The following is a 258,761-nucleotide window of genomic DNA, read 5'->3' on the forward strand; positions in this document are numbered from 1 at the left end:
AACAGAATGAATGAAAATTAATCAAACAGGTAGGTTTTGATCACATGGCTGCAATTTTAAAAATTATTTTAAATAATAGCAATTATAAATCTAATTAATGTATTTTATTTATTTAATAAGCGTTTACTTTTTATGGGTTATTCTGTAACTTTTTTTGTTCTAGGTTAATAATAATTATTTTAAGTTAGTTTGCAATAAATAATTTGTAATATTTATTTTAATAATGATTAATCTTTGTTATTTCTCCCTATAAATTACCATAAGAAGATATCCGTCTCACTGGTGGAGGCCTTTCCTTAAGTGTGAACAGTTACTAGAAGGAACTTTACAATTGTACATCCTGTTGTAGCAGGCTCCACCCACTGGATATGGGGGTGGAGACAGGTAAGTCTACACCTAGGGCCCGATGCTGATGCTGTTAGGAAATCTTCCCAATCAAATCGGTTTGGAAATGGTTTCTGACCGACACGTATCGGAAGAGTCTGACCAACCGAGTATGATGCATCCGGATGCTTCCAGATACGATTTGTTTGGACTCCCATTGACTCCTATGGGAGCTTATGTTCCTAACCGCTTCGTAATCTGGGCCTCAGTCGGGAAGGCATGTTCCCGATCCGATTCGAAAGTAGCAAATGCCGTTGGGAGGCCTTCCTACCCGCATCGAAATCGGGCCCTAGGTGGGAATGCTTTCCTAACCGCATTGGAATCGGGCCCCTGGTAGTAAATGTGCACTCAGAAATGGCGAGCAGCAAAAAAATGAACATTTTATTTACTCTCAGTCATGATGAATCACAAAAAAATGTAAAGTTACTACTAGGTGCAGTAGTAAGTTCACATGTATGTAAATCCACATGTGTAAAGTGACCTTTGTGTATAGGGCCTATATGTGCATGTTAAGATTTCTGACATTTAATAGAAACAATTATGAGAAATGTGTGTATTAAGATGATCTATGAATGAATTTATTTACATTTCAATTAATATCTCTATAGTGTCCTGGCATGGGGATACATCATCTAACTGTGTAACTTAAATTCGGAACAAATGGTTTTCAAGTTCCTTTAAAAATGATCTTCATAGAGGTGCACAGACAAGGGGTGCACATTCCAGAAAACTGCCCTTATATAAGAGAAGATGCAGCACCCTGAAAAAAGGGCACCTGATTTGTATATCTTTCGGAATCCCCTTATTAACCCCATAGTTGCGGGGTAATTCCCCCGCTGTACTGGGGGGCGGGGAGCGCACACAGCAGCTCAGCAGCTCAGCTTGTCATGAGGCACAGTGCTCCTGTGCTCCTGACGAGATGAGCTAGTCACGGCTGCACCCGTTTTCGTGGAACGTTCAGCACAGCAGGGGAATTATCCCCATGAGCGTTCCACGGCTCATGACGAGCTGAGCTCGTCATGAGCACAGGAGCACCGTGCCTCATGACGAGCTGAGCTCTTCATGAGCATGCAAGGTGTTAATGGTCTTGAAAATCCATGAGGGCGGATAATAAAATAATTTTTTTCTGAAGTTAATTTTATCCTGCTGCATAGATACCTTTGTGAATCATTCATAAGAACTAAAAGTGACTCCCTGTGTTACTGGAAGTCATTGCAGCTTTGCCAGATGAGAAAGTATTGATGCAGTTTTTCTGATGCCCAATAGCAACCGAGCTGCCATATTCTGGACTGTCTGAAGCCTAATGATCGAAAATGTAGGCAAGCACAGTTAAAATGAAATATACAGAATCTAAGACACAAAAGGTGATGGGGGAATGCTTACAATAAGACTAACCCCTGGCTATTACTTTGGGTAGCATTTCCACCCATTGTTCGTTTGTCCACCAAGCCGCTTCAGATTAGACCCAGCCATATGCAAATCAGTCTTAGTTCTGCTTCAATAGGAACAGTTCAGACCAAATTGTCAAGTCAGCTCCTCCCTGAACTGGATCACAAGCAACCCAAGACCAGTGTGGGCCTTATTGGGCCTCTTCAGACATATATAGCTTGGGACCTGTTGTATTATAAAGGCATACAAGGTTGCACGTGATAAAGACTAATCATAGCAAGTGCAAGTGTAGTAATTATCACTAAGCAAATTATGTGCAGATATCTGAGGACCTGTTTGATCCCAATCGGGGAGCCAGTCAGGGACTGGTGGGCCCTAACTGTGGTGGTTGACACGGTTGGATTGGAATCAAAATAAGGCCTGGGCACCCTAAAAAACAGTGGCCCATATTTGAGGATTTCGAGTTTTCACAAGACACTGCTTCATTGTTTTAAGTATTATGAAAAGAAGGGGCAGGACACGTAAAGGGCATGTCTATTTAACTTCACTGAGATAAAAAAAAAATGCAAATGTTGCCAGGACTCTTTGTGCACAGGTTAGTTCCCAATGGCGAACCACATTTGAATATAGGTTAGGCCCCCTGCCCCTGCTCAATCTGCATTCAATAATGGGCCAGCCCAGGGAGGGGCTTGCAATGACGCCTCCGCCCCCGTTAGGAAAATGGAGGTAATAGAGGCCTATCTGCCTCCAGAAAGAGCGCTCAGATCCCCAATGGGCCGCTGGCAACATCTGGAGAACACAGACATAACCCAAGTTGGCCCCTACGCTGACCAAAAAAGTGTCCTCCAGCTGCAGCTCAGACACCAGCCCATCGCACATTGCTCGAGTGTCCCCCTTACCAATCCGACCCTAGTGGCTGGTGGTGTTTTCCACTGATCAATTGGGGTTCACCCTACTCTACGCATTGCCACCTAAGCTCAGTAAACCCTCACTTCACTCTCAGGGTAGCGAGGGTGAGCAGTCACAGGCTTTTCAGGGTGGCAGTGTGGGGTACAAGAGCTCAGAACTAAACAATCAACCAACAAACCCAATAACTGATTGTACCGCCCAGTGCTTGGCTTTTGGGAAAAAAAGTAAAAGCTTTAATTATAGAACTAAATACTGTGCAATTCTGGTGCGACGGTGCATCGTGATTCACTGGGTGTCGGCAACGACCTCGAAACTTAGCCGGCGGGTCTCGGATCTCTGGGAGTGGGCTGGTGCAGGTGAGCAGCATTTACGAAATGCACGGCCAGGTGAGAGTGTGGTGGAAGACTTAATGCTGTGGGCAGGACTCGAGTCGGGGATACACACAGGTACACGGCGTCCCCCCACTCTTTTCACAGGGTGGAAGCCATCCCCCTGCCAAAAAGCTGGGTCCCACAGAAATATGCTGACCGAGTCCCGATGTAATTTTCAGACACCGGGACAGGTTCAGCACGTGACTTCTTGAGGTCATTTGCATATTGTCAGTCCCCCCATTTCTTTTTATAGGACTTGTGCCCTGGGTGTGGGGTACTATACTCTGTAAAATCACTGAAACGGCTGGTGACACCCCTGAGGGCAGTCAGGTTGCCTCGTCTGGGACCAAGAGTGACGGGGGGAAAAATAGGCCCGGGACTGAACGGAGGGGGGTTGCTACTTTTGAGACGGGAACTGAAACAAGCTGTCCACTGGGCAACGTATTTCTGTTCACTGCGCATGTGCCAGGGGAGAGGCGGGTGCATGGGGTTGAGTGACTGTTTTATGTTTTCTGCTCCGAAAAGCTAATAAATATATTTTTAAAAATACTACATAATTGAATTTGTGACAAGCAAATACAAAGCTGTTTTGATGATTGTGTTGTACAGAAGATGCCACACCCTTCAGTTCCAGTATCTTTTTCCCAACCCGGTGACGTAGGAACGACAGTCCTCCATGTCTGCTGGCAGAGGGATGAATTAGGCACAGGTGCAGAGGATCACTGTTCCCTCCATGAGGCTTAAAGTACAACCCATAACCTGTTCTTACCCCTATTTTCCATCAAGGCCCCAGGCTTGACACCACTGAAGCACATCTCAGTCCTAATGCTGTGATTGTGGTGAAGCCTCACAATACCTGCGTGCTGACTCTTGTCATCTAGTGAGGCAGTGCATCCCCGTGCCTGGTGTTGCTGTGGTTGCCTCTCTCATAGCTGCCAAGGTTTCAGGTTGCTTATGTGTGACATTTTCATAATTTCTGTTTAATTATGAGTGACATTCAACGACTTATGATTGACACATTCTTACAAGGAAAATCAAGCAATGAAGACGAGGGAAACTCAGCCGCGGCCCCTGCAGGTTAGATCGGTGGGGCCTGGTGGGGGGGATTCCGACAAACGATTACGAGGGAAAATAAATTATTTACTTAATTTTCCCTCGCCATCATCCGTCGAAATCCCCCTCAATCATGGGCCCCACTGCTCTTACCTGCGGCTGAGAAACCATACATGCCAACCCTGCCGATTCAGGCGGGAGATAACCAATTTCAAGGCTAGTCTCCTGCCTCCTGATTCCTCCACGCAAAAACCAGATTCTCCGACGTGCTATCTGCTGATAGGCAGTAGCGGTCGGTGGTGGGAGTTGTAGAGTGCGCATTCTAGTTGATGCACGTCACGTCTGACGTGACGTGCGGCGGCCATGTTGGCGCGCTGCGCGCGCATTCCCCATTGCGCGCCGAGGCAGACAAAGTAACGGCAGCGCCGGCCGGCGCTCCTCCAGTTTAGCTTGTTTAAATGAATAAATAAATATACCTACCAGAACCCAACTAGTAGTCTGCTAGTTATTAAACCAACAACTTTACAGTGGCGACGAGGTCGGGAGGCTCCAGCTGACCCACCCCACGAGAAAAAACGGACCCCCCACGTGGACAGCAGCAGGGTAGGCAACCCCATGCACAACAACAGCAGGATGCAGAGCTGCCCCACGCTGCCCACACAGCAGAAGGCTTAAGGGAGGGCACAGCTGAGCCACCATACAAGCTGAGGAGCGTGGCAGAGCCACAGACAACCGAGAGGCGGCGAAGAGGCCGGAGAGGCAGCAGCACGCCCCACAGGAGACAACCCACGGTGCAACCCTTACCACCACGCCGGGCCCTGGAGATACAGCGCTGGCTACCAAAGAGGAGGAGGCGGGGACTAGCACTGAGAGTCCCCAGGAAGATACCAACACAGAGGTAAAGGACAGCACCCCAGGGAGTCCCACCAGCAAGGACGTCAAATCGACAGCGATCAGGGAGGTGAGAATGAGCACGCCAGCAGGCTATGCGATTGCGCCGGTGCAATTCCTACCGAAACCAGGGGACCCCCTGATGAAGTGGGAGGACTGGAAAGAATATATCGACAATTTCATAGGGGTCCTGGAGGATGAAAATGAAGAGTCGTTCACCCCCCAAAGGAAGAAACGGATCCTATTACTGAACCTGGGACCGGAGGGTCTCAGGATTTACAAGAGCCTGGTGCCCAAAAAGAGGGACGATGCCGACAAGGATGTATATGCACATGCATTGGAAGATCTGGACGAACGTTATCGCCCCACTATCTGCGTATCAGTGGACAGGTTTAACTTCCAGCAGAGAAGACAACGGCCTGGAGAAAATATTGAGGAATATGTAGCGGCCTTGAGGAAGCTAGCTGCCCCGTGTAAATACGCATTGTGGGAAGACGAATTCATAAAGGACCAGATCGTGATGCATACCACAAGCACAAATGTCCAGGACAAGTTATGGGCAAGCGGCGACACCACACTCAAAGATGTAATGGTCATCGTAAAAAGGGCGGAACTCGCAAGGAGATGTGCCGATGCGACCAAGAAAGACATAGCGCCCCCAATGATGGTGAACAGGATACAAGAGGGAGACCACCGGAAAGACCAGAGAGGCAAAGACCCAGCGGCCAGAGGAACCAACAGATGGCAAGGAAAGCAAGCAGGCAACGATGGCAAGAAATAGTGCTACAGGTGCGGCAGTTGGTCCCACGACGCGCGTGATCGAAGATGTCCTGCGTTCCGAGCCAAGTGCCTACACTGCGGCATCTTGGGCCACTATGAAAAGGTGTGTAGGAAGAAAAATCCCAAGGAAATGGTGAAAAGCATAGACCAAGGCGAAGAAGACCTAGAGGAGATCGCAGAGGAAGAGGTGGTCACCGTCTTATGTATATACGACCAAGTACTAAGCGTAGAAGGGAAGAAATCCACGAAACCAATTCTGGACATGTCTATGGGAGGAATCACCATCACGGTAGTGGCAGACACTGGATCCCCTTTCACCATCATCCAGCGGGCAGTGTGGGAAGAAATGTTCAGACCCAAGTTGGGCCCAGAGCTGGAGAAACTAGACATTCGGCCGGTCACCTACAATGGCGACCGCATTCCAATGGTGGGGTTCCGACGCTTGTTGTTCGAATTTAGGGGCCGATCAGCATGGTGCAAGCTGTATATTGCGGAGAAAGGACCCTCCGTCCTTGGATGGCTGGACCAGGGCGACCTAGGGATAAAGCTGGATCCAGGAGGAAAGGAGCAAATACTACTCGCAGAACAAGAGGAATGGCCGGACTTGAATAAGTGGAAGGAGAACTACCCAAAAGTGTTTGGAGGCACGGTGGGACGGATGGAAAAATTCCAACACAAGATCGTGCTCAAGGAAGGGGCCATACCGGTGGCTCACAAAGTGAGAAACGTGCCGATTGCGGTAAGAGAGGCGGTCCAGAAAGAACTTCAAGAGTTGGAAAAGAAGGGAATAATAGAACCGATAACATGTGCAGAATGGTTGGCGCCCCTAGTGGTCGTGATGAAGCCCAATGGGAAGGTCCGGCTCTGCGTGGACCTGAGAGAACTGAATAAAAATATCGTGATGGAGAAGTTCCCTCTTCCCAGAATTGAAGAAATGTTGGCCAAGACCAGAGGAGTGAGGTGGTACTCTACTATCGACTTGACATCGGCCTATCACCAAATAGCACTTCACCCGGACAGCAAAAGTCTCACTTCCTTCATCACCCCGTTTGGTTGCTACCAGTTTTGTCGCATGCCGTTCGGGCTGGCCTCGGCGGCTGCAGTTTTCCAGAAGATGATGCACCAACTATTCAGAGACTGCAAGGACGTCCAGTATTTCCAGGACGACATCCTGGTGATGGGCCGAGACAAGCATGATCACGATCAAAAGCTGGGACACGTGCTACAGACGCTAGAAACCAAAGGCCTTACAGCGGAGTGGACGAAGTGTCGGTTGGGCCTACAGTCGGTAACGTACCTAGGACACGAGATCGGACAACAGGGCGTTACACCCAAGTCGGAAAACGTAAAAGCCATCGCTGAAGCTCCACCACCCAGAAGCAAGGAAGAGGTCAGGTCGTTCCTGGGGATGGCGGAGTACTACAGCAAGTTTGTGGTCCACTTCGCCTCAAAGACCCACAACATGAGGCTGCTGACCAGGGAAAGCACGGTGTTCCAATGGACACCGGAAGCACAAGCCGAGTTTGAAACAATCAAAAGGGATGTAATAGGAGCTGTTCCCCTCAAGGGCTACGATCCACAAGGCACCACTGTACTGACAACGGATGCCAGCGACAAGGGCCTGGGCGCTGTGCTCATGCAAGACAGAGGAAGAGGAGAAATGGAGACAATCAGTTTTGCGTCCAGGGCACTGACGGATACGGAGAGCAAATACAGCGTGATTGAGAAGGAGATGCTGGCGGTTGTGTGGGCCATGGCGAGATTCCGGCAATTCCTGTGGGGAACACGTTTTCTACTCAAAACAGATCACAAGCCATTGGTGAAGGTGCTGACATCGAGCGGACACGCCAGTGCCACTCCCAGAATATCCAAGATGTCACTAAAGTTACTCGAGTTTCGGTATGACGTGGAGTACCTTCCCGGGAACCGGAACCGAGTAGCGGATTACCTGAGTAGGGCTGCCGCCATGGAACCTGGAGAGGAAGACCCTGCAAGCAAGGGGGAGTTGGTAGCTCTTATAGAGGTCCAAGAAAGGTTGATAAGCTTACAAGAATGGACAGAGTCCTATGAGGAAGACACGGACATGAAGGAAGTAAAGGAGAACATTGTTCAAGGATGGCCTGAGAAAAGGAATGTGAGGGCGAGCCTCAAGCCGTACTTCGAAGTCCGAGAGGAACTGTCAGTAGGGGACAAGGGGGTATTCATCTACAGAGGAGACAAGGTGATTCCCCCCAGGAACCTCACCTCGAAACTTTTGGACTTGCTACACGAGGGACACCTAGGCATAGGGAAACTAAAGGCAAGAGCAAAACAAAACTACTGGTGGCCAGGCATGGACATAAGGGCTGAGAGGCACGTCAGGGAATGTCCACAATGTCAACGGGCAGATAAGACCTTAAAACCCTTGAGACCAGCAATAGGGAAGTTTGACCCTCCCGCCAATCCATGGGAAGAACTATCGATAGACATTTTGGGACCTGTCCTAGATGACCACGGCACACAGAAATACGTGTGCGTACTCATGGATCGATATTCAAAGTGGCCGGAGGTGAGAATAGATGAGTCCATGGACACAGAAAACATCATAAAGTTTCTGTCAGAGACTTTCACCAGGGAAGGAATACCCAAATCGATCTTGAGTGACAATGGGCCCCAGTTCACGTCGGAAAGGTGGAGCAAGTTCATGCAAAGGAATGGCATCACTGTCAAGCACACAGCGATCTACCATCCGGCCGGTAACGCCTTAGTGGAGAGATTTAACAGGGTAGTGATGGGAGCCATCCAAGCCGCCATATCCAGTGGACAGAGTTGGGAAAAGGCGCTAGAGAACATGGTGTGGGCTTACAGAATAACCCCCACTGGCACGGGGTACAGCCCATTCCAAATATTGAGGGGACGTGAACCATTCACCCATGACAACAGGATTTGGAAGGAAAAGGTCGTCACCAGCGAATGGTCCCCTGCAGTGGTGCGGGCCAACCTGGAAAGAGCACAGACAATTTACAGTAATCACTACAATAAACGGAGGAATGTTAAAAGTACAGGATTGGAGAAAGGAGAGTGGGCGAGAGTAAAGTTGGCCACTCTACAGAAGAAAGGAGACAGCAAGTACAGCAAGCCGATGCAAGTCGTGGAGGTGTACGGTCGAGCTGCTTTGCTGAGTGATGGGAATGTGTGGTCCCAGGACCGGATGGCTAGGTGCAATAAGGTTTTGGGCTGGGAGCAACATGGAACTGAATGGGAAGACACGGAAGGTGCGAACGTGGAGAGGAGACAAGAAGCCTGTGAGCAGCAAGGCAGAGTAAGGATCGGAATGGATAGAGAAGAGGAAGAAGAGAACGGAAGTAGAGGTACGGAAATGGACAGGTTTGAGAGAAGCATGAATGAGGATGGAGCTGTGAGTGAAGGAGCAGAGAGCCAAGAGGTGCGGAGCCAAGATACTATGGAGAACCCGGTCAAGGTTACAAGAAGTGGGAGGCCGGTGGTAAGGCCCTCCAGATTTCGAGATTTCGAGTTGGACACTGGACTGTAAGTGACTCAGTTCAATTTCAATTTTCAATTTCAAAAGCTTTTATTCGATTTGTACATCAAATCATACAAGCAGAAAGATATTTAGTTAAAATATTTAAAATCACCATACTAACACTTATAAGAAAGGGAGTAGGAATATGTGCAAAGGCTGGGGTGCAACAATTAAAAAATACTCTTGCCATTTTAAATCAACATACTGTTACAGAAATACAAGACATTCATAAATGAACAGACAGGAAAACAGTAAGGTTTACTCAATAGGCCTTTCCTGGCAACTGTACATAACAATTTAAATAATCATAATATACTGTGGACATCAACCAATAAAATAATACCTTAGTTACAAAAATTGATAGAAAACTTAAATGCATATATATATACAGACAGGAATGTAGAAGATAATAGCAGCATAATACAATTCCTGGCAGCTGTATAACATAGGTACAGACAGGTAAGTAAAAATGTTATAGTACGATACTTTTCCTGGCAGCTGTACACTTCAGAATAAAAGTAGCCAGAAAAAAGCAAATTTCCTCATTCTCTAATGAAGATAAAAGTGTCAGTGCAGTTTCTGTAGTACGAATATTATATTTAATAAAAATCGGTTTAAGGTATTTTAGTCTGAAAAAATGAAAGAATTTACAAAAAAGTAAAAAGTGGCAACTACTCTGGCGGGAAATACTGTCACACGGGCAGGGTATCTCTGAACTGGCTCTTGTATTTGGGAATGCAACCAGATGGTGAACAATACCCAATCTGACACGCGTTAAGACATACTGATGAGAGGGACGGGTCACATACATAAGATAGGGTTGGAACCCCGAAGTTAAATTCAGATTTTTATAAAATTTCACGGTAATTAGATTGCTAGAAACTTTATCTCGCTCTGCCTTTCGGAAGTTTAGAAACGTTGTCTTAATTTCCTTTTTTGAGATAGAGACAACTTCTTCAGGCTCACGGAACACATCGATATTAAAAAGGAGGAGATACCAATGGTGGATGTATCTCAACCACTGAATGCGTAGAGAGTGGTCCAAGCCTATACAATCAAGAATAATATCCTGAGTAAATCGAGTCTCTGGCTTAGCCCAAATAGAACGCCACAATAAGAGTGGCCGGACTGCTGCTAAGTCAGATATAAACTCGACCCCAACCTCTTCATGGATCAGTTGTATGGAGGCAGAAGGGGGAACACACAACAACCTCCTTAGGAACTTATTTTGCTCCTTCTGCAGGGAAATACCCTCGCTGTGGCCCCATACACCTGCCCCATACAATGCAGAAGAGACACAGCAAACATTGTATATGTTCATCATATCTAAAATGCTTCGTGAGCCAAGTTTGGAGGCAAAGCGAAAAATACTGCTAGTGGACCGCAGCATTTTTAATCTAATAGAATCAAATTCCGAGGTCCAAGACCCACTATTGTTGTATGTAATTCCTGGATAACAAAAGGACTTAACATGAGTCAACTTTTCCTTATCCAGGAAGAAAGTATGTTTGGACTGCTTAGCTGCCCGTCCGCATGACATAACATATGTCTTGGTTTTATTCACACGGAGCCGCCTAACTTGAATAAACTGCATAAAATTATCGATTAGGCGCTGAAGGCCAATCTGTGTTCGGGATAAAAGAACAGCGTCATCCGCATAAAGTAACAGCGGAACTGGTTTACCACCAATCAGGGGGGCGTCTGCTGGGATGTCAACCAAGGAACGGTCGACATCATTAATAAAAAGGGAAAATAAAAGCGGGGCCAGAACACATCCCTGGCGTATGCCCCGGGATACTTTGAAAAACGGGGTGCATTCGCCAAGGGTGCCATAGCGGACTTTACAGGAGAGTTTTTCATAAAGTCTAGCTAAGAAATGAACAATTTCCCTCGGAGCCCCTGCATCGAGCAGAACCTCCCAGAGAATAGCGTGGTTAACCAAATCAAAAGCGCTGCTCAAATCAGCGAAACATAAAAAGAGGTTGCCATTTTTAGCCACAGTAAATTTGTTAATTAAAAGATCCAGATTGACACATTGATCCAATGTGCCCATGCCTTTCCGAAAGCCATACTGGACTCTAGTTAAAATATTAAAATCAGTTGCCCAGTCTTCCAGCCTCTTGAGCAAAATCCTACTCATTACCTTTACAGAGGAATCCAATAATGAAATTGGCTGATAGTTAGAAGCCTCTGATTTATTACCTTTCTTATGTAAAGGGATAATAACCGATTGACCCCAAGTAGGCGGGAAATTGGTTTCTGCCGCACAATTAAATATCCTTGCCAGGATGGGAGCCCACAAAACTGGTTCATCTTTATATAAATCCAGCGGGACCCCATCAGGGCCAGGGGCCTTGCCACCTTTGCTAATAGAAATTGCTTCATGGCTTTCTTCTAATGTTATTCCCAGCGGGAGGGGAAGCCAAGGGGTAGACTCGGGTGACAATGACTCAAGGGATAACCCTTCTGGATTAAAAATTTTTGAAAAGTGACTAACCCAATCACTGCACGCCACATGAGATGTGAGTTCTGGAGCATCTTCTTTATTGAGAAAAGGGCTGTTAATTGTTTCCCAATAAAGTTTGCAGTTTTTGGTCTCGGCTGCTTCCTTCAGCTTATCCCACGCCTCAGTCTGTAATACCTTTTTCCTATTATTAATTGCAATTTTATATCTAGCCCTAAAATATTGTACATCCATCTTATCACGTGGTTTGGTACCTAAAGCTTTTTTCAGTTCTCGGAGGGCGACTATACAGGTCTTATCAAACCACCCCTGCTTCGGACCACTATTGGATGACGGGGCCTTCGTAAAAATACCATCAATAATACTGTTCATGGAAACAAAGTGAGCTAATAAACGGCCTGGGTCACAGTCATTATCTAGACAGAAACCAATTTGATACTTGCAGCTAGTCAGAACCTCCTTCTGTTTAACCTTAGAATTAAATCCAGTCCATTTAATCCTTAGACCCTTCGGTCTTATAGGTACTAGGTCAGTTGTGCATTTTTCGCCTGAAACTGTCGAAGTACCATGCCCTAAGAGGGTAACACGAATGCTGTTATGGTCACTGAGACTTTCTTCATTTATATACAGATCAGTAAAGTCTCCACTGCTAGACAAAAGAATATGATCTATAAATGAACCTGCATCTCTGCCTGTAAATGTAGGGCATGTTATTGCCTGGTTGTTTATGTTACAGTTTAACAGGGTCATATCTAATGTAGCTAGCATGTTATTTAGTATAGAACCATAACTGCAATGTTGGAAATGAGGAGAATCCTCCCTCACTCCCAAACCCCCCCATTGGCTACTCGTAGCTGCTCCAAAGCCGCAAATGTTCCCATTAGACAAATGGCAAGGCTGCAAGTTAAAATCCCCTGCCCAGACAACCTCGGCCTTTCTTTTGGATTTACCCAAGGCCTTGACAATTTCCCTTTCCAGGGGTGGTAAAATATCTCCTCTGGTGGCATCAAAAATATTGTTGTAGAAATTTACTACAACTAAATCAATGCTTTTCCTGCACTCCACCCTTATGACTTGACTATGGGTCCCAACTGTCGTGCTGCTTTTGACCGTACAATCACACAGCTTAGTGGATAAAAGCATCAAGAGGCCCCCCTTAGCCCTGCCCGAGCTAGATTTGGTGGCTTTAAGGCAGTAAGATGCGTACCCTTCGATATAAATGGGGTCCGGACACCATGTTTCCTGCAACAGGATCAGGTCCAGTCCCTCCCCCATAAATCTAGTCCAGAAGGGTGTACCTAATTTGCTGGCAAGACCAGCAATGTTCCAGGAGACAAGGGAGAGTCCTACTGGTTTACCAGAATCGCCAACAATAGTCGACTCTGGCTGGATTACACGTGATGGGGTAGGACCGCCTTCCCGGGGGTTGATATCCGGGCTTAATCTGGGAGTAACAGTAGGAGTGCATGCATCAAGGCTGTCCCTGTTTCCTATATACGAGAGGGGTATTAGCGATGACACCATTGGCACTTCAAGAGGCACGGGTAAAGGGGTAACTGGAGGAACACTCTCCATATCTAAATTGGGCATAGGGATGTTTAAGTCCAAAACATCAGTAAAACTGAGTCAATCTACCGCGTCTAACGCAGCATATCTATTAGGATGGGCAAATTGTGAGTACAGGGGCTCTTGGGAAGGGGGCAGGTCCTGCCATATTTGTTGCCGCTGAGGTTTAACTGGTTGTAAGGGCTGAAAAGGTTGCTGCCACTGATGGGCAGGCTGAAATAAAGGTGGTAAAAAATGGGGAGGTTGTTGCCATTGAGGATTAACATGGTGCGGGGGAAAAGATAAAACATGCGATGGCTGCTGCTGAAAATTAGCATAATGTGGGAAAAAGGAAGAGGGCTGTAATGGCTGCTGCCAGGGTTTAGGGGCATGTTGCGGGGGATACACAGATCCTCCATTGCTTTGAAAAATGGGACAAGGAGGATTCGGTCTTGTTGACATCGGAAAGAAATAAGACAAAGGGAGTGGATTGATTTGAGTCGCAGGACCACTAGTAGGTGCATTACATATATAGCTAGCTGCCCCTATATCCCTAAAGTTAACTGTGATTACATCCCCTACTATTGTTTTCTTGCTTCTACCCACCCAGTCCCCTCTACGCACAGTAAGAATTTCCCCGTTCATATTGCTAGGTAGAGGTTTATGTAGGTGGAGCCATTGAGCACATTTGTTTCTTAGCTCAACAAAAGTTTCTTTTGTTCCCTCCTTCAGCGGGGGAACTGCTGTCAACACGACCACAAAAGGGGAAACTTCTGGTGGCAGATTAATAGACTTAAAACGTGCCTGCTTTGACTTGGGACCATCAGTCTTATTTGTGGGAAGACATGCTGAAGGGGTGTTCGATTTTCCTACAACGTCTATTACTTGAGGAGTAGTAGTTTTATTACAAACAACAGAATGTTGGTGGGTCAGAATAGGGCCCCCCACCTTTGGAGTGGGTAAAGCTGTAGATTGAACAGAATTATTCCCTGTTTGCGACAAATGAGATAAAACAGGATTTCCGGGGGCTATAGTTACTTGAGCATTATTCAATACCTCTTTAGGGGGCTGGACACAGGATGAGCATTTAGGGACTGCTTTTGTGATCCCTTGTAGCTGATCAGGCCCTTGCCCATTCGTTTTATGTGGCCATTTCGAATGAATTAGAGACGTAAGCCTGTCAAGTTTGGAAATTAAAGGCTTAATTTGTGCTGCTATTGTGGCTTCAAGGTCCAATTTTAAATCTGTTACCATGTTTTGCACCCAGCAAGGAATACCTGATGCCAATTGCGGGGTAGGTGAAATCAGATTATGGTTCCTAACTCCGACTTTTGGTTTATGTTTACTCTTGGAAGTGACTTTTGGGGGATTGGTAACGCTTCCCCCTGAATCTATAGGTGCAGGAGCTATCACCACATCATTAAGCCCGCTCGGACTCAGCGCCGCTTTGCCAGGTGACTGACAGGCTTCTAGATCTGGTGTGACCTCCAGATCGACAAAAGACGGGTCTGAGTCCGATAGGGCAACCGATAAATCAACAGCATTCGGTACAGTCGTAGCACTAATAGTAGGCATAGATAAAGGTAAAGAACAATTATTCGATAACTGCAAAGCGGGTGACTTAGCATTTGCAAGAGAACCCAGGGATGAGCGCTTGGCATTCGCAAGATCCATGGAGACTCTTTTTTCCAATAATACAATGCTTTGGTCAATAGTCTCATTCACCCGTGAAATGAAAAGATCTATGGGCCCAGTCACCTGAGCTACCACCGTAGCTTTTTTGGTACAACTTCTAGTTCTGTTACGCATGGCCGACATCTGTAGCGCAGGGACGATGGAAATATAACTGGGAGGCGGCCACTGGTATTACAATAAGCAAATACAGGACTCAGTTCCGCCTACCTTAGGCAGTTATAGGATTAAGGGCAAAAAGGCAGGGGTTCAGGGCCAGGGCCGTCCTCTGCCGTCCTTGAACGGCCTTAAACGGCCCGCTCTTTGCCCGGTCTTCGCCCCGGCCTTAGCCCCGCGCGCGTCCCGCGTGCGCGTTACTGCCTCTGTTTATCAGGGAAAAGCTATTGGAGGGGGCGGGAAGAGGACCAGCTGCGGCCGATGAGCGCCGCTCAGCAGGCTGGTCCTCGCAGTCCCGCCTCTTGCCTGGATCGGTGATTCAGCGGGTGTTCAGACCGCGTTTGTACTCCTTTGGACGTTGCCTGCACAAGGACTGCAAATCTCCACCAAGGTCCTGCGCCTGCGAGCGGCACCCGCGAAGCGGGGGCCGCGAGGCGTGATATGGCGAGGGGGTCGGCAGACAGGTAGGCAAACTCAGCTCCCAGCAGTGTCAGCAAGTACGAAGGAACCCAGGGAAATAACGCTCCACTCTGCTTTTATCCAGTGGAGGGGGCGGGAAGAGGACCAGCTGCGGCCGATGAGCGCCGCTCAGCAGGCTGGTCCTCGCAGTCCCGCCTCTTGCCTGGATCGGTGATTCAGCGGGTGTTCAGACCGCGTTTGTACTCCTTTGGACGTTGCCTGCACAAGGACTGCAAATCTCCACCAAGGTCCTGCGCCTGCGAGCGGCACCCGCGAAGCGGGGGCCGCGAGGCGTGATATGGCGAGGGGGTCGGCAGACAGGTAGGCAAACTCAGCTCCCAGCAGTGTCAGCAAGTACGAAGTGACTCAGTTAAAGTTTGGTAAAAAGGGGAGATATGTAGAGTGCGCATTCTAGTTGATGCACGTCACGTCTGACGTGACGTGCGGCGGCCATGTTGGCGCGCTGCGCGCGCATTCCCCATTGCGCGCCGAGGCAGACAAAGTAACGGCAGCGCCGGCCGGCGCTCCTCCAGTTTAGCTTGTTTAAATGAATAAATAAATATACCTACCAGAACCCAACTAGTAGTCTGCTAGTTATTAAACCAACAACTTTACAGGAGTACAGCCGGGCGGTGACGTGGGGAGGGGAAGGGGCAGAGTGGGGGGTAGAAAACTACGGAATACTGATAAATACAGGCAAGTAAACATAAAAATAAATAAAACGAATTTCGTTGCTCGCACTGCATCAGCAAATGCGATGCAGTGCGTGCAACAAACAACCGCCCGGCAGCACTCCCATCACCGACCGCTAATGCCGATAGGGACTGGTCTTGTGTGACTCAGAGTATGCACTGCCAGTAACCTGCAGGCCTGAGATCGGCTTATGTAGAAATACTGGATTTGGAACTCATTCCATAAAATTATAATCGTGTATTGTACTTTACATTAGAGGACAGATCATAGGTTTGTATTTCCTTGCAGGTTTCATGATGTTAAACATTTAACTAACATCTGGCTGATATGACCACCCACCGTGCTGCTGGATGATGCAAGCAGAAGCGACTGGCAAAGGCGGGTCCATTTGAAACTCAAGTACTCAACGAGGCTGAGCGAGGCGGGCAGGTTCGACAGGACAGGTTTGAATTTATTGCAGGCTATGAGGCCTCGGGATCGCAGGCTGAGGCGTGCTGTGCTCTGTGCAGCTGCTCCTTTGCTGCTTAAGGTGTCTGTCTGCTGCCTCGGTAATCTGTGCTTCTTGCTGCTAGGCGCTAGTCACGGAGTCTGGAGTCCTAGTGAGTCTTGTCTTCTTGTGGCTCGCAGAGCGCTCAGTTTTAAATGTGCACTGTCTCCCAGAGGAGAGTAGTGAGCGGCACTGAGCTCTGTAACAGGCGGTCAGGCAGAGTGACGCTCTAACTCAGGGCACAAGTCCTATAAAAGAAGTCAGCCGCGGGCCGTGGAGGGAGTTACGGTGGGGCAGGGAGGCGGGGAGGGGGAGGGGCGGGGTGGAGGGTGCTAAAAACTGGCATATGGATCATTGCAGGTAAGTACACAATTTAATTAATAAAACGAAATTCGTAGCGCGCACTGCATGGCAAAAAGCAATGCTGTGCGCGCTACGAATTTCGTTTTATTAATTAAATTGTGTACTTACCTGCAATGATCCATATGCCAGTTTTTAGCACCCTCCACCCTGCCCTTCCCCCTCCCCGCCTCCCTGCCCCACCGTAACTCCCTCCACGGCCCGCGGCTGAAAGAAGTGGGGGGACTAACCTAGTTAGGCAGTATGCAAGTGACATCACGGAGCGTGACATCACGGCGCATGACATCACAGGAAGTGGCATCACAGGAAGTGGCATCACAAGCCATGACTTCACAGGAAGTGGCATCACAAGCCATGACTTCACAGGAAGTGGCAACATCAGATCTTAAGCTCTCACATATATGTTTAGCAGCTCTATCGTAAGTGCATTTGAGTTCATTTCGAGTATAAATTCAAAGCCTCCTGATTTAGGCAGAAGATTCAGACTTTTGTAAACCACACATAAAACAATATTGCTTTTTTTCAGCATAAGGCTTCCTTTACCCAAGGATTGAACACACTAACTCTACGGCCATCCTACTCAACCAGGCATAATATTCCATATGTAGTACATTTCCTTGTAGATGTGATTGCTTTAGCTGCCTGCACTCTCCAGAGGTGAGACCACTCGCCTATGCAAAGTATTCTTACTCAGCCTTACCCAACTACACTCATTTTAGGAGATTGGGGCTAATGCTTCGCCAATAGACAATGAATCAGAGCAAGAGAGAAAGACAGAAAGGCAAAGAAGGAGAGAGATAAGAAAACAATGATGAATGCAGAAAAGGGGATGAAAAAGGAACCTGCAAGAATAAGCAATTTTAGGGCAGTGAAAGAAACATTTTATGGCAACCTTGACATTCACTGAAAGAGTTAGGACAAGTCCCAAAGCAAACACTCATGTGTGGTGGGCCCAATTGTGTGTATGCCGTATATCTCAAATAATTCTACAAAACCTATGGACATTGACCCTGTCTCTTCCTAAATGAAATAACACGAATTAGCAATTGAATCAATTTTGGCAACATTTATTGACCAACAAAAATACTAGGGGACTATAAATTTGCTCCTTTTGTTATTTCTAATTCACAGTGGTTTTTAATGTAACAAAATACGGTGGCCCTCCTCCAGTTCCTCCGACCAAAGAAAGCGCCTGATGGAATAAGGTAAATGGGGACAGAATTGAGTACTTACTATCCAGTCCCTTGCGGTCTTTCAAATAGTCACAAGATCGATTTCATTTCTCTAAGGTCAACCAATCTGGAATTTAAGACACCAGATGACTCATAAACCCGAACAATCCTGGAACCACAAACCCAATTAAATTGAAAAAGCGGATTTGTGTGTGAAGTAAACTTTTTCCACAGGTATGTTCCCTGGGAATTTTCTCTCAGACAAAGAATGGGTAACCACCCCTTACTACTTTGTAAAGCCCCATGTGTAGTGCCGTTTATGTCTCAAATTCTTCTTTAATAAAAAAGGATTAATCCCAAACCTCTTGAGTTAATGAAATAATTACCATGTGAAATGTATATTATCCTAGGCCCCAAGTTCTGTAACAAAAAGACACAAACAATGAACCAGTTATGTAAATAGGAGAAAAAAAATTTATAGTCCATGACATGAATTTAATTGTGATGTTCTTCCACTTAGAAATTGTTTGTCCTGAAGAAGGTGACATCGTTGGTACACCGAAACGCTGCGTCGACAACTACAACAATTTTTACTCTGTGAATATATGTGTTTATTGTACAACTGTTTTTTTATTGAATATATGTAATTTTGTGAACTCATTGGTTTAATTTCCAATTTTTAATACTGTACATTTACTTGGGTACTAATACTGTACAAACATTGTTTTATTGAGTGCGAATAAATTGCTTGATTTTAATCAGACATGGTATATTATTATTGTTATTTTTTGAACCTCAGATGTCCATAGGTTTTGTAGAATTATTTGAGATATACGGCATACACACAATTGGGCCCACCACACATGAGTGTTTGCTTTGGGACTTGTCCTAACTCTTTCAGTAATTCCTCCTTGTCCCGTACCAGTAAGGAGGCCTCCCTCTTTTTTGATAACCTTGACATTCAGCAATAGGGCCCTAAGAAAACATTTGGGGCTCTGCATTTATGTTTTACAAATTACACACTGCCCCCTAAAATGCCACCATCACATTTAGCAGCAGACATCTCTCATGTTCTTATTGTTGGCATAACTATATCTAAGCTAACCTCACATTTACTAACGCAACCTGACATATTACCCTGGAATCAGTACCACCAGAATGCACACACAATAAATGGAGCATACATTTTAAAGTAAGAGATATCTGCTCCACATCAAAATAAGTGTAAGCTGCACAGTATCCAAGGATGAAAAGGAAACGGTGACCAAGTTAACTCACATGAAAAAGGCACCTGCAATCCCAGTCCTAGCTAGCACCTTCAAGAAAATATTGACCTTCCAAAGGAAATATTACTAGTTTGCATAGAAAAACTACCCAAGTGGGGAGATGTAGGAACTGCAAGAGACACCACAAACTATTGCCAGTAATCAAAATCTACACTACACTATGCTCGCTAATAAGACCTCTGCATATTCTAGACATGTTACACTGCCAACATGGTGCACCATAGACTGACCTGTGGGCTCACCTATTCACTGTAAACTCATCCTGAAGGAGCCAGCCTTAGGTAAGAACACATGATCTTTCATTTCATAGACAGTATAACTCTGAATTACATCAGTCTCCCAAACCTAACAGCATCGTAACAACAAAGCTGCCCTGTGTTATTGTGTTTTAATACAGTGCATTGCAATCTTTGCAACATCGCTGCAGTAGGTAGGTGCGAGAAGGGCAAAGAACAAAACCACCCACACCTTGGCAGGGAAACAACTTGGCAAAATTCAACACAGCCATATCCAGAGCTCTAGAAATTCCAGGGCTACAAAAAAGCAGCTTGTCTTCTTTTTGAGGAAAAAAGCTCTTCAACATTTAGTGATTGGAACCGGCAAATAAAGCACACAATTTCAAATGTTTGGTAATCAATTGCAGTTGCATTGTAACCCTTCTAATAAAGCACAGTGATCTATGGAAGATGATATGTGACTTCTACACCTTGTAATCCCGGTTTTATGTAGCACATCCTGTACATTGATTTACAAATGTATATGATTTATTGTATATGTAATATGTACGTGTGATGTAAAGCGCTCTGACACCCTGCATTGGGATGAGTAGCACTATACAAGAAAAAATAGTGATACTTAAATTAATTCAATGCCTCTTTAGGTGTAGTAAGAGCTATATAATTACAATTTATTTTCTATAAATACTGGGACAGACCAATGCATCAGACATTCTTACAGTGCATGCATATCTCATAAACAGGGACTGAACAAAGTGAAAAACTGCTTCTCTTAAATATGTGTGAAGTCCTAACAAGGTGTGAATCTTTGTTTCCCCTCTGCTGCATTTGTATCTAGGTGTGAGGCCCCTGACTGCTCCAGGCCAGGAGACTCAAACAAAAGGAGTCCTGAAGATCCCGCAAATTCGGCCTTTGTTATGGGCCCAGCAGGAGTCTAAAATAAGAAAGCCCGGTCCCTCCTGAATGTTGTTACGGATCGAAAGCAGACAACATGCAGGCGCTGCTGAATGTGTCCCGGTGTTTGAAAATTATACCGAGACGAGTTCAACACATTATTCATTGGGGCCCCATCTTCTCGACAGGGTAGACGGCGTTCACCCTGTGAAAATAGTGGTTGAACGCCATCCACCTGTGTGTACCCCCGACTTGTACCCTGCTCTAAATTAATATATTTCAAGGTCACAATTTGTGGATTCATAATGGATCATTTTACAGACCTCAGAGTGTCTGTGACAAAGAGTGAGGGGAGCCACGGTAAGGGCCGGTCGCGATGAGTCTGCCCGGCAAGCAGCGGCCGCCACGGTCTTCGGTAGCAACGTTGTTGGATGAGTGCAGCACAGCTGGATAGGGGGCACTGATCCTCCAGCAGTTGAGGCCTCCCAGGCTGAAAAGGATTACAACAGGGAGGTACAGTCACTGCCTCCCAGGCCAATCAGGCTCACAGCCGCGAGGTGCAGTTCCAGCCTCCCAGGCCAATCAGGCTCACAGCCGCGAGGTCCAGTTCCAGCCTCCCAGGCCAATCAGGCTCACAGCCGCGAGGTGCAGTTCCAGCCTCCCAGGCCAATCAGGCTCACAGCCGCGAGGTCCAGTTCCAGCCTCCCAGGCCAATCAGGCTCACAGCCGCGTGGTGCAGTTCCAGCCTCCCAGGCCAATCAGGCTCACAGCCGCGTGGTGCAGTTCCAGCCTCCCAGGCCAATCAGGCTCACAGCCGCGAGGTGCAGTTCCAGCCTGCCAGGCCAATCAGGCTCACAGCCGCGCGGTGCAGTTACAGCCTCCTAGGCCAATCAGGCTCACAGCTGGGAGGTGCAGTTTCAGCCTTCCAGGCCAATCAGGCTCACAGCCGCGAGGTGCAGTTCCAGCCTTCCAGGCCAATCAGGCTCACAGCTGGGAGGTACAGTCACAGCCTCCCAGGCCAATCAGGCTCACAGCCGCGAGGTGCAGTTCCAGCCTCCCAGGCCAATCAGGCTCACAGCCGCGAGGTCCAGTTCCAGACTCCCAGGCCAATCAGGCTCACAGCCGCGTGGTGCAGTTCCAGCCTCCCAGGCCAATCAGGCTCACAGCCGCGTGGTGCAGTTCCAGCCTCCCAGGCCAATCAGGCTCACAGCCGCGAGGTGCAGTTCCAGCCTGCCAGGCCAATCAGGCTCACAGCCGCGCGGTGCAGTTACAGCCTCCTAGGCCAATCAGGCTCACAGCTGGGAGGTGCACTTTCAGCCTTCCAGGCCAATCAGGCTCACAGCCGCGAGGTGCAGTTCCAGCCTTCCAGGCCAATCAGGCTCACAGCTGGGAGGTGCAGTTACAGCCTGCCAGGCCAATCAGGCTCACAGAGGCTAGGTGCATTTGTGGCCTCCCAAGCCGATCAGATTCAACATGGCAAGATGCAGATACGAATCCCAGTCCAATCATGCGCATAGAGGCAAGGTACATTCTGGATCTTCTGGCATTGGCAGCTTTAGTTCAGAGCTGCAATAGCTGATGGTCACACTTCATTTGGGGCAATCTTTGGGGCATTTGTCAGTTAGAAAGCGTACATTGAGACCTACTTATGACATTGGTCCCTCCTGGCTTTGCACTTTGAACAGGTCTGCTTTCTCTTGGTGTTCCACACTCCAAGAACACATTGGAATCCTTTTCCTTGACATTCACTCTTCCTGCAGGCTCCTCAAGCACACTCCTTCCTTCTCTCAGCAAGCAGACTTCTAGGCACCAGGAAGCTCTTCCATACAAAACTGCAGGATTCAGGTAATGTCCCCTCACCTCTGGGAAACTGGCTGTCGGGTGGACACAATTCCTGGTTACACAGCAATTCTTTGAGTGCTCTGTTGAGCTCTCCCTTCCTCAGTCAAGAAGAACAACGTGGGGTGGTTTGGATCCCACCCTTGTCCACATTTTCCAGACAGGAGATCCACAGTCTCAAACTTCAGAACCAATGTGGATTTGTTCTCCTTCCATGTGTCCTGCTCAGGCTGCTCTACATACACCGCCTTTGTACAAAGTGATGCTTGGCACAGAAGGGAGCTCCTCAAGCAGGAGCACACACCACAAGGTCACAATAAAGAGATACTTCTCTGCATCTGGCTGTCATCAGCATTAATCAGGGACAGACAAAAGGGCACGCCTGACCTAGAAACGTGAACAAGAGAAACTGTGGTGGCACCACCCTCCACCCTTACCATCACCAAACGGCAGTGCTCAGGATGAACTAATCAGCGGTCTCTTGCTAACAAAGCCTTCATGTGATTCTAAAGGTAGCCCTGTCTCCAGCCTGCTCTCTTCAGTGTCAGAATCTCCACTCGCCAGCCTCAGGAATACAGGCAATACTCTTACGCTTTCTGGGGATGCTGGCCTCATCCTTCCTTTTGTGCTATACTAAACTTGGGGCATCCAAAATGGAACCCACTGCCACTGTTACACATACGCCCATAGAGCCTCACCACCACAGATGTACTATATGCATACTATACATGCACTTGACATGCATACAGGATGTCATTGCAAGATTCTGGGATACATAGTATAGCTGAACTTTACACAAGAGGGATCTGGAGACCACACTCTCATGGACACAAATAAAAAGGTCGGGTCATACTGAAGATTAACAAAGCAGTGTACACAGCCACTACTTCTTTATGTTGTGCACTCACGATAAGGACAGCCGTTCTCTGTCCACTATGAGGGCACACTTGGCGCGACCATCCATGTTTTACTGGACGGATCCTGGGCCTTGCACTGAGTCAGGCCTAGGCCTCCGAACAGACGCTATATTACCTTGACGTCAGAGCCAAAATAAAAGTCAGGATACCAGATTTACATTCAGTCAGGCACTCAGGGCAGGAAAATATGCCTCAATACCACACAGTGAACATGCCCGTCCCAACTGAACTAAATTAATGTATTTACTAAATATTAAAGGCATATAGTTAATGATAAAATTAGTTGGTGATGTTTGAAAAAATATGTTTACTTTCCAAAAAGGAAAATGTAGTATTTGGGAACGTATTTTGCAATGGCAACTAATGAGGTTTAGGGTCAACCAACAAGTGAAGGTAGTCCTTGATTAAACCCCTGGCAACACCCTTCGATTAAAGGTTTGAGAGGAAAATGAGCCAAATGATGAATTTTAGAATGGGGGCTTAACTCCTTGATGACAATGCCATCCAGGAAACAGACAGTTAAGGCGTCATATCAGAAGGGATTGAGCAAAACTAGGATATGCAGGCAGATTCATTTTTCAAGCTCTGTGTATAAGAGCTTTGCATGCACTGGTGGAAAGTCGGATATAGCTGTCTATATGAATAATTACACTTATAGCCATTTATACTGCACGTGCCTACAGGGCTTTAAGTGGGGTGAAAAAACTGTGGGGTCTCTCAAAGGGACCTGGTCGATCTAATTAGGGCGTGGCTTAAAAACACATAAGCTAAAAATCTGTGCTTAGCCTAGTGTGCCATCCGAATGGTATTTTGCTGCTTTGTTAATGGTTGTTAGGTGCATAAAACAAATAATCCACAACTATGGCTTCGTTGTACAGAATATTAAAAATGCTTCAGTTCTGAAACGATGAGACTGAAAGTACTATAACGAGCCTCTTTGAAGTTACGTCAAATGCAGCTGAAGGTGGTTCTGCTGCAGAGCTAAGATTTGTTTTTCACCCCGAGTGTGAGGGCAAAAATGGAGAGCCCGATAGGGACCCATCTCAGCACCTGCTTTTTAGAACAGCCGTTGCTGAGCACCAGCAGGACCAGGCCCACGTAAAGCTCTGCTTGCTTATAAGGCATTTAAAATGAGCCCTTTTTTAGCACCCATATAATGAACTATTAAGAAAAAAAACAGTAAGCTCTACACTTAACAGGACGGTCAGGGCAGAAGCCTTGCAGTTTGCATGCAGTTCCTTCATTTTATATCATACCTGATTGAGCTACATTACAAAGATTATAACTTGTGACCAACAAGTAACACACACATCTCTGCAACAAAAGCAGAAACCCAGTGATCTGTCTGTATAAAACACACATCTGTGGCCTGTAGGTTACACGCTGTGCTGTGCAACAGGCACATAAACCCTCTATGCCAGTGTTTCCCAAACTGTGGTCCGCGGACCCCCAGGGGTCCGTAACACATTCCCAGGGGGTCCGTGGGCAGCAGTTTTAAAAGCACAGAAACGTTTCTTGTGTAATTAGCAGCTTTCCAGCAACAATAAAAGTGTCAAGATAATGCCAGTGATTAATGTGCCTGCTGGAGAGGGAGTTTTGTTCAGTGGCAGCTTTGACTTAACTAATGTAGCACAGAGGGTTAATGTGCCTACTGCAAAGAACGTGTAAAATGCATTTTAGAAAAGCAGTTTTTTTGTGCATAGGTTCATGGTTACTACTTTTGTCACAGATTATTTTGTTACTGTGCACTTCATAAGTGGCAATCGTAATCTAGCAGAGGGGCCTATAAACTGTCATCAAAGAGCTGCTTGAAAACTGCATGGTACCAGTTAGTAACTTATGTTTTTTCCCAGTTATTCATTATCCTGATGCTGCTAAAAAGATTTATTTGGGCGGAAATACATTTTTAATGTTACTAGCCACTGTGTTATGTTCTGAATCCTGAGTTTGTGCTTTTCCAGACCAAGCACTCTTTAAAAATGCCTACCAGTATGAATGACATGTAATCCTTGTAGTCCCCTTTACATTATGTAACATTTTAAATACACACTGATTTACATGTATGATTCAATGTCTCTATATGTGTGTGATGTAAAGTGCTCTGACATCCTACAATGGTATGAGAGATGCTATAAAACAAATGAAATCCATGTGACAGAGGGGCTGTACCTTCAATATAAAATACTAAGGGCCAGATGTACAATCCGTTTTTATATGCGCGAATGGGTTCGGAACCCATTTGCGCATGCAAAAACCTATTGGGCCATGTACATAGCCTATTTCGCGAGTCGCAATTTGTTTGTGACTCGCTAAATAGGTTTTTCAACTTGCTATTTGGAAGGGTCATTCCCTTCCAAATAGCGAGTCTCAAAACCATGTACAAATGTTTTTCGGTGGCAAAACACTTGCAATTACCACCAACTTTAAGTAGATGGTAATGCAAATTATTTTTTAAGGGCAGGTAGAGGTCCCAGGGACCTCTGCCTGCCCTTAAAAAATGAAACTAAAAGTTTCATGTTCTTTTTTTTTTTTTAAATGCATGGTAAACGGGCTGCATTTTTTAAAAACTGCTTTATTTAAAAGCAGTCCCAGACATGGTGGTCTGCTGAGCCCAGCAGGCCACCATCCCTGGCAGGGCGGGCATTTCCAATGGGCTTGCAAATTGCGAGAGGCTCATTAATATTAATGAGCCCCGCAATTTGCGACCCCATTGGGAATCCCAAACAGTGTTAAACACACTGTTGTACATTTCATTTAGCGACTCACAATTTGCCACTTGCATTGTGTCGCCAATTGCGAGGTGCTAAATGAAATGGTCGTACATCTGGCCCCAAAATCCTTAGTACTTTGAGTATTTGCTTTGTGTGAACACGTCTGGTTTTGTTTTTTTAATTACTGTTTTAATATTTGAAATTTAACTCATACAAATTGCTTGGGGGTCCCCGGCTTCCAGTGGTGACTCAATGGGGGTCCTCAGGAGTCAAAAGTTTGGGAACCACTGCTCTATGCTATTTTATGAGTCAAACCCGTGACTAGTCTCCGGCACGTGCATTAACCACAAGAGGCCTCTTATTGTCCCTGCTGAGTGGGTACACAATCCCCCCTGCAGTAAACATATGTGAAAATGCATGTGTCACATATATATGCCTATCCATACATTCTAACCTATACACTTGGAAATGAGCACTCTCCGCCACCAGCCGTGTCTAGCTGGATGCTATAGGTGCCTGCCTGTGGTGTCTTTAGAGTGTGCATTCAGCAGAGGGTGCGGGTCGGGCTCTGTGCACGCGCAGCAGCGCGCGCGCCTCTGGGCCGTAAGTTTCACTTTCGAGAGCCTTTGCTGGGAAATGAAAACTTAGGGAGGAGGGGGGAGGGGTGGAGGAGGGCTCGCCAATGGCTGTCACTGGGTGGCTCCTTTTGCACAGGGTGGGGAGTACATACCGCGTCTGTGCATGCATGGGAGCCAGAGGCAGGACGGGCAGGGCAGAAGCAGGCAGCACAGGGCCGAGGGCAGGGCACCCGCAGCAGCGTCGCTCACTCGGTAAGTGTCACGCCTAATGCGTGAGATGTGGCATTAGACTCCTTGCGAACCCTTTAAAGTTCATATGTTGGGCGTCACGTATGCAGTGTTTAATTATTGATCCTAGGCTGTCACATATATAGAGCCGTTTATTCATAGACCTGCGCGTCCCTGATGTCACGATGTCATATATGGACTATGGAGCTGACTACTTCAGATGTCAGACTGTCACACACTCCAAATGTCTCACTGTCACACACTCCAAATGTCTGACTGTCAGTATGCTACCAATACCAGTCTGCCCACAGAACTGTGCATTGCTGATGTCAGTGAAAGCTTCGTGTTCCTGACGTCAGATACAATGACATATAGAACTGTGCGCTGCAGATAGCCTGCTACATAGAATTGAGCATTACTGACGTCAGAGTGCTCACGTACAGCTTTGTATTACTGATGTCACACTGACATAAATAACTGTGCGCTGCAGATATCAGCATGCTACATAGAACTGTGCATTACTGATGTCAGTGACACATGTATAACTTTGTATTCCTGATGTCAGAATGATATATAGAGCTGTTCGCTGCTGATATCAACCTGGCACACAGCACTGTGCATTAGTGATGTCAGAGTGACACACGTGGAAGTTTGTATTGTTGACGTCAGATTGACAAGGAGAACTTTGCACCGCTGACGTCAAGTTGTCGTTTATGCAACTGTATTCCTGATGCCAGTCTGTAAAATATAGAACCGTGCATTCCCGATGTCAGAATGGCATATGTAGAAAAGACTATATATTTTTATGTCAGACTGTCAGACACACAAGGAACTGTGCACTGCGGGTGTCTAATTGGCACACAGAACCGCGCATTCGTGATTACAAGCTCTCTCAAGAACTGTGTATCCATTCCTGATGTCAGAGTGTCACATATAGCGCTGTGTATCTATTTCTGATGTTAGTGTCGTATATATAACTGTGTATCCATTCCCGAGGTCACTGTAGCATATAGAGCTGTTTAGCCATTCCCGATTTCAGACTGTTGCTTATAGAACTGTGTATGTGAGAGTGTCGCATATAGAGCTGTGTAGCCATTCCTGATGTCAGACTGTCGCTTATAGAACTGTGTATGTAAGAGTGTCGCATATAGAGCGGTGTAGCCATTCCTGATGTCAGACTGTCGCTTATAGAACTGTGTATGTGAGAGTGTCGCATATAGAGCTGTGTTGCCATTCCTGATGTCAGACTGTCGTGAGAGTGTCGCATATAGAGCTGTGTTGCCATTCCTGATGTCAGACTGTCGCTTATAGAACTGTGTATGTGAGAGTGTCGCATATAGAGCTGTGTATCCATTCCTGATGTCAGACTGTCGTGAGAGTGTCGCATATAGAGCTGTGTTGCCATTCCTGATGTCAGACTGTCGCTTATAGAACTGTGTATGTGAGAGTGTCGCATATAGAGCTGTGTATCCATTCCTGATGTCAGACTGTCGTGAGAGTGTCGCATATAGAGCTGTGTTGCCATTCCTGATGTCAGACTGTCGCTTATAGAACTGTGCATGTGAGAGTGTCGCATATAGAGCTGTGTAGCCCTTCCTGATGTCAGACTGTCGTGAGAGTGTCGCATATAGAGCTGTGTTGCCATTCCTGATGTCAGACTGTCGCTTATAGAACTGTGTATGTGAAAGTGTCACATATAGAGCTGTGTAGCCATTCCTGATGTCAGACTGTCGCTTATTGAACTGTGTATGTAAGAGTGTTGCTTATAGAGCTGTGTATCCATTCCTGATGTCAGACTGTCGTGAGAGTGTCGCATATAGAGCTGTGTTGCCATTCCTGATGTCAGACTGTCACTTATAGAACTGTGTATGCGAGAGTGTCAAATATAGAGCTGTGTTGCCATTCCTGATGTCAGACTGTCGCTTATAGAACTGTGTATGTGAAAGTGTTGCATATAGAGCTGTTTTGCCATTCCTGATGTCAGACTGTCGCTTATAGAACTGTGTATGTGAGTGTCGCTTATAGAGCTGTGTATTCATTCCTGATGTCAGACTGTCGTGAGAGTGTCGCATATAGAGCTGTGTATCCATTCCTGATGTCAGACTGTCGCTTATAGAACTGTGTATGTGAGAATGTCGCATAACGAGCTGTATATCATTCCTGATGTCAGACTGTCGTGAGAGTGTCACATATAGAGCTGTGTAGCCATTCCTAATGTCAGACTGTCGCTTATAGAACTGTGTATGTAAGAGTGTCGCATATAGAGCTATCTATCTATTCCTGGTGTCAGACTGTCGCTTATAGAACTGTGTATGTGAGAATGTCGCATAACGAGCTGTATATCATTCCTGATGTCAGACTGTCGTGAGAGTGTCACATATAGAGCTGTGTAGCCATTCCTAATGTCAGACTGTCGCTTATAGAACTGTGTATGTGAGAGTGTCGCATATAGAGCTATCTATCTATTCCTGGTGTCAGACTGTCGCTTATAGAACTGTGTATGTGAGAGTGTCTTATATAGAGCTGTTTATCCATTCCTGGTGTCAGACTGTCGCTTATGGGAATGTGTGTGTGAGAGTGTCGCATATAGAGCTGTGTATCCATTCCTGGTGTCAGACTGTCGCTTATAGAACTGTGTATGTGAGAATGTCGCATAACGAGCTGTATATCATTCCTGATGTCAGACTGTCGTGAGAGTGTCACATATAGAGCTGTGTAGCCATTCCTAATGTCAGACTGTCGCTTATAGAACTGTGTATGTGAGAGTGTCGCATATAGAGCTATCTATCTATTCCTGGTGTCAGACTGTCGCTTATAGAACTGTGTATGTGAGAATGTCGCATAAAGAGCTGTATATCATTCCTGATGTCAGACTGTCGTGAGAGTGTTACATATAGAGCTGTGTAGCCATTCCTGATGTCAGACTGTCGCTTATAGAACTGTGTATGTGAGAGTGTCTTATATAGAGCTGTTTATCCATTCCTGGTGTCAGACTGTCGCTTATAGGAATGTGTGTGTGAGAGTGTCGCATATAGAGCTGTGTATCCATTCCTGGTGTCAGACTCACAAACACACTTGTGCATTCCCAGTGTTCATGTCACGTTTAGAACGCTGCTTTCTGATATTAGCTTGTCAGCTATAGAACCGTGTATACAGTATTACTTACACCAGCCTGTCTCTTGTAGAACTTCCCTATGTTAGACTGTCGCGTTTAGAATTGTGCATTTCGGGTGTACACCGTCACACATAGAACGCCGCACTTCTTAACTTCGACCGCCACCCCTAGGGCTGCGTATCCGCATCGTAAAACTATCACTATTTGAACATAAACATTTCCGAGTAGACTGTCACATATGGAAAGCCCCGGTGTACTGTGCTCGTGAAAGTAGGTTGTCACGTGGATGAGACGCTCTCAAAAGTATCTATATGTTGCAGACTATAATATAGGAGGAATGCGTTTTTAGACTAACTGTTCCAAAAAGATCTTTGGATTCCAGAAGTTAGGGTGTCAAACAGAGCACTTTTCCTGCACATTAGCCTTTCACCGATAGAGCTGTATATCCCTTACCACGGATGGAGTTATACTGTTCTAATATGAACCCCTCGCAGACGGAGCTGTGGTAAGGAATGTACCCGTGGGGCAGTCTAATATTAGGGATGCACAGCTCCGTCTATATCCCTAATATTAGACTGCCCCACAGGGAGCTGTACAGGTCGGAGTTTAATATGTGCGTTCTGGTGTTAGCCTCTCGCAGATGGAGCTGTGCATTCTAAATGTTAGACTCTCGCAGATGGAGCTGTGCATTCCAAATGTTAGACCCTCGCAGATGGCGCTGTGCTTTCTAAATGTTAGACTCTCGCAGATGGAGCTGTGTATTCCAAATGTTAGACTCTCACAGGTGGAGCTGTGCATTCCAAATGTTAGACTCTGACAGGTGGAGCTGTGCATTCCAAATGTTAGACTCTCACAGGTGGAGCTGTGCATTCCAAACGTTAGACTCTGACAGGTGGAGCTGCACATTCCAAATGTTAGACTCTCACAGGTGGAGCTGTGCATTCCAAATGTTAGACTCTGACAGGTGGAGCTGTGCATTCCAAATGTTAGACTCTCACACGTGGAGCTTTGCATGCTTGATTTTGGAGTCTCACACCTCAGGCTGGTCTTCGATTCACCAGTGGAACTATACTTTTCTAATGTTAGCCTCTCACAGATGGAGTTGTGCATTCGAAGTGTTTGAGTCTCACAGATGAGGCTGCACATCCCTGAGCTAAGACTCACAGAGGGAGCTATACTTGTCTAATATTAGCCTCTCAAAAACAGAGCTGTGCATTTCATTTATTACGCTCTCGCAGATGGAGCTGTGCATTCCAAATGTTAGATTTTGACAGGTGGAGCTGTGCATTCCAAATGTTAGACTCTCACAGGTGGAGCTGTGCATTCCAAATGTTAGACTCTCACACATGGAGCTGTGCATGCTTGATGTTGGAGTCTCACACCTCAGGCTGGTCTTCGATTCACAGGTGTAACTATACTTTTCTAATGTTAGCCTCTCACAGACGTAGCTGTGCATTCAAAATGTTTAAGTCTCACAGATGAGGCTGCACATCCCTTAGCCTAGACTCATAGAGGGAACTATACTTTTCTAATGTTACCTCTCAAAGACGGAGCTGTGCATTCCATGTTAGACTCTCGCAGATTGAGCTGTGCATTCCAAATGTTAGACTCTCGCAGTTAGAGCTGTGCATTCCAAATGTTAGACTCTGACAGGTGGAGCTGTGCATTCCAAATGTTAGACTTTTACAGGTGGAGCTGTCCATGCTTGATGTTGGAGTCTCACACCTCAGGCTGATTTTTGACTCACAGGTGGAACTATACTTTTCTAATGTTAGCCTCCCACAGACGGAGCTGTGCATTCCATATATTAGATAAACACGGGTGGAGCTGTGCATTCTTGAACATAGAGTCTCAAACATACTGCTTTACATTCCTGATCTTAGATTCACTGATGGAGTTATAGGTGTCTAATGTTAACCTCTCACAGACAGAGCTGTGCATTCCAAATGCTAGATTCTCACGGGGGAGCTGTGCATTCCTGATGTTGGAGACTCACTGACGAGGCTGCACATTCCGGATCTTAGACTCACAGATGTCGCCTGTTAACCTCTTACAGATGGAGTTATACGTTTCTAATGTTAGCCTCGCACAGATAGAGCTGTGCATTCTATGTATTAGATTCACACAGGTGGAGCTGTGCATTCTTGATCTTAGAGTGTCAAACATGTGGCTCACTTTCTTGATCTTAGATTCACAGATGGAGTTATACGTGTCTAATGTTAACCTCTCACAGACGGAGCTGTGCATTCTAAATGCTAGATTCTCACGGGGAGCGTTGCATTCCTAATGTTAGAGTCTCACAGACAAGGCTGCACATTCCTGATCTTACACTCACGGATGTCTCATGTAAACCTCTCACAGATGGAGTTATACATTTCTAATGTTGGCCTCTCACAGATGGAGCTGTGCATTTCTTTTTTTTTCTTTTTTTTTTTTTTCCGAAAACCTTTATTGAGACAAAATTAGGAGATACATGCGCAAGCCCACAACCATCACGGCCGGCTGCAAAAACAGATGAGAAAAAATAGGAGAACAATAGTACAATTTACAATCAGGATATTACGAAATACGCCAGAAGTGAGAACGGGGTGCGCAACACAGGATAAAGGGTTTTCATTTTAAAGTTTAGATGAAGCAAGGGGGCTGCAACAGGAAGGATTGCACATCTCACATAAAGGGACACAAAGGAAACGTAGCAAGAGGGACGTACCCCATATACAATCGAAGTTAGGCTAAAATTACAGCAACATATATCGGCTAAACAACCGCAGCAATAGGACCGGATAACAAGCAGTATCACGAAAAGCAACAATTCCAAGCATAGTCCCGGAGAACCCATCCTAAGAACAAGAAACCAAAATTTATTGAAACTCAGGAAGAGAAAAAGTGCAAGACCCAGAAACCGCCAACCCCATGAAGAGGAAAGGACCCTCCCAAAGCCGGAAAAGAGCGATAGGGACCATAGAACAAAACAAACTAAAATAACAAACCCCCCCCCGTACCCGCCACCCTGCACCCCTGTAATGGCTACGGCCAATCCCACTAACAGTGTGCCCCGGAACTGCCTCACAGTAGGGAAAATTATAATGTGAAAGATAGTTAAAGAAGAGATAAAGAGAGAAGAAAGAGAGGAGGAGAAGGACAACCAACACATGTATTCTCAGCCGCCCAACCCCGGACCCCCGACCCAATGTAATACCAACGTTCATCACAGTCCAAATATCGTTCGTCCGTCACAATCCCAGCAGTGCAGGCAACAGTAAGCAAAGAAACGTCCTCATCCTTGCCCCCTTCGATCCGGTGCGTCGACGAAGTCCAGCCGCGCAGACGCCATCTTAGATGAGTTAGGCGTCCGGGAAGGCCACAAAAGAACGGGGTGCTGTCCGACAAAGTCTATCCAAACCAACGCCGTACATCCAGGAACAGTACAGAGAGAACCAACACACAGCAGCAAACCCCCAATGCCGGCAGGCCAGAACAGCAGCAGCAGCTCCAGGAAAGGGCGGGGAGGCACGCCATCATACCACAAAGGAGTCGCCAAAGATGGTGTCCGGAGACGAGTCCCCAGTAACCGCACGGATCCACGTACACCAGACCTCTGCACAATCATTGCGGTCAACACTGCGGCTGTATCAAGTCCCTTCTCCTCCAACGCCTCCGCAAATACCCGGATAGGTAGTCCACCGCAAGCGGACACAGGATGTGGCGCAGTGCCCCGCATTCGAGAACAAGCACAACCAGTCGAGGGCACACCAAGTAGAATGGCATCCAGCCGGCCCCCCAGGTTCCGGGCATTATCGTGCAGGGCATCCCGCAAAGCACCCAGCGCATCCAGGATATCGCTGGTTACCAACGGCACCCCAGGAAGAAAGGATGCAGCATTCGACTCCACCTGGGGCTCACAGGCTTGTAATGGCCCTCGAAGCTGACCTTCAGCACCTCCTGCGATCATCCGGTCACCCCGCCGACGCCCCTCATAGCACATCAGGGCCAGATGCTTAGGTACAGCAAACTCCATATCGCCACCACCCACGGCGCTGATCAATGCCGGCAGTCACCCGGACCTTCAATCGTGCCCAGGGACATCAAAAACATGTGCCGAGTGTGCGAGGTATAAAATGGCTTCCACCACGGCGTAGGGAGAGATGAAAGAACTGGCCGGGTCTTCTACGGGCTGGGGAGATGATACAATGTATCCCGCTCAGCAACAATACCTTCCAGACGTGCCGACTCAAGGAACAGCGAAGCTCTCTGCAGCGGGAAGCACAGTACGGCAACTTCTCTCCAGCCGTCCGACTCCTCCCCACCTACTATGGCCGCCGCCGCTGTGATCTGGGCCGGCCGTCCCTCACGGACAAAGACCCGGTCTCACCGCCATTAGGAGCCGGGGAAGGAACGAGAACATTACACCCCTTCCGCCGCTGGAAACACGCCGGGGAACACACCATCGAGATCGGAGTCACCTCCCCATTCCGAAAACTCGGCTCACAAGCAGGATAAATTCCAGGAGAGATTGCAATGCGGGAGGAAAGCGAGAGGGTCGGCGGAGCCGAGGGTTTAAGCGGCCATCATGGTTGCCGGCTAAGCTCCTCCTCCGAGCTGTGCATTTCTATTGCCTGACTCTTACAGGAGTTGCACATTTCTAAAGTTCGACTCATAGAGAGCGGTGCACATTTCTGATGTTAGACTCACACATAAGGAGCTGCACATTCTTGTTCTTGGACACACAGGTAGAGCTGTGCATTTCTGAAGTTGCTTCTCGCAGATGGAGCTACACGTCAAATGCTAGAGTCTTGGATCGTAGACTCCTAGATGGAGCTGTGCATTTATGATGTTAGCCTTTTACAGAAGGAGCTGTGTATTCCTGATGTGAGCCTCTCACAGACGGAGCAGTGCATTTTTAATGTTAGCTTCTCACAGATGGATCTGTGCATTTTAATGTTAGATTCTCACAGATGGATCTGTGCATTTTTAATGTTAGATTCTCACAGATGGAGCTGTGCATTTTTAATGTTAGCTTCTCACAGATGGATCTGTGCATTTTTAATGTTAGCTTCTCACAGATGGATCTGTGCATTTTTGATGTTAGATTCTCACAGACGGAGCAGTGCATTTTTAATGTTAGCTTCTCACAGATGGATCTGTGCATTTGTAAAGTTAGCTTCTCACAGATGGATCTGTGCATTCATTTTTAATGTTAGATTCTCAAAGATGGAGCAGTGCATTTTTAATGTTAGCTTCTCACAGATGGATCTGTGCATTTTTAATGTTAGCTTCTCACAGATGGATCTGTGCATATTTAATGTTAGATTCTCACAGATGGATCTGTGCATTTTTAATGTTAGATTCTCACAGATGGAGCTGTGCATTTTTAATGTTAGCTTCTCACAGATGGATCTGTGCATTTTTAATGTTAGCTTCTCACAGATGGATCTGTGCATTTTTAATGTTTGATTCACACAGATGGATCTGTGCATTTTTAATGTTAGATTCTCACAGAGGGAGCACTGCATTTTTAATGTTAGCTTCTCACAGATGGATCTGTGCATTTTTAAAGTTAGTTTCTCACAGATGGATCTGTGCATTCATTTTTAGGTCTCGCCTGTCGATGCGCATGCGCATCGAGCTTGCGAGCCTATTGCGGCTTAAACAACTTTTAACTAAGCAGCAAGGAATCGTGGCGATTCCTTGCAGTGCCCGTGACTTTTAAGCTCAATGCGCATGTGCATTGAGCTTAAAAGCGCGTGCACAGCCGCAATCACCGTCAGCCGCATTCCTCCGACACCTTTTGAAGTGAAGCTTAGCTTCACTTCAAAGGCCCGGCTTCTTAACACCCACATGCCGCTCTCCCCGCTCCGCCCCCTCCCCTGCCCGCCTTGTGCATTTCTCCTACACCCCCTCCCCACAGCAATGCCCTCCGTCTGTTGTACAATCCACATGCCGCTCTCCCCGCTCCGCCCCCTCCCCTGAGTCATCCTGCCTGCCCAGACTTCTCCTCCCCCCTAATTACATCCCGCTTTCACTTGAAAGGGACCGCCAATGCTTGTATGTGAGAGAGGCTCAGAGAAGGATTATCTTCGAATGCCTTATCTGAGAACTAACATGGAACTTCAAATCCTCAATCTTTCTACACCTAAAGAACTACATGCAGTCAGTGCTTTTTTGCTTGGAAGATGGACAATGAAAACGGGAAGAAAGAAAACACGCATGAATAGCATATTTGATTGACTGTCTTTAAAATAATACACTAAGCACGTTTTTACTCTCTACATGCAGTTTAAAATGTAATCTCGAGTTGCACACCTTGGTCAAAAACATCGTCCCTTTCATCCATTCGTGAAGTCAATTACTCGCTGAAATGTGGAAAACATACAAAAGCAGAACATGAGGTTTTTTTAAATAGTTTTCCTTGTTTTGATTAACTTGGGTATGTAAAATAATCTCTATTCACATTATAACAGAGATATTATCACGTCATAATATTACTGATTTCGACGTCACGTCGTATGACGTCATAGTAAGAGTAACAAGCTTATTGTCCCCCCACGCTATTTTTCTTAGGACTTGTTGCCTGGCTTTAACTTAGCCTGCCACATGTTAGCGCTCTTGGAAACAAGCTTTACCCTATCCGCGGCAGCTGTTCTAGAAATGACGTGTGCATGTAATGCTTTAGCTAACTGCTCGCTGTAATACAAAGTGCCTGTTAGTATCACACTGTGGAATTCTCCCCGCCGCTTTCCAACAACAGCTGCAAAACATTTGCGCACTCATTCCTCACCCCATCCGTCGCCTACAATATATCGCTGAAACATTGTCTAATAAACATCTAAAATGCCTCTCGCGCCTAATTTACGCAAAGTGGAGGAGCTGATATCCCGCGGGAGATCGGCCTGAGCAAGCCTACTCATTACACCACCAAATTTACAACAGAACACAAGCTCGGGTCACCTTAATGGGACATTTTTCGAATCGCATTTCTTCTAACCGCGTTATCTTTGAAATAAGCGCCGGAGTGCTTCCAAAACTCATGTTTTCCATGCTTTAAACAAATCACAGAGATACCATTTTCTCACAGATTGGGTTTCCCACTCTGATTATACAGGGTTCACCCGGAGGCACGCGCCGCGCTTCCGAAGCGGATGCAGGATGAACCTGCTCCGCCCGGGCCCACGATCGGCTGCTTCGGAGGCGCGAGGAGGTGGCGCGCTCTTCCTCTATGTAATTTTTTTTTTTTGCTGCAAAATTTGACCCAAATGCTGAACCAGATATTGTGTGACTTTCCACTTGCCATGATTGTCTAAATATTTGTAAAGTTGTCAAAGCACCTACTTAGAGATAAACATGTTCTAACTTTCGGTTTTGTATGAATGTGTTCTTTTCCGTGCAAACCAACATTATTTTTGATAAGATAATTGCTTTGCTTTGAATCGCTGATGTCTAAAAATGTGAAAAGAGGAGAACAATGTTTTTCTTTTTCTGAATAGTCTGTGGACTACAGTAACTTTTTGTTATTTTCTTGGGTTTGTAATGCCAGTAGAGCAGTATGTCTAACCCACGAAAGAAGAGTCTGTGATCAGGGTAATCCTAAAAATACAGTAAACTTTGAGCAAGATTCCTAATACTCATAAATGGTTTAAAGTAGATGTCTTAATTCTGTATGATCGAATGAGGCCCTGTCTGTGTGTGGTGTGAATCATGTAGTGTTTGTAGCTTCATAAGCTCACAGGCTTTCTCTCCTTTTGTCATACTCCACCGCCATCTGTTGCTTTGCGATCGGCCTTAGGCCGGCATTTCTCCTCCCCTAATTATTCACTGCATGGCCGGCCGGCACATCAAAGGCTGCTGCTCCCCATGCGTCTCGTCACCCTTCCTCCCTTGTTGTTCTTTGCCTGCTGGTTTATTTTGTAGACCGTAGTTTTGAGTAAGTACTATGCAAGCAGCTTGAAACACCATGCACCATTCCCTCTTACTTCCCGAGTTTGCACGGCAACACTTGACTTAAAATGTAACTCCACTGAGCTGCTTTCAATACTAATGTAAAGGAGTAGCAGAGGTGAACGCCACTAACACAATTCATGGCAGTGTGCCTTTATTTATTTATTAAAGGTGCAGCTTTCACTTTGAGCTTGCATTTCTTTGTTTAGAATCAGCGCCACTTTCATGCCCCCTGATTAGTTAATTAAATACTATTAGTTTTGTGTTTTCCTTCATTACAGAAAATTAAAATAAACGCCTGGCTATAGTATGAATGCAGCTCATTACAAGGAGAGCCCGGGTGCTTAATTTTGTGACACAGAGTTTATCATGATTATATTGTACACTAGTCCGGTGTGGTGGGACTGGCTGACTCACTCCATTGTGGTTATGAAGATGAGCATCCAGATGCCCTGTGCATAGGAACACTACACCCTGGCACCGGCTAACTCTCTCTCTATACCCTCCCAACTCCTTTTTTTCCCGCCTTCATCGCTATCGTAATCCTTCAACTCCGATCTTAGCACATACACATTCCAAAAGATCAGGCCCTCCCTCCCACTCGCTGGCTCCCCCTGTAGGGCATGGCTGGTTATCAGCAGCTCTGGTGCATCTTCAGGTACCCGAAATCGAAATGTAGAATCCTATTCATGGCAGACTCTGTACTAGAATCAGCTGCCTAACCAGTGATGTGGTTTTATGTCTTCTAACATTGTGACTCATTCGCCTCATCTCCCGCGTTCATTCTTTCCAAGGAGAGCCAGTCACTTTCTTTCTCTGGTTTCCGCTCGATTTTCTTCTACATACGGGATGCTCCATTTCCTTCTCCATCATGGGTCTAGGATGACGATTGCCAGGCACTATTATTAATTGATATGTACAATGCTGCAGGGGAGATTGTTCTATGACCTTCATACCCCCTCACCCTTACCCTCACACCCCCTCACTCACCCTCTCTCACCCTCACATATACTCACTCACCCTCACCCCCTCACCCTCACACCCCCACACCCCCTCACTCACCCACACACCCTCACTCACCCTCACACACCCCACTCTCACACACCCTCACCCTCCCTCACCCTTACACCCACCCACCCTCACACACCCTCACTCACCCTCTCACCCTCACACACAATCTCACCCTCACACACAATCTCACCCCCTCAGCACCACCACATTATCACTCAGCACCACCACAGCACCACTCAGCACCACCACAGCACCACTCAGCAGCACCACCACAGCATCACTCAGCAGCGCCACCACAGCATCACTCAGCAGCGCCACTCAGCACCACCACATTATCACTCATCAATCATTATCACTCAGAACCACCACAGCACCACTCAGCACCACCACAGCACCACCACAGCACCACTCAGCACCACTCAGCACCACCACAGCACCACTCAGGAGCACCACAGCACCACTCAGCATCACTCAGCACCATACCAGTATCACTCAGCAGCACCACTCAGCATCACCACAGCACCACTCAGCACCACCACAGCACCCCTCAGCGCCACCACAGCATCAATCTGCGCAACCATTCAACAACAACTGGTTTAAATATGTTCTCTCAAGGTTTCAAGCTTTATTACAAATGTCACAAAAAGATGTTAATATTTCACTTCTGTTCTTGGATTTTCGTCACAATAAAATACACTGAACATAATCTTCACAAAAGTTATTTACAAAAGTTTAAGCTATTGCCATTATAAATTAAAATCACTTTTATTTAAGTATTAATTATTTAAAACAATTAAAAACCATTGTAATTTGTAATATCAATACATCTAAGTCACGAAAATACAAACATGTTGCATTACAAATACTATAGGTGTCACATTTGCGAAAAGTTAAAACTATTGGCATTGTAAATGACAAAGCTATTAATTTAGCTATTTTCAAAACCAACACATAAATAAAAAAAAATTGTCATTTACAAGACCAATAGCTCAAACTTTCCTAATGCGAGACCTATTGGCAACGCCAGTGCTTGTTAATGTTAGATTCTAACAGATGGAGCAGAGCATTTTTAATGTTAGCTTCTCACAGATGGATCTGTGCATTTTTAATGTTGGTTTCTCGCAGATGGAGCTGTGCATTTTTGATATTTGACTCTCACATAAGCAGCTGTACATTTCTGATGTTAGAATCTCACAGACGGAAGTGCACCTTTCTGTTTTTAGACTTACACAAACGCAGTTCACATGTTAGACATTCAGAAATGGGGTGTAGGTACCTTCATGGGGATAGACTTTCACAGACGGAGCTGCACGTTTACAATGAGTGCATGTTCATAGTGATAAACTTTCACAGATGATGCTGCACGAATGCACAACATTCATAGAGATAGACTTTCACATATGGTGCTGCACGAGTGCATATTCATGGTGATAGACTTTCACAGATGTAGCTGCACAAGTGCACATTCATGGTGATAGACTTTCAAAGATGGTGCTGCACATTTGAGATGTAGGACTCTCACAAATGAGTGCCCATTCATGGTGATAGACTTTCACAGATGGGGCTGCACGAGTGCACATTCATGGTGATAGACTTTCAGACATGGTGTAGCACGGGTGCACATTCATGGTGATAGACTTTCAGACATGGTGTAGCACGGGTGCACATTCATGGTGATAGACTTTCAGACATGGTGTAGCACGGGTGCACATTCATGGTGATAGACTTTCAGACATAGTGTAGCACGGGTGCACATTCATGGTGATAGACTTTCAGACATGGTGCTGCACGGGTGCACATTCATGGTGATAGACTTTCACTGATGGAGCTGCACATGAGTGCACATTCATGGTGATAGACTTTCAGACATGGTGCTGCACGGGTGCACATTCATGGTGATAGACTTTCAGACATGGTGCTGCACGGGTGCACATTCATGGTGATAGACTTTCAGACATGGTGCTGCACGGGTGCACATTCATGGTGATAGACTTTCAGACATGGTGTAGCACGGGTGCACATTCATGGTGATAGACTTTCAGACATGGTGTAGCACGGGTGCACATTCATGGTGATAGACTTTCAGACATAGTGTAGCACGGGTGCACATTCATGGTGATAGACTTTCAGACATGGTGCTGCACGGGTGCACATTCATGGTGATAGACTTTCACTGATGGAGCTGCACATGAGTGCACATTCATGGTGATAGACTTTCAGACATGGTGCTGCACGGGTGCACATTCATGGTGATAGACTTTCAGACATGGTGCTGCACGGGTGCACATTCATGGTGATAGACTTTCAGACATGGTGCTGCACGGGTGCACATGCATGGTGATAGACTTTCAGACATGGTGTAGCACGGTGCACATTCATGGTGATAGACGTTCACTGATGGAGCTGCACATGAGTGCACATTCAAGGTAATAGGCTTTCACATATGGTGCTGCACGAGTGCACATTCATCGTGTTAGATTTTCACTGATGGTACTGCACGAGTACACATTCATCGTGTTAGACTTTCACAGATGTAGCTGTACATTCAGATCTCAGAATCTCACAGATTACTGAACTATCATGGGGATAGACTTCAGACAGAGCTGCACATTTCTGGTAGTGTCAGACATTTAAAGGTGGATCAGCAGGTTTCCTAGTTTGAGACAAGGTTTCGAAAACAACTGGTTTCTGTACTGCTCGGTCGCATCATCACGAAGGTACGAATATACCCGCCAGGTGTGTGTGTGTCTACGTGTAGAGAGCGGCAGCGCGCGGTCTGCCTCGTGCTGCTATGTGACTCCAGAGCGCTCTGAGGCGCGCGCGCGCGAGGGCTTCTCTCCTTGTAAAAGACCAGAGACCTAATTAACCTTTTAAGAAGAAGCGGAATAAAAACACCTGAAATTAAAGTGTCTCGGACGCTGCAGGTGCGAAATAGCGACTGGGCGCGCACCTTGGCACTAACTCACCTCGTCACAAGGACGGGGTCTGCAGCTCGTTTCGTTTCCATGTCTCTGGGTGCAGGGGTTTCCTCTGGGGCCAAACTGAGGAGGTGGCCATCTCAACGCCACGTGACGTTACGCACCGGCGACGCTGGCGTCTGAGGACCCCCGAGACAGCCGTCCAAGGTACCGTTGTTACTTGTGTATTTCAGAGTTCAGCAGGGATTGCAGATACATGAAAAGCGCTCATGAGGGAAATAATGATGTCAACTGTAATCTCAATAGCATTTATTATTATTATTATTACTATTATTATTACTGTTATTATTATTACTAGTATCATTATTATTATTGTTGGTGTTATTGTTATTATTAATATTATTAATTTTATTATTATTTTTACTAGTATTATTGTTGTTATTGTTTTTATTATTATTGTTATTACTGTTATTATTAGCATTGTTAATATTATGAATGTTACTGTTGCTATTAATATTATCATGACTATTATTAATACTACCTTTATCATTATTACTACCCTTATTATTAGTACTACCTTTATCATTATTACTACCCTTATTATTAATACTACCTTTATCATTATTACTACCTTTATCATTATTACTACCTTTATCATTATTACTACCTTTATTATTATTGCCAGTATTACTATTATTATTTGTACCATTAATATTATGACTACTACTATTATTCTTATTACTATTGTTACTATGTTTATTATTATTACTACTGCTATATTATTATTATCGTTATTATTATTTTATTATGCTACTGTAGCTGTATTTCCCTTTGTAATAATATAATAAATAAACAATGCCATGGTAGGAGTTCTCAATATAATTTTTATTATTTCATTGTTATTATTTTTATTACTGTTGCTCATAGAAGTCTTGTCGGTAGTGGTATTATGAGTTTTATTAGGAATAATAATGATGATAACAATGATATGTTTCTTCCTGACTGGATTTGCCTTTGAAGTAATGCCAGTATTATAAATAAGCAGCATAATACATGTTTAATAAATGAATTATCCAAAACACTAACACATTCAATGTAAACCTTACTCTTTTAAGTGGTTAGTGTACATTATATTTTATATACGGTAAAGCCGCATATGTAATGCTCCGAGTTTCACTATTTAAACACGCATTGGCAATGCCAGTAGGTCTGGCTTATAACTGAAAGCTCATCATCTGTCACTGATCATCAAAAAAACACTGTAAATGTACCTTAGACTCATGCATTCATTCATCCTTCCACTAACACAATCTTGCATTCACCCACTCATCCATCCTCATTAAAATACACTGACTCAGCGAGAATAGAAGTAGAAAAAAATGCCTCTACCTAAACGTGGCAGACATGCTTGCACTAAAAAAATAGTTTAAAAAAATTCAACATTGCAGCAAGTGGCATCTTGGAGTGGAACTGTGCATGGGAAACATCATTTACTCCGAAGGCATCACCACGCATAACGTTTACCACGCTACACTTACCACGTAAACGTTTTTTCAACGCGGGTGCCTTCCACGACCGTCTTTACCACGCAAGTACGTTCTGCGTGGGTTGGGGAGAGACGTGGTATTCCTTCCAGTCGTTCTGCGTGGGCTTGGGGGGCCTGGGGGGGGGGCTCGGGGCGGCTGGGGGGGTCTCCCCCCAAAATAACAAGCAGTTTACATAAATTAAAAAAACGCACATTATTTTTGAAGTATAAGGAAAAAGCCTCCCCCAAAGACGTGTTGTGTACGTCAAAATAGCAGTCCTTTTTTTTATTTTGGTAGACGTTTTTTGACGTTTGTTTCCATGGTGGATGGAAGTAAGGGCTGCTGGTGAAAGACGTGCAGGTAAGACGTTTTTTACGCGTGGTATAGTCTTTCGTTGTAAATACCAGCGTGGTAAAGCCACTTGCGATGTAAAATTTGCGTGGTAAAGCCATGCGTGGTCATTGTAAGCGTGGTATAATCATATATTCACTGTGCATAGTATGTATACCGTGTCAGTGAAATACACCATTAAAGGACTAATTGCTTCAATATATGTTATTAACATTAAATATTTTATCTCTACTACCTTTAATCAGAACCTTTAATAATAAACAGATTGTACATCTGCCATTTGACATCTTTAACAAGTAAACATAGCAGGCCTTTGCCCCTCACCAAATCAAATGGAGCCTCCAGTATTGAGCATAACATTTACATGGACTAAAATATTTAATGAGCATTTTACTATTCTGTCAAAATTGTAAAATTACTCATGTCCCTTACACTGTGAAATACTAAGCAAAAATCATGGGGCAGCTTTACTAACATTTCTCGCACTGCTGCACAGCAACACAGTTGCTGTGTTTCCTTGTGTAAAAGAGAGAGAGCAGGACAGCACCTTGTCTCCTAAGATATAGTGCTGGTTTCCTCTCTCCCTGTGCTGCCACACTTTAGGCGGCCATGCACCAGCCCACACACCCTTGCAACACAGGGCAAGAGTGTGCCCGTTCCACCAAGCAAAAGCTCTGTACTAGATAGGGAGACTTTTATAATACCTTTCCCACTTTGCATGTGTGGAGTACAGGTTAGTACCCACGAGAAGTTGGAAAAATGTGGAGAGTGGTTGCTTGGAAACGCCCAGGTATCACCCGTGGTATGCTCCCTTGAAGCAAAGTAGAGCAAATCAGCTCAGAATGCTATTTAGCCTTACTTTAGGCAACGTTCTAATGCAAATCATTAGTTCTGTGGAATGTAATTCCCACCTCAACACATTGCGCCAGGTTTGTGTAACAAAAGTAATGCAAACCTGGAGCAAAGTGTTAGTGCATCTGGGCCCAAGTTTCATTTGAAATTCAGTGGTTGTAATTTGTTTATTCATGTTCGATTAATAAAAATCATTACATGACTGGATAGAAAAATACTCAAACAATAACATTACTTTTTTCCTAATGAAATCCTAGTCCTAGTCATTAACAGATGAAAAATGGAACATTTGGGATCTTACACTTTGTATGTTCATTCTCAAACCTTCCATGCGTCTCCTTGCTCCAAATGACAGTGCTGTTGTCTATGTGTATGAAAAGTGGCTTGTGACATGACCTTAGTGAAGTAAAGCCAGCACTGACAGATAACATGACAGGTTCAACAAGCTTCATTTCCCCAGAGAGTGCTGTTCCAGTGAGAGCTGGTGGCCGGCAGAACTGGGACCATCACCCATACCCACAGAACATGCCAGGAACCAACTGGACATCAAACTGACCATGAAAAACCAGATCAACAAGTATCCTCAGCCTGCTTCCGCACACTCTGCATGCTCTGGAAAGTCTTTAAGTGGCTCCTGGGCAGCACAAGATGCAGCCTCTCCCTCCACCTCTGGACCCCCCTCCCTGCAGGAATTCAGAAAGGATCTGCAGACCTGGCTGTTCAATTTTATCCACCCAGTAGCAGAAACCCCCAGCGCCTGGATATCCTCGAGGGTGCTAAGCAGCTCTCTATAAAATCCCTTTTTGATTTTGATTTAATGAGCATAGCGAAGTGAACAGTGGGCATTTTCGCTAAGACTTTCTTCCATAACTCTCTCAGTAAATGTCAGGGCAGATCTCTGAAGAAAATATAGTTTTCCTGGAAAAAATGATCACACGTAAACAAATGAATTAAACATAAGAGCAATCTGAGATACATGCATTCAGAACTGCAGAGCAGCAGACCAATAACATTTGTTTTTCTCCTAAACACAGGGGTCAAAAGCAACCTACCAGGGGTCACAAACTGCAGTCTAGGGGTCACAGCTGCGACCCCTGGCGACACCCACAAGGTATGTGTGAGTCCCACAGGACAGTTTTCAGGCATTCATCATAAAAGTACTTGTATGTTCAAAATTAAGGTTGATAATATACAACCTCCTTCTGAGAGAGCTACCACCGATTCTCACAGTGCAATTTGTCTGTCCATCGGTTTAATAGAGGGCGTAACTAACATAAACCCCTTACCTGCTCAGGTAACCTGTGAGATTTATTACAACAAAATACATGAATGCTGACTTTAACACAATGCAATATGACTCCACCCCAAAAGATCCATCGAATTTAACGTGCGCTTTTCACAAATATTAAACCAGGCATGTTGTCTTTGTTGTAACATTTCAAAATAAAGAAATAAAACCCAAGGCATAATATCACCTTTCACAATTAGCCAATCAGGCCTATAGTCTTTATTATTGGCTTGTCACTATAGTCAACTCAGGCCTGCCGTATTGAGTCAAAACTTTTCCACACGGCTTTCAAGAGGCACCCAGTTGTAAAAATACAAATATGTAAAAAAAATGCATTTGCGAAAACTATTTATACTCCCTCCTAAAGGGGGTGTAACAAATAGTATCACATTGCAAATAATCTACCTCTTAGTTCTTCAGAGTGGGTAATCAACATCAAATACCTTTGCCTACTCAGATAATCTGTGGGATTCCATGAAAAAAAATACCTGTCTACAGACTTTAACACAGCATAATAGTAACCCATGTTAAAGTCCTATTGGCTTTAACATACATTTTTCAAATAAGTAAGTCAAGGTTGTTGCCTTCGTCATAAACTTTATTAATAAACACATTAGTCCCATGGCATCTGACAATCATTTTCTCAGTAAACAAATCAGTCCTACAGCTTTGATTGTGGGCATGTTACCATAACCATCTACTAGGAATACAGTCTTAAAATAAAATCATGGTTCGGACAGTTCCCTACTCTTGCAGATGCCCCTCATTGGAAATTTAAGGAAAATGAGAATTGCCGGCATTGTGGCTATAAAAAGGAAGATTTGATTCACCTTGTATGTCACTGCAAGACATTGCAACCAGCACGAACCACAATATTACGGCGAGCATTTCAGGATAGAGGCATAAAGTCGTGCAGAACAGCTATCATAAGTGGACTGGACTCCACTGACCCCCGAATGAACTGTAAATTGATTACATTTTTACGCATTCACGAACAAGAACTGAAAGCTAAATCTCAGTAATGATTAAACATGGAATATATTTTATAATCATATCATTTTTAAGATTAGTTGTTTTTAGAGACATGTAACTTTTATGCGAAGTGGTTCTTTTAAAATTAGAGTTTGTTATATTGTTATGGTTTTAACTAACTGAACAATAAATAAATAATTTCAATTTCAATTTTAGTCTTAAAATGACAAATATGTACACAATTACATTTGGAAACAATGTACAGCATATAGCACAATGCAAATCTCCCACCCCCAAGAGTTTGTCCTAGTTAGTAAGGGTGGTAATTGCATGTGTGCAGGACACACCAGATGGAAACTAATGGATACCCAAAAATGTCAAGTGGGAGATGATTAATTAAAAATGAACAAACATTGGCACAGGGGACATCGTCTCAGTAAGCACAGCATCCAATCAGCTCACCTTCACTGGTAGATCGATCGCTGGCAGCTCTCCTCCAACATTTAGTTAGATGTAGAGAGGCTTCTTCGCACGATGTCCAAATCTCACACTTAGAACCGACCCTGCCTTCAGGATTGAAATGGGCTGTTTTAGGGGTGACTTATTGGTTTCAAGTGCAGTGGCCTCAAATATAGGAAAACCTATATCTGTCATAAGTGGTGCTAGCAGCAGCTTACACAGGCTGCAATGGCAGGCCTGTAGTCTCATTTTGTGTGGTCTCCTTTGGGTAGCATAATACATGCTTCAGCCCATGGGGGACCCTTGGTGTACCTGGCCCCTGGGTACCTCAGTACCATATACTAGGGACTCACAAGGGTACACCAGTAGCCAATCTGGGATGTATCTAAGTACTCACCATGACCAATTTAGGGGAGAAAGCACAGGTACTGGAGTCCTGATTTGCAGGATCCCAGTCAGATGAGTCAGAAACAGGATAACACCAGGCAAAAAATGGGGGTAACCATAAAAGCAAATCCTACTTACCTACACAGCCCCCCCTCAAACGTAAGGAGATGCGTCTGACCTTGCCCAGTTTAGTCTTCATTTTCTAAGAGGAAATATCTGGAGAGTCTATCTGCGTTGGCATGGTTACTCCTAGGTCTATGTCCACTGTATAGTCCATCCCCTCTAGGGAAATGGACCATCTCAAAAGTGTGGGGGTTTCACCCTTCATCTGTTTAAGCCATAAGAAGGGCTTGTGGTATGTCTGAACATTGAAGTGAGCGCCAAACAGGTATTACCTCAGCTTCTTCAAGGCCAAGACCACAGCAAAGGCCTCCCTATCAATGGCTGACCAATGTTTCTCCTGGGGGTGGTGGGGTGTCAAAATTCTGCTGATACAAGCTACTAGTTGATCCTGGCCCTCTGCATTTAGTTGTGATAGCACAGCCCCTACCCCTATCTCAGATGCATCTGTCTGGACAATGGAAGTTTTAGAGTAGTCAGGACTTTGCAGAATGGGAGCAGTGCACATAGCCTGCTTCAGGCCTTTTGACAGCAAACTGACCACTGGATTTTCTTTGGCATTTTCTTTGATATAAGATCCTTCAGGGGAGTAACAAAGGACCCATATCCCTTGACTAATCTTCTGTAGTACTAAGTCAGGCCTGAGTCTGGGTAGTGGAAGCAATCCAGTCCATAATGGTCTGGATTTTGCTCTACAATGGTTGAGCCTGGCCTCCACCTACCAGGTGGCCCAAGTACACAACCTTGCTCCTCCCTATCTGGCACTTTGTGGCCTTGATAGTGAGGACTGCCTTTTGCAGGGCCTCCAGAACATTCTTGAGGTGGACCAGGTGATCCTCCCAGATGGAGCTAAAGACACCAATATCTAGATATGCTGCACTATAGGCTTCCATACCTGTTAGGACTTTCTTCACAACCTCTGAAATGGGACAGGTGCATTCTTCAGACCAAAGGGCATCACAATAAATTGATCATGCCCACTAGGGGTTGAAAATGCTGTTTTGGCTTGGAATACTCAGCTAGTCTGATTTGCCAGTAGCCAGCAGTCAGGTCAAATGTACTCAGATACTTGGCTAAGGCCAAAGTATCTATACGTTCATCTGCCCTTGGAATAGGATGGGCATCAGTCCTAGTGACTGCATTGAGACCTCTGTAGTCCACATAAAACCTCACTCTTTTTTTCCACCCTTGGTGTGGGGCTTTGGTACAAGTACTACTGGACTAACCCCTGGGCTATATGAAGGCTCAATGACCCCCAATCCCAGCATCCTTTGGACCTCTGTCCTGATGCAATCCCCGATATGGTCAGGCTGTCTGTAGATTTTACTATTGAAAGGCAAACTGTCATCTGTGTTCACTTCATGGGTACACCAGGTGGTCTGACTGGGTGCCAGGGAGAACATGTGTCTGTACTGATTGAGGACTCGCCGGCAATTAGCTTGCTGCTGGTCAGTGAGGCTGCCTGCCAAGGCTACTCCATCTACTGACCCATCTTCAGGGTTCTGAGAGAGAAGATCAGAGAGAGGGTCACTCTCTTCCTCCTGTCCCTCATCAGTTGCCATGAGCAAGACCATGTCAGCCCTGTGCACAAAAGGTTTCAGGTGGTTCACATGAAGTTCCCTATGGGGACTTCTTGGAATACCTAGGTCCACCAGGTAGGCAACCTCTCTGTTTTGTTCAAGGATAGTGTGGGGGCCACTCCACTTGTCTTGGAGAGCTGCTGGGGCCACAGGCTCCAACACCCACACTTTCTGGTCTGGCTGCTTAACAGTCAAAACAGCCTTTTGGTCCTGCCAAGCTTTTTGGAGTTCTTGGCATGCCTCCAGGTTTTTTCTAGCCTTCTTCATGTAACTCAGCCTTGCGTGAATGCAGGCCAAGAACATAGTCCACAATCTTCTGTTAAGCGATTTGAGAGGTTGCTCCCAGCCTTCCTTCACTAGACACAACGCCCCCCTAACTGGATGTCCAAACAGAAGCTCATTTGGGCTGTAGCCAACTCCCTTCTGAGGAACCTCCCTGTGGGGAAATAGAAGGCAGGGTAGTAAGACATTCCATTTTCACCTAAGCTTTTCTGGGAGTCCCATAATCATACCCTTTAGGGTCTTGTTGAACCTTTCAACATGCCCATTGCAATATGGATGGTAGGGTGTGGTAAACTTGTATTTCACTCCACACTCTTTCCACTTGGACGTGATGTAACTAGACATGAAGTTTGTACCTCTGTCTGTTAAGACCTCCTTAGGGAAGCCCAATCTCGAAAAGATTCCCACGTGGGCCCTGGCCACTACTGGAGCTGTAGTGGTTCAAAAGGGGATAGCTTCTGGGTACCTGGCGGAATGGGCCACCACTGTCAGGATGTAACTGTGCCCAGATGCTGTTGGAGGGTTCAAGGGACCAACAATGTCAATCCCTACCCTTTCATAGGGGACCCCAACCACTGTAAGTGGAATTAAGGGAGCCTTTGTGGTGCCATCCGATTTACAACTGGCTTGGCTAGTGGCACAGGAATGACAAAACTCCTTGATGTCTTCAGACATATGGGGCCAGTGAGATCGAGGGACAAGCCTGTCCCAAATCTTGTTTTGCCCTAAGTGTCCTGCTAGAGGAATATCATGTGCTAGGGAGAGGAGGAAACCTCTGAACTTTTGGGGTATTACCAACCTCCTGGTGGCGCCAGGCTTGGGGTCTCTACCCTAAGAATACAGAAGCCAATCTTCCCAATAGATCCTCTGGGACCAACTGATAATCCCTGCTTCCCCAGCAGCAGCTTGCTGTCCGAGGGGATCAAGAGAGGGGCAGGTCTGTTGCTCTAAACTGAGCGTCTTTTTTACGTCATTGGGACACTACGATTGTGACTTCAAGGAAATATGGATACCAGTAGAGTTCCGCTCCCATAATCCGCCAGTTCTCCACTCACAAGACCGCACTCTTCCATTACATACTTGCCAAGACAGTGGGCCTCTGTAGGATGCCCTTATTCGGCATCCCCAGTTCAGAAAATATTGATAGTGATTAAATTTGTGCCAGCCCGTCCAGTAGTCTGACAGGACTACATTGATTATCGACAATCATCCCCACAATCTTCAGGCGACACGTTATTTGTCAGCCGGTCGGCCCGACTCCATCCACCATTAGGACGTCCTCTGTTTTCAGCCCACGAAAACTCCACATTTTGAATACGATATTGAGTTTGAGCCCCGTTTGGTGGTACCGATCATTATATTAAAATTTCTACTGAGGAAAACCGTACTTGAAAAGTATTGCATCCACTGCGCCCTGACGAAGGAACTGTGGACCCTTGTCCTACTCCGAAACGCTCGTCGGCGCTTTTCTTTTTGTTATTGTCTTTGGTGTTTGTATAATTTGTATTTTTTGTGAACATTGTGATGTTCTATGTATTTTAGCTTGATGCATTTGTGTTGTGTATGGTTTGATTGATGCGTTTGGGTATGTGTGGAACTAGTAGGGCTTGAATGACCTCTATGTATATATTCTTGTTTGGGGCCTTATGTAAATATTTAGGATGTATAGAGAGCTAATTTGTAAATGTTATAAATAGCGTGATGAAACCTATGAAACCTATGATACGATAAAAAGGAAACTATGTTTATATAATTCTGGTTTGGGACAATATTGATGTTCATTTAACGAATGAGGTAACACCCATGTGCTAAATTACTGCCAGGGAGAGGTATTGTGTTCATGTACTTGTTGCTTCCCTGCCTCCTCTCCTGGCATTCGAATACTCAGGGACCCTCTTCTGTTTATTGACTAAACTCAAGTCTGCCCTGGAAGGACCCCTTTCCCCAGGAACTCTGCCTGGTCAGGCCCAAGATCCTCTGGGACAGTACCTTCACAGGGGCTGAGTTCATCTCCCTCAGGAGGCTGATCTTCACAATTAGTGTGTGAGGAGGATAACGCCCCACCCTTCCTGCTCCTTCTCTTGGGAGGCACCTGGTTAATTTTTCCAGGTTCCAGTACCTGTTCAGTGCAGAGCTGTTTGGCTGAGCCCAGGTGACAGCAAAAACACTGGCGTGGGATGCCCATTATCTCTGCATAAGTCCTGAACGCTACTTCAGCCCAGGCTGAAGTTTCTAGATTATTGCCAAACAGACAATCTACAGGTAGGTCTTGAGATACTCCAACCTTTTTAGGTCCAGTTACCCCTACCCTGCTGAGGTTCACAATGGCCGAGGAATGGTCAGTCCTGACATTTCTAGCATTGGTGACTTGGTACATTTGTCCAAGTATGATCTATTCAGGGGACACAAGTGTCTCAGTCACCATCATGGCACAGGCCCCTTAGTCCCTTTAAGCCAATGCTTCTATTCCATTGATCAAAGGCTGTTATCTGTACTTACCCTAGTTAGTGGGACTTACCAGTAAGGTGGCAAGGTCTATGCCACCATCACAGACTAGAACAGCCTGAGCTGGAGTTCTGACTAAGTCAGAACCCATCTCAGAACCCAAGGTTAACCGTACTAATCCCATGGTTGCTGTACTACCGCTTGTACTTGTGATAGGGGGAGCAGATACCATAGGGGCAGTGCTAGTAGGAGTTTCCTTGGCCTTTGGACAATCATCATCCCTTGTCCAATGTGTTTCTATCTTACAGATGTCACACCAAGGTTTCTTTTTGCCTTTCTTGGACTTTTGGGACGCCCCCTCATAAGCATGTGTTTGGGGTCCTTGTGAAGACTCTTTTTTAGGTCTCGCTACGCAGTGCGTAAGCACTGCTTAGAGGGACCTCTTGTAATCGCTCAGCACTTTACTTGAAACTCGTGCATGTTTTGCACTGTTTCCTATTAGTGCTCGTGCATGTATGGCGTTTACCTTGGGGGAGCCAGCAGCGGCGCCATCTGTTAGTAATGATCGCGCTGGCTCCCGCGAGATAAACGCTATACATGGACTTCCGGCTGCGTGCGCCACTGAAACACCTTTGAGTGGTGCCCTGAGGGTTGCTTTAACTTTCGCGGCTGCGGCCGCCCTTGTTTACCATGGAGCAGCAATCTGTCACCCTGCAGCTGATGGTTGGTTGTTCGGTAGACTTTTGATATTGCCCCCGCCTGCCGGCCTTTTCAGACGTGCAGTGCAGCAGGTGCAGTGGCCCCTCGTCCCAGGGGCACATTAAACCCGGACAGTGCCGTATTATACTACCGACACAGCGGTGAAGGGGATCACTTTCGTTGCGTGCACCCCGCCCCATCATGGCATGCTTGCTGCGCGGCTGGGCACGGTCCTGTCAGTCATCCACCGGCCTCAAAGTGAGGGTGGCCCCGGCCGCGTGCCCCTGCTTACCCTGCTGCCCTCGCCCTGCTCTCGCGCCCGTGTCAGCCGAGGCCTGCCTGGCATTTGCACAGAATGCCGCAGTGACAGCCGAGGTGGCTCATCCCTCAGCAGTGAGCTGTGCGCTCGAGTGGAAAGCCCTCTGGCTGCAGCTCCACTGGATAGCAGGGTCTGCAGGCAGAAACGCTCTGGAATTGAATCCTTCAGCGAGAAACCAAGAGACACTGAAGGGGCAAGAGCAGCTCCAGTCAGCGGCTCCTGCTGACGTCACGGAGAGGGTGCCAGAGCCTGGGCAGTGGGTGCTGCGGGAAGGGTATGCATGTCGGTGTGTGTGTATGAAAGCATGTATGTGTGTGTGCATGTATGTATGTATCAACGAATGTGTATGTCTGTATGTGTGCATTTACATGTCTGTATGTGTATATGTATGTATCTGTGTGTATCAATTCATTTATGAATGCATGCATGGATGTATGTACGTTTGTACATGTATGTGTGTATCAGTGCACGTATGAATGCATGTATGTATGTGTGTCTGTACGTATCTGTGTGTGTATGTATCAATGCAGGTATAAATGCATGCATGTATGTATGTCTGTACGTATCTGTGTGTGTATGTATCAATGCAGGTATAAATGCATGCATGCATGAATGTATGTATATGCATGTATGTTTGTGTTGTATTGTATGTGTATATGTTACACAGCAAATGAGGGAAGACGTGGTCTACTGACTGGAGCTGCCGACATTGGCGCAGCAAGGCAGCCGATTCCAGAGAACAGCACCTGATGCTTCAAGACATTAGCTTTCTAACTTATGTTTATTAAAACTTTTATAGCGCGCTCAATTACCACGGGGTATCCTGGCGCGGTGAGTGATTGGACAGCAAGAGTGAGGGATCCGGGCCTGAACAAGCTGTTAGAGGGGGGCATTGAACAGATGAGTCTTGAACTTACCACTAACAACTTGGAAATGGTTTGTAAAGGTGCAAGGAGCATGGTTAGGAATGAACTTTCAGATAACACTTAGCCCCGTTATCTTAAACTGGGATTCCACTGTGATTCATCCAGCCTTGAGTCGGGCAGTGTTTTCTTTGGACAATTTTATTTTATTCAACACAATTTTATGGCTTAGGTGTAGGTATTTATTGTTTTTCTTAATAATGTGAACCTAACTAGGGAGCAACAGAACACTATACATTATGTGGGGTGTTAAAAGACGATCAAGACCATGTACATTGAGTCAGGCGGAGGGAAATTAGCGTATGGATTTTTGCTCTGCTTGATTCAGAATCGGTCAGTGTTCCCACATCAGGTTTTCCAGGGTGTTGAAACACTGCACCTGCTAATGCTTGTTTTCTTTTGGTCGCTTATTCCCCGGAAAACGAAATGGTTAAATGCTGTGGGAGTTGCTGTGTATGCTGAATTGATATAGTGTAGAACTGAGAGCTTTAGAGTAAGTTTTTTATTTTTATTTAATTGGGTTATATAGATGGTACGGACCATGCAACGGTTCATTATTCCTCAGTTGTGACACCGATGGCAGTATTAAAGTTGCACAGAATAAAAAGTAGAAACGGTTCTCTAGAACAGGAATGGGGAGTTCACACCTTTTCCTTCAATAAAGTAAAAGGTATTGATGTTTAACACATTTAGGCAACCGCTGTCCAGAAATCTTGAGAGTTCCAAATTATATATACAATATTGCCCTGTAAACGTTTAATCCAGGCCATTTACGCACGAGCAGGTACTGATATGTTTAAAGGTGGCCATTAACTATAGGGGAATAATTTGTAGTAACATCATTACCAACAGCCATTGCTACAGTTTACACACAACAATAGATATTACCGGTAATTGTCTTGTGGTTTCACACTAATTACCGGGAGTGTGTGTTGTGCTAAAGAAGTGGAGCAATTACAATGCTTCTGCATTGAGCATCCCCTTCCTCCCCCCAACACCAATTATGTTCCATTTTGTATCGGCCTTTGCCTAGAAGATTTTCCAACGTGGGAAAAGTGCCTGCATTTCAACTTTAAAATGTAACTAACAAGTGATCTGTTAATATGCTTGATGCTTTGGCCATTTATTTTGACCTTTCTAGCTAAATTGAGGTCTAGGTTTTAAAAAAAAAATGCTTGCGTTCTTTAGGCTGTTATGCAACTCTGGGTGTGTAGTCAAATGAGGAAGCATCTTTTACTTATTTGCAGGGCTAAACCCCATAAACCTTAAAAAAGCACGATTCTGAGAGGAGCACATCTGAAAGCTTGGTAGGGGTGGTCCTCTCTTCTGCACAGCTTAGAGTTCTTCAGGTGGTGAGAAGTAGTAAAAAGGTGTTTGTGGGAGAGAGCCACCTGATATTTTTCCATTAGCACCCCAACATATTCTAAAGGAAATGGGAGTTGCTAACAGTGAAAAGGGAGCTGATCACCTGGGGCCTTCTTTTGTCAGTTGCCTTCCCAGTAAAACTAAAAGTGAAACACATACGAAAGCGCTCCTCAAGGTGGCACTAAAGCTAATGGGCCTGGGTCATCCAGTTTCCCTATTGGGAAAATAATGCTTGAGGCTTGTTGCTGGAGGCTGCCTGGTGGGGTCGGGACTCTCATTCGAAGGGAATGATGTTGGATCTAAATATTGTTAATTTCATGCTGTCTTTGTACTGCATCTTCTTTTTAGGGCGAGCTAGTGTTGCGCATGCGTAGCATGCGGTCTAGCTCGCCAACTATTGTTTTCAGTTTCCTGGGAATCTGAGACAGGGTTCGGACACGCGCCGATTGCACCTCGTGGGTGCGCACGGTCGGCACATATCCTATCTCAGATTCCCAGGAAGTCAGCCATGCCGCCATTCAGTCGCGCGCGCACACATACACACAGCCACATACACACACGCAGGCAGGCACACACGCACACACACACACTGCATACACACATGCTCCCCCCCCTTACCTCACCGGGCTCTTTTCTTGCTGGAATCCCTGTTTTCTTGTGGGCTCCTTCTGCCCGGCTCTCAATGGATGGATGGGCGGGCGGGCGGGGGCGATGCGGCCAGGGGCTCCAGTGCTGCTACGGCGGGCGGGCGGGCAGGGGCGATGCGGCCAGGGGCTCCAGTGCCGTCCATCGCCTCTTGTACGCCATCAGCAAGCGGAGCCGGAGAAGCGGCCAAGGACACTCTGCGCCTGCGCGGAAGTGCGTGCGCCCGTCTGACGTCACTTAGAGGCTGAACCTTACGGTAGGCAGGCGCGGGCCGCAGGGTCCCTCTGACCAGATTCAGATCATCTTTCACCGCCGCTGCTGTCCAAAGAATCGGATCGCGTCGCGCGCCTCGTGAGCAGTTCCTTTGGAATGCAGGGGGAGTCTGCTGTTCACGAGGCACGCGGTGCTGATAAGCAGGCTGGTTCTTTGTGTGAGCATTCCACGAGAATGCATGTTAGTGATGTCGGCTACTGTGTGCTCTTCCTCCGTTCCTGCCACCTGCTGATCTTTCTATACATACTTAGATAAGGATCTTTAAGTAGCGGTGCACTGCTTCCCCTCACCCCAAAATGTACCCCAGGAAGCTTGTAAGTGCGCAGTGAGTTTTGCAATACCTGACTTGTTTTGTTGTTGTCGAGGTATGCTGCTTGCTTTCACTTCTGAATTTGTAATTGGAACCTGGTTCATGGGCGCAACAGCAGCCACGATAAGAAAGTTCCATACATTACGGACATTAATACTGGTCTGCTGTCAGAGTAGCAGCGCGCGTCATTTTTTTACTTTTATGATAAACAACACGGTGTTTTAAAAAAAAAGTTTCTAGTAGTACCATATCCGAGTAAATAATGCCATGGTAATACTTTAATTTCTTTAACAAGCAAGCATGGGCACTTTAGAGATTCACATGCCTGGCGTCTGAGTACTATTACTAAAGGACAAGGGAACCCTCTAGGTAAGCAAGGACCTGGGGTATCAATTAAACGGTGTCCGTCTTTGGAACACGGCGACCGGGAACACACAGAGGAGGGATACCGAGTTACAGTCCGCTTATTTGTGGAGATCGCTAACCAGGAACTAATTTTTGGAACCTTAAGATTTTGGATCCCCTCCCGGTACGGCTAGACACCCACACGTGTTTAGTTTCAATTTAGGAGTAAACGAGCAACATTTTCTAAATATAACCACACAGCTGTGTGATACACAGCTGTAGACCCGGAACTGGGGTTCTCCGCATATTGAACATATTGACATACCTGTCAATATTCTTTACAGGATATCTTTAACGACCCATATTCAGTTGGGCATCAAACTGTAGGTGCCTAGGTCTCTTTACCAGCCCTGAAGAGTCGTGTTGACTCCACTTTAACACGATGAAACACGTGTCGGCTGATTGTGGATCCAATTAAACATCCTTTGAAAAAGAACTTGGATATAGAGATCTGCTGCTTTCTGCTATTGTATTACCACTTGTAAATTTCATGTGTCACACTGTTTCTGTGGTTGCGAGAGCTTTGCTGTTTTACAGTTTATGGTAATCTTTGGATTGTCTGAGAACGGTTTTAGGGTCATTCCGTTCGCCCTTAACGCACCACACAATTGAACTCTTTTCCCCACACAGTGTAACGTACACTTTAGGTAGAGCGCCATCATCTGAAAGTTCTTCAAAACCCTATTAGCTGTTTATCAATTAAGCAAAAGACAACGGTCCTTGACAAGGAGAAATAACATTTTCAATAATTATAGGCCACAATATGCACTATAATGAACAAGTAGTCCAGCCGGACTATAGAATTTATTCGATAGTTAAATAGGTTAAATCCAACAAACCAACAATAAAGCAGTGGGACACAGTCCTGTATCCACAGTGCTACATAAACAGTACACAGTACACTTAACTAGGGTATTTCAGGCATTTACAGGAACAGGAGCAAAAAGGTAATTTTACAATATATTTGCTTCACATATGTGGAAAGCACATGATTTTTTGGCACATCAATAGTGAACTAGTGTTTAAACCACATATTATGTCGACGGCGTTTCTATCCAATTAATAATAATGGATCATCATCAGGACATTCATTGATTGCCTGAATTTAAAGGCCTGTATTGACAGGAAGGAAGGGAAGGGAACATATAACAAATAACTAATCAACTGTATTACTCATAGAACAGTTTCAATGCATTCTCATACCATGCTTGGGGTGCTATTGGTCATCCATGTGAAAGGTGTCAGACAACCTGTGCCAAGCATCCACGGCGCATTAGTGATCAAAACATGCCACGATGGTAATTCGTGTCGTGAACAGCACGCATTTCTTATCGGTGCCTAAAGCATGCCGAGGTGGTACATATCAGAATTGTGGAAAGTGATGGGCCGCCAATGCAATTAACGCTTTTGTGCATCGGGTTACTAGTGAGAATATACAGGAGTGGTTTAATTACATAGGCGCGATGGCACTTCAGAATCAGAAGTAGTCGGGCTTCCAGTTGTGGAGCCTGGGAAGGGTCGGGCTGAGGATTCAATTCGGCTGGCCGGAGGGTAGGCGTGTGGTGCCTACGGGTGGTAAAGCCATAGTTAGCCGGGGCTAGCTTATGTGACTGGCGGTAAGCTGAAGGATATTAGTTGGAGTGGCTTACCTCGTAATTTAAGTTTAACACGTTGCCTAGAGGAGTTGACCCACAACAAGGGTGGTTGGTAGGAGGGCTGGTGATGAATGAGGCGGATAATGCCTGCGGGGAGCGTACAAAAGTCGAATCAAAATTAGGCACAGCTCCTACGTAAATGGTGAAATTATACGAGCTATTTGGGTGAAGGGCTTAACTCGCGATAAGGTTAACCAGGAAAACGATGGGGCTAAGGAACAGTGCGCTGCCGGTGATTCAATTACCGGTATTGGATGCAGTCAAGAATGTAGATCCCGGTGAGGGTACCTAAAGCCGGGATTAATTATTAAATTTATCATGCGTGCCAGGGTGCACTGAACGGGCGGTTTGTTCCGCCTTGTCAAAACGGGCTGCTTACCTACGGAATCGATGATTCCAAGCCCCTGCTACGGAGCGTGGTAGCCTGTAGTAGGGCTCCTGTGGAGAGATTGGAATACCGTATAAGCTCCACATAAGGCCATAGTCCGCGATCTTAAACCAAGGGAAGGAAGGAGATTAACCGCTTACCTGAAGTTCACAGTGGAACTTCCAGAACCGTCCCGGTGCACAGTCGCGCCGTGGAACGCCTGTGTGTGGGCGTGCTTGGTAGAAGTCAGCGCGCCGGCCATATTGGAGTGGGGAATTGGCGCAGTATGGCGGCCATGTTGGTGGGGGCAGCACTGAACCGTGTATGTTGAAAGTAGTTTCGTATGATGAGTTTTCCGCATACTTCATGGGCACGAAACCTTCTGTTTGTAAAATGACCTAATGATGTCAACATTTTGCAAGACTACTTTAATCCATGCAAGTGAATCATCGACTTCGTCATGGGGTAGACGGGGTTTGCGGATGTTTCTATTGAATTTATCTAAATACATTAGTAGGAGAGAGTTAATATACGCTGTTACGGTACGTTCATGACTGAAGGAGTGTGATGGTTAGTAGCTGTGTTACTGTAGTTGGCAGCACTGACAGTGGCAATGGCCAATGCAGGCGGATGTGAGCAGGGTCAAGAAAGCTGCATTCATATAGAAATACGTTTTAAATGCTATGTGGCTGTCTTCATTCTCTTGTGTACCCCCTTTACTTCTCTCCTTTGCTCGTGTCCCTAGATCCTTATTCTCACTCTCCAGTTCTCTTTTTGCCTATCTCTCACTATTCCTCTTTCTCTCTCTTCCCTTTCTCCCCGTCTCCTTTCTTTTGTTGTTCTCACTTCCTTGCATTGCTTTCTTCCCCGCTCTCCAAGCTTCTTTTGCAGTCCTTCTTTCTGCTGCTTCATGCCTCTTTCTGCATTGATGTCAAGTGCTCCCTGACAGGTGAGACACATTCAGACAGTCCTGTTTTCTTTAACCCAATAGAGCATGTTTTTAAAGGCCTATTCCTGCAACGGAAAATACAAAACTTCAAAGTGCTAGAATGAGTCTGAAGGTGTCACATAGCACTCCTTTGTTTTGTGAGCTATTATACAATTTACAAGCATGCCTAATACAGATGTTAGTTGTATTTATATAGCGCCATCAGTGGATATATGGCACTAGGCAGGTCTATTGTATGCCCCTCTCTTCTTGAGATAATGCTCGAGTTTACTTTGACTTATATTGGAGCATGTCTTTCTGAAAGAATGTGCACACTATTGCAGTGCCAGAATAAAACCTATCAATTATGGAGCTTTACCGCTCACATCTTCTGTACTCCTACCTTCCCCCTCCAAGAGAGCATCCCTTCAGATACAACCCCGTCGCGTATTGTGAGTGCCTATCTTGTTGTTTGACCTAGATTTTTTTAAAGGCGTTGACCATCTGCCAAAGAGCCTTCTTTTCATGTCAACACTGAGTCCGTCTGCCCTTCTCGCTTTATTGGAAGTAATCCTTCCTGTTCCTCTGATTATTTTACTGTATCTAACGATGGAATCCTACCATTCGTCGTTTTTTTCAGGGAGGAAAGGGTACTCTATTTTCACCCAGCAAGCATTACCCCACAAATTGGAGTTTGGATATTTTATCTCGGATTGAAAAACGGAAAAAACGATTTACATGTAGTGTCTACTTTTTTAGGTTTCGGTGAGCCAACGCACACGCACAACCAAAGACACACACAACACCCCCCCACACACACAACACACACACAACCCCACACACACACAACACCCCCCCACACACACAACACCCCCACACACACAACCCCACAACCACACACACAACTCCAAACACAACACACACAACTCAAACACAACACACACAACCACACACACACAACACACACACAACCACACACACAACCCCACACACACAACCCCACACACAACCCCACACACAGAACACCACACACACAATCCCACACACACACAACCACACACAACAACAACACGCACAACCACACACAACCATCTATCTATCTATCTATCTATCTATCTATCTATCTATCTATCTATCTATCTATCTATCTATCTATCTATCTATCTATCTATCTATCTATCTATCTATCTATCTATCTATCTATCTATCTATCTATCTATCTATCTCCTCACTCTATCTATCTAGCTATCTATCTATCGCCCTCACTCGATCTATCTATCTATCTATCTATCTATCTATCTATCTATCTATCTATCTATCTATCTATCTATCTATCTATCTATCTATCTATCTATCTATCTATCTATCTATCGCCCTCACTCTATCTATTTAGCTATCGCCGTCACTCTATCTGTCTATCGCACTCACTCTATCCATCTATCGCATCACCACAGCATCACTCAGCACCACCACAGAATGACTCAGGGGCACCACAGAATCACTATGCGCTACCTCAGCATTACTGAACACCCAGCATCACTCGTCGCCACCTCAACATCACTCAGCGCCATCACAGCATCAATCTGTGCAACCATTCAGCAACAACTGGTTCAAATAAGTTCTCTCAATGTTTCAAGCTTTATTACAAATATCACAAAAAGATGTTAATATTTCACTTCTGTTCTTAGATTTTCGTCACAATAAAATACATTGAACATAATGTTCACAAAAGTTATTTACAAAAGTTAAAGCTATTGCCATTATACATTACAATAACTTTTATTTAAGTATTAACTGTTATTTGTTATATCAATACATCTAAGGTACGTAAATACAACACATATTGCATTACAAATGCTATAGGTGTCACATTTGCGAAACTTACAACTATTGGCATTGTTAATGACAAAGCTATTAATTTTGCTATTTTCAAAACCAACACATAAATAAAATATTTGTCATTTACAATACCAATAGCTCAAACTTTCCTAATGCGAGACCTATTGCATTGCAAATGCTTGTTTGCATTTAGTTTTCGAGTGACAATGTCCTTGTAGCGGAAAGTTCAGAAACAAGTTTTGTTGATATATTCAGTTTTGTGCATTGTGTGGGGAGTACTACTGTTCTGAGATGCTTTATTAAGATTGTATACTGTGCCCCTTTTGGTTGCTAGGTTTGAACTTAATGGCCAACAGCGCCAAACCAACTAATCCAAACTTGGGTCAGCAACATTACCTTGGATTAGTTAGTTCTACCCCTAAATTCCAACTAAGGTCAAGTCACTTGACTTTAAATTCCACACCGACTCCTCCCTAAAGGCACAAATGCAACTCCTCCCTAAAGGCACACATGCAATATCACCCACCCTCTTGAAAAAGCTAAATCATTTCTCATCATATGTATGCATTTTCTACGCGGTCCTTTTCTACCCATGCCTTTCCCACGCACAGTAAGTATATATCATTTTTTTTCTCTGAGCGACGTAGTTTATATATTAAATAAATTGTTAATATTTTATTTTTCTTCTTTATGGGACTGACCCATCATGTTTTAATTTACTCCCAACCTCCCTTTTCCAGTACCTACCCCAAAAATCTAATTTTACCTTTACCTCTGTTTACCAGTGCCCACCCCTAAACCATAAAATCACCATCACCTCCCTTTGCCAATACCCATCCCTAAACCCCAAAATTACCCCAGCCTCACTTTACCATGCCATCCCCAAAACTACCCTAGCCTCCCCTTACCACTTCCTGAACCTAAATCCTTTTTAGGTCTCGCCTAGTAGCGCCCATGCGCTGCTCTGCGAGACTTATTGTAAGGGGCTTTCAAAAGCTCACCACACCCGGGTAACCGCAAGCAATAGGCCACACACGCACAAGCGTGGCCTATTGCTTGCGGTTACCCGCACAGGCGCCATATGTTTTGAATTATCGTGCCCAGACACGGGCGCGATAATCCAAAACATATGGCCTGGTGCTCGCTCTCGTGTGCGCGCCACTCGTGGGACGCTGCATTCCTTTTTTTTTAACTTCCAGAAATTACTCCTTCAGGCAGAGCGCGTCCCTGGCTGGTACTGGTATGCGCGGTTTGTAAACCTGCAAAATATGTGTGCAGTCATGACATGATAGGCGCATAGCAGATGGCGGTGGAGACTCCCGTGATCCTCGCTGCACGGGTTAGTGAATTCCTGTGCAGCTGTATAATAAAACTGGGGCTCCAAGGCAGCACGGAGACTGCTTATTGGGAATTGTAATTATTCTGCTGTTCTTTGCCAGCGTTGTTCGTCAAACCAATACTCGATCAGGCTCCAAGGCAGCACGGAGACTGCTTATTGGGAAATGTAATTATTCTGCTGTTCTTTGCCAGCGTTGTTCGTCAAACCAACACTCGATCATATGCAGCCATGGAAGCTCTTGAAACTCCTTGTTCTTCTTTATCCATGCTTGTTTATATTTACCTTTGTCCCCACCCTTTTCCTGGGATTTAGATGCATTTTGCTTCTTCTGGTCACCTCCATTCCCATGGGTTTTCTGCTTAACCCTGGTGCGGAGCCCTTTGTCTGCCTTCTTTCCTAATTCTTGGGAGAGGTCAGATCAGAGTCCACCAGATACTGGTGCAAAAGGTGGCTCTGACAATTATTACAGATGTGCTCCCCCATGATCAAATTGTCCATGAAGCCAGCCTTCCAAAGCTGTAATAGCACTGTCTACAAAATCTACCCAGTCCTGGGTGTGTGCCTTCTGGGTGTCTCTGAACTTAATCCTATACTGTTCAGTGGTTAATCCAAACCCATCTATGAGAGGACTCTTCAGTACTGAGTAATTGTCAGCATCCTTTTCTCTAACAGAGAGGAGCTTAACTCTACCTTTGTTAGCAAAGAAGATCCACAGGATAGCTGTCCACTGCCCGAGAGGGACCCTCTGAACTTTGCAGGCCCTCTCCGAAGCAGTGATCCATTTATGGATATCATCTGCCTCCTGGTAAGGAGGGACTATCCTGCTCAGGTTCCTATTGTCAAAAGAAGTTTCTCTGATTCTAGGGACACTTTTACTGCCACCATGGGACTCTAGTCTCAAACTCTTCCTAGTCTTTTGTACTTCCAGGGACTCTTAGTCAAGGGCCAACTGATCTCTCTGACTTTCTCAAGTTTGAGTATTTGGTATTCCCTGTCCAAAGAGTTGTCCCTCTTAATAGATATGGAGGTCCCTATGGAAGCGCCTGAAGCAATGGATTATCTAGAGGAGGATCTAGACCTCCTTGGTCTACTCTGGACCCTGCCAGTAGGAACAAAGGGAATATCCTTTGTGCCATCTGCTCTATTCCCGGTGGGGTCAGAGTTAGGCAGGTTGGAATTATTAGAGTCCTCCTACCCATACTCTGAATTGAGATCATCAATGGAAACCCCTGGTACTCCTTCTCCATGAGTATACCCACCCAGATTATCCGGTTCTTCTGCCCCTACAAGATACTATCATCCTGATGTAGCAGCAGTACGAACAGCTTATTGATGGGGTTGCTACCTGTCTTTATCTTTCTAAGGCTACACAGGGTCCTTAGTTCCTAGAACTTTAGACCGCTGTACTTAGCAGACCGGGGTACACTAGTATCCCAGCTAAAGAGATGGTTCTACGTGTTACTTCTACCTACCCTAGTGGAAACTAAACTCTCCGAGGTTGGAGAAAGGGTTGTGCTAGACCCTTAACGACCCCAACCCTAAGTTCAGTACAACTTACTTATTCTAAGCTGTGTTATATGTGCCTGATATTAGTGCTGGTTTTTCAATTAATCCACACCAAGATTATCTGTCAAAACAATGCCGGCTTGAATCCCAACCGCTGCACACCAATGTGAGAAGCCGGCTCAGTATACGGTGCACACTTATGTAAGTGGGCACCCTGCACTAATCCAGGCTACCCTATGGTGATTTTAGTGGTCTTAGACAACCTTAGAAAGCTCTCTAAGTGGTAGCTGTGGAAAGCAGGCTTTAGGCCTATTTCAGAAGGAGTGTGAAGCAGCTTGTTTTAGCAGAGCATAATCTTATTGGTCTACATTAAGTGAAAAAGAACCACACAGTGTATTTATAAAAATAGGTATTTGTTATAAGACACTCACTAACACATACAAATATCTCCTGTCTGGAGAGATACACAATGCACACAATACTTTGCAAATAAAAACAGGTAAGTAGCACAAATACACTGTGGTCCCAATAGGGAGACCAAACCATTTACTAAAATAGTGGTATGCGAACCACGACTCAAGTCGAGACTCTACCCAGAAGACGTAGAAGTGCTGGGGATCCAAGGAACTAGCCGAGATAAGTACCCCGGAACCCCACGGAGGCCGTGTGCAGAGTGGGAACACAACAGCAGGCTCAATTTCAGTCAGTGGGTAAGTCGCGGTTGCAATTTTTAAGAAGAAGGACCCTTTCCAGTGGACTCTGAAGAAACCCCATGGAAGACAGAAGGTTGGAGAGCCACCCCACCCGTGGATAACCTAGGAATCTACACCAGGGAAGCCGGGTGCATAGGTGTAAAGTGGTGTCGGAAACCGCCGTCAAACTCAATGGAGGACTTCAGGAAGAGGCTGCTTTTGGAAAAGATTAAAGTGTCCGGTGGAACCCAACGGTGGATTCAAGCTAGGGAGTACCTGCAAGCAGATGGGACAGAGTTTATACCACTCAGGAGTGACCAGGAGGTACTGAAGATGGATGCCTATGGATGTCAAGTGTTGCAGGGAAGCTGACAGTGACCTTGGAGCTGCAGCTGTGCAGACCAGGCGATGCTGTGGAAGACCAGGAACCATTCATGAGCTGTCCCACATCGGATGTCGAGAGCTGGGGGGTCGGTGTCCGTTGGGAGCACCGACAAACCTTGGCAACTGCAACCAACATGGAATGCGAAAAGGGTGCAGTGTCGGAACCAGCAGTGACTCACCACAAGCAGGGGATTCAGAGCAGGCCCTGAGCAACCAAGAGAGCCTACTGGATTCAAAGAAGACCCTCAATAGGACCCACACGGTGGAGGCACAAGAGCCGCCAGAGGACCTCGAACAGCTCACCAAAGATGCAGGCCCACAGTGCAAGTGATGTGGTGAGGACGAAGATATTGGTTGCAGGAGATGCTCGAGGCTGGAGCTACTTGGAGCCTGAAGATCTTGGAGGAAGGAAGTCAACAAGCCTTTGCAATGGCAAGTCGATTCAGTGCACAGGGGTTCGGTTCCAGCGGCTCCAACAAGGGATACTGGCCTCAATCTTGGTGGGAGGACAAGGCAGGCCTCAAATGATGTTAAGAACCACCATCTGTGTTGCTGAGCCTTTCAGGGTCCATGAGAGCCCAGAATCAGTAGACCAGTTAGCTTTGTTGCAGTGCCTGCACATGCAGGGAAGTGACTTCTTCACTTCAATGGATATTCCTTCAGGTGTTTTGGATGTCCTCAGGTCTTGGAAGGTTCCTGTATGGAGCACGTGCACGGGCGTTGCAGCAGACTTTCAGGACGACAAGACCAGGAGCAGCAGGAGTCTTCCCAGTTGCAGTCACGGAGCCGAGAGCAAGGTCCAGCGAAGTCCAGAGTGCCCAGACGGTCGAAGATGAAGTTATGTCTTGATATGAATCTTGTCCGACACCAAATCTAGGGACACACCCACAGGTAAGCCCTTAAGTACCCTAAAGAAAGGGTTGGGACGATTCAAGGTTCCCTCCCAGGGGAGGGGTCGGACAGTGGGGAGGATTTTCCAATGTCCTTTGTCCAGTTTTGTGCCATAGCCGGAGTCAACGGTTTCCTGAACTGGTTTGAACTGGACTAAGCAAGGTGGGCACCAAATGTGCCCTGCAAGTGGTCTCACTGGCACTGGCAAGCCCCTCCACCCGGCCCCAATACACTAAACCCTGTCTGGGAGGTGGTCACACCTCCCTGCCACAGGATATATATTGTTCTATCAATCGAGCTTGGCTCAGCAGCAGGATGGTAGAAACATGTCTCTGGCCGGTAGCAGCCCTAGCTTGCTCTCCAGTTCTGGAAGACTGGTACTGGGAGCATTGAGGGCCCACTGAGGGCACTTTTCAGTGCATGGAATCATACCTCCCACACATGTTTGATCCCAAATATGACAGGGTTTGTTACAGCCAGTTTAGAGTTAGCCATAGCTTAATGACGCATGGCCGCTCTATATATCGTAATGTCTGATGCACTTACAACCCAGGAGAATAGACTCTGTAGGCTGCAGGGGTGTCCCACTCATGCAGGGGCACCCTCACACTTAGAACTGAGCACCCTGTCTTCAGGATTAAAAAGGCCTGCCTTAGGGGTGACTTACCGGTTTTAAGTGCATAGACCTCAGGTATAGGGAAACCTATATCTGAGTAAGTGGGGCTAGCACCAGCTTACACAGGCTGCAATCAATGGCAGGCCTGTCGCCACAGTTTGCGTGGTCTCCCATGTGTGCATAATACATGCTTCAGCTCATTGGGGACCCCTGGTGTACCTATGCCCTGGGTAACTCAGTACCATATACTAGGGACTTATAGGCAAACACCAGTAGCCAATCTGGGATGTACCTAAGTACTCACCATTACCAATTTTGGGGAAAAACTACTGAGCCTGGGGTACAGATTAGCAGGATCCCAGTCATACTAGTCAAAAACAGCATAACACTAGGCAAAACGTGGGGGTAACCATAAAAGCAGATCCTACTTTCCTACAGCAGGGGTGAGTGCACTGTAGTTGCCAAAAGGAAGGGCGTCCTAAAATACATAAACAATCACCCACTGGACAATTCGTCTACATACCTCACAAGCTTAGGAACCTGGAACTTCCGACAGGATTAATTGGACTTTTGGTCATCCAGAATCCCTTTATAATATTTTGCTTCCTGCTCTTAAACCTTTCTTCTTTATGTGCTCATTCCACAAGGAATGTGAAAGTATGTCTCTAATTTATTAATGCTTACAATGGAAGTTTGTGGCACAGGAAACACTGATTAGGTCCATTCTCTGGAAACTGAGATGATCAAGGCATTCTAGCAGGACTGTACTGTAAATCAATCCTGAAAATCGTTTTAACAACATTGTTGCGGCGGCTATTCCGCGGCAGCGCTAAGGGGGTGGGGGGGCCGCGCGGCGGGCGCATGCTGGTGACGGAACCGCTCCGTCACCAGCCGCGGTTGAGCTGTGCTCATGACGGAGCGGTTCCGTCATGGCCCCGCCCGCTTAATAGAACTTGCCGCGCAGGCGCGAAATCAGCGCCGGGCAAGCACGTCGGGCGGGCCATGACGGAACCGCTCCGTCATCAGCACAGCGCCACCGCGGCTGATGACGGAGCGGTTCCCTCATCAGCACGGAACCGGTTAATGTGTAGTCCCAACCTGGAAGTCTCTGGCAAACCCTCTACAAGAGGGATTGAGGACCATCCTCCCAAAGAAGTAAAAAAAAAAAAAAAAAGGGGCGACCAAGAGTGAATTCTTAAGTACAATTTATCAAACAAACTAGCTAAAAAAGAATCAACTTTACAGGCAGGTCTAAGAGGGCACTCATGAAATATTCCATTTTCATGTTATGCTAAAGAAATATATCTGAGAAGTTCATCCTTTAGAACATCTGTGTCACCCTGTGATCAAGGTGGCTGGACATAAAAGTAGAGACTGTATTAGACAGTATCACAAGACTATCCAACAGAATTGTTGACCATTCTTGTGTTTTCCACCCACATGTAACTCCTCGCATTTTAGGAGATAAATCTTTACCTCTTTGGAAGGTAGCACAAAATATGACAGATATTCCACAACCGACTTTGCAGAGGTAGTAAGTCACCACTATAGGGGGCTTAAAATCCACTCTCAGGGGGTGCGTGGCCAAGATGGCGGCGAGATAGAGCGTGCTTCCCTATCACTCCGGCGCCGCCTGCCATAAGCCTTGTTATATCTCCCCTACTGATGCCCATCCGTGCTGGACATCGAGCGTGGAAGTGCCTGCTGATACTCTAGCACCGGCGGTGTGCTTATCTCAGTGATCTGCGGCGTTTTTTTGCAACTTTCTGGGCTGTCCGGCCCCGGCCTTGCTGCGGCCCGGCGGGCCTAGCGGAGCGCTGATGCTGCTGTGGATTTTCGCGCCGCAGTGACCCCAGCTGCATGGAGAGGTGGCCGGCAGCATACCCGGAGCAGTGATATGGCCGGATGAGTGTAGGCACGATCTGCAGAGTTTCCGGGCGAGTATTGAGAGTGGGACCCGCGCGGCAGCCGCCATTATGCTGCGCTGAAGAAGACGGCCTGTCTGTAGCGCGTTGGATCCCAGAACACGGAGGAACCCTGCAGTGAATGAGGCAAGCAGACCTCTCCGCGAGTATGGCAGCGAGCGGACCCCCTGTGAGCTTCTGATTGCACCCGCGCCATTGCTGATCGGGGCAGAGGTGACTGGGGCCCAGGAGTGCTGAGGTGAGGAACTGAGGGGTGGCGGGCTGGCACCCGACCTCTAGCTGCGGGTCTCGGTACGTGGGTAGGCGGACAGTGCGGCATCGCATCACTAGCGGAGGCGAGTGGGCCCCACTGGCTATGCGCGGTTGGCAATATTGATCACAGTGGTCCCTTCGCCCCCCCACCTGGCGGGGAGACCTAGAAGCAGAGGAGTAGCCTGGGCCCTTGTACTTGTTTGCTGGGGGCTGGGCCCAGCTGTGGAGGCCCCGCTACGTGATCTCCCTGCAGCGGTGTGGTCTGAGCGACTGTAGCGGGCGTGGGTACCCACCCTGAGTGTCCATTTTCTGGGCCTTATTGTGGAGCTGGGGCCTAGTGGTCTGTGCTGCTGGGAGCGGTGGGCCTGCCCTCGGCCCGCAGGTTGGCGGGTGGTGGCTCTCGGCCCCTGCACTTGACTTCGCCTGTGCGACCCGGTGTGTACACTAATACTGTGCCATTCTCCAAGTGAGGCCTTGCAGCCCTGCTGGGGGCTTCCCTATGAGCGCTGCCGGGAGGAGACAGGTAGTGGAGGACCGCCGCCTGGCTTCAAGTTGAGTGGCTCGGTCCATGTGTCGGCAGACGGTGCGGTGTGATGCAGAGGTGTGGCGGCAGCGGCGGGAGTGGGGCGGTTCAGGCTCATACATCGCAGGGGCACTCCCTGTCTCTGGGGGCCTCCTCGTACTGCACGTTGAGGGGATGTATTCCCTGTGTTGACCTCTGCCTGACGTGTGGGCTGCTTCATGTGGTGACTGAAGGGAGACCTGGGATCAGCAGAACAGCGGATGTCCTAGGCTGGCTGATGGAGGAGGCCTGACCCAGCTGTAGTAAGCACGCAAGGTGCCATTCTAGTGGTGAGGAGTGGGGGAGTGGGAACGAGGAGGTTCCCCCCTCTTTATGTATGCCCCCTTTTGAGCCCTGGGCGCCGGTCTTCCCTTGCTAGTCACATCAGCTGTAAGGGGCTGCAGGCTTGTGGCTCGCTGCCTGGGCTTCCTGACCTGGTCCCACCACGGATAGGCTCAAACTGTAGTACCTCACGAAGTTCAACACTGTCCGCCCTCTCTCTTACGCGACAGCCCAGCTTACCCTGCGGGGGTTGGTCTCCTAAGCACCTTCGCCATCTCTTACTGCTGCCCTGCTTTGGCTGCACTCGGCCGCGCATAGACCCTTGCCTGTGGCACCATGTCTTCCTCCAGGAATAGAAAGGACAAGCCCCTGAAAGATCTCCTGCAGAAGTCGTCGAGTCACTCTGCTTCTCAGTCGGAATCTAAATCGCCGCAACTCGACGACAATGATCCGCCAGCAACCAAAGCTTTTATGGTCGAAAGCTCCCAGCTTTCATCTGAGCCAAGAGAAGTTAGGCGTGATGTGGACGCCATAGGAGAGCAAGTGGCGACCTTGGAAGAACACGACTTAGGAAGAGAAGACGATCTCCATCAGCTCCAGCAAGATTTGATTCAGCTCACGGAGCAGAATCTTGATCTCCAGGCCCATGCTGAGGACTTGGAAAACCGTTCCAGGCGAAATAACATCAAAATCCGGGTGGTTCCTTGGAAAGGAGAAGGCGAAAACCTTCGTGCTTACGACTGTGATCTTTTTCATCAGATCTTGACTGAGAACGGGAATCAGGAAATACAGTTGGATCGTGTTCATCGTGTTGGCTTGCCACGTGGTGCTAAAGCTCCCCCACTAGACATACTTCTGTGTGTCCACGATTTCCAAATTAAGGAGTGAATCCTTCGTAAGGCCCGAGATCTCAACCCCGTGCAGTTCCGTGGTCATCAGCCCGCACTCTTCCAAGATTTGGCGGCCTCCACCCTGGTCAAGCATAGTGACTTTAAACCCATCACTAACCATCTTCGGGAACAAGGTATTCCCTAATCTTGGGGTCATCCGTTTCGCCTCATCTTCAAGCACCATGGCAAGCTCCTGTAGATTCACTCTTTGGAAGCCGCTTATGATGTATTGGGATTGGAGCAACCCTTCCCCCCCACCTGGGAACAACGGGTCTCCTTCGCGGCGGCGCAGACGCTCCACCGAGTGGCAATACGTTGGGAAATCACCCCCTGTCAAAGCCGTACACTTCCACTAGAATGCTGGAGTGAGTGACGGCCCTTACATCGATGGCACAGGTTATGAACAATACAGGTGTCCCTTGATCTTCAAAAGTTTGGCATTCAGTTGGGCTTATCTTTCGTCGCCGGAGGAAGGGAGTAGTCTGGTGAGGAGTAGTGTCATCACTCCCCTTTCTACGGTGGACTTGCTCTGTACCCCGGGTGTGACTCGATCTAGGATGGCGCCATGTCCCCCTAAATATGAGACAGACTGTTGTCACTGCATGCAACTTTTAGGTTTTCTTCCTTTTTATGTTCTGTTGCATTATTTGTTATGGAAGTAGGTTCTGTGGGATTCTTTGGGTTGTTTTTGAGGCTCCGCATCAGTTCTCAGGCAGGCAGGGCAGGTATCTGGCCCAAGGTCATTGACTCCTTCTGGTCCTAGTACTATTGGATTTGGGCAGCTAGATGTCTATTTTTTCCTCCCTTAGATGCTATGGGTAGGGATTTAAAAATTGTAAGCTTGAATGTCAGAGGGTTAAATAACCCAGTTAAGCGCTCTGCAATACTCTCACTCTTAGAAAATGCTGAGGGTGATGTAAGTCTGCTTCAGAAAACCCACCTGCTATCCAAAGATACTAAGCGGATGAAGGATAAACAATTTCCGCTGCAACTGTGGTCCTCAGGTCCAGCTAAGAAAAATCGGTTTGCAATCCTTTTTAGCGCACGCTCAGACTGCAAAGTACTCTCTCCTGTGGTAAATATTAAAGGCAGGTTCATGGTTGTCCGCATACAATGGGGGGATTCACAAATGACGGTAGTGTCATTATATGCCCCGAACAAACAACAAGAACCCTTCCTGCTCCTAGCCCTGGATCACTGACAGAATATTGACAGTCACAATATCGAGATGCCAAAATATCGAGGTAAAAATATCGACTGCCAAAATATCGACTTCCTATCTTCAAACAGGTAAGTACAAAAATATCGACTCCAAAATATCGAGGGTAAAAAATATAGACTGTCAAAATATCGATTTTTTTAAATGTCTTAAAAGTAATTTAAAAGTAATATAATAATAAATAAAAATATTTTTAACTTATTTAAAATACTTAAATAAACGTAACATTAAAAAATAATTAATATAACTTTAAAAAAATTTATTTAATTTTAAAACATATATATATATATACATATTATTAACAAAACCTATACAATATTTTTACCGTACGATAGCAATAGGTTTAAATTTACTGTACCAACTCCACTGAGTACAATAGAAGGGAAAGCGTTGGATAGCGTAAGGGTAAAATTTACTATTCCCACTCCAGAGAGTGCAACAGTAGGGAAAGCGTTGGATAGCGTAGGGGTAAAAATTACTATTCCCACTCCAGAGAGTGCAACAGTAGGAAAAACGTAGGATAGCGTAGGGGTAAAAATTACTATTCCCACTCCAGAGAGTGCAACAGTAGGAAAAGCATAGGATAGCGTAGAGGTAAACATTAATATTCCCACTCCAGAGAGTGCAACAGTAGGGAAAACGTTGGATAGCGTAGGAGTTAAAATTACTATTCCAACTCCAGAGAGTGCAACAGTAGGGAAAGAGTTGGATAGCGTAGGAGTAAAAATTACTATTCCCACTCCAGAGAGTGCAACAGTAGGGAAAGCGTTGGATAGCGTAGGGGTTAAAGTTACTATTCCCACTCCACAGAGTGCAACAGTAGGGAAAGAGTTGGATAGCGTAGGGGTAAAAATTACTATTCCCACTCCAGAGAGTGCAACAGTAGGGAAAGCGTTGGATAGCGTAGGGGTATAAATTACTATTCCCACTCCGGAGAGTGCAACAGTAGGGTAAGCGTTGGATAGCGTAGGAGTAAAAATTACTATTCCCACTCCAGAGAGTGCAACAGTAGGGAAAGCATTGGATAGCGTAGGGGTTAAAGTTACTATTCTCACTCCACAGACTGCAACAGTAGGGAAAGAGTTGGATAGCGTAGGGGTAAAAATTACTATTCCAACTCCAGAGAGTGCAACAGTAGGGAAAGCGTTGGATAGCGTAAGGGTAAAAAATACTATTCCCACTCCAGAGAGTGCAAAAGTAGGGAAAGCATTGGATAGCGTAGGGGTAAAAATTACTATTCCCACTCCAGCGAGTGCAACAGTAGGGAAAGCGTTGGATAGCGTAGGGGTTAAAATTACTATTCCAACTCCAGAGAGTGCAACAGTAGGGAAAGAGTTGGATAGCGTAGGGGTAAAAATTACTATTCCCACTCCAGAGAGTGCAACAGTAGGGAAAGCGTTGGAAGGCGTAGGGGTAAAAATTACTATTCCCACTCCAGAGAGTGCAACAGTAGGGAAAGCGTTGGATAGCGTAGGGGTAAAAATTACTATTCCCACTCCAGAGAGTGCAACAGTAGGGAAAGCGTTGGATAGCGTAGGGGTTAAATTTACTATTCCAACTCCAGAGAGTGCAACAGTAGGGAAAGAGTTGGATAGCGTAGGTGTTAAAATTACTATTCCAACTTCAGAGAGTGCAACAGTAGGGAAAGAGTTGGATAGCATAGAGGTTAAAATTACTATTCCAACTCCAGTGAGTGCAATAGTAGGGAAAGTAAATACTTCATATATAAATATAAATTACATAAATAGTAATACCAATTACAAAATAATTAAAATATTTTACAATTGTATACAATATATTAAATAATTATTGATAAATACATTTTACAATTATTTTATTATAAAAATTACCTACTAATACTAAATGATTACCTATTAACAATAATTTAGTTTACAATTTAAAAATGAATACATTAATTTTAATTACCAATTAAATTTTAATTAATGAACTATTAATAATTAATTAACAAGTCATTCAAAATAAATACCAATAAATTAAATGACATATTTATTAAATTATAATTAAATTACTTCCCACCCTATTCCCCTATAAACCCACAACCCGTTACAGCAAATAAATTAATGACATTAACATATTTATCAATTAATCAATTACAATTATTCACAAATTGTATTTTAATTAATTACCAATTAAATATTTAATTAACAATTACTTCAAAATAGTTAACAATAAATAAATTAACATATTTAATTAATTATAATTAAATTAATTCCCACCCTATTCCCCTATAAACCCACAACCCGCTACAGAAAATAATTTAATAAAATTAACATATTTATGAATAAATAAATTATAATTAATTACCAATTATATTTTAATTAATTACCAATTAATAATTAATTAACAATTCATTCTAAATAAATATCAATAATTAATTAAACAAATTTAATTAATTAGAATTAAAATACTTCCCACCCTATTCCCCTATAAACCCACAACCCGCTACAGAAAACAAATTAATAAAATTAACATATTTAGCAATTAATCAGTTATAATTATTTACCAATTATATTTTTATTAATTATTAATCAATAAATAATTAATAAATACGTTTGAATAAATATCAATAAATAAATTAACAAATTTAAATAATTATAATTAAATTACTTCCCACTCTATTCCCCTATAAACCCACAACCCGCTACAGAAAATAAATGACTAAAATCAAATTATTTATCAATTATTCAATTATAATTAATTACCAATTATATTTTAATTAATTACCAATTAATAAACAATTAATTCCAAATAAATATCAATAAAAAAATTAACATACTTAATTAATTATAATTAAATTACTTCCCACCCTATTCCCCTATAAACCCACAACCCGCTACAGAAAATAAATGACTAAAATTAAATTATTTATCAATTATTCAATTATAATTAATTACCAATTATATTTTAATTAATTACCAATTAATAAAAAATTAATTCCAAATAAATATCAATAAAAAAATTAACATACTTAATTAATTATAATTAAATTACTTCCCACCCTATTCCCCTATAAACCCACAACCCGCTACAGAATTATATTACACAAAAATTAAAAATAATATTAACTTACCTTAAATTCGATATTTTTGTTGTCTATATTATGTCTAGTCGATATTATGTCCATTCTATATTTTTGATTCGATATTATGTCCATTCTATATTTTTGATTCGATATTATGTCCATTCTAATCGATATTATTTTTTTCTAGACGATATTTTTGTTGTCTAAATTATGTCTAGTCGATATTATGTCCATTCTATATTTTTTACTCGATATTGTGTCTAGTCGATAATAAAAACTCGATATTTTGACTCTATACCCCTAGCCCTCTCTGAAGTTTTTGCCTCTCCAGATGCGGCGCTATTAGTGGGTGGAGACCTGAACGTAGTGATGGATCCAGGGATGGATAGGTCAGAGCAGCGATCACATCAGGCAGGAGCACAGTCGCAGGGAGGGAAGCAATGGTTGATTGATGGTGGATTGAGCGATGTGTGGCGCACCCAGCACCCTAATGAGCGCGACTACACTTGTTACTCTGCGGCGCCCAAAACCTATGCACGCTTAGATCACTTTTTAGCCACATCCTCTCTCCTCCCCCACTTGCATGCAGCAGATATCACTCCCCGGTCCCTGTCAGATCATGCCCTCATCTCAGTGCTGCTCACATCCCATGGCAAGCGTCCACCACCGCAAGGCTGGCGTCTTCGTGATTCCCTTCTGCACTCGGAGGCAGTCACTACTCGAAACCGGGATACTATAGTACACTACCTCACAGACAACGACCCGACCAAGAGTGCACTCCTTTTGCAGAGGTATGGGAAGCTTTGGAATTAGTAGTGCGGGAAGAGTTCATCGTGATTGCGGCATCTTTTGCGCGGTTACGCAAAGAAAATCGTGCAGAGTTGGAGAGGGAGGTGGGAGCCCTAGAAGCAGTGCACAAACACTGGAGCCCCGAGAGTGTGGAGGGAATTGGAAACAAGGCGACACATGCTGAAACACTTAGACTTGGACAGGGCAGAGCATGCCCTCCTGCGTCTACAACATAAGTTTTATCTCAGCGGGGACAAGGGAGGGAAGATGTTGGCACATAGGTTACGGGCACGAACACAGATGTCAGCAACCAATCCATCCAGGATTTACAGGCGGTGGAGCATAACACTGACACCCTTATTGTCAACACCTTTCGCCAGTTCTATCTATGCCTTTACACAGGGGGGGAACACTGGCCGCGGAGTACAGAGGCATATATACATTTTTGCGATATTACTCCTATGTTTAAATCATCGGTTGACACTTTAGATGCCGCCATTCGCATAGAGGAGGTCATATCAGTGATAGCACGTTTGAAAGTGGCCAAATCCTCGGGCCCGGACGGCTTCTCCGGTTTGTTTTATAAAACCTTTTGCGTGGAGCTGGCTCCTCTTTTAACAAGACTTTTTAACTCCTTCCTCGATACTGCGGAGGTGACTGCCTCAATGTCAGAGGCAGCAATTACTGTTATTCTTAAGCCTGGGAAGGATCCTAAAGAATGCAGGTCATACCGACCAATTTCACTCCTTAACATCGACGCAAAGCTCTTCGCGAGTATCTTGGCAGCGCGACTTAGCCCTTTGATGGAAGGCCTTAATGACCCGGACCAGTCCGGCTTTATTCCGACGCGGCAAGGAGGGGACAATACCAAATGGCTCCTCCACCTCACAAACTTAATACACCGGTCTCGAACTAAGGCCTTTTTGCTCTCAATCTACATGGAGAAGGCCTTTGATCGCGTCAACTGGGAATATCTATTTGCATTCTTACGTGCTTTTGGTTTTGGTGATAACTTTGTCCAATGGGTCCAGTGACTCTACGCAGCCCCCAAGGCGGCGGTGCGAGTGAACAGGTGTAAATCAGCCCTCCTCCCCATTTCCAGAGGCACACAGCAGGGGTGTCCCTTGTCCCCGCTGCTCTTCGCGCTCTATATGGAGCCTTTTGCCCAACGCATCCGATCGAACCCAGACATTGTAGGTATCAAATTCAGCGCTGACCCACACAAAATTAGTATTTATGCGGACGATGTCATCCTGTAGCTCACACAACCCCATTCCACATTGCGGCACCTGTCGGGAGAGCTTCTCGCTTTTGGAAATGTCGCAGGGTTTAAAGTAAACTTTTTGAAATTGCAAATTCTCAACATTTCTATTCCTGAAGTTGAGATCCAGGACCTGCAGCAGGATTTTGCCTTCCAATGGATGCACACCGACATCATGTATTTGGGCATTTGGCTGACCTCGTCTATCGCTAAAACAACTATCCTCAATTATAAATTGTTGGTGGATCAAACGACCAAGGCATTGTCTGATTGGTCTCGCCAGTGAAAATGACTGTGCTCCCCCGTATCCTTTACTTATTTCAAATGCTCCCTGTGAGCCCACCACCAGGCACCCTTCAGAAATTACAGGGGCTCCTTAACAAATTTTTGTTGGACAATAAAAAACTGCGGCTTGCATTTTCACTTGTCACTTCGCCGAAAGCTTGTGGGGATGGGCTTCCCGCTAGTGGGAGCTTATTATCAAGCATCTTGTCTCCGCTACATTACGGAGTGGAACAGGCCCTTGTCCAGCAAACACTGGCACTTTATGGACCAAACAATGGCTGGTTGTAATATCTGGCGTGAACTCTGGCTTCCGCACAAACGCAGAGCGTGGGGCCTATACTCCTCTCCAGTGACTTCGCCGACTCTCAAAGTTTGGGATCAGTTAGCACGCCACAGGGGTTGGACTACATTTCCCTCCCCGATGACCCCTATCGTGGATAACCCCGACTTCCCGCCAGGGTGTGCGTCTCCAGTCTTCCACCGTTGGAGGGAGGAGGGATGTAAAAGGGTAGGCTCCCTCTTTGACCTAGATGGCTTGATTCCCTTCCCTTAACTGCGTAAGGATTTTATGATCTGCCAGAGTCGGACGATTTCCATTACTCACAGCTTGCACACTGGGTGACCCAATTTCGCTCTTATGTCCCGCCCCTTGACTTCTTTTGAAAAGTGGCTGGTCTGCAAAAAGGATGACCGTAAGCTCATATCTGAACTTTATGGGATGATCATTGCACGCCCCAAGAAGCAGCGTACAAAGGCGCAGGTCCGCTGGGAGACTGAATTAGGGGGACCTTTAACGCAGAAAGAATGGGAACACATCTTTTTCCGGGCACACCAGACTGCTTCCAATTCCGCGGGCGCGGAAGCTGCCTATAAAGTCACTTATTGGTACTATACCCCAGCGCGCATCAAATCATGGGATGGAACTAAGTCAGACCTCTGCTGGCGGGGTGTGGTCTTACTGGCACCTTGGTACATTTTCTGTGGCACTGTCCAAAATTAGTGCGGTATTGGACAACGGTTCTCGATGACCTTGATGCTGCATTTCAGATTACATTCCCACGAGCACCTGAACACCCGTTATTGGGACTCCCCGTTCTAAGTCCTTACCGTTACGCTCGCTGAGGGGTAAGCAGATAGCCCTAGCATTGCTTGCGGCCCAGCAGGTTCTCCTAGCACACTGGGGTTCCTCGACAACCCCTGACCTTCGAGATTGGATCCAGAGGCTTTGGCACCTTTTGACAATAGAGCGCCTTTCGGTCAGCATCGATGGGAAGGGTTCGGAATATGCAACACTGTGGGTCCCATTCTTGCAACTCCTTACCAAAGTCATGAGGGAAGTTACGTGCCCCAAATTCCTACAAATCCTGCAACTCATTCCTCTGGAACCACCAGGGGCCACCAAAATATTGTCTGAACGACACTAGCCTGGGACCGGTTGTTAGGGGGTGGTAGAAATGATGGTTAAGGACTGATGCAGAGAGGGGTGGGGGTGGGGGGGTTTGAGGGGTGGAGGGTGTAGTTGTTTGTCTATTTCTCTGTTTCATTTGTTCTATAAAAGTGGTACCTTAGCCAGTTGCCTTATCTTTACGCAGTGGTCTGAATTTTATCACGGTGTCGCCCTCCGGGATGTAGACCTAAACGCTGTGTATTGACCATAAGATTATGCTCTGCCGTCGCCTGGATGTAGGCAGCTAAGCTGTGTATAATGATTCTCTACCACGCAATAAAGTATGATTGATTCTAAAATCCACTCTCAGGTGTGTATTTGCTTCTTGATACACTGGTTTTATAGTTAGTTGAAGCAACAACCAGACATTATTGTTTATCTTCATTGTCCATGATCATTAGGTAATCTTGATATTTTGGCTTACTTCGTTCCAGGTTGTTCTAATATAAGTTGTGGATGGGATCCTAGCTATGGTTGATATGATAGTATATTTAACTTCATACACCTCAAGGGATCACTTGACAGGGCTGTACCCTGTTTCTAATGACTAAATATAAGAATGCTGGCCTCAAGTGTCCCCAGTTGTAGGTTAATATATTGGAGGATAGCTGTGGTTGATATCTACTGACTACAAGTCACAATTTCTAATGCTATACAAGTTAAAATCCACTGGCCAAACTCAAAATCAAGCTGTTAGATAATCCATTACTGCCTTTGCACTTATAAAGTGGTTTCTGAAACAGTTTGCAATGTAGATAAGCGTACAATGAGTAGCCCATTTTGGAATTGAAGGGTCTATCGCCACAACAGGAGCATGTTAGTGTAGTAAGGGAATCTGTAATTCTGATTTTCACAGAACAGTAGCCATTGAAGGACTTACTTTAGGGTTTACAGATAAGTATTAACTCCCTAGACTCACACAAGAGGTGACCCCACCTATGTGAATACCAAAGAAACCTGTTGTACTAAGTTTTATCTCAATCAACATTTTTTCATATTTTAATATACAAGATGGTTAACTGTTTTGGTAACCACAGTGGATAGAAGAAAGCGTATGTCTATTGCAGAACACTGGCAAATAGTGTCCTTCTAGATTTGCTACTAAATAATCACTGAAAAGACAGAGCGTGGTGATGATTAACAATACTCTTCAGTAAATATTTTATGGCTAGAAGCATAAGTAATAGTGCCTGGACTTTCCCGGATTCCTGACGACACATACACCTAAACAATCATTCAAGAAGAGCTTAGACCTTCATGTTCGGCCTGAATCACAAACTGCAGTTTATAATGTGTTTTGTAGTGTTACAAAATGTGCTACAAAGTGCTATTCACAAATTATGTGCAGAGTTTACGCCTCCGCCTATACTAATATGTGCGGGGTTCTTAGCCCCAACTGCGGAAACTTTGCACACATAAGTATACATTTTACTAGTAAATGTGGGAGTGACTGGAGGGAGTACGTGGAAAAAAGGCCAGACTTACTACAGAAGGGAATGTAATTAGGGAAGGGCGTCTCCCACCCATACAGAGTAAGCCAATTGCTTTACGCAAAGTGTGGAGACATTCATCTTTAACTTTTGTTGTACATTTACTCCCTGAGTTTGAATACCAAAAAGTGTCAAGTTTACTCCAAAGTGTAAAATTACTCAAAAATGGAAGTTGTCTTTGGGGATCAGGTTCAAAATCTTGGTGGGTGTTGCCCTTAAAATCCCCAAGTCATTATCTGAAGGCTCTGTAAGTAGATTGGTGCTGACTTCAAAAGCTCCTTCTCAAAAGTACATACTCTTTCCTGCCGTGGAATTTTAATTGTCACCGAAGTATGTCACAACTTGTGAACCCCTACTTATTGCCTTTTGTCTCATCTGGTGCATCTTCTTCATTCTTCTTGCAGGTTCACATGCAGGGCCTCAGAAGATATACATTCTGTCAACCTCATATGCTGATACTCTTTTAAATAGCGTGGGACTAGCAGCTGCTGTATGGATTTCCTATCATTCACTTATGGACCTTGCTCACTTTTGCCAACTGTACATTTGTTGGAGATTTGTGTTTCATACACATTTAGATGAGGGAGATTGGTATTTAATTGCCCTCATAAGGGATAGGACCCTCAGCGTTCATGTCGGAACACTTAGGGCCTTATATAAAGTTTGGAAGATGAGTAACATCCATCAGTAATGGGTTGGATGTCCTGTCTGCCAAACATGTGGTCCCCCAGTTCTTTTCTCTTTAGAGTTGGAGGAAGCACCATGTTTCTAATGGCGGAGCCTCCAGTAGCAAAAACCTTTGACTGACAGTCTGTCCAACACCGGACCATCACAAGATGTACATCGGACCGTCCGCTTTACTTAGAGTGGACGCTCTAACATAAGTGTTTCCTGTTCAGGACCAACAGGATTTCACTGGTGGTCCTTAACAGGACACCAAAGAAACAACCTCTACACCCTGTGAGAAAACTCCCAGTACTTCAGGGACATTTCTTCTTTGTTTGTCAATAACAAACTCTTGACTTGGGAGTTTGTTTTTGAAGAACAAAAAACTCTGCTGAGTGAGCACATTAAAAACCTACTAAAACAAGCATTTACAATGCAACGGTTTCGCCTTTGGAAAAGTTAGAGCTATTGGCAATGTAAATGACAATGCCATTTATTTATCTGTTTTCAAAACCAACACATAAATACAAATTTTGTCATTTACAATGCCAATAGCTTAAACTTTTTCAAAGGCGAAACCGTTGCATTGTAAACATCTCGAGATCTGAGTGTCACCGACCTCCCTCTCTAGAGATGTGAGTGTCACCGGATCAGCATACTCTAAAATTTTTACTTTTAAAAACTATTTTTAAACATGTTTTAGAGTGGATTACCATTCAGTTTTTCGCTTTGGGCATACTGAATATGGTTTATTAGGGAAAAATAGCACACAATATGTAGATTCCAAGGGTAATAAGAGCCGCATTTTCGATGTTGTTATAGTCTGAATTACGCCTGAAGCTGAGTACACTGATGTATTGTACGCACTGTATTAGAACTGCACATTTGTCCCCACTGTATGTGGCATGTTGGTCAGGATTCGTCTCTGTCTCAAACATCCCTCCGCGCTCCTGCAGTTTCCAAGGGAAGAATCGCGATTATTGTGGCGGGGGTTTGAATCTAGACTATTCCTGCTATCTGCATTTCTTGTATCTAATCCCCCGTGAGACTCCTGTCACTGTGAGCCGTGGGGATGTGTTTCCTCCTTTCTATTAATGATTGGAGGCTTTGTTTGTATCTTTTGTACTTTGTATTTTTTGTGACACTCTCTGGAGTTCCCACTCATAGTAAACAGTGGCTTGTGTTAAAGGGTCCACGCTCCAGGACACTGTGGGGTGAGTGGGGCTTTCTTCAGATTTGAGGGAAGGGGGCGCTAAAGATTGCTTTTGAGGCAACATTTTAACAGCCGAACTGACAAAGAATGTGAGGCATTTAATGTCCAAATATCGGCTTTCTGTAACTAACACATCATGTAAATGCCCGTATCAAGGGCATGTTACATTTGTTTCATCGAAATGATATCAGGGCTTGAAACTTAAAGTCAGAGCTACGGCGAGAGGCTGGCAGGGCTGCGAGAGACTGGCAGGGCTGCGAGAGGTTGGCAGGGCTGCGAGAGGCTGGCAGGGCTGTGAGAGGCTGGCAGGGCTGGGGCAGAGTCATTATGAGTCATTATGGTCACACAGAGCAGGGTTTGTAATACACGACTCGGACAGAAGACCCGTTTAAAGGCACCGCCTAGCATGAAAGCCCCACATGTCCCCTGGCCTCTCCGGGTCTGTAGTGCTGAATTTGCAAATAAAACAATAAATAGATGAATAAGTTCCAAGGGTCAGAGTCAGGGCCCACTGCAGCTTGCGCCACACATGGCCCCTGCAGCGCTGCCAGTGACAGCACCAGTACAACACCCAACCGTGATGGCCGCTGCGAGGGGGAAAGGACGTCTTTCTAAACTGTTATCGGGATTAAACTGCGGGGTGCATCATGAACATATAGACATGCGTTTTACAAGGAAACCTCATCCTTAATCAGCCCAGTGATCGTGTTCGAATTAGGCGAAGTTGAAGCGAAAAAGCATGTGCCATCGGATAGATCGTGGTCTGTCCTTGATGGAGCAGAGTTAAATCGTCGACCGTGTAGTGCTCAAACAGAATCTCGCCGGGTATTATAGAGCGGGTTCGGGCTAGTGAAAAACCCGTTGTTGGTGTCCTGGGAATCGCAGAAGTAACGGCGGACGCGACGCATGCGTGTTAAATCAAAGGGTAATAGAAACAAACGATGGGCAAATGTCCGTGGCAACCATCTTGGGCGTGTGTTGGGTGAAATGAGTTCACAAAAATGATGTGAACAAAAGGAATGGAAACCCGTGAATTAAAGCCAAATGTAACTACAAAAATCGCATGTGCATAAAATAGTAACCTAAGTGTTTTGCAGAGTAATGTGATATACATGAAATGTTGTTAAGGCAATTCAACACATTAATTAACTATGTACAATACAGTAAATGATAATATAAACCAACAAGCCTGGCCAACGACAAATCCTCCTGTTGTTGTTTTTTCCCCTCTCGGAACGCAGATAAGCTCCAGACGGCAACAAGTCAGGTCCCGGGCCTTCCAGCCAATCACAGCGCGGCCCGGGGAATGACATCACGGGGGTGTCCCGGGCCGGCAGCCAATGACAGCGCGGCCCGGGACAAAGGGGCGGGACTTAAAAAAGTCCCAGAAACGCCCCCGAATCGCGTTTTCACCAGAAAGCGTGACTGACAGCCTCTGTCTCCCAATGGCTAGCCTCCATTTATGGAGCTAGCCAATGAGAGACAGAGGCGGAACCAAAGTCGATATGTAGGATCATGAGGTTTCGCCATGGGCGGAGCAACTGCTACGCAGTTGCAACGCCCAGGGCGAAACCTAAAAACAGTGTGTCTACAGTGGAGCCACAGGAGTGGTGGTTCTTCTGAAGTTGCTGAGTTCTATGGCTGCCTGTTGGAGATCTTTAAAAATGTCTGACAGTCTTCCACCAGGTCAGGGGAGCACATGCCTCTGCTGACTTGGCAGACCATTCACTATACTTTAAATGAGGCCCCCAGTTAAAAATATTTCACTACAATCAAGATATTTGGAGCACATTCAAGGGGTGTCTGCTCTTATTAAGACTTCCACTTTCTTGCTGTGTTTTACACTCTTGTTGACCTAGTTGAAATTGTCTTGTCTTTGAGTCCAGTAATAAATTTCTGTTCGGAGCTGCAAATTCACTATGCACGACTGCAAGAGTTCTGTGCCGAAGCTCGAGTGCTCTATACCAGGGTTCTCCAAAGTCCGTCCTGGAGGGCCGCATCCAGGCCAGATTTTTAGCATATTTCCCCGTTTACATAATTGTAGTTATCTCAAATATCTGGCATGGATCCAGCCCTCCAGGTCCAAGTTTGGAGAACCCTGCTCTAGACAACCAAGTGTCCTTGCTGAGGTGCAAATGATGTGTGAGGAACCTGAAGTGCTAAGGGTTCCACTAAAGCTCAGGGCAAAGAAGGAAAGATTAAAGTGATGGTGAGCACCATTCTTACGGGGCTTTCTTATGGAGAAGACCAACAAATGCACAGGATTCACCATGAAAGCGGACTTTAATGTTTGCCTACCCAAACATGAATTTGAGCCCTTTTCTGGTGAATACCAGTGTTTTGTGTAATATTTGTTGGCACCATAGGTAATTGCTGTGAGCATATATTCCAAGCATCCTTTTTGAATAATCTGATCTCCTGAAATTCCAGGGTTCATAGTCATACTCCAGAAACATGAAGTAAATCATTGAAATACCTTTGAGTTTCATAGTGTCACCACATATCGTGGATCTACTGAACAAGCACTTCATGCTGCTGTATTTATGAGGTGGTTGTTTACACCTATTATTACCTTATTGCCATGGGCACTGCAGACATGGCTGTTGTGTATCATCCATTTATAGGTATTTCAAATTAACTACGTTTTTTTCACTGCTGGCGACCCTGCCTGATGTACCAAGGTGATCGCTGGTAGTAATCTTGCATATTGTGGTCACTGATGTAATCTCCTCTGATGCAGTCACTATTACAACACTAATAATATTAGTAGCTCAGGGTTATTTTCATTGATCAAAAGTAGCTCTTAGGACAGAAAAGGTTGACAACCCCTGGTCTAGGATATTGACTCACCTCTGAGCCAACAGAAAGCACTCTTGAGACACAGTTAAAGAGAGCAGCATAGTTATCTGGTCTGATGTTCAGCATCTGGATTTTCTATATCTTGAAAAGTTGTGGCAGAATGTATTGATAATATTGTAATATGCACAAAAGAATGTAAAATGTGGGCATAAATGAGCTGACTGATGGCAATATTTAGAGTTTGGCGGACACAGAAAATCTTCCCATTTGTGAAGAAAGTGCTGAATGTAGCTGAGAATTAATGAGTGAATTTTTGCCTCAGTAGTTATAGTATAATATAGCCGTATAGCCTGCTGATGAGGGTGATACAGGTTGTTAAAGGCCCTGAACCAGAGTTATAGGCCTGAGCCGCAGGCGAGGACCTATAACGAGGTAGAGGGCCTTTAACCACTGGAATAGCTGGAGGCAGAAGGGCTATAAGGAAATTAGAACATTCCACCCACTGAGGGTAGAATGTTCTAAATTAAAAAGGGAGCAACAGAAAGACAAACATTGGAATGTTGGAGCTCAAGGTTTATACCAATCAATCTTAGTCCAGAGCTACGCTATTGTCTTCAATGGACCTCTCAGCAATCCACTGTTCTTATGAAGGAAATTTCATCAGTGGATTCTTCACCGGTTTAGCACTTTTTCCACAAATCAGAAGACTATCCGTAGACCCAACTCTACATTGCTCCTCATCTGTTTCTGCAAAGACTCACACAGATCAGTGACTACTTTAGCCCTCTTTTTTTACCAGCTACAGAACATGGATAGCCAAGAAGATGAACCTGTCTACAACCTCTATGCCTCAGTGGCCTGGCCAATGACCGAAAGAGACCTGCTTTCCACACAACATAAAGAGGACTACAGTAGATCAATGCCTGAGGATGGCTACCTCTATGTGAATGATAATAAAAACGGGGGTCCTGCACTCAAAAGCTGTGAATCGCGATGGTTGTATACCTCGGGGCCCTTCAGAAATGGTAAGCCCTGTATTTCCAATCATGTCTGTTTCACAGGTTGGAGGACCATCATTTTACTCGTCCACTGGTAATTCCTCAGGATTGCTTTTCAGTTTATCTTTTTTTGGCCAGCTCTGCTGCTCCACACAGAGCAGCTGGACTCAATCTGCATTCACCGATGGTGACCAACAAAGCCATTCCTATCTGGGGTTGCTGGTGTTCCTGTCTGGAGAGGACCTGGGCTGATGGTGTGGGCTGAACTGTTCCTATCGGAGCAGGACCAAGTGAAATGTGCATATGGCTGGTCACTGCATAGAGTGGCATACTGGGGAACACACAATGGCTGGGATGCATCCTGAGTAATTGCCAGTGGTGAAGACTGAATCAAGCGTTGCACAGATTACCTTTTAGATTTTTATCTTGTAATTAACAGCACTGAATATACAAATGAAATGGGATTAATATCATTTGAGCACCTTAACATTTCATCTCTAAGTTATTTCCTCATTTTCCCTTAGGAGCTGTTGGCCTGTACAATATGGGACTTACCTGCTGCCTAAACTCTCTACTTCAGACACTGTACATGAACAGGGAGTTCACAGATATACTACAGGGGTGAGTACAATGGATTTTGGAATGATATCAAACATAGAAGCAAAATTGGTTTATACTAGGAAAGTCTGCATGGTTTTGAAGCTTTCATCTTGGCATAAAAGATTCTTAATCCATGGAAAATAGTTGTACAACTGTCTACAGCCATGGATAGGCCTGAGAGTTCCAAGACCTTCTCAAGCCAGGGAAGACAGACCTAAGATTGTCTTGAGTAAGAAATAATTATTCGTAAATAAGCCCACTGCATCTCCTTTCCTCTCCCACCTTCTATTCCTCAAGCTGTTTCTATCCCAGTCCATCATGGCAGCCACGCTGACCTGCAGCAGACATGCTGTGCCATTATTTTTTACTTTCATCACCAATCCATCATGGCCCCATGTATAATTATACCTCTCCTTAGTTACCAACCACAATGATGGCTATGCTTAAGAGAAAAAGCTAGCTCACCAATGTTATTTACGTCTTCAATCTTCCATGGGCACCATTCTAACATGAAGCTGAATTTGTTTCGTCACTGTAGCTATAATTCTTATCAATCTGATACAGTGACAAACTTCAATATGGACTTTACCATTAGAGTAACTAATAATATCTTCGTTGACTTATTGTAGGTTCTTATTGAATAATTAAAGAGGTTTGTGATTGTTGGCAACTTTCTTCTGAATCCATCATGCCTCATCAGGCAAACACTATTTTCTATCAGGAAGCCCTCCATTCTGATCTGTCAATAGCACAATCCCCTTCCTTCCTCTACATATAAGCAACAAGTTCCCTCCGCCTGCTGCCTGCTCCAGTTAATTTAGTTTGTCTCTATACATTGGAAATATGAGCAGCAACAATAAAGGGTATTGTAGAAGTCCTGAGCCTCAATGACTCCATTGCTCTGTGGACCACCACTCTTTCTCATTGACAGATATTGTTTTTTGGTTCTGACCTTGCTTAATGCTCATTCCTGTGTTGCTCTTTCTCACTCTAGCATGGATATGCCAGAGGATGCTGCTGCCCTGCAGAACAACATGCCCTACCAGCTGCTGACACTGTTTGAGATGATGCAGAGCAGCAGAAGAAATGCCGTCTACCCATACCAGCTCCTCCGCTGTCTGCAAAAGCACGGCATGAAACGTAAGGACAAAGATGGACCTGCTGGAGATGTCAGTAAGGCTGTGAGGGATATTTCAGACAGGAGCATGATGCAGGCGCCTTAAGCCCATAGTGGTGGGGGACCGCAAGGTCAATGTATTTCTGGGAGTCTCAAGTGCCTCTCATCACATGCTAGAGGGCCAGTGGCCCCATCATTTTACAATAGGCCACTGTTTGGAAAATACCTTGAGAGAGAGTGTACCTCTTTGCAGATGACGCAAAGATCTCCCAGAGAGTAGGGCTTCAGAGGAAGGCTAAAACATTAGAATATTTTAGGGAAATAAAGATCAATCAGACAGATAGTAAATTGTATTCAGAGCATCTAGGTGAAAGTTGTGTATTATGTAAGAGAACCTTTCAGATTTGGGTGAGATGGCGGAAAGATATCGCAGATCATCAGCCAGGAAATAGAACCATCAGTATTCCCTCAAATAGCCTCAAAGATCTCAGTGTGAAGAGGCAGAATGAGCACCACGAGAAGGTTGGGAAAAATGGGCTGAGGTTTAATAAGCAGAATAAGTGGAGTCTTGTTTCCCCATGTAGATACCACTGGAAAGGTCTAATCAAAAGAATTGTGTCCAGTTCTTTGGGCCAGATGACAAGAGAAATGAAGATGAATTAGTCACATTCAAGACAGCATCCAAGGTGGAGCAAGGCTTCGATCAGAAATTCAAGGAAGAGCGGAGGAGAGAGGGGGATGTAAAAAGGCATTGTCTCGGGGGCAGACATGCACAGTAAATGGAGTGAGCATGTGGCCCTAGAGCAAGTGGGGACAATAATTAATAGAATTGGAAAAGGCCCAGAATAGATACAGGAGTAATTCTAATGCAAAGGCTGAGATATAAAATAAGGCCCAGATCTACTCAAGGTTTGTGATGGTGCTTGCGACACACCAAGCGGTGCAATGGGCAGTAATAGACCAGCTTTCAAGATCAAGAGCTATTTTGCATTGAAAGCTGACTTTTGTGCAGCCCCAAAACCTTTTTGTGACAATCCCATGTTGATGAATAGAAGGGGGAATGGTAGGAGACAGGCCACCACAAAAAACATAGCTTTTGGTCCTAATCCAGACCTAGTAAAAAAGCGGGAACTGGACTTGCCCCGAATCCTAATGCTCAATATAAACATAAGCAAACAACTAATCTGGCGGTATATTGCCTGATATAGCAACATGTAACATGTGCTATACTTTAGCACACATCCTAGACTTCTGACGCCTGTACAGTGGTCCACACATATGAATTTGTATTGAAAGGTGTACCTCAAGTACAAATCCTCGGCTAACCACTGCTGCCTTGCCTTTTCACCATAGCATGAGGCTGCCCTGCACTTACATAGCCAGATTTCACCTACAAAGCTACACCACCTCATTTAGAGATGGAGACCTGTTGAGCTTCCACCACTAAGACTCATTCTCTACTAATGGAGGTCCTTCCAACATAGATCTTTCCTGACTTGGCAAGCCATGTATGGCATGGCAGACTCGTTCAGGAAAATGTCCCCAAAGGTGAGTGACATGACTTACCAAGAGGACCACCATTACATGGTGGATTGCCAAGCTTTAATTTTTGCAATACTGGTGGGAGCATTTTTGGCAAAAATGGCCACCAAATCCATGGGGAACTGAAAATACGTCACATATGTTACTTCTAGGCCACGGCGGGAGGACATTCGACATCGGATCTGATTGATGGTCTGCCATTCATATTGTAAATGCCCCACTAAGTACATGTCATGGTGTTGCTGCAGGCTTGGCACATACATTGGTAAAACAGAACATCAAGGGGTATCATTTGCAAATGAGATAACTTGATTTAACGGATTACATTTGATGCTTTTGTGAGGGCTACTAAAATTAAGGGGGACAACAGTGTGTTAGGGTTGACTAGATTTTGTACCAAGGAAAAGGAGATTATGCAAAATGGTATACAAAATATACAACACACTCTGTGGCATCCTTATCTAGCTATTTTGATATTTAAACTCACTGACATTAAAGTGGTTCCAGTGCTATAAAGTAACCAAGGTTTCCTAACTATACACTAATAGATACTGTTCTAAATGTAATTTACAACAAATTAATAAGTTTGTCTTACCAGGAACCACTAGAACACAATGTTGTTAACACTGTCCTTTCTACCTCTCAGAGTAAAATAAATTATATACAATATACAGTTTTGCTCTTAGAGTAAAACAAGCTTAATGTGCACACTTTTTGTAATGAAAAGCATGCCTTGCTTATTCAGCTCGATCTACATATTTGATGTTAATTCTCTTCCTTGTTGAGTTTACTCTGTCTACACAGAGTAACACCACTGGAAGTACATCCTTTCAATAAAACAAAGCTCTGAAGAACAGTATTATGAATTTTAATATTTAGTATGTACATGTCTCAACTGGAGGTAGTTTGAATTCAAAATGTCACATTTAAAAAGATGCAACATGCTTTTGATTCATTTAAACATATTGGGCCTGATTTACATATGTGACATAGTACTAGGCCCACCAAACGCTCAGTCACTCCCTGTGTTTTTGAGTTGGGGTCCATCAGTTTTCTGATGGTGGTGCCCCCTTGGCTCTGCTGTAGGAAAACTTACTCCGATGGTCCAACAGCATTGGGGCGATCAGAGGAAGGGAATCAGACTGCCCATCCTATCTAGAAAGAGCATCTGATCTTCTTTTTTCTGTTCACCATCGCCAGGTAAAACCTGCCGATCGCAAACAGGAGAAAACTTTTAGGTTGTGAGGCCATTATTTTTTTGTTTCCAAAAAGAACTCTAGATTTGAGGTTTGCTTCTGAAAACAAAAACATGTGGTGCATGGACTTCCAAAGCATTCAGGTTTCCTAATGCAACCAGGACATTCTGTGTTGTACAGATGGAATTGATCTAAAAATGATGGTACATTCACTGATAGATCACGTGTAAGTAGCCAAGGAGAATCAGTTGGTGGAATATAAATATTTAGGATCAAGAGCTCTCACCCTCCAGAGTTGGTGGCATGCTTCATCATCGGGCAGCTCCTCGTTGGGCTGGTGCTGCAATGCCCCACGGGCCCCTCATGGGGGCTCTTTGCCAGAGATCTTTTCATATTATTCACCATAGCAAGCCTATGGTGAGGGTGCTAGGACTGCAATCACGGGGTAGGTCGCCCGGCAATGACCATGCACGAGCCCACATTGCACATTGAATGGTTACTTGACTCTTGCAATGTCTAAGGGGCCTGATAACTCTTCCTACAGGGTTGGAAGCTTGTTCACCCTTTCCTCATGATGGTATTTCAAGTGAGAGATCTGGGCTTTCCCACACTATGTAGGTGGATTAGAAGAGTGGGTACTCCACCACTTTAGATTCTCTTCCCATTCCTATGTAGATTAGGATATTACAAGGTCCTGACGAATTGACACAGATCATTTTGACTATCTTTATGGCAAAAAACATGTTGCCCTATCATTGATCCCCACTTGATAGGAACAAGAAGGAACATTATTTCCTATCTAGAGTCACTTTGCTTTTAACCCTTAACAAAAACCACCACTACACTAAAGTAGTGACGCCAAGGCCCTTAGTTAATTTTAACCTTAGCATGTCACTCACTTTCACTCCAATCTACCCCACTTTAGCACCCTTGCGATGGGCTTGCTACAGTGAATATTTTTATTCCACTAACCGTTTCTCCTTGGCGACACACGAGTGGTGTTTCACCTACAAGTATCATCAGGAACTGCATATTCCTTGTGTATTAGTTATATATAGGGAATAATTGTTCCCAGTCCCTCGTTTGTTAAGTCATTCAATTCACTGATATATCATGTACATCTGTAAAAGATAGGAGTAATCACAAAACAGTAAATGTTGCCAGAAACAAAGTGCAATAATGCACAATAACTCGTCACAGAAACTAAAGAGGATCCTCTACAATGAACAACTTTCCTAATTTTAAGGTCTGTTCTGAAATAGTTTCAGCTCTTTCGCCACCCTCATGTGATTAACATATTTCATAAATATAAAATGCATACCTATTGGGTCAGATCTCTCCAGCCACTGCTCTGTTCAGCTGTCATGTACATTTTGCTTCCATGCACCGGAGGATTCCGCATGGGGCAATGGGTGAGCCCACTTCAGCCATGGCTCTCTTGCACAGTGAATGACAGCATTTTGTCTGATCACATGTGCACATCTTCCTACAGTGCACTACGGTGCCAGGCTTGCTGGACCATCATATTAGTTTTTCAACGCGTTTTTCTTTCTGTTATACACATTTTAGTCATCCTTGTGTGCTTGTAGTATATTTCCAGATTATAGTAATTCAAAGCCAATAGTGCCTTTTCTTTGCATCGATAATTCATGTTTGTCTGATCTGCATAAAACTAAAAAGGATTTATATACCTGTTGTAAGTACACCTACATTCAAGGCGCCGTTGTACTGTTCAATTAAAAGTAGATGCATTAGTTATATTTTTGGTTTGATTTTTATTTAATTTGTAAAGCATGAACACATGCCCAAAAGTTGTCTAGTGGCTACCTAAATTGAAAAAACCCTGAAACTGACATGGTAGAAGATTCTACAGCTGAGGTAAACAGCCACGTTTTCAGAACCTTTCTGAAAGCCAGGCGACTAGAGATGTTCCTTAAAGGATCAGGCATTTGGATCCAAAGGAAAGTGGTTGCGTAGAAAAGCTTCTATCACCCCAAGAGGCTTTAGAGGTGGTTTGAGCTAGCATTTTATTAGCTAATGTTGAACGCAGACGTCTGTTAGGGATATATTGTCTACTATTATCTCTAAACAAACTAGGCCCTGCAAGAGAAAGCGATTTGTGCACTATGCATCGTGCATTTTTATCAAAAAATATTTTACTGCACTATATGTTCCCCACATTTAGATGATAGAATGTTTTCTATTTTTCCTTTTTTATTTTTGTGATCTACGCAAAAAAAAAAAATCATTGTCCTAGCCTGCCTAGGGAAGACCTATTGGCTTTGCCAACACGTGTTGTACTTATGGCTAATCTTACATAACCACGACTATTCGGCTGTGCATTTTATGCGTAATTTCTATGTTCTTCACATTAACACTGATCACATAATTTCTCTCTCAGCACACTTGGTTCGAGCAGAAAATGTCTCACAGGAAACGTGAAACTGCATGTGGTCCATGATAACATGCATTGAAAGATATCAAGTGTTTTTAGCACTAACTTCCCCAGTCCACAGACCACGCTTCCGCGGGTTCAAGAGACTGAGAAGGCTCAAGCACCTCCCCAAAACTGTACCCAAGCCTCCACCCACCCCCAGATCCTCAGCTCAACGTCCCTGGGAAGGTAGGCTAGTCCAAGAAACTATTAAAAAACTTGTAGCAGGTCTGGAAAACTGAAACCCAGTCAAACCCTCTCAACATTCCCACCCCTCACCCCCTTAGCTGCCGGGCCCTTTACTAATTGTTTAGCATTTAACCAGTTTTGCTTTTGCTTGGAGAGGGTTATAAAATATCAAAGGACACTGGTAAGGGAAGCTGCTTTTGGGAGAGGGCGGAAGAATAGAGGGTAGGTGAGGACTACGTTTTCTGGTAATGGCAGTGGTCTGTCATGAGCCCTCTACAAGTTACTTGGGAGGGAGTGAATTCCACTAGGAATTTTTGTGTAAAACAGAACATACATATTGCTGTTTATAGCTCCTTTGACTTTGATAGGATATGTTCAGTGCTTTAAATAGAAAAAAATAAGTGCAGGTACTCATTAGATTGAGTTAGGGGCGTGGCTAGTGCGCAGGGCTAGAGGCGGGGTGAAACATGATGATAGAAAACACTTCTATTGAGTATTCATTTTGCCCTTGACAGTTGTCATAAACTTTCCATGTGTGCAGATTAACAGGTACATATGCTAATTTATTTTTTATTTACTTGAGTTTTATATAGTGCTGGCTAGACCCGGAGGTATCAGAGCGCTTTACATGAGGAGAGTTAAAAAGGTTACAAGCTACACATTGCTCCAGAAGGTTAATCAATTACATGTTACATCCGTTGGTTTATGGCGTGTAGAAGGGTTAGGGGGTAATGCAAAAGGGTGACGGGGAGGGAGATTAAGCAGAACATAGGCACAAGGATGAACAAAGCAGGCAGGGGGAGAGAGATTCAGGGGAGAGAGGAAAGGAATAGGGGAGGCAAGCAAAGAATGAAGGAGGGAAGAGGTGGGGGAGGGGTAGGAGACACAGTGAGGAGATGAGGAAGTAACTGTGTCTGATGTCCGGCTGGGTGGGAGACGGCTTCCCGCGGTATAGGGATCATTACCAGTCTTCCATTATGTGCGATTCCCTTGTCGCGGTGGACGAGACTCCAGGGCATAGATGCTGGATTCTTCCCCAACAAGGGGAGAGGAGTGCTTAGAAGAATGACGGAGGGAAGAGGAGGGGAAGGAGGTAGAAAACCCAGTGTGAACGCAGTGTCCGACTTCCGGCAGGATAGGAGACGGTTCCCAGGGGTAAGGGGAACAATCCCAGTCCTCCACTAAGTGTGACTCCCTTGTCACTGTGGACTCTCTCAGAAGGGTCTCTGAGACACCAGGGCAAAAAATGCTGGATCAACCCCCAACAAGGGGAGTAGGAGTGCTTTGAACAAGGGCATACTTATGGGGCCATTTTAGGGAGTCAGGCTGGTAGGGTTACATAGGTTACGAGTAACACATTGTTACAGAAGGTACGTCAATTACAAGTTACATCCGTTAGTTCATGGCGTGTAGAAGAGTAAGGGAGTAATGTAAAAGGGCGATGGGAGGGAGATAAAGCAGAGCACAGGCACAAGGATAAACAAAGCAGGCAGGGGGAGAGAGATTCAGGGGAGAGAGGAAAGGAATAGGGGAGGCAAGCAAAGAATGAAGGAGGGAAGAGGTGGGGGAGGGGATAGGAGGGTAGGAGACACAGCGAAAAGACGAGGAAGTAACTGTGTCTGAAGGCCGGCTGGGTGGGAGACGGGTAGATCCGGGGTATCAGAGCGCTTTAAAAGAGGATCGTTGCGTTGCATGTTACATTAGTAACAAGATCATAGTAAACAAAAACAATGTTGCGTGAGTTAATAAAGGGTGGTGTGAAGTACTTCTGGGAACAATGCAAGGAGCTTCGAAACCCTGAATGCAGCCAAGCCATTAACAGTACTATTAGCACTTGCAGGATTTTCCACCCTAAAACCAATGGCACAGTCCAGTGTTGCTTCTTCTAATTCTGTCGATTACTTTACCCCTTTTTACTACTTGTACTCATATGTTTCATCACACTTTTTACTGTAAAACCAATTTGTTCCACACACCAAGTGATGCAATTTTCAATGGTTTCTCATATTCAAGATGTGCCCATCGGGACCTCTCTTCAAGAATATGTACTGACGCATTTGTTCATCCAGGACAATTTTTATTAAGACCCAATGCATTTTGGGCTTCTGGGGGCCTTCCTCAGGGGTAACTACAAATAAAAGATAAGACATGTATTGTAATTCCATAAGCCAAAATATATATCAACCGACATGCAAACTTTTCATATAAAATTGACCGCACTCCAGTCCATAATAACTGTCACATTATAAGTTTGTCTCCTATGCAACTTGATGTGCAATAAGATAACACCCCATTTAAATAAAGAACCTTTAGCGAGATTAGGTCCCATCACTTTATATCTACTAAACCTCCATGATCCTCGACCGGTGGCTCCCACAAAATGTCATCATTACCCTGAACACACCTACTTCTCCACCCAAAATATACTATTGTGCTTTCACACTCTCTCTGTTCCATCCTGCTATAAAGCACAAAAGTATTCTCAAAACTTTACCCTTTGCTAAAGAAAAATGGTATATTTTGGGTGGAGAAGTAGGTGTGTTCCGGGTAATACTGACATTTTGTGGGAGAGGTATGGCTGAAGAGCTGGAGGATTGATGGAGAAGAAAATGGATGTAAAGAATTATGGATGGGAGTAGAGAAGGATAGGTAGAGTAGGAAGGATGGACGGATGAAGAAAAGGAAGGATGCTTGGAAGGAAAAAGGCGGTAAGAAAAGTGTAAAGACTGAAGGAAAAAAGAGAGGAAATGAAGGAATGAAAACATTAACAGAAGGAAGGATGAGAGAAGGAGGAATGAATGGACGATTAAAACAGATGCTTGAAGAAAAGGAGGAATAGAGAAGGATTGGTGGAGAAATGGACGGATGGTGGAGAGAAGGTAGGTGAAGAGTAGGAGGGACAGAGGGAAGGATGAAAGCAGAAAATTATAGATGAGTGTAGGGAAAGGATGGGTAGAGGACGAAAGATTGATGGTTAGATGGAGAGAAGGAAGGATGCATATAAGGAAGGAAGGAAAAAGACGGAAAGAAAAGTGGAAAGATTGAAGAAAAAAAGAAATGAATGCATGAAAAAATAACAGAAGGAAGGATGAGCAAAGGAAGAAAGGATGGATGATATAAACAGTTGGGCGGAGAAAAGGATGAATAGCGAAAAATGGACATGGATAAGAGAAGGACTGATGGATGGAAGAAAAAGACATATAGAAGGACTGAGAGAAGAAAGAAACGAAAAGGCAACAGCAAAGGAAAAAAGACAAAACATATGAAAAGAAGGAACAGTGGATGGATGAAAGAAAGGTAACCAGTAGGTAAAAGTAATGGAAAACATCGAATAAAAGGATGGGAAGATGGACGATGGATGGATAAAAGAGGATGGAGAGAACACAGGAAGTTAAAAAGGATGGGAAAGGGATTAAAAAAAAATTGAGAGAATGTAGGAAGACATTTCAGATTTAAGTTGGGGAACATAACCCTGAACAACTTCTGGACTTGTTCACCTCACTTGCTTGCTCACTGCCTTTTTTTTTTAACAGAGTTTTATAAAGTGCGAACTTAACCCGAATCGGGTATCAGAGCATTTAACATAGCACCAGTTGCATTACATGAGGACACATTCATTTTTTTGTTAGGCACGGGGAGATTAAGTGATTTACCCAGAATCAAAGGATGTTCAGCGTCATTGCTGAGTTTGAGTTTGACCGCCCTAGCCGTTAGGCCAACTCCTCTCCCCCTTTGGGATGTGGTTCAGTTGGGGTATTTTATCTTTCTGGTGGTTGTCGGGTAGGTATAACATGATATAGCAGTAAATAATAGCACTGGTGGGGTGAGATCGTCGGTAGGGATCACATAAGTGGATGCTTAAGAGAACAAGGAAAAATGCTCTCTTGAGCTCCTAGCTTGAATTCAGACACTCTTGCATCACTCTAGAGCTTTGTGAAGAAAAAGACATCTGCACAAATGAAGGCAACTAACGGGCAACTTAGAACTGTGTACAAAGCACACTGTCCTGTTTGTTCCCACAACTCTGGACATATGTGCCAAGGAGTACGAGGAATGAGGAATTCATGTGCTGCCCCGCTCTTTAAAGGTCCGGACATCGTATTTACCCTAATGGTAATTCCATTAGGTTAATTATAATGGCTGGGCCCATGACAGTGCTTTTTCAAATCATCATTTTGAGCAGAGAAGCTTGTGTGTGGCGCCTCCCTGGAAGAGTGTCCAGAGGGCCTTGAGGGCTGGCTCTTCACTCAGACTTCCATACCTTCATGCAGTTAGATATAAGGCCTTGTGGCCCTCTTACAGTGCTGTTCCAAGAAAATGTGTGTTTTCGGCCTGCAGAGTAAAGGATCAGCCCCAATTTTGCTCTGGTGGTGGAAAAAAATGGTGAAATTCCTGTGTTTTGATTACCTCGAGGGAACCTGCAGCCTTTTTTGAACACAGGTATAAACTCCATTACCAGGGCCCGACTGGAAATCCAGACCAGCTTTGGTAATTGAGTCGACCCGGCCGCCTGGCGGTGGTACTGATCCAGCGGCCTATAGAAAATATATCATAAACAACGCTACCCAACTTCATAACCTATAAACGAAATTTTACACTAACTTATGGACCCATTTATAAACATGACATATTTTTGGGCCTACTGAATCAGGTGGTCAGATTAAACCTATATACACATTATTTACAAACTATATACAATTTTATACATCTGCGGAAGGAATATTATCATTAGAATAAATCCTAACCATTTAAACGACCACCATTGGCGATGGGATCTAGCTAATAGTAACCTGCACTTCTGAATAACCAAGACCAGCTTGTTTGTCAAAAGTAAGATTTTATTTACTAAATTATGGTATTTCAAAATGTAAATTTATTATTGTAATTTTATTAACATTAAAGTAAGCATATTTGAAAAGCTTCATGAGAAAAACACATTTTAGTAAGAAATTCAAAGTTTAAGTAAGGATTTAACATTTTAGCATTTCTAAAGTCTAAGTCCCTAGCTAAGCTAAATAAATAGAAAATAAAGTAAAGTTCTTTGAGGATTCTTACGTGCTCCACACAAAGTCCAGCAGCACTTCACCCTCATCGGAAAGTCAGAAAGCAGCAGCCAGCCCATCCCTAAGGGCATGACTTTTTATACCTTTCTATGCTAGCTAAACTAAGCGAAGGAAAGTTTTCAAAGATCCTCGAAGTCCCATTGGTTGAGAGTGACAAGTGACATGTCACCCACATTTCAAAACTTCCATTAGGTCACATTTCTTAAAGACCATTGTCTTTTCCGAATGCAACCAGGAGCTTCCTTGGTTTGCAACATTTGTAAATTAATGTTCTCACAGTGTTCATCTCATTTCCGCGGGTGCCAAGTTAGAGTTGACAAAATTGTCTTTTATCACTGACTTCCGACCTTGGCCACGTCCGACAAAATGTTGACAGCATGTCAGATTTGCTTATTGAATGCAGCTTTGACGAACACTTTTTTCAGAATGGGCTTCTCGTGACTTGTGCAGAAGTAAAATTCAGCTTTAGCATACTCGAGCAAACTAGGCCCAAAAGTAGGCAACTTATGTTTTCTAGTAATAAACAAAAACAAGAAAAGTATTAATGTAAGAAATAATGTTGATTCTGTATCCACCCTTGGTTTACTAATTAATTAACCCTCCCGATTAATCTAATGTTACCTAGCAAAATGCAAACAAATAAAGCAGCATTTATATCTACCAGTCTTCATTAATCCATGAGACTTATGTGCACCTAGAATAGTAGAAATGACATCACATGGACAAGGAAAAGCAAAATAAGCACATGCTTCTTTAGATTTGCAGCAGTTAGTAATGACAAAAACGAAAACGACAAATTATTTTATTATTTTGCACGAACAAAAAGATGCAACACTTATGCACGTTTATGAGCACACATGTTAGTCCCCCCATGTGTAAAATTTAATCTAGGTTGTATTAACACGATACATTACAAATTATTAATATTATTATTCATGTTATGGAAATGTGACTTTGCGAGTTTAAACAAAATTTTGTTTTCTATCTCGCTCCATCAACTCCCTCATCTGGTGATTAACAAATCACCACACCAATACCCAAAATTTTGGTAATTTAGATTCCCGAGAATTTGATTCAAATTCATTTGTATCAGTAATCCTAAAAATCTGTTTCTGCATAATCTTTGGAATTAGCATAATGCTCTCTATGTAACTCCTGTAATTCAATCTCCCTTTCTTCTTCTTTTCTAAGTTTATAGATTCTTTTCTTTCAACTGCTTCTTTCTCTTATGCAACAAACAACCTATTTTTGTCAAAATAAAAATGAATACTATTATAATCAAAGGTGCCAAAATCTTACCAAGAATTGACCTACCAATATCATGAAACCAATTTTTAATAGCTTGGAATCTTTTTGAAAGTTTCCCTGTAAAATCATCTTCTTCTAAAGGAATTATCTCAGAATGCATTTGTGTAATGTTTTTAATGTACATCTCAATATTCTTACTTTCATCAGGTATATATGTGCAACAATGTTGTACATGTAAAATGCCACAGACTCCTCCCTCTTTTGCTAGGAGTATGTCTAAAGCAAGACGATCTTGAATCACCATAGATCTGATTGCAACCACTTCGACATTCACTAATTGGAATCCATCAGCTGTGTCTGTTGACAATCTGTCAACAATTGTGGACAATTTTCTAATTCTCCCTGCATTTAGGGTTATACCAACAAAAGGTATTACTGCTTGAAAAATATCTCCCAGAACTTCTGTAAAAGTTTCTCTTTTGACTCTATTTACATAATTATGAATTTTGAACAATCCTTCTGAATCTCTATCAACATGAAACACTTTAGGAAAAACAATTCCCACATAACAAGTTCCATACCAATGGTCTGGAAGGTTGTAGTAGGCTTTGTCACCACAAACAAAATAAATCCCAGGGAAGATTGGATCTTTTCCACCTTTGAATCCCCAACCTCCCAAAATCTGATAAGTATCTTCACAGTTACTTGCACCTACAAAATAATTATCAAAAAGTGTATTATCTCTTCTAATGCAAAGCTTTCCACTAATTGGTTTATCTATGTGAATTGCAACATTTTCAAGCATTTTGCCATTTAATTTCTCATCCTCTTTTTGCCAGAATTTTGACTTAGTCTGCTTGACTAATTCATTTCTTTTGTAAATTGCTCTTCTCTCTTCAACCATATTCAAAAATTTCTTTCCCTCAGCACTCAATTTGCAGGTTAGATTATTCTTGTAAGCATACTCATAAGTAAGTTCGTTAGTAACAAGGAAAAATTCTCTCATTTGTTTTGCTTTCTTGTGCTTATTTAAAGCACCATCAATCTTTATATTCGCAAAAATCTCGTCAAAATCTGAATAGTAATATTCTAAGCGTCCAGTTTGATAAAATAAGCTAGTTAACACACTACATGTTACACCATATGTGAGAGGAAGCATATTGTATGTCACTCCCTCAGAAACAGAAGCAGGTAACTTTACGCAGACATAGCAGTCTTTTGCATCCATTACCTTGACATATTCACTCAAAAGCTTTGTGAATGTATTACTTGAAAAATCACTAATAGATTTATCTTGATGAAAGTTAGGTTGATGATCAATAACTTTAGCAGATGCACTATGTTTAGTTTGACTAACTAAAGCTTTACTTGTCATGTTAACTTTGTGTAATTCTCTATTCATCTCTAATGGGATGATCACAGCTAAAACTAACCAGAGCAGAATTAAAATGAGCAGACACACCAGAGTCATCTTACAGCATCTCTTAAAAACAGAACACTTTGAAGTGCTCTCCTTAACATAAGGCATTTTTGGTTAGTTTTAGTTTTGCCACAAAATTAAAAACAAAATTAATTTTAAAATTTCTAAGACTTAAACTATTTATACCCCCCTTTTAAAATAATTTTATTTTTAAAACCCTAAACAAGTTTTCTTCGACCTTATGTCATACATATGATTTCTTCAACTAAACAGTTTTTCTTCGACCTTATGTCAACTAACAAAATTTCTTCAGCCTTTTGCCAAATTAAAATTTCTGTACTTCAATCATTGTCACTAATTTCCTCTATTTCGTTTTCTTCTTCACTACTACCATAAATGTCAATAACGGGTGGAATTACTAAATAAGTCCACTCAGGAGACTTGTATTTCTGGTTTGGTCTCACTATTCTTTTTCCTTTTCTCGACACCACTTCAATTTTCCTTCCAACTCCCACTTCCTTTCCAGGACTCTTTTGACTACTGATTTCTTCAACTTGCTCTTTAGGTTTCTTGATCAACCTTACTCTCATTCTTCCACCAGGCCAGTAGTCTGCTTTTCTCACGTATTTCTTCTTTGGTTCAGAAGCATTTGATTCTGACTTCCAAGCCCTTTTCTTTCTGTTTTCACTTGCACCATCCACGTCGCTTTCTTCAGTTTCGTAGTCTGAAATTTCAATTGACTCAGGAACTTCTCTATTCGGCAGTTTTACTCCTTCAGGAACACTTCTCTGATTTCCAATACTGGTACTTGGTAATTCGTCTTCTTCTTCTTCTTCAATTACCTCCAACTTCCCAGAATTTTGATTTCTGTTCCTTACTTCAGAGCTTGTTTTCTGCTTTTCGATACTCTCCTGGTCTGAAACTTCTTTTTGTTTCTCTTCTCTGTCTTCAATAGTAATAACTGAATCTTCAGTTATCTTTCCTTTTAACAGATTCTCTTCACCTTCAGAATCTATTTCAATAATTTCCAAGTCTTTTCTTGTTGAATTTTCATTCACAGATACAGGTTCCAGATGTCGACCTTCTTGTCGATCTTCAGGATCTGGATTTATTTCATCTTCTGCTTCAGAATCAGAATCATCTGTAGTATCACTTTCAACGTCAGAACTCTCAGGAGTTGGTACTGGAATAGTATGACTAGGATGAATCCAACGTTTCAATCCTTTGCATTTTACAGCATTAGTAGTGATCAAAATTATTTGCCTAGGCTTCTGCCATCTAGGAGCCAGACAATTTCTTCTCCGATGTACTTTCGTTCTGACCCAGTCACCAGGTCTCAGGTCATGTGTCAAAACTTTCTCATTTGATTGTGCTTCAGTTCCCACCTGATTAGACACAGAAGTCACTATATCAGATAACCTTTTACAGTAATCCAAAATAGCACTGTCATTTATGCTCAACAGTTTACCTACAGGTACAAAAGCTTGCCTCATAACTCTTCCCATTAAAATTTCATGAGGACTCAAACCTGTCTTTTTATCTGGTGTACTTCTTAATGACATCAAAACAAGTGGAAGAGCATCTGTCCACTTTACACCTGTTTCAAGACACATTTTTCCAATTCTGTTTTTAATTGTTCCATTAATCTGTTCAACTACCCCAGATGCCTCTGGTCTGTATGCACAGTGTATTTTCTGCTCAATGCTCAAAGCTTCACAAATTAATTTCATTAGTTTGTTATCAAAATGGCTTCCTCCATCACTCTCAATAGTGACTGGAAAACCGTACCTTGGGATAATTTCTCTGAGCAGTAGTTTTGCTACTGTAATTGAATCACAATGTCTTGTAGGAAATGCTTCTACCCATCTTGAAAATAAACAAACGATTACAAGAACATATTTTAAGCAATTGTGTAAGGGCATTTCAATGAAATCCATTTGTAACCTGGTAAAAGGACCACCCTCTCGACCAATTATTCCTGTCCCCACCAATGACTTTCTGTTTGGATTCATTTGTTGGCAAGATAAACACCTTTGACAAAAAGATTCTGCAATTGTTCTGAATTTAGTATTGAACCAAGTTTCTCTGAAAAGTCTAATCATAGAATCTCTTCCAAGATGTGCTGGACCATGATATAATCTGGCCATATCTGCAATTAAACAATTTGGTAAGACTATTCTGCCATCTTTGTAAACCCACACTCCATCTTCTTCACGTGGTCTACAATCTGATCTTAACCACAGATCTTTTTCCTCATCATCTGCTTCATTTTGTAATTCTCTAATCTCATTCCATGTTTCTACAACTGTTGTTAGCATTAATGAATTTGAATCAGTTTCTTTACTCCTTTCCCGATTGTATGAATAACCTTTTCTTGCGCAGTATTTTGCCGTTTCATCTGCAAATGCATTGCCTTTTGAGATATAATCAACTCCTTTAGTGTGCGCTGCACACTTGACAATTGCGATTTCTTTCGGCAATTGTATTGCTTCAATTAATCTCCTTATGAAAATTGCATTTTTAATTGGAGATCCTGCTGATGTCATATAGCCTCTCTGAGACCAGAGTTGTCCATAATCATGTACAACTCCATACCCATACTGACTATCAGTAATGATGGTAACTCTTATATCCTTTGATACTTCACAAGCACGAATTAAAGCAATTAATTCAGCCACTTGTGCTGAACGAACTCCTTCAAGACATGATGCTTCTTCAACTTCTTTAACTGTACAGACTGAGTATGAGGCTTTCAAGACACCTCCTTCTGATCTCAAACATGAGCCATCTACAAAGTAGACAAAATCTGATTCAGATAGAGGTCTATCTTTGATATCATGTCTTGGTTTCGTGCAGAATTCCATAACATCTAAACATTCATGTTCTGTTTCGATGTTATCAATGATTTCAGAATCAGGTAGTAATGTAGAAGGATTCAGATTCAAACATCTTGAAATTGAAACATTATCTGCTCCTAGTATGATTTTCTCATACTTTGTCAATCTGCTGCTTGTCAGATGCTGAGTTTTACCTCTTGTCAGCAATATTTCAACTGAATGAGGCACAAAAACTTTCACAGGAAATCCCATAATGATTCCTTCACTCTGTTCAAGACTAACACTTGTAGCTGCAACTGCTTTTAAGCAACCTGGTAATGCTTTTGCAATGGGATCAAGAACTGCAGAGAAGTATGCAATAGGTTTCTTTAAATTCCCATGTCTCTGAATTAATACAGACAATGCACATCCTTCTCTCTCGCTGCAATACAGTTCAAAATCTTTCTCATAATTCGGCATACCTAAAGCAGGAGCTTGGCATAAGCTCTTTTTCAAATTCTCAAAAGATTCCATCTCAATTTCATTGAGAATAATTGGATCTTTTACATCAGACTTTGTCAGTCTCTGTAGTGGTTTTGCAATTACTGAAAATCCACTTATCCATTGTCGACAGTAACCGACCATTCCTAAGAACATTCTGACCTGTCTTTGTGTTCTTGGAGGTTGCATTGCTTGAATCATTTTAATTCTCTCAATTGTTACTTGTCTTTTTCCCTTTGCAATTCTGTGACCAAGGTATTTCACTTCTTGTTTGCAAAATTGTAATTTTGCTGGAGACACTTTATGTCCCTCTTCTGCAAGGCGATTTAACAGTGTTATTGTGTCTGTCACACAATTTTCTCTTGTCTTTGCAGCTATCAACAAATCGTCAATATACTGCACTAACGTAGACCTACCTGGTAAGTCCAAGTTTTCCAAAGATCTTTTTAACAACTCATTAAAGATTGAAGGACTTTCTGTATAGCCCTGTGGGATTCTTGACCATCCGAGGGTCTTACCTTGGAATCTGAAAGCAAAGATTTCATAACTGTCTGGATGTAAGGGAACAGTAAAAAATGCATTGCAAAGATCAATGACTGTGTACCATTCAGCATCATGTGGAATCTGGTACAGAATTACTGCTGGATTTGGAACCACAGGACAACATGGAACAACGATTTGATTAACCTTTCTCAAATCTTGTACGATTCTAAATGCTCCATTTGACTTTTTAACTCCCATAATTGGTGAATTACAAGGACTACTTTCCATTTCTTTTAATACACCTTGTTTGATTAATTTTTCAATTATAGGTGTAATACCTTCAATTGTTTCTGCTTTCATTTTATACTGTGGAATGTTAGGAAATTCTATTCCCTGTTTCAATGTAATTTTTACTGGATCTACGTTTTTCATCAGACCCATCTCATTCCCGGTAAAATCCCATATATCAGTTTTCACTGTTTCTTTGAGCTCTTCAGGTAAATCTTTCTCTTCAAATGCAGGAAACAATTTTGTTTCTTCTGCTTCCATCATCATCATTGTCATTCTATATAAACCATCTTCCTCCATTGTTTGTAACTCAACTCCATCAGGAGAACAATATATTCTGCAATTCATTTTACACAGAATATCTCTGCCTAATAAATTTACTGGACTACTATTACAAACCACAAATCTGTGTTTGTCTCTATAATTTCCAATTTCAACTGGAACTGGATCAGTTAAATCAGTTTTAATTTGTTGATTGCTTACTCCAACAACTTGGATGGTATCCCCAGAGAGAGGTAGGTTTTCAATTTCCACTGATCTAACAGTAGAACGGGTAGCACCAGTGTCCACTAGAAAAGTGATGTCTACATCGTTAACTTTCCCGTTTACAAATGGACCAGACTGGTCAACCTCAAGAGTGGCTCCAACAACACACTCTTCCTCCTCTCTCGGGCACCGTCAGCAATAATCATCAGAATCACTGTCTTGGCTTTCTGTTAACAAAAATTGTTGTGAAGCATTTTGCATTTGCACCCTTTGTTGCTTTTGCTGTTTTTGCGGTCTTATTACCTGTTCATTTCCCTGAAATCCCACATTTGGATTATATTTTTGGACTCCCCCACAATTCGGAAATGGTGGTTGTGGCAATTGATCCTGACAGTTATTCACCTGTTGTTGTTGCTGTCGCTGAATGTTTAATTCGCTTAACCCCTGTTGCATCTGTAGCTGTTGCTGCAGGTCAACACCATTCTGCATCTGTGGATTTAATAAGGGATTCTTTAAGTTTCTAGGAGGTTTAGGACACTCGTCTCTCCAATGTCCAATTTCGCCACAATTAAAACAAGGTAATCTTTGTTTCAATTCCTCAATCTTTGGGCTAAATTTTCTTGGAAAAATATTACCTTTAAGCTTTCCTTGTATCTGGTTCGTATTTCCAGTTTGAACAAAATTTGTGTTCTTATTACCCATGCTGGCAATTTGTTGCTCAGCTACTTTTACCTGAGCCCACATGGCTTTCTCCTTGAGCTTCTTTTGTCTCACCTCTAATTCATCACTGCAATACTTAGCTTTTCTCAGAATATCATCCACAGAAAGTGATTGCCATCCTACAATGCTATTCCTGATCATGTCTGCAATTTCAGGTTTTAGTCCATAAACGAATCTATAGATAAAATGACTCATGTCCTTTTCATCTAATTTTTCATAGCCACTGTATTGTTTAAAAATTAACAGTAACCTCTCATAAAAGGAATGAACTGATTCTTTTGTTTCCTGATTTGTCCTTTCTATTTTAACCCAATCAACTTCTTTGGGTGGAATTTTGTTTTTCATCCAAACTATAACTTTTTCGTAAAAATCCATTACAAGAGGATTTGGAGCACCTGTTTCTTTGATTCGTTCAGGTTCTGTTTTTGGCCAACTTATTGATATTTTACATTCTGTCCAAAGATCTGATGGTACGACAATGTCGAAAAATCCATCTAAATCAATCCACAGAACTTTTGACACTTTGATAAATCTATCCACTTGTCTATACCACTCTACCGGTTTCTCCCTCAATTTTGGAAAATCATTTGTAAATAGCAGTATGTCCTGTCTTGACCATGGGACATGAACATATCCTCCACCTGCAATCTCTCTCATTGGAAATTGTTTTGACAATTTTTCCAATCTTTCATCTTCCTTCTTTTTTGTCCATTTTACCCTCCACTTATTGAGTTCTCCCAGCTTTTTGATGTAAACAATCAAATCTTTTATATGCACTATTCTTCCCATTGAGTTCAAACTCTCAATGTCACTTTCTGAAAAGTCTAGTCTGTAATGTTTTGCAAAATTCTTTTGTTTACTCACATCGATTTCAAGTTCCGCTGCTAGATCTTCTAATTGATCATATTTATTTTTAGTTTTCCACTGTATACTTTTACAAATGAACAATAGTTCATCATCTCGATAATAATTTAAACTATCTGGACCAATTGTTCCAATTATTAATTCTTCAATATTTGCTTTTAATTTAGCCACATCAAGTTTTGGAGTAGTTACCCTAACTTCAGGACTCCCTACATCTGAAATAGCACCCATTGGTGTTTTTGGAGATAAATCCTCATTAAAGGTTAAGTCTGGCATTCTCGATCTCGAAGAGTTTATTTCGGAAATGTCTGAGTAAAATTTTTCAGCAGCTTTTTGAATTTCTGCATTTAAAGGAATAGTTAACCCTGTTTTGTTTGATTCTCTTTGGTCAAATACAGGCTGAACAGGACCAATCGTTACTGGAACTGTCACAGCTTCCATGCTTTTTGTCATTCGTTTAATTAATTCTTCTTTAGATTTAAAATATTCAGCAGAATCAACAGCCTCAACGTTTCTTGTTTCCCTTGCATAGTCTTTTGGAGCTTCCCTTGCTCTTGGAGTCATTGCAAAATGTCTACCTTCATTTCGAACATTATCAAATTCTGGTCTTCTTGGAGTTTCAATAATTTCACAATTATTTGGATAAAGTTTAGGAGCTTCATTAATTGGAGGTGCACTCGGTGAAGTTTCAGTAGAAACCACCGGAGTAGACCATGATCTAGGAGGTCTTAAAGGTTGATTCTTTCTAGCTGTAGTGTATATTTCTTCCATAACTGCATCTTCAGATTCGCTTTCTATAGATTTCCCAGCAGGAGTACCCATGACCATTTCCTGAATTAAATACAATCCTTCACTCATGTTTCCCTGCCTCCACATTCGCAATCTGTCTTCATGAGTTTCTCTTCTCCAAGGTGGAGTTTTAGTAGGTCTTTTGATTCCACTAGCTTCTCTTTGTAACTGATACATCTCATCTTCCCACTCAACTAAAGCTTCAAATTGAGTTGGTCTCGGTTTTGGAGTAAGAGCATTCATTTTCTCTCTTAAATTTCTCAAAACCTTTACATTAAATGAACCATCATCAGGCCAAGTTAAAACACCGTCGTTCTTAGTATAACGTTTCCAGCTATCAAACCATAAAACAGTATGATATCCATATTCACCTTCCATGTACGCTGCAGGTGTTTTATACTTATGAAGTAATTTACCACCTCGCGTTTCGATTTTCTTGTCGGGTGAAAATAAATTTTTAAGTTTCTGAAATAATGTTGGCTTTTTCTCGACGTGTTTAAAATGATAACTCATTTTTAAAAGTTAAATTTAATTCGTAAAATCGTTCGTAAAATATTTCCGGGATGTTCCGCAAAGCAACCAATCCGTGCGCGAAACACACCTACAAGCCAATGACAGTTGAGCTACGTCAGTTTCTTGCTCAACGAATAAAAATGGAGTTTTTCTGAAGGACCAATCAGCTTACTGGTCGTCAGAGACTCAAGAGCCAATCAGAGTATAGCTTGTGACGTAGGTCACCCAATCCCAGCGCGGCTCTGTGACGTACACAGCAGCTGTGGTTTCTCGCTTCTCACTCCTAGCGCTTACCCCTCCTTCACTAAATCTTTTCACAGCGCCATTTTAAGGACACTTTTCAGTGTAAATTAATTCTTTAACAATGACAATAAGGACTCATCTGTTCGTTTCACTATTTAGGATAGTTTACATACATTCAAGTATCCACACTTCGGAATAGTCGGCGCTATTCACACTAAGGATAATTTTCAATCGTCGGTAGAGTAACTCTTACCCCACCCTTCTAACACGTAAAATTATGAACTCGTTTTCCTCTGAACGCACCGCGAAGTGACAGTTCTAAGAGTTCCACTTGAACATAAATTACAAATCAAATTCGCACTTTCACACGGAAAATTCCCTAATTTCAAACACACATGAAATCCGTACAGGACTCTCACCTGTTTATAGAAATCATGCACCGTTAGCAAAATAACGACGTTATCCGTACAGGACTCTAACCTGTTTATAGATATAAAACATGTACCCCTACAGGACTCTAACCTGTTTATAGATAATCATGCACCGACGCTACTCTGCCCTTCACTCAAGCTCGGATATAACTAATACTTTTATCACAGTGAGTTTTATGGAAGGCGCTTTGTCCCTATTCTCATGCTGCTCTAATTTCTTAGAAAACCCTCACTTTACAAGATTCACACCTAGCCCTAACACTGTGCTGCTCGGCGACAACACTATGGTACACGGCGGTACCTCTTGTGATACTCGGCGATATCACTGCAAACAGAACAGATGACTTGCGTGACTAATTTCTCGCCACACAATCTATACCGGTATAGCTTACGGATAGCACGAAAAACAAACTCAACATGTGTTAAAACATCGATCCTATTTCTATACCATAACGCTTTAGTAACTCTTAGCAACCAACATATTACCTTGGTTACCCTTAGCAACCATCCTCTGCTACCAGAGAATTGATCCAGCGGCCTATAGAAAATATATCATAAACAACGCTACCCAACTTCATAACCTATAAACGAAATTTTACACTAACTTATGGACCCATTTATAAACATGACATATTTTTGGGCCTACTGAATCAGGTGGTCAGATTAAACCTATATACACATTATTTACAAACTATATACAATTTTATACATCTGCGGAAGGAATATTATCATTAGAATAAATCCTAACCATTTAAACGACCACCATTGGCGATGGGATCTAGCTAATAGTAACCTGCACTTCTGAATAACCAAGACCAGCTTGTTTGTCAAAAGTAAGATTTTATTTACTAAATTATGGTATTTCAAAATGTAAATTTATTATTGTAATTTTATTAACATTAAAGTAAGCATATTTGAAAAGCTTCATGAGAAAAACACATTTTAGTAAGAAATTCAAAGTTTAAGTAAGGATTTAACATTTTAGCATTTCTAAAGTCTAAGTCCCTAGCTAAGCTAAATAAATAGAAAATAAAGTAAAGTTCTTTGAGGATTCTTACGTGCTCCACACAAAGTCCAGCAGCACTTCACCCTCATCGGAAAGTCAGAAAGCAGCAGCCAGCCCATCCCTAAGGGCATGACTTTTTATACCTTTCTATGCTAGCTAAACTAAGCGAAGGAAAGTTTTCAAAGATCCTCGAAGTCCCATTGGTTGAGAGTGACAAGTGACATGTCACCCACATTTCAAAACTTCCATTAGGTCACATTTCTTAAAGACCATTGTCTTTTCCGAATGCAACCAGGAGCTTCCTTGGTTTGCAACATTTGTAAATTAATGTTCTCACAGTGTTCATCTCATTTCCGCGGGTGCCAAGTTAGAGTTGACAAAATTGTCTTTTATCACTGACTTCCGACCTTGGCCACGTCCGACAAAATGTTGACAGCATGTCAGATTTGCTTATTGAATGCAGCTTTGACGAACACTTTTTTCAGAATGGGCTTCTCGTGACTTGTGCAGAAGTAAAATTCAGCTTTAGCATACTCGAGCAAACTAGGCCCAAAAGTAGGCAACTTATGTTTTCTAGTAATAAACAAAAACAAGAAAAGTATTAATGTAAGAAATAATGTTGATTCTGTATCCACCCTTGGTTTACTAATTAATTAACCCTCCCGATTAATCTAATGTTACCTAGCAAAATGCAAACAAATAAAGCAGCATTTATATCTACCAGTCTTCATTAATCCATGAGACTTATGTGCACCTAGAATAGTAGAAATGACATCACATGGACAAGGAAAAGCAAAATAAGCACATGCTTCTTTAGATTTGCAGCAGTTAGTAATGACAAAAACGAAAACGACAAATTATTTTATTATTTTGCACGAACAAAAAGATGCAACACTTATGCACGTTTATGAGCACACATGTTAGTCCCCCCATGTGTAAAATTTAATCTAGGTTGTATTAACACGATACATTACAAATTATTAATATTATTATTCATGTTATGGAAATGTGACTTTGCGAGTTTAAACAAAATTTTGTTTTCTATCTCGCTCCATCAGTACCGTGCTGGTGGGAAACACTACTGCTTTTGACACAGGGGGCTGATATTTCAGCACTGCTGTAGAACCGGCCCCTCTGTACCAAAAACGGCCCTCACCAATCCAAAACCAGCCCCCACTCTTCCAGGCCACCGGGAAAACACCCAGTGCCGGCTATGGCCAGTCCGGCTCTGTGCCTTACAATGTAGTCATCTAGAGCACCCCATCTGTTTTTCATGGAACAGCAACACATGCAACACAGCAATGTCACTTGTGAGGCATATATACTACTTTATAAAAACAAACAGTTATAGACAAGTGTTAGCTCCCAAAGTTTGGGAGGGCAATTTCATGACCAGTGCAGACCCAAAGCACTTACAGCAAAAGCCTTCTATTTTTGGTGCTCGTCCATCTTCAGGCCAACGGATCTTGACTGCACTGGAGGAATGGAGCTGCAAAAAATGTCATTTCAAATATAATCATCAACTTTCAGAAACGTAATGTTCAGTCAAGGAATGAGGTTAGGAATAATTTTAAAGCTTTATTTCTCATTAAGAAATTAGCATTGTTTTTGCTGTTTTTATTCAGATTAATCAATTTACAGCAGTATTTAGAAAAGGTTTAATTAGAATCAGCATAATATAGAAATAAAGGATATATTGGCACATGCATCAAGCTAAGGAATTGCGATTACTTAATAGCGAGTAAGTCAGTCAGAAACTTTATTTGGTCATTACAACCTCCAAAGTGTAAAGGAGTACAGTACAATGAATTCATTATATGAACAAAGTTAACAGACGGAACAAACCCCCAGATTCATTATTGTCCTCTTTTGCGCGTCCTTAATAGCGATTATTAAGGAATCGCTATTAAAGACTCGCAAAACGGGATGCATGTAGAAATCGCAATTAATTTTGCGATTTCTACTGCTTCCTTATTTGCGATTCGCTAATTGCTAATCGCAAATAAGGAATGGCTTTCCCATACATTCCTATGGGCCTCAAGGCCCATAGGAATGAATGGGGAGTCATTCCTTATTTGCGATTCGCAATTAGCGAATCGCAAATAAGGAAGCGATTTCAAGGGGGCCAGGGTGTCCAAAGGACACCCTGTAGCACCCCTGAAATGCAAATGTACACTGGTGTTGCGCACACACATGTCCAAAGGACATGTATGTGTAACATACAACTTAGAAAAATGCACTAAAGTTTTCGCTATTTACCACGAAGTTACACTTCGCGGTAAATAGCGGCCCAAAATTGCGAATTCGCAATTTTAAAAAGGTTCATGAATAGCATTTAAGGAATCTCTAATTAAGATTCCTTAAATGCGATTCTTCGCAATATAGCAATTCCTAGTATAGCGATTTTTGCATTTGGGATGATGAATCCCAAATGCAAAAATAGCGCTCGCAAAGGGCCAGATTCTCAGAATCTGGCCCTTTGCGAGCCGTTTTCAGCTTGATGAATCTGGCTGAAAGCTTATCAACTTCATAAAAATAGTTATAAATTGGGACTTAAGGTGGTGGGTATGCCGGAGAAGAAACTCAAGCACATTTGAACCCTAAAGGAATTGCATAAAAGTGCAAGTGCGTATAGTGCAAGAAATACATTGTTGGATGTGTAGTGTTACTACAATTGAGAACAACATCCGTATTCTAGTTAGGTAGCTCCATCAATGAAAACAGCAAGCCTGACGGATAAAAACAGCGATTTGTAAAAACATACATTGATAAAAATCTTCATAAACCTGAACAAGAATGTACTTGGGAGGAGGCTTTCACGAGTTGGAAGTCTTGGAAAAATGGAAGGAAGTGCAAGTGTGTTTAGTGCAAGGGTACAATGTAGCATACATGTTAGAAGAATCATTGAGGGGACAGCTTACATTGTTAGTCACTTAGCTCCATCAGAAATGAAGCGAAAGCTCCAATAAAAAAAGCAACAATATATAAGAAGAGCAGTTGAATAATGGTACCATGGTACGGAGAGAGCCCAAAAGATGTTATACAAATGACCCTTGTACATGGTCACAGTGGCATGGGCACAATTTTGAATGCTATTAGTCCGTGAGGGGAAACAGCAGTTTCAACGCGGGTAGGTTACAATGCGGACATTACATTGTACGCGTTGTTACCACGCATGGCATTACATCGCAAGTCATTTCAACGACTTGCGCTAGATGGCGCGCAACACCAGGGAATGTGTTGGATTTTAAATTCAACACATTCCCTGCTGTTGCACTAACTGGAGTAGGAATAGTAATTTACACTATTCCTAAGTCCAGTGCGCCATCTAGTGCAAGTCGTAGAAACGACTTGTGATGTAAATCCATGCCTGGTAACAACGGGGTCGTTGTAACGACCGTGTTGTTACCTACCGCATGGTGACACCACGCGTTGTAAAGAGACATATTCGTACGTGAGGCATAACCTATGGCTATATACTAGATAAAATAGAGATCAATATAAAAACTGTAAGTGCGGTTTAACCATTCTGCAGTGTGAGCCTCCTAATAAACCACATAAACCACATTTTCCCCAGGAATTTGGCTACTGCACAGGCTATTGGTGGCCTGGAATCTGTTTTTTAAAATATGTAGTGCCTCTTGGTGGCGTTGGGTACACATCTGCATGCAGACAGGGGCTAACCATTTAAGTCTTAGGGTCTTATTAGTGGGCATGCCAAAAAACGTTCTTAACCATCTCATAGACCCCTGGGCAACAAGGACAGCTGCATGATATAGTCGAGGATCCCAGCTGCCACGCCGCTGTAAAGGATTTCAAAGGGAGGGTACCAAATCTGAATTGAATGTACATCTTTCTATCACACGGAATGGTGATGACCTCCATGTACTGCTTGTACATGCCTAGTAACTTTACCTCAAGGAATTCTGATGTAAGACGGCCTCCTGTTGTGTGTGTGGCATTTCTCTGTTCCATCCAGTTCCAATTGTGGGTCTTCACATAGTCTCTACTAGGCAATAAGCTGGCGTCAGACTCATCTCACAAGTTCCCCAGGCCTATAGCGGAAAGCAATGAGCGGATGTTGCTAAACCACCCAATTTTTTTGAACCAATCTAACTCAAGGACTTCTTCAAGGGTGAATAAGCTCGGGTGTTTGTTTAAAGTGCAGCCAGAAAAGAAGAGGGTGTATCCTTGCTTTATCCACTATGGTGGTTCTGCCCATGTCAAACCTTAGCGGAAGAAGCGGGGTACTCTGGGGGAAAGAACAGAGCAACCTCAATAATTTATTTTCTGTATGGAGAAGGCCCTCTAAATTGTCGAACCCCCCCATACAGAGCTGAGCCTACCACCTTCTGATCATATATCTGGAACATGGGCTGCTATCGGCCGGGTTTGTAAAGATCTGTGTTCCATAATCAGTGTCCCATGGTTTTCCTCTGCTGAAGGAATCGCTTTGAAATGTGATGTTTCCAGGACATTTTCTAAGTGAGGGTTACACCCAAATAATCAAAGGTGTCCATTCTCTCCAGGGCAGTCCCCCCTGCAGCAGCTTGTCCCTAAATGATTTGTGGAGGTTCATCAGCATGAGCTTTGTTTCCGAGGTATTAACCTCCAGTCCTCTCAATCCACAAAAGGCCATGAAACGATCAAGTAGCAGCTGAAGGCCACTGGGGGTCTTAGAAACCAGCAGAGTGTCATCCGCAAACAGTAACGTTGTTATTTTTACTCTCCCCATTAAGGGGGCATCTGCGTGGACCTCTGCTAAATGTTTTACTGCTCCATTTATGAAAAGCAAGAATAGAGTGCGGGAATCGCTATTAAGGAATCGCAATTCCTTAAGCATTTAGGTCGTTTGGAACCGGTAAAAAGCTTGATGCATGTGCCCTCTAGTCCCTACCTTAGTCTAAGAGTTCAACCTAAATAAGAACCCACAAAGAGTTCTCTTGGAAAAGAGCAAGATTCTGGAGCATGTAGTTAGTCAAATAATGAACTCCCTATAAAGAGTAGTTAAAAAAAAGTCAGTAGAGTTCCCTAACAAGTTGCAGTAGCAACTGTTAATTAAATCAAAGCGAAGTATTCACAGCAGTAGCTATGATCAACTGTAGGAGAAAGTCTCCCTGCAAAAAGATCAGGATAATAGGAAATCACTGTTAGCAGTAGCACACAACAATCTGAGCAAGAATAAGGGAAACATAATGCATAACGCATCAAGGTAAAGTGGCATCGAAAGGGAAGAATGGCATTAATTTCTCTATCTAGGAACACATATTTATGAAAACATAAAACATTTGTAACATTCAGCGAAGTAGTCCAATGTTGACAGTCTGTCGTCTCTCCTCCCATTATTCCACGGTCAACATTCACACCAGTGAGCAGTTGTCTAAAAGTTTCTAATATGTCTTGCACCAGATACATGAGGGAAGGTTCTTACGAGAACCATTGCAGACCTAACCTGTTAGCTGTCGTCAGTATCCTAATGTGTGGACAAAAAGCTAGTCTAAAGCAATTAGAAATTTCTGTCAGTAAGTCTTTTTTTTTTTTAAATGTATTTTTATTGCAGGCATTATAAAAGTTACAAGTTCCACATTCCGTAATCCCCGACCCGGCGGATACAGCGTACCATATTCTCAAATCTCGTCACACAGCCCATGTGCCCACATCCCGGAGGCCGGGCGGCGTCAATCATGAGAAATTAAAAGGTATTACATCAGAGGTTAATCACATCCACCTAGTAGGGAGATCTTGTGTCCGCTTTTCCATTTTTTAATGATCCCACCCAAGAAATCCCTCCCCCCAACAGCCCCCAACCCATTACCAACCTCATGAAGCTATTATGAGCGACTGGGGACGTCCTAACGCGGCTAACTATGCCACGTCTCACCGCTTCCCCTCCTAAGATTTGCAACCCCTCAGGCGAGTGACTATATCCAGGTAATCAAATTGGAACGGACACTGGTATCTACCATAACCATTGGTTATTATTTGACAACCCTCATAAACGCTTAGAGTGTAACGTTGCGGTGTATCTTTTTATCCGCCCCTTCTTTTGCGTTATGGCATAGTCATTGGGCTGTCAAAGGACGTGTTGTATGCCTGCCTCACCAGAGGCAACCTCTGGTAAGAGTAGAAGTGTCCAGGAATATAAGGACAGCAACTAAGCAAAATGTAACTAGGGCAGTTACGAGGGGTATTTAAAACACAGTGTCTCACCATACCAAAACTTTATTCTAAAAAGGTAGACACTAGTGATTAAAACTGGTAGGTATATTTTATAATCAAGTTACTGGATTATAAATATGATCAAAAATCTGGTCGACATGTTTCAGCTCACCTGGGCCCAGCCGGGTCTATGGAGCTTTCGTCAGGACAAAACAGGGGGAAAAACGTAGTGCTCACACGACTTGTGTGGTTTACAGAGAAGTTAGTTGTAGAACTCTCAGAGGATTTTCCTGCATTTAGGGAAGAGAAATATGCATCGAGATACACACTGTACATATTTCAACAGTAAACATCATATGGCATATAACACGTTGCAAGACAGAAAAATTTGTTTATCTATCTGTACAAGTAATCAGTAGAATCAAGGAGTACTTGTGAGAGGTGCGTCACTAGTCGCACATTGGAGCAAACATACACACACGAGGTCAGAGAACAGGCAGTTAAAGTCTAAACTTTAAGTAAACATCGAACTGAAAGTGCAGGCGGCATTCTGATGTATAGCGATGCCTCGGTAATTATTTGACATTTTGTATATAAATTGACATAAGCTTTCGATATTGCTAGAGTATATAAGGCAAAAATATGGTGTCAGATTATATAGATTATATAAATATACGGCCCCAATCCATGACAAGGTCGGAATTAAGAGCGCGCCTACTTGTGTGTAGATTGGCATAAACACTCGTTATTGCTAGAGTAAATATGACTGAATTGAAACATCCATATCTGTAGGATCATATGCGGCCCCAACTCCTGGCAAGGACGGAATAACGAGCGCGCTTGCAAACTCGGGTTTTAGTTACTAAGCCATAAACGAGAAAAGTCCAAATACCTTGGTTAGGTGAGAGGTTCGCTTCCTCAGGGCGCAAAGAGTCGCATGAGGATTCTTTTATCTATACAGAAAAAAGGATGTCTATTAAATACCTGTATGTTGAAGAAAAACGGTATCTCGGCGTCTGGAAACGCCGATCTTACCCTCGTGTGCGAGTTTAGGAACTTCTAGTGCTGACTCTGCCCCCGGTAATGGAGAACATACTTCCTGTCTCCATATAACCTCTTCAGTAGAAATAAAGGGAGGGTTCAGAATATTGGTAAAGTTACTTTCAAGATGGCGGTTTTTACAAATTATTTATTTTTTTAGAAAATTATTGCGCACATCTGGATCTCTTAAATTATGTACGCCAATTTTTACAGTATTTAGGTAAAAAAGTGAAGACCTTCAGTAAAACTGGTGGTAGGGAATATTATCATTCATCCCTATTATATGTGTTTTTAGACGCTCGACCCATCTTTGTTCTTTCTCAAATAGGCGTTGTTCAGCATTGTTGTCTTTTGTTTGCAACATTTCTAGGACAGTCCATCTCAAATCTTCGCAAGTGTGGCCTGTGTCAACGAAATGTGCGCAGAGTTTGGTTGTCTTTTTTTTCAATCGTACATTACTCCGATGTTCGCCGATCCGGATTTTGATTCTTCTGCAAGTCATACCCACGTATTGTTTTTTGCAGGGGCATGTCACCAGATATATTACGTGGGTAGAATTACAGTTTGTATGTTGTTTTTGGGACCAAACAAAATCGTTCATTAATTGTAATGTTTTTGTTGTTTTTGTGTATTTGCACACGCCGCAGGTGCCACAAGGATAGTGGCCAGTGACTGGGGTCATGGTTGCATCTCTGATGGTTGATATTGTTGGTCTTATTAAGGGCCGTGTATGAACAAGAGTATCCCGAAGATTCTTGGTCCTTCTATTGGCAAACCTTGGTTTGGGCCAATTTAGGCTTCCTGATGTAATGATCTGCCAGTTTTTTCTTATTAATTTTTGTACTTCATAGGAGGCTGGGCAGAAGGTGGTGACACAGGTCACTAAATCCTTGATCGGTTCTTTTTGATGGATTTGGAGAAGACAGTCTCGTGGTTGATTGGACGCTCTCTTTTTGCATTTTGAAATTACCCGAGGAGTGTAGTCTCTTGCTTGCAATTTTCTGCAGAGGATCGTCGCTTGATTCCTATAGTCAGTCTTCTTACTACAATTACGTTTATGTCGTAAGAACTGACTATAAGGAAGATTGTCTCTCAGTGGTCTAGGGTGGTAGCTGGAGTATGATAGGAGACTATTCTTGGCTGTGGGCTTTGTGTACGTTTTAGTCTCCAGTTTACCATTTTCGCAGAAAATGGTCAGATCTAAAAAGTCAATGCTTTGATTGCTGGCAGTGCAAGTGAATTTCAGCCATTGATCTTGGGTGTTTAGCCATTCCAAAAATGTCGTAAGGTTCTTACTGGTGTCCCAAATTAGAAGGACATCGTCGATATAACGCTTCCAGTATAGAATACTGGAAACGAATGGGTTGTCATCATGTAAGACAAATTTATGTTCAAATTGGCTGACATACAGTCCTGCTACCGAGGGAGCGAAGGCACTCCCCATGGAGGTCCCATGGCATTGTAGGTAGAGCTGATCATTGAATTTGAAATAGTTCTCTTTTAGTGCCATGCGACAGCATTCAAGGATGAAGTGACGAGGAGTTTGATGTAACCATTCTTCTTGGAAAAGAAGGTCCTCTAGCATTTGCAATGTATCGTCTTGGGGCAGGCTCGTGTACAGTGACTCAACATCAAGGCCTACTAGGACCATGGTGTTAGGGTCGAAGGTACGGTCAGCTAATTGTATTAGGAGGTCTCGAGTGTCCTTGAGGTATGTGGAGGTTTTTTGGACAAGCGGTTTTAAATATTCGTCCGCGAATTTGGAAAGGGGTTCCAGAAGGGACCCTATACCCGACACTATCGGGCGACCTGGTGGTGGAGATTTGTTTTTATGGGTCTTTGGTAGCGAATAGAAGTATGGGACTTTAGGTGCTCTGGGTGTCATAAAGTCTGCTTCTTTTTTTGAAATCCAACCTTGTACCTCTGCTTCATGTATCATGATGGCGATGGTATTGGTGAGACCCTCAGTGGGATCTGAGTCTAATTGTTTGTAGAACTTGTCATCCGATAGCAATAATAAGCATTGTTGATTGTACCCTTCTTTGGTCAGGATTACAACCCCTCCGCCCTTATCAGCTGGTTTTATGACAATATTGTCATTGTCTCTGAGTTCCGCCAGTGCTTTTCTTTCCATGTTGTTTAGATTCTGAAATGGTTTTTTCTTATCCAAGTTGTCAATACCTTTCATAAGCGCCTGTTCGAAGGTAAGTATTTCTACTGGAACTGCATTACTTGCTGGTAAGAATTTGGATTTTCTTCTTAAGGTCGTGTCTCCATCTTTGGTTTGGGATGTTCCAGCAAAGAAAGCTTTGAGTTTCAAAGTCCTACAGAATTCGGACAATTCGCATTTAAGTTTGAAAGAGTCTACCGGTGGAGTCGGCACAAAACCTAGGCCTCTGTTGAGGACTTGTGCTTGTTCAGCCGTTAGGAGAATGTCACTGAGGTTAACTATGAGTGAGTTTTCTTGTTCAAGTCCGTCTGGGCTGATGACATGCTGCGTGTCTGTACGTTCGTGGGATAATCCTGCCATGTCAGGTTTTTCTTTTTGCCTCTTGTCTGATTTTGGCCTCTTCCTAAAAAAGGCTGTTGCGGTTGGTGCGAAGTATTAGGGTTTGTCATCAGTTGGTTACTCATTTGGGGTTGTTGTTGTTCCATTCCTTGCTGGTAAGGATTCATCCAGCCTCCGAATGGAGACATAAATGGTTGAAAGAAGGGCATGGGATTGCCTTGAAAGAAAGGTGGTCTTTGCCACCTGTTTGATCTGTTGTTTCGGTTTCCTCGTCTGGGGCCCCTAAATCTTGGGTTATTGTATCCTCTCCTTGGCATTGGGTGTTCAGGGTTGCCCTCAGAACCTTCGGAAGACCCTCCTGTTGATTCATCATCAGAAATGTTTTCTGTTCTGCTGTAATCTTCTTTGGAGTAAGGATGCATCTTCTCTTGATTGAATTTTTTGAGATCCTTAGCCAGTTTTTGGAGTTTGTTCTGCATCAGATACTCTTGTGTTTCATCCATTTCTTTGGTAATTTCATCAAGTCATTTCTTGTAGATCTGCGGATTGATGTTTCTTTTTAATTCATTTTCACATGTTTGTATTTCTACAAGTAGAGCATCTGATAATCTTTTAGCCGTTTTAACTATTAGTACCAAATAATCTAACGTACATTTCCAGGATATGGATGACCAGTCTCTCCGAAAGGCAAGGTCGTGCAAGAAAATCCTCGGTGCATTAGACACCCACAGACCTCTAGGTGCTGATTTAGATCTTAGATACTCAGTCATAATGATCCCATGTATAGCAGTTCGAATCTGTTCCCTTCTTTTTGTGGACAAGGTTTCCCATTCATCCGTCTGGGCAATAGCTTCTGCTAAGTCCGTATTCTGTAGTAATGGTTGGGCCGCTAGGATTTCGTCGATGTCACTGCCGGTAAAGCTTAGTCCGCTGTAGTGACTATATCCACCAGGAACACCTCTCCCTCAATGTCAAAGAAGCGTCTTCCATATTATCAAATGGGAGTGTCCCTCGCCAGCCTTGCAATAATGGGTGTTATATCTTGAGGGTACTTTCTATAGTGTCCCTATGAGGTGTCGCTACACAATCCTCTGTCCCTCTGCATCTCCTTTTGGTGGTTTTCCCTCCCACCCACCCTCCGCAGTGTCCCACCACCTCCGCGCGTGACCTCGCTCAGTCATCTATAGCTATGTGCCAGGAGCGTTAAGTGTTTAGGTATGCAATGTGCCTTGGATGTGTCGATGGGGCTCTTCTTCATTATCCTGCTCTCCCTCTTCACCGTGTACCTCCCGGTCCCGCAGGGCCTGTACTAACACCTCCCATGCTGTTGCTGCGGCCAGTGCTTTGTCGTCTTGTCGCCTACGTGCCAATTGATATCTAAGGGAGCTTTCGCTTGTAGGCCATTTCAAGAATTCATTCGCCCAACGTCTGTACGAAGGACCAGTCGTTGCCTTCCAATGTCTAGTGATTTCGCGCTTGGCTAATATAAGTCCCATGTCAATAAATTTGATGGTATTCCTATTTTTGGGGGTGTGAGGGAACCAGTGTAGTACACTGATAGCCATATCGAACTGCAATTGCCTTCCCGTCACCTCATTCAGTGTGTCTCCTATCCTCTGCCAGTAGTCTCCCAGCATTGGGCAAGTCCACAACATGTGGTCAAGTTCGACACTCTCCCTGGTGCACCTAGGGCACGCTGCCTCACTCACTCCAAAGTACTTACGAATTTTCCCTGGTGTTAAATACGCCCTGTGGAGTATGAAAAAATGCACTAGTTGGAAGCGTGCATTCCTAGTGCTCTTCCGGGCCAGTCGCATTATCTGCGCCCAAGCCGTCTCAGGGATCTCCTTTCCTAAGTCAGCTTCCCACTTTTTCCTCAACCCAGTCAAAGGCGGAAAGTTTTCTCGGAGCATCCTAGCGTAGAGACGTGTGACCGCTTTGTAAGTGCCCGCTGCCATCATGGCGTATTTTCTGTCAGTAAGTCTTGATGAGACCATGCAAATCAATATCTTCAGAAAGTTCAACAATGCTAATACTCAAATCATCAATTCATTATAAAATATAGCAGAATACATTGTTTTGTGAAATGAGGAAATCATACAGTGTGAGGAAGTAAAGAAATACATTTCTCTTAGAACAGCACAATTTAAAGTGATGTACGATTTTCAATTAGAGGATTAGATCAGCAGTTTCCGAGAGGCATTTTAATGTCAAGCAGAATTCGACAAAATAATTTTCAGGCGTAGTCCTAAAAGTAGCATCTTCTCCTATAGTTACAGCTACATGGTTTGATTATCACATTCTAAAGAGTCATTTCCTCTGTTTTCGTTTTCTCTTCTAAAGATACAATAAAGTTAATCACTTTTTTCTAATGTCAAACACATTTTTTTCATTGTGGGCCAAGGCAAATTTTATGAACAATTTTGACTTTAACACAAGCAATGTTTTCTAACATGCTTCCTGGCACGTGGGATGAAAATTAGACATCATTTCAAGGATACACAGGGATGTATCTAACAGTACCATGCAACATGTCAGCAGACCATGCTGCTCCGAACAAGAGATACATTGGTTACTTGCATATTTTAACTAAGTGCACACCAAGTTACCAAGCAAATAGAAAACTACCATGGAATAAGAAGGATACATGTCTTAATCTAAACCAAATGAGAACTTGATTGCATGGAGATCTATGAGCATCATGTACAAAATGTTTTAACGGCTCCCAACGATCAGATTTGGTAAATCTGAAGGTTTCCAACTACTAAAAACACATTTTGAAATGTAGTAAACCCAATAACCGATTCCAAAAAAGTTTTCCGAGTCGTTAAATGGATTTAAGAAACAATAAAGAATTGGTATTTTGAATAGGCGTGTTTAGGACATCCTTTGCAAATTACCATTCCTTATAGGTAGTATAAATGTTTTGCGACAAAAATCTGGCCGCAAAACATTATTTTACCACCAACCCCAAGGAGGTAGTAACCCATTCACAAACAGGAAGGGGTCCCTAATGGACCTATTTTCTCTTGTGAATGTTGACACAACCTTTTATTAGGAGTAGGCAGTGGTCCAATAAAATGTAACGCATTTTGATTCAAGTAAAAAGGCTGCATTAAAAAAAAGATTGCTTTCTTTAAAGGTAATCACAAACATGGTGGACTGCAGCCCCCAGCAGACCACCATCTCTGTAATTCTGGCCAATCACTAGTGAGTCGCAATTTGCGACCTACCTCATGAATATTGATGAGATTGCTCAAACTTTGACTCACTACGATTCTGTATTTTGTGAACCAACCTATCAGTACATAGAATGGTCTACAACATGATTCAGTAAAAGTCAGTGCACAATTAGCGACTACTTTTACTGAATCTTTGTCCTAAAGCATTATCACAGTGGCACGTGAGAATGACTGTCAAGCAATACAAAGAAAATCAAGTCAAATATTATACCCCCCATTATCTTGCTATTTTGATATTTAAACTCACTGATATTACAGTGATTCCAGTGCTATAAAAGAACAAAGGTTCTCCAGGGCTTAAAACTATATGTAACCTTGGTATTTACCTACTTCCTTCTTTACCAACCTGTGCTGCACATATTTTTGGTGATACTGTGTAAGTTAGGTATGAATTTTATTGTAAACTCCTAACAGTTGGGACAATAAGCATGGCCATTCCTCCTCCCCACATAAATGGGAACAGATATTCTTTTGCCTCCCTTTGGGGGCAGGTGATGCAACAGCCCCCGATCTGCCCCCATGGTGGGGACCAGAAAGCCCTCTAGGCACCAGGAACTATTTTTTTCTTTCTTTAGGGTGGGGGCTGCCAAGAATGGGCATGCCGATGCACCCCCTCTAAAAAACAATGGGCACAGGGTTTCTGCCAGCCTGGAGGGCAATTGTTGGTTATTACACCCTATCTGCCTCCAAGAGGGTTACAGAAAGCCCACTAGGTACCAGGGATATGTTTATGGGCATGTCAGGGGTGGCCCCATAGGCAAGGGTTGCTCTCCTTTTTTTAGGCACACATTTTGGCTGTTTTAGAGATATTTATAGACTCATCTGCCCTCAAGCAGAGAACAGACAAACACTAGAAACCCGGAAAAGTTTGTGTGGGTGTGAGTTTGGCTTATGGTCTGTGTACATTTTGTTGTGCATGTGGACTTGCACTTGGCTGATGGTGTGTGTGAACTCTTGCTTTATGACCGTGTATAGACTGGTTCTTGACTGGTGGTGTGCGTGGAGTGTTGCTTGGCTGGCGGTGTACCTGAACTCAATCAATCAGGGTTTTATAAATTGCGACTAGTCACCTGTGAGGGTCTCAAGGCGCAGATGGGGAGGGGACTGCTGATCCGTCTTGGCGCTGGGGTTCAGTCGAAGAGTCATGTCTTGAGATCCTTCCTGAATTGGGTTAGTGATGGGGATTGCCTGAGGTGAAGAGGCAGGGTGTTCCAGGTCTTGGCAGCGAGGTAAAAGAATGATCTTCCTCCTGCTCTGGTCTTTTGGATCCGTGGGACTGTGGCCAGGGCCTGTTGGGCGGAGCGAAGGTGTCTGGTGGGTATGTGGAATGAGAGGCTGTGGTTCAGATAAGCTAGTCTTGCATCATGGAGGGCTGTGTAGGCATTTGTGAGAAGCTTGAAAGTGATTATTTTGTTGACTGGGAGCCAGTGAAGTTCTCGAAGGTGGTCGGTGACACGGCTGCTTAGGGGATGTTGATGACCAGTCATTTTGAACGTTCTGCAGTTGCCCAAGGAGTTTCTGGGTGGCGCTGGCATAGAGTGCATTGCCATACTCAAGTCTGCTGCTGATCAGTGCATGGGTGACCACGGTGGACTGACGCTTGGATGACGGTGTCGATGACCTGTCACTTGGCTGGTGGTGTGGCTTGCATTGATCCCTTGCGTATTCTTACCCAGGATGCCCTGCAAATCTCAAATTTACCTAAAAAGTCATATTTTCCTCACTTTTGTGGGTGCCCAAAGCAGCATCAGCCTAAATACGTATAAATAAACTGCACTTTTGGACCCACTTTGGTTCCCCACCAAGTGAGGTATAATTTTTATCCAGAGACTGAGGGGAAAGCTGAGTGGTAGGATGTTTGTTCTGGTGCAGTGATTTCACAACTTTCCCACACAGAAATTTGAGGTAAATGGTACTTTTTTGCGAAATTGAGGTTTGCGGCAGATTGTGGGTAAGAAAAGGTTGGGGGCTGCACGCCAGTCTCTCCTCCCTGGACTCCCCTGGGTGTCTAGTTTCAGAATGTTTGGGTTTGGTAGGTTTCCTTATATGTATGCAAGATTGGAACCAAAAACACAGGTGCCCACCTATCAATCACAAAATGACCTGGTTTTGCAAGGGGGTCACCTGTGTTTTTGGTCTCAGCTGCCATCTAGGGAAACCTACAAAAAAACAGACATTTCTGAAAACTAAGCACCCTGGGGAGTCCAGGGAGGTGTGGCCTTTCATGGATCCCCCAGAATCTGCTGCAAACCTCAGATTTTGTAAAATCACAATGTCCTCCCAGTTCTGTGAAAGCTGTGGGAACACTGGGACCTCACAAATTTCCTACCACCCAGAGTTTCCCCAGGTCTTCCGATAAAAATGCTACCTCACTTGCGTGGGTGGGCCAAGTGCCCGTGACAGTGAAGGGCCCAAAACATATTGTGGAGGCATCCAAATTATCTATCACAAAAGGACCTGGTTTTACAAAGGGGTCACCTGTGTTTTTGGTCCCGGGCTTGGCGGCCATCAAGGGACACCTGCCAAACCCACACATTTCTGGAAATTAGACACCCGGGGTAGTACAGGGAGGTGTGGCTTGCATTGATCCTCCCAACATGTTCCTACCCATAATCCCATGCAAACCTCAACTCAGCTAAAAAAATAAAATTTTCCTCACATTTCTGTGTGGGAAAGCTGTGGGATGACCGGGACTGCACACATTTCCTACCAACCAGCATTTCCCCAGGTCTCCCAATAAAAATGCTACCTCACTTGCCTGGGTGGACCAAGTGCCCGTGACAGGAAACAGCCCAAAATGTATTGCAGAAGCATCAAAATTATCAATCACAAAACAACCTGGTTTTGCAAGGGGGTCACCTGTGTTTTTGGTCCCAGGTTTCAGAGGCCATCAAAAGAAACCTACCAAACCAAGTCATTTTTTAAAACTAGACCCGGGGAAGTCCAGGGAGGTGTGGCTTGCATGGATTCCCCAACATGTTTTTATCCTGAATCCCCTCCAAACCTCAAATCTAGCTAAAGAAAAAGCTTAGCACAGTGGGGGAAAGTCCTAGTAGCGAAGGGGTTAAAACCTACATTTGAATACACATTCATCAGACCATTTCACATGCACCTATCCAGCTCACAGTTGTCACACAGCCAGCAGAAGCACCATGCTGTATCTTATGGCTTTAGTATGTTATTTCTCTATGTTATTGAAGCTATGGGTACAAGTCCTCCTGAAGAACTCTCCACCACCATAATCACACACCCACAGCTCAATAAATATCACACTATTCACATATCGACTATAGATGGACCAGAACTCAATACCTAGCATTGAACACTACAATTCAGGGTCCACTGCAGAGGCACCCTCTGATAGCCCCCAACACTATTAGGCTATACTAATGCAGACTGTGTGCTACACAAATGCAAATCAGAGAATACCCTATTTTAGAGAAATTGTTGTACTGCACAACTTAATAGCTAACACCTTGCTCAAACACTGATGCCCATCTTTCCACACACTCAATGGCATCCTCAGTTGACTCCATTTCGGATAAGCAACAGTTAATATCACAATTAAGCTACAAGAGAATACTTAAATCACAGTCCATCCACTTCCATTGAATCAGTAATTATCAGAGAGGATACACATAAAGAACAGAACAAAGGCTCACAGAAAAAACAGAAATACGTACTTAGGCTCTGGTTATGAGTTTAGGTTCTGTTTATCGGACCTTATAAATAATGATACCACAGGGCAGCAGGGTGTGAAACCTCGATGCAGAGTACCTGTGTGGTACCTCTCTATTCTCAGGTTGCTTCCAGTTTCTTTCATGCTCTCCTACACATGCAAGGCCGAGTTCTTTAACTCAGCTGGTGCTCTCTTCCGCATCCCACCTTTGTTCTTCTTGCATGCAACCAGCTGGGACTTCCACCCTTCTAGCTGATTTTTGTTGAAAAGGCCTGGTGTGCTCTGTAACAACGGCCATTTTGACTTTTAGGACCACTGCCATGCCATTTGCTCTCTACTTCCTCAGGCGGCCATCTTCCCTCTAACATTCCTCATACTTTCAATACAAACTAAAATAGGACTTCGACCCCATGACCAGCCCTGATCTCATGCAGAGAAACAAAAAAAAAACAGACTTTGACCTATTCACAGCTTTGGAGCACCATCTAGTAGCTAAATTGTTAATGACGCCCTCGTTCTATAGACCTTAGTAAGCTCCTGTGCTGACAAATATTTGGAAAAGTCCTACAGCCACCACTAAGATCACACACAATATTTAACCAAGCTACATCGGGTACGATCATCCTCAATTCTTCAATTAACTGTCCCCCACTCCACCATCAGGATTGTATTTCACAATTATTTTAGCTTGCTGCCTTGCATCAAAACTATCAAATAACTCTATGTTCTGGATGCCTGTTATTTAATAAAGGATCTATCAATCTACTCACCCATTCACAATCTAAGGCGAAGCAAACCTGTCCTTGCCCACCACCCCTTGCTGCCTGCCCCTCTGCTGGCTACATCCTCACCCGACCTAACCCCACGTACTCCTGTGATGAACTGAGGAGTTGGTCATCACCATCATTATGTTCTACCTTTGTCTGTAACTTGAGCTCCTCAGCAGTTACACCTTCTAGCCCTTATTTGTGCATCCCCAATGCCCGGTGCACACGTCCTACATACTCCTCCACCACCCTATGCTCAACCAGCATTTGTCATGGATCCACAAAGCTCAATCAACACCACTCTGGAGCCAGCTGGACGTTACGCTTATTAAATTAACTACCCCCTGAATTTATCGAAAAAAACAAATCCTTATAATGCAGACCCCTAAAATCTTTTCAAGAAACTCTGGTCTCTGACCCCTAATTTTGTACAAACAAAGGAGCTACAATTACTGACCTCATTTTTTATACAGAACGACGGGCACATTGGCAGGAACGCCCTCATCTCTCTACTAGTGACCTCCACAAACAGAAAAATCCACTTTGACCTGAAACCGTCGGTATCCCCTTCTTCATCATGCAGAGCAGCAGTCACCAATACCATCAACAAAAAATTGTATAATCCTCATCCAGTCATCAGATCACCACATTAAATTGTTTGAAGATTTGTTTCCCTCTTATTAACCCCTTTCATGCTGATGACGGTCAGGAGCCGTCATGGCACACAGTGCTCGTGTGCTGATGACGGCTCCCGGCCGTCATGACCGCACCCGGCCGTCATGACCGCACCCGCAACCTGAATGTGCCGCACAGGCGCAGAATCGTGCCCGCGCCCAAGGGGTTAAGAAAACTGTGTCAAGGTATGATTCCTCCTCCGTTCCACCTAACACTGTAGGCATCACTAACTAACCTACTTCAACTAGGGCATCAGAAACCACTGCCCACCACACTAGAATGCAGCCTTACCCCACAGACAATGTAATTACTTCAGATTTATCAACTGCCTCGCTCTGACTACCCAGCTTACCTCCCACCTGTCTCAACTACTGGCTCTCCAGAATTGTGATCCCCAATAACCTCTAATAGCACACCATTAGCACTCCCGTTCACCCATCTACTGGGCTCTCCCCCTCCTAACGTCATTCTTACCTCTACCCCCAGTCCACCGTCCCCTATGCTCTTTCCCCCAATACATCAGCACCCATTTCCCAATGACCCTATACTCTCTGCCCCAATACATTAGGACCCTATCCCCAATGAAATCCTCATTTCCTTGCTCCCCTGACCATTGCCTCAAGACCTGATAACCCTCCCCCCTTGCATACCCTACTAGATTTCAGACTGGTTGAGATTACCAAAAAACTTGCTAGAGCTCAAAGCAAACTTAGTTAGACTCATTCACATCACCACAAAGATGGCTAACATTCAGTGTCCTAATAAGGACCATAAAACAAAGATACTCACCCATTACCAACCCATCTTAGTTCTGCTCTATTGTTCATGTGACCTCAAATCTTGAAAACAATGATTCCTCCAAATTAGGGAGACATGCTTGTTGGGTGATCTTAGTGTTATCAAGATTGAAGATTTTTCACTGCTGGTATAGTTGCACTAGTTCGACCTGTAACCCTTTTTGGGGGCAGAAGAGGGGTCCTCACATTGTCGATGATTCCTGCTGTGTTTCACCTGTCTAAGGAAGCCAGTCTACGAAATGTTACCTGACTCTTCGGGGATCTTCAGGGTAGAATCTTCTTTGATCTTTGGCACATTAAAGAAAATCTTTGGAAAATGAATGCTTTGGGTGTTTTTAGATGGTGTTCCTGTTCTGTCCTATGAGAAAGTACTGGGGATTCTGTTATTCTCAGACTCTGGCTGAAATGAATGAAGTGTCCACACATGGTCGATGGGAGCAGAAATGCCACAAACAGCCACAACATTTAACGAAGAATGTGCTACACAAGTAAAACCCCACACATCACCTTTCCTTTGGAACAAAAACAATGATGAAACAGAAAAGAATATAACACATGAAAAATAAAGCAAATGGGATTTGAGAAGCAAAGCTAATGCAGGATTATTACAGTGCACCAACTGAATCAGGGAAGAATGTCCATCTTGTAGGAACATTTTTTGTTTTGTGACTTGCCAGCTCCTGGCTTGACCCATTTATGTGCTTGCAAAAAGTGTTCAAAGTGGTTTTCTTTTAGAAAAATAGCTCAGGTTAGCCACAAAATCACTCCTTTTAGTTTTTGCTCTAACAATATGATATCCATTTTCATATATTGCAGTCAAAATGTAACACACAATAAATAGTCTCTCTTGTGCTTGGTACAGTGAAAATACGTAATTTATAGTGTACCAATACCTGCCACTTCGTTGTAAGCTGCAGCATGACGTAATGTGTTTATGCGGGAAACGGCCTTTACAACATCTCCTTGACAACGAAGGAAATGAAGCACGACTCCTTAACAACGACCTAAATCAAGAGTCATTTAACCACTAATGCATTCACAACTACCAAGTCATCGACCTATATTATTACATTTAAAATTACCTTAAACGGGCAGTAGATGGCACTCTTGGATTGTATATGACAGATGTATAAAAAAGACATAGTAAAAAAAAAAATGACATTTGAATGTAAGGGGCTTATTTACAAGGCCCTTGCGCCACTTTTGCATCAATTTTAACATGGGAAAAGTGACGCAAAAGTGGCGCAAGGGGCTTGTAAATCTGGCCCTAAGTATTTTGGTAAGTATTAAAGGTAAGTATTACATGTATTATATCACCTTAAGGAGTGCGACTCACCTTCTTTCGTGGAAAGAAATTGCTGTCATATAAAGCAGCTGGGTCCTGCCGCAGAGAACGCATCGCCACACAAAAGAGCTTCCATTACTGCCTGCAACTGGACCCAAACCTTTTGACTGCGCAAGCAAATACTAGGCAGGGAACGCCGCCAGGGACCAGACCTTGGTAACAGGCCCTCATTGCCTCGAAAATAGGAATTATGAGGCGAAGGTGTAAAGCAGCAAAGAAAATGTTTTCCGAGCATTGCTCCCCCACGGGGCTGCAATGAGAGAGGGAGGAGCGGACTACAAATACCAGAGAGCCTCAGCTGACCTGCCGACTGCGGCGCTCACCAGGGGGCAACCACATCACTTAGTCTCCAGAGTGACGCCCACCGAGGGGTTAAAACATGCAAATTACGAGGCCAACGACAACTAACCTCACCTCCTCTTGCCGATGCCACTAGCCCCCTTGAGAAAGATCTATGTTTAGACCGAAATGCATTGGGACACTTAACGGCTAGAAATCTGCTTTCTAAATAAAAGACTTTTGCAATCACCTTAAGGAGTGCGACTCACCTTCTTTCGTGGAAAGAAATTGCTGTCATATATATATATCTATACTACTATTATAAAGAGAGAACTGTGTCCTTTGAGCCAGGTAAACTCGAAAAGTACACCACCAATCAAAACACCCAAGACATCTTTGAAAACCTCAGGGCAAGCAGAAGGACATAGGCTATTAAAAATAAAAAATATACGTTGTTTAAAAAATTTAGAAAAAAAAATAAAGTAGTCCCTTGCAAGTAGCGCCGGCCGCGACGTCTGCGTGATGACATCATTTCCGCTCCCTAGCAACACTTCCTGAAATGGCGGCAACAGACAGACTTAAGACAGACTTAAGACAGACTTAAGACAAAATCCTAACTTCGGTGAATACCAAAAGTAGTAAGTTCATTCTGTGAATGACAAAAGTAGTAAGTGCATTCTGTGAATACCAAAATAGTAGTAAGTTTAGGATTGAGTCTTAAGTACATTCTGTGAATCGGGCCCACTGTAATTAACTCCACATATATGTACATTGAAGATATATATATTTATGTATGTATATATGTCTTTAAGGTAGATGTGGAGTTAAGAATAGTAAGTCTATACTTACCTGACATATTGGCCACAATACTTTGATAGCACAATGGTTCTGCAGTAGATATTTCGACATACGACCTTCTGAAATCCTCCTCAATGGTTTTCTTCACTTAATATGTCCATATTAAGGGAGATCTCAAATAAAAACAAAGTAATTTTCCTCAGAACATCCCAGCATTTATTTTGCTAAACTCCTATTTTAAAAGTGTGTTGTTTAGGGGATTATGTGATTATCTACTGGCCTCCTTCTCTTACCCTGGATTTTTCTGCTTGGCAAGGAGCTGTGGCTGCAAATCCAATCTTGTTACACCAACTTAATCATACAAGACGCCTTTAATTTATGGGGCGAACTATCCACTGACATCAATCCAGAAGAGGTCCTTCACTAGATAAATGTTATCAATTTATTTCAGCATAAGATTGTAGAAATACAAAAAGCTCAGTATTCCTTAGATTTCATTTTTGCAAACAATAGGCTAGTACATTCTAAATCATCATTAGAAATCCCATGGCCCAACAACTACTGTATTGCCTCCTCTATTTCAACTTAGGATCACAATAAAACTATTAACCCTAGAAATGAGAACATAGTGAATGACATTTATAGCATTTCTGGTATGACCCTCAAACATGCAGACTCTTATGCCTTGTTCACCCCTCAATGGATCAATACAAATCCCACCAGCATGGTTGATACACTGTATACTCATGTAGAAAATATCCTGGAACTCACAAGCCGTGCTTCAACTAAAAATATAAACCTAAGAAATGTTTCATTGAAATTATAAATGCCTATCTGTAGACTTTAAAACTCCTCCTTAAGAAACTAGAGATTGAGTGGAGGAAATCTTACATTGTTAGAGACAGGAAATTATACTTGCCAACTTTGAAAATACTGCTGCTTGCTTAGATCAGATAAAAGTCATATGAGGCAAAGAAAGATTCCCTCCTCCCAAAACACCACTAAAGGCTTATTTCTAAAAATCAATGATCAACAATCAACAACTATGAATAACTTCATAAAATTAGAGAGGAAGTTCATATTATCACCAATAGCATTTGAGCCTAAATCAGCTAATTTTCTATCCTTGTCCTCTAATTTTGGTTCTTTTATAATCCCATAACCACTGATAACTTTATTAAGCTGATATCAAAAGTAAACAGACAAGATTCCTTGATGATCCTATTTCTGGTTTTTAAATCTATGAAAAACAATCAGTATCTTATCTAAAAAAAAATAATAAATGCGTCTTTCGTATCTGAGATTCTTCCTGAGTGCACGAAATAGGCAATAGTGCATCCTTGACTGAAAAAACATTGTTAGATCCAATCGAGCCAACAAATTACAGGCCTATTTCAATAGGTGCCTTCACTTAAAAACACTGTGACTCGCCAATTACAAAGCTTAATTGAAGTAATCAGCTTCTACATAATAGACAAGTAGGTTTTAGATCTGTAGAGAAACCAAGCTAGTGGTGACCCTGGCTGTGGGCGATTTTATGATGATGGTGGATTACGGTGATGGAGGAGCCTTGAAACTACTAGACCTCTTGACTGCTGCCAACACCACTGGCTGTTCCATCCTGCTCCAAAGCTTTGCTACCTCAGACATTGGTGGTATTGAATTGACCTTAATCCTAAATTTCCTCATTCTTGGCTAGGAGAATATAAGTGGTCCAACTGTGCCCTTTTGCTTGTCACCCAAACCCCCTGTTATGGCGTGTTCCCAAGGAACTAGTAATTCTTAATTTTATTTAATTTTTATGTCAGTACTATAACGTTCCTGTTACATAAGCTTTTGGCTTTATAACAGTTCTATCTATCCCTCCTCTTACCTTCCCATCTGCACTATAGGGAGGGCACACAAAGATAGATGGTGAGTGTTTTTTTAACTTAAACTAATGCAATCTGAAACTCTGCCCATCTATAAAAAAAAGTCAACAGATGGGATCTGGCTTTATGAGCAACTTTTCCTGGTACCTGCCCAAAACATGCAACTGCAGCTTGGAATTTTGTATCTTCCGTAACTCTCAGCTGTGAACACCAAACTGCAGATATCGGCGAGTTTTGCCTCTTTCAGTTGAAAGGGTTAATGCAGCTACTTTCCTTTCTGCTCCTTTTTCTATAGAGTTATAGTTGCCAATGCCTTAATACATTTCACTTTGGATTTCGTGCTGTCAAAAACAAGTCTTGATTGCCTACGAAGGCTCCAGAATGCCATTGTCAGACTATTGCTCACCCTGAAAAAAATGACCAGTCACTACATACCCTAAACAGCTCCACTGGCTTCCCATTAACAAGCGAAACGTTTGTAGGGAATACACCCTTTACATTTTAAAATATGATTTCTTTTAAGTCTGGGCATAGTTTGCGTAGCAGCACTACACATAGCTTCACGTAGTATACTGTAAACTTTATGTCATACACATAGCCTGCATAGCGTAGCTGAAGACACTGTGTACTTTTCTGTACTGTGCAAATATTGCAAAATAATTGCAAAAAGCTTCCTGTACATGTCTAGAAATGATAAAATAAGTAATTCTATCTTTGTATGCTAAAATGCATAGAACACTTACACAATGGTGAAACTGAAAAATTAGTCAGCAGTGGGAGATGTGATAATTTTGGGATCCCCCCTAACCTAGGGAGAGTACCAAACAGATGCCTTGAAAACAAAAAAGCACATCTTATTGAACGATTTAGTTGTGGTTCCATCCTCTTAGGACACACCCAAACACAGTTATTGGCAAAAAAACATTCCCAACCAAAGGCCCTGCAAAGCATTATGGGATGAGATTAGCAGTGGGCAGTGAATATTATATAGTATACAATATCAAAAGAATGCTACAAAGAGCTGCAGTTCAACTGGTGGTTACTAGATGTCCCTCACGAGTCAAATGCAAATGCTTGATGAAAGGGTTTCAATGGTTTTGCATTTGACTCGTGAGGGACATCTAGGGACGACCAGTGGAACTGCAGCTTGATGTAAGAATAATTTCAATGCTTTGCATTTGACTCGTGAGGGACATCTAGGGACGACCAGTGGAACTGTAGCTTGATGTAAGAATAATTTCAATGCTTTGCATTTGACTCGTGAGGAACATCTAGTAACAACTAGGTGAACTGCAGCTCTTTGTAGAATTATTTTGATATTGGATACTATAATATTCACTGCCACTGCTAATCTCGTTCCATAATGCTTTGCAGGGCCTTTGGTTGGGATTGTTTTTTTGCCAATAACTGTGCTTGGGGTGGTCCTAAAATAATGGGATCACCACTGAAGTTCAACAAAATGTGCTTTTTGTCTATGCTCTTTGTGTTCAAGGCATCTGCTTGGTGCTCCCCCTAGGTTAGGGGGGACCCCAAATTCATCAGCTCTCTCATTACCTAATGTTTTCATTGTAAAAGTTCATATTTGTGAATTGTTTATATGCTGTCAAGCATGCAATATTGCTTTATCAAAGCATCTGAAAATGTTAACGTTTTAGATGCTACGTGTGATTAAGCACAGGTTTGGTACTGTACTACATGCAATTTGCAAAGTGCGCATGTTCCGTCAGTGTAGCGTAATTTCTTTCCCTTCTGAATGCGCCTTTATCCCCTGAAACTGAAGCTTTTCGCCACTTTCACTTCTTCTAACATCACTTCCACTTTGAAACCCAGCAGTCACCAGACTAACCATTACTCTGACCCAGCTAATACATTGTTCTAACTTCAGTTGTAGTAATAGCAATGCTAGGACGGATCTCTGTAATGGATGAGGGGCAGGATATATTAGAGAAATAGTAGTCATAGTAGCATTTGAATGGGGTGTATCTATATTTTAATATTCAGACAGTAAAGCCTTTCCATTTAAAAACTTGAAATCAATGCGGCTTTTAATAATTTCTCTTGAATATACATGCCATTATAAACTTTGCATTCAAGAATCTAAGGAAACAGAAAATAAAAGGGGGCACAGACAGTACGTATTAGACAGATATGACAGGATTCCAAAAGATAATTTCCTAAAAAGCCTCTCTGATTCATGGGTGATCTATCACCTTCTTTGAGGTGTCGGTAACTTTTCAATGGTTTTTGCCCCACTTGCATCTCATTGTGATTAGAAGGGGATACCCATTTAACACCCCTCCTAATTGCTATTCTCAGTGAGTCAAAAACCCCTTTTGAAATTCAGAAAGCCTTTTCAGAATCGCAAAAGGGGTTTAGTACATATCAAAAAGTCATTTTGAATTTGGAAATGCTGTGATTTTCCAAATCGCAAAAGGGCGATAACAAAATTGATTTGCATATGAAATCCTAAATCTTTATTGATTTTTGCAGTATTCAATGCATCAACATAAACTACAGCATTTCGAAAATCGCAGTAGTAATTGTCCCTCAAAAAACGACAAAGGAAGGCAAAAATCGTATTACTGTAACTAAAAAGTCCTCTTTCAGTAACAAACTGTCACATATACTTCTTTGTTTTGAGGCCCTTGAGAGTAGTCAATGCTTCCTAATATTTTCGGTAATGTTGGGCTCCCTTATGCTACAGACTTCAGTCTTCTAAGTTAGGAAGTTTATTCTATAGTATTCCATTATTGGGGCTCCAAATGCAGAAAAGATAGTTGCAACATAGAAGTGAAGGGGAGTAATACTAGGAGGTGAGGGTGAAGATGTAGGTGGGCTTAAGAAAGGCAGTGGAGGCCAAGGGAGCAGCATCTTGCATTTGGGCACTGGGTACCCTGAAAGGGTATTGCTTTGACCTATACTGGGTGCTCCCTTGTGCCTGGACAAAACTCAACCTCTCTGAAGAGAGCTGTAATGACAGCGAAACACGTGTCAGAGTTTGCTTTGATTCATTTCAGGTTAGCTTGGATGGTATTTTACCAATCCAATACTATGACAGGAGTGCATGGAATGCACTAGCTAATCTTATGCTTAAAGACTTTTCTTTATAAGTGGCAAAAGATTCTGTCCCTTTTTAGCTTGGCCTGGAAGTGTTAATACTATACTTAAACACCTTGCTAGAAAAACAGACATTTGAGGTGTGCAGATTACGAGTGACGCTGGTGTGTAGGGTGCTCTATATAGGACCTACTCCCCACCTAAACTTGGAAACTACCCAGAGTTTTTGCATAATTTATGTGGGTTTTAAGCCAGAAAGGGTTTTGTTTTGACTAATACTGGGTGCTTCCCTGCGTCTGTACAAAGTTAAACCTCTCTGAAGAGCTGTATAGACAGCGAAACACGTGTCGGGTTGTTTTTTATTCATTCCAGGTTAGCTTGGATGGTATTTTACTGATTCAAAGCTGTACTACTGTACCTGGAGTTGCAAAAGGCTTTTGTCATTTTACAGCACAACATGGACGGCACTTGGTAAATGTAAATGTATTTGAGCTTGTAAAGCGCACTGCTACCCGTCCGTAGGTTTCCTGGCACTGTATAACTCAGGGGAACCCGTCCTGGCTTTCCCTGTGGGATGGTCCTTGCTGGGAGTCCCCAAAGTGGAGCCAGGCATCCCCAGAATTGATGGGGCCGTTGTGGAGATTAGGCAAGTTAATGCCCAGAGTTGCCAAGTGGAACCCCTGATCAAAGTAAGCACTGAAGCGAGAATTATTGAGTCCGCTGACCCAAGTCCACAACCCTGCCGCGTCGGGAATTGAACCCTGGTCCCAGGCCGACTTCTGCTCCCGGGTCTGCCGCCTCTAACCAGTGAGCCACACTACTCCACTTGGAAATACTATCGTTGAAGACTTTTGTATGAATGGCAAAAGACTTTGTCCCTTTATAGCTTGGCGTGGATGGAACTGTGCTAATCCTATGTTTAAACACGTTGCTGATAACATGAACATTTGAGGTGAGAAGATTTGAAGTGTCTGGTGTTGTAGGGTGCTCTATGTAGGAGCTGAGAGTGCTGATGAGTGCTGATGTGGCCCAGGAACTGCCAAAAGTGTCATAACAATGCAACACTACACTACAAAAGCAAATAAAGAAGTCAAGGAAAACTAATACAAAACTGACTCCCCAAACAGTGCGAAGAGCAATATGGAGTGAGCACCTGAGACCACGGGATTGAACATGCAGTCTCAGAACTCAAGGCAAAAGGCACTAGACTGTGGCGCTAGGCTGAGCCTGCTGGGAGCGGCGCCCAAACTAGGGAGGTACGGTTAAGCAATGCAAGGCCTTAAATCTTGGTCTTTCTACTGTACGAAGAACCAAGGTTTCTCAGCAGACCATGAAGAGGGTACAATCAACTCATTGTGAAGATGCTGCTGTATAGAAATAGAGCAGAGTTTGTTAGTGTAAATAAGTCTTTCTCGTTCTTAGACAGAGTAAATCCACCAAAAGGAACAACAGCGCAAATTCCAGTAAAAATAGTACATTAGCGCTTATTTGCATATTTGTTGGCCGCCATTTTTCCGTGACGCACTCTAGTGTTCCAGATGGTTCTTTGAAGTTGGGATTCAGTGCGGACGCGCAATTGGCATGCCAAAGGCAAGCCAATCGGCTCCCATCCTCACCCATCCGGGACCAGGGGCCAGGGATCATGCCAGTTTTGTACCAAACAGTGTACGTTATACAGCCAGCCAATGGCAAGCTCTTCAAACCTCGCTAACGAGCCCCTGCCTTCATTCCATTGATCTTGGCTAATCTTCCTTGGTGTGTGAAAGTTGCGGCTGGCACCCGCAGCTCATTTCAGTCAACCACTTGCGACCACACACCTTCACTCATGGCTAAGTCCCGCTCTTTAGCTGCTCATAAATTGGATATATATGCTCTTCTAGTGGAACAGGCACTTGATGTGCGTTTTCTCACCGAAACCTGGCTACATGAGGGCTGTGGCCCCAATGTTTCCAGGCCTTGCCATCTGGTTACTGCATTAACAGATTAGATCAGCTTGGCAAAGGAAGCGGTGGGATAGCCATTATTTACAAGGAAACTTTTAAAGGCATGTTTTCACCTCCTCAAGTTCTGAATTGTGACAGCCTGCTTTTAACTTTAACACTTAGTCCCACGTTCACCTTCTCTGGAATCTTGTTATATGGACCGCCGGGCTCGCCTGCTCAGTTTTTAAAGGCTCTTTCTGATCCGGTTGCAACTCTATACATAAGGGCAATTTTATACTGCTGGGAGATTTTAACATCCATATTGACAACACCAATGATAGTGCCTCTAAAAGTCTCTTACAAGATCTTGCTTCTCTACAGTTGTTGCAATTGGTTTAGAGCCCTAAGTACGAGAAAGGCCACACCATTGATCTAGTGTTTACCAATATGATCAACCTACAGATGCAAAGCCCCCTATAAACTGGTCGGATCCTTTTCTGCTTTCTATCACTCTATCTGCTCCCTCCTCCCCTTCCCCCATGCCGTTGGGTAGTCGACTAGAAAGACGCTGGTCCAAACTAAATTTTGAGGATTGGGTAGTTATTTTGGAGGCAACCAGACTTGAGCAATCCAAACAAGTTATGTCAAATAGTTATTTTCCTTCGTGAAAGGTGGCATATGATCACCAACGAAGTAAAGAAATCCCATTGGTTTAAAAACTACATATTTACCTTTAAAATGGATTGCAAGCGCCTGGAGAGAAGTTGGGGGAAATCTTATGATGAAGCCAGCAAACGTCTGCATAGGAACCCCATTAGGTCTTAACATGCTGAAATAAAGGCAGCTCAATCTGCCTACTTTTCCTCTAAAATCAAGATTCCTGACAATTCTCTCAAAGAGATCTTTAGATTCTGTAACATATTATAGAGTTGAAGCTTTCTGGCCCCGCCCCAGAAGCCTCGACAGTGCATAGTAATAACCTGACTTTTTTCTTTCAGAGGAAATTTGGGGATATTTACTCCTCTTTCCCCGATAGCTCAAACCTTGAGGATTCCTTGGGTGGCCTTTTCAAACAGCCTAAAGAGTCCCTCTCTTCTTTTCCTGAGTTTACTTTATGCCTTCTCACGGATCTCTTTAGAGTAATAAAGTCAGGATCTCCTCTTGATCCTGTCCTTATTCACATTCTTAGGCAAGAGTCTGATAGCATAGCTCCCACTTTAGATACTCTGCTTAATCTTTCCCTCCTCAATAGGCAGGTTCCCCACAATTGAAGCATGTGGTAGTTGAACCACTCTTTAAAAAGCCCTGTTTTGACTACCTTTATTTGAGTAACTACAGGCCGATCTCTCTACTACCAGGAGCCTCGAAACGTCTTGAAAAACATTTTAACAATCACCTCTCTGCCTTCCTGAAGTCTAATAAAATCCTCCACCCGACGCAAATGTGGTTTAGATCACAGCACAGAAACAGCTTTGCTGGCAGTGGTCGAGGAATCGAGACGCTTGACCAAGGAGGATGAACAGCCATTATCATCTTGCCCCTCAGTGCGGCCTTCAATATGGTAAATCATCCCATACTTATACATTGGATATCAAAAGTAGGCATTGACACACGTGATTTGAAATTTCTATCCTCCTTCATAGAGAATAAAACATTCCAGGAGCTAGATCACCTTTGTTACTCTGACACTCTTCCTTTGAACAGTGGGGTGCCTCTGAGGTCTTTTCTTAGTCCCATCCTTTTTCACCTTTACATGTACCCCCTGGCTGATATTGTGCAAGGTCTAACACTGGTCTCCTATGCTGATGATACTTCAGCTGGTGATCCCAATTTCCTCTGACCTCAGCTCACGTCATTTCAGCCTGGCCCCTTATCTTCAAGAAGTAACCAAATGAATGGCTAATTGTAAACTGAAACTTAATGAAGATAAGACAGAGGTTATGGTATTGGGCAATAATCTCAGAAAAATCACTCCTGCCCCCATTGTAGAGTGCCTGGAGAGACTTCCCAACCCCAAATGTATGATAAAGAGTCTTGGTATGGGGCTGGATTCCAGCCTCACAATGGTCTACCACTTAAAGTAGCTTGCAGCTAGCTTGCAGCTAGCTGCTTTGGCGCCCTGAGACTATTAAGAAAGGTTCTCAGTCTCCTTCCTTTTATCAGCCAGAAGACTAATCATCCAGGGGCAGATTTACAAGCCCATTGCGACACTTTTGCGCCGCCATTGTGTCACTTTAGGGATTCAGCGGCAGCGTGAAAAATGTGGGCAATTCACAACGTGGCTCATCTAGGGAGATCCGTCACATTGTAAAGCCATGCGTTACATTATACCTGCGCTAGGTATTATTAGTATTAGTCGTAGAAGGCCCGATGTAAGGGAGACAACGCACTCCCATGTTTTTCAGGGAACAATTTTAAACCTCCACTTTTGTTCAGGTGCTGAGCACCACCACAATACAAACACGGCCCAGCCTAGCGACGCTTCTCTTTCTCATTCTTGCCCCCTTACAGTTCCTGCTTCCATAGGCTCTTCGCTTGATAATGGTTTTGTGAGAAACTCTTTGGAAATGTTGAGTAGCCTACTCCAAACTTCCTAATTTTCCTTTGAGTTTCTGGTAATCGATGTTCAATCAAAAGTGCCAAATCAATGCGGTCAAAAAAAGATGTAGGAACTGAGAAGGAACCAGATCATCCTTTGTATATTTTCATTACCCACAACATAATAAAGTCATATGAGTACTCAAATTACAGCCTTTCAAACATTCTCTTAAAAGCTGCCCGAAAAAAATCACACCACTGCAAAGAGGCATCTGGGTTGGCTACTAATGGAGTTGCCAAAGCTAAAGAAAGGCTACAAATACAACTAATCTAATTATCCACCTTAATGAGATCTTGACTAAACTGTGCAGGGAGAAAATCAGAAAGCACCTTAAGCGAATCTAAACTTTATTGTAGATTAACTAGAACCCCAGTAAAGTAGGGGTCACTTGAAAGGATTGACCACAGCACTATGGTCTGTTTTAGCACCAAAATCTCGAAATGCAACTCCTGCAGGTCCTGCACAGGGTCAGTGACACAGAACCTACACAATAGTGGGTGTTGCAATCTGCCAAGGACTGGACATGCTGTAGGTCTATCAAGTGCCCTTTGAAATTGCCTGAGAAAAGTTTGAATCCTTTATTAACTCGTTTCACCACCCTGCACAGAATATTATATGTGACGGGTGACAGGAGACTCCTTTTGAGGGTCTAAACTAAGAGAAAAAACAAACAAGGAAAAAAGCCTCCTTTGTCAATCTGTGTTGATTTTGATAGAAGATGTACATTGCTTTGATAAAACTTAGCAAGACAACAAGCTACCTCTGACATCAGGAAGGAGAAAAGAGCCAAGCAGGACCACTGGCCCATAACTGGATGATCCAACAAGGAAGGCAATCAAATGTACCCCAAGGAAATGAAACATAGCAACAATATCAAGACAAACAACTCAACAGATAAGGATAATAATTCACAAAGAAAGACCCAGTCTTTTAAGAAAAATCAAGGCCAAAAAGTTTGGGTAGGGGCTAGGAACACAACAGAAAATTAGAAAACAAATGCACTGCGACATATTTTGTTTTGCTAACACTGACTTTTATATCTTGCTTCCAGTGGTCAGACGTGCCATGTTTTCTGTGTCAATACTCACAATTTAATTAAAAACTGCCATCCTACTTAGTCACATAGCCATGTTTTTCTGTTTTTAATTTGTGTATTGTAGGAGAGTAGGGTCTGCAATCCTATGATCACCCAGATTTTTGCTTTTTGCTGCACTGGTTTACGACTTTCCCTGGCTGTGGTCCTGCTAATCAGACCCACAGCCTAGCTGTTCTCTCTATCCAAATTGTACTCAGGTACTGAATGGGCACTGGGCCCTCTCTAAGTCCCTGTACCCAGGGCTGAGGTACCCAGAAGTCTCCCAGGGGCTGAAGCATGTATTATGCCACCCCTGGGCTGACTATCTAAACTGACACAACTGGCTGCACGACAGCTGGGGCAAGGGGGTGTACTCACCCCTTGCTTTAGATATAGTATACCTATATCTAACCCTAAAATGGACACACAGATCTCCCATCAGTCACTCCTATGGCAGGCCTTAACAATCCTGAAGGCAGAGTGCTGGGAATCGTGTGAGATGGTGCTCTGGCATGAGCTGAGCCTGTCTGCGGCTTTCGGGATCCATCCCTTAGCCGTTTCCATGATATCGCATACCATATACTCTTAAGTGCATTATAATCCTCGCGGTTATATGCCAACTCTGGTATCGCTTTATCAAAACATGTCGAGTAAGGTGTCATACGAATTGGAATACTAACCCCTCGCCAATTCTGGCGACGGGGTTAGCATTCCACCCTTCTAGAGGGACACGACATGTATGTAACCCCTAACCCCGGTTAAAATCAGACAGAGCCTTAGCATCCACAAAATGGATGCTGCCACCGAGACACAAGTCTGCCCTCCTGCTGCTGGGAGTCCTCCCAGAGCAGGAGATAAGGACAAAGGGTTTCCTGCCAGGGGCGGTGCCAGCACCGTCCTAGACAGGGTTTGTGTATTGTAGGTAGGCAGGGCTTCAGAGGAAGGTGACTGCACGTGGCACCCCGGTGCTCACTGTGCATAGGCTGGCTGGAACCAGTTCCAGGGTCACTCCAGACCCTGTGCTGGGGAAAAGCCCGCCAAGGAAGTGGGTGTAACCACCCCCCTCCTAGTCCCACCCCTAGGGCAGGACTTAGTCGCGTGCCAGCCCCTTTTTACAGGATAAAGGTAGGAACTGGCCCCCTTCCAAATCAGATCATCTTTGAATCCTGAAACTACTTTCCACGAAAGGAACTCAAGACTTCTTCCTAAGATTTCTCCCTTGTGACTAAGGAGTAGTCACCCTGCATCCGCAGGCACCATCTTAAGAACACTGCGGTCTGCTGCAAGTCTCTCCTCCGGATCAAGACTGCCCAGCTCGACGAGAACCGGCTTCCCTGGCACCTCTGACCTCTACCTACATCATCAGTCACGCTGAGATTCGTGGGTGTGACGAGACCTCGAGGGACCGGCCATCTTCAAGACTGCACGACTTCTGCACAGCAAGCCCGCCGAGTAATTTCCTGGTGAGTGCTTTGGGGTCCGAGAAGCCCCGACCCTGAGCAGCTCCGGCACCGAAGTGCAGCCTCCCAGCATCTCCACGATCTGCGTGGGGCCCTTCTGCTTTTTGCTGCTCACCGCGTTGTTTGGCTACTAGCCCGCTGGCTTGTGGCCTTCTGAACGACGCCCGACGACATCACTGCTGCTAGTCTGGTTGCTCCAGACTGGCCCTTGCTTCCCTCCATCGGAGAAGTACCCTGGACCCTCCTGGTCCGGCTAAGACGCCATTTTAGGTCCACCGCGTGGGCCTTGCATTTGCCAAGACTTGTTGCCCAATCCTAGGTCCAGCGACGTCGACAGCAAGAACCTTCGTGGGACAGCTCGCACCTCCATCCTGGTCGCCGACAACGCCTCCTGGTCCGAGAGACTGCAGAGCCCAGCAGCGCCCACTCACCTGACTGCGGTGACTTCGCCCGGTGCCATCCTGGTGCCCACTTAATCACTGGCTAGTGATTCAAGAACTTGGTCCCCTCTGCTTTCAGGTTTTCTTCTTCCTTGATCCAGGCTTGGATCCATCGAACTTTTCTTCACTGGTCGCCTGCCAGCAACTTCCTTCTTCCAGGCTCCTGGTCCGGCAACGAGATTCCCGACGTCTTTTCAGACCTATGCAGCTGCAGCCCCTGGGCTAGGTAACTTCGGCACTTCGGTGTCCCAGCATAGCCTCACTATCCTAGGGTCAGGATCCACTGTCGTTTTCTCCCTACCAGGTCGGGTTCGCCCGTGAACACTAACTTTGCCTTTACTAGCTTCCATAGACTTTGTCCCGCATCCCGCGTGAGAGTGCACACTCTGCACCCGAGTCCCCTAGGTCTCCTAGAAGTAATCTAACGATTCCCTAGTCAAGTCCTAGCGATTCCAAAGCCTATTAGTACTGTACTTACCTGCTAGTAATTTCGCATTCCACTTTTAGAGTATATGGTTTTTCGTGCTCCTCGGGCATTTGTGTATAACGTGCTAACTTAAGTATTTTCGTAAGAGTTTTGTTGTGTGCCTAGCACCCTGTCCTCATAAAGAGTACAGGGTTGTTGTGATTCTAATAAATACACTGTTTATTTTCATAACACTTGTGTGGTGTCCTTTCACTGGGTGTTCAAGGGGTAATGTGATGGTAAAACAGCTGGCTTAACACGCCCTCTAGAGTCTTAGCCTTAGACTGCTCGTATCCATGCTACTAGGATAGCTGGTCTATAAGGTTGACTTACAACCAATCATCAATAAGGGTTGTTTGGACTGATATATAGTGATCACTAGAATAGTGAACACTGCACATCAGGCCAACTTCTCACATGTATCCATTTGTTTTCACTTACAGTGAACACTGCATTACAAATGTGACTTTGATACCTATGTGGATTTAGTGAAAAGTGAAAACCAAAACCTCATATGTGGGCCCCACAGAATGGTCCTTGTATGAAGGTGTGCGTATGATTCCTTATGTACTTGTATGTGATCATAAATAGTGATCCAGTCAGTCAGAGACATGTAGGCATTTTTCACAGATAGTAACATATTTACTAAGCAGGTATGTAGCAAAAAGCTTCTTAGCCAGCATATCCAATGCTAAAGAATATAATGAAATTCATTCCTTCATCAACATTTCAGCTTAAATTCAAAATGTAAGAGGCACATTAGATGTAGCATAGCTAGGCATGCAATTAAGAATTATTTCAATTCAAGAAAATCTTATTTCCTTCTATAGGCCAAGTTTAAAACTAACTTACAAACAATGCTTATTGAGAAGAACAAGAAACATTAAAGGAATAAACATACATTGTTTGAATGAGTAAACAATGTTTTATGTAAAAGTGTAAAAATTAAAGAACACTGCTTTCACAAAAGTAAAACACGTTACAAGCTGGCCCTGTCAGTTGGATAAGAGCCTTTATGCATTTATAATGCACACACCTTAACCTACAGTCAGCTACAGCACCCATTCAACAAGTACAAGAGATGCACATTCGCCTACTTAAGAAGTATGTATTTACAATACATGCAGAGCAATAACTTGAATCTCAGTTTACACTATATAGGGCCTCATTAGGATGGCGGACGGACCTGCGTCCGTCCGCCATCCCCGTGGAAGAGGGACCGTCCGCATGGGCAGCGGCGGTCCCTCCATGCAAATTAGGATGTGACCGCCAACCTGGCGGTCACATCCTGGATCTTTAACCTTGCGGCGGGTGCTGCTTGAAGCAGCACCCGCCGCAAGGTTAAAAAAGCATGTTTCACATTTACATGCACAAAGCGGCAGGCACCGTGCGGTGCCTGCCGCTTTGTGCATGCAAATGCAGGGGGGTACCATAGGTACCCCCCATGTGCACCCCCACCACCCTTTACCCTGGGGGCCCGCAAGGGCCCCCCAGAAGCAAAGGTCCACATGCTTTTCCACGGCGGAAAAACCGCCGCGGAAAAGCATGTTTACTCATGCTTCCTAATTTGGCTGACGGTGTCTTGTAGACACCGCCACCAAATGGCCCGGCAAAACCCGCGGATCAGCGGCGGACAGACCTGCCGTCCGCCGCTGGTCCCACCACATTCCCACCGCCATCCTAATCTGGCGGTGGGTGTTTGATGTGGCCGCGGCGGTGAATCCGCATCCTCCGGGCCGGCGATGGCTTCCGCCGGCCCGGAGGATGCGGATTCACCACCATCCTAATGAGGCCCTTAATCATTACAGTGGTAGTCATATCAGACAAGACAAAAATCATTGATGTGACAGACAACATGCACACATCTGTAAAAATTCTGTGCAATCACTCAATGTTGCATCCTCTTCCTTCTGGAAGAAGAACACTACTTTAAGGCCATAGCACAGAATGCACCTGTATCTCTGCTAAAATGGAAAGTAAAATGATAAAAGCATTTTATTATCATTTAATTTTGCATGCCGGATAGCCACCAACACGAATCTTCAGCGAGGCAGAGCCAGCAATCCCCTGTGACAGGCATGGCAGAGGAAGTGGTGGTGGGCACTTTTAAGTGCACATGATGGTTTGGACAGCTGTCTTAGGCCGACCAAACCGTCATGCGCACTAAGGTTTCTCCAACCTGGCTGTCTTGCACAGCTGAGTTGGAGAATTGCCATTGGCTCCCAGTTACTGTCTGTGCAGCGAACCAGGTTGCTCATACCAATCCCAGCGCTACTCTCATGATGATAATGGTATTCCCAGCATGAGAGAAGTGCTGGGAATGTCATCAGGGAACCACAGTTGGCAGCTGGAATCGACGATCGTCAGAGAAGAGCGAGGCGACGTCCGTTGGATTGACTGGTAAGTGCAATATTACTTATTTTAATTCATTTTGCTTGTATTGCCCAGTCTCACCACTTATGAATGCCAAAAGCTGCCACTGCGTGAATCCATAATAGACACAAGCAACAACACTAAGGGTGTCTCATAAAACCATGGCAACCGCTTCCATGTTTAGCAACTGAAAACTCATCTTGTTTCGGGATTTTATTAAAACTAAAATTACATTAGTATAGTGATATTTTCTTGCATCAATGGAGGGGCTGGACCTGATGACTCAAATAGTTCCTCCCATCTATATAGCTAGCTAGTCTTGTTGCCCATGTCCAAGAAACAAAACTAGCCTGGAAAATATTGAACTTCGCAGTCATCTAGCCATTCTTTTTTTGCTGGTTTTGCTGGTTTATCTGGTTTTGCCTGGAAGTGGAAACAGGTGACTTTTGAGTTCATGTGGTCCTCAGGCCAGCATATGTCATTTTGAGAGTTACCTTATAGGTTCTATTTATTCATGTTCTTTTAACTAGTGGACTAATACGTGAATTATTATCTCCATTTTCATTATCTTTTGCTGAAAAAAAGGCCACATTGTGAATTATATTTGATACACACAGCTGCTCTGAATCACTGACCTCATGTGCATGATGTCTTTGTTGGCAGTGTTCGTCCAGCAAGATGCAGCCGAGCTCTTCATGACCCTCTTTAACCATATTCGCGACCAGTTGGGAAAGCCACAGCCGCATCTGGTGAGTTGATGGATTACAAAAAGCAAAACCAAAGTTAACCAAAGCTTTGATACCCATTTGAAACTTGCTTGGTAAATACACACATGGTATGTGATCATGGTTATTGCTTTGGGAGCTTTCCCAAAGCAACATCCGTTTCTCTGATAACCATCGTTGGCTATGATATTACCACAGAGCAGGAAGGAGAATAAAATAAGTGTGTCCATTTGCCTGACTCACTCACTGACCTACAGATGCAACTATTAACCATATTAATACTTCGTCTGGGTGTGGCCCTTTGTAACCTCAGTTCTCTTCAGAGTGGTTGGTACAGCCTGTATTGCTGAAAAGGAGTAACGCCGCAGTGCCTGACTGATAGTGGTTGAGCCCAGCTAGGTCACATGAAGGCTCTAAGAGGAGGGGTAACTAGAGAGTGCGAGACAGCGTTAGGGAAAGCTGCTGCTTGTGGGCCACAATTTGGTAAATGATGTATCATTACTTACCAGTAATGTTCATTACACTGATTAAGGTCCTCCTCGTCCCAGTCATCACCATGTTGAGAAGGTCCCGCCTCTCAACGGGCACCTAAAATGCTAGTTAGTTCTTTATTTTTTTATATAAGCCCCTCCTACCCGCCTCCATGCCTGCAAGTAACAAGATCAGGCACAACAATAGAGGGAGGGAGAGGACATGACTGAGACAAGGAGGATCCTAATAAGGGTAATGAAGATTACCGGTAATTAACAATACATTACCCTCTCATAGGACCTCCTCATCCCAGTCATTATCATAGTAAGGATTTCAAGAGCCCTAACACAAGAATACAGCTTGACACTTAAAAACTCAAGAAATAACTCAATGTTTTATTAAATCATGTTTATGACACAGCTGCCTTCATAACACCAACAGCAAAACCTTCCATTGAAACATGCAACACATCTAGCTGATAATGCTTGATAAAGGTGTGATGTGACTGCCCGGTAGCAGCCCTACAAAATTCTGGGATAGAACCACAAGCAACCTCAGCCCAGGAATCAGACACAGACCTAGTGGAATCGCCCTGAATCCAAGCCAGAGGAGCCGAATCCAAAGATTTATATGACTGACAAACTGCCATGCGCACCCACTTACTGATAGTGGAAGTAGACACCTTCTTCCCCTTAGTTACCATGCCAAAGGACACAAACAGAGTAGGGAAAAGGTGAAACCCCTGAGTGTGCTGCAGATAAATCTGAAGAGCCCTTTGAACATCCAAAACAGAAGGAACTTGAGCATCCTTCTTGTCAGGGAAATCAGAAAGAATAACTTCTAGCTGCAAACGGAACTTAGAAGAAACCTTAGGGTGAAAATCCGGATCCAACCGTAGAATCACCCTATCCGTCAAAATTTTTAAATTGGAGTAGGAAACTAGTAAAGCCCCTAATTCCCCCAACTGATGGGCCAAAGTAATGGCCAACAAAAAGGCCATCTTAGCAGATATCCACACCAAATCGGCCTCCAAAAAGGCTGAAAAAGGTACAACTGGAGACCCTGAAGCACAGTCGGCAAATCCCAGTAAGGAACAATCACTGAAGATACCAGCCGACAGAGCCGAAAACTCTGCAACAACCAAACCACCAAAGGAGCAATACCTTCCAGGGCATCGTCCAACCCCCTTCAGACATGGATAAAATCCCATTGAAGCGCCAGAGTAGAGGGGGCAAGATTCTTCAAAAACCCATTCTTTAGGAACTCAAGAATCTTCACCGGCTCCCCAGCAATTGGATCCACCCCTTGAGAAGCACACCACTTGACAAAAGAACCCCAGTGTTTACTGAAAGACTTAAGAGTTAAATTCCTGCGTTAAGTGTTCAAGATCCAAGCCGTCAGCTTCAGTTGGTGGAAACGGGCCAAGGACCGGATGGGGAACTGAAGCGGGATGGGATCACTGGTAACCGAACAAAACTGCCCAGGTACTACCAAGCACCGGAGGAAATCTAAGGTGACGATTCCAAAAAGAGACAATCAGGATTACAAACACCCTCTCTACTTGAATCTTCTGAAGCAAACTCAGGAGGAGGGAAATGTGAGGGAAGGCATACAGAAAATCAGAGGGCCAAGAAATTGAAAGGGCATCCATCGCCCACGCCTGATGACAAACCACCTCCGAACAGAACCAGGGAAGGAGGGCATTGTGGGAACAGGCAAATAGATCAATCCAGGGCTCTCTGAACTGAAGACAGACGCCCCTGAACAGGGGCACTGACAACTGGTAAAGAATCAAAGAAGGCAGGTTGCGGCTCAAGCTGTTTGCATGGAAAGTCACCGACTCTAACTTTAGAAACAAGTGTTGTGCCTTAGAGACCGTGGACCCTTGGCTTCCAAGGACTCCAGTGTGGCTCCTGAACCCTACAGACTGGGAGGAGGGAGCTGGGAACTGATCCCCTTCTCCAAGTTGGGAGTATGTAGCCACAATCCTGCACCAGGGGTGAGAGGAACCTGAGAGTAAAAATCTGCAAGAAAGGGATCTCAGTGGAACAACAGATTATTGAGGAGAGGCTTGAGGCGAAGACGAGGCACAATGAACCACTGCCTTGGTGGAAGCCAAAATAACCCTGCACACTCAACCAAGTCTGAGCTAAAGCCTACTTCTGAGACAAGAAGGCCAACAGAAGATATTGCAGTGTCTCTCTGTGAGCATTGGGAAATAGAAACCCACCCATCTAAATGTCGAAAACAGCACCGATAAACTGCAACCGCTGAACAGGGACCAGCTGTGATTTTGCCAGGTTCAGCCCAATTGCTGAAACAGGTCCATGGTGGCCTCCACCGCCAGCCTGAGCCTTGGGGAGAGAGAAAGCACAAATCAAAGGATCATCAAGATATGGAAAAACAGATAACCCCTGATACTGCACCCAGAGCCAGTAGCCTGATAAAAGTCAGAGGAGTCGTTGATACCATGAATACAGTTACGAGTATGCACAAAAACAAACACGTACCTTACAGCATGTCATAGCGCCTTATCTTGCATGTCTCAGGACAGGAAAACAAGCTGGAAAGGAGGCAGGTGGAAGGTAAGTAAGTAATACTTTATTGTACAGTTAATAAAAACCATTACAAAAGGACCAACATTGATAAAAATCAATAAAAAAAGTTGAATTAAAAAAGATATTTGTAGAAGCCTAGGCGGTAGTTCTTGTGAAAAATTAAAAAGTGATAAAAAGATTTTTGAGAGTAAATGTTTGTCCGCCATTAGATCACTTCTGCGATTCCTCCGGGGTAATTTCTAGTGGATTAACCTTGCCCCCTTTCCCTTTCCGGATGCGTTGCAGACCACATTCCTTATAGGAAGCATCCTTATCGGAGGGAAGCCATTCCTTTTCCCTGTGTGTCCGTGCATTTCGCTCCTCTGTCCATTTTTTATACCTATAGGTCAACTGTGCCTCTTTGTGGACCAAGTGTTGTTTTAACTGTAAGAGTGTGGAAAGTACGCTTTCATTGTCCATTTATTCTTTATTTGTAGTGATTCTGGCTGCCACGGCTTTAATGTATTTTGCCAGTCTACAAGACATTTGGGCTTCGTCAACTTAGAGGCACGTCAGGGCTGCTTGCCTACAGGGCCTGATCCCCTTTTTTGTTGAGTGGTGGTCTCATCTGGTACCTGCCTTATGTGTGGACCACATGTTTGTTGACTCTAGGGGTGTGGAGTGTACGCTTTCTTTGTCCATTTATTCTTTCATTAAGGTGATTCTAGCTTCTAAGGCTTCGATGTATTTTACCAGTCGACAAGCCATTTGGACTTCGTCACCTGAAAAGCAAGCCAGGACTGTTGCCTACAGGACCTGATCCCCTTTTCGTTGAATACTGCTCTCAGCAAATTCCTGCGTTCAGGCTGCATCTCCTTGCAGGTAGTGATGAGGTGTAGGATGGTTTCCTCATCATTCCCGCACAGGCGACATTTTGCTGATTTTAAAGGACGCAGCCAGGGTGCCATGTGGTCTGCAGAGGGCAGTACTCCTAGCCGGTATTTTAGGAATAGCTCTTGTTTTTTAGGTGAAACTGGTCAAAAGATACAATTGCGGTGCAAGTATTTTGTAGGTGTTTACAGTTAGCCATTCGTGGGCTCGCTCTGTCAGTGAATCTTTGTCCTGTAAAAGAGATTCTTTCCTGACAACGTTGTTTACTGCTTTTTTAAAGCCTGCCAGGTTTCTTTGAAGATCCCACAGTTGTTGCGCCCCCAGCTGCTTTATTGCATCCTCCAGAAAAAACCTTGCTGGGCTGTTGTTTTTGGTTTGAGGTTCTTTCTAGAGTAATGCATTAAGAGTATTTGCCTCTCCCCTACTGATTTTGTACCAACTTTTGAGGTAGGCTCCCTTGCGTGCCAACTCTTCTTTTACTAGCCCAAATTCAAGTCTAATTTGCGCCGGTGAAGTGTACCGAGGAAGGCCAAAGATCATACGCATCGCTTTTGTTATTACTCCATTTACTGTTTCAGCATCCCTGCCTCTCATTGCTTCACTTCCGTAGGTGATGGAAGGGATCAGCTTGGCTTGGATCAGCTTTATTAGTGGGGAGAGGTTTGGCCCAGCAATTTTGTTTCTCAGGTTTCTTAATGTTACAGCTGTCATTAGGCCTCTCTTTTTTATTTCCTCTCATTGTGATATGAAGCTGTCCCTATGATCTATGATTACACCCAGGTAACGATATTTGTTTGTGGCATCCAATTTTTTTTTGTCCATAAACCAGCTGCGTGTCGATTTCTTTTTGCAGTGGTTAAGGCACATGACTTTTGTTTTGTCATAATTGATGTTGAGTTTATTTGATTTGGAATATTGCGAGGTGATATCAAGGAGCCGCTGTAGGCCTATCGGGGTCCGGATAATTAGCACTAGGTCGTCCGCATAGAATAAATTGGACAGCTGGAAGCCCCCTAGCTTCGGAGCGTGAGAGTTGTTTTCATTTAGAATGGTTGATAGTTCGGCCATAAAAAGGTGGAATAAGGTTGGCGCTAACACGCATCCTTGCTTTACTCCTGTGCTGGTTGGGATTTTCTTGGTTAGGAAATCTCCTGATCCCAATTTAACCTGGACCCAGGTATCGCTGTGCAAAATAATTATTTGGTTCAGCAGTTTTGAGGGGATTTTCATTCCCTTTCATTTTTGCCACAGGAGTTTTCTGTTTACGCAATCGAAGGCGGAGCTGTACTCGATATAGCACAGGTATAGAGATTGTTTTGTCTCCAGCGCTGTGCCAATCAAAAGTGGTAGGGCTAATATATTGGTGGTCGTCCCCATATTTTTCCTAAAACCGGTTTGGTTGAGTGGGATTGCTAATTTTTCATCCGCCCATGATGTTAGCTCTTGGAGTAAGAGGCCGCGTAGTACTTTGCCTCGTTATCAAGCAAGGCTATGAGGCGATAGCTTCTTGGGTCACTTCGGTCTCCTTTTTTGTATATTAGGGAGATAATTGCTCCCCTCCATGAGCGTGGGATTGTTGAAGTCCGCCATATTTTTTCAAACGTTGGTTTAAGGACAGCGGCCCAGTATTCTGGCTCTTGTTTGAATACAATTGGCGGTATGCCGTTTGGGCCAGGTGCTCCCTCTCTTCTCCCTTTTGAGATCCTATTGCATATTTGTACGTTCGTGATTAGTAGTTCCTCTTCACTTACTGAGGTTTCTTTGTTTGAGGGATTCTGTTCTTTGCAGCAGATTTTAGTGTTGCATGATTCTGTCCACGGCTCTTGGGAATCGTTAAAATATGTGCCGAGGTAAGTTGTCCAGGCCTCTTCCGTCACGTGGGATTCGATCCCCTGGCTTTGCACGTTAATCAAGCTGTTGATCTTTTGCCAGAATTGTGCGCTGTTGTTTGTTTTCGCGTTGTGTAAAAGTTTTCCCCAAGAGGGCTCGTCGGCATCTTTTTAAAATTCCCATATTAGTTTCCTGCGCCTGCTTTTTAGCTGTCTCAACGCCTGGCAAGCGGTGGGATCTGTTTTTACTCTTCGCATAGTGTTAATTAATCTGCGTCTTCAGCCTTTTTAGCCGGATATCATTCCTGAAATTGTGTTGGCTGTGGTGTTTCACGTTGTTTCCCTTTCCATCTTTTTTTGTGTATCTTTTTCCTTCGGATTTGTCTCTTAAGTTTTTTGTGAATGCCTCCCAACATATGATTAAGTTTGGGGATGCAAGTTGTGCCTCTTCTAGTGTTTGCTTCGCTTGTAATAGGAGGTTTTTTGGGTCATTGGGTTTGCACTTTATTCGTCTTTCGTTTGTTGTAAACTCCGAACCTAATTTGCTGCCGCCTGGGGGGCTTGGTATTACGGGTGCATCTATCGTAGTTTCCTGGGGGAGGTGATCACTATAGTCCATCGTGCAGATATGAAAATCTCTCACCCTTTCATACATGCTGCGAGTGATGAATGTGAAGTCAATTGTGGAGCTTGCCGTAGTGCTATGGAATGTTGCTGATTGTGGTTGATCGCCTGGGAGTCTGCCGTTCAGAGCTCTGAAGCCCAGCTCTTCCAATTTGGCCAACAGGCTGCTGGCTGTTTTCGTACTTCTACCTCCCGAGGTGATGTCTTGATAGTTTTGCTCCCAGGAAAACGGGTCCTCCTCGTCGATGTTTTCGGGAGCCGCGGTGCTAAGCATATTTAGGTTAAAATCCCCTGTAATGATTATGCTGTTCGTGTCCTCAGTTTCTATTAATTTTACGAAACCCACCCATCTAAATGTCGAAAACAGCACCGATAAACTGCAACCGCTGAACAGGGACCAGCTGTGATTTTGCCAGGTTCAGCCCAATTGCTGAAACAGGGCCTCCACCGCCAGCAGAGCCTTAGGGAGAGAGAAAGCACAAATCAAAGGATCATCAAGATATGGAAAAACAGATAACCCCTGATACTGCACCCAGAGCCAGTAGCCTGGTAAAAGTCCGAGGAGTCGTTGATACCCTGAATACAGTTACGAGTATGCACAAAAACAAACACGTACCTTACAGCATGTCATAGCGCCTTATCTTGAATGTCTCAGGACAGGAAAACAAGCTGGAAAGGAGGCAGGTGGAAGGAGCTTTTATAAAAAAATAAAGAACAGACTAGCATGTTAGGTGTCTGTCGGGAGGCGGGACCTCTTCACTATGGTAATGACTGGGACAAGGGGGGGTAATGTCACAGGTTTAGCCAGGGCTTCCACATGAGCTGCGGTGAAGGCTGCACGAAGGTCACCTGAGATCAGAGGGTTGGAGTCCATTGATGAGGAAGGCTACCTGGAGTAGCTGCGAGAAAGTGAAGCATCCATCTTTGATCTTTGAGAGAGAGGTCAATGAGTGGCATCTGAAGGAGAGTTTGCTGGGGTTAAAAGGGGAGGTCCTGTGTGTTTGTCCTGTTTGTAGGAAGAAGATGGCTACTCTATTTCAGACGACCTGTTTTTAAGGGACATTAGACATGATGAAGTCCACTTATAATTTACAATTCAAATACCTGGTTCAAACTGAAGCTAAAAGGCTGTCAATGCAATCTCAAGGTTTGTCATTAGGCTGCACTAGTGATACTGATAGAATAGTATTTGTACATAGATGAAAACTACTACATCTTCACAACTGCCTCCCATAATTCACACCTTTGAAATGGCTCTGTTGTAGGTGAACCTGCTGGCTGTCATTGATCCCACATCATGACAGGTGGAGTTACAGCATTCACACGAAGGCACGCTAGCCCTATACCTACTGCTTACTTTAAAGTTATACAGTTGTCACTTAAATCACTTTGCCATTCTATCTATGTTGTATAGAATTATTAATTTTCATTAAAATGGCAGAAATCAAATTGAAAGATGGCAATCTTGTTGTGGGACATGACAATACCTGCAGTCAACACAACCAAAGGATTTAGGACCCAATTTAGAGTTTGGCCGATGGAGTAAAGACAATCAGGGTGGCTGAGTACTTACGTATGTCACTCTGATTTTAATCTATCCAGTGAAAACTATAGGTTTGCATAAACGACCATCACAGCGGTTCATACAAAGCCTGTTAAAGGTTTGGTGTGAGCCCTCATTGGTGACTGATGCTTACATCAAGCTGTTAAAAGTTTTTATTTTCCCAAAAACCCTCAGAAAGCAGGAATTTAATTTTGGAAAAGAAAAAGAGAATGACCCCAACACCATAGGAGTTTTCTCCAACTGTGTGAGGATCATTTTTTTATTTTTACCGTTACTGTCCATCCCTGCCAGGATATTCCTGGCAGTGATGGACAGTAAAACAAACAAGCATTGAAAATGCAATAGGTCTCGCAATAGAAGAGTTTGACCTTTTTTGTTTTGCAAATGGATGAGTGGCGTTGCGTGGATGAGTGGCGTTGCGTGGATGAGTGGCGTTGCGTGGATGAGTGGCGTTGCGTGGATGAGTGGCGTTGCGTGGATGAGTGGCATTGCGTGGATGAGTGGCGTGTGTGAGTGGGTTGCGTGTGTGAGTGGCGTTGCGTGTGTGAGTGCCGTTGCGTGTGTGAGTGGCATTGCGTCGATGAGTGGCGTTGCGTGTGTGAGTGGCGTTGCGTGTGTGAGTGGCGTTGCGTGTGTGAGTGGCGTTGTGTGTGTGAGTGGCATTGCGTGTGTGAGTGGCGTTGCGTGTGTGAGTGGCGTTGCGTGTGTGAGTGCCGTTGCATGGATGAGTGGGGGGAGTTATCGCCGAAGCATTTAAAATAAGCAAGCACCCACAAAAATAATATTAATACTTCATCCCAATACAAGCAACAAAGCATTTTCAGACCGCATCGGGTGTTAGCGCTGAAGTATACAACTTAAAACAATTTACAGAGCGCATTAGGGGTTATCACTGAATATTTTAAAATAAGCAAGCACCCACAAACAACAAACAGAGCTCATGCGGCGGAGGATGGAGGCCGTGGGTTCCATGGAGGTGCACAACAGAAAAGGCAGCACCGGTGAGGAATTCATCAGCTTAACTCGCAAGAGCAGCGGCAATTGTAAAAGAAAATGGGATTTGGGAGCCACTATGGACATGAGCAACCAACGCAGGCCCTGCAAGAGACCCGACTTTCCTACGAGCAGCGGGGATTGTCTCATGGGCCACAAAGATTAAATGAGTTAAGTTCCTGTGCCCGCACATAGGTACACCCCGTTAAAAGAGAACTGGATGAAAATATTTTTGCAATTGTAGAACACTTGCAGCTTCAAGTCCGATTCAACCTGAATACAAGAAACGTGGAAAGATGTCAGTGCTTTAAGGAAAGCTGGTGATTTTATGAAGGCGTTTATTCTTGGATTCCTAGTTGAAGAAGCAGAGCACTTACAGGGGGCGGAGCAGGGAGAGCGGCCTTTGAAGTGCACTTTACGCCGGCCGGCAGTGAAACTGAAAGCACGTCCGGCCGGCCGTGAAAGCCTTTGATGACGCAGCAGGGGGAACAGACGGCGAGAGGGTGTGAAAACACACGAGCACTATCTGTAGGTCTTATATTGCTGTCTGTCTGCTGAGGGCGGAGGGGCCAAGGTGGGCAAGCTTAGTGTGATGTTTTGGAGTGAAAAGCTCTGGCATTGCGCGGAGGGGGCCGGGGGAAGCTCTGGCATCGTCTGCACCATATGCGAAAAGCAGGTCAGTAGTTGAGACAAAGAAGCAGCAGGATGCACAAGTAGCGGAACCAAGTGTAGGTTACAGGTAAAAGCTAGAAAAACAAACTGTAAGAAACAGAACACACTGTTACAAGTATTTAAAAGTTTACAATTAAACTTATCAATGCCACACGAGCTGTGCAGTATTCCAGTTTAATATATCAGTACAAAAAGCGTGCCAAAATGTTTTTAAAAGCAAGTGGTGATTAATTGCTGTTTGTGCGCACATACACATGGAGTTGGGGAAATGTAATACAAATTGGAGAGTGGAACATAGGTTGCAAGATAATACGTTAGCATTTGTTTTTTAAACCACATCCGCTGTTTCTTTTGATAGTTTGTATGCTGTTTGTTTGAAGAAGGCAAACAAAACGCATCGGGGTTAGCTCCGAAGCATTTCATTTTCTGACCGCATCGGGAATTAGTGTGAAGCATTTAAAATAAGAAAGCACATACAAACAAAACATTTCCAAGATGAATACTTGATCCCAATAGGAGCAACAAAGCATTTTTAGACCGCATCGGGAGTTAGCGCCAAAGCATTTAACAAAAAACATTTTCCAACCACATAGGGGAGTTATCGCCGAAGCATTTAAAATAAGCAAGCACCCACAAAAATAATATTAATACTTCATCCCAATACAAGCAACAAAGCATTTTCAGACCGCATCGGGTGTTAGCGCTGAAGTATACAACTTAAAACAATTTACAGAGCGCATTAGGGGTTATCACTGAATATTTTAAAATAAGCAAGCACCCACAAACAACAAACAGAGCTCATGCGGCGGAGGATGGAGGCCGTGGGTTCCATGGAGGTGCACAACAGAAAAGGCAGCACCGGTGAGGAATTCATCAGCTTAACTCGCAAGAGCAGCGGCAATTGTAAAAGAAAATGGGATTTGGGAGCCACTATGGACATGAGCAACCAACCCAGGCCCTGCAAGAGACCCGACTTTCCTACGAGCAGCGGGGATTGTCTCATGGGCCACAAAGATTAAATGAGTAAAGTTCCTGTGCCCGCACATAGGTACACCCCGTTAAAAGAGAACTGGATGAAAATATTTTTCCAATTGTAGAACACTTGCAGCTTCAAGTCCGATTCAACCTGAATACAAGAAACGTGGAAAGATGTCAGTGCTTTAAGGAAAGCTGGTGATTTTATGAAGGCGTTTATTCTTGGATTCCTAGTTGAAGAAGCAGAGCACTTACAGGGGGCGGAGCAGGGAGAGCGGCCTTTGAAGTGCACTTTACACGGCCGGCCGGCAGTGAAACTGAAAGCACGTCCGGCCGGCCGTGAAAGCCTTTGATGACGCAGCAGGGGGAACAGACGGCGAGAGGGTGTGAAAGCAGCAGGGGCAGGCAGGCGGCTGGGGGCATGTGCACGCGCTTTTAAGCGCATGCGCATTAAGCTTGATTTTCACGGGCACTGCAAGGAATCGCCACGATTCCTTGCAAGTTGGTTAAAGACTGTTTAAGCCCCAATAGTCTCGCAAGCTCGATGCGCATGCGCATCGACAGGCGAGACCTAAAATCATACAACCGCCCATACCTAATTAGGGGTGACAGTCGGACGGCTTACTTTTAACTCTGTTGACGTAAACCTGTCAGTCCTCCCAACTCAAAATATGACGGGCAGACCATGAGTTTGGAGGACAGGGTACTTAATTGCTGTTACAACAGAGTACCCATAGGTGTTATATTAGGCCAAACCACTAGTTGGCTAAATAATGCCCAGTATGTGAATCTAGAGTAGTCTGAAATGTAAAAACTATGTTTAAAGTTAAGGAAATGTCTCAGGCCTCACTCACTTTTCACCATACATGTTGAATCATAAAGTTCTCACAGTGGCCACCCTGAAACATTACAGAGCTCAGTGAAACAGCACTATCTGCTAGATGCATCAACGTTCGATTTTGCGAGTCCTTAATTGCGAAGTTTAAGGATTCGCATTTAGGGACTCGCAAAATCAGATGCATGTAGTATTTGCTAAAATATTAGCAATTCCTAAATATTCCTTATCTGCGACACGCAGAGTGCTATTCGCAAATAAGGAATGACATCTCATTGATTCCTATGGGCCAAGAGGCCCATAGGAATGAATGGGGAGGCATTCTCAATTTGCGATTAGCAATGAGCTAATCGCAATTTGAGAATGCGATTTCAAGGGTGACGGGTGTCCAAAGGACACCCTCTTGCACCCCTTAAATTGACCTGGACACTGGATGATGCATCCCAAATGCATAAATACCGGTCGCAGAACAATATTTCGCTTGATGCATCTAGCTGTATGTTTCTAGAAATCTTGCACTTCTCAAGGATAACTCACCATTCTCAGAATTATTGGAGGTATTCTCATGGTTTATTAATGTTTAATCGAATGACTATGTATCTCTCACAAAATATGAGACTTGACCATTTCATACAGTGTTATCCCATGCTTTCATATATCTGATGAATTTAATTTGATCCATAATGGGATCTATATGTAATAATCAAATAACTATCAAATGACTAGGGAAGATATTATTCATCTCTAAATTTCATGGATCATACCATCTACATCATTATGTGCTGTTTATATATGTGGGGTTACAGACAGGCTCCTGTTTTACAAAAAGCACTTTACAATCTTGTAACTGTTAAACAATTAAGACAGAAGGTTTCAAACCTGTTGAATTCTGGCCACACTGTCTATAACCAAACTCTTAAACCATATCTTGGTCCTTGCTAAATGTCACTGTCATCATTGAAGCTACATCTTGACCGCACGCTTTAATACATTTGCACAGACATCAGATCATTATCCTACCTAACCTGACTTTAATGACAATGTTCTCACATGGGCACTGTTCCGAAGCAATTTTTTATCCTCTTCTCTTTTTCTTTCTGTAGGCTGGAAGACTGAACTCGCTGTACACAATTCATGTCCAGGAATTCTTGACGTGTCTTAACTGCATGCAGGAAAAGACATGGGACAGCAAATTGATCGCCCTGCCACTTCTACTCTCAGATCCCAGGTTTAAAAGGCCAACATCACTGGTAGGATCACGGGAACTCCTGTTCTACCAACAGCTATCACTCTCTTTGAATCTACTCTGTGTGGTTGGCTAGCATATGGAAACTTGCAATACCTTCTGCTAGGATTATAGCAAAACTGCAAATAAAACATTAAGGTTACCCCAACATCTTACAATGATTTGATCATTTTCAAAAAATTTCCTTTCATGTGGACTTCAAACCTCGTGTATAGTTCTTTGTTATTCTCCATTTCATTGGCACAATGTTCATTAGAAGGCTCCCTGTACCATTGATTATTCACAAATGTTTCCCCTTGTAAAGTGCTATTTAAACACTATCAGGCTTCGACAAACATTAGCGAATATGCTTACTTAATTCATACGTTCATTAATACAATTTAGGAACATGGAAATATTCTTACAAAAAACAGAGCTATTACTTTTCGACATGGCAGAGTTCAAGCAAGACATTGCAGCATTTTTTTTAAAATATATAACATTTTCCCAGCTTACTTTAAGCCTTTTTTATAACTTGTATTTTATTGTTATTTTTACTATACAAAAAAAAACACAAAGTATTTTGGCCAGAGTTCACAGTTATGTCTACATTGCTGTGACTTGGGTATACAATTAATACAGTAGTTTGTGATCAACTGTTGAACTCATCCACTCTCGCATCTGCACTCCACTCCTCAACCAGATGAATATTAAGAACTTTACAGACATAATGTACAGAAAAAGTGCCCTTTCCACTCCCCACCTATCCGTACACTCCCATCATATGCTGTCTAATGTCACACATCAAGTTCCTTCGCTAATGACCATTCTATCATATCTCCATCCCAGGAGTTTATGGTCAGTTCTCTTGATTTAATCCAGTTTATCACCACCTGTTTCTTTACTAGGGCCAATCCCAACAAAACAAACCTATGCTGTATTTTCATATCTCTAGATTTACGAATGATGCCTACTTCACAATGTTTATTCAGAGCTCTGATTTGTAAGTGGGTCATCAATGTCTATCTATGGACAACCTTGTGCCAGTATCTATTAATCTCGATATAATGTGGCCTCTCTGCATACAGGACACCTTGAGGATCTAGGTGGATACATTTTGTGCATCTCAAGGGGGTCTTATAGGTATGGTGGAGAAAATTAAAGTGTACTAGTTGGAAACTGGTGCTGCCAAACACCTTCTTCACCAGTGCACTCCTCACATTCTATTCCATGTTTATCAACTGCCCTCTTAGATCAGCCTCCCGCAGCTGTCGCCCCTCCCTGTTGTCCTTCAGAGTCTTATTCAATATCACCCTCCGACACACACCCATCTGCAATACTATGGTAAACGCGCCCATGGCAACAGGGGCTCCAGGCAATTTTCAACATATTTTTCTGGCTGTTTAGCCAAAGTTTGCCTCCTGCACCACTCCACTCAAGAGTTGCTTCTCCCAATTAACATCCTCATCAGACTACTGCACTGCATGTTGGATCTGCACAGTGTAGCTATGGGTAATAGGGATCATCATAAAGGTCTATGTGCTGAGGACTCCCCTCCTCATAAGACGAATGTGTAGAGCCTTCTGGAGAAAGAGGCAGAGGTTCCTGCGGTGATGGCGGTAGAAACAGAGGTAGAGGTGGTGGAGAAATAGAAAGAGGGGTAGCAGGTTGCGAAGTCAGTGGACTGGTGCCCTTGTCTTGAAGCTTTTTTTGCTTGGGAGGTTGAGGAGTCTCCAGTGCTAGCTGCTCTTCAAAAGTAAGCTTCCTCTTGTGAGGAAGGGCTTCTGCACCTTTGGTGGCGGCTTTGCTGTGATATTTCCCATCCTTGGGTGAATGGACAGTCTCCATTGTAGAAAGTCCAACTCCTCTTGATGACGTTATACAACTGGCAGCTCCCGATCCTCGTAGTCTCCGTGGATTGTCGGCTGGGCGCCGAAGTCTGTTTCGGCTTTAAGGCCGTTTTTGACATCGACCGTTATTTCATCCACTAAGGACCTATTGGTGTCTGCACTGGCACCAAGACTCCAGACGTCGCTGAGGTACCTGTCGGCGTCTAGGTAGGCAAGGTCTTGGGCAGCTGGCTTGATGCCAGGTGTAGAGTCAGAGTCGACTCTGAAGTCTCAGGACTTCAGAGTCGTCAACTTGGCTGGGATGCAGTGAAAACTCAGAAGGCTGTGTCCCTGATTGTAGGTTTGATGCCTGACCCAGATAGTGGAGGTGGTTGACTTGTTGGTGAGAACTGGTACTCACTGTTACCGTCTTCGGACAATGGCATGGAGTGGGCTGCGGGTTCTTGCACATCAAAATCTGAGTATGAATTGGGTTCCGGGCTAAAGAAAGCGACTTGTTTGACCTTAGTCCTTTCTTCTGCTTCTTTTTCTTCAACACCTTCCCTGAAGATCGCAGGGGTATCTTCGTTGCGATATTGTTCCATGGTGCGTCGAACACAATGGTTCTTTTGATCTTCTTGGAGCAGACGGCGAAGCAGGCAGAGCAGGAGGCCTTGTTATGCCCTGGCAACAAGCAGGGATCACAAACTGATTGTTAAACTGCCCACAAGTATTTGGAATGGCACTGCGGACAGTAGTGAAAGGATGTTTTTTCCATAATGGTGCTCGCTTTGACAAGTGTGGGACCCGATGGAATATGCCAGAGAGGGGCATCTGTGAATCCGTAGATGCAGTTCAGAGGAAAGATTGTGCAAAGCTATCAGGAATGGAAGACTTGAGTGGCCCCGACAAAGAGCACCACGGGATGTTGATTCAGAGCCCTGGTGAAGCACGTTTGCCCACGGAGCCAATTCCAATGTGCATTAACAGTCAAAGAAGGAGTCACTATACCTCTTGACTCAAAAGTCTTCTTTGTATAAAAACAAGTTGTACATGTCCAGACCATGCATGTGAATCTACAGCGCTACATGCCATGCTTGCAGGGTGCATAACATTTTCCTTTTAATGCAGAAAATTGCTGCATCCTTGATAATGCAGATACAACCTGCAGAAATATCAGGAATGCACGACTGCTGAGACTTCATGCATGGCTGAAAACATCTCAGTTTCGACCAAAGGTGCAACACCTCTTAACTATGCCTGTCAATTTAGAACATTCCTTTGATCCAAAGGTGGACCAAATACTTGACAAGTTAAAAAAAGGCACGAGACAGTGAAATAGATGCGGACATTGCAACAGCAACCTTACTATAAAGAGTTTCAGTCACAAACAGATTGATGATCAAAGGAAGTCTTGTCAATCAACTCTTTTTTCAACATCAAGAGCAGGCACATCAATTTCATCATACACAAGAAAAGGTAACTATCATGCATGCACAAGATACGAAGTTAGAAGCACACTAGGCAGCATGGCTTCAGCTAACAGTGACTCCGCACACGTCCCATAACAAAACACCTTTTGGAAGAAGACTATTTTTTGCAGCAAAATAGGAGGAAATAACCTTGTCCAATGGGTCATTACCAAATGGCAGAATGCATATTGTATAGACTTGGAACCAAGATTAAATGATCAACCACTGAAGACAGAACAAACAAGGGCTAGTAACTACTCCTGTTGGAGAAAGTGGCATCCCTTTTGTCCAAAAGGGCAATAGAGGTAATGCAGCTACTCGAGTGGGTAAAAGGCAAGCATTCTATGTTTCCTTATCTGAGACTTTTCTGAGACTTGAGCTGCAGAACTGATGTTAGGACATGAAAATGCTATCACAGGATTTTCTGCTGCTGCAGGCGGGAGACTTTAAGACTACACTGGAGCGTCCTTTGATCTGAAAGATGCATAGGTTTGTAAAGCAGACCTCCGATATCTGAGATTCATGTTAAGTAGCAAGCATTACAAGTTGGAAGTCTACACTAAAACAGTTTATCAAGTTTCTGGCTGTGGTGATGGCACATCTGCTCTGCCAAGGTATTCATATCTATACTTACAACAAAGGGACTCCTCGGACTAAAGCACAGAAGGGGGCAAGCAGCCAAGCCTTGTAAGCACAATTAGTACAGCAATCTGCCTCTCATTGAAGCCCCGTTTGTTCACCTAGCCCCTTCCTGGCCTATTATCTGCGGCTGCAGAGTACCCCCCACCAGATAACCTCTGTCTCTATGCAGGCCACCTTTCACCTCATGAGATCAGTTGGACTAAGCCTGTTAAGGACTGACCAAGCCAGAGAGGCAGATAGAAGAGTGGATTTTGGCTCACAGAAGAGAAAGTGCTATAACTCATTTTCAGTATTAGGTATAAGGAATTCAACAGTGGCAAGTTGTTGGATTTATCATTACCAATCTTTTAAGTCCTTGAAATATTATTTTAGCTCACTCCTATCAAAAAGCTAAACTGTATTATAGTTAGTCTTCTGAGCTAAAAATGCTACAATGAGGAATTCGAAATGGGTAGTGTTTCCCTCACAAGGGCATGTAAACCTTCTTTTGAAATATTCCTGCTTATTTTTACTTGCCACCCTGCACTGGGGATACACCTTAGGGGTGGCTGATATGTACAAATACAGTAGTTTAATACTTTGGAAGTACCTTTAAATCCAAAGTCGAATTTGCATTTAATTTCAGTTTAAAAGCAGCTTGCAAAGCAGGGCTGACTTTTATAATTACGATAGGCAACACAGCAGTGCACAATTAAGCCAGGGAAATCCGCTGGGCCTCTAAAACGTCATGCCCTACCGTATACTAGGGACTTGAAAGTAGGTTGTAGTGCCAATTGTAATTACACCTATCTACCATATACCTTTTCAATCAGAGCACATGCCCTGTGCCTGGTTAGTAGAGCCGAGGGCGCAGTCAGAGTCAGTTACAACTGGGGGTGATCACAGCAAAAAGAATGACTTTCTCACAAATGCCATCTGAGTAAGTGCAACACATACTGAATTTTATTCTGCAGGGGTATCACAGTCTACATCATTCATTCCCTTTGTATGACTTTGTATTCTCCATTGTTATAATCTCTGTGTACACAGCTATTACTCATTCTTCTACCTCAGTGCAATTAGACGATAATGGCCTCTTCAGCTTAACCATCTGGAATGGAGTCCTTCAGACCAAGCTGATCAGCAACACCAGTTTTCAACTCTACCTTAAAGACAATGAGCATGTTCTGTGCATCACCCATACCTGACTCCCCTCTGATAGTAGGTCCCAACTTACCAACGGTTAAAGTCATAGCATTACACATACCGGACCCAACATCTCCCTCTTTAAAAGACTCCAATACTCCCCCCAAGAACATCTGGTTCGAGGCATGTGGGCTGCTGAATTCACATCTTATGCATAGATGGCCGCCTAGTGTTGGGTCCGGATGATTGCACATTGTTGTCCTGGAAGAGTCTTCGAAGTATCACGAGATAGGTAGCTCCTCCCCTGGACTACAGTGCGCATGGACATCCTCTCCATCCTCAGATCGTTTTTTTCCGCCATTGGGTTTGGATGTACTTTTCTTAACTCCAGTTCGGAAACTTTTCTAAAAGGCCAAAAGGCCTTCAGGGTCGTCGGTATTGTTTATTTCGATCGGTGCCGAGTTCTTCTTCCAGTTTATTTCGAAGCAGGACGTCGAAGAGCGCCGCGTGGCCTTTTCGACACCAGAGGCCCGATCGTCGATGGAACGGAGCCCGTTCAAACGATGCCCCCTTTGTAATTCAAAATACCCGCACATCGATGTACACCCGGTGTGTAACAAGTGCTTATCACCAGACCACAACGAGGACAACTGTCTAGCTTGTGCTCGGTTCCGGTCGAAGAAGACGCTTAGGCTCCGACGTGCAGCAAGACAAACGATGCCGAAGCCAGCGCCCGACCCGGTGAATATCTTTGATGAAGACGACGATGAGATCGTCGACGCTCAGGATCCCGAACAGACGTCGGATCCAGGTTCAGACCACGACTCCATCTACTATGAAGAAGACGAGGAGCACGTCATTGAAGATGAACCCGTCGAAGAGGTAAGGGACGACCTGTCCCCCATCGGAGCCGTCGATGACGACTCGAGTGATGAACCAGGCCCAACAGTGGGTACTGGGCCTAAACAAGACACACTTAAACTTTCCAAGGCTCCGGTCGAGGCATCGCCGAAAGGCCTTAGCCAAGATCATATTAAACATTCTATAGCCCCGCGTCTCGGCCCGGCTAAGAATACGTCACAGGAGCCATCGGTCGCCCAAACAAAAGCGAAACCGAAAGCCACCGAGGAACATTCGAAACCGAAACTGAAAGTCAGCCATCGGATTGAAGAGTGTCGGCACATCGGAATCGACGTCTAAGACAACTGTCGACGACCCTAAAAGGTCAACCGCAAAGGGTGTCGATCCGAAGATTGGTGCACTAAAGACCTTCGCTAAAGCCAAACACGTCGAACCGACGAGGTCGGCGTCGAAGGACAGCGACGTAAACAAGGGACTCGACTCTCAGAAGGCCCTCGAACTGGGGCACCGAGTCAAAAAACAACAGCTCGTCAAAGCCCTCGAGCCGAAAATAAAAAGTGCCTCGAAGGAGCAAGTCGAATCGACGAAGAAAAGCGCACCTCAAATGCAAGCACCAAAGTCGACGCACAGTAAAACGCACAACGACAAGGCAAGGTCTGTCGGTCCCATATCGGCGCCAGGACAGCAACAGCCGATAAAATTCGGACTGCCCCCAATGGCACGGCCTAAGGCTACCGATCCAAAAAAAAAGGGATCGAACACTCCAAAACTGGGACACTTGGCAAACGGAGTCATCCTCAAGAAACAAGCGTTGTGTATCAGGAGCCCTCCTATAATGAACAGTCGAAGCTCCATATCGACGCCGACACTGGAACTCTCACTATTTATCAACGAAAAATCAGGTCAGAAAATCCAATGGAATCCTATAAAATTCCACTAAAAAAGAAGAGGGACTCTTCCACATCACCTGTTCTTTTTGAAAGTGTGCAGTACCATGACCAAGACACTTATGCATACTCACCCACACGCTCTACTGAGGAGCTAGGGTACAGCTATGAAGATCAATATAGTTACCCTGCGGACACGATCAAGATGACCAGGCTCAAACCTGGACAGACACTGCTGACCAGGGGGAGTCACAACCTATCCTTGATACTCCCTCTTATCCTATAAAGACTTCGCACACGGAGGATACAGCGGCATTTAGCGCGCTCATAGAGAGGGCAGCACATAATCATGATGTGGACATGCATGCTGACCCAATTGAGGAGGATTTCTTATTTGACACTTTCTCCACTTCAGAGAAATCCGTTAAGACATTGCCAATGTTAAAAGGTGTCCTCAAACACGCAGGAGACATTTTTAAGGAGACCACAAGAGCAAGGTTTATTAACCCCAGAATTGAACGGAAATACAGACCGGCGCCTGTGGACCCTACATACATTAGGGGACAGTTGCCGTTGGACTCTTTGGTAGTCTCCAATGCTCATAAACGTGCCAACTCCCAAACTACTGGTGATGCTTCTCCTCCAGACAAGGAGTCTAAAGTGTTAGAAGCCTCTGGGAAAAGGGTGACTGCACAGGCAGCTAATATCTGGAGAATTTTATAGAGATATGATAGGGCACCTTATGACACACTGGAGCAACTGCTACAACATTTGCCTGATGCCTTCAAAGAATGTGCGGAAACACTAATACAGGAAGTGAAACTCATATCCAACGCTTCCATTAAATGTGCGCTGGACGTAGCTGACACTGCAGCCAGGGCCATCAACACTAGTGTTATGCTCAGAAGGCATGCTTGGTTGCGTATCTCAGGGTTCAAACTGGAGATTCAAACAACTTTACTAAATCAGCCTGTAAACCCTGATTTTTTATTTTGCCCAGATGTAGACTCCATCTTAGAAAAAATTAAGAAAGACACTGAGACAGCCAAATCTATGGGGGCCTTGCAGTCTCAACAATTCAGAGGTGGTTCCTTTCGTCGCTCCAATAACAGAGGAGCTTCCAGAGGACAGGCGTCCCAGCAGACTCAATACAACAAAGGGAACACGCAATCCACCTATACTAAAACAAGCAGAGGTGGATACCGTGGCAACAGCAGTAAAGGCAGAGGACGAGGGAGTAACACCACCAGATACTCCGCCAATACTAAGCAGTGACGCCTTGTCGCTGCCCCCGGACCATATAACACCGGTCGGGGGCAGATTACAACAGTTCCTGCCAGTCTGGGAAAGCATTACCACAGACAGGTGGGTAAGACAACTCATTCGCTATGGTTATTGTCTGGAGCTAACATCCACTCCACCCAACATACCCCCAAAACACCGTCCTATGTCCGCAGAGCACATAGACTTATTGCAGCACGAAGTTATCAGCATGCTGCAAAAAGGGGCCATAGAACTCGTCCCTATACAAGAACGGGGCACAGGGGTGTACTCTCTGTACTTCTTAATCCCCAAAAAGGACGGGTCGCTCAGGCCAATACTAGACCTCAGGCCCCTAAACCAATACATCTTGTCAGAACATTTTCACATGCTCACTTTACAGCAAGTTCTACCACTACTCAGTCAGGGAGACTTCCTCGCTACCCTAGACTTAAAGGATGCATATTTCCACATACCTATACATCCAGTACACAGCAAGTATCTCAGGTTTACCATCCAAAACCAGCACTACCAGTTCAAGGTACTGCCTTTCGGGGTGACCACAGCCCCCAGGGTGTTTACCAAATGCCTAGCGACAGTGGCTGCACACCTCCGGAGAAACCATATTCACGTCTACCTCTTATCTGGACGACTGGCTCATCCAAGCGAAATCAGCCCAGCAATGTGCCAGTCACGTGTCCCGCCCTAGTCACCTCCTACACAGCCTCGGATTCTCATTAAACTACCCAAAGTCCCATCTTCAGCCAGCCCACGTACAGCAGTACCTGGGAGCCACAATAGACACTCTGGCGGCAAAGGCGCAGCCAAAATCAGCCAGAATCAACAGCATGCAGTTACTCATTCAGAAATTCAGACCACAACACTCGCTCACGGCACGGCTGTTTATGCAGTTGATAGGCATGATGGCCTCCTGCATCTTCATAGTCCCTCACGCACGACTACACATGCGTCCGCTCCAAGAGTGCTTAGCACAGCAGTGGAACCAGGCTCAGGGACAATTGAAGGACCTGGTGTTGGTGACCGGTCGCGCATACAACTCTCTGCATTGGTGGAAACCACAAAACCTTTGCAAGGGTCGACCGTTCCAAGAGCCTGTTCCACAAATAGTGCTAACGACGGACGCATCTCTCCTAGGATGGGGAGCGCATGTCCTCCACTACACAGTGCAGGGACTATGGACGACACAGCAGAGGCGGATGCACATCAACCTGCTGGAACTGAGGGCAATCTTTCTGGCGCTAAAAGCTTTCAAAGTACACTTGTGCAACAAGGTCGTGTTAGTCCGGACGGACAACATGACTGCCATGTACTACATACAGAAGCAGGGAGGGACACACTCTCCACAGTTGTCTCATCTAGCGCAAAGTATGTGGAAGTGGGCCATTCAGAGGAACATCTTCCTCATGGCGGAACACCTCCCAGGCAAGGACAACCAGATGGCGGACCTGCTCAGCAGACACAGCCACCAGATACACGAGTGGGAGATACACCCCTCAGTGCTGCAGCCATAGAAATAGACCTGTTCGCCACAAGGGAAAACGCAAAATGCCAAAGCTTCGCCGCCAGGTTTCCACACCCGCAGTCTCAGGTCAATGCGATATGGATGAACTGGTCAGGCAAGTTTGCGTACGCTTTTCCCCCAGCCCCGCTCATACCACTATTGGCACGCAAACTGCGACAACACTCAATGACGCTGATCCTAGTTGCTCCAACATGGGTGAGGCAACCATGGTACACCACGTTCCTAGAACTTTCCGTGGTTCCTCATCAAAGGCTGCACTTAACACCCAGCCTTTTAACGCAGAGCCATGGCGACATTCAACACCCCGATCCGCAACAGTTGAACCTTGCGATCTGGCTCCTGAGGTCATAGAGTTTGGTTACCTAAACTTGCCTCCCGAATGTATGAATATTATCAAGGAGGCAAGGAGGCCTACCACCAGGGCATGCTATGCGGCTAAATGGAAACGGTTTGTCATCTATTGTAACAATAATGACATAAACCTGCTAGATGCATCTACTCAAAACATAATCTGTTACCTCCTACATTTACACAGACGTAATCTAGCTTACAGCTCCATTCGTATCCATTTAGCTGCAGTGGCAGCTTATCTCCAAAACAGGCAACACCTTTCCCTCTTCAGGGTACCTGCTATTAAAGCTTTCCTAGAGGGACTCAAACGCATCATTCCTCCTAGACACCCACCTTCACCTGTCTGGAACCTCAACAAGGTTCTTACCAGACTAATGGGACCACCTTTTGAACCGCTACACTCCTGTGAGATACAATTCCTAACGTGGAAAGTGGCTTTCCTAGTTGCAATTACGTCACTCAGACGAGTTAGTGAGCTGCAAGCCCTAACTATTCAGGAGCCGTTCATACAAATTCACGCTAATAGGGTAGTGCTGCGCACTAACCCTAAATGTATGCCAAAAGTGGTGTCCCAGTTTCACATCAATCAAGCTATAGAACTGCCAGTATTCTTCCCTAATCCAGATTCCGTGGCAGAACGAGCTCTACATACCCTTGACGTTAAAAGAGCTCTCCTCTACTATATAGATAGAACAAAAGTTTTCAGAAAGACTAAACAACTGTTTGTTGCCTTTTCTCCACAACACAAAGGCAACCCCATTTTCAAGTCCGGTATAGCCAGATGGATTGTTAAGTGCATACAAATTTGTTGTCAAAAGGCTAAACGCACATTAACAGTTCCCCCATGAGCGCATTCAACACGCAAGTTAGGGGCATCCATGGCTTTCTTAGGAAACATTCCTCTAGAAGACATATGTAAGGCAGCCACATGGACTACCATACATACATTTACCAAACACTACTGCGTAGATGTACACTCCAAACAGCAGGCAGCTGTAGGGCAGGTTGTACTCAAAACTCTTTTTCAGACTGCTGCAGCTGGCACGGGCAACCGCCGTTAAGAGGGGACTGCTATACATTCTATGCATAAGATGTGAATTCAGCAGCCCACATGCCTCGAACGGAATATGCTACTTACTAGTATGCATCTGTTCTTGGCATGTAGGGCTGCTGATATTCACATCAACCGCCCTCCTCCCCGGTGCCTGTCGCAGCTGTAGCACTCACAATTATTCTCAGGCACGGACATCACTTACTGTATCATACTCCATCCCTGCCACAATGGCGAAAAACAATCTGAGGATGGAGAGGATGCCTATGCGCACTGTAGTCCAGGGGAGGAGCCACCTATCTCGTGATACTTCGAAGACTCTTCCAGGACAACAATGTGCAATCATCCGGACCCAACACTAGGCGGCGATCTATGCATAAGATGTGAATATCAGCAGCCCTACATGCCAAGAACAGATGCATACTGGTAAGTAGCATATTCCTTCTATAATGGCTTCATACATACTGGTGGGTAAAAACATACCAGGTACTAAGGAACTAAAAAGCACCCCACAAAAGGAAAACAATTTAAATTAATATTCCTCCAGTGAGCACTACTCAAATGAAAAGAACTCTTCTGAAGAACTGAACCTGGAGGAATGATACAAGATTTTTTTTGAGCAACAAGAATTTGATGAGGCAGGAGGCGTGGCTTGGACGCTGATGGAAGAGGTCGCTGGGCTCCGCGATCGAGCCTCAAATTATCCTGTTTAGAAGCCTCTAAAACCCCCGTTTCCCCTCGCACGGCGGGAGGAGAGGAGCTCCTGCGGTGCGGCTGCGGGACATCCCCTATCCGACCCTGTGTATCTAAGAAACGGGCTCGCTGGGCTGCCCGGGGTTAACGGACAAAATGGCGCCCGTGAGGTGCTCCTGACTCCTGGTACACCAGCGACCGGGGCTGCCCCTGTGGACCCTGAGAGTTCTCCTACTTGACGGCGGAGCCGGGGAGAGCGACCTAGCGGACGACCGGCGAGCAAGCAAGCGCAAAACGAACTTGTTGGAGCGATCTGCCCTGCTGAGGTTTGTGCGGTGCAGATACAAGACGGCCCTTCGAGCTGGGGGCGGGGTGGTCGGCCTCTCCCTGCGGCGGCACGCTGAAGACGTGGATGCCTCGAGTTGCGCTGGTGAGTGCTCAGCCCCCTGGGACCGGACCCTGCTCCCGCTATGAAGCGGAGATCACATCCGATTTCGGCCGTGGTCTGCTTCCCATCCTCCCCCCGGAGGCTGCCGGATCACCGCGGAGGGCGCCTCGGGCCTGCCTGGAATGCGGCCATAACGTCTTGGTGGCAGAGGACATTTGCAAGATCGCATAGACGACCGGGGTGCCCCTGCTACCTGTCGGGTGGCTCCCGAAGGTACTGACACGAAGGGGGCTCCATTGTAATATGAGAGGCCTGATGGGAGTCGGCCCAGGAATTTGAGGCCCAGCTTCAGGGAACAAACCCCACGCCAGCACATAGACCGCCGGGGCCTGGACGTTGAGCCCGGTGGGACCCCCTCCCGGCCGCGCAGTAACGAGTCACCTTTTCACCGTCTCGGGACCCCCAGAGTGGAGGCGAGGGTGGAAGCGGAGGCCGCGGTCGATCTGCCGCGGAGAGAAAGTTGGGCAACAGGTGGTGACCCAGCAGAGCCGAAACTCTCTACACACATCGTGAGAGCTGGAGGGGAAACCCATGCATATTTTGCTGCACATTGGGGCTTACGCCTATGACCTCACACGGCGAACTGCGGAGGGAACTGGCGACGGGGTCGGAGAGATCACCTACCCAGATGGTAACGGCCGGACGGCTTCTGATGGGTCACAACGCTGGGTGGAAATAGATGGTCGCCCACTGGTGGTACCCCGCGGCCGCTGAACGCCCCGCACGGGGCCCCTCCTCATCCGCCGCTCCTCCGGCGGCCACCCCTGGAGTGTCTAAGATCTTTATAGATGTGACACTCTCTGTGGCAGCGCATCAGTGTCACAGTTGCCATTCCTGAGGGGCTGGGTGCAACCATTGCTGAACTAGATTAAGGAACTCGGGGGGCTGACCCTGGATAGACTGCTGCTTTCTGCGGGGGCCCTTGGATATCCCCTTTAATCAGAGCGACCAGGTACATTGCTGACTGAAGCCAACTCCACCTCGGACCCCTACAGCTGACACAGAGGCGCCTATGTACAACACACATGATCCCTGAGACTGCACTTCTCTGCCGCTGCTGACTGCCCCTGTGCTGGACACGTCCGAGAGGTATCCTTCACGACCGCTGGGACGAACACCTGTCGAGGTTCGGTCTGGCGAGGTCCCCTGGTTCCCCACCGCCACCCCTCGCCTGTCAGCGACGACTTGGAGGGACACTACTGTCATGGGAAAACCTAAAGGTATTAAAAGTGCGACACAATCCACGTCGGATGCAGAGATGCCGGACAGAGGGGACCATCTGGACCCCGAACAACCGCGAGATCCCCACTTGCAGCTCCAGCTAGACAAGATCTTGACGGCACTAACAGAAACCCGTGCAGCGCTTCAACAAGATATTGCGCAAGTGGCCACGGGACTCAGCCTGCTCAGAGCAGACTACGGTAAACTGTCTGACAGGGTCAAAGAAGTGGAGGACACCGGCGCAGAAAGACCTTTCAGCCACTATGGCCAATGTGCTGGATCGCATAGAGGCTCTAGAGAGACGAGCTGAAGACGCCGAAGGGCGCAATCGCCGGAATAACGTCAGAATCATAGGCCTGCCAGAGAAAGTGGAGGGGAAGGACATGGTTCGATATCTTGAGGAATGGCTCCGGAAGGTTTGTCCACCTTTTATACATGGGAACGAGCACACAGAGTCCCGTCCAAGCCACTACAACAGGGCCGTCCACCGCATCCGGTGGTGGCACGGCTGCTACACTACCGAGACAGAGATCTACTACTTCAAAATGCTTGTTTGAACGGCCCTTTCCAGGTGGAGAACAGGAAAATGTCAACATCTTCCCAGACTATACTTACAAGACACAGCGTAGACGGACCTCTTTTCTGGCTGTTAAAAGAGAACTAAGAGGCGATGGCACCACTAAATTCTTTGACACGCCGGAAGACGCCTGCACCTGGCTGGAACTGTACAGAACTACCTCAACGGAAATCAAAGCGGATCCGTGACCGACACAGAGGTGTCAGACGGCCTTCTCTATCGGAGACAGCAGCAGAGAGGCGAGGGGTCCTAGAGGTGGTGTCTAACATATCGGGATCACAGGGTTCTCCATCGCGAGAAGAGGCGGAATCCGGCAAGGGCGATGACCCGTCGGACACTGAGCACTCAGACACAGACAGTGTACCATTACCTGTGATTACCCCAGCAACAGCTGAAGGGATGCTGGGCGAATAACGAGAGAACCTGGTGAGCTGTTGAGGCCCGAACACGAACTATGGCGCACTGGTTGTTGAGGCGAGAAAGGGGGAACCAATGTTTTTACAGAGGGGAGGCGGGTGGAGGTTTTGTTGTACTTACCTATTCGAGGCTTGGTCGCCCAATAGGAGCCCAAGTGAGGGGCGGCTCTCCGTTGGTACCCAACCCCCCTCAATGCCCTTAAGGCTTCCCACAGTGGCTACTGTTGGGTTACTTAACAGTTTCTTTACTGGGAGTGTTTGGATGGGAACTAGATTGCGGTCTTTGGGTCCTGTTCTAGGGGGGGGGGAGTTTGGGGACACAATAAGTTGTTGGGGGAGGGCTCACCATCGGTGCTAATGTTACATCATGTTTGGGACACTTACGGAAGGGATGGAAAGGAGAGCGCAGGACACTGAGGGACAATGGGTGACTTATCTAATTTGAAGTGTATAACCTGGCAGGGGAGAGGAGTTGGCCTAACGGCTAGGGCGCTCGACCTCGGACCTGGGGATCTGGGTTCGAGTCTCGGTAACAACGCCAAAACCTCCTGTGATTCTGGGCAAATCACTTAATCTCCCCGTGCCTAAAATGAAAGTGTGTCCTCATGTAACGTAACTGGAAAAATATGTAAAGCGCTCTGATACCTGATTCGGTTCGGGTCTAGTTTGCGCTATATAAAACTCTGCAAAAAAAAACAAAAAACGTGAGGGGACTCCACACTATGACGAGACGCCACAACATACATGCCTATCTAGTGCGCAGGGGAGTTCAGGTTGCATTATTGCAGGAGACACATTTGACGAAAGATGAAGGAGCAGCATTACAGTGCAGATGGCGGGGACAAGTATATAATATCACATATTCAGCATTTGCTAGGGGCGTTTTAATCTGGATAAGAGCCGGGGTCCCATTTTAGGTCACCAGACAGATAATAGACCCAGAGGGGAGGTTTGTTGCCATAGCAGGAAAACTGAGAGGCAGAGACATCGCCTTCTGTAGCGTGTATGCACCTAATGTAGATCAGCTTACTTTTCTGACGGAATTATCGGGGTCCCTTGCACACTTCCTAGTAGGACCAATGTTAATGGGAGGTGATTTTAATTCAGTACTAGATGTAACTCTTGATAGGTCGCATCCCCCGTTGGCGGACTCCCCAACACACCGCACTGCAAAAGGTAGAATGGACTGGCAGTCGAGATGGGGCCTATATGATATATGGCGCGAGCAGCACCCGCAGACTCGAGATTATTCATTTTTCTCGAGTATGCACACACTCCATGTAAGGCTGGATGCGATCCTGTGCTCTCCAACCCTAATACCAATGATTGAGAGGACGGAATATCTGTCGAGAACAATCTCGGATCATAATCCCCTATTGCTCGCCATGCAGTGGTTCCCTGGCGCCTCCTGCGTTCCCACCTGGGGGCTACGCCCGGAAACACTGGAAGATCCACTTTTTCATAGTACGCTGGAAGAGAAAATAACACAATATTTTGAGGAAAATGCTGATACAACGAAGGCGAGAGCAACAGAATGGGATGCCTTCAAGGTGGTAGTCAGGGGGTTTTGCATAGGTAGGCAGGTGGGAATACGGAAGGTGCTTTTAGACGACCTTGATAAAGCTGATAGGAAACTCCATGATGTGGAGCTCTTGCGGCCTGGTCATCCCGAGCTACAGGAACAGCTTAGCACGGCGAAAGAAGCAGTCGCAACAGAAACAGAACGTTTGCGCAGCTTCGACTATAAAGCATATGCAGCTCGATCCCACGCAGAGGGCGACAAATCAGGAGCCTTGTTGGCCTGGCTCGCCAACCCCACGAGGAGGGACTCCCCCATAGTGTCCATGTGCACGGCAGAAGGTGAGGAAGTATACACTCAACCAGAGATCCTACGCTGCTTTACCAGTTATTATGAAACCCTGTACCAAAGTAAATTGCTAGCTGACACCCCAGCTATAGATGTTTTTCTTGAAGGGCTTGGCTTCCCAGTGTTAGACCCGGAACATGCAGGAGACTTGGGCAAGGATGTTGAGTTGGGTGAGTTTCGACGGGCAATAAAACATATGGCACGTAATAAAACTCCGGGCCTAGATGGGTTGCCCATCGAATTCTATGTTAAATACATAGATCTGCTAGCTCCACGGCTACTAGAGGTCTATAGAGAAGCGAGACAGCTAGGACACTTACCACACTCCATGCGAGAGGCATTGGTAATTCCCCTCCTTAAACCTGGGAGAGTGAGTGGCGATACAACATCATACAGACCTTTGTCGATGCGGACTACTGACTATAAAATATTAAGCAGCATCTTAGCATCCTGTCTCCTAGACCACATGCCCACATTGGTCCATGAAGACCAAGCGGGTTTTATACCTAAGCGTAATACTACTATGAACATACGCCGTCTGATACGACTCCTAGAGGTAGATCACTCCGAGACCCGCCACCCTATGATATTGTCAGTAGACTTGGAGAAGGCGTTTGACAGCCTAGAATGGGAATACCTTTACAAAGTACTTTGGCGCTTTGGAGTGGGAGAGGACTACCTGAAATGGACCGCCGTACTATATGCCTCGGTGGTAGCCAGAGTGAAGACGGGTACACTAATCTCGCCTCAATACTCAGTGGAAAGAGGCACGAGACAGGGGTGTTCACTGTCTCAGCTGCTATTTGCGTTAGCAGTGGAACCTCTTGCGATGTCTCTCCGCACCGGAAGCCATTATAGGGGATTGCAGAGCAAGATTGGGCGGCAGTACGTATCGCTATATGCTGACGACCTTCTGCTCTCTCTTGAAGACGCAGATGGGGCCCTAGTGGGAGCCGATAATCTTTTAACCAGCTTTGGCGAAATTTCAGACCTTAGAGTAAACTGGTCCAAGGCATGTTTATTTCCAGTACGCAAAGGTGAGGTCCAGCCTCCACGACCAGAGCGGTCAGATGGGAACCCGTCTGCCTGAAATACCTGGGGGTTTATATCTATCACACCCCTGTTGATGTATTGGAGGGCAATATTACCCGAGGCATAAGAGCATTGAAGGGTAGCATATCCTTTTGGGCCACTCTCCCACTGTCAGTGGCAGGTCGTATAGCACTACTCAAAATGGTGGCGCTCCCGAGACTCCTATATTATTTCAGAACGCTGCCCGTTTGGATTCCTCCTACTACCTTCAGGCTCCTGAAGTCCATGATGGTGTCCTTCCTCTGGGGGCCGGGCCGGCGCAGAGTAGCCTTAACAACGCTAATGAGACCCAAGCCGGAAGGAGGTTTAGCGGTCCCCGACTTTGAACTGTATTACTTAGCAGCTCAACTACAGACCTACACCCAAGAAATAGCCCGCAAATTTCGAGGGCCAGAAAACAAACGGGGCCTCGGCATACCTCGTCATGTGCTTTCTTTCATAGCACTACAGCAGAAATTAGACCTCAGAAGCCTCACACAAGAGGAAAAAACTATTAGATCATGCTGGAACCGCACACAGCGTAGGGCGGGAGTACTGCACCCATACGCCCCCGAAATCCCGTTGGGAATGTTAACGGCATTACCGCACAGCGGGGACTGGTCGCAGTTGCAGAGGTGGGAAGAAGCGGGGGTTCAAGTCCTGGGTGACCTATACGAAGATGAAACACTGTTGCCGTTTCCGGTTCTTCTAGACCGATATGATATACCTAGAGGGGACTTTCTACTGCACTCGGCACTCACACGAGCAATACAAGCGCATTGGAGAGGAGGGCTCGCAGAACCCAAAACAACGATGGCTTGCCAATATACCATGATGGCAGCGGGAACGGTTAAGGCGGTCTCATGCCTGTACTCTAGAATGACCAATGAAGGATTACCTCCTTTAACGGCGCTAAAGGATAAATGGGAAGCTGATATAGGCAAAGAGATCCCTGAGACAGTGTGGAAGCAGTTGATGAGAAGGGCTTGGAAGAGTACTCGCAACGCGCGATTTCAACTAGTTCACTTTTACATTCTCCACCGAGCAAAGCTGACCCCGGGGAAAATCAAAAGATATTTTGCCTCAGACTCCGTGGGATGCCCTAGATGCAAGACAGTTGGTGTTGAGTTAGACCACATGCTGTGGACATGCCCAATCTTAACGCCTTACTGGAAGGAAGTGGGGGACACTCTTAATGAGGTAACAGAGAGGGGATTGGTATTCGACATGGCCGTTGGGGTTTTACATTGGTTCCCTCACACCCCTAAAAATAGGATAACGAGCAAATTCATAGATATGGGGCTCATTCTTGCGAAACGTGAAATTACACGACATTGGAAGGCGGTGACGGGTCCCACGAGCACACGGTGGAGAAATGAGTTCCTTAAGTGGGCGGGTGGGGAAAGCATGTTGAGGTTTCAATCAGCACGGCGACAGCAGAATGATAGAGCTCTAGAAATGGCGCAAGCATGGGACGCATTAGTGCAAACACTACGTGACTATGACAAACAAAATGAACTAGCGGACTAACATCATGATTGGAGACCACCCCTGTAACACGACAGGTACATACTGTGAGAAGTTGGCCTGATATGCAGTGCTCACTATTCTAGTGATCACTATGTATCAGTCCAAACAACCCTTATTGATGATTGGTTGTAAGTCAACCTTATAGACCAGCTATCCTAGTAGCATGGATACGAGCAGTCTAAGGCTAAGACTCTAGAGGGCGTGTTAAGCCAGCTGTTTTACCATCACATTACCCTTGAACACCAAGTGAAAGGACACCACACAAGTTGTTATCAAAAATAAAGTGTATTTATTTATAACAAGACTACCCTGGCTCTTTATGAGACAGGGAGCTAAGCACACAACAAAACTCTTAAAGAATTACTGAAAGTCGCACAATTTACACAAATGCCCGAGGGGCACGAAAAACCATATACACAAGAAGTGGAATGCGAAGTTACTAGCAGGTAAGTAATACTTTTCTAGACTGTAGAAACGCTAGGCCTACAATGCTGAAAACTTAGATTAGAAGCAGGAGGCCTAGGGACGCCGTGTGCAGAGTGGGAACTCTCACGCGTAATGCGGGAACAAGTCTATGGATACTAGCACTTGGCAAAGTTACTGTTCTCGGGCGAACCCGACTAGGTGGGTCGAAAACAAGGGTGGATCCGAACACTTAGGGTGTTGGACTATGCGGGAGCACCGGAGTACTCAGTTTACCTAGCCCAGGGGCTGCGGCTGCATAGGGTTCAAGTTGCGTCGGAAACCCTCGTTGAAGATCCAGGAGCCTGAAGAAAGAAGTTGCTGGCAGGCGGCCAGTGAAGGAGTTCGTGGTGATCCAAGCCTGGATCAGGGAAGAAGAAACCTGTAAGCAGAGGGGACCAAGTTCTGAATCACTAGCCAGTGATTTGAGTGGGCACCAGGATGGCACCGGACGAAGTCACCTCAGCCAGGTGAGTGGGCGCTGCTGGGCTCTGCAGTCTCTCGGACCAGGAGGCGTTGTCGGCGACCAGGATGGAGGTGCGAGCTGTCCCACGAAGGTACTTGCTGTCGACGTCGCTGGACCCAGGATTGGGGCAACAAGTCTTGGCAAATGCAAGGGCCACGCGGTGGACCTAAAATGGCGTCTTGGGTGGACCAGGAGGGTCCAGGGTGCTTCTCTGAAGAAGGGAAGAAAGGGCTAGTCTGGAGCAACCAGACCAGCAGTGGTTGTCGTCGTGGAGCGTCGTGAGAGGGCCACTAGCCAACGGGCAAGCGACCTGGACAACGCGGTGAGCAGCAAAGAGCAGAAGGGCCCCACGCAGATCTCGTGGATGCAGGGGGGCTGGACTTCGGTGCTGGAGCTGCTCAGGGTCGGGGCTTCTCTTACCCCAAAGCACTCAGTCGAGGGTCACTCAGCGGTCGTGCTGGACAAGCGTCGTGCAGTTCTGAAGATGGCCGGTCCCTCGAGGTCTCGTCGCACCCACGGATCACAGCTGGGCTGATGATGTAGGTTGAGGTCAGAGGTGCCAGGGAAGCCGGTTCTCGTCGTGCTGGAGCAGTCTTGATCCGGAGGAGAGACTGGCAACAAACCGCGATGCTTGGTTGGTGCCTGCTGCTGCAGGGTGACTACTCCTTAGTCACAAGGGAGAATCTTGGGAAGAAGTCTTGAGTTCCTTTCGTGGAAAGTAGTTTCAGGATTCAAAGATGATCTGATTTGGAAGGGGGCCAGTTCCTACCTTTATCCTGCAAAAAGGGGCTGGCACGCGACTAAGTCCTGCCCTATGGGTGGGACTAGGAGGGGGGTGGTTACACCCCTCTCCTTTGGCGGGCTTTCCCCAGATCAGGGGCTGGAGTGCCCCTGGAACTGGTTCCAGCCGGCCTATGCACAGTGAGCACCGGGGTGCCACTTGCAGTCACCTTCCTCTAAAGCCCGGCCTACCTAGGATACACAAAATCCTGTCTGGGACGGTGCTGGCACCGCCCCTGGCAGGAAACCCTTTGTCCTTGCCTCCTGGGCTGGGAGGACTCCCAGCAGCAGGAGGGCAGACTTGTGTCTCGGTGGCAGCATCCATTTTGTGGAGCTAAGGCTCTGTCTGACTTTAACCGGGGTTACAGGTTACATACATGTCGTGGCCCTCTAGAAGGGTGGAATGCTAACCCCGTCGCCAGAATTGGCGAGGGGTTAGTATTCCAATTCGTATGACAACTTACTCGACATGTTTTGATAAAGCGATACCAGAGTTGGCATATAACCGCGAGGATTATAATGCACTTAAGAGTATATGGTATGCGATATCATGGAAACGGCTAAGGGATGGATCCCGAAAGCCGCAGACAGGCTCAGCTCATACCAGAGTACTATCTCACACGATTCCAAGCACTCTGCCTTCAGGATTGTCAAGGCCTGCCATAGGAGTGACTGATAGGAGATCTGTGTGTCCATTTAGGTTTAGATATAGGAATACTATATCTACAGCAGAGGGTGAGTACACCACTCTGTGCCAGCTGTCAAGCAGCCAGTTGTGTCTGATTTAGTTAGTCAGCCCAGGGGTGGCATAATACATGCTGCAGCCCCTGGGAGACTTCTGGGTGCACCTCAGCCCTGGGTACAGGGACTTGGAGAGGGCCCAGTGCCAATTCAGTACCTGGGTACAATTTGGAGTAGAGAGAACAGCTAGGCTGTGGGTCTGATTAGCAGGCCCACAGCCAGGGAAAGTCGTAAACCAGTGAAGCAAAAAGCAAAAATCTGGGTGATCATAGGATTGCAGACCCTACTCTCCTACATGACCCCCCCCAAACTTTGGGACAATAAGCTAACCTTGACCAGGTGAGTCTTCTTGCTCTAAGTGGAAATACCTGGAGAGCCCATCAGCATTGCCATGATCAGTACCAGGTCTATGCTCCACTGTAAAATCCATCCCCTGTAGGGAAATGGACCACCTAAGTAGTTTGGGGTTTTCACCCTTCATCTGATTTAGCCATAAGAGGGGCTTGTGGTCGGTCTGAATCTTAAAGTGAGTGCCAAACAAGTATGACCTCAACTTTTTCAGGGCCCACACCACAGCAAAGGCCTCCCTCTCAATAGCTGACCAATTTTTCTCTCTGGGGGTCAGCCTTCTGCTAATAAAAGCAATTGGCTGGTCGTTACCATCAAAATTCAGCTGAGATAGAACAGCTCCCACACCCAACTCAGAAGCATCTGTTTGGACAATGAAGGTCTTGGAGTAATCTGGACTCTTTAGGATAGGTGCTGTGCACATGGCCTGCTTTAGGTCATTGAATGCTTTCTGACAGCTTGCTGTCCACTGAACTTTCTTTGGCATCTTTTTACTTGTCAGGTCATTAAGTGGAGTCACAATGGACCCATAATTCTTGACAAATTTCCTATAGTACCCAGTCAGGCCCAAGAAAGCTCGAACCTGAGTCTGGGTGGTTGGAGGAGCCCAGTCCTTGATGGCCTGTATCTTGCTCTCCAAGGGTTGAACCTGGCCTCCACCTACAAGGTGGCCCAGGTATACAACCTGTGTCTGCCCTATCTGGCACTTAGTGGCCTTGATAGTGAGACCTGCCTTTTGCAGTGCCTCTAACACTTTCCTCAGGTGGACCAGGTGATCCTCCCAGGTGGAACTAAAGACAGCTATATCATCAAGATATGCTGCACAGAAGTCATCCAACCCAGTGAGAACTTGATTCACCAGCCTTTGGAAGGTGGCAGGTGCATTTTTCAAACCAAAGGGCATTACCACAAATTGATAATGCCCACCAGGGGTAGAAAATGCTGTCTTGGGTTTGGCCTCCTCAGCTAACCTGATTTGCCAATACCCAGCTGTCAGGTCAAATGTACTTAAGTAGTTGGCAGAAGCCAATCTATCTATAAGTTCATCTGCTCTTGGTATTGGGTGGGCATCAGTCTTAGTGACTGCATTGAGTCCTCTGTAGTCTACACAAAACCTCATCTCTTTCTTACCACCCTGGGTGTGAGGCTTCGGCACTAGAACTACTGGGCTAGCCCAAGGGCTATCTGAGGGCTCAATGACTCCCAGCTCCAACATTTTCTGCACTTCTGTCTTGATGCAGTCTCTGACATGATCAGGCTGTCTGTAGATTTTACTCTTGACAGGCAGACTGTCCCCAGTGTCCACTTCATGGGTACACCAATCAGTTTGACTGGGTGTCAGAGAGAACATATGTCTGAAGGATTGCAGAACTTGTCTACAATCCTGTTGCTGATGTTCAGAGAGGCTGCCACAAAAGACAACACCATCTACTGATCCATCATCAGGATTCTGAGTGAGCAGGTCTGGGAGAGGGTCACTCTCTTCATCCTGTCCCTCATCTGTGGCCATGAGCAAGCTCATGTCCTTCCTGTCGACATATGCCTTGAGCCTGTTCACATGGAGCACCCTGAGGGGGCTCCTGGGAGTTCCAAGGTCTACCAGGTAGGTAACCTCTCCCTTTTGCTCAATGATGGTGTGGGGCCCAGACCATTTGTCTTTGAGGGCTGCTGTGGCCACTGGCTCCAGTACCCACACCTTCTGTCCAGGCAGGTATACAGTCAGGACAGCCTTCTGGTCATGCCAAGCTTTTTGAAGTTCTTGGCTGGCCTCAAGTTTTTTAGTTGCCTTCTCCATGTATTCAGCCATCCTGGAGCGGAGACCAAGTACATAGTCCACTATGTTGGTTGCAGGCTTTTTGAGAGGTCTCTCCCATCCTTCCTTCACCAAACACAGGGGTCCTCTTACAGGATGCCCATACAGAAGTTCAAAAGGGCTGTAGCCAACCCCCTTCTGTGGGACCTCTCTGTAAGCAAACAAGAGGCAGGGTATCAGGACATCCCATCTACGCCTGAGCTTTTCAGGTAGTCCATGAATCATCCCTTTGAGGGTCCTGTTAAATCTCTCAACAAGCCCATTGCACTGTGGATGATAGGGTGTGGTGAACTTGTAGTTGACACCACATTCCTTCCACATTGCAGTCAGATATCCTGACATGAAGTTTGCACCTCTGTCAGAAACAACCTCCTTAGGGAAGCCCACTCTGGAGAACACTCCAACTAGGGCCCTTGCCACTACAGGTGCTGTAGTGGTCCTAAGTGGAATAGCTTCAGGATACCTGGTGGCATGGTCCACCACCACCAGTATAAACTTGTGCCCTGATGCTGTCTGGGGTTCCATTGGACCAACAATGTCAATCCCCACTCTTTCAAAGGGAACCCCCACCACAGGTAGTGGTATGAGGGGGGCCTTTGTTGTGCCACCTGCCTTACCACTGGCTTGGCAAGTGACACAGGAGCGACAAAACTCCTTGGTATTCTCACTCATGTGAGGCCAGTGAAAGTGTGAGACAAGCCTGTCCCAAGTCTTTGTCTTGCCTAAGTAACCTGCAAGGGGAATCTCATGGGCCAAGGTGAGAAGGAAACCCCTCTGAGACAAGGGGATGACCAGCCTCCTGGTTGCACCAGGCTTGGGGTCTCTTGCCTCAGAGTATAGGAGTCCATCTTCCCAGTATACCCTATGGGCACCTGTGGCATTCCCTGCAGCCTCAGCAGCAGCCTGCTGTCTGAGGGGTTCAAGGGAAGGGCAGTCTAACTGGGCCTTCCCCAGGTCTTCTCTGGAGGGTCCCCCTGAGCCCAGAAACTCAACTTGATCAAGTTCAAGCTCTTTAGGCTCAGTTTCCCTCAGCTCTCTCAGATCAGCCTCCTCAGAGACTTGATCCTCAACCTGGGGCAAGGGGGAAGGCAAAGCCTTAACCCTACTGCTCTTCTTCTTGGAAGGTGTCTGGTCCATTCTTCCAGGATCCAGCACCTGTTCAGTGGGGCATCTTCTGGCCTGTGACCTAGTCACAGCAAGCACATGTGCTGGCAAGCCTAACATTTCCATGTGAGTCCTCTGCTCCACTTCTGACCATAGTGATGACTCCAAATCATTGCCCAACAAACAATCCACTGGGAGGTCTGAACTAACCACAACTTACTTTTGGCCACTTACCCCTCCCCAGGAGAAAGCAACAATCGCCATACTATGACTGGTAGTGACGTTGCTGGCATTGGTCACCAGGAAATCTGTACCTGGCATGATCTGTCCAGGGTCCACAAAGTTAGGTGTCACCATGGTGACACTGGCACAAGTGTCCCTATAGGCCTGAGCCATTTTGCCATTTATCAAAGGTGTCTGCCTGTATTTGCCCAAAGTATTGGGACTTACATCAGGGGACATATCCATATCCCCTGTACAGACAAGGACAGCCTGAGTGAGTGTGCCAACTAAGTTGTCAGACTCCTCAGTTCCCAAGGTTAACCCAACTAATCCCTTGGGAGGTGCACTACCACTACTGACTGTACTAGGGGGTGCAGTTGCCTTAGGGGCTGTAGTGGTAGAAGTTTGCCCTCCTCTTTTGGTGCACTCACTAAACCAGTGAGACTTACTTTTACAGTACTGGCACCACCTTTTTGACTGGCCTTCTTGAGTCTTCTTTTTCTGCTGTGAAGCCTGACCCCCACCCTCTTTGGTTTGTTGGGGACCTGTTGAAGACTTCTGGTCATTTTGTTCACTCTTGGCATTACCCTTCTGGTCTGCTTTCTTCTGACCACCCTGGTTCGGATTCTGGTTCTGCTTGATCCTTGTTCTGACCCATTTGTCTGCCTTCTTTCCCAATTCTTGGGGAGAGGTCAGATCTGAATCAACAAGGTGCTGGTGCAACAACTGGTTCTGACAATTATTTAAAATCTGTTCTCTCATCATGAGATTATACAACCCTGTGTAATCAGTAACCTTGCTACCCAGCAACCAGCCCTCCAAAGCCTTAGTGGCACAATCCACAAAGTCAGACCAGTCCTGAGACTGAGTTTTCTGGGTGTCTCTGAACAGCAACCTGTACTGCTCAGTGGTTAAACCAAACCCATCAACCAGTGTATTCTTCAGGACCTGGTAATTGTTAGCATCCTCCACTCTTGTAGTGAGGAGCTTATCTCTACCTTTGCCATCAAAGGAGAGCCACAGTATAGGTGCCCACTGACTCTGGGGAATGCCCTGCACAGTGCAGGCCCTCTCCAAAGCAGCCATCCATTTCTGGATGTCATCCCCTTGCTTAAAGGGGGGCACTATTTTTGTCAGGTGTTTAGTATCTAAACCCTTCTCTTTTTCTCTTGGGAGATTGCTGCCACCAGTGGGAACTAACCCACTCATCTGCTGCTCTCTAGCAAAGGCAAGCTTTTCTTTGGCCAGGGCAAGTTCTTCCCTTTCAATCCTCAGAGCAGCCTGTCTCATTCTGGCTTCATGCTCTATTCTCTGAGGGGAAGTCAATCTCCTCTGGGGAGAGTTCCTTCTCCTCTGAGAAGAGGCATTAGAGTGCAGAGATCTATTGGAGTCCCTAGAAAGAGATCTATCTCTCCTAACTCCAAGGTTAGGCCTACTTAGGGTCAGTACTGGGGGTCCCCCAGATCCTAGCACAAGCAAGTCTAAGTTGGCCCTAGTTAGCCTTCTGACTACCTCAAGACCTTTGTCTGCCTCATCCCCAGAGAGTTCCTCAGGATCCTCCTCCTCAACTGCATTTACAGTGTTGTGGAGGTCTGGATCCCCAGTGGTACCCTCTAAGGCTGGCATATTCCCATCTAGCTGAGAAATCTTTCTCGCATCATATGTCTCTAAGAGACCTATCAGAAAGGGAATGGTGGGGTTAGACCCCTGTTTCAGTTTCCTGGAGGTACACACTTGTCTCATCTCCTGGAAACTGAGAGCTGCATATCTTGACTTGACCTGTGGAGGGTCAATATCCACAAGGGGAGTCTCAGTAGACTCTCCATGGGTAGACATGCTTTTCTAGTGAGGTGTAAGTGGTGCACTTACCTACACTATATGTTTACCTACTGATCCCTTGCTAGAGTTGTAGTTTAGGGTGTGCTAGGCCCTAGGAGCTACAACAGCTGGTTCAGTAGAACTCAGAGTATTCTAAGCTAAGTTATATGTACCTTAGTACTTATGTGATCTTTCAAATGATATTCTTAGGATATGCGTGGTAAAACAACAGCAAGCTCAAATCCCACCGCTGCCACCAATGTGAGAAGTTGGCCTGATATGCAGTGCTCACTATTCTAGTGATCACCCTTATTGATGATTGGTTGTAAGTCAACCTTATAGACCAGCTATCCTAGTAGCATGGATACGAGCAGTCTAAGGCTAAGACCCTAGAGGGCGTGTTAAGCCAGCTGTTTTACCATCACATTACCCCTTGAACACCAAGTGAAAGGACACCACACAAGTTGTTATCAAAAATAAAGTGTATTTATTTATAACAAGACTACCCTGGCTCTTTATGAGACAGGGAGCTAAGCATACAACAAAACTCTTAAAGAATTACTGAAAGTCGCACAATTTACACAAATGCCCGAGGGGCACGAAAAACCATATACACAAGAAGTGGAATGCGAAGTTACTAGCAGGTAAGTAATACTTTTCTAGACTGTAGAAACGCTAGGCCTACAATGCTGAACCCTTAGATTAGAAGCAGGAGGCCTAGGGACGCCGTGTGCAGAGTGGGAACTCTCACGCGTAATGCGGGAACAAGTCTATGGATACTAGCACTTGGCAAAGTTACTGTTCTCGGGCGAACCCGACTAGGTGGGTCGAAAACAAGGGTGGATCCGAACACTTAGGGTGTTGGACTATGCGGGAGCACCAGAGTACTCAGTTTACCTAGCCCAGGGGCTGCGGCTGCATAGGGTTCAAGTTGCGTCGGAAACCCTCGTTGAAGATCCAGGAGCCTGAAGAAAGAAGTTGCTGGCAGGCGGCCAGTGAAGGAGTTCGTGGTGATCCAAGCCTGGATCAGGGAAGAAGAAACCTGTAAGCAGAGGGGACCAAGTTCTGAATCACTAGCCAGTGATTTGAGTGGGCACCAGGATGGCACCGGACGAAGTCACCTCAGCCAGGTGAGTGGGCGCTGCTGGGCTCTGCAGTCTCTCGGACCAGGAGGCGTTGTCGGCGACCAGGATGGAGGTGCGAGCTGTCCCACGAAGGTACTTGCTGTCGACGTCGCTGGACCCAGGATTGGGGCAACAAGTCTTGGCAAATGCAAGGCCCACGCGGTGGACCTAAAATGGCGTCTTGGGTGGACCAGGAGGGTCCAGGGTGCTTCTCTGAAGAAGGGAAGCAAGGGCTAGTCTGGAGCAACCAGACCAGCAGTGGTTGTCGTCGTGGAGCGTCGTGAGAGGGCCACTAGCCAACGGGCAAGCGACCTGGACAACGCGGTGAGCAGCAAAGAGCAGAAGGGCCCCACGCAGATCTATTGGAGGCAGGGGGGCTGGACTTCGGTGCTGGAGCTGCTCAGGGTCGGGGCTTCTCTTACCCCAAAGCACTCAGTCGAGGGTCACTCAGCGGTCGTGCTGGACAAGCGTCGTGCAGTTCTGAAGATGGCCGGTCCCTCGAGGTCTCGTCGCACCCACGGATCACAGCTGGGCTGATGATGTAGGTTGAGGTCAGAGGTGCCAGGGAAGCCGGTTCTCGTCGTGCTGGAGCAGTCTTGATCCGGAGGAGAGACTGGCAACAAACCGCGATGCTTGGTTGGTGCCTGCTGCTGCAGGGTGACTACTCCTTAGTCACAAGGGAGAATCTTGGGAAGAAGTCTTGAGTTCCTTTCGTGGAAAGTAGTTTCAGGATTCAAAGATGATCTGATTTGGAAGGGGGCCAGTTCCTACCTTTATCCTGCAAAAAGGGGCTGGCACGCGACTAAGTCCTGCCCTATGGGTGGGACTAGGAGGGGGGGTTACACCCCTCTCCTTTGGCGGGCTTTCCCCAGATCAGGGGCTGGAGTGCCCCTGGAACTGGTTCCAGCCGGCCTATGCACAGTGAGCACCGGGGTGCCACTTGCAGTCACCTTCCTCTAAAGCCCTGCCTACCTAGGATACACAAAATCCTGTCTGGGACGGTGCTGGCACCGCCCCTGGCAGGAAACCCTTTGTCCTTGCCTCCTGGGCTGGGAGGACTCCCAGCAGCAGGAGGGCAGACTTGTGTCTCGGTGGCAGCATCCATTTTGTGGAGCTAAGGCTCTGTCTGACTTTAACCGGGGTTACAGGTTACATACATGTCGTGTCCCTCTAGAAGGGTGGAATGCTAACCCCGTCGCCAGAATTGGCGAGGGGTTAGTATTCCAATTCGTATGACACCTTACTCGACATGTTTTGATAAAGCGATACCAGAGTTGGCATATAACTGCGAGGATTATAATGCACTTAAGAGTATATGGTATGCGATATCATGGAAACGGCTAAGGGATGGATCCTGAAAGCCACAGACAGGCTCAGCTCATGCCAGAGCACTATCTCACACGATTCCAAGCACTCTGCCTTCAGGATTGTCAAGGCCTGCCATAGGAGTGACTGATAGGAGATCTGTGTGTCCATTTAGGTTTAGATATAGGAATACTATATCTACAGCAGAGGGTGAGTACACCACTCTGTGCCAGCTGTCAAGCAGCCAGTTGTGTCTGATTTAGTTAGTCAGCCCAGGGGTGGCATAATACATGCTGCAGCCCCTGGGAGACTTCTGGGTGCACCTCAGCCCTGGGTACAGGGACTTGGAGAGGGCCCAGTGCCAATTCAGTACCTGGGTACAATTTGGAGTAGAGAGAACAGCTAGGCTGTGGGTCTGATTAGCAGGCCCACAGCCAGGGAAAGTCGTAAACCAGTGAAGCAAAAAGCAAAAATCTGGGTGATCATAGGATTGCAGACCCTACTCTCCTACACATACCACACACCATTGTCTGTTTAACTCCTGGGCATACTAATTATTATGATTGTTACCTATTCCGCGCACCGATGGTGGGATCTGGGGAGGGGGGAGGTTTTCTTACTAATGGTATTTGTTAAGCAATTGGGTAAGACATACCAGGAATAACCTTTACTGGGGTTTCCTGTACTTGATCCTGTTTATACCTAGGGTCCCTACCTTAGAAGACAAAGGAAAGGGCCACCATCAGGGTCTGGATAGCGTGGGAAATGTAATTAACAATGTATGTTATGTGAAACAAAACCCAATACAATTTGTTTAAAAAAAAAAAGAATTTGATGAGGCATCCAATAGTCTGAATAAACAAATAATGAACCCTGTGGCCTATGACATCCAATTTACTCTCCTATTTTGACATCAAACATCTGAGGTCTCTAATATATCTCCATGAAAATTGGCACTTTGGTCTAAGTCAAACACACACATTTAATAGCAAGCTCTGATCTTCACAAATAACCATGTATATCGATGTTATAGTGCTAACAGAGACCTGCCTGAATTAAACTTACCATCCAGTTACAAACCTACGAATTCCTATGGATTCTCCAACACCATTCTTAATCACATAGATAAAACAGGAGGCGGTGTTGCTTAAATTCATAAAAACAGATCACATGCAAGAACCTGAATAATAAACAATACCCTTCTTTCCAAAGTCTACTGATAGAAATCAAAAATGAGAAAAATATAACTCCATTAAAATGTATATAATTGATTAGCCAGAACAACTCTTTGAGTTCATTGGGGCCAAATTGATCTTTCCTGAGAATATATGCATTCCTGAGTGATTATAATCTGTAGTGGGCAGATGAGAAGGGCAAAGCAGTCAATCAACTGCCATCATTCTTGACCAATAAGAATCTGATACAAGACTTCCTAACTCTCACTCATGCACAAGGTGCCACCCTAGACCTTATAATCACTCTAGTGGGTCTAATTAAGGCAGAATAGCCTATTCCGGTGAATTGGTCTGATGATTACTTAGTCCTCTTTACCCTTCTATCATCCAAGATTTGTCTGAGAGAGCAACCAAAAAGACCAAAACAATGGTTTAGAAAATTTAACAGTATCAAATTTGACTCTTTAGAGATCTCAATCAGGTTCCCCCTTTCAAAATATCTCATTAGATCAAGACATCAATGCCATTACTACACAATATGCGGACACACTGTCAGTATTTAGACACGTCTACTCCTCCATAATTAAGTCAAAAGGTCTCTGCAATGGTTCATTTAAGAACTCAATGACCAAATGAAAATCCTAAAACTATCTGGTTGACTATGGAGACAAAACCCAAAAGCACGAAAACTTGTGAATCGAAGCATGAAAAGAAAACAGCAAAAGGAAATTAATCTTCTAAACTAAATTAGCAACGGACAGAAATAAAATCTTCAATGCCCAAAATCACCCCAGAAATCTATTTGAAATGGGAAAAACACACTACACCCTCCAACCTGCTGTTAGTTCAAGCTCCTATGCTGAGGTGTAAGAAATTCGAAAAAGTCTTCAAATATAAAGTAAAGAAGATCGAAAGATTTGTTTCACAAAGTAGGTGTTTTCTCTAGGAGGCTAATCAATTATATACATTTTAATGGAGTTATATTTTTCTCATTTTTGATTTCTATCAGTAGACTTTGGAAAGAAGGTGATTGTTTATTATTCTGGCACCAAGGCCAGTAGATGAAGCTGGATTCACTATGGATAGAAAAGCATTTGGCTTTTAGAGTAACTTCAGAGAAGTACCATTATGAAGCTCATGCAAAGCAACTTGAAAACTGCACCATCCTACCATGTTTCCGTACTCATTCAAAAATCACCCTCAAAGGAAATCTCACAATCCATTGCTACATTTTGGACAAGCATGATCAATATATTGCTTCGTCAAAGGAAACAATGCGACTGCCTCAAAATCGGTCAAGTCACCTATGTACCGAAAAAAATGGGAATGGACACTAATGATCTCAATAACTTCCATCTGGTTTTGAACCTACTGTTTCTCCGTAAAGTGATGGAAAGTTGTGTGGCAATACAACGCAACCAATATATCAAGGGCAACAACCTTCTGGATGAACATTGGTCTGGCTTCCGGAGTTGGTGCAGCACAAAATCTGTAAATCTAATTATTATTGACGACGCCCTGAGGACCTTAGATTCATGAGACTTCCATCTCCTTATCTTTCTAGACCTCTCTGCAGCCTTTGATCCAGGCAACTATCACACACTCTTAAAGACCCTAAAAGACGGAATGAGCCTAGGAGGTAGAGTTCTAAATTTGTTCACATTCTTTCTGGATAGCAGGTCCCAAAGAATGAACACCTGTAGGTTAGTCCAAAGAGTACCACAAAGCCAAATTCCTGAAAAACTCCAATATCTGATTCCACTTCTATGCTAATGATATTCTTCTTTGCATGAAATTTTCTCTCTCCTCCGAGTAACATAGGTTCAGTAGCCTCAAAGCTAAATGAAATTATAGTATGTATCACATATTGTCAATTACCTCAAATTCACCCCTCTCAAAACAAAGTCCCTGCTCATGACACCTTGTACAACAATGGCTCAAAAATCTGTCCCCTGTTGATCATGTTCCAGAGATGTAAGTTGCACTTAATCACCTGGCTCTGTATTAGAGACTTGCCTAGCTAGTCACATAAATCTCTAGCACAGGGAGCACAAATCAAATTGAAATGTATAAGAGAAATTAAGCACCTCATTCCTGAAACAAATCTCAAATGTGTAGTTGAGGTGCTGGTGCTTTCAAGAGTGGACTACAACAATTCCATTTTCTGCAGTGTTATCAAAATTCACTTTGTTCCTCTCCGATCAACTCTCCATGTAGTGGGCACCCTGGTCATAGGATCACAATACTATGACCAGATCACTCAAAAATTGATATCACTCAACTGGCTACTAGTTGAAGTCAGATGCCCGTTCAACATTGCCTAGATCACATACAAAGATATTCACACAGAAGTACCTAGCTATCTTAACCAAAAACTGAACATCTCAGGCGACAATCTGCCCTGAGAGGCCTGGATATACTTTTGCTGAAATATCCAGTCTTCAAAAAAGCAAAGACAAGAAAACAATCTTGCTCGGGGAATGCACCCATCAATAAGAACTCTTCCTAACTATTGAGCTGGTAAGATATTTTGTAAGTGGCAATTACCAAAGAAGCATCCCTGACAGGGTGCTGAGCACACATTACAGCAATGACAACGTAGGACATGCACATCAGCATTTCAGTCTGGAAAGCAGCAGTGGAGATGGCACTGAAATAATTCCAAAACAAAGAAAAAGTAGCATTGGACACAAATACAACATGACAACTATGCCCTGTGCCAAAAACAAGAAGGCACACAATGTCTGTAGTTGTCCAAAAAGACACAAATCTAGCACTGGGGTCACATACACTACATCAAACTTTTGGTGGAACAACTGCTGTGGGTGGACAAAATATTGGAGATCAGTTAAGTAAAAAAACAGGAAACACATGCATGGGAGATCAAAATGTACCCTTTAATACTTGTTTCAACTGTGGACGACCACACTTATAGATCTGTTTGCAACAGTCAACAATAGGAAATGCAACAGATATTGCTTGAGATCTCCATGCCCATAATCACTGGTGATTGGTGGTTGATGTGTGCTTACACTTTTCCCAGCTTCACCTCTTCTTCCATATGTCATATGGAAGTTGGACCGTTGTAAATGATTGTCACAGCACCAGTGTGGCTGCTTCAGTCGTGATATTCCCCCCTGTTGGAGATGCTGATACCTCAGATCAGCAGGTGACCATTCCTGCTGATTTGGTAAATCAGCAAGAAGGCAGACTGTTTCTTCTAAATTCTCATAAATCATGTGTCACCCACTCCACCAGTTTGACGCATGAGGCCTTGTAAATTGGGTAAGTACAACTTCCTAAAGAGGCATGGATGTACTTAGGGCACCTGTGTATTGAGACATGTCAATCCACTGGAGGCATTACATCAAGATATATATATATATATATTTTTTTTTTTGAAAACCTTTATTGACATCAAAAAGGAGAGACAAGTCAAGGCCTACAACCCAGCCGGCCGGCCGCAATGTACAAAACAATCAGGAGTCACCAGGCAAATATCACATAATCAATCAATACAAAGCAGAGGCCGTACAATCATAAAAGGGGGGGAAAAAATTCAGGAACCAAAGGGCTAAAACACAGGAGTAAATAAGGCTTAATTTTATAATATGGGGAGAAGACGTATGACAGGCGCACTTTCAATACGGAGGCATCCGATATCCCGTAATCAACTGCAACATTAATAAGGGGGCATGGGGCCAGAAGATCGGGGGGGATAATACAATGCATTCAAGGAATCAGGATATGTGAGACACAATCAGCCCCTGAGCATTCTTCTCGTAACATGCCCGCCACCCAAGACACTACCAAGCCAGAACAGAGGGATCGGAAAGACAATAAACCAAAACCAGCTCGTCATAATAACTTCTAGGACACCGAGAGGAAAAAGGGGGGGGGACGAGGTAGGGAAGGGGAGGGGGAGGGGAAGGGAAAACGGAGGGAAGACAAAATAAGACAATAAAAAGGGAAATAAAGAAATAAGAAAAACGAAAGGAAGAAGACACGCCGACCCAGGCCCCCCGTGGCAGGAAGACAGGAGACAAAAGGAGTAGCGGCCCAGGTGGGGGTATGGCGATCGGGGAGAAAGACAGCCGATACCTATCAGGAGGATTAACGACGCCACACCCCCCACCCGAAACACACCAGAGGAGGTCAGGACAGACGCGGCCTCACGAAAAAGAGATAGAAAAGGGCCCTAGAACCAGAGGACAAACAAAAAATAGTACCCAACCCACCCGTCCCACCCTGCACCCCTGTAGAAGGCTATGGCCTACCCTTCAGACAGCGTGCCTGTCGCCCTAAACCAGAACCCGAAATATAGCGAGAAGTAAGAAAGAAGAACGAGACAAAAAAAAAACAACAAAAGCGAAGAAAAAAGGACAGGAGGGAGGAGCAGAATAACTATAATCCGAACGGGCGGCCGCAGCCCTCCGCCCAACCAGAAAAGCACAGTCAAAAACAGACCAGGACGACACCCCATCACGCGCAATAAAACATTAAGAGAAGGGGACCGCCCACCTTTCTACGATTAAAAACAATGATGCTACTAAATCGTATACCGGGAATCAAACAAACGTCGTACATTTCACCCCCAACCCTTTCGAGCGACAAATCCCACCCACCACATGGCAATGTAAAACCACATACTAAATACGAAATCAGCATATAGTCAAGTGGAATGGTGACTAACATAGCTACATGGGGGGTAGATAGATCCACAAGGGAGCAATAGTCCGAACCGAAAGTGTAGATGCATCAACAATCGCAGCACGATCAGTGTAAAACAGGAGTTCAGTTGCGCCACTGGATCGGGCGAGGTGGCCCCAGTTATAGACACAGGCAAAGTCTTCGAAGCAAGCACAGGAGGCAGTCCACCAATAGTTTCAGGCAACAATGTCGAACATGGTCGCAGTACAGCATCCAAGTCCCCGGGGTCCGAACCATGAAAAGCAGGGCGCCCCAAAGTCACCGGTGCACTACACGATCTTCGATCAGTGGCGGAGACACTCAAGTCAATCGAGGGGGCGAGGCAATGAAGTCATCGAAACAAGAGGGCGACAAGAAGAAATGGCCGCCCGAAATGGCGGCAGATCGCGGCGGACCCACCGAGACTCCCAGGGCCAGGGAAGCGTGTAGGGATCTCAGGGCTTCCAGGATATCTCTGACCGTCGGCTCACATCCACCAGATCCGCTCCCCACACGATTAGGCAACACGGGCCCGCCGCCACAGGGTGATTCTCGTTCCAGAGGGTCGGCCGCCATTTCGTGAATCAGCCCAATCGCCGCCCACCAAGACCCCCGGAAATAACAGTTCTCAAATGTAGGACTTTACAAGCTCCAGGGGTCCCAGCAAGGGCGGCCTCGATGCCAAAAGGATATCCGTCCAAAACGGGTCTCCGCCAGCACCAGCTCCGGTGCCCCAAACAAGCGGAGTCCGGGCCCCGAGGACCAGGGCCGCCGGACCAAGCAGCGGCGGAGGGAGACCCCTTCACAGAATCAGGTCCCGGGGCCTCTCACCCACGTCGGCCGCGCGGCCACCAGGGCAGGCCCGGGTCAGGATCGCCGGGATCTTCGCACATCGGCTCCCAACACTGGTTCTCGCTCTCGGCCGGGGCCGAGAGCCGTCGGATCCCGCCGGCCAGGTCCCGGTCCAAGTCTCGCAGAGGCCCCGATCCCTCGGAGGCCACAACTCCGGAGCCACTGCACACCGAGACCCCGGGGTCGGATGGTAAGTACAAACAAGCCGTTATGTTTCAATGCCCCAAAAGATGTGTCGTCCACGGACAGGATAAAAGACAGGATAGTCAATCAGGACGGAGGGCTGCGGGAGCCGAGCTAAAGGGCGACCATCACGGCCGCGAGCTAGGCTCCTCCCTCCACATCAAGATATTATTAAATATCTAATAACATTGCGAAATCAGACATGTATAATCAATCACTAAAAGTCCCTCTAGCCACTTTGAAGTCCAGACAGCACCAGTCTAATTTTAAAATCCCAGTGAGTAAAGCAGTGTTAGAGCCACTAATTCTATTTTAGGAGTCGGAAAAACTAAAATGGGATTGTGAATGGATAAAGATTCGGTATCTGGAAGGGGCATGTGGTAGATGCCCCTTTAAATTTGAATCAGTAAGATATGTATCAATGTTTTTCAGATGAAATCTGGTTGCAAAACATTGAAAAGTTACCAAGGTCTTAAAGGAGATGGTAACTCGTTTGCAAATGAGAAGAGGTCTGCTTAGAACCCTTTCAGCCTTGTGATATAAAAACAATTTTGGGAATTTTTTAGGGACCCACTGGCAACTCTAAAAATATATATATACATATTTGTTTAACACAGTCCTGTTTTCCCTCTGGAAAACGTGCTCCTTCAAACAAAAGTTTGATTTATCAATTACAGACATGGTGGTCTGCTGACACTGGGGAGCCACTAATCTTCTGACCTGCCACTTTAATATTCATGAGGTAGGTCAGATTCCAACCCACCTCGATTTGGAATTTTACAAACCGACCAATGAATATATAGGTTGATTCATAACTTTCTTTACTGGTCACAAGAATACTACATGAATACTGCTTGCAACTTACAACCAGTATTTTGCAACTAGTTATGTGAAGATCTGCCTCATAGCCTAAAATGATATTTGAACATGCTTCTAAAGAAATATGTTTTTGTTACTCAAAGACAACAGACCAGTGTATACTATTTATTTAATTTAATTTATAATGCGCGCAGCTACCCAAACAGGGTTTCCCGGAGCCAAGGGACAGCCTAAAAGAGGGAACAGAGAGACAAACTTAGTTTACTGCATAAAAAGCCATGTCTTAAGGTTCTTCTGGAAGCTGGTGTATGTAGAAGCGTTTTTTAAAGGAGATAGGTAGCGAATTCCACATCTTAGGACCTAGATGGGAAAAGGAGCGACCACCCATTCTCACTAGTTTGAATTGTGGGATCACAAAGTCACCATGAGTGGAAGAACGAAGAGTGCGAGCTGGAGCGTAAGGGTGAACAAGTTCTTGGAGGTAAAGTGGCGCAGTGCCTTGCTTTATTTTAAAAATGTAGCAAAGAGCTTTAAACTTAATTCTACTGGTGATCCTGAGCCAGTGAAGGTCGAGGAGAGACTAGGAGATGGAGGCACTTCTCGATACGTGGCAGAGGATACGGGCCGCAGAATTCTGTACAACCTGAAGCTTTCTTAAAACCTCCTGGCATGCGCCCAGATAAAGAACATTACCGTAGTCCAGGCGGGAGGTGATCAAAGCCTGGAACACAGTTCTTTGGGAGGTGACCGGGAGCATCCACATGATCTTACGGAGCCATTTCAAGATGGCAGAACATGTTGCGGCCACTCTCACCACCTGCGGCCGCATGGAGAGGTTTTCATCAATTATGAAGCCCAGGTTGCGAACCTGCGTGACAGGCAAAGGAAAAGGGCCAATTTCCTGAGGCCAGTGTTTGGGGCCCCATAGGTCCCTATGTTTTCCCAATATTAAAACCTCTGTTTTGACCCCATTTAACTTCAGGAAATTAGCTTGCATACATTGTGAGACCTTACTAAGTCCATTCTGGAGAGCTGACAGCCTTGGAGGGAAAAACCTGGAAGATGCGATCACTAAGGAAGGATGTAAGCCAAGATAAGGCAGGGCCTTCAATACCTAGGGACCGGAGGGAGGCAAGCAAGATGGAGTGAGAAACCGCATCGAAAGCGGCACTCAAATCAAGCATATACTACGATTTTAGGGAATCCTATTAGAACGTGCAGAGGCAGTTACTGCTCACTGATTGGTAGTTGCTGAATGTTACATCTTTAGTCTGTATGTCTGTTTTTAATGCCCTTTCTCTCTTATCTCTAGGAAGAGGCATTGGTGATTTTCTTTCGGCCTGAAAAACTAACAGAAGAGAATATGTGTCTGTGTCAAAACTGTGGGGAGAAAACTGCAAGCCTACAGGTAATGATTCAGTGTGGCAGCTAGCTTTCTAAGAAAGGCAAGTGTCCAAGTGCACCAGCATTTTTTAACAGAGTGGGTGTTTGAGTAAAGGTAGAGATGGTGCAGGAATTTCAGAACAAAATACACATTTGCCAGCAGGAGCACCTTGCCAGCTACGTAAGAAAGATTATTTTTTAGGCCCTTTGTAGCAATTTGAAACTACCACTAGGTGGCAACCTAAGACTGATTTGACTTAAAGAAAATTACTATCAATATGTATATAGCTCGAAAGATGACTAATGCTTTTGTGGCAACTTTGTTCCTGTATGCCAGATTTTAGGGTATTTAGCGTCTTCTGGGGCATCAGTTCTATCGCTCCTCCAAGCATACTGACCAATACGAATTTAGGTCATCTAAGTTATAGCACTCTGTATTATGAATAAGTACTTCTATACGAATACTTTTGTGAAGGTTATCCGCCCTATTCAGGGAAAATTAAGAATAGAATTGTTATTAGGTAGTGTGAGCCAGGCAGGTCTGTCCCATCTGCTACAATTATTATAATAAATTGGGCGTATTCCCCATTGGGAGACTCCGGAGCTAATTTCGAAATTGCACTAAGTCAACCCAGTTTAGTCCTAAAGAGAGCTAAAAGATGCAAACTGACTTGGTTAAAAAGCCAGTGTAGGGCCACTTTGTCTATGCTCTCAGAAGCCTTTCAACCCACAGATGGGTAAGAATGGCTCTCCTCGGGCTAGATCCCCTGAAGCCATAAAACGTAAACTTACAATTTATGTAGATTTATGCATTTTAAGGATGTATCAATAAATCCCCAATACAACTGAAATTCTACACAAATTGTAGATTTTTTAGGCAAACTCTTAGAGCCACCTGATTCAATTTTGGAAATAGCGATTTCCTAATTGTGATTTTTGAATCGCAATTAGGTAATCGCTATCCCATGAGTTTCATATAGCAATTCCTAGTGAGTCACAAATCGACCTACCTCATGAATATCAATGAGGCAGGTTGCAATTTGCGACATATTGGAATTGCTAAATTCACAGGGATGGTGGCCTGCTGGGGTCAGCAGAATGGGTTGCCTCCTACTGGACGTAGGTGGTAAAATGTGAATGTTTTGCAACCGCATTTCGGTCACAAAACATTCTTACATACCGCTGTGATTCGGTATTAGAAAGGAACGCCCATCCCAATACAGAATCGCTAACCCATTTTGTGATTCAGTAGTACATTACCGAATCACAAAATAGGATTTGTACAATAGAAAAGCCTTTTTATCTGGTCGCAAACAGCCCGATTATGCTAATCTGGCCGTTTGCGACCTTAACAAAGGTACATACATATGGCCCTCAGTCCACTACTGCCACTGACTGTCTGCAACAGATAAATATATATTTTGTGCATTCCTTTCTTGTTTTTTTCTCAATAGGTAAATATTTTTCCCTGTGCAGTATTTATCTTTATAACCCTGAAAATCATGTTTGTTAATGGCAATTTCACACACAATTTGAATACCTATAACTCTATTTTCTAGCATTAAAATTAAGTGTGGCGTGTTTATGTGAAAATCTGTTGAAAATTTGTTACCACCCACAAAGCTCCGAATCTATGGGTGTTCTTCACCCTCCTATTGACCACTTTGTGCACCTACACTGTAATAACAACATTTTCTTCCCAAAATTTACGATTGTGAAAACTCGAATTTAACAAGAATGTAAATGGTAATGTAAATATCTGCATACTGATTCGATGAAGCAGAAACCTTCACTCATGTTCACAGATAGAACTTTTCACACATGTAAGTGAAATTTACATGTACAAAATGATTTTGGTTGGTGAGTGCTTGTTATTCAGATGATTTGTAAGTCTGCGGTGAACTCCGCTCCGCCAGTGGACTTTGCAGAGTTTTCCACACTCCGCGTTACGCAGAGCTTGCGGAGTTCCAATAAATGTCAAGGTAGTGATCGCGAGTGAGGAAAATCCACCTCCAAGCGAGATTTTTCCTCGTTCGCGATCGTCAACATCAAGTTGGCGAGCGCAAGCATGGAAAATCAACCTCCCGGCGAGATTTCTCAATGCTGGCGGTCAGATTTCTTATTGTGAGTGGTCGCATAAGCTTGCGTTGAGAAAGCGTCCGTTCGCATTGAGAAAGCTGTCGCTCGAGTAAAAATGTACTCATGCAGCATAAAGGAAGCAGCGCCCGCTTGCGATGTGCATGGTACTGTTCGCGATGTTAGCACAGTGCAGACAAGCACCTGCCACTGAAAATCACCGCGAAAGGCATAACGCACTCCGCTGCTTGCAGAACTCCGCGTAGTGCGGCGGATTGTTTTTTTGCACTTCATGATGTTTACTCTGTGAACTCCGCCCAGGGATAATCATTTGTTTGAAGACCGCTCTTATGTTGCAGGAACATTTCACGAAGGCATTTATAAATACATTAAATAATACCCCAGGTGCACCTCAGCACATATTCTTTAACACTTATGTGAATAGGACCCAAAAATTCTCAAATTGGGAACTTCCAGGGAATAATCATATACAATTACCATAAATAGAAAGGACTGTTTCCTCTTTGCACTGTTACTGATAGGAAGTTGATTATTCCGAGACCAATTCACAAAGGCATTTATGAGTATGTGAAGTATTAGTCGCATAAAACTGAGTGCTACTTCACGCACTCATTAAAGCCTTTGTGAATTGGCCTCTTTGTAATCAAGTGAATTACGTGGACACAACCAACACAAACCCAATGATAATGTACAGATGCATCACAATATGAAAAAAATAAAGTCAAGGCTATGAGGATCCGGTCTCCCTTGTCCAGAAATAAAGTAAAAATACAAATTATGTAAGCGCTAAAAGGTAAATGATGTACATACCTCCAGTCCTTTCCAGACTTGACTGCGCATAAGCCTTTCTACCTCCATAGATACATCCCCATCTTCACACCCATATATCAAGAATCCACCATGGTTTAAGGAGAAGTCTTTGTTGATGCTCATTTTGGCTTTATGATATCATATAATATTATTATTATATTTGTAATATGTAATAGTCTTCGCTACATAAACCAGCATGAAAATGCAATGGAAATGCAAATGAAGCAAGATGGCCGCTGACAGTCCGTAAGGAGAAGTCTCACTCCCTCCTCTCCCACGAGGAACTGGTGTTTTTCTCTTCTCAACGCACACTGTGGCACTGAGATATGTGCTTGTGCAGGGAAAGAGAGTAATGAAATTAATTGAATATATTTAAGGATGAAGAAGAATACCTGAGAGCTGAGATGTCATCGTGATAGGAGAAGTATGCTCTGGAGTTTTGAACCGCAACTATTTTTCCAAAACGCTGTGGGCTCCACGTCGGCTATTGCTTGGGTCTCCGATATTGCTAAAAAAAGACTGTGTCGTGTTTCGCGGTTGTTCGAGTTAATTGCTGACAGGGGCAGAGTCTGCTTGTGCAAGCTGAGCTGGCCGAGGAGTGTGATGGCCCCGTGAGTTCAGAAAGCCGCAAAAGATAATAAAGACCAGAGAGAAGAAATGGAGAAAGCGGCATTAAGTGACACAGGAGCTCCGGCAGCTAATTTGCGAACAAAAATACACTCCCGGAGGTTGGAGGAGAGAACGGCCTTGAAGGACGCACTGCGGGAGTCCGACGCTGCTAAAGGTACGGACAGTGCTGTCAAGACGAAAGAAAAGGAGAAGAAAGACAAACAAAAGGAAAAAGGCGCAACCGCCAGGAAAACTAACGCGAATACAAAGAATGGTGAGCAGACAGCTTTGAGGCAGCCTACCTTGCTGGAGGCGTTTTCCCCTGTGAGCGTAGTGAAGGCTAGCGTGAATGTGTGCTCTCTGCCCCCATCTGCCGCTCCCTTGACACCGGAACCAGCTGATCGTATCCACGAGAGAGGGGACGGGACGGATCTGCGAGGTGCTGCAGCGCGGGCTTCGGAAGCACAGGGGAGTGAATCGGGCAAGGAGCAATGGAGCGAGCAGGCTCTCACGGAGAACACCGAGGAAACACAGAGGAAATTTTGGCGAGCACTGAGGCAAGTATTGAGGCAAGTAATGAGCAGTCGTCGCCACCAAAGGGAAACAACCAGGTTGACCCGATTGACATTATTGAACCCCCCCACCTCCAGCTTTCACTTCAGGCAACGCAAGGGCAGCCTACTCGCAGCGGAATACAACATCCAGAGAGAGGGAACATGGAGAACATGAAGAACAAGGAGAAGGCTGTATCAAGTAAGCCATTGACTGATGCGGCGGGCTGACCAAACAGCTTCCGACGGGGTCGGGAGGGCAGAAATGCCATCCAGGAGATAATTGGGGATCCAGTTAATACACTGCACTTAGAGGAGCAAGCTGTTGGAGGAGAAGAGGTGGTTTTGGTTAAGGACTCCCAGATCAGTGGGACTATGCCAGATTTTAGCACACAAGCTGGAGATATTGCTTTGCCTCCTGGATCGCCCAGTGATGACTGCTTCTATTCCTTGAATGAGGGCGAGGGGGAAGAGGAGGGGTCCGACATGGGTTCTGAGACAAGCTCAGGAACAGGCTTAATATCTACAGATGCCAAAAGTGAACTGGTATCTTCCAGATGGGACTCAGACACTTCAGAGGTTGAAGGAGACACAGTTCAAAAACCCTCCCCCCGCCGTAAGTCAAAGGTCCTAACACGTAGGAGTAGATCGAAAGTGGCTATAAATCCCCCGCAGGCGGAAGTGGTAAAGAGATTAGACTGGGACTATACTACTACCTCACATCTATGCCAGGATGGGGGATGGTCTATGCCACCCCAGGAGCGCTCACACGGTGAAGGTCAAGCTCAAGGTCAGGCCTCGGGGTTTGACCTGCTATTTTCTACTTTAAAACAGACGCAGGGGGAGGCCAGGTCGGAGAGTCGTAGAGCAAGGCAGGAGAGCAAAAAGATACAGGGGTCCCTGCGGAAGATGAATAAGTTGTATTCGGACTTAGTGGGCAGAGTCACAGAGGTGGAAGAAAGAACAGGGAATCTGGAGGATGAGGTTGGCAAATGGCAAGAGTTTAAGCACGATCAGGAGAGGACCACAACAGATGTATTACGGAAACTCGAGGATTTTGAGAACAGACAAGAAGGAACAATATAAGACTCCTAGGTGTGGCAGAGGGGAAGGAAGGACAGGATGTGAGGGCTTATGTAATTGAACTATTGAGAGGGGCATTACCTGACATAACAGGGTGGAATTTGGAAGCTGAAGTCCAGCGGGCACACAGATTCCCGTTTGCACAGACCAAGGGCAGCGCCTCAGGCAAACCAAGAGCAATATTGATTTATGTAAGAAACTACCTTTTGACAGAGGAAATTATGGCAAAAGCAAAGCCACAGGCCAAATGTCACTATAAGGATGTAGAATTTTTTGCAAGGCCTGATTTCTGCCACACCACAGTGGAAAGGAGATGGCGGATGAGGGAGTTAATAACTCCATTTCGTAATCTAGGGTGTGAGGTATACTTAATGTTCCCCAGCCGACTTAAAATCATCAGGAAGGGGCAGTTCAAGATATTTTACTCCGAGATTAAGGCTCGAGAATATCTGGTGTGGTTAAAAGAAAATGGAGCACGGACAGACACGATGGCTCTAGTGGCTCAAGGTACTTGAAAAACACAGCGATAGATTGAATATAAGATAGGGTGAGATGCTGATCTAAGTAAAGTTGACAAGGAAATATGATGTGCCAGTAACAACATGTGGGAGGGAGAGGGGGGTGAGTATCCTGGGGGGCACAGCTGTCACGCATAGGTCTTATGGACCTATTTGCCAGTAGGGGGGGAGGGCACGCCAGGGAGGGCTTTCAGAGGAGGGGGAGGGGATTAGAGGTGGGCACAGGGCACAGCACAGGGGCACAACATACAAAATCAAAAAGAAAAAAGGGGGAATTAGTGGTTTGCAGTAAGCAGCCTCAGAATGAATCTTTTACGAATTAAATTTGCAGGTGGAAGTGGTTAGGACAGCCACCGGATGTCTTTTAATGGCTACCCGGATACTATCTTGGAATGTATGTGGTCTAAATGACAGGCAGAAAACACAAAAGGTCTCCATCTTATTAAAAAAAATGAGGGAGGATTTTTTACTGTTACAGGAAACGCACATTATGACAACTGAAATATATTTGTTAGAGCAGCTAGGGTTTTCAGTTCTAGCCTTTTCAAAGCAGGGCTCGAGAAATAGGGGGGTGGCCATATTATCAAGACGTAGGGATATCCAGATAAGGAAAAAAATGGAAGATGCATGGGGGAGGTGGGCTCTGGTAGAATGTTTGGTTGGGGGAGAATGGATAACTTTGGGATCAGTGTATGGATCTACGGGGGATGACCCAGAGATTTTTGAGTTCCTTGACGTTGAGCTGGCTACCTGGGCCCCTAGAATAGTGCTTGCAGGGGATTTCAACATTGATGGAGCAGGGGGGTTGGGATTGGGGTCAGGAGTTCATTCTTTCTATCATGGGAGGAAAAGGAGAGTCTTTCGAGCATTGGGAAATCTAGTAAGGAATAATGCCCTAATAGATGTCTGGGGTAGACTTAAGCCAGGAGAAAAGGGATATACATATTTTTCTGCACCCCGTGAGCGTAAGACTAGATTACTTTTTGGTTACCAACGCATCCCTGCCTGCAGCTCAAATAGAGAGGTTACCACGGTTGTTATCGGACCACAATCACCTAGTTTTAACCTTGGGTTTATCACCCACCAATGGTGAGAGGAGAGCATGGACTTTCGAGAGAGGACTCGTGGAGGATGAGAAATATATACAACACATGACCCAGTGGATTGAGGGATTCTTGGAGATTAATAGGGGTACTGCAGCAGTAGGGATTGTATGGGATAGTTTTAAGGCAGGGGTACGGGGGAAACTTTGAGTTGTAGTGCAAATAAATGGAAGATAGAACACCAGAGAAATTTGGCATTGCAAAGGGAGATGATTCTGGCTGAGGGAGAGCGGAGTGACGCCGCAGCGGCAGGTAGATCAGTGGAGTTGGCACTTATTAGATTAGCTAAGCTAAGAATGGAAACAGAAGAGGAGTTAGCAATCAGAGCGGCTAAAATCTACACAGCAAACAGAGAAAAGTGTCATGAGGTTAGCGAAACGGTGGGTCGCACCCTAGCGGTACGGGCTAGACAAAAGGTCGCGGCAGGAGAAGTAAGGGAGATTAAGGATAGGGCAGGGAATTTAATCACCGATGTACAAGGGATTAGGGAAGTGTTTAGACAATTCTATATAGAGCTATATGATGAACAACAAGTGGAGGACCCTCGGGAAATAGCAGTTTACCTGAATAATATACCTGTGGTGGGCTTGGAAGAACAAGAACGGCAGAGGCTGGATACCCCCCTAGACTCAGAGGAGATAAAAGCGGCAATGATGAGTCTCCCATTTGGGAAGGCAGCGGGCCGGACCAGATACCATTGGAGTTTTACAAGGTTTTTTGGAGAGTCTTGGGCGAGGATTTGATAAATGTAGTACGAAAAGCACAGCTGGGAGAGTCTGTGCCAAGCTCCTGGGCCGGGGCGGAAATTGTCATTATTCTAAAGAAGGGGAAGCCATCTAATGAACCTGGCTCATATAGGCCCATAACCCTTATGAATGCCGACACAAAGATTTATTCAAAGGCTTTTGCAATAAGATTTGCAAGTGTTATAGGAGCGTTAGTTAGTGGTAACCAGCATGGTTTCATCCCAGGGCGGGGTACTACTCATCACACCCGAAAGCTTATTACGTTATTTGACACCATGGAAGTCACAGGGGACCCGATGGCGGCAATGCTCTTAGACGCCGAGAAAGCGTTCGATTGGGTCTCCTGGGATTATCTATGGTGTGTTTTAATTAGGGCAGGGTTTGGGGAGCACTATATAGGGACCCGGTTGCATCCGTTAGGGTAAATGCAAGCTTAACTTCGCCAGTCCAGGTTAAAAGGGGAACAAGGCAGGGGTGCCCATGCTCCCCTCTGCTCTTCGCAATGTATCTGGATCCACTGATTTGAAGGATGGCAATGAATGAGAGCATACCTCGGTTAAGAACATATAGGGGGGAGTGCAAGATACTTGCATATGCCGATGATGTGGCTGTTTGAACATCAAACCCCACGGAGGCTATCGTACAGGTGGAATTGGAGGCAAAAAGATTTGGCAAAGTGTCAGGTTACTCCTTAAACACCTCCAAAATGCAAATAATTAAGAATAAGAATGTGGTGTGTCAGGATCATCGGGTGGTTCGGGAAGGTACATATTTAGGGATTATAGTCACGGCGGAGCTAGATAGGGTAGTAGAAATAAACATCACCCCTATTATAACTAAAGTAAGAAGAGATCTGGATAGGCTCCATAATCTGCACTTATCACTACTTGGCCGAACAAATATAATAAAAATGTTGGTTCTACCAAAGTTCTTGTATATATTTAGGGCAATCCCATTGTTATTTAAAAATGTCTGGTTTAAGAATATAGAGGGTTTGATCAATAGATTTATATGGTCCAAAGGGAAAACTAGGAGAGCAATGCGGTATATGGCATTACCAAGAGAATGAGGGGGCTGGGCATTATCAGATGTGAAAATTTATTATTGGGCAGCTGCTCTCCAGTATATGGTTGGTCTGATAGGTGGGGCGGAGGCAGAAGGGGAGGATGACCTAGGAACTCTAGCAATTTACCCCTGCTGATGGGAGGAGAGGTGGAAAATGTGATGTTGAGACAATTCGACTCAAGTTACTTTAAGAGGACGTGTTTCAAGACGATTATGGCTGCACATAGTATCTGGAAGGCTTTTAGTAAGAAATATGGCTTAGGTAGATACAATAGATACACCAGAATGATAGATAATCCAGCATTCCCTCGAGATATTTTTTCAGACGCGATATTTAAAGAATGGGCTAGAAAAGGAATCACAAAGATTGGGGATGTTATGGGGACACAGGGTATTTTACAGTTTTCTGAGATTCAGTTAAAGTATGGGGTGGATACAAGGCAGTTCTTTAAGTATCTGCAAGTAAGAAGCTTTTTGACTAATAAAACAGGGGGGCCTATGCGGTTTGCAAAAAATGCTGTAATGGAGGTGGCACAGGGTGGAATAAGCTGTACTATTAAGCGATTTTACTATGAGTTAATTGAAACTAAGCAGGATGACTTGGAGAAATGGGCGGATAGCTGGGCAAGTAAGTTGGAGGTAGAAAGGGATTGTTTTAAGGCCTCACTAGAAATGGGCATGAATGTTTTGTGTTCTGCAGCCCTTCAGGCGCAGCATTACAAAACATTGTATCGGCTATATTATACCCCAGCTAAGATAGCACAATGGGGGGGAGTATCGGGGATTAACTGCCCTAGATGTGGAAGTTTACAGGCGGATATTATCCATATGTTTTCAACATGTCCACATCTCTGTACGATTCTGAAAGGGATTGAGACATTTATACAGAGGGCACTAGTCATACCAATTAATTTAACGCCTCCAATAATTATGCTGGGCGTGAATGCGGACGGTACCATGAGTGAAGACGGGTACTTTGTCTTTGTGGCTATGGCAGTATTAAGACTGTGTATAGCTACAGTATGGCTCGACCCAGTGCCACCGACGTTTCAGCAGTGGCTAGCCAGGATACTTAGAATATATAGCTTGGAAAAAGCAATCTATGCTAGAAAGGGAATGAGGGGGAGGAGGCTTGGATTAAAAATTTGGGAGCCAATAACTAGGTGGTAGGATGAGAATGATGATAATGTTATTTAGTTCTCTACCCTCTCCTTTCCTTTTATTTTTTATTTTCCTTTTTTTTCCCCTCTTCTCCCCCATCTTTCTGTATGGATAAAATACGAGTTGAGGAGAAGGTAGCAGTGTTTGAACTAGAATAAGGAAAGTAGAATATATATTGAGATCTGCCATGTATTGTTCAATTTTCTTCTGGGTGTCACTGTATTTGTTTTTTGGTTATGTATGTATATGTAATTTTTTCTTTGTTGTGCTGTGCCCTTTACCCTAAAAAAATGGGGGGGAAAAATCTCAATAAAAATATATATAAAAAAAAAAAAGGAAATGCAAATGAAAATTGTTCTAGAGGTATGATTTGAGGTACTGATTTTAATGTATAGGTTTGACAACTTTCTACAAAATAATCTGCAAACAGTAATATCAAGTACCTTCAATATACCATTAAGCTGACTGTGTAGGACTCTCATTTAGGGTAGGAGAGTAAAGAGCCTGCCACAGACTTTGACTCTACACTTAAAGCGTCTGTCCTCCAGCAAGTCCTCCTGGGTAAAAAAGATCAGCCGCCGGATTTCCTTCCCATTGAACCTTGACCTCAGGCAGATCCTGAAAGCAGATGCTGTGTGCTGTGAGTCTAGGGAACAGGTATGTTGTCTTTATGCTACATTCATTGATTGTGAGTGAATGCCTGTTATGGAATGGACTGTCTCCAAATGCTTTACTGAAAATTGGACAGGAAGTGAAGCAAACAAATTCCTCAAATAAGCATGTTGTCTACATGTACTTAGAGGGTAATGATTTGCTGAAAGATTTTATCTGAAAGCTCCATGTTGGGCATCACCTACCATGTAGGGCCCAGATACAAGATGACCATTTCAAGCCTGTAGCCTTGAGCATGAATCCAGCTATCACAATGGTTTTTCCCTGAAATAAGAAATCCTGGTGCGGGAACACCGGGGCCATTACAATTGAGGGAGGGGGGGTTGTGGGGCAGCCTCCTACCAAGGTATACTGCTGCATTCAAGTTATAATTGGGACCTTGGAGTTAGCTCACTTATTCTTGTCAAAGTTTTCAAAATTGTTTACCTGGCAAGCATTGGTGCTTTCAAATATTACTGGGTGCAGGCTCTCTGCAGAAGAGTAGGGGATTCCCAACAAGGGAACAAACAACAGTCAGTCCTCGACAACGCACCCCCTGAACTTGGCCTGCACTCTGCTGAAACCCTCCTCACCAGAACAAAGACATTTGATCACATGAAACCAGATATGATCTTGCTGCATTGGTTACCACCCAGTTCCGATTTACCAAACAGGCAAAGCAGCCACATGCCTATGGGCCCCGCGTCAACGGATCAAAATAATATTAATTTGATCTTGAAAGAAAATTACAATCAAGTTGTCTTAAATAATTAAGAAAGCTTGTTTGCAATTTTCTTTCAATATCAAATTGAAATCTATATTAATTTGATCCGTTGTTGCGGGGTCCCTTAAAGGCGTGTTTAGTTTTGTTTAATAGAATTGGTTCATTAAAATTGTTGGTTGGTAAAATTGAAAACTTATTAGGAGATCATTTGCGAGGGGGCCCCTGAAGTTTCGACTGCCTAGAAGCCTTCGCAGGGTTTAATCTGACACTGCCAGTACCACCAGAGAAACACAGCGCTCACATGACCGGCCACATCCTATACTGTGCCTTGCATCTGAGCACCACTGAAAGCCTGGCCCACAAGCCGACCATCTCTGGAGGAAGTAGAGACCTAAGAGGAAACTCATCAACAAAGAAGAGATCTAACATTCCACACAGCGCACCTAAACGTTTGGATTCCCTCCAAACAGAGTAAATCCAGCAATCTCCCTCAAAAAGTTCAAAAAAGCCTCAAGAACTGTTTACGTGCTTACCTGTACGTTCTATACCGTCTATCAGACAGGAATCAACTCCCTGTGTTACATTTACAAACCTGATAGCAGTGTTTCGCTGTGCGAATCTTGCGACAACCTCTATGCGTTATATTTTCTTTGCTTCTTGATGGCATCCTATCTTTACCAATGTTTAAAGTGTCCTGGCAGCTGACTTAGAATCTTGCTCGTGTTATCCCATGAAACTGGTAAATATTTTGAAAATGTTGAGATTGAAAGAACTGCAGAATATTAGAGAATTTAGTTTTGATATAGGGCATACCATAGGGGTGTTGCAGCTCTTTAAATTTTTTTAGGAGAAATATCTATGCAGTCAGCAAGAAGTGCAATTAAACACAGGATACCCCTTGTACAAACAACTTTAATCAACTCTAACTGGCCCTGTATCGCAATAGATGGTCCACAGACCTAGATAAAGAACTGACGGACAAAGAATGGTGCATGATCTTAGAATATCCCAAGAAAATCCCACGTAACGCCAAATTTAAGTCTATTCAATATATGGTCCTAAATAGGTCATATCTCACCTCGCACCGGCTGCAGCGCATATTCCCAGCCACACAACATCACTGCCCCAGATGTGAGCTAGAAGATGCTGACTTACTACACATGCTCTGGCAGTACCCTGTGCTCGCATCTTACTGGTCAGAAGTGGTTACAATGGTCAAATCTACGGTTAGGATCCCTATCCCGGGCACACATGCAGTCTGCCCATTAGGGCTGAGTCAACGCCCTAAAATACAGAAGGTACAGCTTCGCTTTATAGATTTAGCACTACTTATGGACAAACGCTCCATTCCGATGCAGTGGAAGTCGGTTACACCTCCATCGCTCTATGGTTGGCACGGGGAGTTGGTGAGGTTGGGCAGCGCGGAAAGTGCTGCTATCCATAGGGAGGAAGCCCGGGGACTGCGAAAAAAGATTATCTTTCTGGACTGGGATATCATACTGGAACCGTTCAGGGCCCTGGCACCGCCACCAGTCCCTGCAGCGCGGGACTAATGGAAGGCTTACTGTCTAGGACCTTTTTCTCAGCTTACACTGTTAATGGTTCATACGTCCTGCGGAACAAACACTGTACAGTATGTATACTGGAATGTTTGTGTACAAATGTGTGCAGCTAGCGGACCACTCTGACAAATAAGTAGATGTGGGAAGGGCCGGACAAAATTGGGGAAGGGGGGAGGGATGGGTTAGTTTAATTATGCATTTCACTAACCTTCTTATGACACGGCAGCAGTGCTGAAATGCAGCAAGCAATGGACCACTTCGGGCTGCATCCAAACAGTATTTTCTTTCAAGCATGGACACAATAGGAAATGTAATGCTGATGGACACACACTGAACTACTATTGTAACCTTAACAGCCTTTTTTCATTACAGACTGTACGGCGACATTTACTGTAATTAATATATTTGTGTATTTGGTAATGGATGTTACTTATGGAAGAATAACAAAAATTTAATAAAATGTGTTATAAAAAAAACTGGCCCTGTATATTAGGGTGCCAGAGTGCCTTACGATTTAAGAAACAATGTATGTACGTTCATGAGGAAGCAGAGTGTAATATGAACAAGCTTGCTAGGTAAAAGAACAGAAGAAATCAGTAGTTTATTATGACATATAATTTGTATTGAAAGAGCATGTCTGAAATTTAGATAAAACTTATGAATCTTACCCAGAGTCTGTGGTTATTTCGCTAAGATATATGAGTTAGTTAGAAAACTTTTAATATCACCATCAACTAACTCATCTAATGGTCCATCGACCAGAGGAAAGAGTGTTGATCTGTGAAAGATTAGTTATGCAATATATTTGGTTTCGGAAATTTCAAGACTACGTGAAATTAACTAATTGACATCTAAGTGAAGTATAAAACTTGACCCCCAGCGGGTACCAAGAAAAGTGATGAAAAGGTGGGTAAATATGCATGGGCCTTGTTGAATTGTGTGGAATGTTGATCCCTGGCACATCCGCTGGATCACAAGTAACTGACAAATGGCAAATGTGTGCTATAGAAAAACTGAATTCACAGTGCAAACGCCATCATTTTCACATGGGAGAGATAAATCATTTAGCAGATACAGCAAATGACACAAACTCATTCAATAAATCAGTGCAAAATGAGTGGATAAATGAAGAGACAAAAAGAGTTTAGAGGCAAAATACATTTGCACAGCAATATGCAAAATATGTCAGAATAATATTTACCTATTTGAAATATTGAAAACCACCCCTCTGGCCAAAGGAATGGTGGGGGTCCCATGAGTTAGATTCAGGAGACAAAGACTATAGGACAGGATCAGGACAGGACAGATACTTACTAGACTTCTCTACAAACCCGACATACCACGGCACATCCCTCTCCTACACTCTCTCCATCCTTGATGTTCTTCCAGAATCTTCAAATCCAATCAGGCTGTCATTCGGATATGAATCTTCCCAGGCTGCTTTCTCCTCTCTTTTCTTGATCTTGCTCGACCCAGCTTCCCTCTCTCGACCCAGCAGAAGCAAGCTTCTCTGGGCTTGGCAATCGCATCACCAACCCACTATCTAACATTCTAAAGTCACTCTAGTTATAGTCTTCATTTCTGCATCTCCCACCCTCAATAGTTGCAATTATTAATAAAATACGGAATATGATGGGCTAGGAGAGTTTTCATCACACTATGCTGGCATATTCATTTTTATGAAGGTACCATTGTTTCGCAGACCCTTCCTCTTTAGCTCATTCATGCTTCCTTTCACATTCATATATTGTTGCCACTTTTAATAACAATTTCAATGCAGTCTCCATATGCGAGGCATACACGTCTTCACTTTCCCACATCTTGTGTCCTTGATATTTGGCAGCAGTTAATTTCTCCGGTCATTTGCTCATATTCCGAATCTACTGAGCACGCGCAATCTCATCGTCATTCGACTCCATTTTCTCTCCCTGTCATATGCGAAACAGGCCCAAATGCACACTATTGCTAAAAGAATCATAAATAGATGTTATTTTCTCAAATGGATAATTTTCACTGTTCACCACCCACTTCTACACTATCTATGTTATTATTATTTTTCTGGGCAAAAGCATTAACGTAAGCAGCTTTCTTTTTAGTTCAGGCAAACAGATGCTAGGCATGCGGTTCCGCAGGACCAAATGTTAGTCCTTCTTGGACATGCACAAAGATTTCCCTCCAAAAGCGAGTTAGTCACGTTATCTCTCAGTAATTCTGGATTGCACATGCGCAAAGTGGTTTTAGTCACATTGCACTTCCTTCCACATTAATTAAGCATGTGTAAAGCTTTCTTCCCACATGTCAGTGTTTGGTGTATATTAGTTTTGTCTCATCTACAACTTTTAATGGTTAGTAAAAGTTAATGAAGGTTTTGTTTCGAGCAAGTTTCGTTTTCTTGAATCCTTGCTCCATCACTTGGACTCTGTTCTGTGCCAAGCCTGTCTGTGACTGTGGCCTTTGCTAGGGGGATGTTTTGTGGTAAGTGTCTGCAGACAGGTACTGGTCCAGAAGAATGATCATGAGTGAGATGGCTGTTGGTTTTCCTTGTGGTTGATTTCCTTGGTGGCAGCTGGGTTCCTGCAATCGGCTAGTCAAATCCCTGTGGGGTTCTTGTATGCTTGAATTGTCATGTGGGTGCATCACAATGGGAGTGACCTTCATCAATGGCCAAAGTGTAGCCCCATCACTTAAGGTCTTGTAGGACTTTGTACTGCCCAGTGTGGATGGTTGAGCAGTGATATACGTGGTTGGTTGGCTTTTCATAATTGTTACTAACTGGATGGCCAGTTCTGTTGCTTGAACATTGGATTGTCTGCCTTGTCGGGCTTGGCCTCTCAGCTATTTTTATTCAGTCTGGCCCATTCAATCTGTTGCAGATCTGGCACTGTGTCATTCGCTTCCTCTATCTCCCTGATCCCTTGTTCCACTTTGTGGCTTCCCACTGTCCCAGTTTCTACCCCCACAATCCGGCCCGAGCTTACTGCCTGAAATACAGAACATACATGAGAGCTTGAATAGGAGCTATGTGCCATCAGCAAACATTCAGACTCTCTCTCCAGACTCATTAAGCAGAATAACGCAAGGTCATAAGTTAAGGTTGAAAAGGATGGCTGAAATACAAAAGAAACCCTACCCCTAACCTGAGATATGACGTTTCAAACAAAATATTACTTGTTGAGTACACCTGAAAATAAAGGATTCAAATCATTTAAATACCACACCACTAAAACCCACGGCTGAGACTTTCCCCAGTGAAGATTAAATTATCAGAGAAACATATGGTGACGGGTAGATAAGAGTTATTTAGTGATGTATGTGTGAGTCCTCTCATACAAATAAGTGTCTTTCCAGGGAGACAGTATATGTTAAGTGTTAAATCTGTTACAGGGGTCTTGATCCCAACAACCAATAGACATCCAAAGGTTGTGAAGGTATAGGACTTGATTGCTTTGATGTAAATGACAGCATTTCCACCACCTACTTTTATGGACCTGCTATTTGAGAGAATTAGATCAGTCAGAGGTTGTGAGGAGAGGGATCCATGCTTCAGTGTGCAAGGTCATGGTCTAGTGACTAACCAGTTAGGCCTTCTGAATTTGGCTCTTCCTTTCTATTAAACATTCCTCTAACAAAGTTCAGAGCTCTTTGTATTTTTTTGTGTTACATGTTTAAGGCTCAAGACACTAATACTCTGTTCGAGGCATGTGGGCTGCTAAATTCATATCTTGTGCATAGATCGCCGCCTAGTGTTGGGTCCGGATGATTGCACATTGTTGTCCTGGAAGAGTCTTCGAAGTATCACGAGATAGGTGGCTCCTCCCCTGGACTACAGTGCGCATGGGCATCGACTCCATCCCCAGATTGTTTTTTTCCGCCATTGGGTTCGGATGTGGTTTCGACGTCTCCGTGTCGGAACCGATAAACTTTGTTCTTAAGGCCAAAAGGCCTTCGTTACCAGCGTCGGTATTGTTTGCGCACGGTCTCGAGCGTCGTCCGACTCTCGGAGCCGGAACTCAACGGAGTCAAGTCACTCTTCAGACATCGAGGCCCTCTCGTCGCAGCAAGACCCGACAACATTACCATGGAGCGGAGCCCATTTAAATACTGCCCCATCTGTGGATCCAAATATCCACACATCGATGTGCATCCGGTCTGTAACAAATGCCTGTCACCGGACCACAACGAAGACAACTGTATGGCCTGCTCTCAATTCAGGTCAAAGAAGACGCTCAAGCATCGGCGCGCGGCGCGCCTCGAGGCCCAGCGAGCGGCACCGGCACCCGACGCCATATTCGACGACCCCGCGGTGGAAGGCAGTAGCCATTATCTCCAGATTTCGCCTCCAACGACGGAGGTCCAGTCCGATGCCGAGGAACACGTCGAAGGGCACGGCCAGGACACTGAATACGTCGAGGAGGTAGGGGACGACGAAGAAGTTTATGGGGCCGCGAAAGATAGCTCGGAGGAAGAGCTATGCCCCGAAGTCTATATGGTTCAGGCTCAGGTCACGGGATCGCCACTCGGCCTTACCCACGACCCCGCACCGCTATCCCCGGCCCCGCCTTCTCGCCCGGCCACGGACACTCAAGCGGAGCCGCCATTACCCGTATCGAAACCGAAACCGAAACCTTCGGTCTCTACGGCTCCTAAGATGGCCGACGTCCAGCCGAAATCGAAACCGAAACACACGGCTTCGACAAAAGACAAAATGGCCGACGTCCAGGCCAAATCGAAAACGAAACTACCGGACGCGACAACACCAAAAACAGACGACGTCCGGCAGACGATTTCGAAACCGGCTCCTTCATCGGCTCCGTCCTCCTCCGGCACACAGAAGTCGAAGAAGGTTGTCGAGACGGCAGCGCCACACAAGGTGCACAAGGACTCGTCCTCCAAGAAGGCCGTCCATCAAGAGTCGGCCTCTGTTGCTCCGGCACGGTCGTCGAAGTCGGTGCACACGCCTTCAGACGCTCCTACGGCGCAGCCAACTAAACGCCCAGTCGAACAAAAGTCGACTACAAGCCACGAACCGAAGGCCACAGGCACTACGCATCGGCACAAAGATGTCGACTCTGCAGCACCGGCGTCGGCGCCAAAGTCTACAAAGGACCCGCGCCACAATGCGGCTGAAGATTCGTCGACGCACATACCGTCGACACCGAGGGACTCCGACGCCACCGGACACCGGCCGTCGGCTACCACACCCTCCGCCTCCTTCACCGCGCAGGTCACCGACTCCCTGAAACGGATTCGGGAAAAAGCTTTGTCGACGACGGCTCCCACGCCGTCGGCTCCAAAGGAGGTGGACGCTCCTCAAAAGTCATCAGCCAAGCTGCTTTACACTCTTCCACCAAAGGTGCCACCAAAGGCGTTTGCACCTAGATCGGTGCCACAGACTTCGGCTCCTTCGGCGCTTCAAGCCTCAGATGACCAATCAGAGCATTATATCGATGCCCACACGGGGAAGCTGACCATTTACAAAAGAAAGATCACTTCCCAACCACTGGAATCATATGTTATTCCACTGAAGAAAAAGAGGACAGCACTGGCCAGTCCTGCCCTTATTGAGCCCATTCTACCACCACCAAGAAGGAGTCCATCACCTTCCCCAAACCAATCAGGGGGAGAGGATGATGAGGAAGACGACCAATACAATTTCCCAGTGGACAATGACCCTGATGTTCAGCAGGACACATATGACGATACTGGGGACCAAGGTGGACAGCACGTGGTACAAGATCCACAAGGTTTTGGGGCCCGTACATCTCCAACTGAGGATTCTGCAGCATTTAATGCTTTAATCGAACGGTCAGCAGCAAATCATGATGTAGACATGCATGCTGACCTGGTGGAGGAAGACTTTTTGTTTAACACTTTCTCAGTCTCAGAAAGAACTGTTAAAATACTTCCTATGCTCAAAGGTGTCCTTAGACATGCCCCAGAGATCTTTAACGAACCTTCCAGGGCAAGAGTGGTGAACCCACGTATCGAAAAAAAATACAGGCCAGCACCTGGGGATCCTGCATATATTCGAGGACAGTTGCCTCTGGACTCGTTGGTGGTCGCCAATGCCCGCAAGAGGGCAAACTCCCAAACTACGGGTGACGCTCCTCCCCCTGACAAGGAGTCGAAAGTGCTTGAGGCATCCGGCAAGAGGGTGGCTGCGCAGGCTGCCAATGTATGGCGTATAGCGAACACACAGGCACTATTGGCGCGTTACGATAGGGCGCATTACGACACCCTAGAACAGCTCCTTCAACATCTACCTCATGAGTATAAAGAAGCAGCCGAAATGCTCATACAAGAGGGGAAGCTTATATCAAACGCTGCAATAAAGTGTGCGCTTGATGTGGCAGACACGGCGGCTAGGGGGATTAACACTAGCGTCATGCTAAGACGACAAGCTTGGCTTCGTATATCTGGATTTAAGCCTGACATCCAAACTACAATCCTCAACCAGCCCGTCAATCCTGACAGACTGTTTGGCCCAGATTTAGACACCACACTTGAAAAGATTAAAAAGGACAACGAGACTGCTAAGTCCATGGGGGCACTTCAGTCCCAACAATTCAGAGGAAACACTTTTCGTCGCTCAGGAGCGCGTGGTGTTACCAGAGGACACTTGGGTCAACAATAACCCTGGGCGTAGTTCGCGGAGCCGCACTCCGCGGAGCTACGTGAAGACGCAGTTGCACTCCGCGACCTTCGCGTAGCTCCGCGGACATGCGTAGTAGCTTGCTAGACCCGTTCGCGCGCCGTTTTTCGTCTTCGGGAGCGCGGTGCGCGTGTTCGGGGCGCTGCCTGCATGCTCGAGATAGCTAGCGCGCTAAGTTACTCAAGAGGTTTGTCCCGCCCGCTTGCGTTCCCTTATTTCCAAAGTGCGTGATCGCGTCAAATATCGCGCGAACTTACCCCCGGCGCACGCGATAATGTTATTCAGCGCGCGAGAACTACGCTACGCACCGGATCGCGGAGTAATGGACAGCTTCGCGTTCTCCGTAGAACGCGGAGTTGCCAAAACTCCGCAAGCTCCGCGAACGGAGCGTAGTTCTTCGCCCAGGGTTAGTCAACAATCACAATTTACAAAGGGTGGTGCACCATCCTCCTACCCCAAGCAAGGTAGAGGGGGTTACAGAGGTAACAGTGCCAAGGGCAGAGGCAGAGGGAACAACAACTCCCGTTCCTCTGCCGCCAATAAACAGTGACTCTCTGTCACTGCCCCCCGACCATCCAACACCTGTCGGGGGGAGACTCCAGCAGTTCCTGCCAGTCTGGACATCCATCACCACAGACAGGTGGGTGAGAAAACTGATCCAATACGGTTATTGTTTGGAGTTAACATCCACTCCTCCCAACATTCCACCAAGACACCGTCCTATGTCGGCAGAGCACTTGCACTTATTGCAGCAGGAGGTCTTGGTAATGCTGCAAAAAGGCGCAATAGAGCTCGTACCAATGGAGGAGGAAGGCACAGGGGTCTATTCCCTGTACTTCCTCATCCCAAAAAAGGACGGATCCCTCAGACCTATTCTGGATCTACGCCCCCTCAACATGTATATACTGTCAGAACACTTTCACATGCTGACACTGCAACAAATTCTTCCCCTGCTAAACCAAGGGGACTTCCTGGCAACCTTGGACCTCAAGGATGCTTACTTCCACATCCCACTCCACCCATCCCACAGAAAGTACCTCAGGTTCACCATTCAAAACAAACACTATCAGTTCAAAGTCCTACCCTTCGGGGTGACTACTGCCCCCAGAGTGTTTACAAAGTGTCTGGCGACAGTAGCGGCGCACCTCAGACGGCAGAACATACATGTCTACCCCTACCTAGACGACTGGCTTGTTCAAGCGAAGTCGGACATACAATGCGCCGCGGACATGTCCCACACTATTCACCTCCTTCACAGTCTGGGATTCTCGCTAAACTACCCAAAATCGCACCTTCAACCGGCCCACGTATGGCAGTATCTAGGCGCGACAATAAACACCCTGACTGCTATGGCTCAGCCAAACCCAGCCAGGATCAACAGCATCCAGTCACTAATCCAACGGTTCAGACCGCAACACTCCCTACCAGCGAGAGTGTTCATGCAGTTGATAGGCATGATGGCCTCCTGCATTTTCATAGTCCCGCACGCGAGGTTGCACATGCGTCCTCTCCAAGAATGCTTGGCAAATCAGTGGACACAGGCTCGGGGACAACTGACGGACCTAGTGCTGGTGACCGGTCGGGCATACAACTCTCTGCATTGGTGGAATCCACACAACCTTTGCAAGGGACGACCGTTCCAAGAGCCGGTGCCACAGATTATCCTGACGACGGACGCTTCTCTCCAAGGATGGGGAGCTCATGTGCTCCACTACACTGTGCAGTGACTGTGGTCCGCTCAACAACAGAAGTTGCACATCAACTACCTGGAATTGATGGCAATCTTCATGGCGCTAAAGTCCTTCAAGGTACATTTGTGCAACAAAGTCGTGTTGATCCGGACGGACAACATGACAGCCATGTACTACATCCAGAAGCAAGGAGGTACTCACTCACCACAGCTGTCTCACCTGGCTCAGAGCATGTGGAAGTGGGCCATTCAGAGGAACATTTTCCTCATGGCAGAACACCTCCCCGGCAAGGAAAATCAGATGGCGGATCTGCTCAGCAGGTTCAGCCATCAAATGCACGAGTGGGAGATTCATCCATCAGTGCTCCACCCGTACTTCCAGCAGTGGGGTCATCCACAGATAGACCTGTTTGCCACAAGGGAAAACTCAAAATGCCAAAGCTTTGCCGCCAGGTTCCCTCATCCGCAATCGCAGGGGAATGCGATATGGATGAACTGGTCAGGCAAATTTGCGTACGCTTTTCCCCCAGCGCCTCTCATTCCGCTGGTGGCAAGAAAGCTAAAGCAACACTCGATGACTCTCATCCTAGTTGCTCCAACATGGGCACGCCAACCATGGTACACCACGTTTCTAGAACTTTCCGTGGTACCGCATCAAAGGCTGCATCTCACACCCAGCCTCTTGACGCAGAGCCATGGCGACATTCAGCATCCAGATCCGCAACAGCTCAATCTGGCGATCTGGCTCCTGAGGTCTTAGAATTTGGCTACCTCAACCTGCCTCCTGAATGCATGGACATCATCCGGGAGGCAAGGAAGCCCACGACCAGAGCTTGCTATGCTGCAAAATGGAAGCGGTTTGTCATTTACTGTACAGACAACAATATCAACCCGCTAGATGCATCCATTCCTAACATCATCTGCTATTTGTTACATCTTTACAAATGCAATCTGGCGTACGCTTCCATTCGGATACATTTATCCGCCATAGCGGCTTACCTCCAGAATAGGCAGCACCTCTCTGTTTTCAGGGTGCCTGCCATTAAAGCCTTCCTAGAGGGACTGAAACGAGTCATCCCTCCTAGAACTCCACCAGCTCCTGTGTGGAACCTCAATGTGGTCCTCAGTAGGCTGATGGGCCCACCTTTCGAGCCACTGCACTCCTGCGAACTTCAGTTTCTAACGTGGAAAGTGGCTTTTCTCATTGCTATCACGTCGCTCAGGCGTGTTAGTGAGCTGCAAGCGCTCACAATCCAAGAGCCATTCATCCAAATACACTCTAACAGGGTAGTGCTCCGCACTAACCCCAAATTCCTTCCAAAGGTGGTGTCACAGTTTCATATCAACCAAACTATTGACCTGCCTGCATTTTTCCAAAACCCGCAAACGGTAGCAGAAAGAATGCTTCATACATTAGACGTTCGGAGGGCGCTAATGTACTACATTGACAGAACACAACCCTTTAGGAAGACACAACAACTTTTTGTTGCCTTCTCAGCACAACACAAAGGCAACCCCATTTCCAAAGCAGGAATAGCCAGATGGATTGTTAAATGCATTCAAATCTGTTATCAAAAGGCTAAACGCACTTTAACAATACCCCCAAGGGCGCACTCCACACGCAAATTGGGGGCCTCCATGGCTTTCCTGGGGAACATTCCTTTAGAAGACATTTGTAGAGCAGCCACATGGTCTACACCACACACATTTACCAAGCATTATTGCGTAGATGTGCATTCCAAACAGCAAGCAGCTGTAGGACAGGCTGTTCTCAAGACACTTTTTCAAGCTTCTGCAGCTGGCACGGGCAACCGCCCTTAATGGAGGGACTGCTGTGTATTCTATGCACAAGATATGAATTTAGCAGCCCACATGCCTCGAACTGAATATGCTACTTACCAGTATGCATCTGTTCTTGGCATGTAGGGCTGCTAACATTCATATCGCCCGCCCTCCTCCCCGGTGCCCGTAGCGGCTGCAGACACTCTCTTGCATTCATCATTAGCATGGACATCCTGTACACTGTTTCACTCCATCTCTGCCACAATGGCTAAAAACAATCTGGGGATGGAGTCGATGCCCATGCGCACTGTAGTCCAGGGGAGGAGCCACCTATCTCGTGATACTTCGAAGACTCTTCCAGGACAACAATGTGCAATCATCCGGCCCCAACACTAGGCGGCGATCTATGCACAAGATATGAATGTTAGCAGCCCTACATGCCAAGAACAGATGCATACTGGTAAGTAGCATATTCATTTTCTACCAGGATGTGTTTATTGTATAGTATTCTGAGTGTGCGTTTGTCTGTACGACTTCTCTATCCAGTGGTGGAGCTGTTTCTGTAAATTCTTGAGTGCATTGTATCTTTCAGGCAGACTGGAAGTATGAATTGTTTGCAGTCGTTGCCCATTCAGGAACCCCCATTTATGGCCACTACTGCTCATACATCAGGAACATAAAGGACCAGAGATGGTACAGCTTTAACGACTCCAGTGTAAGCAAGGTGAGATGCATTTTTTAATCTGATTTCCCTTTCTTTTCCAGTCCCACTGAAATATGTATATCACTATTTCAACACACAGAAAACCTACAACTTAGCTTTTTTAAAGGGCGCTTGCCAATTTTTACCACTTCAGGACTCATTGAATCTTTTACCGTATTGTTTACAAATGGTCTTTGAGGTCCTACTCAATGGGACCTAAGTACCTGACCTTAATGATTGAAGGCATCAATTTGCTGTGATATGCCCAGCCCTCTGATTCAGTGGCTCTGAATGCAAGTCTTGATGGTTCTCTCCTAATAGAGTCACTGGTGCAGTTGAAGGTTCCTTCAGTGTCTCCATCCTGAGCCATTGTTAACTGGGGTTCATGTGTCAGGGCAGGCGAAGTTTACGTATTGTAAGTTCTATTTGGCTCATACATTTGTAGTCTTTTGAAAGGAAAAGGTATATTAGTGGAACAGGATCCACTACCTCTGAAGATAGCTATATTTAGGAGTCAGTATCCTGAGAGTCCACCAGTCGATGTCGATATATAGTCTATTGGATAGGCTAAGCATTTTGTGGGCAAGAGTTGAGACCCGACAGTGAGGTTCTGTGTCTTCTATAGACTGTAGACGCTGCCATTCCAGATAAGCCTGGGTGAGCAACTGGTGCAAGAGTTGACCAGGTTGTTGTATACGGCCACAAAGAACCATGTTGTGTCCTGCCTGATTTTTCCAGAGGCCAACTGGCAGATGGTAAGACGTCGATGGATTGACTCATAAACTTTAGTGCAGTAGCCAACAGGTTGGAAGCCTTCTGGTCAAAGACATATGGCTAGTCAACAATACTCATTGATGAGAGGATTTTGGGCAATCTGGAAGGAAAATTGTGGTAGGAAAATAGATGATTTTGAGTGGATGGTGTGCTATCTAACCACAGCCAATCCTGAGATGTGGTCTTCGGTACCTTCAAATCTCATCTCCGATGTGCGAGGAGGGCATTCCAGAGTAAGGAGCCCAATACTCAAATTGATACACCTGCAAAGGTTTTCTTGAGCACTTATACTTAATATTTTTAAATTTCAATTAATAGATGCTACACTTGGACACACAATTTAAAAGTACATTATAAGGCTATAGTAATACGTTATGTTGTTAATATGTAGGTGCCAGCATTTATTGGGAGCTTAAGAAATGCTAGTACTGCACTGCACCATTAAAAGTCATATGATGCCTTGCAATGGCATATGAAGCATGTTAGAGGACCATCAAACTGTCCTTACAAGGTTAAACGGGCGATTCTAGTGTCAATAGAAAACAGGAATTTATGGATTAGGAATCATGTGTTGATATATTGCATAAACAAAGACATATTCGGTCCGACATTGGGAAAATCCTTGTATTGATACTTCTAATTGTTCACCAGATACTTTGTCATACAAATTCATTAAGACCTTTCAAATGATTGAAACTATCCATGCTCTTTACCCAGGCTTCTCTCTGGCAGAAACCAGCCTTCATCAATACCCATTAATACATAATAATTCTTTGTTTAAAAAAAGTCTGGTTCAACTCTGTCAAAAAGCCTTCTGTCTTGTTGTCAATAATCACAGTATTTAGTTCTGATTATTCAGTTCATCTAATACATCTAAAACATTGTTTCTAGGGATTTCTGATTTTCTGCTTTCTTTTTGCACACATACTAAATTTACTATTAAATTGTTATATGTAAAGTGCACTATCAACCGCAAGGGTATCCATGGTGTGTGCCTATTCCTGCCTAGGATAGGTTACTTCTGCTTCAGAGAATTCTTTATCCATTGGTGAATTTCTGCCCTTCAATATTCTCCTTTGTTTCAATTTCTATTTGGAATAATTTTGTAAACTAAGACCAAAGTTTGAGATCAGTCCACATGATTATTCCCCACCTGTCAGCTGCCTTTATCACACAGCTCTTAAAGACTTTTCCCATGATCCACAATACAGTCAGGGGCTGTGTACTGGTTAATATATAAGTAAATTTTTATTTCAGTTAATAAAACCACAACACATTCTACATACCATTTAAAGTGCATAATGACTGAAAAGTGCCTTACGTAGGCGTAATTTTAGCCCTCGCAGCCCTCCTGGTGCAGGGTGCCCCCGAGTTTTGGTGGTCCTCCTCAGCAAAGTACAGTGGGACCAAAGTGGTCAGTGGTGGGCAGTGGGCAGGAGGGTCTCCCTGTACTTTTCAGTGGGGCCCCCTCAAGTTTTGGTACGCCACTGTTCCTAGTGCCAACATTTTGTGCTTTGAAATCTTATTTCAAAAAGCCTTCTATCTTGTTGTTAATAATCACAGTATTTAGTTCTGATTATTCAGTTCATCTAATACATCTAAAACATTGTTTCTAGGGATTTCTGATTTTATGCTTTCTTTTTGCACACATACTAAATTGACTATTAAATTGTTATATGTAAAGTGCACTATCAACCGCAAGGGTATCCTTGGTGTGTGCCTATCCCTGCCTAGGATAGGTTACTTCTGCTTCAGAGAATTCTTTATCCATTGGTGAATTTCTGCCCTTCAATATTCACCTTTGTTTCAATTTCTATTTGGAATAATTTTGTGAACTAAGACCAAAGTTTGAGATCAGTCCACATGATTATACCCCACCTGTCAGCTGCCTTTATCACACAGCTCTTGAAGACTTTTCCCATGATCTACAATACAGTCAGGGGCTGTAGTACTGGTTAGTATATAAGTACATTTTTATTTCAGTTAAATAAAACCACAAAACATTCTACATAACATTTAAAGTGCATAATGACTGAAAAGTGCCTGTACAGTGGCGTAACTTAAGCCCTCGCAATCCTCCTGGTGCAGGGCGCCCCCGAGTTTCAGTGGTCCTCCTCAGCAGAATACAGTGGGACCAAAGTGGTCAGTTGTGGGCAGGGGGCAGGAGTGCCTCCCTGTACTTTTCAGTGGGGCCCCCTCAAGTTTTGGTACGCCACTGTTCCTAGTGCCAACATTTTGTGCTTTGAAATCTTATATACAAATACAAGGCTAAGATTTAAAGGCATATTTTTTTTAACGATACTGCACGCCTAAAAACCTAAAGAATATAGATTGTCGTAATTCATAAAAAATGCTTTGATAAAATAGTTTAACATTTCCATACATTTAAAGTGTATATCCAGCCAAACAACCATGCTATACAGGCCACCTAGTCTGATGTTTCTCGTGACCTCCCATGTTCTTGGAGAAGTCACTTGTCATCTTTAGTCTGAGGAGTTTCAGTGTGTTTTTTAGGTTTCACCTGCTGCTTGTGAAATCTATTGCATTAAATATAAATCTTAAAAGGGGATTGCATTCCGCCCTTGCTTTTCATTGGTCCGAGTGGTTGCCACTTACTTTTTCTCCATTTTTTTAGGGCTCGCCTGGCGTTGCAGCGCGAAGCGCTGCCGCTAGCGAGCCTTATTGTCGTTGTGAAGGCCTCCCAAGTGGTACAGACCGGTGCACGAGCAGACACCGGTCTGTAAACGCGCGAGCCGCAGGGAACGCCAACGTGCACGCTCACGGCGTCACGCTCCTGCCCTCCCGCGTCTCTTCCACGGCGCGATCCAGGCCGACTTGCGGTGTGCGTGCTCCAGCGTTTCTGTGGCCATTTACTGCAGCATGGTACCAACGGGCTTTGGGGCTGCACGACTGTCTACCAGCTTCTGAGGCTGTTTTTGTTTCTGCGGCAGCACATGTGGAATCAGGACAGCGGGTCCATTTATGCTGGAGGCAGACGGCATGTGGTAAGTGAGTGCCGGGGAGATTTGTTTGCTTGTTTTCTGCAGGGGCTAAGCATTGCCTAATTTTTTCAGTGTATGCTTTCCATCGATGGGGTCTTTCAGCGTCCAGTTTCCATTTGTGGAGTACTCCAGTGTCCACTTTCCAGACCTGATGTCATCCTGGGTCCAGCTTCCATTGTCGGTTTCCAGCAGCGTGGGTTTGGCACCGCCGTTCTTTTGCAGGCAAAGCTTGCCAGGCACTTCGGACACTTTCAGCGTGGATTTAGCACGACCTTGGCATTTCCCGGGTCTTCCGCAGGTGCATGTGCGTTAGAGGTTGCCTCAGCATCGCTCTGCTCCTCTGGGCACCAAGCTCTGTCTGGCGCTGCACACACTGGTGGCGCGCTTTAACTCCTGCCCGCAGCCCCTCTGTCTGCACCCCGCCCGCTTCCAGTCTGTCCCTCCTCCTACCTCAGTCGACCCAGACGCTTCCTCACCCCCCGCTGTCTCCAGTCTGGCTCTGCCCACTTATTGTAAACACCCCCAGCGTCCATTCTTCTGAATGGGAGACCCCTCCTTCGCCCCCCCTCATTGGATGGGGCAAGCATGCAGGATTTGCATTGGCCAATCGATTATCGGCGAGGAAGGGGTTGCTGGAGAGAATCTGCACCTCTCTCCTCGCCGCCTTACCTGTCACCTCGGATCGCGCGCCACTGTCACCAGCAGAAGGTGGGGAGGATCTGGGGTCGGCTGTGGAGATGGAGGGGGCGGGCAGACGGTTGTCACTAAGAATGGAGTAGGACTGGGAGGTGCCTACACTGGGCATTGAGACGATAGGCAGGGAGGGTCAAGGACTGCTGTCATTGGGCAGTGGGAACTAATTGCTTTGGATAACTGGAATAGAGAGGAGTTTATGAAACGCTAATATTGGCTAAGCAGGGGCAGATCGCATTATAGAGTGCTACTGCTGGCACTGGGCATGCGGGGAGCAGGTGTATAATGATCAAGCTGGGCATAAGAGCGCAATAAGAAGCAGTTAGGGCTGCTGACATTGGGGAATGTGATGTGAACAGAGAGGACAGAAGGGGGTTATATGCTGTCACAGGGAACAGAGAGCATGAAAAGTTTTTGAGGCAGCAGGTATTCAGCATGCAGGGAGTACTGTAGCATTACAGTGTTAATGCTGCATGCTGACACTAGGCAGACAGGGGCCGGGATATGAGCCTGGGCAGGTATTGATCACATGGTGCTGACTCTGGACATGTAGAGTCACAGAGGTCGGTGTTAGGAGAATGGTTGGACTGGGGAAGGTTAGTTATTGAGAACTGATATTGGGCGTGAAGGGGGCAGGCACAGAGCTGACACTGGGCACCAAGAGCTCAGTGAGGGTGATGGGATGCTTCTGCAACTGGAGGGGCTTGGGTAGAGGGTGCCAATAGTACTCAATACACAAGCAACTGGGAATATACTGACCTGACACTGTCCATGGGAGGGAAATAGAGCACCGCTGGGTGATGACAAGCCTACCACTGAGGCAGTGGACTTGCCGAGGGCAGGCAAGATCACAAAGTGCAGTCACTGGACATGTATTTACAAGTTTTATATAGCGCTAGCTAGACCCGTGGGTATCAGAGCGCTTTACATACACAAGGAAAAACAAGTTGCATTACATATCAGGACATACGGCTGCATAAAGATATAAGCCAAGCATTATAATTAGGCATATATTACACAACAGGACATAAGGACAAAGTCTCTTAGGTTTTAGGAGGGAGCTAAAGTCTTGGCTTTTTGTCCAGTAGGTCCGTATGTCTGATCCCTTTTCGCCCCGTTGTCTGTCTCCTAGTTTTTATTAAAGCGTCGGGACACTCCCCGGAGTAGCCGTGCGCTATATAAAATCTTTTTAACATTAACATTAACATTAACAAGGATGCATAAAGATATAAGCAACACACTATAATTAGGCATACAGTGAAGGGAAGGGAGGACGCTCGGGAGGTTGAAACAGTCAAATAACCACCTATCCTTGATGGACAAGTGAGCAGAGAGTCAGTTAGGCTATTGAAGTCTAGGTTGGTTGACTTGGACGGTAAAGTATTTCTTGAGGAGAGAGTTAAGGACTGCAGACAGAGTTCTCGGATGCGGTAAGTGAAGTTTTCAGGTTGCTGACACTAGTCTTGAAGGGGACAGGAGATTTACTGGCCCCTCTGTTAACAAGCATTAAAAATGCAATACGTCTCGCCTTTGATTAAGTTAAAGCCATTTGCTTTGCTATACAATACCATTAGCAAAGCAAATGGCTTTAACTTAATCAAAGGCGAGACCTGATGCATTTTCAATGCTTGTTATTGGGTGCAGCCTTTCATTCCTCGTATGCTTCTCTTATCAGTCTCCGAGGCTCAAGTACTATTTTCATCCACTTGTAGAACTTTTTTATGTTTTGTTTGCCTGGGCAGTGCTTGGTTTCTTATGCCCTTCTATTGTAGGGCTGGTGAGGGGTTGCATTGGCCCCTCGCGATACGGAGATTACTTCAGGTATGTGTAAATGCCAGTGGTTCTGTTATTATATTTCTTAAGGTTGCTGGGGCACTGTTTACTTAATTAGCGGCAACGTTAGCACTGCTTTCCGTGTTTACTTTTATGTTCACGGTGGTAGTGTCTTGTGTTGTCGTTTATTATGGTGGGTGCGGGGCCTCCATGTTGCCTCATGCGCTTTGTTGCATCGCTTTAAGTGTACACTTAAATTTAAGCCACTGCAGAGGTGCTGCTTTCTGTGTACATGCCAGCTAAACATCATGCTGATCTTCTTGGAATCACATCTCTCCAGCAAGCTGACACTCATCAGGCTTCACTCAAGATTCTTATATTTCCAAGTGCAAGACTTCCTTGTTTCAGTCCTGTGTCCTCGCCTTCCCAGCTCTTCCTGGTTGTCACTCCTACCTTCAACGGTTCTGCTTCATAGGCACACTAGTTCTTCAAGGACAAAAAAAGCTATTCTTTGCAGCAAGGAGAAGTCTTGTTTCCAGGGTGAGGATAATGTCAAGGATCAGAATACCTTTGCACGAAGATTGTGAATCTGTGCTTTACATGTAAAGAGAGAAAATAATGTGTTCACAGTGACTTGCCAGAGTCGGTAAAATAATAAAATCTCTTGAAAATGACTCATTCAAATATGCTATATTGGTCCGGAATTTGCTATTTGTTGTCAAGTCACTTTTTGAAATGTATGAAATTGTAAAAGGGCAATTCAATAAATAACTACTTTGCCAGCATATGAATCATATTGTTCGCACCAACCCTTGTCACGAAAAGCAGCATCAACCTCTACAAAAATACACTTAAATAAGCATACTGTACAAAAGATAGCCCTCAACTTACATTGTACCTCACTATTATTCTCTACAAAAACCTGCTATAAGTAGTGGATCCTACAATGTATGGAGCTCTTTACTTTTATGGCAGGTAATACCAATCATTGTGTTTTTCTCAGATATTCCTACAATCTTGTTATTGTTCCTTACTATTTTTACTTTAACATTTTTTAAAATAGAGGAAGGTTTTTTTTGTTTGCTTCTTTTGCGCAGAAACATCATTTCCCATCCACCCATATTCTTCAGGGATGCATGGTATTCTGCTAACGTCTTTTCTTTTTCTACGTTGTATATTTTCACAGGTGTCCTGGGATGATGTCAAGTGCACTTTTGGAAACGCCAACTTCCATTGGTAAGGTCCATCCTCATGTATTTATAGATTCACTTTATGTCCCATGCTTTATATTTCTTCCTAGATGACGTGTATTGTATCCAGATTTGTCTTGCTTGAGAGAAGTACATGAAACCTACTCTTTACATGTCAATATATTGTGTTTCTTCACTTTTGGTTCAGTCTTTTGTTTTGCCTTCCAGGGGTGAAACGGCTTACCTACTTGTTTATCAAAGGACAGAGTCCGACTAAGAGCGTCGACACTGGTAATGCATCAGTGAAGATGCAACACAAATGTACCTGGACAGCTGCATGAAGGTGCTAGTTTCTGTTCATACCATCCTGAATTCCTACCTGGAGATCTGCTTGGGTGCAGAACGGCAGATATTACATGTCTCAAACAACATGTCATGTTCAAGAAGATGCTTTGTGCTTCTCCAACAACCAGAGAGCTATGCTTGGGTGACACCGGTCGCATCTGGATGCTCTCCTAGATATAGTCTTCTGTTTTACAAACCTTGTGGACCTTGTTAACAACAGTGCCACCTGAAGTTGAGGAAGATCCACCTTTCTAAATAATTCCTCAGAGACTTGGAGTGCAGGCATCTTTACCTCCAAGACAATGTGACATATAGGATGGAGTTGTTCCACAATAGTGTCTTCTTACGTATCTATGCAGTCATCTTTCTCTGATTAAACTAAAGCATAGGAATGTGCAACAATCTTCACAAATTGTCTACAAGGATCTGTGTGAGCAACGTTATCATAAAGGCCTCCTGGACCTGAAGAAGTGGTGCTTTCCCCTCTATGCCCTCCAAAAGGGCTTGTGCAATTATGCCAAGATTTCCAAAGTTCTGTTTCTGTGTAGTTGAGTTTAGAATCAAGCTGCTGCATACAAAGTGTGCAGCAGCGCACAAATGTATGTCACTTCCAATAACACAATGTGTACAGCCACAAATTAGTAATAATGATTATAATCAGCTTGAGTCGCAATTGCTCGGCCGTATCTTCGTACACAGACCTAAGTGGCAATAATAGGATGCAGTAATAGAACAGTTATTCTACGTTGCGATATCCTATTTGTAATGAAAGCTGCTTAATTGTTTCAAAAAATGATCCCAACAATATCAAAACTGGGTTCATATTTTTTGGGCAAACCCATTACAGTAATGTTCCCAATATTGGCAAAATTCCAATAAGTACATACCCAATTACCAAAGAATGAGTAGAGTAAAATGCACATTCACAGTTTTATGTTTCACTGGTGTAATAAGTTGCACTTGTGGGCAAAATATGACTTTGCGAGTATGGTAGACAGGTACAGAGCAGAATCAAACTATTCCATTTGCGTATGACAAATAGGAGGCCCCCAAGAGTTGGTCAAAGACCGAAAATTGCAGGTATGAAGACACCCATAAAGAAGCAAATGCCCATAGTGAATTTGTCCATTCACAAATTTAAAGCACCTGATTTACTCCTAGTTCACAACCGACATTGATCCAAGCAGGTACACCGAAAAAAAACTTCCTGCAAAAATAACTTAAATTACCTACTTAGAGACTTTTTAGAAGGTATGGATTCTTATGGTAACTTGTCAAAGAGCAAAATAAGCCATTATGTTCTCAAATGTGAATTTCCTAATACACAAAAATTTATTTATGTGTTTATTTTCTTCGTTATGTATATAGAAATACTATGAATTAGCAAAAACTGATATTTTCCTTCCAGGTGCAAATGGAAATTTGTGGAAGGTATATGTTGGACATTTTCTACTGACTTCTGCATCAGGCCTGGTATGCTATACATACTATTTGGATACTTGTAAAGAACCTCTTCTTAAACAAGGTCTCGCCTAAGCAAAGTATTGGCCTCGTCAATGTTTTTAGACATGTTGTACAGCAGCTGAACTGCTGTAACTTGGATGAGGTGGTGAGCAGAACACAGTGGGAGGAGAGTCACATGAGGGAGTCAAACTCTGGTAGAATGCTTAAACACAAATAAAAATGTAGCACCTAAAACAAAGTAGCAGTGGAATGACACAAGTAATGCGTCCTTGCTCCAGGGAAGTGACAAACAGACGGAGAGGAAGGAACCCTACGGCAGCTGACCAATAAGAAGCAAACAATTTGGTAAGCAATGGGTGGTCGCCAAGCTCACTGTTAGAAAAGTAAAGGTCTTGAAGAGACAGCGCATCCGCTGTGTAGACAAGACCTAAAAAGCTGCACCCTGATAATGAGAGTTAGAAACTGCATGGGTTCTTAGTCTCAATAATTTTTACCTTCTTGTTGGATCTACATCTTTTATTTACTTACTAAAGTTTTCCATTACATTCTATATAGTGCAATGATTATGATGTGATTTAATTCCAGGATGTATTGAGTTAATTTAGTGAGTGAAGTAAAATTCGGTATGTGTTTGAATCGATAAAAACTTTTGGTGATGTGCAGTTTCATGAATACGTGTCTTGTGTTTCCCTTGTGTATTCTTACCCCATCGTGTTGTCTCCATGGTCACATACAACACTCCCCGACATGCAAATGTAAGTTAATTTAGAAAAGTATCTAAAAATCAAGATTCATAAATCTTTTGCCCTTAAAACCAGCCAAAGTTTAATTTAAATTGTACAAATGATGGACTTATCATGTACAATCTTACATGATGCATCCACATTCCCAAACTGTGCTTAACTCCCAATACTTCCAGCAGGTTCCTTCACATTTTAAATTAATCTTTTGTTATCTGCACCAATTTAGTAAACATTGATTTAGAGAGGTTGTGAAAGATTTCAGATGGTTTTCTTTGTAAATTAATTTGTTATGATAAATTTGCATTTAGGTGCTTTTTTGCAGTAAGTTGAGGTTGAATGACTCCATCATTATGTACTTTAGGAATTCACACGGGTGAAGCATTTGGGCTTATATTAGATGGTTTACAAAGACATTTCTAAGCGCCGCATTTGTTAGGCATTGCTCGATCAATTTGTCAAAACAGGAAACAATTGCAAATGGGGTTGTTCAGCTCCCACCCCAAAATTATATTACGTCACAACAGCAGAGTACAGTTTTCAAGACACTTGTTCAGTAAATTCAAAAAATATATTTTTTCATGGTAGGATACCCAAATCTACCTTTGCAATGTCATCTGCAAAATAAAATCTGTTTTAGCAAATTCTGGATACATGTCCAACCCCCGTTTGAATTCCAAAGTTATTTTGGAGTCCTCCCCTCCCCTAAGAACAGAAGAATGAACTGGTCCAATTTTGAGGCACTAGAATCAAATCTGCTTTGTAATATAAAAACAAAAGTACACTGTGCAGTACTGGACTCCTAATATAACAATACACTGGGTTGGCAGAGGCCTGCAGGGTTTCAGTCAGCACACTTCACAAAGGCCCTTCAGTTTATCAGGGGTTGTTCATGTATTTCTATATGAAGTGAACAAAGCACAGTAAGGAGAGATGCTTTCTTATTTAGCATCCAGTAAGAAAAAAAGAGGCAGATCTGAAAGTGTGCGCCCAATTAGGTTTTTTATGTACGCCTATTACCTTAATTTCCCCATCTTTTTAAATTGGACCGCCCACAGTAACAAGCACTGGCATAATCAATCGAATTGGCTTTTAATGTGCCAATGCATATAAACAAACAACATTCACAAATGGGCTGTATGAACCTCCACCTGAGATCACCTATAGATGAAAAGCTGTGAAACTCCTGCCTCCTCTCTACAGACTTCAACCTACAACAGGCAGTTGAATCAGACATGAAGTAACCATTACATTGTGCTTGAGTCTCATGCAGCAGCAACAGTCTACCAAAGTGATGTCCTTCCTACTGCCCCTACTTTCTTTCTTATTAATTGTTCTAATGGCTCTTATTATTATTATAAAAAACACGCATAAGTAGCCTCTGTAATCACCTCAAAATAAGAAAAAGAGTCCTCAACTATGGTGTAATCACCTCCAAGAGATGGGAAGCAAAAACAAGGGCATGAACTTCATTCGAATGGATGTATGACGTTAAAACGCATACTTTTACAACGACTACCATTACAACGAATTTTTTACAACGCAAAAACTTTTACAACGCATACCATTACAACGCAAGATTTTACAACGCAAGTACCTTTACAACGCATACCATTACAACGTAAATATTGGTAAGTATATAATATTTTTTTTAATATAAATTATTGTAAATTATTAAAATATAATTAAATTTTATTTAATTTTATTTAATTAATTTAATTTAAATATAATTTTAATTTATTTTTACAAATTAACCCTGTACCCCAAAAACCCAAAACTGACCCTGAACCCTAAAAATAATTTTTTTAATTTAAATTAATTTAAATTATTAAAATATAATTAATTTTTATTTAATTACATTTAATTAATTTAATTTAAATATAATTTTATTTTATTTTTACAAATTAACCCTGTACCCCAAAAACCCAAAACTGTCCCTGAACCCTAAAAATACCCCTTTACCCAAAAACCCAAAATTAACCTTGAACCCTAAAAATACCCCTTTACCCAAAAACCCAAAACTGACCCTGAACCCTAAAAATACCCCTTTACCCAAAAACCCAAAACTGACCCTGAACCCTAAAAATACCCCTTTACCCAAAAACTGAAAACTGACCCTGAACCCTAAAAATACCCCTTTACCCAAAAACTAAAAACTGACCCTGAACCCTAAAAATACCCCTTTACCCAAAAACTGAAAACTGACCCTGAACCCTAAAAATACCCCTTTACCCAAAAACTGAAAACTGACCCTGAACCCTAAAAATACCCCTTTACCCAAAAACTGAAAACTGACCCTGAACCCTAAAAATACCCCTTTACCCAAAAACTGAAAACTGACCCTGAACCCTAAAAATACCCCTTTACCCAAAAACTGAAAACTGACCTTGAACCCTAAAAATACCCCTTTACCCAAAAACTGAAAACTGACCCTGAACCCTAAAAATACCCCTTTACCCAAAAACTGAAAACTGACCCTGAACCCTAAAAATACCCCTTTACCCAAAAACTGAAAACTGACCCTGAACCCTAAAAATACCCCTTTACCCAAAAACCCAAACATATAATATTTTAAAAATAATTATATACTTACCAATACTTACGTTGTAATGGTATGCGTTGTAAAGGTACTTGCGTTGTAAAATCCTGCGTTGTAATGGTATGCGTTGTAAAAGTTTTTGCGTTGTAAAAATGTCATTGTAATGGTAGTTCGTTGTAAAAGTTGCGTTGTAATGGTTGTTTCCCCATTCGAATAGTGAAACACCACCACCACATTTGTATCGAGCAAGCAGCCAAAATTGTGTTCATGGAAAAAGTACATTTAGTACATCTTAGAAATTATACTGCTGGTAACTAAGGTGCACAGCAGAGAAACAAGCACACAATTCACTTGAAAAGGAGTTTAAGCATTTTTAAGTAGTGCTCTTTTTCATAGTTTCCTTGAAATAAATCTGCTTAAATGTTCTTTTGGTGCCTGGTCATTTATGAATGGTAACCTAGGAACACTTAGAATGCTTAAATGCCATATTTAGGTTCTGGTACATCTGCTTCTACTCAGTTGCAAACAGATCTTACTGGCCAGACTGGAGTCAGTGATCGCACACTAGTTTCTCTAATTTTGAATGCCCTAAAAGAGGGCGGTTTCTCCGAGTTACTGCTCTGCACTTACTATTCATTTTAAAGGTTAAGTGTCTCCTCAAGAGGGTCCCAGAGAGGAGGAAAAAAACACAAAGGGCAGAAAAAAACTCCTTGGCAATATTGGTCATTTTTTACTGTAGTTTATCAGTAATGCCAGGGTTGAAAAGCAAGGCATTAAAACTACCCTGAATCAAGGTTGACACCCAGCATAAGGCTTTAGGAATAATAATCCAAAGAAATCCTGCAGAATAAAAATGCAGCAAAAATTCAGGGTCAAAAAGAATCTGTTTGCGTGTTGAACACAACAAGAAAATGGGTGAATGCCTCACGATGCAACCTTCTCTGAAAAAAGGGTTTCTCACATATGCTCCAAGCAGTGAAATCACAGGAAAAAGGTCTCAAGGTCTGTTGGAGCATGAGGGTTAACTAGCAGACAGATTTGAATCAAGCACCGCCCTTCCAGCAGAGTCTGCCCTTGAAGCACTGGAAGGCACACTTGTGCAAGCTCCAGGGGGAATGAGGAAACTGAACAAGGAAAGAAAGGGAAGGCACATTTCATCAGTGACTGGTACAAAGTAATGTTAAGTCTTGGTTCCAGTCGGGCTTTTACTGTATCTTATCTAGTAACTCGTGCACTGTAGAGCGGATGAATAGACCTCTGTAATGTAACAAACACAAAGTGTCAATATTAGTACTAGTCAAACAAAGGACCTGCGTGTGCCAAGGTCTAACTGGGACAAACCTCATGGAGTGTCAACAGCAAGAGAAATAGCTACAGGAGGAAAGTGGGAAACACAAAGGAAAAAAGAACGAACAAAAGAATAAAAGCGAAGGAATGTAAAACTAGAGAATGAACTTGAGTGAGTCATGGCAGCCAAAACAACCCGAACAGAATGTTGCCAGACAGCATGCTTTAAGTTTCCAGCCTTTTTACACTGCTTTTGCGTAGCATTACATAGAACTGTGTCACCTAAAACAGCCAGATGACCTAGAAATACCACTTATTTGAACATGCTCATTTTCGTCCCAAACACCATTGGTCTTGTCTCCAAACTCGTCAAGCTCACTTTCTATGGGTTCCCTTTGAGTTATGTATTGGTGCCTTGTCTTGAGCCCTGCTCCAATCGCTTTCAATGGGTTCCCTTTGAGTTATGTGTTGGTGTCTTGTCTTGAGCCCTGCTCCAATCACTTTCTATGGGTTCCCTTTGAGTTATGTGTTGGTGTCTTGCCTCGAGCCCTGCTCCAATCGCTTTCTATGGGTTCCTTTTGAGTCATGTGTTGGTGTTTTGTCTTGAGCCTTGCTCCAATCGCTTTTTATGGGTTCCCTTTGAGTTCTGTGTTGGTGTCTTATCTTGAGCCCTGCTCCAGTCGCCTTATATGGGTCCCCCTTGCGTTATGTGTTGGTATCTTGTCTTGAGCCCTGATCCAATCGCCTTCTATGGGTTCCCTTTGAGTCATGTATTGGTGCCTTTTCTTGAGCCCTGCTTCTGGGCTTCCGATGATCAGATGCTTGAATGCGTCTCTTGCTCTTTCTGTGCTCATGATGCCCTTTTTCTATCTCATTGAATACTGACAAAAAGTTAAAACCATCTTGGAACGAGAACTTCAGAGAGCGTCTACAGGAGAGGCAGCCATCTTGAAGAGGCATAGATACAAAGCTAGTCGTGCTTACTCTTCCAGAAGAACAGTGTTTGCAAGAAATTGAAGGTGAAGGAAGAACCCCACATTTGGCAGCCCATGTACCTCTACATTCTGCCCGCTGCCTGCCATGCACATCTATCCATAACAAATGCTGAGCTCTCCTCTGAGCAGCCACCACCGTGGAGATGCTAGTGCCAGCTGGGTGGTGCGGTGAAAAACTTACAGTGTGATTAGCACAAGAATCAAAGATGCGCTGTCTAACTCTTCAAAGGCAAGAGGTTAAGGGGACACACTAACACCGCTCCTGCATCTTGTTCCAGAATGTAACATACCCATACAAAATAAAACTTTCATAAAACTTCATTCATCAAACCTATCTTAAAAATGCAATTACATTTTATCAATATAGCCTTTACGAAGTTATAGGTGTAGTGGAAATATGTATTTTTTTTCTTAACACGATTTATTAGGTTTTTGCAATAAGAAAAGGCCAATACGGCCTAAATATATAGACAGAAAATGATAGGGTGAATACCCTTGAAATATTATGTTTTTTGAGAATAGTCATATCAAGGAAAATAGTGACTATGTAGCACCCTTTTAATTTTTGGTAATGTATTTTAGTATAGTGTTTAGCAACTATGAGCCTTATAAGTAATGAATAACAAACATAGCATAGGATGTAGCAGAGTCGCTTACATTTCAAGCGTGTTTCATTCTCTCCTACAGATCGTTTCAGTACTGGCTTGTTTTATAGTCCCACGTCCCAGCCCCTTGCCCAACAAGTCACTAGGGTAACTTCCCAACAGTGGGCATAATGTCAACAATAAAACTGATGTAATGTCTCATTGGAGCAAGGGAAATGTAAAGTTCTATCACTGAAATTACATGTTGTATTACCTTCAAAACACTGACACTCCAATAGATGTGAAATAATGCACATATATGTATGCATAATTGTCATACTATGGTTCTTTTGGTACCATAGGTAAACCAAGCTATCCTATTTACTATTGTCTCGATGGTATTTGCTTACTGCTGTGATTTACGACTAAAATTCAATCTCATCATTCATTACTTTTAAGTATGTTATTTTATTGTATGTAACCTTCTGAAACTTTTTTCTTTCACTTTGCAACACAATAAACCCTGTCACTTACAAAAACAAGCATTTACAATGCAATGGTCTCGGCATTATTAAAGGTAGAGCTATTGGCATTGCTCATGACATTTCTTTTTTTTTTTAAATCATAAATAAATGGCATTATCATTTATATTGCCAATAGCTTGCATATGTGAGACCTATTGCATTAGTACCCACACACAGAGTAAGTAGTAGAGTGAGTAGTTGATAGTGAATAGGAGAGAGTTATTAAAAAAGCGAGTATTAGAGAGCGAGTAGTACAAAGTGAAAGAGTGAATATTAAATAGTGAGAGAGTGAGTAGTAAATAGTCCTAGAGCCACACACATTTACATGCACAGCCACACCCTTACATATACAAAGTGTATTTTTAGTTTCAGTAGTAAAGTGAGTAGTATAGAGTGACTAATTATGAGTGAGTAATGTTGAGTAGTAGAGTGTGTGTGTGTGTGTGTGTGTGTGTGAGAGAGAGAGAAAGTGTGTGTGTGAGAGAGTGTGTGTGAGAGAGAGAGTGTGTGTGAGAGAGAGAGTGTGAGAGAGAGTGTGAGAGAAAGTGTGAGAGAGAGAGTGTGAGAGTGTGAGAGAGAGACTTGTGGGACACCCCCGCACCGCACGGCCACCAGCTGCTGCGTGTGCTCCCAGTGCCTGCCTCTGCCTCAGCGCCGACCTCGCTGCCGCCTTGAGCGCTGCCCTTTGGTTTCAGCCCGTTTTTGTCTAAAATTTGTGCTTGTTTTCTTTCTGTGGCCAACATCGTTTTCCTACTGTTTTTTTCCCCCGTTTTGACCTGAATTGTTGCTTGTTTTCTCTGTGCCGTTTTCTCTCCGTGTTTTGACCTGTATTTAGCCGGTTTCTGTTCCAATTACTCTTCGTGTTTTTGACCCCCATTGTGCCTGCCTCCTTCCTGCTTGCCCGCCTACCTCGCCGCCCTCCGCTCTCCCTCCCCGCTCCCGCTTCCCGCCACCGCCATTAGCCCCGCCCCTTTTTCTTCTGTACCCTCCCCGCTCCCGCCTCCCAGCTGCTCCGCCCACCCGCGCACTTCGCCTTAAATGGCGACCGTGCGAACGCGCAGCGGTCACGCGCAGCGGGCGCGCCGATTGTGCGCCGAAGGCGCGCCAAAGGTAAGCCCGTCTGCGCCCGTCCGCGACCGGATCGCGACCAGCGCCAGGACCCCTGGCCCCCGAAGAGCCCGACCGACCCGCCTGACGTACTCCGCCGCCACCCTCACCGCACTCAACACCGGCCGACTCCCAGATTGCCACCTTGCCGCTCCACGAGGTACCCACGGACCTTTCAGCTGCCACGCCTGCAAGTTCTCCTGCATCCGGACCAGCCTCGCACCAGCACCCGCCAAGACGAACACCAGCAGCACCCACCTCAAGTGCATCCTGCTCAACACCCTCTCCGTCCACAGACACGCCATCGAACTCTGGAACCTCCTAGACGCCACAGCCCCTGACGTCGCCTTCCTCACGGAGACCTGGATGAACGCCTCTTCAGCTCCCGACATCGCCATCGCTATCCCAGAGGGCTACAAGATCGTCCGGAGGGACCGAAACGCCAACCAGACGGGAGGAGGCATCGCCATCATCCACAGGAGCACCATCCGTCTCACGACCAGCACCGACAACACCCTGACCAGCGCCGAACACCTGCACTTCCAGATCCACACCAACCCGAACACCACCCTCAGAGGCACCCTGATCTACCGACCCCCTGGACCACGCACGCAATTCAGCGAGGACATCGCCGACTTCGTCAGCCCGCATGCCCTCCCCTCCGCCGACTACATCCTCCTGGGAGACCTCAACTTCCATCTGGAGAACAACAACGACCGCAACACCATCACCCTGCTCGACAACCTCGCCAACCTGGGACTCAAGCAACTGGTGTCCACCCCCACCCACCTCGCCGGACACACACTCGACGCAGTCTTCTCCTCCAGCACAGACATCAACTTCAGCCACGCCACAGAGCTTCAATGGACGGACCACAGCTGCGTCCACTTCACCTTCAAGAGAACGACGTCCCACCACCACCAGAAACAGGCCGCCCGCAGATGCTGGAACAAGATCACAGCAGACCAGCTCACCACCTCCCTGAGCCAGCACCCACCTGCCAGCTCAGCGAACCCCAGCCAGGCCGCAGACAACCTCACGAAGTGGATCAACAACTGCGCGGATGAACTCGCCCCACTGAGGACCCCGCCCAGCAGACCCGGCAGCAAGAAGGCCCCATGGTTCACCGACGAACTCAAGAGCTCCAAGAAGAACTGCCGAGCCCTCGAGAAAGTCTGGAGAAGGGAACCGACACCGGACAACAGGACCTCCCTCAAACTTGCCACCCGGAAACACCACCAGCTGATCCGCGCCGCCAAGAAAGCAGCTTTCAAGGACCGGTTGGACAACAACGCACACAACTGCAAGGAACTCTTCAACATCGTGAAAGAGCTTTCCAACCCCAGCGCAGGAAACAACGACATCACCCCATCGCAAGACCTCTGCAACTCCCTCGCTTCATACTTCCACAACAAGATCGCCGACATACACAACAGCTTCAACAACCAACCAACGCACACTATGACCGAACAACCACCCCCCACCACCACCCTCCACGCCTGGACCCCGATCAGCACCGAAGACACCATCCGCACGATGAACTCCATCCACTCCGGATCACCGACCGACCCCTGCCCTCACCACGTCTTCAACAAGGCCGACGCTGTCATCGCACCCCACCTGCGAGACATCATCAACACATCCTTCGACACCGCCACCTTCCCCGAGAGCTGGAAGCACGCCGAACTCAGCGCTCTTCTCAAGAAACCCACAGCGGACCCCACCGAACTCAAGAATTACCGCCCCATCTCGCTCCTCCCGTTTCCAGCCAAAGTCATCGAGAAGACCGTCAACAAGCAGATGGCCGCCTTCCTCGAGACGAATGGATCCCTCGACCCCTCACAGTCCGGCTTCAGAGCCAACCACAGCACCGAGACCGCCCTCATCGCCGCCACCGACGACATCCGAGCCCTGATGGACAATGGAGAAACAGCGGCCCTCATCCTCCTAGACCTCTCCGCGGCATTCGACACGGTCTGCCACCGCACCCTAGTACGGCGCCTCAGCAACATCGGCATCCAGGACAAGGCGCTGGAATGGATCATCTCCTTCCTCGACGGAAGAACACAGAGAGTCCGCCTACCACCGTACAAGTCAGAGGCCTCCGAAGTCATCTGCGGCGTCCCCCAAGGATCATCTCTGAGCCCCACCCTCTTCAACGTCTACATGAGCCCCCTTGCGGCCATCGTACGCAAACACAACCTCAGCATAATCTCCTACGCCGACGACACCCAGCTGATCCTCTCCCTGACCAACGACCCCGCCGCCGCCAGAGCCAACCTGCACGAAGGGATGAAAGAGGTAGCCGAGTGGATGACGACCAGCCGCCTGAAACTGAACTCGGACAAGACAGAGGTCCTCATCCTGGGCTCCTCACCCTCCGCCTGGGACGACTCCTGGTGGCCCCCCGCCCTGGGCACCGCACCCAAACCGACTGACCATGCACGAAACCTGGGCGTCATCCTGGACTCCTCCCTCTCCATGACCAGGCAAGTCAACAACGTCTCCTCGGCGTGCTTCAACATCCTACGCATGCTACGGAAGATCTTCTGGTGGATCCCCACCGAGACCAGGAAGACCGTCACCCAGGCCCTCGTCACCAGCCGACTGGACTACGGCAACGCCCTCTACGCCGGTACCACCGCCAAGCTCCAGAAGAGACTCCAGCGGATCCAGAACGCCTCAGCCAGACTCATCCTCGACATCCCACGAACCAGTCACATCTCCGGACATCTGAAAGACCTTCACTGGCTCCCCGTCAACAAAAGAATCACCTTCCGCCTCCTCACCCACGCACACAAAGCCCTACACGACCAAGGCCCGAGCTACCTCAACAGCCGAGTCAACTTCTACGCTCCCAAACGCCACCTCCGATCAGCCAACCACGCCCTCGCCGCCGTCCCCCGCATCCGAAGAGCAACTACAGGAGGAAGGTCCTTCTCCTACCTGGCCGCCAAGACCTGGAACTCCCTCCCGGCCGACCTGCGCCTGACCCAAGACCATCTCTCCTTCAGGAAGAAGCTGAAGACCTGGCTGTTCGAGCAGTAGCGGCACCCCCCCCTCCCCCAGCGCCTTGAGACCCTACGGGTATGTAGTGCGCTCTATAAATGTCATTGATTGATTGATTGATTGAGAGTGTGAGAGAGAGAGTGTGAGAGTGTGTGAGAGAGAGTGTGTGTGAGAGAGTGTGTGTGTTGTGTGTGTGTGTGTGTGAGAGAGAGAGTGTGTGTGAGAGAGAGTGTGTGTGTGTGAGAGAGTGTGTGTGTGTGTGTGTGAGAGAGTGTGAGAGAGAGTGTGTGTGAGAGAGTGTGAGAGAGAGTGTGAGAGAGAGTGTGAGAGAGAGAGAGAGAGTGTGAGAGAGTGAGAGAGAGAGAGTGTGAGAGAGAGTGGGAGAGAGACAGGAAGGTGCACCGGCCTACAAAGGCCTGGCAAACTTGTAATGTTTTGAAAGTGTGATCCTTTAGGGTTTGGGCATGAGCCATTAAGGTTGGGCGTGGCTTTTGAGAGTTGACTTTGTCAAAGCAGCTCAGGAACTACAGTTAACAACCCCAACAGAACCACCAAAAGTACCCGATGCTGCCTCCCATCAAAGCTGAAAACACCGCACTGACTTACAACAGTGCAGAGCTACCACCCATGACCTGGAAAGCTACCTGTAAGGTGTTCCAAATCATATGGCTGTTCATCGTGCAAAAATGTCTCATCACCCGATGTGACCGTGTGAAGAGTGTCAATACCATGTAGCACACAACAGCACCGTCTGAGCAGGATGCTGTGTACACACCAGCTGAAAAACTGAATCTTCAAATATATAATTTTTTGGCCATTAACTCCGGTCCATAAATATATTCTCTAACATGTGGAAATCTCATGTTTTGTGCATGCCAACTAACCATTGTAAAAATGCAAAGGGTCTGCTTCCATTGTAATTGCAACATCGAACAAGAACACATTTTGCAAGCAAGTACAATGTGTAATGGTATACTGTGTCTCTAATGGAGCGTGCAGCATGGCAGGACAAACAAATCACAAGTGCCCAGGACATTGATCACCAAACACCCCATAAAATGTATATAGGAGAGTCAGACTCGCAAATTGATTCATCGTGTCGCAAACCCTGCCCTGCACCTTAGCATATGGTACATGTGCTTCCCAGGTAAACAAACTCTCCACTGACTGGGTCCAACCCTGCGCAAGGCCTCGAACATTCCTTTTTCTACCAAACTGTAACTTTGTCCCAGAAGGCATAGCGGCAGCATAGCATGGCTAATGAACCCACGGGCCGCTGAAGGAGAGATGAGGCAGGGTGTGTAAGGGTGACAGAGTGCCAGCTGGGAGAGGAGGGGCTGCAACAGCCCCTAACCCCAAGCATGAACCTTAGCATTAAAGTTGCCAAGTAATAGTGTGAAGCATTCTGTCAGTCCTCGGATTTTAGTGAAAGTTATAAAATTACACATGTGGGCCCAGAAATCGCTGCTTACAACGTGTTTGTGGTTAAAAAGACACACTTGGCTACAAGTGTCACCTATGACATGATGGCAATAGAGACATACCCCCCAGTCTTACACATCACCCAGGTCTTCTTATACCCATATACTTCGTGCAATGAGGTCATAAACCCTCAGGGTGTCTGCACCCTCACACTGCACGTTCACACCACCCCAGGACCTGTACTGAGATAATCCGCCTCATACCAGCATCAAACACTAAACAGAGTCAGACCCTGTACACTCACAATGCACTGGAGCTCTGCACCCCTTATATCGCACCTTATCTATCCAACCTCCTACACGTGCCAGTCCCCAAACCCAGGACGGTCTCCTAAATCCACGCTGTCAGGAGGACGCCGTGCGTTCAGCTCTGCAGTGATCCATTGGAAATCATTGCTAACGAGAGGGACCAGCCAAATTGGTGACTACAACTCCCAGATCACACGTAGTTGTAAAGTGAAGGCCTAGGGCTAGCGAAATGGTCTCCTCACCTGACGGCACCGAGCTAAGTGACAACCCTTCCAAGGCTCTGGACACCACCACCGCCATCACACCTAACACTTGCACTGTCAGCCCCCTCACTCGATGCCCCCTTACAGATGCCAAGTGCCAAGAACACCCCAAGGCCCTGCAACTTCTTCATTAAGGCCTACACTACTGCTAGGCACGACCCCCAACACCACAGCTACGTTCAGCTACCCACTACTATCAAATACAGGCCCTGAATGAACCTGCATCTTCGCACCGCACTCACACAGCATCGCAGACAACCCCCCCTACACTGAGCACAGGCATCACAACATGTACCTTCCACCAGGCCCTGAACCCCCACTTTGACCCCGCGCTTTCACAAACACCACCACACTGCACACGCTGCCGCCTGAGTGTCGTATGCTATCACTCTGTCACAGGTCGACATGGTACACACCACCCCTTCACGGGGCACACGAAGGAGCTGCTTATAGGTCCCTCGACCTAAAAAGTGTATGTATGCAACTAGATAACCCCAACTGTAATATGTGACGTAACAAACGTTATAACATACAAGACCGTACAGACATATATGTTTATACGTGAACAGCTTTCCGTATAATTGTGCACGCAAAATAATTTCCATAGATCATGTGGAGTAGCCTTTGGTAAGTTTTACTTACCGGTCCTTTTACAAGTTCCGATTTCTGGCAGCTTCTCAGCGGCTGCCCCTCTGACTGCCCCCCTCCCGGCACCCCTAAATTAAAGGTTCACTCATACAGGCGGCCTCGGCGTGCGGTCCTTTGTGCGGAGTAAGTTACGCGTGAAATCCCTTTGTCGCCCCTTCCAAAGAGACCCAAAAGTTGCAGTTGATTGTGTGAGGCCGCTTTTAACAGCCTGAATGTGGGATGTTCCGAAGTAGGCCTCGGACCCCCATTTCCGACGAGTGCTTGTAATTTAGCGCCTCTTTGTGTGTACTGACGACGAGCCTGGAGAGCTTGTGAGATAACTGGAAACAGGAGAGGGCCTCCGCGCTAACTCTTTGAGTCTTTCAAAACAAAAAATGACTTCTTAAGAGGTATCAATATTAATGACTTTATCGAGGACAAATAAACGTGATGCTTACATTGCCATTAAAAAGACGCATGCTTTTCATAGAGCTCTAAAGTTTAGGTTTAAGGCCTTTTTGTTGACAGGTTGAGAAAGTTAATGATACAGAGGAAATAAAAAAAATAAAAAGAAATTGGAACTGGAACGCACCTTTGCACCAAAAATATGAACGCTATAGAGGAAAGACAAAGTCAGTGCCAATATGCTTTAAAATGATACTTTGCAGGCCGAGGCTTCAACGCGTCGCCTCGGATGACAGCTGGTTACCTCCTTGCAAGGATACACTTGTTTTTAATAGTTAACACAAGGCGTTCTCCACAGGTCAGTTTGTTTGCTGAGTTTTTCTCCACAGCCCGCGTATGTTTTTTTCTCTATTATGTTTATAAACTACTGAAGTAATTGGCTGTGTTTTTTCCTGTTAATTGACAATCGGAGTTACAGCAGAATCATTTTAACGCCTTGGCCTTAGGTGCTTTATTAACGTTATATTATCGTATCGTTCTCATTTAAAAAATAGCCACCACCACATATATTTATTTAAATCTTCTAAATACGGTATTATCAGAAACACAGGACGGTTGTATTATTCTAATAATGTAGAAACAGTTTCCAGTGCATGAGCGTGTAAATACAAATTCACACACTCAGACACAAGATAGGCAGAAAGATAAATATACATTTCACACGTATTTGTAGTGAATTTCTCTCTTTCTCTCTCTCTCTCTCTCTCTCTCTATATATATATATATATATATATATTCACTAAAAAAACCATAGGTTATAGACCATATATAGTTAGGAATTAGCATTTACAAAACCTTGAAAATTCACTGAAAAAACCATAGGTTATAAACCATATATAGTTAGGAATTAGCATTTACAAAACCTTATTTTACTCACACAAAACCATTGAAATTCGCATATATAGTTAGTTGCACTAACTATATATCGCGCACCCGCAATCCACTGCTGATCATGTCACATATTACATCATTCATGACATGGTCAGTGACATCACTGATGACATCACTGATGACATCTCAAATGACATCACTGATGACATCTCTGATGACATCTCAAATGACATCACTGATGACATCACTGATGACATCTCAAATGACATCTCAAATGACATCACTGATGACATCACTGATGACTTCACTGATGACATCTCAAATGACATCACTGATGACATCACTGATGACATCTCATTTGACATTACTGATCACATCACTGATGACATCATTCATATGATAATACGATGAACCTCTTCAGACTCTAATATAACCTTAGATACACTCAGTGTATACAGACACTCACAGACTGTCACTCATCCCTGGAGTTACTCACACACCTAGTCAGTCATGCAAAGAATCAATCACACCTCCATTTCCTCAACTATACAGTTATACACACCTTACTTATTCAAACATATACTAACACATATTTACTCTCTTATACAATCCCTGATACAAGTTCACAATGATCCATACAGCCACTCACACATTCACTGGCTCTTATGCACAGTTATTTATATATGTCAACTCTCACATGTACTGTGTTTTACATATGTACTTACTTTGACATGTAGCACTGAGATATCCATTCACTCACCAATACACTCATGCACACAGTCAACCGCCCATACAGCTGTTTCCACATGCACTTTTGAACCCATACATCTAGTGAATCAACTGCTCACACATCTATGCACAGAGTCATACACCTCCCAGCCACCCACACACACACACTCGGTCTCCCATACAAATACTTGGACAACCAATCAATAACCCATATAGTTACTCATATAGCTATTGATCAACACATGCAGCAGTTTACAGAACAACAGACATAATGATGCACAAATTAAGACAGTTTAGTCACTAACCCATGCACTCAGTGAGACACATTTAATCACTCACTCATACAGTCAGTCATGCACCTACTAAATCCTTCATCCAGACACTTATACATCCACTCATTCTTCAATATGTAAGACATATTTTAACTTTACAGAAACATACAGTCACTGGATGTTGTCATCAGTGATGTCATCAGTGATGTCATTTGAGATGTCATCAGTGATGTCATCAGTGATGTCACTGACCATGTCATGAATGATGTAATATGTGACATGATCAGCAGTGGATTGCGGGTGCGCGATATATAGTTAGTGCAACTAACTATATATGCGAATTTCAATGGTTTTGTGTGAGTAAAATAAGGTTTTGTAAATGCTAATTCCTAACTATATATGGTCTATAACCTATGGTTTTTTCAGTGAATTTTCAAGGTTTTGTAAATGCTAATTCCTAACTATATATGGTCTATATAACCTATGGTTTTTTCAGTGAATTTTAATGTTTTTTTAATAGCAAATATCAAAAGCTGTAAAATGTATTCTTCTTTTAAAGGAAAAATATATTTTATATGTATTTAATATAATTTTTTTATGTATATAAATTTTTTGAGGGAACGAATTTATCAACTATCATGCTGAAGAAGAGTGTGGGGAAAAAAAAACAAAGAGGAGGACTAAGAGGAAAGAACAATCAGTTCAAAATTACAATTGCTTTAAAGCATGAAGTGCTTTTCCACACATTTACATTTAAATAACCCATATTAGAACATACAAAATATCTACAGAGGAGACGGTGTACATTGAATTTTAGACTCTTCATTGGTACCTACATGTTGGTACTTACATCACCCACACAACACAACAACCGGGACGCTGTCACAGATATATATATTTTTTTGAACGTTAATTTCTCAAAATCCACTGGAGCACATATCTTGAGACCTAGCAAAGGCACATCGGGCTACCAGTCCCTACAATTTTGCCAAGTTTTGTGGAGATCCATTCAGCCGTTCGAGCTAAAAGTGAGTCCAACCGCCCTATGGAAAACTCAATGTTAAAAGCACGTTTTGGGACCCCCCTTTCTTCTCGGCCCCCGCTTGACGAAACCCCCCAAACTTTCAGGGGATGCTCAGAAACAAAATGTGCCATTTTCCTGAAAATTTCAGCCAATTCCGTCCATCAACGCCAAGGTTATTCAACATAGAATTTTCAGAAATCCCTATTCAAAAAAATCCTAACTATATATACCTACTGGCGACTGCCAGTAGGTAATATATATATATGTACATACATGCGTGTAAGAATACAATATCTATAGACAAGTAAAAGATTAATAAAGTACTGGAAAACAAAATAACATATTTATCGATTAGTTAACTTAGGCGGCTGCTGTTTTTGTCTTCGAAAATTTGAAACATGATGTTATTTTTTTTATACCAATCAACTCTGCTTGAGATATTTAAAACTATGTTTAGTTTATAACTGCCACGACACAGCAGTCGTGATCATTAAAAAAAGGTATTTGTAAATTAAAATATAAGCAGAACGCATAGGGAACGGGAGAGGCAGACCCAGCCATTACCGGGACGTCATTACAGGCTGCGCTCTACATTATTAAGATAATTCTTTAAAGGTGCACAATTAATGTAGAACAACAAGAATGAAACAGCAGCCGCTGCGGCGGTGTCTGCAAACACTGCGGCGAGCCCAGAGCCGCGGCTGAAAGGCTGGCACGGGAGGGAGGGCAGCGCTGCTTTCACCGCGGTCCTGGGAAACAAGGGTTCGTCCTGAAAAGGGGCAAGAGAATAAAGTGTAATGACCCTTAACAGCGCTTCTGTTTGGGGCAGCGGTTCAAAGCGCACCGCATTCAAACTGAGGGGCAGGGAAGGGGCAGGAACAGATGCGCCAAAGGGGCTTTAAAGGCAGGTTTGGGGCACGGAGGGCAGGACAATGCGCCTTGTACTATTTTTACATGTAAGCATAGAGCTTTGGGGGCACGGAGGGCAGGCCAGTGCGCCTTGTAGTATTTTTACATGTAAGCATAGAGCTTCACTCAACCACTTGAAATAAGCATGCATATACTTTCGCCGAGCCCTCTTCTCTCTCACTCGTTCAAACATGGGTGTGTGTTTGCAAAATTTCCACATACGTGTGAAGTTGGCATGTCAAGTTACACCCTTTTTAACTATGGATAATGAACACCTTTAAAATGGAAGCTCTGTTGGTGAGTGAAAGCAAAATGCTGCAAGTCTATTTGAAGCATAAATGACTTTCTGTCATTTGTATCAGTACTTTTCTCATTTACCTGGTTACTATTTGTAGAATGCTTGATTTACCACCACATAGGTAGGAATGCTTCTTAAAAGGGCCCTGCACCATTCTTTTTAACCAGTCCTACATCTCTAACAGTCGCCGCCAGCTGTCATTCTGGAGAGTTCTTTTGTTTAAAGATGTATGCTTGGGGTTTGAGAATCATCGTGACATCATTCACAGGAAGAAATCGACAACCGCTCTCCACCGCTCTGTTGATTTCTGTAGTGGGCTGCCTCGTTGTCTTTACGTGAAGCGCCCGCATCTGCGAGCAGCAGGCCTACCTTCCTTTCACTTAGTCACTGATAAATGTTTCACGGTGAAAGGTATCAAATGAGGGCCCCGCTGATCGATCTGCGAGTCAAAGTTCCTCCCTTTCTCCCCACATGCGCTCCCCCCTCTTTGCTCTAGATTAATTCCCTTTCACATTTTCTACGGAGAGGGAGCGTCTCTCGTTTTTTTTACATTTAAAAACTATAATTGTTTCCAAGTTGTATTTGGCCGCAAGCCATTTTCTTCAAGCCCATATTTGTGGCAGATTAGCAAATGTTTCTCGCAGTCAATGCAACCCTCAAAGAAATGCTAGAAATGTTAAGTAGTAAGACATTGGAAACGTGATAGCTGCACCGACCTCCAATGTGTTGTGAGATTTAACTGAAAACCAACAGGAGAGTCTCCGGAGAAAAAGCATTCTGTGTGCGCGTCATGACCAGAATATTTGATCTGTGCGACGAGGGGAACAAGCCTTAAATGGGCGAACTTTTGTGCTGTCGGCCTTCCACCCATGGTCCATTCTTACACGCGGCAGGACAGCACAACGGCCGACCTAATCAGCGGGAGGAGGGCGGGAACAAACACGGACAGCGGGAGGGGGCGGGAAAAAGACTACGGCAGGGAAATAATACAACGGCTGACCTAATCAGCGGGAGGAGGGCGGAAACAGAGACGGACAGCGGGAGGGGGGCGGGAAAAAGACAGCGGGAAAAAGACAGCGGGAAACGAGGACAGCAAGCCTACCTCATCTTAAGGAGCCGTAAAATGGCGGCCGGAAGCTTTCGAATTTTTCGGAATGGGGGCGTGGTTTTGCTGTCCTGAGTGACGGACGACGTCACTGTCTAAAGAACAGCAAAACTTACGCCCCCAAATCCGAAAAAGACGGAGCCTATTTGGAGGGACGGCTCTCTCCTCCAATGGCTGGCCTCCGTTTAGGAAGCCAGCCAATGGAGGCAGAGCCAAAAAGAGGGAGGGATAAAGCAGCCCTCTTACTAACAATAAATCTCGGACTTCCGGTCTGCCAACCGGATATTACCGAGACCTAAAAAAGCATTTCATATTGTAAATGTGTTCTATTTTACTGCATCCGGTTTCAAGGACTCTATATTTGTTATCAATAAAGCAAATCAGTACCATTCAGGAGCTGTTTTGATTTCCAACACAGAAAGTATGCATAACAGAACCTTTCTAAAGGACCTGCCAAGCTGGTGGACGTCCTCGTCTGAGCTCTTGTCGGCCCGTCTACTATATTTACTGTAATTCTGATTGCTGGCACTATGTTGTGTACCCGTGGTGGGGTACGGTTGCAGGAAAGATAAGAAGAAGCCTGGATTCCATTTACTAGTTCCCTCTCGGTCACAAGAAGACTAACGGATGCGAACAACTTTTACCGGACTGGGCGGGTATACAGAACACGCACAAAGGACATAACTTAGACCCGAAGCCCATCTACAGGTGGAGCCCTTGAGGAAACCCCAACCCAGAAGGTTGAACGCCTTCTCAACATCTGTAAGCAAGAGAAGTCCTGCCGCCGCGTAGATGACATCTTTATGCCACACACAGACGGGTTTGACAGCACACACTCACTGAAATCACAACTAATGAAGAGGCCTGCCTTTTAGCAGTATCTCTTCTATCAGTGGGCGGTAACCTGTTTCTAAACATACAGTTTCTTTTCATTTCACACAGAAGAGACAAAACTGTGAAAGTCTTTTTTTTGCGAAATCATTTTTATTGGCATTTCTTAATTTTCCAAACAGTACATACAGTGTATTTACTTTAGGCTTAGTCCTCTCATACGTAGTAATAAATGAGGTGTTTCAAAGTCATGTTTCAGTTTTTGATTCTCTCAACAGTTATTCCTTAACACAAGTGACATCACAGGGGCTAGTCTCCTGGTGAGAGACTTGCGTCTGCAGGCGATTGCCTGTAGTATGTGCTGTGATCTAAGCGCTGGGCGCTAGTTGGGGTGAAACAGTCTTTGAATAAAAAGTAGCATGCTTCTTGCTTCTTTCAAGAGATGACTATCGACTCTCTATCGCTCCTCCTCCCCCCCTCCCCCCTCCCTACACACACACACACACACACACACACACTCCTACCTGCACCGGCCGTCACTGGGGCAAACACAGGGAGCGCTCCGGGCGGCAAACCCTCTAGCTACGCCTCTGGTCAAAGCATTTCAGTAATGTATTTGGCTATGCTGAAACCAGTAAGTGTTGATGAATACAACTCTTACACGACCCATGATACCATTTTGCTCTAACAATATATCGTAACTCAATGGTACTTGTAGGTCGAATTCAGAAGGCTGAAACCCGGTTCAAACATTGGCCTGTGTCAAATCTGTATCTTGCAGGAGGCTCCCCAAATCCTTTATCCATTTTATCATCTGGGTTTATTAAACAAGATAAAACCATAAGTGCTCAAAACAGTTCAGGTAAACGAAGAAAGAGGAAAGGGACTCACTCGTTTGTTGTAATTCGTGCCACAGGCCTGAAGATTGGCAGAACTTCAAGTAGTTATGTTGCTTTTAGTCGGCTTTGTTATCCTCTGGGAAGAATGAAAGGGTGGGTTTAGAGTTACCAGTGTCCAAATTTGTAATTTACTGGTATGCTGCCACACCAGCATTATTAAAGCCCCACTGTTCATTGATGTCGACCATTCTTCAATCCCATTTTATGCCATAGTAGATGTATTACTGTAATTTATAGTAATAAAAATTAGTTAAAAAACCCTTTTCATGTCATGTAATTATAAGCATAGCACTGTCTGTGCTATTTGTCAGCAGGTTAACAGTAGCTAGGAGTAGGGAGTATGCTGGGCAGAGTACAGCAACATTTTTGACATGACTGATTTTTTTCTAGTTTTACTTAACTTACAGATACCCCTGGAACTGTTAGGAATTTCCAATGAGCCCCCAGGCCAGTCTATTAGACGTCATTTCCAGATACTCAGTTGTGTTAACCCATCCCAAGACCGCAGAGCTATGTATGTATGTGGCAACTGTATGGTGCAAACCTAGCTGAAAGGAATCCGAGCACTAAACATGTTACATGCGACAATTCAGCCAATGAGTGACTGAAAGCGCAGCTGGGTTCTGGGGGCGGAAGAGAGCTTTTAAAGGTGTTTTCAGCTCTTTGTAAATTGGGGGAGGAATTGGGATGGGGGTGACAGTGGCTCCTCCAGGTCTATTATATTAGTTACTTAAAGTTCTAATTTTTCAATTACAACTCAATAACTAAATGTAGCAGAAAGCAAAAATGAAACTATCAGGTACGAGTTTTGAAAAACTATGTCTGCTTGCCCTCCAACTACAAAAAAAGTAAAAATAGAGTCATGGAATGTACCTGATCCAACCGGTTCCTCTGTTCCTCGCTGAAAAGTAAGACTCACTTGTTAGCAAAAAGTAAATCTCATCAGTATCAGGGCATGCAGGCACATGTACAAGGCTTGGCTAGGACTGAAGAATCCTTTGGTATTACTTGTATGCCAGACGATGCATCGTCCTCCTCCCCTGATAGTTCGTTCCTCTGTAGCATGGAGTGCCAGCTTGCATCAACCCACTGTTGTATCGCCGTATCTGGCTTCTTTCCCACTGATTACGCCATCGTCAACAACTCTGTTTCTCTCCATGAATTGTGTGTACTCACACACATTCAGCCAGTACTATCACTCCAAGGGCAAGATCTACGACCCTTCTAATTTACAAATTGCGTCAATTTGCGACTCACAGATTGGAATTTACAAGTGTCTCAGACACAGACACTGTTTGCGATTCCCAATGGGGTCGCAAATTGCATGCCTCATTAATATTCATGAGGCAGGTGAAATTTGTGACCCTATTGGGTATGGCTAGCACTCCCACAGATGGTGGCCTGCAGGGGTCAGCAGACCACCATGTCTGTGAATGCCACTGAAGTCAAGCTATCCTGGCTGAAGACGGCTGATAGGCAGAAACCGGTCCTAGGATGCTTGATTCCGGTCCAGGGAAGACATGGCTTGGCAGTTCGGTCTGGACTTTTCCCATGAGGCACAGGGTCAAGACTGATTTGCATATGGCCATGTCTGAACTGGGGAGGTGTGGTGAGCAAAATAACGATGGGTTAAACCAGATCTGTGACTGGGGGTGAATGTTTGCCATTGTGCAACATTCCATCCATCAATTGTTGTTTTTGCATCTGTCACCCCGAGTGGGACGGGTATGCTCAGACGTTAGTCCCGTGCTCTCCATGCCACTGGAATCAAACTATCCTGTCTGAAGACGGCTGATAGCCAGAAACCGGTCCTAGGATGCTTGATTCCGGTCCAGGGAAGACATGGCTTCGCAGTTCGGTCTGGACTGTTCCCATGAGGCACAGGGTCAAGACTGACTTGCATATGGCCATGTCTGAACTGGGGGGTAAACATCCTTTACAACACAACTTTTACCACGCAGTGCCTTTACGACACAACTTTTACAACGCAAACTATTACAACGCATTGCACTGGGGGGCGCTCTAGGATAGGGAATAGGTTTAATGTACTATCCAACACCTTCCCTACTATCCATGGGGACTGGAGTTGGAATAGTAAATTAAACTATTCACTATCCAGCGCCCAAAAGCACTATGCGTTGTAATGGTATGCGTTGTAAAACTTGCGATGTAAAGGCAGGCGTTGTAAATGTATGTATGTATGTGTGTATACTTGTAAAGCACACTGTTACCTCGTTACGTGGTGTCCTGGCGCTGTATACCGCTGGGGAACCCATCCTGGCTTTCCCTGTGAGAGGGCACCCCAAGGTGAAGCCAGGCATCCCCAGCGTTGCTGGGGCCATTGTGGAGATTAAGCAAGCTATTGCCCAGAGTTTCAGAGTGGGACCCATGGTTAGCGTAGGCACCTAAGCGAGAATTATCGAGCCCGCGGACATTGACCAAAGACCCTGCCGCGTCGGGAATTGAACCCTGGTCCCCGGACGACCTCTGTTTCAGGGTCTGCCGCTTCTAACCAGTGAGCCACACTTCTCCTATGCGTTGTAACGTCATACATCCGATCTGGGGTGGTCTAGTGAGCAAAAAAACGATGGATTAAACCCAGATCTGTGACTGGGGGTGAATGTTTTCCATTGTGCACCATACCGTCCATCAATTGTTGTTTTTGCATTTGTCACTCCGAGTGGGACGGGTATGCTCAGACGGGAGTCCCGTGCTCTCCATGCCACTGGAATCAAGCTATCCTGGCTGTAGACGGCTGATAGCCAGAAACCGGTCCTTGGATGCTTGATTCCGGTCCAGGGAAGACATGGCTTGGCAGTTCGATCTGGACTGTTCCCATGAGGCACAGGGTCAAGACTGATTTGCATATGGCCATGTCTGAACTGGGGTGGTGTGGTGAGCATAATAACGATGGATTAAACCCAGATCTGTGCCAGGGGGTGAATGTTGGCCATTGTGCAATATTCCGTCTATCAAGTGTTGTTTTTGCTTTTTAAATAAAGCAGCTTTTTCAACATGCATCCCGTTTTACTTAAAGGAAAACGGGATGCATTTAAAAAAGAAAAAGTAAACGTTACAGTTTGATTTTTTTAAAGTAGGCAGTGGTCTGCACACAGACTTGACAGTGTCCACTTACAAGCATTCTATAGCTGCACAAAGAGAAAAATTGAGGGAACATTGATCTGGGCCTGGTCTTGCGACAGATATGGCAAGCTACCCTTGAACATACTGGTCCGAGCTGCTCTGTTTAAGATAATGGCCCTGCCATGCTTTCTTTATGCATTGCAAAACCTTCCAATTGGTTCCCTAACCTGATCAAAATTCGTCTATCTGGGCCGCGAGATCATCCTGGAATGCACTGTGCAAATGCGTACAATCAACCTATGAGGCTGGAGGAGATATGGCGGATATTCGGCTATATCATTTGGCTACCTAAATTTTGGTGGGGAATGATTGGGAGGGAGGGCGGGGAGGGTAGATCCTGCCTTCCACCTGGAAGCGGTCTGTATGGATTATAACACGTTTATGGCAGTGGCGGCTGGTGACATTTGAAAGTGGCGGGGCGTAAACTTATTGTGGTACCCGACTGCGGCGAACCAGCGTAGCGACGATGCACAAAGAACGTACAGGGGGTTCGAGGGGTTCTCCCCTCGAGAAATTTTTGAAAAAAGAGTGGATAAATGGTGCATTTTCAAGCAAATTTAAGAAAGCAGGAAGGATAATAAAGCAATACAATTGAATTAATCATCATTTGAGAAATTGCCAAATTTTATGAGCTATAGAGGACAATATTTGCGTATGCTGATGTTATCATTTGCCCCTATTTACTTGTGAACACACTGATACACTTGTAACTGTTTTGTGCAATATAAAAAACATTTGCTCATGCAATGCAAGCAAAAACACGCATAGGGAGCACGGAGGATTATGCCCAGAACCGGCGTCTTATGCACACACTATATCTGTGTATACATGCTAATGCTATTAGACGTCAGCTAAAGGCCTACTCACTGAAAAACACAGGTAGTGGCCAAAACAGCAGTATTAAACAAACTGGACTGAAATATATTTTACACTAGTGCACAACCTATGGAACTAGCATAAAACTGTGGGCAGCCCTAGCTTCAGCAGCAACAATATGCAAGAACATGCAATACCTGAAGATGAAACTGAAGATGACACGACCAGTACAGACAAAAGCTACTACTCTCATCACCTACCAACAGTAATGCCTAAAACAAAAGATGACATCTTGTGAGTGAACGGACAAACAGAATCGAATGTGAGGAGACCAGGAGGCAGAATGCAAAACCTGCATTGATGACAGCTCCGTATGCGGGCGGAAGGTTGGAAAGAAATACATGCATATATTGTTCAGACTGCCTTTAAATAACACTACAGCTGGTCTGCACTGGTAACCACGTACCTTTTCTGAGAAGCCAGTGTGGGTGTACACAAAACGGTAGATACTACACAGCCTAACCTCCCCATACTACCAGATAAACATCCACATTGAGAGGGGTTGGGGAGTGAAGAAACATCACAGAACTGCTTGGCACGTACCGCGGGGAAATGAGCTGGTCCTCCTTCTCGTCCCTCTAGTAACAACGCAATGTGTCACTGCCTCTCTCTCTAAATGTCCCCTGTAGAGCGATTCCTTCCACGCCTGCTCTGTTTAACTGCTGCTGCCGAAGGCCTGTGCTGCAGGCCCAGGGCGGCTTCTGACACAAGGGCACAGGCTGAGCACACTAGCAGCGACTGGCATATGTGGGATGGCTGCACACGTGGCAGGATCCACGGCAACCGGACCAGTCCTGCGTTTTCAATTAACAAACCGGTGTATTCTGGGGGACGTAGTCTCGTTTCATTTGAGTCACATGCACATGCAGGATTACAAAAACAGTTTATATGCTGAGAACCCCATTTTCTTTTTTACTGGTTTGGTCGAAAGTTAGTTACGAAAATGTGAATTATTTGAACAAATACATCCTCTCCAAAAGGCAGCATGATAATATTTGCTTCGATGTAAGAAATAAAGTTACATCTTCATACACACTTGAAAACAAAGATTAATGATTCGTCAGAAAGCTATAAAGAAGAGTTTGTTGTTTTGAAAATAGGGTGTAATGTGTAATTAACTGAACGTCCACGCGTTTTTGAGCGCACAATGTGTGGGGCATGTCGTATACCAATAATCCGAAAGGTCCTGAGTCTGATGTGGGGGGGTTTCCTAACATGACTGCTTATCATGCATTTGAAGCCACAATGACAGCACCCGCTGAGTCACACACGAGCCGTCTGTGCAGACAATCAACAAAGTATCGACCTCTTGCACAAAAAACAACCAGCGCCGCGCAAAGTTGCCCGAATATGCGCCCTACTGACTTTAGTTCAAAAACGTTTTACCCTCTTGTTTCTCCTCTTTGGCACATAACACCCCCACAATACGATTTTTGTTTGCACTGTAGTCTACAAAATTAACCATTTCCGATTTCAAAATCAAACGCACTGCAACATTTTTTAAAGATATTTGGGTGTGCCCAATTAAAGCAGTGTGTGACCCAGCAGACTCTTTCTGCTCTCAGGGACCAATTGAGGAGTTAAAACGTGTCCCACTGGAATGTGCAGGCGAAATGTATCCTTCTCGCCGCCTCGTTTGTACCTTGAAAATGCAAAATAAAGTGATTTTAAAAAATGGAAGACTCTGGCCCCTCTTCATATTCTGAAGGGTGCTCCCACATTTTGCGTTGCCCCACTGCATAGAGATGCCATGTCTCTACAAAGTAAGTCAGCCCTACAGAGTGTGAGTTTTAAAACAGCTGTGCGTTTTTGTTTGTTTGTTTGCTTCATGCCAAACCAGACCGGAGGGCTATACCAACTCATTGCTTTTTTGTCATGCATCAAGCATGAAGCTTCTGACTTAAGAAACATGCTGCGGCGCCAGTTTCCGGGCTAGCGCGGATTGAGGAGATGCGGCGTAACGGCCAGAGCTGCCGATTTTGGAAGAGGATGTTTAGGTTCGGAACCCGGCGTCGGCTAAAAGTCCAGTGCTTCTGGAAAAATCACTTAATCGCCCATGCGCAAAAAAACATCTGCACCTGTATAATGTAACCTGGTGCTCAAATAAAGTGCTCTAATGCCTGCGGCCGAGTTCGCGCTACATAACATTACATAAAATGTTTGCATATGCAAGCTGCAGCAGGGCTTTCAATTTGATAGGGAATTGCCCAGGATTAAGTGTGTGCATGATTCCACTGTCCACGTCATTTTTGTGGTGCTGTTTCCCACTTCATAAACCTGTTGGACACACTGTTAATATGAATATTACACTGGGCAGTTTCTTCCTTACTGTGCGGCTCTCGTGTTCACATAGATAACATTTTCCCACCAAGCAGAGGTAATGATCCACGCGGAGGTAATGATTCCAGTAGAAGTGGTTCTGGCGCATCTAACTTGGAACACGGTAGGGAGGTGTGAGAAGCTGTTTGCGCCTCAAAAACTAACTTACCTTACCGCCGGTCAGCGCCGCATCTTCTTCTGGGACCTTTCACCTTGGCGCCTTCACACTGGAGCGGAAACCCCACCCTCCGTCCTCAGCCAATCCTGCAGGATTGACACAGGGCATGGTTGCTTTCTGCCCACCTGCCCATTAGGAGGGCAAGGTTTCGCTCTTCAAGTGCGCATGCGTGGGCAAGGCTGAAAAATGTGCCTCCGTCCCCACTCATGCGCACCTGTGTG

General features: G+C 44.8%; 1 protein-coding gene across 2 annotated transcripts; it reads left to right on the forward strand.

Moving 5' to 3' along the window:
- The first annotated feature begins 26,949 nt into the window (after nt 1-26,949).
- USP18 (ubiquitin specific peptidase 18) lies at nt 26,950-231,917 on the forward strand. Of its 2 annotated transcripts, none has more exons than XM_078673597.1 (11): nt 26,950-27,041; nt 86,337-86,562; nt 87,060-87,156; nt 88,130-88,275; nt 147,702-147,787; nt 160,258-160,404; nt 198,437-198,532; nt 208,737-208,907; nt 221,904-222,035; nt 229,443-229,492; nt 229,675-231,917. In XM_078673597.1, the coding sequence occupies exons 2-11, from the start codon at nt 86,346-86,348 to the stop codon at nt 229,721-229,723; spliced, it is 1,191 nt and encodes a 396-aa protein (XP_078529723.1). In that variant the 5' UTR covers nt 26,950-27,041; nt 86,337-86,345; the 3' UTR covers nt 229,724-231,917. The 2 variants fall into 2 exon arrangements, with proteins under 2 accessions (XP_078529723.1, XP_078529722.1); XM_078673596.1 differs by lacking the exon at nt 26,950-27,041 and adding an exon at nt 41,872-42,203.
- Nucleotides 231,918-258,761: the final 26,844 nt, after the last annotated feature.

The sequence above is a fragment of the Lissotriton helveticus genome, chromosome 1_1 (assembly GCF_964261635.1).
Source record: "Lissotriton helveticus chromosome 1_1, aLisHel1.1, whole genome shotgun sequence".
NCBI lineage: Eukaryota > Metazoa > Chordata > Amphibia > Caudata > Salamandridae > Lissotriton > Lissotriton helveticus.

Coding starts and splice junctions, on each gene's coding strand:
- USP18 (XM_078673597.1), top strand. CDS start 86,346: ATGGATAGCCAAGAAGATGAACCTGTCTACAACCTCTATGCCTCAGTG. Junction 208,908..221,903: donor GCTGTGAGTCTAGGGAACAG/GTATGTTGTCTT, acceptor TGTATCTTTCAG/GCAGACTGGAAGTATGAATT. Junction 222,036..229,442: donor ACGACTCCAGTGTAAGCAAG/GTGAGATGCATT, acceptor ATATTTTCACAG/GTGTCCTGGGATGATGTCAA.